Source organism: Vicugna pacos, chromosome 27 (assembly GCF_048564905.1).
Source record: "Vicugna pacos chromosome 27, VicPac4, whole genome shotgun sequence".
Taxonomy (NCBI): domain Eukaryota; kingdom Metazoa; phylum Chordata; class Mammalia; order Artiodactyla; family Camelidae; genus Vicugna; species Vicugna pacos.
In genome coordinates, this window is record NC_133013.1 from 14,742,586 (window position 1) to 14,986,378 (window position 243,793).

The 243,793-nt window shown below is 43.3% G+C and overlaps 1 protein-coding gene across 3 annotated transcripts; it reads right to left on the reverse strand.

The window, feature by feature from the left end:
* Positions 1 to 78,348: 78,348 nt before the first annotated feature.
* On the reverse strand, positions 78,349 to 235,740 carry SV2B (synaptic vesicle glycoprotein 2B). Of its 3 annotated transcripts, XM_072950727.1 has the most exons (14): positions 234,369 to 234,439; positions 229,510 to 229,611; positions 137,508 to 138,360; positions 113,022 to 113,202; positions 112,538 to 112,689; positions 108,693 to 108,826; positions 107,954 to 108,043; positions 102,593 to 102,703; positions 101,455 to 101,543; positions 98,768 to 98,932; positions 90,220 to 90,353; positions 87,873 to 88,073; positions 83,591 to 83,750; positions 78,349 to 81,381 (listed from the first exon to the last, which is right to left on the reverse strand). In XM_072950727.1, the coding sequence occupies exons 3-14, from the start codon at positions 137,956 to 137,958 to the stop codon at positions 81,198 to 81,200; spliced, it is 2,052 nt and encodes a 683-aa protein (XP_072806828.1). In that variant the 5' UTR covers positions 137,959 to 138,360; positions 229,510 to 229,611; positions 234,369 to 234,439; the 3' UTR covers positions 78,349 to 81,197. The 3 variants fall into 3 exon arrangements, with proteins under 3 accessions (XP_072806828.1, XP_072806827.1, XP_015089873.1); XM_072950726.1 differs by lacking the exons at positions 229,510 to 229,611; positions 234,369 to 234,439 and adding an exon at positions 235,104 to 235,740; XM_015234387.3 differs by lacking the exon at positions 229,510 to 229,611 and having other exon boundaries at positions 234,369 to 234,501.
* Between the last annotated feature and the right edge of the window lie 8,053 nt (positions 235,741 to 243,793).

Sequence of the window (243,793 nt, forward strand, 5' to 3'; positions counted from 1 at the left end):
ATGGCTCCCAGTGTCCCAGGAAGGGTTCCAGAATTCTTTTTCACTTTTTCAGCTTATTTGTAAGTCTTTTCGAACCCATGCACCGGGTCACTCGCAGCTCTACCTGTCAGCCCCGGCAGGTAGTAACTAAAATACACCCACCCTTACTGCGACAGTCTTTCAACACTCGGTAAAACTCATCCAATTTCTACAAGATACAGAAGGACCAGACCTTCAAAAGTGATGCAACATGTAGAGAGACACTCAAAACCTTATCAGACGTCTGAGACTGCTGCTGATTTTCATGTGAAACATAAAATCTCGGGGTTGAATTTCTACCTTAAAGTTCATCTAGTCCTCTGGGTCTAAAACATGGTTGTGTTTTAGAATCACTATGTGAAAAATATATAGGTTCCTCGCCTCTACCTCCAGATGCTCTGACTTGGCCAGTCTTGGTGAAGAACCCAGATATTTGTCTTGTCAAGAGCTCAGAATAGCTGACCTTGGTATGTGGTCAACTCTGGGAGCTTCTGGTCATCCTTACAATGTTTGAGTTAACAAATTCTACCTCAAATGCCCCTTCCAATTTGTTGAGCAACATCTGCTAAAACACATCTAAGACCAAGGACTTCACTTCCTCCCTCCATGGTCCACTTCCTATTTAAATCATTGAAACCATCATGAAGTGCTTTTTTCCATAACCGCAGCATGGCAGGGCCCCACCTCTGTCCCTAAGTGGTGAGGAGGTAACCAGGGGAATGCAGGAAGTCCACCCTGCAGTCTGCAGTGCCCAGGAAGACATGTGACGATCAGTGTGGTCTGCTTGACACAGATGACTCCAAGAGGAAGGTCAGGGTTGTGCCTCCCAGAGCACCACCTGGTGGTCCCACATGCTGCCTGGAATCGCTGCACTTGTGAATAATCCCACACCCTCTTCCTTAAAGAAAGAGACACGGGACCCTCACATAAGCGTAAGAAGCAGCTCTTTTATCGGTGATTCAGGCTAAGCAGCCAGGCAATACAGACAGGAGGTGATGACTCGGTCAGAATCATTCATACTTGTCAGAGGAGGAGTTGAAGGGCTCCCCCCCGGGACCTCTGTTGGTTGTTCATGTGAATGTGATCTAGCACCTCATCTCCCTTCTGCTTAGTGACCTTCTTGCTGCTCCCTGTTCTTACCTTCCTCCTACAGTCTTACCTCTACCCCCTCCATGCAGTGTCACCACCAGTCTTGTGCGAAACCCCAGCCCTCATTACTTAAGAAAGGAATTCTAGCCTCCGAAGGCTTTCCTCCAATGCTAAAGGAGGCTTCCCTCTGCCCAGGCTTCACAAGCTCACAGGGAGAGGGGGAGGACTGGCCCCCGAGAATGGGAGAACGGAGGTGGGAACTCCTACACTATTTCATTCTCTCCTCGCCGAGTGTTGTAACCAGTGTTAAATGGAGTTTCCCAAGAGCAAACACACCTTGCCTTCACTACTATTTATTTTCTTCCTAAAACAATACAGTCTAGTCTCATAAGTCTCTTATTAACAAAATCTTGACTAAGCCCCATGTCAAATATAATATTATGGGCATATTGAACCACAGAGCATTTTAGCATCTTTCTTGTGTCTGTTTACATTACAGGAGCTGCCACATTGGCTGAGATCTGAGTGGGCTACAGGAGACACGCAGAAACGTTCCCAAAGATATTTATCCTGATGCCTACATTGTTCTCCTGATAGGAAGCAGTGGTATTCATCCATTCACACCTATGTTAACTTGAAATCTCTCCCCCAGTGTTGTCTGACCTTTGTTTAGCCAGGAGATCAGTGAAGCACCACCCATCACAGAGATACAAATAATTTATCAAAGGCATGCTCCTTTGAGGAAATAGCATAACAATGCCCTCCTTTGGCATAATCATCATCCTTAGAAACAGACCACAAAACTGTACAGACAATTATTTTCAATGTAAGAATTTTTCATATTCTACCTTCCCTAAATAGTGATTGGCTTTATTTTTCAGATCCATATTTTTTTGAGACTTTGTCCACTACACCAAGAACATAAATACTCTTTTATATAACAGTATGCCCTGGGTCATAGAGAACACCAATACAAGAAAGGGGCTCAGGGACTGTTCACTGAAAGGGAGTGATGCAAGTAAGCAGAAATATGGATGGATGGATGGATGGATGGATGGATGGATGCCATGAGGCTAATGGGACTCCAGCAGTGCATGTATCCCATACAATCATTCCGCAGGTTTGAAATTGTGCTTTCCCAGCTAGGATTAGCAGTGAAGAGTGGGCCCTGGTTCTTACTTTAGGAGCTGCGACTGCCTTGTTCTGTTGATTTTAGCTAATGCCAGAGCCAAGCAAAAGCAGATCCCACTCATAAACATGATTATACCAGATGGGAAACTGATTAAACAGGCCAGTTGACAATATCTGTTCATCTTAATTAGAACGTAGCTTGAAGATGACCGCCTGAAATCCAATCTGATCACAACCAGAAGCAATGGAAGTTGCCAAGTGTACTGTTTCCTCCCTAAGAACATGAGTCTGGGATGGCTGTAATTTCTTTTAAAAAAAAAAATTCAGAGGAAAACTGATCTCGTTTGTTAGGGCATCATTTGAGGGAGGTACAAATTACAGGAGATAAATATGGAAAATGTCAAAATCAATCAAAATTTGAGGATAAACAAAGAAACTGGAGTCTACCCTTTATTTCTACAGGCTTAGAATTTTTTTTAAGGGAAATGAGAGCTCACATAACTATTATGTTTTATTTCTCATCCACACCCCCCCCCTCCATCCAGGGTGCCAAAAATCCATGATTTTCTAGAATAAACAGAAGATTTTACAACTTGGCCCTGAACAAAGTCTGCTACTTATTAACTGGGTGTGACCTAGGGCAGAGCAATTAATCACTGTGAAACTCAATTTCCCAATGCGCATAAAAATACAATTAAAAAAGCACAGCCTATCTAACCTACGTGCGCGTTGCACAGATATGCAAACCATCGGTACTAGGTCCTATTCTAAGTCATTGAAACATAGTGAGTTCTTCAACTTGGTTGGAGTGGGTGCTATCATGCAAGGCGACCCTGCAGCACTAAGAAGTTAAATAACCTCACCAAGACCACACGGCCAGAGGCAGAATGTCTGTGACTGAAAAACAGGAAGGCTCACCCCAGAGCTCTCTGCCTCACATAGTTGGTTTCCAAGAAGTGTTGCTGAATGAATAGGTGAGAAGGAAAGTGGAAGGGAGGAAGGGACAGAAGTCCCAATTGAAGGACACCTCTTAAAATCAGTTCAATAATTCCCTGCTTTTCCTGATTCAGGCTTACCAACAAGTCTTCTAATAATAATTTGACTTTTCTCTGTAGATCAAACTGCAAGGGAAAAACTTATGCAATGGGGCCAATTCATATGGTAAATTTCACCTGAAGCAAGAAGGCTCATGATGAATTAACAAATTTCGATCCATGTTTATTCATCAGTTTCTAAACTTGGTTAATGTGAATCAGTCCAAGAGAGCGAGTCCACATTCTTAGGCTGACCAGCCACCTTGAAGAGGCTGAACATCAGACTATGGGCTAGGGTGAATCTACTCAGGAAATGCCAACCTCTGCAGAGACTGCCAGCCGGCCTTCGGCCAGAAAGACACCCTCAGGGCAGAAAGACTTTCTTCCCACTCTCTCTAGGACCGGTGGCATATTTTTGTATTTCCCAATCTCTGCTGCAATAAACACTAGTCCTGTGAGATTCTCTGTGAAGAGATATATAGCCAAATAATGCACATTAGAAAATCAAGTTTTTGTTAAATCTGGTTTTTTAAAAATGTATTTAGATGCAACTTGAAGTTTCCCAATCTTCTTGGCAGTGGAGCCCAGGTTTTCCCACACAGTTCTCATTAATTTTCTAGAATAGGAATTCTACTGGCCTAATTCAATTCAGCAAGTAAACAAAAATTAATTGAGTATGTGTTTCATACAAGGAACTGTCCTAGGGTCTAGGGAAGTCTCAAAGATAAATACGAGAGAAGGGACTTATCATCTGAAGGCCCAATGTTTGTCATTTATTTTGACATTATTGGATGTAATCTTCACCAAAGAAGTCCCTGAATGAGACATTATTAGCCTCATTTTACAACGAGGAAATGGACTCAAAGAACTCAAGTTCTTTACTTACTGTCAGCCAGTTATTAACTGACGTGGTCTCTGTTTGAAGCCAAGTTTCATCTACTGCAGACTTGATCCTCTTAAAGTTCCATAACATGGATATTTTCTTAAGTAATAATTGTGTAGAATAGGCATATAGGTGGCTGTATCATACGTGAGAGAAAGCTCAGCGTCCTCAGAGAGAGACAAAGTATGACGCTGGGCATTCAGAGGAACTTGACATTATTTTCATCTAGGAAGATTCTAGGGCGGTTTTATTTCTGATGTGGCATTTGAACAGAGCCTTGATGGGAAGAAGTCATCCCATATGGTAGAAATAGGAAAACAAATTTGTAAAATCTTGACCTATACATAGAGAATTATCAATAACCTAAGGGCAAATGCTCTCATCTTTATGAAGAAATTAAATCTTTGAGTACTTAATGTATGCAGGGCATGGTGAAGAGACTAAGATGGACAAAAACCTCCCTGACTTGAAGGCAGTTCGCTGTATGTAAGGCAACCTTCCCTGAATACAACCAGTGGAAACACAAGTGCTATGGGATAGCAGAGGAGGTCCAAATTGGTTTCAAGTGAAGAGCTTTCTGCAAGAGGTAGAATTTAGGCTGGAGATATATTTGAACAAGAAGTGCTAGAGAAGACAGGCATGCCAAGCAAAAACATCCAATTGAGCAATAGGACAGAGTAAAAGATACAAGAAAGAGGAAATCTTTAGAATGGCCAGAGTAGTCTGGGATTTGAAAGAGCTGCCTCTGTGGTCAAGGCACAGAGAAGATGAAGCAGCCGGGTTCTGGATTCCCCACCACCTCTAACCAGACAGCTCTGCCTTTATCTGTGCAATATTTTGCAGCTCTACATAATGTATTGTTTTATTAAAAAGGATTGCTTTGCTTAACAAACAAACAAACAACTTGAAGCCTTGGCAAATAGGAGTTGGGTGTAATGGTAGACAAGATTGGAAAAGAAGAATGGGGTCAGTTGTTCAATGGATTAACTCCATGCCATGAATTCTAGGTTCATTTAGTAGGTGGTGGGTAGTGTTTTTTTTAATGACAATGTAAAACTGATGAAAATGCCCTTCTATTAGCCACATCCCATACTCTGCTGCTGGAGAGTATTCTGATGGTTCTGAGTTGCAGAATCACTTCCATTACTGTCTTCTGCTTGTCACTGCCATGATCCTTGCATGGCAGCAACATAAGAAGGAAACCAGGCCAGAGTGTTCCCACCTGTCCTTGCCATGTCAGGTAACAGATACTCTCAAGAGAATCACTTCTCAGCCATTACTGCTCCAGCAGAGAAATAGAGGACCAATGTTACAAATTAGGAAGAATATCTGGCTAACCTGGGACCATCCCAGAAATATCTTATGATTGAAATTTTACCCACCTTAATGTCCTTCCTTTCCCTCTGATTTCTTGGATGGAAGTGGAGAACTGGTGCCTTTTAAGAGAAAATAAAATATACAACTTAAGTTGAAATGTTTCAGAGAAAAGTATTTGCTGGGGGCTAATAGGAACTCTCTCAGTTTGGGTCAAACATTAGAATAGGAGCACCTCATTATTAGGTATTTTACTTTATCTATTCTAGGAACCCCAATACCTAATTCAGGGGTGTTTAATAAATGATCATTATTGCAAGGGCAACAGCAATGGAAAAATCCAGCACCTCTTGGCCCTAAACACATTTTAAGAATTGCTACCAAATAACTTGAGATATTGCAAGTGGGAATATAAACTGCCATTTCAGTTTCAAACATGCTCTCCAGGGCATGAGAAAATGCCGTAATGAGTAGCAACAGAAGACCCCAGCAGGGTTCCAGAATGGTAAGATTTCAACCCAATGCCAATATTCATAAGCTCACCAATACGGAAAATTTCTCCTCTCTTCAGAAAGATCGTATTCAAAGTTCAATAAAGAGCTGGAATCAGAGAATAAATGAACCAATTTTCAGGCCCCAGAAATACATGTTTCCAAGTAAAGTGAATTAGATTCACTTCACCATGAATTTTCAAGTGAAATAAATAAGATTAATGCAATAGTAGGGCTTTGCCATCAAACATATGCATTTCACAGACAAACAGCACGGGGCAGACTTGCCACACCACTTTCCCGCCGTGTGGGTGTCCTGGATGTTCGCCTGTTGTCTCTCCAGCCCATACCCCCCACTTCCCCAGGCTCTGCTTCTCAGGCTCCCTCACCTGCTGATTTCCTGTTCAGTTCTACCAACAGTAGGCACTGGCTAGAGACCAGAAGGCAGGAGGATGAGAGGGGCCTCCTGCCCTGACTCCAGCAGCGTGGCAGCTACTGGAGATCACTAGGTGTTTTCAGCTGGGTTATTCCAGAATCTGGCAACCCGAACTGATTCCAGGCCGTGGCACCTCTTCTGTGGGCTCAGAACTGGCTTCTGCATCATCTTCTGCAGCTCAGCTCCAGTTAAGGAGCTGCTGCAAATTTTCACTTGAGTATCACCTCCTCTCTTTTTTTCTTCCAGTGACCCCTGACTGGTTCAGTAGTGACCCCTGACTGGTTCAGTAGCTTCCCCACCTCTCTGAGTTTTAATTTCCTTGCTTCTGAAATAGAGCCAATAATGTCTCCTAGAGAAGAGCATGCGAAATTAAGACTTTTAGAAGTCCTAGGCTCTAAAAAGGTAATAGTGGCCCCCTCCTGTGTAATTCAAATTTAAAAAAAAATAGTAAACAAATCACTGTAAAGAAATTCACAAAATTCTGACCTCTAGCATAAGGACTTTAATAATACTTTTTATATTAAAAAGTGGTGCCCCGGCATTTCTGGTTCCACCTATCGTGTATCTAACACTAATGATTCCTACCTTATAAGGTCATTTTGATGATCAGCGATAAGGTATATAAAGCACCAAGCAGCGTGTCTGGCCCGTAATAGGTACAGAATACGTGGAAGCTACGATTATGTGCATTGTCGGCCATGTTAACAGAAACCGTATTTTCTTAATACTTCCTGCCCTTTCTAATGTCATTACTATTATGATATCTCAGATTACATCCTCATTATGCCTCCCCACAGCTGAGGGTAATGATCTTGGGAAGCACAAGTCAAGACTGCACAGATAATAAAAACTGAAATTTCTCTTGATTCTCTTGAATGTGTTACAAGCTCAAGCTGTAAGCAGGAAAGTTGACACTCTTCCTAATGAAATGTATCACACAGCCTACTTAATCCTAAAGGGAAATAAACTGACATTTATTGTTGCCTGTTACACATCAGGCGGTTTGCTGGGTGCATTTATCTGGATTATCTCATTTCGTCTTGTTAAACAGACTAGTTGGAAGATGATTTACCTTATTAATTGGATGAACAGGAACGAAGACAATGGATGCCGTCTGTCTTAATTAGCCAGCGAGTACGTGTTACCTGAGGAAGGGACTCATTCATGTAACAAAGATTTATTGCACACTTGCTGAGTGCCAGGAACTGTATTAGTAACTAAGGAAACAGAGATTAAAATAAAAAGACACACTGGAACTGAGCCCCACCCCCAGCTGCTTGAGTAGTGGCTGCCAAGGGCGCACAGGTGGCTGCAGTCAAGGGGAGCAGCTTCATCCAGAAAAGCCAGAGAGGATCTACCTGCTCCCAGGGCAGCTTCAGCCAATGACTGATAGGAAGGTAGAAAATTCCAGCCCCCTGCCTCGTGACAGGACAGCTCTGTGGTGCTGGTCACACTCCAGGGCTCCCCAAAGATCAGCGTGAGGCTACACTGCAGTGCAGCCGCACCATCTTTGCTTGGCTTCCCCCGTCCTGCCTCCATCCCCGTCTTGCAGGTCCTTCCTGAGAGCATGCGTTCAATCGCTCCCTTGAATAGAACCCCCATTCCAGGCTCTGCTTCTGGAAGCCTGATCTCATCCTGTCCTCAGGGAGCTGTTTGCCTAGTAGAGAAACATACCTGTAAATACACAAGCCAAAAGTCATAACACAAAGTCATGAAGGCACACGTCCCAAAGACTGTAGGTGCACAAAGACAAGAAGCATGACAGAACCCATGCCCATCTTCATTCGGATGGTATTTGGGTGGAAGCAAGATAAAATCCAAGGAGAATTCAAGTATAGTAAGGCACATGCTCTAGAGCAGGATCCACAAACTCTTTCTTTTTTTTTTTCAACATTTTTTATTGAGTTATAGTCATTTTACAATGTTGTGTCAAATTCCAGTGTAGAGCACAATTTTTCAGTTATACATGAACATACACAAATTCATTGTCACATTTTTTTTCGCTGTGAGCTACCACAAGATCTTGTATGCAAACTCTTTCTTAAAGAACCAGATAGTAAATATTGGAGGTTTTGGGGGCCAAGAGGAGAAATTGAGTGTATTATACAGGTATTCATATAACCGTGTAAAATGAGATCACAGGCAGCCGACTAGATTTGTTCTGAAGGCGTATCTAAGAACAGAGCTTTCCAAACATTAATGTGCACAGGACCCACCAGAGGCTCCTGTGAGAACACTGATTCTGATCCAGCAGGTACAGGGGTGGTGCCTGAGAATCTGAATTTCTAAGATGCTTCTAGGTGATACTGATGTTGCTGGTCCACAGACCACACTTTGATGAACCACACTCTAGAGAGACAAGGATGATAAGATGAAAAATCCTAAAAGGAAAAAAAAATCGTTCAACTCTATAGCAACTAGGAGCAGAGGAAGCAATGGAGAGGGAGGAGAGATAATTTAATTAGCGGTCGTTTATTGTCAACTCTTTGCAAAGCACTGCTCTAAGCACCATGAGGAAAGAGGTCCAGCTTTCGCCATCATTGGTGTACCCTGTCCGAGAATCAGCTGGCAGACAGAGCAGCAGAGAAAGAAGACCTGTGAACTCAATTGTGGCAGAAGGAGTCAACAGTCTGGCAGAAACATGGTGGGTCAAGGGCTGGAACATACGAAGCCAGAGGAGCTCAACAGTAGATGCTCCCGAGGCAGGCAGACCAACACAGGGCTTTAAACTCCAGCTCAACCCTCTACCAGCTCTGTGGCCGAATACGTGTCCTGTAACTACTCTGAGCCTCAGATTCCTGACCTGAACATGCAGTCACTGTGAGGATTAAATGAGACAGTGTGTATGGAGGTACTTGGCACAGAGTCGTTGAGTGAAGGTTAACTGCCTGGTAAAGACGTTGGCATGGTCACCTGTTTATAAAATGTGCAAAGATGGAACGAGCGGTTTTAAGACAGGATTGCAATTCACACATATTTTTGTTTATGAATACATAAACTGTCTATGGAAAAATCTCCAGTAAGTTGATAACTGAAGGCACCTGCGATGGGGACAAGGGTGAGGGACAAGGATGAGAGGTAACTTCTATATAGCTGAGCTCTGTTCCATGTAAGTGTATTGCATATATAAAAATTAAATCTCACACACACACACACACACACACACACACACACACGATTTGCTGAGTGGATCAGTGATACAGATTTGTGAATGAGGTCCATTGGCAACAGGTATGAGTGAGAGCAGGCTTCAGTGTGTGATTGAATTTCCAGCCAGGAAACCAGAAATCTGTTCTGGGGAGCCTACTTTGTCTTTTACTTTCTAAATATTATTATAGCCAAGAAAATTCACTAGGGTTTTTCTGGAAGGCTACGGAAGAGACAGTTAGTTGGTTCTCTCAGCACCCATGCGAGCCCTATTCTTCCTTACTTTTTTGCTTAAAAAAAAAAAATTTTCTAGCCTCTCTTATAGCTAGAAGGGGCCATGAGGCAGAGCCCTGGCCATTGAGACATGAGCAGAAAGCTTCTGTGCTGCCTCTCCCCTTCCCTTTCATCCGTCTTCTTTCTGTTATGCTTGCTTGATGCCTAGAGACCTTGCAGTCATTTTGTAACCACGGGGATGAAAGCTGCACGCTTAGGACAGTGCAGCCGAAAGACAGAATGGGTATGGGCTTCAACGGTCCCAGCAAACTGCCAGCTGAGCTCTACTTTTGTACCTCTTCTTCCATAAGAAAACTAATTCCATCCTGGCTTATGCTATTGTTTACTAGTTACAGCTCAGATCAATTCTTAATGATATAAAGAAGAGCCAGGTTCAAGGAACTGGTGTTTCAGAGAAGAAAGGGATCCACGAGCAATGCAGAAGATAAGGAAGGAATCTATTTCAGAAGGATGATAGCAGACCGGCTGCATCTGAAATATATATATCCATGGTGTAACTCCCTCTTTTCTTCCTGTGATATATGAACACAGCCCTCTACACAAATATATACATTTTTATCAGTCCTCTCTGTTAAGCTTAATTTTAAGATTAGACTCCCTGCCCTATTTTTTCCTATTTAAAAACAAATTCAAGCAAAGGATATACGTATTGCAAAGATTTTGGAGTAATCATAGAATAACGGAGGAACTGAATGATTCAGTTTGGTGGTGACTGAAGCGAAGAAGTTCCAGGGCCTCCAGCAGCTAGGGATTGAAGACAGGCTTTCTACAGCATTGCTAAAGGTGATGCAACTCTAACTGCCTTCTAGTTCCACGTGTCTCAATTCAGGTTTCCAAACTGTTAGGAAAGGAAATCAAATTGACCCAGCTTGAGTCAGGTATCTCTATTCTTGGACCAAAGAGCCGTGCCCAGGGGACGGAGTATATCATGCAAGCATGGCATTGGGGAAGTCATTAGGAGCTGGGCAACCATCCCAGTTTGTGTCTCCTGCATTCTGTCCCTCGGCTGCCTAGGATGTGTGCGTGTGTGTGTGTGTGTTGTGTGTGTGCACCTACATACACACATACCTACACCCAACACGCAAATCCTTTTTCCCACATATCCATTGATTCTGCCCTACAACTTGAAGTAATTATTCCATAAATAATAACTAACACTCTCACTCTCTTCTCCAATGGGACACCCAAATATGTATCCTGCTGTCAAGCAAGGGACAGTGTCACGAGACCACATTTTATTCATTCCAGGTTCTCCAGGTGATATCCATCTGTTATGATTTGCAGTAATTCTATCTTAATATTCTGCAAATACATAGCCTATGAAGGGAAGGAAAGTTCAAGGTTATTCTACAGTAAAAGTTAATATAGATATAGACATTCTGTAAAGAAAGAAATGCACGTGGAGGTTTTTCTTTTGTTGCTGAAACCGGCCGTGACATTCTACCTGGCATTTCTGACTTCCTTGCAGACTCCTGACTCTTCTTGACTATTGCCTTCAGCCAGGAACTCAGCTAATCAGGATTCTTCACCCAGGTAAGTTGTCCAGCATTTTATTCCTAAATGGTCTAGGCTCTTAGTATTTCAACTTGCATGGTGCTGCAGGAGCTTCTTTTAACCTTTGCTATTGAACATGGCAGCTAAGATGGGTTCTTTTCTCTCTAGAGAGCTGTCATCTGTATAACTCAGCTCTACAAGCCTTTATCTCTGTATCTTCCCTAACATGTCTTGAATGTCTGTAAAAGATAATATTTTGAGGTTAGATATCTCTATCCTTTGTATCAATTGCCCATGGCCAAAGGCCTAGGATAAAATGGACGTTCACCTCAGGAGAGGATGTGAAATGGGCCACCACCCCAGATTTTTCTAGGCAAATATACTTGTTTGTTATCAGTCGCTATTTCCAAGATTGTACGTGAAGAATGTGAACATTTTTATACAATGAAATTTTGTCAGCATTAATTTTATTCTCATATACATTTTTAAAACACAGAGTATTCTGATCATTGGTGTGTCAACTATTTTAATTTAATCTCCTTTCCTCAAAGTCTACATATTCCTGCTCTTTTGATTAGATTGTCTGACAGATAAATCTAATAGGTAATGAAACAGCCTAAGCAAATAGAGTAATTCTTTTGTGATCACCTTTGTCATGTAATCGAAAGCGCAGAAGCTTGGGAATTAGTTGATGTGGATTTTATCTCTGGTGCTTCCTTGCAACCTAACCTCGGGCGATTTGTTAATTGCGTTCAGTCTCATTTTCTTCATCTATAAAATGATCATCATAATATCTAATTCATATGCAGATTGGGAAATGTAATTAAATGGCTTATATAAAGTTTCTGGTATCGTTTCCGGAAAAATAACAGACATCCAGCAAGTGATATCTATAATCATCAGAACTTATTCTTTACACTAACTGGGGTAAAATTTAGCAGGAAATGCAACGTGGTGAATTATTCAAACAGAAATTCACAGACAGGTGTTCCGCTTTCTTTCTGCGCAGCCAAAAATGTTCCCATTGTTATCTCATCCATTGTCTGCAGCACAATCCTTCCCAAATTCCTCCCCAGACTTCTCCCACGGTGAAGTACATTGGATCATAAATGACATCTCTTCTGGCTATTTTTGCAAGATTTTTCTCACGTGAGTATCATTCGCAGAAGATGGGGCTGTTCGCAAGGTAAGGAGGAACGGTGCTGTCTCAGTTTTGTCTCAGCTGGAACTTCTGCTTGATTTGCACCAGCTCCAACTGTGCTCTTGCCCTCCCTCACTCTTGCCATTCCAGGAATGCAAACATTCTGCCATTTCCGCCTCCTCATTCTGCCTTTCTCCGCAAGGTCCCATTGAGCTATATGTTTTCCCTTAAATTTTCTCAACTTTATGTCTTCTAAATAATCTTGACACCTTTCCCTTCTCTCATGCAAACAGATCTTCTCACCAAAACTGCCCACCAAACAGGATGGCAGAGCAGGAAGCCCCTGAGCTCACCTCCTCCCATGCGCACATCAAAATTACAACTACGTTTGGAGCAATGGTCTATGAAGATGACCTGAAGACTAGCAGAAAAGGTTTTCCACAACTGAGGACAGGTAGGAGGGGGGTGGTGCGGTTACGAAATCTGAAGTCTCTTCTGTGCCTACCGATTCAGTGATGTGAGAAGCCCAAAAATACTGTATCCAGGTGGAATTTTCAACTTCCAGTTTGATGGGACCATTATAGTCCCTTCTGATAGACACACCCCTCCCTTTGGGAATTAAGACCTCTGAACCACAGTTGCTGAAACAGGAAGAAAAGAATGTTGTAAGCAGGCAATTAAATGTAAAAATGAGAAGTGCTCCCATTTTCACCCTTAATTCCCAGACCCACGTACTTTAGCTGAGGCAGAAAGACCATTATAGTTTTATTACTGTACAAAGCACATGCCTTACCCTGCGGGCAGCGGGGTTATGTAGTAAGACACATGCCGAGCCTGAGGTCAACTTCTCTCAAGATAAAATGAATTCATTGGTCAGGAACATGATTAAATGAGATACCATGATGGTGAATACGGCATCTGGTAGAAACTCTGGAGGCAGGGAAGGCAAACCAGTTTCCAGAACAGACCCCCTTCGTTTGGAAAGAGCTCAACATAATCAACGTGAAATCATACTGAACCCTCCAGCTGCAGCCCGGGCTCTCGGCAGTGGCTGAGCCTGGTCAGCCTTGACGAGGGAGGTCCGTTCAGTCGAGCCTGTGAATAGCCTTCATTACTGCTGCTGTGGCCGCTTTGTGCATGAGACCTCTGGGCAAGCTCTGAGGCCGTCTGGGGAGAGGCCAAGTGATGTCTACAAAGTAAGTGACCTTCTTCTGGCTATTGAAGGACTTCACTTCTGTGGGTGCCCTATGGGGACCATATTTGTGACATGAATATATTCATTCTTTGTGTCCTTTCCATTAGGTCCAACCACATCCCTCTTTTTCAGACTTCCGACCTTGTCATTAATCTTCCAGTCTGATTCATTCCCACTCTCTGACTAACCAGTCTGTGCCATTATCATGAATCAGTGCAGATGCATACTTATGGCCATCTCTGCTTCCTTACAAAGCAGGTGACCAGAGGTATTGCCAGAGGTTCCACCCACTCAGAGGATTCACTTCATCACTCCTAAATAGAGCTGGAAAGCAGAGGCAGTCTGTTTCAGCTGTTGTCAGCCTGTCAGGCAGACCCATCGATTCACCAGGTTCAAGTTTTCCTTCCTTCCTCCGTCAACTAGTCATAGGAAACACCCCCATTAGGAGTAGCTGAAGCCAGGTTGGCAAAGCTGCAGAAGTAGATGCCCTGGGAATCTGAATTACTTACTCCTACATCATATATGTGTCTTCTTAAACTTTTAGAGCTTGAGCTCATGCTCACCATTTCCACTTGACGATGCCGTGTTGATGCACATGGGGCAAGCTTGTGGCGTGGCAGATCCGACAGCATCCGGTTCACAGCTGACAGGCCAGGACCAAGGTTCTACTCACTCGGAGGATTCACTGGTCATTTGATTTTTAAGGATTAAACACCATGTGTGCGTCTGGGACTGCATCTCAGAGCAAGAGTAGTTACCAACAGAAGGAAGCTGTAAAACCGTAAGGGTCTGCATGTGATTCTCCAGTTGAGTCTTGCCGGAGGTTCCATGCAACATTTAATGATGGGAACCAGTAACAGAGGTGTTAAAAGATAACAAAAAGCAAACAGGGGATGACGAGCAAGAAACTTCTATCCCTAGGTCTGTAGAGAAGAAGTGGTATCACCAGAGGCAGAAGGTGGGGCCACCTGGTGGGAAGTGAAGCCACAGTGGGGTTGCCTTTGGGAGCTGGGACCGTGGAATCATGGCTTCTAGTCGCTCTGAAACCACCAAGGAAACACAGCCACTGCTGGAGATACCACCTACGGCCCAGGCCCTCTCACAACTGGTATCCTTCCCATTGTCGAAAGCTCACCAGGGGCCAGTTGGTGAAGGAGTCTGAAAGATGCCGTTTCCAACAGAGTAGGGGAAGTTCAGAGAATAACTCAGTAATCAAAACGGGAAATGACTGCACACTTCTTCACTGTTGTTTTCCAAACTCCAGGACAGTATCTGGCATATCATGGACCCTCAGTAAAATTTTATTGACTGAATAAGGATCCATTCATTCTCATCCAGCTTTCCAATGGACCCTGACAGCACCGAATACTGGTGAGGATGTGGAACAACAAGAACTCTCATTCTTTGCTGGTGGGAATGCAAAATAATACTTTCTTGGGGTCTTTTTTTAAAATATATTTTTATGGAAGTACAGTCAGTTTACAATATTGTGTCAGTTTCTGGTGTGCAGCACAATACTTCAGTCACATGGGAACATACATACGTTCGTTCTCATGTTCTTCTTCATTATAAGTTACTACAAGATACTTTATATGGTTCCCTGTGCTGTACAGTATAAACTTGTTGTTTATCTATTTTATATATAGTAGTTAGTATCTGCAAATCTCAAACTCCCAATTTATCCCTTCTCACCCTCTTCGCCACCTGGTAACCATAAATTTATTTTCTATGTCTGTGAGTCTGTTTCTGTTTTGTAAATAGGTTTGTTTGTCTTTCAAAATTTTTCAAGTTTCCTATGATGAATAGGTATATTGTTATGGCCAAAAATACAGATACCGTTTCAAAGACAGGTATTTATAGATTGCCTGTATGCATACATACACATGTATGGACACATCATGCTGTCACTGGTACGGATTGGGGGAAGGACAGCAAAAATAGTAATGGCCTTAGAGAGAAATATACCAAAATGGGAGCACTGATTTAACTGCGGCTAGCTTTGTGTCATATGACTAAAGAATATTTTAAAATCTACTTTTCTATACTTTCCAGATGTTTTATAATGAATCTATATTTTCATGTGGAAAAATAAGCTTAGATGTATTAAATAAAAATAAAATTCAGTAACATTACAGGTAGAGAAGCACATCTTAAACTTGAGCGTGAAGAAATGGTGGTGACTGTTGTGGTGAGCGTTTTGAAAGATTAACAGAAGCAGGGATAATGTGACATTTAACTGATCTTTCGAGAGAAGCTGGACAAATAACACTTTTTCTAAAAAGAAAATAGTAACTAGCGATGAAACGTGGTGCTTCTAGTGTGATTCAGAAGTGAGGTGTCAATTTTTCCTGTGGAAAATTTCAACACTACTAAAACCCAAGAAGACACATACTTCAAAAACAGGAGTGAAAAATATCTTGATTCATTTATTTAACACTGCTTCAGAGTTTATCCCCAAAAAAGCCTGTTTTAAAAAGATTCTGTCTTACGTCACCTATCCTTTGCAGTGAACTGCCCAAGTAAGAGCATCAAATGTATGTTGAATACCTAGCGTGCTCGGAGCATGTTACATACATCATCTCTAATCCTTACAATAAAAGTGCAAGGAAAGTACTCTTAGCCCCACTTTATAGACAGAAAAACTGAGTCTCAAAGAAGTCAAGTATCTTCTCTGACGTCACAAAGCTAATTCATGGCGGAGGTGGGCTCCAAACTTTCTGACTCTAAGTCTGCGTTCTTTCGGCCACTCTTCCTCAATCCAGCACTTGGGGGTTTTGCCATAGCAACCCATTAGTTCACAATGTGCTTTTCATGAAGTTTTTGACTCCAACGTGACAACCTGGCAGGATGCCTCAGGTAATTTGCAAAATGTGACTTCAAAAAAAAACAGTTGTCATTTCCAAAAGCAAAAAATCCAACCAAAAAGGATAAAGACTTGACCAGTAGTCTTTACAGAAGGAAGTAGACTAGGCAATAAGGACGCTTCCAGAAACACCTGGGACCAGAGGAATCAATGTGTCATTTATTAGGAACTATACTTGTTGGAAGCAAAAAATGTTTTACGCCCTTGTAAAATAATAGTGTTATTGTTTTAAACCTCAATGCACAGGTAAGAAGGATGAATTATATATATATATATATATATATATATATATATATATATATACACACACACACATACATACATATATATACACATATACACACACACATACATATATACACACACATTTATATTACATTATATTATATTATATATTATAGTTATATATATAAAATACATATATATATATTTAATTCCTTTTGCTTACTTGCTTCAAGGATGGATTTCCTTCCAAATTTTATAACTGCAACTTATATAAGTATAGCTGGGATTTAATTTTTAAGGGTAAAACAACACATTAGAAGGTTTTTATGGATTATTCAAAATCATACCCTGAAGAAGTGAGCTCCTAGAAGGCAGGTTGAACCTCGCTTATCTCTATAGCCCAGTATGTGAAGCACATTAACTACTACAAATTAATTAATTATGCATTCAAGAATCACAGAACTGGAAGTTAGAAAGAAGTAGGTGTCGGACCCAGCACAGCCCCTAAGGAGCTTGTGTGCTTTTTGATAGTGTGTTCTTTGGAATCTCAAAAAGCACCCCATAGTCCTGCTTTGGGCTATAAAGATGACTCCTTGAGTCCTGAATTTTTATTCTGACACTGCCACTTATGCGTTAAATAAGAAATCCTTCACTTCCCTCAGCTTCTGTTTGTGATTTTCAAATCAGCACAATGGGAAGGTGAGAAGAGAAAGGACGGCATGAAGAAGGGGAGAGGCAATGGGAGGGGTGGGACGGGGAGGAGTTAGACTGCCCTCCTGCCCCTCTGCAATGCCATGATTTGGACAAGGACCAGGGTTTGGCCGACCACAACCAATGGGCAAAATCCAGCTTAAGGTCTAAGAATGCTTTTTACATTTTTAAATGGTTGGAAAAATTCAAAAGAATAATCATATTTCATGACATGTAAAAATTAAATCAAATTCTATTTTCAGTGTCCATGAATAAAATTATGCTGGAACTCAGCCACACTCGCTCGTGCACACATTCCTATGGCTGCTTTCACACCACAGCGACAGGGTTGAATAGTTGCAATGGAGAACATATGGGCCACCAAGCCTAAAATATTAACTGTCTGGCTCTTTACACAAAAATGTTTGCTCACCCCTGACACAGTCAACCAAGCGATCACTTCAGAAAATTGAAAAATCCGTCTAGGATAATTGGGGGCTATTTAAGTTAGGGGACAACCCCCCTCCCAAGTACTGAAACTAAGAACAATTACTATTAGAAGAACAGGCTTTGTATCTTGGCAGCATCCTTGTTACCACTTGTCCACACCACCCCTCACCTGTGCCCCTCAAGCGGCCACACTTCGTAGATGTCCATGCAGAAGGAGGAAGCATTTTGATGGCTTGCCCCACATCTTCCCTTCCTCCTACTTCTTCACATTCTATTCTCTGAGTGGTTGTCAGAAGAATGCTGGGTCCTGCTGTTGTTTTTCAGACCCCAGGAGCAGTTTCTGACAGTCTTGGCACCGTGAAGCATTCCAAGCTCCTATCTCAGCGCTGCAGCTGCCCGCTCCCCACTCAGACAGGATGAACTTCCCACAATGCATTTGTTCACTTCTCTCTCTCTCTCGCTCTCGCTCTCTCCAATTGGGTAGAGAGAAACCTCTCAGCCTCTTGCCAAGACTAATAGAAAATTTCTCTCATACACAGAGCTGCCTTTGTCATTTGTAAAAGTGTAGCTGTCCCTTCTTTTAGAGACTGATATTATTATTATTCTGCATGGCCGCCTCTGGTCCAGTGCTCACGTGTGTGTGTGTGTGTGTGTGTGTGTGTGTGTGTGTGTGTGTGTGAAGCACAGAAGGGAGGGAAGAAGGAGAAGGTGACAGGGAGAAAGCACCACGCAGTAACCAAGCAGAAGACATAATGTCAACAAATGTAGATTTAAGACATGGGGTTCCCAACTAAATCACCTTCAAGCTGGAGGAGAGGAGAGGAGAGTGGGTGGTCCTCTCTGACAACTTATTCATGGTCTGAGGCGATTTCATGATCAAAAATATCTTTTAAAAATGGACCTGGAAAAAAAGTATAGGAAGAGAACACAGCAAGATGTTAATAATGGTTGTCTTTGGGTGGGAGGAAACGGGGGCAGGTTATGGGTGATCTGTTCCTTTTATTTCAACTGTTCTCCATCTCCATTTTCTCTTTTTGATACTAAGCTGAAGAAAAAGGACAGTGATATAAAGGACAATTCACTGACAAAGAGGAAGTCACAACAAACCCTGACTTAGCCAGAGATGCGTGGGCTGCTTTCCATGCCCAATTATTTGAGGGTTAATCAGAAACTCTTTTTGAAAATGTGTCTTACACTATTTCTTCTTTTGGCCTAAGGTTTATAAACTGAACACAAATGAATCCTCCCCATTTCCCTAAGACTGATTCAGGATCATTTTCTGAGCATCACTTCTTTTTAAACAGAAAACAGGACTAAATCCTTATTAACTCCAAAAACATAGACCAGTGGGTTTGTTTATTACAAAAACATGTTTCCCTTCCTTCCTCTCTGTCTCTGTCTCTCTCCATCTTTCTGTCTCTCTCTTTCTCCCTCATCAAAACAGAACACACATACAAAATTCTAATTAATTGAAACATGGAATGATTAAAATTTTACTGTAAGAGAAATAGACTCTGGCTAAGAGGAGGTAATTGAATAAATGCACATGCCTCCATTCCTTATTACATCACATTAAAGTCACAGTGAGAGGGTCTTTAAAATAAACCCCCAAGGATAAATAGAAGAGAGAAGACAATACCTATAGCAGTTACTAAGCTGGGAAGCAAAAAGTGTGAGTGGTATCTGACATCGCAGACCCAGAAATGCTGAGCTCTAAGCCAGCAATGGGAAGGTAACCAGGGTCGCCTAAAAGCTCCAGAGTTGGCAGTATAATTTATCTCTAGAGGCAGAGGTAAAAGCATGGGTGAAAACAGTGTTGAATTCTATTTCAGGAGCAATAGAGCCCAGCTCTTCTACCTGCTCTGGATGGCTGCCCCTCCCTCCAGGTGGCACCATCTGGACGTTTCTTTTCTGCAGGGTCTCTGGGCAGGAGCTCTCCAAACACAAAGTGCTGAAAACTCTAGAAATAAGTAATCATTTATATAGTGAATACTGATATCCTCCAGCTTTTCCTCCCAAATGGTTGTAAAGAGGATAGAAGACACTCGGGCAGAAGATAAAAAGATTCTTCTCTGGAGAAAATCTTACCTGCTCAACTGCACATATCTAAAGACACTGGTTTCGGAGGGCAGTTCCCAGAAAACTGACCCAGCCAGATCACCTTCCAAGGAAGCCTACAAACAGAGTTTCTAACAGCTTTTAGATACTCCATTTTTTAACAGAAACAGACAACTAAAAGTCACCAGATATCTGAGGAAAGTTTCTAACATAAAAGACAGAGACCACAGCAAACAGATAAATAAAGACAGCCTAGATGATAAAAGGACTGTGTGAAGAGAGAAAACCTTCAAAAGCCCATCATGAGTATCCTCAGAAAAAAAAGCAGATATTACTTTCATGAAACAAGAATTCAATCCAAAGAATGAGAAAGTTCTTTAAAATTAAAAAATATGAGTGCGGAGGGTATAGCTCAGTGGTAGAGTGTGTGCTTAGTGATGCACGAGGTCCTGGATTCAATCCCCAGTACCTCCATTTAAAAAATTCATATAAATAAAGAAATCTAATTACCCCCTGAAACAAAAAACAAAACAAGCTAAATAAATAAATAATTTTAAAAGAAAATTTAAAATATGAAAGCCAAGTATTTTAAAATTCTCATTAGGACAGGAAGACAAAGTTGAGAAAAGATTTTTATTTCCCTCAGAAATAAAGCTAAAAGAAAAATCTGAAAAAGATGAGGGAAAAAAGCAAGACATTGAGAGGATATTCAACACCCAAATGATCGGAATTCCAGAAAGAAAGAAAAACAGAGGCAGAGACAAAAAGCAGAGAGAAAAATAACAAGACACTCAAAAACAAAGAAAATTTCCCTAAGTCAAAAGACACAATTTCCCAGGATGAAACACATGAAAAAAAAAAGAATCCCAGAGCAAAATATACCACCCAAAAAAACTGGAAGATACAGCAAAAAGAAGATTCCATGAGTTTCCAGAAAGGAAAAAAAAAAACAAACATGTTGTTTACAACAGATTAAGAATCAGAATGGTTACCGGTTTCTTAATAGCAATGCCAGAAGCTGGAAAATAATGGAGCAATATCTTCCAAATTTGAAGGGGAAATTATTTCCAATTTCGAATGCTATACTGAGCCAATCACTTCAGTGTAATAAAGAATAAAGTCATTTTTCATAAAAATTTGCTTCAATATATCCCTTGTCAGGAAGTTATTGGAAGAAGTGTTTCACCAAAATTAGAGAGTAAATAAAGGAGCTAAGAAATGAATAGGATCTAAGAAATAGGGGCCCAACCCAATAAAAAAGGCAAAACAATTCCCATGTTGATGGTTAAGGAAGACCCCACACTGACATCAGTGCAGGAGGCAACCACTCCATACTGGAGTGAAAAAAAGCTCGAGGATGGATGACTTCAAGCAGATAAAATTCATGGAATCCTGGGTGTGCTTTAAACGTACACAGAGAAAATTAAGCAATGGGGAGAGATTGAGAATGATTTAACTACACAATAAAACTAAAACATCCCAGAAAAAAAATTATTAACTCCAGAGAAAGAAAATATTATTCCAGAAAGGAAAATTTATCATGGCACATATGGCTTCACTATGAATAGCATTTATACATAGCACAAAAATGTAAATGTTGGATATTGTTCTAACCAAAATGATAGGACTATTTAGGAGGATTGGGTGAAGGGGAGGATAAGAAATGTTCCTGTATATAGAAAAGAGAAATTAGAGAATGCTTTAATCCCCCAAAATAGAGCAGTAGCAGAATAGCATATTATTTAATGATGTGAAAACAAATATCAAAAGAAGTAGCTACAAGAATTGAAAATGATTGCCTGTGAACGGAGACACTGGAGGCAGGAGAATGCCAGAATTCATATAAGCCTTATGGAATTACCTAACCCTTCTAAACACTATGCATGTTAGAAGTTAAAACTTGAAAGCTATTATTTGTCTCCACATACACACATGTACATGCAGATATTTGACACACCCAACACAAGAAAGAAAACCTACACCTAGAAAATGGACTTTGATTGGATCCAAAAAGGACGAGGAGGCATTAAGGAGAGATGAGAGAGACTGACGTCACAAATAAGAAGGAGAGATCAAAGCATAATTTTCACCCTTCTAACATTGCCTCGGGCTCTCTACTTTGGAAGAGCACATATGGACTCCATGCAGGCTGCCCCCTCACCCCATCATTAGTCATTAGAATAGTGTTTCCCATTTTCATTACACATATTATTTAAATAGGTGTTTATGCTGCATAGTTAAGGATTTGGAAGAAGCACAGTCAGGGCAGTGTGAAGGGAGAGGAAGGGGGAGCATTGATAAGTTGTAAATCCATACCCATCAAGGAACTCACAAAGGCCAAATGATTGACTAAATGATTGACAGATGCAGACCTAATAAACGGGAGCGGCTGACTGCCATAGATTAAAGAACCCCCTTCGTCTTGCCCCTCCCCCCACTACATCAACATTTGGTGAGGGATGGATTCAGAAGGGTGGAATTTCCCTCTTGTAGACCCCTGAGTGTGCAGAGGTCTATTTGAGAATGTCCCAAAAGTTACCTCAACACCTCAACAAATGCCTTCTTATGCCCAGAACTCCATAAACTGGATTTCTGTCCCCAGGGAAACAAACCTGCTCACCAAAATGAAAGTTTTCAACACTAATGAAGGTATTTCAAACAAGGTGTCTTGGCCTTTCCTGGGGCAGAGGGGTGCAAGCCAAGAGTGGATTTGTACCCCTATTTTTTACAGAAAAAAATTTATGTGTCTTCATTTTTCTAGACTTGCCTAATGATTTTTTTAAATTAAGATATAATTGGCATATAACATTATGTAAGCTTAAGGTGTACAACATGTTGATTTGATACACTTCTATATTGCAATCTGATTACTGCCATAGTGGTAGCTAACACTTCTATCACAGCCATATAATTACCATTTCTTTTTTGTGGAGAACATTTAAGATCTAGTCTCTTAGCAACTTTGAAGTATATAGTACAGTATGCAGCTGCCTACAGTCATTATGCTGTGCGTTAGCTCTCCAGTACTTATTGATCTTCTAATTGCAAGTTTGTGCCCTTTGACCAGCATCCCCCCAGTTCTCCCACCCCTCACATGCCAGGGTTGGGGGGCACTGGGAGATGCCTTTTTCAATACCATCCAGGGCTTACATCCCTCTTTCCCACATCCCTATGTTCCACTGCTGCCCATGAATTCTGATCACTTATGCCCTTGTGGCATATTTATTACTGATTATCTACAGTCAAGTGGCTCTTCTTGGGGTTACAGGCAGCAATCTATTGCTTTTCCTTAAATGTCAGCTTGATTAGCTTAATTGTAAGGTCAAAGTTATTGCCTTTATCTCCAAGTGCTTGGGGGGGGGTCTCATGGACTGCTTAAAGAAGTTGGCCCCTCTCTGCCTCTGACTTGTGTGATCCTGAGCAAGTTACTTAACCTCTTATCTGTAAAAAGGGAAATACAGTATCAAGGCCGTCATGAGTCTGAAACAAAGTAATGAACATAAAGTTCCTAGCCCAGGGTCCACAACCAGGGAATGCTGAATGGTACAGTCTAGTTCCTTCCGCTCTGAGACCACTCCATGCGGAGGACCCTAAGACAACCACAGCCCTGGTCAGTGGGACAAACACAAGACTCCAGACCATACCGCTGCTCTGCCTTGAGATTACTCAGTGACACCTGAGTCTGCCCATCCCCATCCCTCATATCAAGTGCTTCAAGTGCAATGTCTGCCTCACCCTTCAGAAGGACAAGGAGCTAATAGACCCTCCCTGAAATACAGACAATAAAAGCATTTCGGCATTTAATGGAGGCAGAGTTCATAATCAACCCAAGCACAGGTTTTCCAACTGGTAATCAAGAGGTCCCATCACTCTGCTCCTCCAGTCTATCAGGCAAATGGCCCCTTTTCTCTCTAACCCTAGTTTAGAGTCACCTGGCCTCCTTCCTGCTGACTCACAAAGCCAGATGAAGCCCTTCAATCCAGTTCCTCTTATAAAGGGGCAGCTGCTCAAATGATGGACAGTACAATCAGTTTCAGGTGACCTGAGGGTCCCACTAGGGCTATCTGGGCAAGAATGCTCTGCTCTCAGCCATTCACAGTTCAAAGACTCAACATACAGAGCAGTGGAGCATAGGATCAGAAATAGGAGGAAAACTGATGTCTTAATTCCTATCTCTCTGGCAGAGGGGAGGTTATAAAATGCTGATTTCTCAGCAGTGAACCAGAAATTAGTTACTGTTACTTAGTTGCGTTCTCCCAGGCAAACACATCAAATCTCCGAGTCTCCTCCGTGAAAAGAAGGAGTGGGAGTTGAGGTTCTTAAGACCCCTTTGCACCACTAGGCTACTGACTCCTAATTCCAAAGCACTTTTCTGCAAACGTCATAAATAGTCCGCTATACATGAGACAGGGAAGGGAAACAGATCAGCTGTCATTACAGTATAGTGGAAACTTGCTGTCTTCTCCAAGTTTGGCATTGGAGCCAAAGATTAAATACCAAACAATAGTTGTCAAGAACCCTCTCATTTAAAGTCAGGTTCTAAACATTCTAAGCAAGACTTGCAAAGGGCAGAGTTAAAAACCAGTTTTGCCAGCATAGTCTGTTATCTGCCTCCCAGCTTTGTAAGAAAAGACTAAAATTTCACCGGGAGCTTAGAGTGATGACTTCATAAAAGGGGTGTGTGCCATTAGTACCTCCTCCTTACACATTTCCCATAGGTGGGAAAATGCATCCCCATCATTTTAAAGCAAGTAAATTGCATGAAGAAGAACCTCAGAACAACCACTCAGACAGATTGACAGGTGTTCCAAAGTTTGAAGAACCCAAGGACTGCTATTCACAATGGAATAAAACCCAAAGACAAAATAAATAAATAAATAAATAAAACCCAAAGACAAGAGGCTGGATTGGAAGAAAGGGGCAGAGAGGAAAGAGAAAGATTTGTATTGGGAGTGGCCCATAACTCAAGCTGTGCCAAACAAAGATGTGTGTTTGCCATGGGCTTAATGTAGACTCCACAACAGAGAACCAACCATAGATCTTGAAAAAGAACTGCCCCTAAAATCTTCCTGCCAGGGGTGGGCGTCCCCCAACTTCAGCAGGAAGAGCTGCACTGTGCCATCAGAGTAGATGGGTCTTGCAGCTTTTACCAATTCTGACAATCTCTGAAGTTTAATTAGAGGGTGTAGTTCATTAACATTTAATGTTACTAAATGCTGGTTTATTGGTAATACAACCGTATCATTAGATTTAGGCTCACCATTTTATATTTGCTTTACTGCTTTGCTTGTTTTCTATTTGTCCTCCCTGCTTTTTGTCCCTGTCCCTTTTCCCCCGGACTTCTTCTGGATTATTTAAATATTTTTTATGATTCCACTTTAAATCATCCATTAAATTTTTAGATATGCCTCCTTCCATTTTTTCTCATTGAATAGCCTATGTATTCAAATACGCAAGGAAGAATAAAGTTTTTTGAACTTGGAAATTAAATTTGAATTTTAGAATTGGACGAGATTTTTGAATTTGGAAATTAAACTGGACAGGATTTCTTTAAACCTAAAATTGTTCAGGAAAATATGGGCTACCCAAGACTTCATCCAATGGATCAGTAAGAATGAGTCCAGAGAACAAATCTGAAGGGTAGAGGGAAGAAGTAAACCATTTCTGATGGCTCCTTACTAGATCCAGTATATTTACAGTGAACTTCTTATAGTGCTATTGTTGTTTTTTCATTGTTATTACAATTATTACAATTACTCTCAGATGAAAAAATAAAAGCAGAGGAAAGCTGACAGTGAGAAAATAAGAATGACTGAGAGCTGCCTTTATGCCTCACTTTACCACTTGAGAAATATAATCAACATGATGGCTTTTCACACAGAGAATCGAAGGCTTTTCCCACCTATTATGTTTCCTGTTAACATTCTGGATGGGAAATAGATTTTTCTCTCCCTAGGAGCCTGTTAAAAATATTTGAGAACAATACCAACTCTAGACCAAAGTCTGACACAAGTGGAAACATGTTTTATTTCCCTGTTTCTCACACTTTTCCCTTTACTAGGAGTTGAGGTATAAGGAGAAAGAAGTGAAAGAACTAAGATTGATTGAATCTCTACTGTGGTTCACACTCTGTATGGACTATAAACACATTATCTCATTTAATCCTCAAAACTCTCCTATCAGCTAGTTGCTGTGGTTCCTGCCATTTTATACCAAGCATAAAGCTCAGAGAACCTAGGCACCATGTCCAAAACCTACTTACAAGTCACCAATTCCTAGGAACTTTAAAAATTGTCATGTAAATAGCACTTCTAAGAATTTCTCCTAATGCGATTCTCACAGTGATGTCCAAAGGCGTTTACAAGAATATTTTCCCCAGCACTGTTAACAGTAATGGAAAACTGAAAGCAACCTAAATGCCATCATTAGAATAAGAGCTAGTTAATGATACTTTCATATTATAGAATACCATGCAGGTGTTGACAGACAGCATTAAGTTAAAAAATCACACTCAACTTCTATTCATGGGCCCAAGAAGTCATGTTCAAGAATATTCATTGCGTTGGCAACATATACACAGATAGGAAGGAACAAGTAGAGGTTATCTACAAGTGGTTCTTTATTGGGGAAGAAAGAGAAGAATAAAGAGGAACTTGTACTTTTTAGTATGGTTTGGTGTTCCATGTTTTCATGTTTAACTTGTGCAATTTTTATAAATATCGTATTTTAAGATCTGCATGATAACTAGGTAAGAAGACAATATGGTTGTTTTACTGGAACCTTCCCTATTCCTGCAGCTGAGTTCTATAGCCAGGACCTTCCCAGACCTTGAAGAACACTAGGACTGGAAGGTAGGACTATTAATGCTGCTGGTGTAGAGCTGGAAAAACTGGATCTGAGCAGCCAGATCCATCAGCAGTCCTGAGTAGTAACCTCAGGAAACCTTGCACTTGCTCATGGATAAGTTGAATTGGAAACAAAATTCATGCCAGGTGTGACTTAGAAATAAAGGTTACATTTATCATCAATAATAAGGTATATGAAACACATTAGCAATTCCACACAAGCAGGAGAGCATCTTCTCAAGAGACCTACATGAGAATGCACATGGCAAGAGTGTAGCACTTATATTATGGTATGTCCACGTGGCAGAATAGCATTCGGCAGGGAAATTAAACAGACTAGAGCTATACATTTCATTACAGACAGATCTTGACAAGATAAAATTGAGCACAGGGAGCTTCAACTGAATCTATAATATTTTGTTTTGACAAAAGGAGGGAGGAGGAGGGGCACTGGATAATAGAAAAAATAAAAGATTCTGAAGTATATGGAGAAAAATATCCTTTTTTTTTACTTTTGAGGATGGATACATAAGTGTTTGTTATACTATTCTCGGTCTTCCCTGTATCCTTGAAGTATTTCATAAGAAGGAAAAAGAGAAAAAACATAGGAAAGAATACTCTGAGAACACACACCAAAATTTTAATGGTGACGATCTCTAAAAGATAACATTCTAAATGACTTTAATTTTTCTTTTTATATTTTTCTATATGTTATAGTTGTACAAGTGAAATATGTTTTATTTATAGCAATAAAATGGGTCATTTAAAAGTTAACACATACAATTTTATGACATGATGAAACTATGTGAAATACAGACATAGCGTAAAGAATTAGAACTAGACTAAGATATTAACAGTTGTTAACCCTTGGAGTTGGGGTTAAGGTAACTTTTTCCTTCTGATTTTTCTCTAGACACCAATTCTTCTGTAGTAGAAAAATAATATATTTGTAAAACTTGGGCTAAATAAAAAACTATAGGTGTTAAATGAAAAAAAAATTCAATCTTTTTTCCAGCCCTATAAAATGTTCATGTTCATAATGATGAACTAAGTTACCCAAAAAATCTGTTTTTAAAGAAAAATTGAATTAGAGTCAGATACTTTCTAAATGAAGTCTGTTACGGAATTGCAATTTATATTGATATTTCAGGAGTGCTCACTCTGCTAACCAAAATATTGAGTTAAATAGCATGAGCTATTCCCTAAATAAATTCTATGAGGTGCGGGGTTATTGGGAAAGGGGGAACATAAGGTCCTAAGTAGCCTCATGACCTGAGTTGTTTTCATTGAGAAGGGAGAATCAGAGTCATTTAATCAATGCAGTGTCTTTTATAAATCTTCAGGAACTCTCCTAGGAAGCCTTTAAGAGATGGATTCCTTATTACTGCTGATATATGTTCCAATTAAATTTTTAGCATTGTTCTCGTGGGACAGCCCAGCCCGAAGGAGGGACGAGGTAATCCCAGCCTTCTGACTCCCCACCATCGACAAGATTCTTGTACATTAGGGAGGCCATGACCAGCCTGTTGACTGCAATCTATAAAGTAAAATAATGGCACTGCTCCAGCAATCCTGCAGCTCTAGAATCAGGGCGAAGCTCTGACAACCTCAGATTTTCTGCATGCCTGTGCAGGTAAGTGTCTTCAAATATAAGGGCATGTTATTTTCTGGAGGAAAAAAAAATCTAGGAGAATTCTACAGTCCTCTCCTCTGCCATTCCTCTCCACTCCACCCCATTAGTAATAGCCAAACGCCAAGAAGCAGCTGCTCTCAGTCATCTGAAGTTGCCCACAGTGTGTGTTGGGTGATGAGTTTTACAAAGCACATACGTAATCAGTTATCTTAGGAGACCTGAACAGCAATGACTCAAGGCAGAAAAACCCAGGATGATCGCCCTAAAGTGTACAAACTGATAAAATGAGGCTTGGAGAATTTAAGCAATTTGCCAAGGTTGCCCTTGTAGTGGATAAGCCAGGGTGGCCTTAGACAAGAAGGAAAAAAAAAAAATGTGAGAGTCATAGTTGGAAGGCTTCAAAGGCAGATAAGCAAATTAAATAATGGATTTTAAAATTTACGTCTCCTTTAGCCCCTTCTCTTTTGCACTTTCCTTGGGTCAATGAAACCCTCCAAATGCATTTCCGTCCACAATTTCATCTTCATTGTTTTAGGGACTTGCGTCTGAGTAGCCACAGGAAAGGCAGTGACCCCTTCCTTTCCCCTAGTTATTTAATGGCCTCTTATGCTCTTCCCTTTTCATTTTGCTTTCTCAACACTCATTTAAGACATACAAGGATTTTGCTGCCCCACAAGATTTTGCGTCTTTCTGCTCAACTAATTACCCCCAACTGAAAAATGACTGCTCCACATACTTGGAGATATATGGTAATCAAGCAACTAAATACTCCTTTTGCTAATGACATGTTTTTTCAATATGTTCAAATGAGAGGCTCATTGGAAATTATTCACTTTCTTCTAAGTTGCAAAGGAAAATGAAAGGCAAATTATGGCTGTGTAAGCACGTGTTTGCTCAGATTCTATTCCCCTGAATTAATCTGCCATCCACAGAGCTATTGACAGCTAGCGCTTTCCTTGAGCCTTTTCACTCACCAGGTGAAAATGATTAAACATTTAATTTCCTTGAGGGGTCCTTCAGGTTGGAGACCGCACCTTTGTAATACAGACGTCGCATTGGTCACCAGAGGGAACAAGAGAACGGTGGCTCCTGTATGTGTTTCAACAGTGGGAAGAGGGAGAGGGAGTGTGAGAGCTGAAAGGAATTCAGACCCTCACTGATTTTTCAGATGAGGAAACTGAGGCCCAGAGAGGTTAACAGGGTTGATCAAAATCAGCTTGGTATTTTGTAGCAGAGCTGAAACCAGGAGTTAAGAGTTGCAACACGGGGCCTCTCTCTCCCTGCCTTCCATCCTGCTGCTTGCCCTGTCGGTGGTAAATAAAAGCAAATTCAGGCAGTGTAGCCTGGGGAGGAGACTAGGACAGGACAACAATGCACACTTGCAATTTTCTACAAATTCCTTAATTACATAGCTTCATTCATTTACGGAATCTGCCCCACTCACACATAGCCCAGCACACACATAGCCTAGGGGAGGAAATCATCGTTACCTCCCAGCACTCCGGGTGGCCAGCCCCAGCCAGAATGAAGAAGAGAGGCAGGGTCAAGGGCAGCAGAGAAGGAGCTGCTCTCCTTTGCTCTCCAGCTCACACCCCTCCCATCATCCCAGGCTGAGCCATTTTCATTACTTTTCTCTTTGATGAAAACCCCAGAAACCTTGGTCAGGAAGCTCTGCTTTATCACATCTGCTCTTAATAATCCATTTTTATCAAACTTTATCTGATGGAACCAAAATATGTTTGATCTTAGTATAAAGTACACTTATCAGTCCTACAGCTGGAACGACACTGCCTGAAAGTGAATGGTGTTAAGAGCAAAGTTTATAGAGCCAGAAAGAAATGAGTTTAAATCCAAAATCCATCACTTTCTAGCTGCAATGCCTTGCCTGAGTCATTCATTTGTTCAAAAACATCTTACTGTGCACACTTGGCTCCAGGAATGCAAACAGAAACAGACTTTACACTTCAGAGGCACAGCTGGACACTAACACACCTATCACTCAAATTAATTCAAAGGATTAGCTGCTAACAAGGGCTACGAAGGAAGGTCCCTGAAACTATGGGGACCCCCAGCAGGAATATTTGCCCTACTTACAAAGGTCAAAAAAGACTTTTCCTAGGAAAGGCGGCTGAAGCTGAGATCAGAAGGATAAGTGGACAACAAGTCAGTGAAGTGGGGAGGAGCCTGCCTCCCAGGCAAGGTGCTGTGGTGGGAGGGACCACATCCAGCCCAGGAGATTGAGTCTGTGCAGTGTGAGCTCAGAGGAGGGGCACACGGTGAGGTCAGAGAAATGGACAGGGACCTGTGGCCACGGTAAGGAGATTTGTCCTCATTCTAGGTGTCATGTGAGACATGATCCAACCAAAGGAGGGAGAACAGACTGAGGGGCAACAGGGACACAGGTATACAGGTAGGAGACCGGGGAAGTAATCCACACAAGAGCTAGTAATTGTATAGATGGAAAGAGTGAACAGAATCTAGGGGATTTTCCAGAGCCAAAATCAATAGGTCTTAATAGAGATCAGATACGGGAAGTGAGAGAAAGCGATCTATCAACTAACTCGTAGGACTTTGCCTTGTGTAACTGGGCAGGTGGCGGTACCTGAAAACAGACTTCTGAACAACAGAATTCACAGGGGCCCAGACTGGTGACCTAAACTTCGGAGCCTCAGTTTCCTCATCTGTAAAATGAGGACAGTAATACCTATATCACAATGTTGTTAGAAGCATTAGAGAAGGTTCTGGAAAGTGACTGGTGGCCCATAGGCTATTCTTTCTTGATCTGATTGTAAATTCAGGAATCCAGGCATTCATTTCTTTTCACTCTCTTCTCTGATTGTTCTATCAAATTGGTGATTTACTGAGCTAGTCACCTAACGTCATCTTTGTTATGCCACACTAGCAAACTAGGCAAGTTAGCAATTGCTCTTATAAACTTCTTATTGTAAGTGAAACTGTTACACTTTAGCTCACATTGGCTCACTTTGCTGTTCAAGGGAAAACATGGATTGCAAGTGCCGTTCATGTGCAACTGTTTTTATTACCCAAGAGTGTAGTACCAGGTCATTATGTAAGGGGAACCGAAAAACACTGCTCCCAAATGCAAGGGAGAAAAAAGTAACACGTACACAGCACGTTAGAGTTTATAAAGCCCCATCACACACACTGTATCAGTGGAACGTCACACTGTACAGGGTAGGGAATGAGCAGGAACTTTAATTGTTATTTTCACAAGTGAGATTAACTTAGGAAAAGTAGCTTGCTCAAGCTCACAAAACAAGGAAGTAACAGAAGTGACTAAAATGCAAATCTAATAGCTCCTCATTCTGTGATATGTTTGTCAAAATCCCCCACCTGCCAGTGTTAAGCCATTCAATGGAGAATGAATCATGCAGACGCTGAACAGAGGAGCAGGGCAAGATCAAGACTCATTTGAACTTTCACACTGATTACCAGTTTCTTACTATTTATTTATTATTGTTGAATGATTGGTGATGCCAGGTCATATGGTAAACACTTCATGTGTATGGTTTCATTGAATCCTTACAGTAGTTTGTAACATTGGTGGTTTTAAAACTCAGAATTATAGAAAGTAAAGATGAGAAGGAAGCTTAGAAAGCATAAGTTCTTGCCCAGCTGCTAAATCCTGATCTCTTTCCAAAGCTATGGTACTAGCCTAGCATGCTTGTGTGGGACATATTTAGTGTATAACAGAGTCAAATACCAGTAAGACCAATATAATGCAATATAATGAGTGATTTCACATTATTCTAGTCATTTGGAAATTCATGCAATGTCTCCTATCATCCTAACACAAAAGCATTTTCTCTAGCTTCACCTATTCAATGAGCAAACAGGTCTGAGCCCTTACCTGGGGCGGGTACCACTCTGGGTTCTCCAGATTTTGTGTACAGAGCTTTGCATCTCGAATTCTGATCCTGGATCTGCTCCTTACCAGATGGAAAGCCTTGGGTGAGTTACTTAGCAGCTCGAATACTCAATTTAATAGTCTGTGAAAAGGTGATCATAGTTCCAACGTCATAAGGTAAATGGGACCAGATGTACAAAGCATTTAGCATGGTGCCTGGGACGTGGTTGGTGCTCCACACATATTAGCTATGATTATTTTATATTTTGATGATCCCCCGGATAGCAGAACAGATGTTAGTTTCATTTTATAGAAAGGAAACTGGTTCCAAGACACGAAGTATTTTGTGTAATCTCACACATCTTATAAATGATAAAACAAAGAAGAAACCAAGTCTTCTAGATATAACAGGACAAAATTTTTGTTGTTAAAATCCCCCACAGCTCTGTAAGGAGGGTGGGTCTTGGCATCTGGAGGATTTTGAAAGTAGAAGCTGGATGGAGCCAAATTGTTCGTCATAAAGGGATGGATAGATCAAGAAACCTGGATGCTTCAAAAGAAAGGACCAAGAACTAGAGGTATGGAGGGGAAGGTAAGAGAAAGGGGAGGGGTCACAAGACAGAAGGGCTGGAAGGAAAGGAGTGTGCTCAAAGGCATTTGAGAAATTTGCTCCAGGGTGTTCAGTGGAAATTTCTCTTCCTTCTGTCTTCAAAATTGCCATGAAAATCTGGACTACTTATGAAGGCTCTGATTTGAGTCTTGAGATGTGAAGAGGGTTCTGATCCCCATCTAAAGCAGTGAGGAGTAACAGCAGATGAACACAAGGGCAGCCCCCACCTGGCGTTCTCACGGAACAGCAGTGGGGCCCGTGCTGTTTGCTGTGTGAGAAAGATGAAAGGTGTGGGATCAGATTGTATTTATTAGGTGAAGGCAGCAAGGGTTTTCAGATTTCTGCACAATCTGAGGAAACATGACAAAGAGCTTCTAAGACACCTTTCTGAGTCTAATCAGCTTATAGTGGGGACCCAGATCACTCATTCAAAAGCCATCCGTCCTGCTACAAAGCCTAGAAGAGGATCTTACGTGTAAGTGCTTTCTGATAGTCTTTGAAGGGATACGCCTGATTTAGAAAGGAGTTAAACTAGAGAATTGTCATTACTGCTCCCAGTTTGTTTTTTCACCATGCTAAATATAGGCATACCAGGAGTTTCCTTATAGCATACCGAAAAATGATGAAATCCCCTTAGTTCTGCCCTTCCCTCTCAGCCAAATATGTGATTGATGAAAAACAGAATCTGTCTTGGCCACATGTCCGCTGACATTCAAATACTGGGATTATTGTGGTTTAAATCATATTTGCTTTTATGTCTCTTGACCTAGACATAATAATAATTGCTTTAATAATTACACCTGCTGGTAGTAGTTAGCAAGAGAGATGGGAGAAAAGAGACAAGGGCAGGGAAGACAGCAGAGACGGCTGGGGAGTAAAAATAGACTGAGAAAGCTAATCTCTCGTTAGGGACTGGACAAAAACATGTGGAAGAAGGCAGTCCCCTGGGTGCTCCGTTCACCCTTTCTTCTCTCCTCCTGCCCCCCTTACCCCTATTCAAAATGAACCAAGTAAGGAGGGAAGGGTATAGCTCAAGTGGTAGAGAGCATGCTTAGCATACCCAAGGTCCTGGGTTCAATCCTCAGTACTTCCTCTAAAAATAAATAAAATTAGTAAACCTAGCTACCTACCCCCCTGGAAAAAAAAATTAAAAATTAAAAGAAAAATGAAACAAATAAAAGATCAGATGGGATGATAGAAAGATAATGAATGGCATTTTGGTGTCAAATGATCTGGTTGTGAGCCCCAGCTTCTGCCACTGATTAGCTGTGAGGTTCTACATGGAATGAGGTACCCCTTTCGGCTTTGTTTTGTCTCGTATGTAAAACAAGTTTGTGAGTATTATCAGCGAGGTAATGCAAGTACTCAGTACATCTCTATGAATACTTATGTACGTTTAATGTTTTATGTTAATGAATGGACAAACATAAATTAGATTGAAGATTTTACCTTAAGACCTAAAACTGTAAAACTCCTAGAAGAAAACCTAGGAGGGAAGCTTCAGGACATTGGGCTTGGCAATGATTTCTTGGAGATGATGCCAAAAGCACAAGCAACAAAAGCAAAAGCAGAAAATGAGACTGCGTGAAACTGAAAAGCTTCTGTGCAGCAAAGGGATCAAAGAACAGAGTGAAAAGCCAACCTCTGGAATGGAAGAAAATATTTTCAACGTGTGTGTCTGGTAAGGAATTACTACCCAAAATATAAGGAACGCCAACTACTCAGTAGCATAAGAATAAATAATCTGATTTAAAAGTGAGGCAAAGGGCCTGAATAGACACTTCTCCCCCAAAAGACTGTGACTATAAATTGCTCGACCAAGGGTGCCAGATTCAGGTCTTCCCTTTTGCCCAGCTCTTCCATCATCAGCCAACAAGCATACATTTATCTTTCTTCTGAGCCAAGCTATGCCACCCATCGGCCTGACTGCAGTACAAGCCCAGCCAGCCGGGGTGGCCAGTGCAGAGGCAGAGGCACAAGAAGAAAGTCAGAGTCAGGAATGCAGGGAGGCCCCCACCTGGCCACAGAATCTTGGTGGTCTGTCGGAAAGATGGTCTGATGCACATGTCTCCTTGTTCATGCTTAAGATTTACTATTTATGAGAAGACCACTATGAAACAGAAGGTTGCTTGGTGAAGTTTGCATTCCCTATGGCTGGTGTGCGTGAGCTGGCCAAGACCACGCAGATAAATATGGCAATGGAATTTCAATAAGCTGCCACAGGTGAGCAGACGATGGTCCATGGGTGAAATGTGCCCCATCACCTGTTTCTGGAAGGTCTGTGAACCAAGGATGGATTTACATTTTTTAACTGTTGGAAAAATTCAAAAGAAGATCATTTCATTTTATGTGAAAATTATATGAAATTATGTGAAAATTATATACAATTCAAGTTTATCATCCTTAAGTAAAGTTTTATTGAAACACAGCCAGTGCAATCATGTACATATTGTCTACTTTCCCACTACAACAGCAGAGTTGAGTATTTGCAACAGAGCCCATATGGCCAGCAAAGCCTACAATATTTACAATCTAGCTCTTCATGGAAAATGTTTGTTGCCCTCTGAGCTATGGCACGTTGCTGCTCAAAGGCTACAAATCCATTTATCCCCACAGTGCATGCCAACACTAAACTCCCTTTCATTTCAGCCTGACCCACTTCATCAGCTGTGAACTTACTGCCTTCACTCTTGCCCTTTTTTAGAACATAATTTTCATAACCTTCTTCATGCCGTCTCCCTTTTCAAAAGCCTTCTATGTACTTTTATAATTAGGAGAAAAAATATCTTCTATTATTCCAATGGTTCTTCATCATTATAGAACAAAGTCCAAAAGAGTTGTAATATGCATGTAAAGCCATTCAAATCTGGCCTCAGTCTCCCCATCACTTCTGGAATAAGCATCCTCCTGCCAGAATTCCCTCTTTGCCACCGCAATGCTTTTCACCTTCATCTACTAACAGCTTCCTCACAGCCCTCAAAGTCCAGCCCAAAGCACCACTCCCCACTTCCTCATCTCCTCAATCAAAAGACTATGTTTCGTTCATCGACTGTTCCCCCAAAGCACATACTTTTTATAAACTTCTGCAGAGACATATCATAATACCTTGAAATGATTTATGTCTGTCTGTATGTCTGTATGTGTGTATGTCTAGCCTGACCCACCGTATTTATTAGCAAGTGAGCCACAAACCACATTTTCTTCATCTTTATGACTCCATCACTTGGCATGAACAAAGAACATAATGGGTGTTTATAGAACTTAATAATAATAATAATAATAATAGTTATGATTCCTTTTATTGCCTTTTTATTGCAGGACTTTAGAACATGATTCTTCCAAATGAAAATAGCCACAGACATAAGACGTGTGACATCAGATAAGCCACTTAACTTTTCTGAGATATCCCTTTTCAAATTTTTCCCTGGATAGAAGACAAGGATGAGACCTCACCGGCTGACTTTATCTACTTCATGAGAGAGGATGATAATCAGTCATAAGAATAACAACCAGCGTGAATAGTATACATTCACGTTTCTTAAAAGTGCTAGTTCAAAAAGTACTCTCATCCATGAGATATTTCATCCTGGCAAAAAAACAATGAAGCCCAAATAACATAATGTCAGTAAAAGCTCTTTATAAATCGTAAAGTACACCTGTGAAATAATATGGTTTTTAGTTTCTATTATAATAAGCACCTGGCATAGTTTAAAAGATCACATGTAGAATAGATAAACAAGATTACACTGTATAGCACGGGGAAATATATGCAAGATCTTATAGTAGCTCACAGAGGAAAAAAAATGTGACAATGAATATATATATGTTCACACATAATTGAAAAATTGGGCTCTACACTGGAATTTGACACAACATTGTAAAATTATTATAAATCAATAAAAAATGTTTTAAAAAAATAAAAGATCACAACCTAGCCTGGCGGGTAGAAGTCTGTCTGGAGGGCTCCTAGTACATCGCAGAGGAGCAGGTAATTTTATTTTGCATGGTAATGATATGCCTTCTGGCTGCCTCTACTTCAACTTCCTCAGGAGGAAATAAAATACTATACAAGTGCATGGAAGTTAGATTGATAAGAAACTCAGGACTGTCCTCACTTTGCAAATCAGAAATCCACTCTTCAGGGCTGGGGGTGATTTGCCTTAGACCTTCCAGCAGGTGAGAGGGGATTGGAATTCAAACTAAGGTCCTCAGACTGCCAGTCTCTCATCTTTCTATCATACCAAGAGCCGATCGCATTAAACCTTTTCATGCCATTCCCCTGCTCAAAAGCCTTCTACATGCTTTTGTAATCAGGAGAAAGAATCTTCTATTATTCCAACAGTTCTCTATCATTTATACAACAGAGTCCAAAATAGTGATCTTCCTCTAAAGCCATTCAAATCTAGCCTCAGTCTCCCTACCACTTCTGCAGTAAGCGCCCTGCCGAGACAAGCCTGGCATTATTATTTCACATGAACAGTTCCTTTGAGGCAAGCGTGCCTGGCATTTTTATATTATTTTAGGTTAAGTATGCCAGAAGTCATGGGAAAAGCGGTCATCTATTCTGACAACTTTATAGAGATTAGAAAACTGAGACTAAGAGATTACAAATGATTTGTCTAAAATCATGTAATTAAAGAGAACATCAGGAATCCAGCCAGGACACTTCCCAACCCCCGACCCCTGATCCCTAAACAGTTACATTTTTTCTTCTGTGGCAACCAGCCTCAAAGGTGACCTCCAATGAACCCTAAGAATCACACTCTTGTGTTATCTCCTCCCATCTGAAGAGGGCTGACTTGTATAACCAATAGGATATTGTGAAAATGACAATGTGCAACTTTCGAGACTAGGTCATAAAAGACCCTGTGGCTTCGGTCTTGTGCTCGTGGATCATTTGCACTGAGGGAAGCCAACCATTACGTTGTGAGGACACTCAAGAGCCCTTTGGAGCGGTCCACATGGCAAGGAACAGAAACATCCTGTCTAGGTGACTGAGCCTTTTTAGAAATGGGTCCTCCAGCCCCATTCAAGCCTTTAAATAATGGCAGCCCCTGCCAATATCTTGACTATAACCTCATGAAAGACCCAGATCCAGAAACACCTGACCAAATTGCTCCTGAATTCCCAACATACAGAAGCTGGGTGAATAATAAATGTTTATTGCTATTTAAATCACTTAGTTTTGACATTAACTTGTTAAGCAGCAATAAATAACCAATATACGTCCCATTGTGAGCAGTAATTTCTCCAAGGTTTGTGCACATTCTCTTTTCTCCTCCTGAATTCCAGGCTTCTCTTCCTAAAATGTTGTCATAAATCCACTTTTCAGTAGTTCCCCAAACTCACTTTCAGGGACATTAATCAAATACGAAAAGTTACTTCAACAATCTCATTTCTCCATGGCCTTCACCCAGCTGCCCCAGAAGTATTCCGTCTTTTCCCCAAGCAATTTCCTCACTGTATGCTGGTGTCTAAAGCCTGCGATAAGATTGACTAGGCAGTGTGAATGTCACATACTCTATATCTGATCTGTCCTCTGAGGAGCACATAATAAGATCTGAGGTGCATCTGGTTGGAAATTGGATCCTGAAATGATAGGATCATGGCACTTAAATATATTCTTGTTTATTTAGTCTAGATCCCATGTTTCTCTCTTCTTTGAATACTTCTACCATCCTCCTGTCCTTTATGATTTATCATCCTTATTACTGAGGCACCAAAACCATAGAAACTGGTTGTTACAATAAACAGGCTCATCCTTTAAAAAGATGTGTTTATAAGTCAGAGCCCCTTCTTTTTCTAAATCAAACCTGTAGTCCCCCGGAGACTTGACCATTTATGCAACTTTCTTGAGAAAATAAAATAAGAAGTGAAAATCTTGAACTCATCCCGCTGCTGCCCTAGGATAACCTAAGATACTAGTCAAGACGAAGGGAACAAGATTCTGCCCTCTCAGGGGATTGATTGTTCCTCGTCCTAGTGGTATGACTCGGAGCAAATGTCATCAAACCCTTTACAGCAGGAGTGAGAGCGGAGAAGAGCCGGCAACATCTTCCAGAAGTATTCAATACTATACTGAGGAATAAATTAGATGGCTGCAAATGCTTCCCAAACTTTCAAGAGTGTACAAATTACCTTGGGGTTTTGGTAAAACGTGGATTCCGAGTCACGACTCTGGAGGGTGGCCTGAGATTCTGCATTTTAGCAAGCTGCCGGGAGATGCTGCTGGTCCGAGGACCACATTGTGAGTGATACGGATGCAAAAGAACCGTAGCTGTTGGTAATTACTGTTGACGCTCTTAATGTGATCTCCATAGTGAGAGCAGCAATGCTGGCAAGTGGCAGAATTGGGATTTAAATCCAAGACTAACTAACTCTCCCTTCCAACCCCCATGTTGCCTTTGAAAAGAAACAGGACATGCTTGGAGCAGGGCTAGGCAACAGTTTCATAGAATCATTATGCCAGTGATCTAGCAGCCCAGTGACTCCCCTTGTGACAGTTCAGCCCTGATATCTTAAAGGCTCCAGAAAATAATTCCAGCAGAGGAGTTATGGATTCATTAGAGCCTCCATCACATTATCACATGCTGGGGACTTTCCAGGTTGCCCAAAAAACATCTGCCAGCAAAGACAGAGTCAATCAAAAGTGAAAATTGAGGCTTAACTCAGCCTGGGGAGGAAACCGATTCACCAGAAGATGGGGGATTAATGCCCTGGGCCGCCTCTCAGAGGGGAGCAGGGACTGACTGTTCTCTGTTCAGTAGACTCAATTAAGCCCTGTCCATCCCAGGCATTACAGGGAGGAAACTCTCTCTCAGGATTGAAGAAGCCTGGAGACAAGGGCACTGGTCTTCAGTCCTATGGCTTTATAGAGGGTGTCACGAGGATGCTGAGACAAGCCTGGCATTATTATTTCACACTTAGCCCTTTCGAGGCAAGCGTGCTTGACATTTTTTATATTATTTTATTTTAAATATGCCAGCAGTCATGGAAAAAGGGAACCAGAAATAATTCCGAGAAAGAGGATGAAGCAGGCAGTCCTCACACCCCAGCACCTTAGCGTCAGACCCTAGGAGTTGGTTGCAGATGCATCGGCAGCTCATTATGGGAGGCTGGGGCCCAGTGATGTACTTGCAATCACAGTGAGTCTAAAACTTGACTAGTAAGATTGATGACTAATAATAGCTTCTCCTCTGTCTCAGGTGCACGATGAACGCATTTTCACTGTCATTCTTCCCTGCAGTCTTACAGAGGCTGGATCTGTGACCCTTATTTTACCAAGACCTGAAATGATGTAGCTCGCCTGCTTCCAAAGGCGGAGGCAATGTTACAAACAAACCTACCTTTCATATCAATTGAGTTGTTTGGTACAGACGAGAGATTCAGTGTGAGTCAGAACACAGAGTCTGGGAAAGCACGGGAAAGAAAAGAAAATGGAAGGGTCTTGTCGTTACTGACCAAGATACAAGCATGAAGGCTCAGCCTTTTCTAGTGAGACAAAGCGTGCGATGAAGTACTTGTGAGCTTTATTTGGAGGCAGCATGCTGGAGGTTCAGACTAGCTCTCAGTGTGGCTGTCATTTCTTTTTTTTTTAACATTTTTTATTGATTTATAATCATTTTACAATGTTGTGTCCAATTCCAGTGTTCAGCACAATTCTTCAGTCATTCATGGACATATACACACTCATTGTCACATTTTTTTCTCTGTGAGTTATCATAACCTTTTGTGTATATTTCCCTGTGCTATACAGTGTAATCTTGTTTATCTATTCTACAATTTTGAAATCCCAGTCTATCCCTTCCCACCCTCCACCCCCCTGGTAACCACAAGTCTGTATTCTCTGTCCATGGGTCTATTTCTGTCCTGTATTTATGCTTTGTTTTTGTTTGTTTGTTTGTTTTTGTTTTTGTTTTTGTTTTTTAGATTCCACATATGAGCAATCTCATATGGTATTTTTCTTTCTCTTTCTGGCTTACTTCACTTAGAATGACATTCTCCAGGAGCATCCATGTTGCTGCAAATGGCATTATGTTGTCAGTTTTTATGGCTGAGTAGTATTCCATTGTATAAATATACCACCTCTTCTTTATCCAGTCACCTGTTGATGGACATTTAGGCTGTTTCCATGTTTTGGCTATTGTAAATAGTGCTGCTATGAACATTGGAGTGCAGGTGTCATCCTGAAGTAGATTTCCTTCTGGATACAAGCCCAGGAGTGGGATTCCTGGGTCATATGGTAAGTCTATTCCTAGTCTTTTGAGGAATCTCCACACTGTTTTCCACAGTGGCTGCACCAAACTGCATTCCCACCAGCAGTGTAGGAGGGTTCCCCTTTCTCCACAGCCTCTCCAGCATTTGTCATTTGTGGATTTTTGAATGACAGCCATTCTGACTGGTGTGAGGTGATACCTCATTGTAGTTTTGATTTGCATTTCTCTGATAATTAGTGATATTGAGCATTTTTTCATGTGCTTTTTGATCATTTGTATGTCTTCCTTGGAGAATTGCTTGTTTAAGTCTTCTGCCCATTTTTGGATTGGGTTGTTTATTTTTTCTTATTGAGTCATATGAGCTGCTTATATATTTTGGAGATCAAGCCTTTGTCGGTTTCACTTGCAAAAATTTTCTCCCATTCCGTAGGTTTTCTTCTTGTTTTACTTCTGGTTTCCTTTGCTCTGCAGAAGCTTATAAGTTTCATTAGGTCCCATTTGTTTATTCTTGCTTTTATTTCTTCTAGGAGAAAATTTTTGAAATGTATGTCAGATAATGTTTTGCCTATGTTTTCCTCTAGGAGGTTTATTGTATCTTGTCTTATGTTTAAGTCTTTAATCCATTTTGAGTTGATTTTTTTATATGGTGTAAGGGTGTGTTCTAGCTTCATTGTTTTACATGCTGCTGTCCAGTTTTCCCAACACCACTTGCTGAAGAGACTGTCTTTATTCCATTGTATATTCTTGCCTCCTTTGTCGAAGATTAGTTGACCAAAAGTTTGTGGGTTCATTTCTGGGCTCTCTATTCTGTTCCATTGGTCTATATGTCTGTTTTGGTACCAATACCATGCTGTCTTGATGACTGTAGCTCTATAGTATTGTCTGAAGTCTGGGAGAGTTATTCCTCCAGCCTCTTTCTTTCTCTTCAGTAATGCTTTAGCAATTCTAGGTCTTTGATGGTTCCATATAAATTTTATTATGATTTGTTCTAGTTCTGTGAAATATGTCCTGGGTAATTGGATAGGGATTGCTGTAGATTGCCTTGGGCAGTGTGACCATTTTAACAATATTGATTCTTCCAATCCAAGAGCATAGAATATCTTTCCATTTTTTAAAGTCTTCTTTAATTTCCTTCATCAATGGTTTATAGTTTTCTGTGTATAATTCTTTCACCTCCTTGGTTAGATTTATTCCCAGATATTTTATTACTTTGGGTGCTATTTTAAAGGGGATTGTTTCTTTACTTTCTTTTTCTGTTGATTTTAATAATGCTTCTCTCCTGCCACCACTTCAGACCACACTCATACAGAAGATGGTGATGATTTGAATGAATTCTCACTAGGGTTGGCGTCACATAGCCTGTCTTTGCATTCAGGTCACTGATGTGCCCTGGGAACTCAGGGAATGCAACTAACCCTCTGGTCCTGTATCCTCATTTGTAAAATAGGGCTAATCCTACGTACCATACAGGACCATTGAGATGAACAAACAAAAAATACTTGTGAAAATTATTTAAGCATGCTGCACAAGAGTTAGCTATTACCCTTGGAGGGAAACTGTTCTCCTTTCTTCTCCAGTTAAATGCCCAGCCTCAAGCAGGTGTATTCCTAGTTCCTAGTTCTCTCTCAAAGGAAATGGCAAAGGATGCAGGAATCACCCAGAGCACACAGCACTGGCTTTTCTGTCTTCGAGATCATTTTTTCCTTTCTCTCCACTTTCTACTGGCAACATGGCCTTTTGAAGACTGACCGTGACCCTGATTGGTTGGTTCACTTCTTCATGACCAACCAGAAGTTCTCTTTTGGAAACTGAAATGTGCCTTCTTCCAATATCCACATTGAGAGTGGGAAGTTGGCATGAAGTTAATCAAAAATCACAGGCAAACCACCCAATTCACTTCTATCTGACTTTAGGTCATAGACCTGCCCTCCAAAATCTCAGAAGCAAACACAGCACACACTCCTGTGCACGTGCATACATGCTATAGGCATCGTCAGTGCAAAGAGAAGCCCCTGTCCTAACTCACACCTCCTGTCAAAGCAGGGTCTGCACCACATGTCGGTGACAGCTGGGAGGACCAAGGCTGGAACAGAAGTCACGGTGGGGCCATTGACCAATAGTCCTGAACCAAAGCCTCGTTGACAGAGCAAAAACAGGGTTAAAAATGGGCAGAAGTCTTCTCAATACAAAATCAGGATTTCCTAAACTCTGGGACGCCCCCGCAGTACTAATGTGGTTTTGCCTCTTGGAGGATTGACCCAGAGATCAGCTTTCCTGAACATTCAGGCAAAGGCGGTGAAGTCCTTCCAACTGGGATATTTCCAGAGTGGATGAGAAGCTCCACTTCCCCGGGTGACTTCTCCAATACCCTCCAACATTCGTCTCATTCCAGGAGAAGAAAACACAGGCAGGAGAAACATGAAACTTGTTTCTATGCCTGGTTTCTCTTCTCTTCTCATTCTTGTCAATTCTTATATTTGTGGGGGAGAAGTGAGTTTGTGCTAATGATTTGAGAAAAAGAAGTCCAATATTTTGAAATACATTAGATACGCAGAGTTTTAAATCTTAAATTCCTATTCCAGGAGCTTCTTTGAAGAGGAGCATGTCTTCCTCTCCTTACATTAATTTTGATTTGAAGTTATGTATTAACCTGTCATCAGTTTCCTTGCCGAGAAACTATGAGGGTGCCTTGAATATATTAACCCTACATGTTCTAAACATTTTGTGTCATGGGTTGGACGGCCTCTAGTTCCACAACTTCCAAGAGCACAGTGTTCAAAAGGAAATGTGCAGCTTGACTAGCCCTAAATTTTGTCAGAACTTTGAAAAGGTTCCAGTTGTCCTTTTTATTTTTACTGTCATGTTGAAATATAAGGATCAACTCTAGGTCTTAGGGTATGTGGAGATAATTAGGAATTCCTGAGGGGGGGGGGAAAGGAAATAAAGGATTCACCAAGGGCATCTATTAAATAAAGAATTAATTCTTTCTTCTGAGTTATTGCACATGGAATCTTTCTCCCCACTCCAAGCCCTTTCTCCAAGCCATCCTCAATCCAAGCAGAAGCCTATGAGACAGAGAAGAATGCCTCTTTTTTTTAACCCTAAAATTAGAATTTTCTACCTGAAATTGTGAATGCTAGTTAACGACAGGCAAGACCCTGGGTTACAGAGGCATATGAAGCCGAGTTTGAAATACAGAGCAGCAGAATGGGTTTGCCAGTTGCTTCGATTATGCATCCAACATAATTTTTAAACACAAGAATATCTATCATTTTTTGCATGTCACCGAGTGAGTAGCATTGTGTCTAATTTGGGACTTTCCCAAAAACAGAGCCTGAGTGAGGAGTTTAGAAGGCGATGCCTGAATACACAGGTGAAGGAATGGAGATGGCAAGGCAGGGAGGAGGAAAGGCCAGAAAAGGTGCATTTTCAAAGTCACCGTGCAAAGCAATGGGGCTGGGCTCTGTAGGGAGCCGTGAGGAATGTACAGAACACACCACAACTGGGAGGGGGGGCACTTACCCACTGCCTCCCTTTCTCCCTTGGACAGGGCTTCCCTAAGGAGTGTTAGCCGCTCCTAGCCCCGTGTCCTGCTGCTGCTGTGCACCGGCGGAGCAGCTTCAGCTGCCTGTGACAAAAAGCGGAAAGAGGCTCAGTGTCTTGGAGGAGGGGTGCAGTCATTGATAATGGAAACAATGCATACTGTCCACTCAGCCACAGCTGAAATCAGAGGCAGACCGCCAGGATGTGACAAACAACACAAAAGGGTCTGCTCCCCGTGGGTACATATCATAACCCGTCTGCTCCTTCCACCTCATGACTTCTGCACAATCTCTATGGAGAGCAATTTAGTGATATCTTCCCAAATTAAAAATGTGCATGCCACTTGATCAAGAATTTCAGACACTAGGGATTTTCCCTAAGAATATTCTTGCTCATGTGTGAAACTTTGTATGTACAGTGATGTTTCCGGAAGCATTACTTGTAAGGGCAAACAATCGGGAGGAAAAAATTCTGTATCGATCAATATGGGACCAATAAAATAAATAACATGTCCATGGAACAATGGAATCAGGGTGATAATTAACTACATTCAACAAGCTGCATGAAACTGTCACTAGCAACTCAGAACAGACACTCAGTGGACAAGGACAGAAGCCAGCGGCACGCCCGTAGTGATGCATGGTGACTGAGTGTCCATCGTGAATGGCAAACCACGTGGCCACTAAAAACAATGAAACCTCCCTGCAGTCACAGCTCTACTCTTCCTTTAGATCCTTGTTCTGTTAAGAAGCTCAAGCTGAAAGTTCAGCCGTCTTGCCCTTAATTCCGCCAGCTAAATTATTCTGCCCTGAGAACAACACAGGCTTCCTGTAGCACAGAAAGTCGATGCTTATTTGAAGGGTGAAAGGAAGCCTATATTTAGTATATTAGGCTGATTATGCAATTATTAGTAGAGTTGTTTTTTTCCTGTCCCCATCTCCATTTTATTCTAGATGTCTAAGCAGTTGATCGAATTACAAAGCCGGAGTCTTGCATGTGAACGACCAGGACTCACGGAGTTAAACTAATTCCACAGCATGAACACTTCATCAAGCAAACTGATAAATCCCACTCAGCAGGGTGTTTTCTTCTTCCTGATAGCTTCCCTCTCAGCTTTAATATGCACACAAAATTGTATCAGCCTCAAGAAAAAGTGTCCAGAATCTGGAATCTTGCTTGGTCTTCCCCCATGGAAACCAAGATCCTGGAGCGCTGTGTCCAGAACCATGTGAAACAAACCTCCCCATCTGGCCTCCTGCCTTCTGTGTCTTTAAAGGCAGAGAAATTTCACCAACCCAACCATACCATCCTTTTTAAAATCTCAAAAGGGGCTCACCCAGGATCTCATGCCCAGAATCATGGCTTATATTCCAAGCGGAAAAAAAAGACAATTCTGGTCCTGGATTGGAGCCTCCTGGGGAATTGGTTAGCCCTGCAGGGTCTCTCCTGCACCTACTCATGAAGTGATCCCTCTTTTGGCTCAATATATGTTCAGCCACAGGCAATCTGTAAACACAGAGGAATGCACCCAAAGCAACGATCATAGACTGTCAAGGAAGCACGAAGCAATCCCTATCCAGAGTCCTGTCTGGATTCTGCTTCCTTCCCCCGTAGGGAGAAGTCCCTGAGGATGAAAGGAAAACCTCCTACAAAGCAGGGTTGATTCCAGGAGCGGTAAGGATTCAGCACCACGTAGGAGTTAAGTCTCCGTCCATTAAAAACATCCTTCTCCTACTGGACATTTTATGAAGGACTGTGAACAATCCCATGAAACAAAGGCACTCGCCCCTCTCCTTTCCAGCCCTGGAGATTAGAGTTTGGATCCACAGTAGCTTAAAGCAAAGCACATGGTGAGAAGGCTAATTCATCACAGAGACAAGGACTGCAGCAAAATTTCAAAGAGTTGGGCACCGTTTAGCTCTGTTCACAAGGGCTGAATACGATGATAAAACGTGTTAATTCCCTAGTCTTCACCAAGAATTGTGGCGCTCAAGGGGCCGTGGGGAGTTCTGGGGCTGAAAGGGGAAGCAGAGGGGCTTGTGGGGAAGTGCGTGGTCAGAACAAACAGGACAGGTGTGTGTGCTGGGATCTTTGAAGCATCGATCTCCAGACAGGCTTGTCCTATTTCCCTGTCTTGTCACTGATCCTTGCTCATAACTGAAACAGGGATGCTAAGCTCACATCATGAACTCCGGAAAGTCCAAAGTGTAGAAACACAGTTTAGTCATTTCCTGCCTAGATCTTGGAAGGGGAAACATGAGACAAGGGGAGTTTTTTAATTTTCTTTTATAAATAAAATACTGTTTAAATTAGTAAAGGCAATTTCTCTCCTATTGGGACCCTTATTTTCCAGCTGACATTAAAAATAGTTCAGATACATAAAAGACCCCTGTGCCCGCATATTACATTCTCTTCCTTTTCCACATCCTCCATGACAATTACTCCAAGTTTGGTGTTTATTTTTCCCACTTATGTAGCTACACTTTAATTGTAATGTATATAGTGCTGAACAGTATCTAGTATTTTGAGTGCTTTTAACTTTCAGAAAGTATACATATTTCATCCTGCATTTGGTTTTTACCCATGTTGATGTGACTGCTCCAGTTTAATCTGGCACCATTTAATAATACATTTTATGAATCTGCCACAATTATTCATCCCTTCTCCTGCTGGTGTATATTTAAGTTGTTTCCAATTTTTCACTATTGCAATCATATCAATGAACATCTTTGTACTTGTCTCTTTATGCACGTGTGAAACGGTTGTGACATGTTTTTAATAAAACAGTACAGCTTGGAGATCTTCTCAGGCTGTTGTTATAACTCATCCTTTTAATATCTGAACAGCATTCTAGCAAATGAAACACAAAAATATAGTTCATCTGCTTTTGTTGCCAGAGATTTAGATTGCCCCTCCATTTACTTTGAGAATTTAACAGCAATCATGTCTCTATGGACACATGTGACAGTTTCTTTATTGTATTACCTGTAATTGCATTTGCTTCGTCACAAAGTGCGTGTGTGCTTTCAACTTTGCCACCTACTGCCAAAATGCTTTCCAAAGTAGCTTTGCTCATTTGCAGCACCACCAGCAGGACACGAGGATGTCCACTGCCCTACCACCGCGCCATCTCAGTACTGTCAGTCTTACCTGTTTCTGCAAGTTGATGGATTTGAAATGACACCTCATAATATTTGTTTTCATTTACAAGATTACTTGTATGATTGAGCATCTTATCATGAATTTACTAACCATTTGGTTTTCATCTCCCGCGAATTATGGGTCCATATCTTTTGTTCTTTTTCTTCTGCTGACCCTTACAAAAGTCTGTTTCCAATAATATCTGTATTCTAATTACTTTAGAGGAGGATAGTCCGTTGAAAGCTTGACTGAGGAAAATCTAATAAGTGAATAACAAATAAAATAAGTCTAAGTCAAATAATTCTAAAATTTAATAAGTAAATAAAATTAACGCATACATGCTTCTCAGAGTTTTGGGAACTCAACAATGATGGCTGTACCATGGGTGAGAGATATCTGCCCAGAGGGCTGTGAGTTTCTGCTAGCAGTGGAAACCCAACACTGCTTCATGCCCCCTTAGCTAAGGAAATAACATTTTTGAGTGTTGACTCTGTACTCGGAGTTGAATGGATATCACCTCATTTAATCCTTGCAACAAAACTGTGAAAGTAGTATTATTTCCCCCTTTCAATGATGAGGAAAATAGAGATATTTATCCTGATCTTGGAAGATCAGCAGAGCCAGAATTCAAATCCAGGTTTGTCTGCCTTCAAACCAACGCACTTTCCATGGGTAAAGAGAATCATTACCCTTATGGATACCGTAACTCAAAGAGAAGGTTGGTATGTGGAATGGTAGCCATTTTTTCACAAATAATTAGTTGAGGTGTTAAATTTCGTGTCCAAACTTTTATGAATCTTAGCATCAGGGATCTTCAGAGGCACACTTTCTCTACCACATCCTTTAAATGTAACTGTGGCCATCACATTATTGCTCAAATATTGTACGTTCTGTGGGAAATTAATCTGCATTCTCTTCTTTCCCTCCCCTTGCACTACATGTCCTCCTGCTAGGAAAGGAGTATTTCGTTTTTCAGGAAGAAATGTTAGCTGCGTCCTCAGGGGGTTGATGACTTGGCGTGCTAAGGGAGAAAGATGAATCAGGCTTTGAGAGAATATAAAACAAGTTTTGTTTCAAAAAATACTAGAATTTATCCTGAAAGTTTTTTAATTAAACACACACCCATTGAATATATTACACATTTTTTAAACCAATGTTTTATTTCCCAACGACAGTTGTTGGATGATTACAAAAGGAAGCCAAACTGAACCTTGACAGTATGCAAATGTAGGAATCTACAGAAATTTCTGAAGTAATTTTCATAGCATTTAAGATGGCTTGAACTCTGAACTATGAGTTTTAGGGCAAAGCATTTCTTTTTAAACCTCCAGTAGGGAGACGGCCAAGGCCCTCTGCAAGTGCACGTCATCTCTTGGAGGTAATTTCGGCCGAAGCTCTGCTGGACAGTTCTCACTGCATCCTCCCACCTCCCACAAGCACTTTTCTTCTATGTGCCTCAGGATTCTTTCAAGGAAGCTTGCTCAGCCTTTGTTCAGAGCCAGAAATTCTAGAGTTAATGCCTCTGGAGGCAACTCTCATCCAGTAGAAGATTAAGTCAATAAATAAATGTCACATCTCTGGCCCTTCAAAAGGAAATTCTAAAGTGGATTCTGCATCCCATTTGCCCACAGTGGTACTCAATTCAATAATGCACCCTTTCTCGACTTTTCTTCCTTCCCTCTCATTCTCCTTACTCTCTCAATCCTGCTTCCTTACACCCAAGTCCTTTTCTCAGGTTCTGTTTTGGAGGGTACTGAAAGCAAGACCCCCAGATTCTCACACATATCTATGTATCATTCAGATATAACCTCCTCCTCCTCCAGGAAGCCTTCCCTGATTCCTTCTAAGTATAAAAATTGTAGCAAAACTTCCCTTTTATCACACCATATTTTAGTTGGCTATTTTTCCATATCTCTCTCTAGGCTGTGAGCTTCTTGAAAATAGGGACTGTATACTATTGTATGTCTAGTCCCTACCACAATATCTGGCACATAGTAGGCACTCAATAAACATCTGATGAATAACTAGAGACAATAATGTGCATATACTGGGTAAGTACCAAGATGAACAACATTCACAGTATTCCCTTTGGTCAAGAGGATTCAGCGCCATATGGGAGATGTACAAATATGAAAACAGATGAATTGAAAAACAGTATGTTTTGAGCTTCAGTGGAGACATGAAACAAGCATTGCCTAAGCTCTACCATGAAAGGCTAGGAAAAGGCTTTCTGTCTTGCCCCAACCAGTGGAAGCCATTTCTTTTTCTTCTTTTAAATTCTGGGCATTTTCTTTCTCCCTTTCTTCCTTTCTTTTTTCTTTCTTCTGTCTGTCTCGGCGTAAGCCACCTCTACTCTCTCCCCCTACCCACCTTCCCTCTGTCATGCTCCAGAGTGCCAGTACCTCCAGGAGAGGAGCTTTTTCACACATCTGGTTCCCTGGTTTGCTGCTGGTGCCTGGATTTTGTGGCTGCTGCCAGAGGACACTTCTACATCACCTGGCTCTGATGCCTAGTGGGGCGTACACTCATGGATCCCACAGGACTCTAACCACTGGAGAAAGAGTTCTTAAACGGCTATCACTCCCAGAGCACAGGAAGACCCAGGAGTTCAGTCTTTCTGGGAAAGAATCTTATTCGCTGATCATCATACCTGCAGCCTGAGGGGCAGGCTTCTAATTGAACACACAGCTAAGAGTTGACTGTAATCCTTTCCAGAGACTTTGGAAGGGAGGAATTAGCTTTATGCTTTCACTCTGTCATGCTCTTGAGCACCAAAATCTCTCAGTGAGCTTTTACATGCATCTAACGCCCCAGTTTTTACTCCGAGTGCCCTAGCCACTGAGGCTGCCACTCAGGGGGTGCTCCTTGATTGCCCGGCTCTGGCAGCCAGAGAGACTCACGTTCCTGGGTCCCACAGGACTGCAACGATCAGGGAGAGAGTTCTTGGCAGGCTACCACCCTCAGGGCACTGCACAGAGAGCAGAATGAAACCCATCCCCAGTCTTTCTGTGAAGGACGCCTATTTGCTTGTCCTGGAGCTTCAGCCTAAAGCGCAGGCTTCAGGTTGTGCACACATCTAGGGGCCAGAGACATGCTCTCAGGGAACATAGGCTGGGGGTACCAGCTTTGTGCTCTCCCAGCCAGGTGCTTATACACTCATTTGGAGCCCCAGTTTTTGCAGCTGCCACTCGGGGACACCTCTAAATCACTTGGCTCTCATGGCCACTGCAGCTTATGGGAATAAGTGTAGCTACTGAATAAAGAAAAATAAATGATAGGGCAATAAATCCACTTTCTAGTTTTCTTTTCCATGAAAAGAAAACAGGAAGATTCTTACACTGCCTCTGTTCTGCAGAACACCAGACAGGAGGGGAAATTCCAGAGGAGAAAAACTATCTTTGCTCTTATTTGAAATGCAGCACAGACAGATGAAGAAATTGAGATCTTCTAAAGGCCTAGAAGCCGCGTAACCGATTAAGCAAGGATCCTAGGATGAAATGAGTAGCTTCACTTTAAATTCTTTAAAGAAACTGGCCCAGACTTAGAAGAAGACAGAAAGACTAGTCGCAGAGTGTTGGGCAGTTATCAGTATCATATCAAAGGTCTGTTAATAGGATCTTGGAATGAGAATTGGGCTGTGGGTTGGTTTAGCTGAAGACCGTTAAGAACCTCTTCCAGTAAAACCCTAATCCCTACAGGATTGAGGACAATGACTGCACTGCATAAAACATGACCGCAGTTTATGGCACACTTTCTTGCAAAGATCTCAGGCAGCTCCTGAGGGACTGACAAAGCTGTGATTCCATGTTAATTGATACAAAAGGTGCTGTTATCCAGATGACCTCACACCTAATTGAATAAAGCAGGCACGCTTACCATATGTGAGCGTGTTCATTGCATGCATTATCGTCATTTAGCATTTATCACCCTTTACCAATAGCCTTTGAGGGTTAAGTGAGCTGGTTCTAAAATCTGATAGATCTGCCCCGTATCAAAAAAAAAAAATAGCTCTGTGAGTTTAATAATCTTGAAAATGGTAACAAAAAACAGTACTTTCCTCAAAAGGTTGCTGTAGGAAGAGGAGACTAATGAACAAAAAAATACAGTATCTGACATACAGTCATCACTTGTAAATAGCATCATTATTTGGGCTTACTAGCTAGACTTTGCTCCTGGGGCAAATTCAGCTAATAATTTTCAATCACCTATTTTGTATATAATGATTTCATATATGCTTTTCATTTCTCACAGAACTTCAGTGAGGTAGGCATTCTTATTCCTACTTAAAAGCTAAGAAAATCAAAGCTCAGGTAAGACAAAATAATTTCCCCTTCATCACTTGACTATAAAGCTGTCTGACTGGAGCTCAGGTCTTCTGACTCCACAGCACGGACATTTGCGCTACATTATACAGTGAGTGATGTTTTACATACATGAATTGTTACAGCCCATAGGAATTCTATCCATTAGTGTTCTGACAAGCCAGCTCCCCCAGAGCCAAGCCCTGTTTTGTCACATTTGCTAAATTTCTGGGCTGTAAATACTCTCACTGTGGCGGATTTCAACAACCACCTTGGAAAATTCTTCTATACCGAACAATCTGCTCTTACTAGCCATTATAAACCAGCTCCAGCCCACCACTGACCTGGTTCTTTTATATAAAACTCATAGAAACAGAGAGAGGAAAAGTGGTTTCCAAGTCCTGGGAGGATGGGAAGGGAGCAAGGGAATAGAGGGAGGCTGATAAAAGGGTACAGACTTTCAGTTAGAAGATGAATAAGGTCTGAGGACCTAATACATAATATGGTGACTAGAGTTGTTGACATTGTATTGTATAATTTAAATTTGCTAAGAGAGTAGGATTTAAATATTCTCATCAAAAAAATTAAATTAAATTACTATAGGATAAATAAATAAATAATCTCATTAAAAAGGGGGTAAACATGTGAAGTGATGGATGTGTTAATTAACTCAGTGGAGGGAATCCTTGTAAAATGTATGCTTAGAGCAAATCATCATGATGTACACTTTAAATATCTTCCAGTTTTAATTGTCAACTATACCTCAATAAGGCTGCAAAAGTGCAGTAATAATTAAATATTATTAAATGTATCCATATCCAATTAGCACTAAAATCAAACTTCAGGCCAGTGGTTCTCCCCCTTGACTCTGCATTATAGTCACCTGCAAGCTTTTTAAAAGCTTTGGCTGCCCAGGCAGCAGCCCAGACTAGTTCTATCAAAACCTCTGACAGGACCCAGTCATCCCGTGTTTCAAAGTGCCCACAGTTGTGGGACATTAAGGCTTGATCCTTTGCCTCTCTCTGCCTATTGCTGGCTATGTTCGTTCACTCTCAGGGTCCCTGATTTTCCCAGACCTCGTGGGCACAAACTTGGAGCCTACCTCGGAGACGTGGAGCACATCAGAGGGGCCAGCCTGCAAATCAGAGCCAGCAAACTGCGGGGCACAAGGCAGGGTGACGGGAGCAGGGACTCAGAAACAAGACCAGCAGCAGAGGGCAAGGGAGGAGTCTAATTCCAGGCACAGGAAGAGGGTCTGAGGAGTGGAAGGGACACAGGAGCTAAGTAACAAATGATCAAATGGGCGTTTCCAAGGCTCGGGATGGGACTCACAATGACTGGCTCAACCTCTGCCCAGCTACTATTCACAGTTCCCTGTGGGCAGCTCATTTAAATTCTCTTTGCCTCAGTGTCCTCTCCTGTAAATGGAAGCAATTGTGTCTTCATCTAAAGGATTTAATGATATGAGTAGTGTGTGTGTGTGTGTGTGTGTGTATTAGTATTCGATAATATTAGGTTTAAAAATTGATCTTATTACTGGTAAGAAAGCCAACTCTGCCTCACCCAGGAAAGACTTTTTAAATTTTACTTTATCCTGTGTTGAGGGTAGGGGAATATATATGTGGGGGGGGGGGTGCTCTGTGCAAACTCTCTCTGTTTTTTGCTCAATTCTTCTGTGAATCTGAAACAGCTCTAAAAAAATTAAGTCTATCAATTAAAAAAGAATTTTACTTTATCCTGTTTTTCATACTCAAGTACACAGATTTGATCACCTTCTTAAATACCTGGTCCACCTTTATCATCTGTCCACCTGTGGGTCTCTTTAAATTGTTTTTTGCTTTATTTCTTTTTTTTAACATTTTTATATTGAGTCATAGTCATTTTACAATGTTGTATCAAATTCCAATGTAGAGCACAATTTTTCAGTTATATATAAACATACATATATTCATTGTCAAATTTTTTTTGCTGTGAGAACATTTTTGCTACTAAAAAAAATGGATCAATGATGAAATCAAAGTTGAAATTAAAAAATACCTTGAGACAAGTGAAAATGAAAACACAACCACACAACATTTATGGGATGCAGCAAAGGAAGTGCTAAGAGGGAAATTTATAGCGATACAGGCCTTCCTCAAAAAAGAATAACAGTCTCAAATAAATAATCTAACCCACCAGTTAAAAGAATTAGAAAAAGAAGAGCAGAAAAAGCCCAAAAGTCAGCAGAAGGAAGGAAATAATAAAGATCAGGGAGGAAATAAATAAAATAGAGATTTAAAAAAATAGAAAAAATCAATCAAACCAAAAGCTGGTTTTTTGAAAAAGTAAATAAAATTGACAAACCTCTGGCCAAACTCACAAAGAAGGAAAAAAAAGAGAGCACAAATAAACTAAATAAGAAAGGAAAATGGATAAATTACAACAAATAACATAGAAATACAGAATATCATATGAGAATATAATGAAAAATTATATGCAACCAAAATAGATAACCTAGAGGAGATGGACAAGTTTCTGGAAACATACAGTCCACCAAGACTGAACCAAGAAGAAAATGACCACTTGAACAAACCGATCACTAGAAATGTGTTTCGCTTTGTTTCTTGCTCCAATCCCATTCTCTTCTCATGAAGCACCTCCCCTCCAGTATTTAGTATACGTACTTCTTACTACACCTGTGTTTGTTCAGTTCTCTTCTTTAGAAACTATGGCTTGTAGGTGCACCCTTTAAATTTACATATATAGTTTCACGTTAGTTTACTTGGTGGCGGGTGTAACAAAACACCACAGAGGTGCCGGCTTAAACAACCAGCATTTGTCATAGTTCTGGAGACGAGAATTCTAGGATCAAGGTGTCAGTGGGGTCAGTTTCTTCTGAGGTCTCTCCTTGGTTAACAGACGGCTGCCTCCCAATGTGTTCTCACGTGGTCCTTCCCTCTGTGTGAGCACCTGTCTGGGATTTAAATTTCCTTTTCTTAAAAGAACTCCAGTCAGATTGGATTGGGGCCCAACCTTAAAAACCTCATTTTAACTTAATTACCTTTTTTAAGATCTTGTCTTTAAATACGGTTACATTCTGAGGTCCTGGGGGTTAGGGCTTCAACATATGAATTTTGTGGGGACACAGTTCAGGCCATAACAATGATCGTTTTATTATTGGAGATTTTTGCAGTCCTGGCACCCAATGAACCACACACTTCCTTGGAACCATGTTCTCATTTACTCTCTTTGTCACTGACTCCAGTCTTGGCATATAACGTACTCTGGCTAATGGGACATTAACCAACAAGATCCAGCAAAGGCTTGAAAACTGCTTGTGCATTGGGGCTTGCCCTCTCTTGCTGCTGGCAACTCCCCTGCTGTCACGTGAGAGCGCCCAAGGCAGCCCACAAGTTGTTGGTGACATGAGACCCTCCCAGATATAAGGAGCCAATGTCAGTGGCTACACGGGCAGGTGAAGCCAACGCAGACAACCTAGTAACAACTGTTCCAGTTGCCAACCAGCTGCAGGGCAATGAGTGAGGCCAGGAAAGACCAGCAGACGTGCCGTGCTCATTCCAGCCACACATGTTGACTTACAACCTCCTGAGCTAATAAGTCGTTGTGATAAGCCAGTAAGTTCGAGATGGTTTATTAGCAGCAACAGACCGCATAGCAGCTAGAGATCTCATTCTATTTCTTACTTTTATTTTCGTTTAACGTTATGTGCTTGGGCTGTTGCTATTTGTAGATCTGTTTCCCCCCTTCTGGCTGCTGCATGGCGTTCTGTCATATGCACATGCCGTATTTCCAATATCCATTCTTCTAGGGATGAACAGTGAGCTGCCTCCAGTTTTTTCTTTCGCACGCACTCTTGTAGATGTCTCACTATCTGCCTGTGTACCAGTTTCTCTGAACACACTACTCAGAAGTGAAATTGCTGGGTTGCAGGGCATATGAATACTTAATTGCACTAAATATTGGATTCGTCTTCAGAATAGTGGTGGCGATTTACATTCCTTCCAGTAATGACGGAGGGTGGGCCAGGGGACTCGTGTGTTTCCTATTGGGGCAGAAATCATTCCCTGATGGTGGCTAGCTTTCAGCCTCCAAGAGAAAGTAAGTTAAAGTCCTGAACTGGAACAGGAAGGAGTGGTCCAGACACTCTGCCATGGGCAGATCTTAACACTTTTTATATAATTTATAAAGTCTATACACTGTAGACTTTAGTTAACAGTAATGTATCAAAATTGGTTTATTCATTTTAATAAATGTTACAATGGATGTATAATTTAGGGATAAATGTAAAAGTTGTAAAACTATACAGAGAAGCTAAAAATACATAGAGCTCATTTAAATGGAAGATTAGAGATTGTGATCTCAAGGGCCATGAAGGTATTTTCTGGGATGCCGGTAATGCTATATTTCCTGACCTGATGAAAGGATGAGTAGGTGTTAAATAGATGTTTGGTTTAGTAATACTCACTAAGCTTCATTATTGTATGTTAACTTACACATATCTCTTTATGTACTTTTATCACCATAAAAATATTTTTTGCAATAACAAAGGAGATTTTCTCTGACTGGTGAGAGTATGGGCATTTTCTCTTTTTCTGACATTTTAAAATATTTTCTAATTTTCTTGCAGTGCACATGAATGCTATTCATTATCTGAGGAGAGTAAACTCCATTTATTAAAGAAGGAAAGAACAGCAGGGTGTCAAAGAGCATCTCGGTCAGGAATAGCCTTTTTTTTCCATTTACAGCTTTATGTTGCGCTAAAAGTTGACGAGAAATATGCCCGTTAAGGTCATCTAGCTGCACGCCAAATGGAAATGTAAGGTAGAGTGTAACGCATGAAACACTGAGAACTACCACAATGTAGTTTTCCGTAAGTCATTCTACACTTTGAAAGATGGTTTTCATAATTCCCAGTTTGGAAATCAGCTCATAAGCAACAAAAATGCAATGACTTTGGAGAAGACACAATGACCCACAGAAAAGATGGCAAAAAGTCGCTCACCATTTCACAGCCTTCATTTAGAAGCAATTAAGCATCTGGCCTGGTGCTTCCGTTTGTGATGTCAAACGCCAGAGGGGAAATTATGTGTGAAACAGACAACAGCCTCAGCTTGACTTTGTGCAGGCATTTCAAGGGAGCACGCACAAGATGTTATTCCTCAGAGAAGTCCAACAGAGAGAAATTTTCTGATTACACGTGACCTTCTGCAAGTCACACAAGCCTCTCTGGACCTCAGTGTCGTCATCGGTAAAATGAAGGCTTGGCAGAAATGACCCCTAAGGACCCTCCTAGTATTAAAAATGTTATGACTAAAATCTAGCCAACATGCAGGTGGATATGTGTTATGATAAAATCAGTGGTGAAGAGAATAGCATTGAATATTCTGTGACATTTTAATCTATAACAATGCTTTTCTATCTATGTTTGTTTTATCCCCAACAACCTCTATTTTTAAGTAGGGATAGAAATATCATTATACCTATCTTGGAAATGAGAAAATTGAAATGAAGTGGGATACTGACATAATGTAATAACACAAAATTCCAGTGTCTTCTGGAATCGTAGGACTCGGCATTATATAGCAGTGGACTCTTGAGCATTCTGGTTCTCAAGTTTTGAGGGGTTTTTTTTCCACCCATAAAATGAACCAGACTAGATGATTTCTATTATTCTCTTATTTTATAACTACAACAAAGTCGTATTCTAGTAAGTAGAGGAGCTTGGGCCAAAGCAAGCTCCTGATTATTAAAATAGCCTTCTCCCCAGTCAATGGTCACCTCATACAGCTCAGAAAACTTTGAGGTGTGTGGAAATGGCCTACAAGTCACTTGTACAGACACTCTTCATGGCCCCTAACAGCCAGTAGAGTGTACACCAGTCTCTTCTCTGTCACTGAATCGAGTCAAGAGAGATCCATGTTCTGATTCCAACTCATGGTCGCTGGCCCTCGGTTTTGTCATCTGTAAACTTCAGGGCTTTAAAACACCACATGGACTGTAGACGTCATGTGGACAGAATTGCTATGCCCCCAGTGGTTTGTAAGGTGATACAACCAGGCAGGCGGGAGTCATCCTTGGTACAACACAGCACCTCAGCCCCAAAGGCCAGGACGAGTCCCACATTTACGTTCACTAAGCCTCACCCCCTCGTCTCAGGCATTGCCGTTTGTGTCCCTGCCTTAATTACCTTTCAATAGATTTGGATGCTGGCAGCTTTTGATTCTGTGGCCCAACCTTCACGACAGTGGGTCTCAAACTTTAAGGGGCATCAGAACCACCTGCAGATCTTGTTCAAACAGAGGGCTAGACTCCAACCCCGGAGTCTCTGACCCAACAGGTCTGGGCGGAGGCCCTAGAATTTGCATTTCTAACAAGTTCCCGGGTGATGCTGTTGGCCCAGGGACCACACTTCAGGATACTCGCTGCTCTGAAAGGGTTACTGCTCCAAGAGCCGGTAGACTTGACAGTCGTCAAGCTTTTCATCCTGAAGGCGATCCGGCCCCCTTTACTTTTCATCCAATGAAGTAGTCTACCCCTCTTCCACTTGACTGTGCTTCAAAAATTTGGAGATAATTTTCCTGCCCACCTCCGCCCTCTTATGGTCATTTTCAAGCAGGCTATCATAAAAAGTTGTCTGATAAAATTTAAACTATTTTCTCCAGTGTTGTGGAATAGTAGTGATTGACAGTGTCAATAATAGCAATTTGGTTAAAATATAAAATAAACCTAAAGTCATGAGACTGGTTCATGTGGTTCTTAAATTTCTCCAGGTTCTAGAACATCAATTTAAAATACAATCAGTATATCACATTCTGCCCTGCATTATTATCTGTTAATTTGAATATATCTTCTCTCCCTAGTTTGATCATGCATGCTGGATTCCAAACTTATTGGAATTATCACTTGACCCTGGGCAAATTTTTTAAACTCCCTGTGCCTCAGTTTTCCCAAATGGTTGTTTTGGGGAGCGGAATAAGTGTGCATGTGGACACACACACACACACGACATAGAACAGTGCCTGTGCAGAGTAAGCCCCATGCGTTTGCTCTTACTGTAAGCTGCTCAAGGAAAAAGGCAATGTAAATAGACACGTTTAAATGAATGGTTGTCTCATAAAGAGACTGATTTCTCTAAGTAACTAAATTCAATTAATAATAGAGGTTAATAGCTCATAGACGTAAAAATCTACAACTGTTCACTTCCTAGGCGAATGGACGGACTTAGCAGAACTAATGAATTCAATGTCCGCTCATAAATACATTGGCAAGTTGCTGATTTTCATGCATGTTCCCAACACCCTCGCTCTTCTTCCGACACCACCTACCACATCTGATCACTCCATCCAGATGGCTACCAGGTGAACCCTCCGAGTCAGGTACCTGCCCAAGGTAAGCCAACCAGAGCGCTGGCATGGAAATCTTGAGACTAGAATGGAGAAAGACAGCCAGTCATTCCTTGAGTGGTTTACTGTAGGAATGGAAGCTCAAGGTGGATTTATATCCTAGTTTCCTACAGCACAGACTAGAGAAATGAAGGGAATATTTCTACATAAAAAGGAGGAAGGAAGAAACTGGTACATAGGAAGAATTGTATGAAAGAAACAGAAGGTCCGTTCTGAGAGCATCTGTGTCTCTGATCCCAGGCTTTCCTGAGAACTGGTAACATTTGTGTTCTCAGGTTTCTGTGAGACATCCCAGTATCTGTAAAATAAATCTCATTTTTGCTTAATGCAGCTAGCGTGATTTTCTTCCACTTGTACCTAAATGATCCTAAACAATAATACGTCCGCCCAAGGTGACTCCTCTGAAGGTCACCTTCATTCTGGTGTAATTGAGGCTACACCCAAAACTCTCCAGAGAACCTGGGTTTGTACCTGATAGTAAAAAACATAGGCATAAAGGTATTCATCTGGGATAATACCTAAGATGCTCAGTTCTCAAAAATGGGGGGAAAAATGATTTAGTAAAATTGTAAGAGATCAAATTCTGAATCGTACATAAGGCCACCATCAGTAGAAGAATTAATGAAAGAGGTTTAGCCCTGACATTACCAGGCTCAGTCTCCAGTTCAGCTCTGAGATACTGGCTTCAGGGGAAAAAAACAAAACAAAACCACCTTAGGCTTCCTTTAATGAGTTCTGCAAATTCAAGTCCTCCCCTATCCCATGAAGGAGCCAGACTGTAATAGCCAAACTTGATCAGAGAGAGAAAAAATAAATAAAAACAAAAACCTCTAAGACAAAAAAAAAAGAATATAAAAGACAAAGCTCCCTTCTGAATCTTTCTGAAAAGTCATAAGCCACATTTCCACTCTCTTGACAAAGCAATCAGGAGACAAGCTTCCCGGGTCAGGCAGTGATGGATGAGAAAGATCTACGGGCCAGGCTGGGAGCTGCTCCCAGGAACAGCAGTGTGTCATCCCTTTACACGCCCAAGGTGCTTGCTGCTCCTTCCCTCATTGTCTAAAATAGTGCAAGAAACTGCCTTAACCGGCACTTCCTCGAACTGACAAACGTAATCCGGGATTAATGGTTTCCTCCTTATCTACAAAGAAAATTTACCAAAAAAAATCAGGAAGGCTTGCCATGCAAGTCATGTGATAATTACTGTTATGGCTAGAGCTAATATGGCTTTAGACTCCAATTTTCGAAGGGAAAACGAGGCTGCCCGTCTGCCCTGACTGATACGCTCTGCCCCGGCGGACGGAAGACCTGAACCTTAGACCAGGTTGCAGAGGGAAACGTTCAAGAAAATGCCAGCATGCAAAGCTTTTGCCTAATCAAGGCCTCCTAGGATGAGACCTTGCTGTCAGTCCGGAGACCTGAAAATGAGTATTTAGATAATATTAGCCTTTCAGCTTCCCCTATGATAAACATCCTTTGTTCTTTTATTCCCCCTTTGTTGGATCACTGCCTTCACAAGTTTGACTTTAATTGATTCTTGTAATTGGCCTCTGTAGGGTGTGAAAGTGCAAAATTTCCCACAGATTAACGAGAGAAACAGTAATCTGTCCGAGGAAAGAGCCAGAATGCAGGGCAGGGGTGGGGGTGTGGTCATGAGAGGGCTGTGGTGGGAGCTTTCCTTGGAGTTAAAGACCCCCAGAAAATATACACTCTTATTTCAGTTAGTTAGGGAAAAAAGAATAACATCACGGTGCAACCCTCTTGATACAACAGTTGAAGTGACTAGACTATCAGTTCGTACGCCCTAAATGCATGTAAGTAGGAGATCACAGCTACTCTTTTCATAAGAGTTTTCTTGCTGAGCGAATCGATCCTGCCTTAAAAACTATGCACCTTCAGGGAAGAGATTGAGGGATAAGTCTGTGAAAACTTAGTTCTTATCCCTGGCTCCTGAAATCAAGGCTGAAGCCCCAGCTCCACCAGCAACCATATGTATATGACCTTGAACGAGTCACTGAGTCTCTCCAAGCTTGAGTCTCCTCATTCAAAAACATAAAACAAAACACAGGAAAGAACCAATGTCTGCCTGCAAGATGAACTGCTACGTACTCACCATTCATTCCTTCACCCAGCGATTGTCACTCCCTGTGGTGACTGCAGTAGAGGGGGGGGTTGTATACAATCCAGGGGCACGAAGAAGAAGCTGCAGTCAATTCCATCCGGAGGCGTTGGGACAGGGTGCTCAGGGAAAGCAAACGGGAACTTAGAAGATGCATCATGTCAACCACGCCTAGGCATCCATGTGAGAAGAGCGGGCCGTCCAAGAGAGCCGCGTGAGTTGAGAGAATCAGGCTGGGGCTCCGTGAATGGAGCCTCCCCTGGGGAGGACTGCAGCAGCAGAGGCTGCAAAGGGAGGCCGGGCCCCCGATCACGCAGTCTTAGAATCAAATGAGAGACTGCGTTGGGAAACGCTTTCTAAATGGCAAGATGAACATGAATGTCTGCTGTCATGATTACTTCCTTTCCTCTTTCCTCCCCGAATCTCCTTAACGTGAAATTCTCCCATCAGGGCTTCACCCAGAGAAGCTTTGAAGCCTTCGGACTTGAGCTTGAAACTGGGCTCTGCATCTTTGTCACATGAACCTCCATTTCCCCATCTTCAAGTTGGGGATGATAGTGCTTATTCTGCAAAAAAAAAGAAAAAAAAAGTTATGGACAGTGGAGATCATTTATATAAAATGCCTGGCACATTCTAAGTGTTCCCTAAACGGTAGCCATTAGCATATTTTTATTAGCAATAATGTATCTGAAGTGCCAGGATCAATGCCTGGCACAGAGGAGATGTTAATAAATCCCCTTCATTGCCCTTGGAGGTTAGAAGGGCAGCTTCTTGATTAGCCTTATTTGAGAAGGGCTCAAAATTCCACTTCCCCCAACAATTCTCCTCATCTGAAAATTGCCACTCCCAGTTGTTCAGTGGGTCATGGGAAAATGTCTCCAAAGTGTGGTTTTCAGGCAAAATAGTTTTATGCTCTGAATATGCATTAGAAGCACACACACACACACACACACACAGAGCCAGGCAGCATTTCCCAAATGTCTGTGACCACAGAACACGTTCCTGTGTAGAGCTGAACTCAGCTGGGGAAAAGGCAGATTAGGGCTTGATCTGCAGGAGGTCCATGTGAATATTTGGGCATCTTTCCCAAGAGATAAAACTTGAATATCTTACAGTAGTAGTGATGGTATCTATAATTCAGTGTCCTCTCTATGCTTAGAATGTTACATGTGTTATCTCATTTTATTAATGTTCATTAAGGTCTTAAGATAATAATCGCCACACTTATTAACACTGTGTGCCAGGAACTTCTCCAAATATTTTAATAATTGTTCAATTCCTGAAACAACCCTATGAGGAAGGTGTCATTAGTATCCCCATTTTACTGATGAGAAAACTAATGCACAGAGAGGGTAAGTGATTTGCCCAAGGTGACAACTTGTAAGGGGCTGAACCAGGAATCAAATTCAGGAAGTCTAGCTCCAGAGTCCATGCTCTTAACCACTGCATTACGTATCCATCAATTCAGGGACCCACTGCTGAGCATGTAAACTGAGGCACAGAAGAGAGGCTTCATTGGGAAATCAAAAGATGCTCATGAGAACCATGATAAATACTCAGATTATTCTCCAAAGTTCCTGGGCAGAGCAAGATGAGATGCAGTCACTTCTGGAGAGTTTGTTACGATGCAGTAAAGAACTCAGGACACACAGCAGGGTGCTAGTCCCACCTCCACAGGGCTCTGGGAAATTCACAGGAACGTGTCTATCAGACACCTCTCAACAAAAGAAGCCCCTTATCCTGCTTGAACCAAACCCCTCGTTTGACATGGCTCCTCTGGAGTCTAGCCAGGGTACTAGTCTCAGGAACGTGGCAAAGAGACCCGCGGCTTGCTGCCCAGATCTTCCCTAATTGGACAAAACCTGCCCAGGGTGGGGGGTTCACCCCATTCTCCCTGCTCTCTTGTTTAGCCGCTTCCTCATTAAATCACTTCTAGGTCCACTCCACTTACTGCATACGGTTTACTGCAGGGCCAAGCACAGACAGCAGGTGGCTTGTGCCTCCAAAGCCCGAATGCCCACTTACTGCTTTTTAATGTCACAAATGAGCCAGTAGGGTTCCTTCATCAGATTTACAAAGCCACAGATTCAGTCCCATGTCTGGTTAAAATACTTGCGACCGCAAAATCAACTTGGTGGGACTGTCGTCACTGTCACTGTCACTGACAGCACCTGGCGGTGGCTTTGTTTATCCTCCCACAGGCACAATCACACTAATGGAACGCGGAGGGCTTTATTACTTTTCCAGCACACTTGCTTGTCTTCTCGGGGAAGAGAGGATTTATGGGCGCTCCAGAACCCACAGGCCCTGAGATCCACCCCACCATCACTCAGCAGGTGCCAACGCTCTGAAACCAACAGGACACCAGCCCCGGTAACTGAAGCTCAGGCTGGAGGCCTCGCCAACTTGCCATGAAGTAGTTTACCTCCTATGGTCCAGTCAAATGATAAACTATCACACAGCCACACACACACACACAAATGACTAGAAAAACAGTGTAGGAGTATAAGACAATGTTTTGATGTAAGAAAATTAAAAACAGCAAAATTCAGAATGGCCCATATACCCTGGACCCAGCTGTGCAAAGTGTTTATGCAAGTTGTACATAATAGGCAATGTGAAAGCTATTCTCATACTCGCATGTTGGAAAAAGAATTTTTTAAATTATTGCATACGCTTTTTTTTATTTGATCAATTTGACCAACCCTGTATAAGATTTTGAACGTAAAGGAATCACGTATTCCATGATAGCTTTTGTAAAGCAAGGGCGTTAATAGCCATTGATTATGTACTACATGCCGAGATATACATACAATATTGCAATTAACCCTCAACACAAAGTTGCAAGTTGGGTAATATTATCTCCTTCTTTCAGATAGCACGAAGTGACTTGCCAGCAAATGACTATAGCAGACAGAATTATAGCTCCAAGTTTTTACTTCTTCTCCAATAATAGGATCATACATCCCTTGGCCATGTAAGCTTGAGGTGCCCCTTTCACTCCGAGTTCAGCCAGCATGACTTGTTTCGACTGATGGGATCTCAGCCCATGGGATGCAAGCAGAGACTTTGAAAGTACCTTTGCAGTCTGACATGTTCTCTTCACCTCTGCCATCACCAGCCTACTCTTCTGGTTCCAAGGAGACACATGAAGCAGAGCCACCCCAGTTGAACCAAGCCCAGATCAGTCCACCCCCTACCCATCCAAGCCCCACACTGTCCCACAGACACACGAGCTAAATTGCTCCTGATTTTTTATATGCTACTGAGATTTTGTGATTGGTTATGACTTAGCATGCTTGTGCCCATGGTTAATGGAAACACTGACTATATCAGAATTTGAACTCAGACCTCCCCAAATCCATAGTCTTTTTTGTGCCATACTGCCGCACAATCTAAAACTTTTACTAAAACCACACTTGATCTGTAGGAAATTGGGCTGAACCGAATGAGATCTGAATAAGGTCGTCTTTGTCATCCTTTCTCTCTTCCCACTATGACCGCCCACACCCAATATCCAAACTGGGCTGGTGCACATCCTGCAAATGACAAGTTCTTTTAAAGCTATTTCAATGAAAGTATTTCCCTGAGCTTCTAAAACTGGGCTAGACGTGACTGGGAAGTAATTTTACATAGGAATGCCTATTAGGTAAACAGAATCATAGTCATTAAAGATCTAGCAGAGAAATGGTTGAATTGAGAAATAGCTAAATAAATTGTGGTACATCCAAACGATGGAATATTATCCCTCTGTTTTTGTATAAAAAAGCTAAACATGTATGTGTGTATTTGCTCATTTTTGCATGAGCATAGAGAAAAGTATGGGAAGGCTGCATTTCAAACTATAACATTGGTTCCCTCGGGGTGGGTGGGGAGCACAGATCTGAGTGAAAGGTCATCAGCATCTAGTTGATACGCCTTTACATTGTTTTGCTTGTTGCAACAATCTCATGTAACTTTTAAGCCATTATTTGAGAATGTTTTCTCCTCCTTCCCCTCCTCTCCTGGTGCTCCCATTATGCATGTGATGGTGTGCTTGCTGGTCTCCCACATTTCCCGGCCAGTCTATTCATTTTTATTCACTCTTTTTTCTCTCCCTTCTTCATTTTGCATAGTCTTTATTGAGCTATCTTCAGATTTAGTAATTCTTCTTTCTACCACTTCACATCAACTCTTGAGCTCCTCTAGGAAAGTTTTTATTTCAGTTATGTACATTTCAACCCTAGAATTGCCACTTGATTCTGTGTTATAATTTCTTTATCTTTACTGATAGTCTCTATTTGAAGTAATGTTGTCATGCCTTCCTTTACTTCTTAGCTCTTGGTTTCCTTTAGTTCTATGATCAGATTTATAGTAGGTATTTTGAAATTGGTTGCTGTTAAAGCTGACATCTGATCACTCTCACAAGCAGTTTCTATTTGTCTTCTTTTTCTCCTGGTGCAAGGGTCGTATACTTCCCTATTTCTTTATATGCCTCATAATTTTTTCTTGGGAACTAGACATTTCAGATTATGTATTATAGCAACTCTGGGTACTGGTATTCCCCCCCTCCAAAGCTTTTTCTCATTATTTGCTTGTTTATTTTTTAGTGATCAGTTAGATTTTAGTGAAGTCCATTTCACACACACGCACACAGAGGGCGCTGAGCTTCTGGTGTTGTTTCTCAGGGAGGTGCAGACACGGGGGTGCCCACAGTCACCCTAGGATGACAATGGCATTGGGAGGGCTCGCGTTCTCTTTCCCTGACCACAGCTGTTAAACTCTACTAATTACTCTATTGCTTCTGACAATGCCCTGGGGCATAAATTGCTCTGTAATCTAATCCAATTAAATCATGACTCTTTTGGAGGAACAGTTTCTGAAGTTCATCTCTGATATTTGTTCTGACATCAGGAGGGCTCCTCCCAGCTGTCACTCCCCAGTTGTCTCCTGCAAAGTAGCCTGCCTACAGCCTAAACTGTGTCTTCATTAAAGCCATGAATCTCCACCCAACTGCCTTTCACCACCACCTTCACTGCTCTTGAGAGGGTCCTTAGGTCTGAACTTCTTCACACTGCATTACAATTGGAGCCAGTTCTTTTGGGAAGAGATTTGGAGCTACCTGTTTTATCACCTGCTTCTCCCTCAAGCAAAGTCTCTGAGCCACATCGCTGGAGCTGGAGGAGAGGAAAATGGCAAGCTTTGCTCTGGGTGATAACCTGGTCTATTTACTGACCACCTGGTTGGAGGTTGAGAGGGAGGTACAACCTGCAGTCCTCACGGCTTGCTCTCCAGGCATGGGACCACCGCCTCACAAGCCCAGGTGAAGGCAATAAGGCCCTTATATTCACGACGTAGCACACCCAAGGGAGAACACTGCCCCACAAGTGGGGACTGGGCAGGAGAAAGGAGCCCCACCTCCAGCACGCTCACTTGGGATGTAACCGCATCAGGCAGTTGGCAGCAAGATGAGGAATGCTGAAGTCCCTCTCCTCCTGGGAAGAAAGCCCTCGGACTGGAAGCAGGGGGAGAGGGCGCCTTGTGTTCCCGGCTGCAGCCACTGGAGTGGAGTCTCTAGCTGAGCAAGAGTCATGAGAAAGGGAATGGTTGTGCTTCAAAGACAACAAACTCTCCTTTTTTTAATAGAATTTCTGTAGATTTTCTTATGGTGTTTTTTCACTTGTAGTTTGCGCATAGGACCATTTCCAAAGGTTTCACATGGTTGGGCTTTTATTCCTAATTTTCACCAGTGTCACTGGTGAGTGGATCAGTGGAGCCCCTTGTGTTGCTGGGCCGAACGTCTCCGCCCGGTCAACAGACCTTAGATGACAGACTGTAATTAATGAAGACGTAAAGTGAAAAGCAAAAGATCTGCACGATTTTTTTCTCCAAACCTGACCGTTTATCGATGTGGAAGCTGAAGGCCCGAAGTCAGGGGTTCATCCTTCCTCTCCTTATCTTCCCCTACAGCTGGGGTGAGCCCAGGCGGACCCAGAGACAAGGCAGGTGCGGTCCTGGAGGCAGATTAGGGGAGGACGATGGGAATCTTCATGTGGTCCAGCTCGTCCTGTCTGGTTCGGCAAGGTGGCTCCCATGAAAGGGGTATTTTATCCACCAGGTACAGAGACCCCAGAGACACCAGCCAGCTCACACATCACTGTACAACCAACTTCCAGGTTTCCTGAGACTTATTACATGCAGTCATTGCTCCTTTAATCTTACTTTACTAAAGATAACTCTGCTTTGTTTGACAAAAATGCATCTGGAGTACAGAATCTTAAAAGAGAATGTGCCCAGATGGTAGCAGTATTTAAGGAAATACAGTTTACCAATTTGGGAATATGTAACCCCCTCTGATTTCATTTGTATGATTTTCCAAGCCCCCCTTTTTGCCTGTACACTGTTCAAGTCGCCAGAGCAGAGCTGTAGTGTAGCCATGGCAACCAGGAAGCCTCCTTATGCTACCCACCCCCCTACACACACGCACACGCTTCACACGCTTACCCACCAACCATAACTCACTCAAACTCCAAACATCATTTATAGTCAGAAAACGAGTTTAAAATAACAAATCCCAAAGTTGTATGAACCACCACATGTTGTGTTTTTGTCACTCTGTCTAATTACTATTCGCACCAAAGGTAAAAAGTATAAATGGGATTCGGGAGCAGATTGCTTTTGGTTGAGGACTTCCTTCTTAATAGAGAGGAGAATGGGGGACCTGTACTTTCCCCCACCCTGCCAGGAAGAGAGCTGAAACTGAGGGTGGCTTCAAAGACGTGCTCCATCCTGATTGTTTTCGCTTTCCTTGCAGTAATAATTATTCTTGGTTAATAATGTTGGTTTTTAAAGCAGGTAATTAGTGCTTTCAACACTGTAATTGAATTTCCCGAAAGCAAAGACCTGCATTCTACAATCTGGGTCCCAATCATTTGACCAAGAACTGAATCTCAACAGCAAGAGGCAAGAATTCCCCTGCATTTGCTTTCGTCAAGCCACACCTGGTGGAATGTCTGGTGCTTATGCGACTGGATCCAGGGGGACATTGATGAACAGATCTCCATTCAGGGGCAGGAGACCAAGTCAGTGAGCAGATCTGTAACGCATGTCTTGAAACTAAGCCCTGGAGAAATGGAGAGTCTTCGGTCTAGAGAAGTGTGTGGGATTTGAAATCCCAAAGTTTGTGTATTAGGTCAAATCATCTCCGAAGAACAGAGGAATTGCCCCTGAAAGAGGAATATTCTTAAACAGGGAGATACGTGCCCCAAGCATTTGCCACCCCTCCAAACCAAAAGATGGGAAAGTGTCCTCACTGTTCCGGGGACCCCTTCTGCTCCTGGTCCCTACAGTGACGTGTTATGTGCAAGAAGCGCCCTAGGGGAGCAATTCCCATCTCCTTCTCACTCTCAGGCTGTTACACCCCCAGCCTGGGTTTCCCCAGAGTAGAGCCTGAGATGAAGGCAAGTGTGAGAGTAGTTTATTTGGGAGGGTGATTCCCTCAGGGAGCAAGATAGGAAGAGTGAAAAGAAAAGGCAAGAAGGAAATTCAATGCAGAGATGCACTTGCATTGTCTAACCGGTCCTTGCTCTTGAGCCACTTAATGATATAGCATCCCCTGAGAAGTCATGGAAAGTGTCCCCAAGTCATCTGGGTAAGACAGAGGAAGGCGTTTATCCTCGGCTTCATCCCTGATAGGTCCAGGGCTTCCCCACGGGGCATGAACTCCCTCCATGTCAGAGCCGAGCATTTGTGGGTACCAGGCAGGTGTACCCTGATCTGATATCAAAAACACCGGAGGCAGCAAGTGAGGTCTGAGTCAAAGCTCGTGTGAATTGATTGCTCAGCAGCCATGATTGAAATAAGAGGCCAGGTGTAGAGGATTCCAGGTGGTGCCTCGAGGTACCCAGTAAATCCATTAGAAGAGTAACAGTCAGGCCAGAGGGCAGGTGGACGATGTCCCAGACTCCTCGGTCACTCCTTCGACATGAAGTGGTGAAGACTTGACTGTTTCTGACCCAGAGATGCAGTTTCCCATTTCCTTCTCTAGCATCTTCTCCAACAAGATGGAGAGAAGGTCTTACTGAGCTTGATTTACATCCGTCTGAACCTGCCAGTGCCCTCAGACATGGCTCCTCCTCCCTCTGACCTGCTGGGATACACAGGGCTGACCCAAGCCTGTGATCTGTGATTCTGCACCTTCTCCTAGAGGATTCAGGATCTCTGAACACACTCCATCTGTTTTCTTAGAATTTCTCATGCTGACCTCTTTCTCACTTCTGTAGGCACCACCTGCTGTATCCTTCTGACCTGGCCCCATTCCATGTCCTGGCCTCCTTCTCACCTTCTGTGTTCTTCTGCCCCCATCATCTAATTCATTCTCTCTCCTCTTCCTCCTTTTTTATTCAGACTAGGTTTCCCCGGGGAAAATCCTATATGCAGTGTAAATTACTTTGGAGAATTCGATGCAAATGCAGCATTGATTTTTAAGCAAGATTATGTAAATTGTGGGTAGTCTATTCGTTTGCTTGCCAAAATTCCTTTAACAAAATTACGAAGTTGAAGTTCTTTCATATGAGGCAGGCCAAAGAAGGTAAATACATAATGATGAAACTGAAAACAGGTGATACTGAAGCGTTCTGTTGGTGTCGCAGGCATTGCATCCTGACTAAAGGAAACCTTAAGGCCAGAATTTTGGAAGAGACACAATTTCTGCTGAACTTCACCCAGCCTTCTTACATCTCTTTTCCACGTAAGAAACCTGAAACTCCCTCAGCCTCTCTTCCGAGGGTGCACGGCCTACATCTGCATGTTTCCACGCTTTCCATAAACTGGGTCTCATCACTCATGTTTCTTAGGATTTTTCTCCAGGCTGTCAGTGTAAGATTTCCAGTCCCATTAGGAGTCTCTCCTGGTTATTTCCAGAAGTTCACAAGCAGTGCCACGTGTTTGCATGTCTATTTTCCTCCTGTTCTTCTCTGTGCCCTGGTTCCCCACTTTGATGTTTGGTGCCCCCCACCAAACATCACTGTCACCATCCTCAGGGCTGCTGCCCACAGTCCCACAGCCTCCTCTCCCGTGGGGCTCCCATGACAGTCCAGGGAGGTGGCCAGTGACCCACCTCTGAGATGGCATTGTCTTCCTGCCCCTCTTTGCCCCAGGCCAGTGAACACGTCTGATCTCTGCTCCTCTCCAGCCAAAAACAATTCTGCCGTGCAAACCAAGGGCCATTTCATGAAGCTCACCAGGACTCACACTCAGATACATTTCCACATCCTTCACCCGTCTGTCTTGTCTGGTCTTCCTTCTCTGCATGCTCATCTTTGGATGGGGAGCATTCCAGAGGAGCACGGTCCCCTCAGTCCAGACTTAGTCTACCCTGACTTTTCCACTATACTTGCTGGTGCCCTCTCTACCCGTTTGGCTTCAGGGAGAATCATTTTTACTGAATAGATGAAACACAAAACACTTTTTTTCCTTTAGAAATAAAGATTCAAGAAAGGCAAAGAGGGGGTGCACCTAACACTTACAGGCACCCGAGGAGAAAAAGGCGGCTCAGTGAGGTCCCCCACTGGCCCCAGCTTACCCATCTGATAAATGATTGGACCAGGATTTGAATCAGTCTGTCTCTCTCTCCCTACCTCTCTTTCTCCCTGATTATCATTTTTCCATAGTTCCTTCTGATGTAACTAAATGAAGTTTTCTGTTGCCGCTTTGTGGGTATCTTAGTTAAGATCTGACTGTAAAACTAGACTCCGTTTTCTCTGTGGGTACTTCCTTTTTCTTTTTTCTTCAAGTCAGCCCCGAGCCAAGGTTTCCCTCCACATAACACTGACAGATCACCTGCTGCATTTTCCTTCAGCAGGAGCCACCGGTGAGGGATACGCAAAGCACATCCTGTCCAGTGTCTCAGAGCGAAGCGTGTCTAACCTTGCACGCACTCCCTTCCCCGCATCCTACCAAGATTCACACGCACAAGGTTCCATTTCTGTGTTTCACTTTGTATGCCTTCCTTGGTGGACACTGATCTCATGGTAGAAAGTCAGAACTTGGAGGGACCTTACAGCCACTTGTCCATATATTCTATTTTAAAGATGAGGAAATTGGAGTTAAGTAACCAGCCTGAGACCTCCCAGGCTTTCCCTAGGGTCACACGAGTCAGGGGTGGAGCCAAGAAACTCTGGGCTCCCAATCTGAGCTTCTCCTCGGGTGTCTGACTGCCTTTGCATGGACCCGTTGCACTGAAAAGATTTGCTCCCATGAGCTCAGCTAGGACAGTGGCTACATGTGCTTACACATGGTTAATGCCAGGAGCCACCTCCCATGTGTGGGGTTCGGTTTTTGAATAGACACATTGCAAATGTACAAAGCAGGGCTCCTGCATTCTTGCAAACTCCTGCAAATTCCCAGTCACCCCCAGAGGGTTTGCCTGTATGAAGCTACCCAGCAACAGTAAACAGTGCAGGACCTCTTAAATAAGCGTGGGTTAAATGCCAGACGTCTGCTAGGATGGTGCTAGACGTCTCCACACCCAACATTTAATAAGCGTTTGCTAAATCTGAATCTAGACAATTGCCCCACAATTAAGAAGTCCTTCTGTTTCAGTCTTGAGTGTATTACACAGGATTAACGAATACCCTGGGTCGTCAAGAAATTGTCTCCTAGAATCATCTCCGCGTTCGGATGCATCCTAGAGAATACAGGGGAAATGTGCGTCGTTTTGCAAAAGCTGTCTCAGTCCACTTGACAGAGACCAGGACCAAAGGCTAACTAACCACCCTTGGAGTCAGATCTGTTTTACTTCAAGGTGCCTACTGCCCTCTAGTGTTATGGGAGTGAAGTAAAAAGGATGCCTGGTAGAATCAATTACACAAAGTTTTTCCACTAATGGTATGTCTCAGTAGCCCCAGCAGGTCCTTGGAAAACACCACTAGAAGACAATGCTGCATTGGGATTAACCAGGTGTGGCTCCCAAGGTGTCTATTCAGCCAATTCACATTGGTACTTCCATGCTTGTTAAAATACTGAAAAGCTTCCATTCCATTTGGCAGAAAGCCACTACCCTCACCCCTCTGAGTACCTACACCACTACCCCAGAACCAGGACTGCCTCCTGGACCCCCCAGGGCTCCCCACCATCCAGTAACTGAAGCTTTCATGCTTGGCAAAGTTGGTGCCTCCGAGATCCCGATCAAGAGCTATGACTGAAGTGTTAGGTCAACATTTGAATCAATCCAGTGATTAAATATTTTGAATGTGACACCTAACTTCTCCTCACCACTCAACTAGCACGTTCATTCATCCATCTATTCATCACTTATTGACACCTACTATGTCCCTGATACCAGGTTAATCACAATTCATGGGGGAAAAAATGAGGGCTCTCTATTAGATCCCAGTCCTGTGGAAGCCTCTGAACTGAAGAAGACATCTAATTTGGTTAATATTGTCCTAGTGACCTGGAAGCCTCTGCAGTCAATGACTGAGTGACACCCAGGCTTCCTGGGGAAAAACTCAGTGGGATGATCATGCTCTAACTCCATGGCAGGTGACGAGGGGCCAGACCTTGGCTCTCGCAACAGCTCTTTGGCTTTTGGTGAGTTCCTTTACCTTTCTACATTTCAGCTTCCCCATCTCCAAAGGGAAGAAAACAACACTTAGACCATTAGATTATTAAAAGGATTAAAGGAGAAAGTCTTTATCACAGCCTGGGTCATACAGTAGGCTTTTCACATGTGCTTGCTCATATTTGGATCACAAAGATGAAAAATTTATTCACTAAGTCAAACGTTTCTACTAATTTAATACGCTAAGGAACAAAAAGGCTTAGGTCATCAGAACAATTCCACTTTCCAGGCACGGTCAGATGGGAAAACACTTAAAGGGGAAGGGAAACTAGAGCATGAAAAATATGAAGAGAAAACAAAAGTGACTTTGGTCATTTCACACTCACAGCATCGGTTTAATCATTCAGTAAGTGCATTCACTATATATGGTGTTATTTACAGACGTATTCCAACAGCGATGGATGGATGTATGGTAAAAGATTATCCAGCCAGCTGTCAAGTTGTTGTAAACCAGGTAATGAGTCCCTGTGTCCATCACCTGCAGACTTTCTTTTCATGCCTGGTGGCACGTGGCTCTGTGTCCTCCTAGTGGCCACGGGACTGAAGGCTGGTCAGTGTAACACAAGACTGTGAAGCAAACCTGCTTTTCATCATCTCCACTTGAAGGTGCTTCCGAGGAAAGATGGCGAGCTTCTGAGAAAACATCCCTGTCGTCCACTGGCTATGTATCAGCACGTTTCATCAACAACCATGGTATTACAAATGCCTTCCATGCCTATAAAGTATTCTTCACAAATCTTAGAGGACTTCACAGGACCACATCAGATATCTGGCAAGACTGTCTTTATTAATTTTGTTCCCAGACACCACCATTCCAGCAGCAAATCACCACACTGGGCATTACTACTCAGCCTGTCAGATGGACGAGCTGGAGGAAGTGTCTCATCCAGTCAAAGGACTGAGATAGCCATGTTTGTAGCAGTGACATAAAAATAAATATTCAAAACTGCTAATCAAACACTCAAGGAAGACCGTGAATAGTCACCCACATCCAGATACCTTTGACCTCCCCCCAAAATAGCACCTCTCTAGCTCCCCTCCCACCAAAGGGAGTAAACCTCTTAATCCTCCAGCATTACTTATTGGAGTTCAGAGGTTTAGTTTGGACTTTCCAAATTTAACCTACTACTCCGGAATTTTTAAAAAATGTAATAAGCATAAGTCAGAATGGAAAGATGGGCCAACAAACTTCAAGAAGTTATTTTCCTAACACCTTAACCTACTTTATGTACTTAACCTATCACGTCAAGAACAGAGCAGTAAGAACAAAAGATATGGATGGTCTCTTGGTCTCTTAGGTTTGGGGAGCTCCAGGATTTAGATGGACCAAAGAGCTGGGACCAAATCTTATGCAGAAAAAAAAAAAACTTAACCTAAAACTGGAAATGCACAGATTGGCTATTTTAACGTTTGACCTACTTGAAATGTAGCACAATTGACAAATCTGTGTTTAACTGCTTGATAAATATTTCACATTTTAAATTTTTAAATGTCTTTTAGATTTTATCACATAAAGTAAAAACAGCCCAAATTAAAACAAATTCATGGCATGTGTATTAAACAATAAAATGGTTTTCCTATCTATACGCTGTGGTGGGTATTTTTTAAATTTGTATATGTCACAAATATCTCCATCTTATCTTCCCAAAATATAATTTTTAAAAGCTGAGCTACCTGTCAAAATCATCAATTAAACTTATGGGATACACCTCTGTCTATTCAGGACTACCTATAAAATGCTCTTTTCCTGCCTCAGTTTTACAACCTAGTTTCTAGTATACATCTCAGCAATGTTTCACCTATATTCCGATTGCAAATCTTCAGCTTCTCATTTGATATTTCAACTGTAGAATGCAGGTTTCTGAAATTGTCCTTATTAACAGCCATTAGTACATGTACTAGCAAATTAGCTGTTAGCAATTCTCTGCAAACATTTGTTAAAGTTGCGTTCTCCTGACCCATCCAGACCAACTCCATACTGGAGAGAAAGCTGTTATCATAGAATACATTTTAAAGAAGTAGAGTCTTATCGCTTCCAAATATTTTTGAGGTCAAAAGAATTTGCTTTGTGATTCTTTGGAAGAAACACTTTTATCAATGAGTCATTTGTCATTTGTTCATCAATTGCTTATCAATTGTTTTTCTGAGCATTCTTAAAGTAATCCTTTGTGATATAGTTCAAAGTCTAATTTTCCTAGAACGCCACTTTTATTGCCCTTTTGGTCATACCCTACTGAAGTCACACATGCTGATTAGAGAAATCTGAATTACTGAGAGTATGTATTTTAGGTGAGAAGTGGACAGGACAGTTGGTTTTCAGTAGCTTGCTCTCCTGAGTGACAGTCACTGGGATTAAAGAGATCTCCCTACCTAGTGAAATTACCAAATGTGGTGACCACATTAGCTTGGGGTAAGGGACAGCTCCTGAGAGACCTCTGCTTTCTAAAGGAACACATACTTATGGCCTCTGAAGTGTTGAAGGCAACAGGACCAGAAATGAATGGACATCCAAGTGTGTGTTTTCAGGTAAGATGACAAAGACTCCTCACTCCCCTGCTCATGGCTTGAACCTTTCAGACGGTGTATTCTGATCCTGCCAAACAGATCCCCTGTTCATCCTGTAATTGGCAACAACTCTAGCAACTTTTATTTCTCCATTTACCTTGGTGGATAGCTCTAGTCTCTGTTTCACTTCATCATTATTCCTTTTGGAAAATTAAGTGCTGTCACAAAAGCCATACATATAAATCTCCCCACCGTGCTTCTGCAAATTAAATAAAATGTGCTTTAAGCTTGCCTATAATGCAAAGGTTCCATGTGATTTATTTCCATGCTATTCCTAGGGCTGTGCTGATACACGACTCAGCTACCCACAAAACCCCAAACTTTGACTGAGGGGGACAATCCCTTAGAGGGATGGACCTAGTACATTATGGGACACATGCAGCCATTCTGTAAACACAAGTTCAATGAGGTCTAAGTGAAGGACTTTCTCGCACTCTGCCATTCTCTTATCTAAAGGAGAAACCTTTTCAAGAGACATCTCTATGCCAAGTTCAAGTTGACTGTCAGCAGCTCAGATTTACACTTTATCATCCTCTGTACATCCCTAGGTAGTGCCACAAATATATTTGTATCTATAAAAATCATGACCACATGGAAATGGGCAAAACAGAGCCCATCGACCCCCCAGGCCCATCCTCTGCTGGGCCGAGAGAGGATTACAGGTCGACAACCAGACCCGGGCTTACAAGGACAAGACCTGAGTGAAACCAAGCCATTCCTCGGGAAGGGAGTGTCTTCACTGACACTCTTCAGTTACTGATGTAGTTGATTGTCTCTGTCATCTTCTTTTGGAAGATGGTGATCGTTTTTCATGGGCTACTAGTTTCTGTGAGTTTCTTTCTGATTGGGCTGGTTGTTAATTCTCAGGGCAATAGCACTTCTCCAACAAATCAAATTGGCAGCTTGTCGGTGCGGCTCAAAATATGATCCAAGGACTGACAGCATCCACGCCACCTGGGAGCTTGTTAAAAATGCAGATTCTCAGATTCCACCCAGCCAGCAGTGTGAGTTTCGACACCCCTGCAGGTGATTTGGACACGTCCTAAGGTTTAGGAAGCACTGTTCACCTCTCCTTTCTCCCTTAGAGCCAAGATCCTCGATTTGAAGGAGGGTGGCAATGTTCCCAGGTAAATGCCACATTTCCCAGCCTCCCCTGCAACAAAGAGAGGTCAATGATATAGATGTGGGAGCAAGAAGAGGCACCCAGGAGAGCAGTTTGAAGGGAAGCTGGCTCAGCTGGGAGGTGCAGCCCCTTTTGCCTCTTGCCCTTCCTTTGGTTTCCCACTGAACAGTGGCTGTGAGGACCGGCACTCCAACAGCCATCTCAGTCCATGAAGCAGCCTTGATGATGAGAATGGCACTAAAAATTGAGGAGCCTAAAGGCAGGAGTCCATTTCCAATAACCAGATCACACCAGCCATGGCTTTCTTCCCTCCAGATTCCCTTCATAGGAGAGAGAAATAAACCTTAACTTATTATAAACATAGTCTAAACCTGCTTGTTTGGATCTTCAGTTATATGGGACCCAACCTAATCCTAACAAAATCCCAGATAGATGTTGGGTCAGTGTTAGCTCAGATGCCCCCTAGGAAAGCCAGATGGAGAGGTGGAAACACCTTTCCCAGGACTACCTGCCCCATTAACCAATGTCCTGCTTGAGTTCCTGGCCCCCAACCGTTCTTCCATCCAAAACTTTCTTGCAAAGTAAAAGCTGATTAAGTTCTGTAGAAAATGAGCAAGCATGCCTTTTCCCTTACCCCTTACCTGGTTTTTAAAGATAAGAAATTGGCACATCCTTTGATGAAAAGGAGAAATTAGATGAGGTGACCCCATTCAGAAATCCATATTTGACTGAAAAGAAGTAAGAATCCTCTTATGAACAAAAGGTGCATCTTACCGATTAGATCATTGCACTTTGGGTTTGTTTTCTCTTGTTGTTTTATTTGTTTGTTTGTTTTGCCGATTTAATATCTATGCTGCCTACTGGCTGCAGGCAGAACAAGGCAGGAGGCATGACTGGTTTTTTCACCACTGCGTCCCCAGAACTGGGCAGGGAGACTGGCACACAGTAGGGGCTCAGTAAGGATTTGTTGAATAAACAGATGAATGAGTGGCTGGATGGATAAATATACATTCAACTTTTCATATTTATACTGGTCCTTCCAGTTATTGTAGGCAAAGCAATCACGTGACAGCTTTCAACGACTGGCATCGGGGGCAGGAGGGTAAGTGTTGGGCCTACCTTCCCATTCCTCAGAGACTGTGGGAGGCCCTGCAGTAGCATTATCAGTGACTGAGAGATTGTCCAGAATGAGGGAGGGAGTGAGAGCATCACTGTAGGACTTGCAACCCACTCTTAGCACCACCTGTCGCCCTAACTGCATCATTTAGCCTCTCAGGGTCCCTAGCATAGGGCCCCCATATGCAAAATAAGAAAGTTGAAGGAAATGATTCTCAGCGCTTCCTCCCCGGTGATCTAGTCAATCAAGGAACGCAGAAGAGATCTTAGCGTCTGAAAATAATCTCTAGTCTCAGTTCTTAAAGGTTTGCTTACCATGATTTTTATTATTTTTTTCATGAATGAACACAAGGTGCCAGGGAACCCTGGGAGTGAATAGGCACACCCCTTTCACTGTTTATCACCAGTAAAACAAAAGACCAAAAATCAGCATCAACAGATGACACAATACAGTTGAGACCATTAAAAATAATTACTCCCAAACTGGGGCATTATAAAATACATCGTGAACTGCAAACAGATTTGCTCAATGAGAGAGAGCTTCATCCCTTTTATGCTCCACGGATGCCAGCAGGAGTTTCTCAGGGTGGCAGGGGAAATGAAAAAGAAGCGCCTGGCCAGGAAGGCTGTACGGTATCCCCAATGACCTGCCACAGAGATGACTTTTAAAGCAGCATTTGTCTCAGCAAGAGTGACAGCATTTAAGAAGTGGCCAGGTCCCAGTGCCAGACAATCCTTCATGGGGAAAAGCTGCAGAGCACAGCCATACCTTTGCAAAGGCCTAAGTGATGGATGAGATGGAAATGTCCTTGGTCAGTTAGGTGGTTGGTGTGAGGAGTCAGAAAGATAATGCAGAAGGCAGAGCTTGGGAATCACACGGAGTTTACCCCTACATTGCTGCAGCCATCCCAACGCTCAAAAATTCATCAGGTTTTAGATTCCCAAGATCCACCTGAACTCAAAACGCAGATTCTCACTGCCTTGTCAATTTCTTAAGCAGTAACTGCTCACTGAATTCATCCCACTGGGGAATAATATTAGATGGGATGTGGTAATCCTGGTTGACACAATTCTCTTTTAGGAACATAGCCGGTGTACTTCATGTCACAAGAAAGTATATTACAGCTATATTACACTGATCCTTTCATTACTGATGTAGCATTTATGTTGGGTAACTCCTGTAAAACACTGCGAAAAACACTAATACACAACAGTATATTTATAAATTTGGGGGAATCAGGATTCAAATGAGTTGACATGTCTTGCTTCCCTGTACAGGAAAAAAAAAAAAGATGAATAAAGAGGCGGGGGGTTCTAGAGAAGCAGAGAAAACATTTTAACCATTAAAACTGATATCAACTCCAGGGTAGAAAGGTGTCATAAAATTTACTCTTTCCTCCTGTCCACTTACTACTCCAAAGAATAACCAAAAGATGTCCCGAAGCTGTCCTGGGACCTAAGCACTTCCCTCAAACAGAAAATACACTCCATGCAGCCACCATTATCCTTCTTTAAATTTTTGAGGTTTCTGGTAGGAAACGTGTGGCACTTTACAGAACTGAGAGCATCACAAATCAATTCAGAGAACTGGTTTCTTGCAGACTGATGTTCATCTGGCCTCAGTAAGTTCACCGCCAGTCACAGCAGCTCATAGCTCACTGCCCCTTCCACGCAGGACAGTTCTGATGGAGGAAATGTTGTGCCTGTTCTCTGAGTCAGGACTTCAGTTTGTTACTGACCTCTGTCAAAGCAGTTTGTTTCAGGTTCCCCACCCGCACCCCCAGTCATGCTTCACACTGGATCTCAGGAAAGCGTTCTCTTGCAGCACTGAAGGAAAACCTATTTGACACCCACTGTACCCCCTAACTCCCATGCCAGTGGCATCTGCTTCAAAAACCCTGAACTGAGACGCAGAGCGTAGGCTTCCCATGGGACTGGATCATTATAACGAATATGGATTGTGTTTTATGGCTTAAAGAAACAGAAGGAATTTACACTTTGCAGAACGGGAGCTACACTTCCCCATCCCGCCTTCCATCCCCCATGTTGTCCACCACGTTTTACGCTCGCCAACAAAGAAGGTGCCAGAGGCCACTGGACACTTCTCTTGTTGCTGCTGGGTGAGCAGCAATGTTAAACGCCAGGACTGAAGGATGCTGAGCTTGTGTCTCACCGGTGATCTGTGTAAGAGAGGAAAGCAACTCCTTCACCCAAGCGAAGAAAAGTGCCCGGGTTAAATGAACCACACCACGTGGGTTTGCTAAGTGTGTCCTCCCGCCAGCAGGTTAAATGGCTGTGAGAAATTGTGCTTGGGCTTCGTTCAGTCAGCCCCAACTTCCTGGGACCTCAAACATCAAGTCCTCTCGAAATATGGCTAAATATGCTGGCAAATATTTGCAGATACCATTTCTGCAAATTAAACTCAAATCCAGTTATGTACAAAGTTAGTTTACAGAGTATCTATCCCATTAAGTTTCTTTGACTAGATCAAAATAGGAGTAAATATTAGTCTTAAATTGGCCACCTAATCATCACAGAAAACTTAGGACATTTGAGGGGAGAAAGGAGATATCTATAGATATTGCTCAAATACTTGGTTTCCTAAATCAGAGTATCTTCAATGCTATTGTGCCAATTTTCAAATGGAAACTATGATGATACTTTAAATGCAAAAATATATGTATCCTTGTACTTCAGTATTCATAGGGTGACGCTGACTTCCCGGCCACATCGATTTGTCAGGTCCTTGGGCTCCGAGGAACTTTATGAAGAAGCTGGAGTGTTTCTCGCCCTCAGATTCATTTTGAAATGCAGAAAAAGTCCTTGCACCTCACTTTTGGAAATGCACACCCCTTGCTTTAGTGTGCACACCCACTGGAAGGGTTTATCTTTTCTCCCTGCCTTGGGCTGGGGACATCGGAAGTCAGGCATGCAGCTCTGTGATGGTTCTAAGGGAGGGAAGTTCAGGACACCCCCAAATCAGTCACCTGAGTTACTAACATATTAACAGCTGAAATGGGTGCTAAACTAAGGGTCACAAAATCAACTTCTCCTCCTCTGCTACCCAGATGTCCTCTGGACGGTGACGGACAGGAAGTGTGGGCACATTTAAGGTTCCTGGACAAGATTCTTCCAACATTTCCTTTCCCCAGAGGTTGTTCACATCAGGACCTGTTCTCGAGTCTCTGGCAGTCGAAGAGCAATCAGGCCACCCCCCACGAGAGAGGTGGCAGCCAGAAGGATGGGGACCACTTTGGTGATCCCAACAAAAGAAGCAAAGATGGTGTTTCCCAGGATGGCGCCAAATTTGCATAATCCATTGAGGATGCCAAAGGCTGTTGCCCTGTAAAAGAAGAAAGCGAATCATTCTAAAATACACGAACTAGACCTCCTTAGATGGGACTGGGTTCTTTCCTTCCCTTGTTAAAGAAGAATAGTGAAAGTGTGGGAGGGAATTTTGTTTCCTAAATATAATAACAACACATTCTCAAATTTGGAAATACAGACTAACATAAAGATGCAAGAATGTGCAACTTCACCACTGAAAGGAATCACCGCTATCAACATATTGGATTATCTCCTTCAAACTTGTTTCTTTTTCTTTTCAAATGTATCTTTTGAAATGTTCACAGGTAGTACATGAGTGCTGTGACATAATGAAAGAACGAAGAAGGATGAGGTGAAAGGATCAGTGGTTCCCCTTGTGGCAGGACTGCTGGTTGTCCCGAACGAGCATTTCTCCAAACGTAAGACCACATTTCCCAGACTCCCTTGCTTCTGAGTCTGGCCCCGTGACTACGTTTAGGCCAATGGGATGTAAGTGCAAGTGGCAGCCCCTGAGAAACTTCCTTAAGAGATGTCAAGAGTGGGCCTTTAGCTCTCTCCCCTTTTATCCTTCTTCCTTCCACCCTGCTTCCTGGAATATCGACGGTCTCATCTTGGACGATTGCTAAGGTCACGAAAGGGGAAGAACAAGGTAGAAGGGTCTGCAGTGCCTACCTTCCTAAGTCTACAGCTATTTGAGGGTTTCCATCACCCACGGCAGAACTTAATCCTAATTATTATTAATCACAGTTCCCAGTGATTACTATAGTTAACCATCTAACCTTTCTTGACTCCGCTTATATACAGACACAATATTCACACCTTTCCTCCCCAAATTAAGTTCAATGTCTCTATTTCATACACAAGTTTATTAAGAATGTGGCTAAACTGCTGTACTTCAAATTCTTTTTACACTTTTTCTGTGACTTGACCGAACTCTACCTTGACACTTTTCCACCAGCTCCAACCCCTATCTTTTTGTTTTCAGAATTGTCTTGGATATTCTCACATGTGTATTTTTCCAAATAAACTTTAGAGGGATTTTTTTCAAGTTCCCAGAGAGGGTAAAAAAAATCTCACTGACTTTTGAATGGACTCTTTTAAGCTAGAAGAAAACTAAGTATCTGACATTTTTGTAAGATTACAGTTCCTTAGACTTCAATAAGATACACCCTGACATCTATGTCTTCTTTCATAAGTCTCAGTAAAGCTTTATGGTTTTCTTTACGTAAATGTTTCACCTTTCTCATCAAATCGATTCCTATACATTTTATGATTTCTTCCATTATTAAATGGATTTCGATTTTATTTTTAATTTTGATCTATTTTGAAATCTCTAAATTACTACATGAGCTTTATTATCGACCACCTTACCAAATTATTTCATTATTTCTAGTAGTCTCTCTAGTTAATTCTCTTGAGTTTATGGGATTTAAAATCACATACCATTGAAATAATGGTAACTCTTCCTCCTCTTATTTTTAATAAAACTTCAAAGTTCTTTGCTTCACAGAAGAGAGGCTCGAAATAGGGTGCTCTGTGCTTTCCCATAGCTCCCTGTATTCCAATACCACTGTCATCAATCTTGGGAATATCAGTAAGTTTTTTTTTTTTTTATAGCTGAATTGTATTTTCCTGCCTTCCATGCCACGTCACATTCCTCTCTGGCCCAAGAGCCATTTACCTGCTGTCCTTAAAATTCCCCCTCCATGAGAAGAAGGAACTTGTAGGTAATGGCCTTGACCCTATGCCTTTAACCCAGGCCTCTCCCCACATGGCTTGCCCCAAATAAAAACCAACCCAGGCATCCTTGCCACATTCTCCACAAATGCCCTAGACCATCATGCCTCATGCCCACCTTCGTTTCTACCCCAACCTTTGTTTGTCCAGTTCTTCACCTTTTCACTTCATTTCCCACTGGCAGGCCTGTTCTCACCTCTGTTTAGATTGCATGATACGTGTGGTTTAGCCCTAATTCTTGTCTACCGGACAAGGTTGGCACTAGTCCTTTGCATCTTGCTATCCACCCCATCCTATTAAGCCTTAACGTTCCCACTTCCAGACCTATGCCAGCCCCCAGGCAGGAGAAACTCAACAACCTAAGAGAGCTTTGGTCTCTGGGACACCAGGAAGCCCGAGATGGCTGTGGTGGAGGATCTGGGAGCAGGCAGACTGCTGACCACAGAAGTCCGAACAAGCCCCAGAGGGAAGCCCAGGGAAGAGCTGACCTCTGGTTGGTGGGATACAGCTCCACCGTGATGACATCCAGAGCATTCCAGGCGGCAATGCTGGTCCCGCAGAACAGGCACTGCCAGCCGATCATGGCAGACTCACTGTTGCCAAAAAACAGGAAGAAACAGCAGACCGCCGAGATGAGCATGGAGCCACCTGCAGAAGGAGATCAGGGCAGAAAGAGACGTGAAGCCCGTGTCAGACAAGACCTGAAGGTACGGGTTCATCTCTACATGAAGAAAGCACAGCCTGCATCCCCACAGGGTCCCCCAGCCACGAGACTAGTCTTCTGCCTGGGTCATGTCACCAGAATTAGCCTGTAGGAAGGATTTCGAAATCCTCACTCTGTGGATTGTCGTCAGTTATTCAGGGCTGGGCACCAGCTGAGAGTCTATGATGCACCAGACATTGTTCCTGATGCCTGCAATGCATCAGTGTCAAAAAGACTCTTAGATTCCACTGAGAACATAGCTGTGAACGGGCTACAGAAGGACACCTGAACAGCGCGAGGCTGCTTATTCTCCATTCACGCCCATCTCCACCCCAGATATCCAAGCTACCCTTCCCAGCTCTGCTCTCTGCCCTGTGGACTGCGTACCTGGGGCTCCCTTGTCAGTGGGGAGGACAAAAGGATTGGAGTATTCCTTCCCAATTCCCAACCTGCTTTATAAGCCCCTTTTGTGGCCAATGCTGCGTCCCTCCAGGATTCCAGTTCCTTCTGGTGCCTCTTCCTTCTTGGTCCCAGCTCTCCCTGGGCTCTGTTACTGCTGCCTTCTCCCCTTGTCCCTGCAGCTCTAGAAATGGTGCCTGCTGCCCACTTTGCTAGTATCTGGGTAACTCATCAGCCTCATTTGTTCCCATAACCCTGCCCACATCTCTAAAGCTGCCCCACCGACATAGTCTCTTCCATAGAACTACCTGGGGTGAATTATTTTTCCCACCAGGACTGTGGGTGATACAGTTAACGGTAAGAGATCCCACTGAAAGAAGACTGTGTCAAATCCTGCCCAGATCCAGTACGTCCTGCCCAGAGGAGCTCGGGATGTCTGGCGTGGACGCAGGGCAGGGACCAGCTGTATGTCTGGAAATGCAGTGGGAATAGTTAGCAGAAAGGGAACAAGGAAGCAGGTCCCAAACAACCAGCTGGGAAATAGGGCAGGAGCCCCCACCAGGCATCGGGACCCTGGGGAAGGGAGGTCTTCCGGTTGCCAAGAAGCCAGAAGGCCAGCTTGGCCTCACAACAAGTGCCTCCCCGGGGAGCCTCCACCTGGAACCTCACGCTTAGACCTGGAGCTGCCAAGACTGGTGCCAAACCCTGCTGGCGAGCTGGGGAACGGTAACTGCCCACCTGGACTCTGCTGATTCTGGGAAGGGGCAGAGCTGTGCGTGGGTAGCCTGGTGACTTCTTTCCAAACAGCTAGGAGAGCACTAGAATGATAGGGGACTGGCTTCTACTGGACCGCGAGTGCCCTGAGAACTGTACCATCAATATGCACGCACCCCTCCAAGTGGCCAGCCATGAGGCTTGGTGCACAGTAACTGTTGACAAACGTTTCCTGAATACAAATATCAAATAAACCAAATGACTCCTCAACTATGTTAGGTCTTCCTGCTAAAAGTCCCTATGACCCACTGTACTTCCATCCTCATAATTAATTCTTATTCCCCTTATGTTGAAGAGGCCTGAGGTCAAATCCCAGCTCTCCCTGTGTGACCTTGAGTGAGTCACTTAACCTCTCTGTGCTGTCTCACTTTCCCCATCGCAGAGTTATTCTAAGGGTTAAATATGATACTATTTACAAAATGCTTGGAACAAAACCTGACCTATAATAAGCACTTCATAAGTGTTATTTAAATGAAATTTCTAGTTTATGTCTGTCTCTCCCAATTGATCATTTGCTCCTTAAGCACAAGGATGCTGTCTGCCTCAATTACTGCTGTATTCCCATTGCCTGTTGTACAGCCTGGAAGAGAATTGCACTGCATAAATTAATGTTTATTGGATGAATAAATGAGGAGTAACCAGCTCATCAGGAAAACTTCTACTCTCCTGTTAACGAGTTGCTACTTCTGCCCAGGAAAGGGCGCGGCAGCAGAGTACGCGGGACAAAGGATGCTCCAGCAGACTCTACAGGGGGATTTGTCTAAGGGTCACGGAAAAGGCAATTTCAAAACAGGTCACCCGCATGCCGTTGTGATACGTATTGAGTATATAGTGTTTATTGTGTCCCAGAATATCCCAGATGATATAAAGAAAGCACTGCTTGAGTTTTAATAATCTAGCTCAGAAACAAAATACCGACATTAATAAAAGAATAAGATATAAAGAATAATAAAATTAGTTTCAGATATCCAGCTTGGGGTGTATGGCTCTATTTAGCATTACAGAAACCAATTTTTGTCTGGGATACATTCATGATGGCAAGAAAGGCTTCAACAGCAAAGAAAAGGATGTCCACCCTCCCCCTGCCCTGCCTGGGCCCTGCACCCAGCTCTCAGCCCTCCCTCCGCTCCTGTGTGGCCGTGTGCGGCTGGCCAAGGGAGGCGGTCCATTTTCGTTCACAGGTGCACCCACTCCACCCTTCATAGACCTTACTTTCCCGAGAAATTCCTCAGCCACCCTAGGAGCTGACCACAGAATTCATTCTCGACCCTGGGACTGAAAAGGGCAGTGACAGACAGGGAGAAGTGTCACACATCTACTCTCACATGCCTTCTCTCACTGGAGCAGAGGTGCTCTTAGAACCGTTGTGCAACAGAAGCTCAGAGAGGCCAAGGAAGGTGTGCAGGCTCACGAAGCAAGCGTTAGCTGAGATGGCCACCTGACGGCCAGCCACTGGTCATTTACACCGTGCCAGCCTGCAGCACCTCCCACTGAAAAGCTTGGTGCTTCTGACTCATCTTCGCCGATGCCGGTCAGTTCCACAGCAACACCAAGTGGCAGGCACTGTGCTGGTCACGGGCATCACAGAAGTTAATAAGCCGCCTTCTTCCCTCCATGGGTTTCAGGTCTAACCAGGGCACTGCCTCTGACAGAGGACAAAGCTCAATCTGCCATGCCAGAGAGGTGACGCCGTCCTCACCGCAAGATTACAATGGGTGAGGGGCGGTAGGAGGGTGGAGAGCATGTGTAGCTCAGCGGCAAAGTGCGTGCTTAGCATGCATGAGGTCCTGGGTTCAATCTCCAGTACCTCCACTAACAAAAAAAAATTAAGATTAAAACCATATATTCTTAAAGATTAAAAAAAAAGCAGAAATCACAGGCATGTCTTGTGTTCACCATTCTAAATATTCGTGCCACTACCAATAACAATAATATTCAATATGAGCCAAACACCAGGAAATTCTTCCCAGAAAGACCAGATCAATTTGCTCTTCTCTGACAAAATGACTATGTAATTTATTTTGTTTCCTTTTGAGTTTTGCCGCGAGGATCTTGGAATTAATCTTACTACATCCCTGGGGCAGAATTCATGGCATGTTTACTAGCACATTGTCTACCTCCCCTCCCCTAGCCTTGACTCACATTCTAATATGTGTACATTTCCCTGGCTCTGGGTGTATATTTTTGTTTTGTTTTGTTTTGTTTTGTTTATCATGCCAGGCATGTGTTTTTCTAACAAACTGCTACAAATCTGGTGGAATGAAGCAAGACAGACATGAAAATGGCTACCATTTTTGAGAACCTGCTATGAGATGCTTTGGGTACATTACTTTCCACCCTCACAAATCCCCACCAGCCCATGATAGGTTTCCTTATCTACAGGACAAGGCCCAGAGAAGCAAAGGAACATGTCCAAAGTCAAACAGCCTTTAGGTGTTAAGAGTCCATCATGAGCCTGTCCAACTCCAAAATCCAAAATGCTCTCCCTATTAAATAATAATAAGTAAGTAATATGATTTATTTTAAATCATCAAATGAAACCAGGGTTCATTTAAGAGCATTTTATGTATTTTTTTCAACAATAAGAATACGAAGCTGGTAGAGTGGATATATTTAATATCCTATTGGACTACTAACATAATAAGGAACTGTCACAGAATTGCTGAGTCAGGAAATGAAGATGTGTTCCTGGCATGGACCAGAGGTCTCAGACCACCTCCCCAGGACCCCAGGGCTTTGCAGACAGACCTCCTTGGCTCTACACCAGCAGATGCCATCTTACCTGTGTGGTTTCCAGATCTCTTTAAGAAAAAGAAAAATTCCACTATTTTAATACACTTTAAGCCAAGGTCCAAGCCCACTCGGACACAGATGTGGCGTCCCTACTCACTCACCGATCATCTTGAGCCTCCCGACTTTATCCATGAGCAGGGCAGAAATGATGTTCCCAGGCAAGACAGACAGACTGCCGAGAAAGCTGACAAGGTAAATCAGGAAGTCGTTGTCTTGCTCAAAGTCCATGTGGCAACCCTCCTTCTGCTCCAGAAAGGTGACGTTGATAAAATGACAGTTGATGAACTTGTGCTGGTAGAGGTCTGCGGAGAGAAGGGGACTTTGGGTTCGTGTGAAGTGTAGGGGACTTTGGGTTCGTGTGGGGAGACTTGGGGCAGAGTCAGGGATGGAGGAATGCCCCTTCCTTTGGCAGGCGTCCCCACCCTCTGGCAATCAGACAGTCTCAAAGTCAAGGTGACGTGTGGCCAGGTATGGAAGAAGTGAGAAACCCTTAAAAATGTCAGGACCTGTTGAAGTTCCTATAAGCAAAGGGAAATGAACATTCGTTGAGGGACATACATCATCTTTCAAGCTAGATGACAGTCTGGTTTGTATCAATGGGATAACATTGAGGTTCACAGCAACTGGGCTATTCCTCTGAGGCTACTCAGCTTATAGGAGGCAGACAACCAGAGAATTGGGTCCAGCTTGAGCCAATCACCCCAAAGCTCACACAGAAACCTGAACACACTTCAAAATAAAAGCCATTTGCTCAGTGGTTTGGGGGGCAGGGCAGGAATAGACATGAACAGACTTCAGAGGATTTTTAGGGCAGTAAAAATGCTCTGTGTGATATTATGTTGATGGATATATGTCATTATCCATGTGCCCAAGCCCACAGAATGTATCACACCAAGAATGAACCCTAATGTGAACGATGGACTTTGGCCGACGATAATATGTCGATGCAGGTTCATTGTCACAGAGGTACCACTCTGGTAGGGGATATTGATAATGGGGGAGGCTCAGGTGTGGGGGCAGGGCATACATGGAGATCACTGTATCTTTCTTCCAATTTTGTTGTAAGCCTAAAACTTCTCTTAAAAAAAAGAGTCTTAAAAAATAATGACCATTTTCTTTGGATCATACATGTTTTCTGACACGTTCTAACATCAGCTATTCTAGCAGAAAAATCACTACACAGGTTCTCAGGAGACCTGGGTTTGGGGGACTGGCTCTGCCACTGACCCTCTTTTACCTCCCTGAGCCTCCACCTGTAACAATTAGAGGAAGACACGGGATATTCTCTGCTGCTGCCCAGCTCTGACATTCTTCATGACCATGCATTTGCAAAAAAACAAAAACAAAAACAAAAAAACCATGTTAAGAATATGCAAACCAAGAGGCATCATTAAAACTTGAAAGAAGAAAATAAAAGCTATGCCAGGTTTTGATGACAAATAGTAAATGTATAGAAGTCATTATTATTCTTTTAGGATAAAAAATAAATTAGGAAGGGGAATCTCATAATGGTTTGAGACTGAGGGATATTGAAGAGGCCAGATATTAAACCTCTGGGGCTGACATCATGAAGGAAAAAAAGATTCTCTTGCATAAACCGTGCCTTGGTGCCAACGCCAGGGAGAAAGAACTGGCCTGGACATACAGCAAGTAGTTCAGTGGAAAGATTGCAGAGTTTAGAGCTAAATAGTTGAGGTGTGAATCCAAGCTCCCCCAGCTTGCTAGCTGTGGCTTTGGGCAGCTTGCTTAAGCCTCTGCGTCCTTAGCTAGAAGACCGGGATAATAATAAATCTCTCACTTGAGACAATGGAGGTGAAGCCCCTGGTAAAGCTCAGTTCACTTCCTTAGAACCCAACTCCACTTGGTATTAATTTATGATGAGAGTATTAAAAATAACAAGGAGTGAGGAAGTGGTACAATCTTGTGATTTTCTTTTAATCGTGGAAATCTGAAATGGGGTGATTTTAAAATAGTCTTGTCTCATTTCATGCGCAAAGCTTGAAAAGATGCAATTTTTTCTTTCCATCTGTTATTGGGAAAACATGCATCTTGAATTTTGTAAATTTCAAATTATGCAAGGTCTGCAAGAATGCACTCTACACATAAGAGGCAGCCCTCCCCAGAACGCTGATTTTTATCTCTGTCATATTCTGTTCCTGCCAAAGACCCTTATTGCAAAGCATCCGTCTCATTGAGATCAGAACACTTGCCCAGTACTTTTGTGCTTTTCCATTTCACATGTGATAAAACTGAGATGCAGATCAGTTCAATGCCTCAGTAAGGCTGCGCAGCTTCTCTGTGCCGCACCTGGGGCTGGTACCCACTTCTCCACATGAAGGCTCACTTGTATCTGTGAATACTTTACAACTTCTGAAGCTTATGACTGAGCAGCGTGGGTCTAGACAACAAGCCCTTGTTACAGTCTCCTCACTCTGTCCACGCTCTTACCTGTGTTATAAAAGACGGTCGATTCAATGGTGCAGTTCTTGAAATAGGTATCAGTAGATGTAACGTCTTCAAAATAGCACTCGTCAAATAACGTGTCCTCAAAGAGTACGTGTTTAAAGTACATCTTTGTGAACCTGTGGAAAAAAATATTAGCCCCTGAGTGATCCATTCAGGAAAAAAAGGAGCCTTGAGACTCAAATGAAAAACACAGAAAGGCAGAAGAAAATGGAGAACTGTAAATCCAAAGTTGCTAGACGTTATTTTCAACCCAGACTAGTTTCCCATTTCTTTGCTGTGGGTTTATAAATGGGAGAGATCTCAGGACCGTGGAAGCAGGTGTCTAGTCCAGGTGTATATACATCAGCCTGGTGGCTCCCAAATGCGGGTCCATGGACCATGTATATCTGCATCATAGAAACCTGAAATAGTGTGAAATGAAAATATTGATAACATCTCATGTTATGAACTTTAAAAACATGAATGTCCCTCGGTTGATCTTAGAAAGTTTAAAGGCAATAGATATGTGAGGGCTTCATAATCTTTGTTTTTAAAATTGAACCAACAAAGATGTGGGGAGATAGGCACTTCCATTCACCTTGTTAGTAGAATGTAATTGGTGCAGCCTCTTTGGAGAGCAGTTGTGCAAAATTTAAAATGTACAATCTCTTCGACCTAGGCACAGCGCCTTACAAATTTACTGTACACGTACCTGCTCATGCTTTCAAAGAGACACATTCACTGATCTTCATTGCAACATCGCTGACAAGAGCAATGGGTTACTAGATAGATGGATAGATAGATAGGTCTGTGATGGACAGTGGAATACTACACAGCTATTATAATAAAATAATTACTTAGGTCTATATGTCTTAATATGTAACAATCTTTAAGATACATTGTTAATGGAAGAAATGAAATGTAATTTAGTGTTCACAGCATGTGATCATTTGTGTAAGAAAGCAGCTATGTGTGCAAGTGCACAGCATATACCTGGAGGGTACACAAGACACTGGTGGGTGTGACTGGCACTGAGGAGGTGCAAGAGGAGGTCAGGCATTTCTTTCCACCAAGTGTATATATTACTTTTCCACTTGAAAATAAAATAGCACATGAGGGGTAAAGCGCCTAGATGATGATGGGGTGCAGCCACATTTGGGAGCTGCTGCAGGACCCCAACTCCTGCATAAACTGAATAGGAAAGGACTATCTTACACTTAAACACATATACTGGCATATGTTCACATCATCCTCTGCTGGTTACATTTCTCAAGTTTGGTCAAACTTTTCAGCTAGAAACCTTTGGCTGTATCTTCCTTTGTGAAGAGTGGCAACCCACTCCTTCATTTATTCGTCTGTCTATTCATTTAGTTAGATATTCAGCCTTCAGCAGATTCTTACTGAGCATGGCATTAGGGGTTTTGTGTACAGAGAGGAAAGACATGGTCCCTGCCCTTAAGTCTAATGGGGAAAAAAACAAGCAAATAGATAACTACAATACAGTGGGAGTCACGGTAACGGGTAACGGGTAACACCAGGTGCTGAGGGTCATTGTTCCTCTCTAGAGCCATCAGATAATTCAATCCATGACCGCAGGTGGTGGCCACTGCCCCTTACCCTTCACGCTCCCTTGTGTTCTGCTGAAAACCCTAACTAGAACCACCTCTCATTAGCTTCTGCAAAAAGACCTCTCAGAAAGAAGGCCTGGGCGGGTACTCCTCAAAGAGAGGTCCCCACACACCCGCAGCATAATAAAATGGGAGCTTATTATGAAAGATGCAGCTTTCCGTATTCCAGCGTAAGACCTCTTGAACCATAATCTCCAGAGGAAGATGCCAGATTATTATACTTGAGAAAATGTGAGCATCATGGGTCCAGTAAGCCAAATTATTTTCAGCCATTTTTCTTAGAGTTAAGTTTGCTACAGACTTTTAAACAGAGGCCTCCAAAGGCTACCACCGAACTCTTCTGATTTCCATGGAAAGACTAATTGGTAAGTCTTTTGTTATAGGAAGATGCTTCTGAGGTCAAAATTAATGTAATTTGTGTGCTGGGTGTATTTACTCAGGAAAGCTATTCCTGGAGACTGTCTCGGGTCTCTGCCTGTCTTAATATATCCTTGTTTTTAATATAGTAATAGGCCAGAGACGTGGCCTTCAGTGATATTTTAATGTTCTGCCAAGGGGGTGGGGTGAGAAAGCAGAGTCATAAATCATAACAGGTCTGACACAAGCAGACCTTAAAATGTATCTCCAAGTGAGTTATAAAAAGCCAAAGTTATAAAAGAAGAGATAAAAGGAGAAAGGGCCAAGGCATATTTTATGAGTCTTTGTATCAATCATCTCCTCCAATCTCTCATTTATATAGTGAACTGGTCCAAGATGCTCCATTCAGGAAAGTCCAAGGGCTGAAAGAAAGGATAACAGAAGTATCTTGGGGAACTTTTCCTTTAAGGAAACAGAAGCCATTGGTGATCCAGGGTCTGCGGTAGAGTTGTTACCACAAACACTTTACTTCCATTACCCTCCAGCCCAGTGTTTAAGCCACCACGTGATCTAAACTCTGCCAAAAGTCACATCTAGGCAGTCACCATGTTTTAGGCTTGAGGTGTCACCCTCAAGAAACTCAATCTAATTAAAGAGATAAACAAGGATCTTGGCTAAAAACCCAAAATATTAAAAAAAAAAAGGCAACTGACAATTAAAATTAGTTGGGATAATTAGCAAGATAGAGATACATTACAAAATCACTTCAAAGGGGGCACTTACGATCCAGTTGGGTAAAGCATGAGATGACATATCCTAAAGGGTAAGTAAAAGCTATCCAAGCAAAGATGTGGAGGAAGCGTGTTCCAGGCAGAGGGAACAGCATATGCAAAGACACTGAGGCATGTTTTATATCTATATCTATCTATATCTATCTATCTATCTATCTATCTATCTATCTATCTATCTATCTATATATATATCTTTTAAATGCCTTTTTTTTAAGTAGAGAATTCTCTTTTATGTAATTTTTATCACCTTTCAGGAAGAAAATAAACAAAGGGTATATTTCCCCAAAAGTTCACACACACATAACCTCCTGCAATGAGCCTTCCAGGTACAGTGAAATAAAAGAGAATTCTTCAGCAAAAGACTAGAACTCTATCTAGTTCCCCACACATGATCTCCTACCAGTTCCCGATCTGAGATAAAGCAAAGCACAAATTTTTAAAAAATCATTTATTTCAGAAAATATATGCTTAGTTTGCTTAAAGAATGGAGGAAACGCAAAGTATTCCCTCAATACTCTATATAACTTCTTAAATTCTCCAAATACAAGCATCGGGCCTCTACTGTACTCTGACATCACCCTCCAAAAAATAAAGAGTGGAGTTCAACTTCCAGGGCTCAGTCACTAAAGAATTTCAGACAATTTTCTTCTCCTCTACAGGCTCGTATTTTAAAACCGTTAAAATAGAAGTATGGAGGAGCTAGCTTTTTCCAGCTCTAGTATGTGGTTCTATAAAGGAGAAGCACTTTCAACATGATGGACCTAGAGATTATCATACTAAGTGAAGTAAGTCAGACAAAGACAAATACCACAGGATGTCGCTTATATGTGGAATCTAAAATACACACACACACACACACATGAACTTATTTACAAAACAGAAATAGACTCACAGACAGGGGAAACAAATTTATGGTTACCAAAGGGAAACAGGGAGAGATAAATTAGGAGTTTGGGATTAGCAGATACAAACTACTATATATAAAATAGATAAACAGCAAGGTCCTACTGTGCAGCCCGGGGAACCATATTCAATATCTTGTAATAGCCTATAAAGGAAAAGAATCTGAAAAAGATACATATTTTTTCATATACATATATATATTCAGCTATATATATGGAGAATCACTTTGCTATGCATCTGAAACTAACACAACATTATAAATCAACTATACTTCAGTTTTTTTCAAAAGTACCTTTACCGTGGGTAGCCTGAGAAAGAAACAAAAGACTTAGGAAATGGCCATCTTATGTCCCCAAACCACTGAAATATTATTTCATGAGGAATGAGAGGTATATAGTGGGAAATACCGTCCACCAAACAGACTCTGAGGCAGTATGTTCTTGTGCCTCAGCCAATTTGCCAGTAAATCCAATTTCCTCTCTTTTTCTTCTCTTACACATAAGGCTTCTTAAGTGCCGAAATCACAGTATCTCCTATTGTTTTGACAAAGATCCTAGCACATCTTAAAAAGAGAGTATATTCAACCAAAGTTGAATGCAAACAAGGTAAGGAAAAGATACACCCATCTCACCTAGATGCAAAAATCCTAAACAGAACATTGGTAAATCAAATTTGACAATGTATTGCCATTTTTAAAAATTCACACTGAAATGAATGAGATATATCTCAGGAACCAAGTATGGCTGAATACCAGAAAAATATTATTTTAATATATCATATGAATAAGTCCAAGGAGAAAATCATCTAATTGTCAAAACAGATGCAGAAAAAGGTTGACAGATTCAATACACCTTCATGATAAAAACTCTCAGCACACTTAAAATAGAAGAGAATTTCTTTAACTTTATAAAGAAGATCAATCAAAAACATACAGTAAATGTCATACTTACAGATAAGACACTCAAAGTAACCCCACTGAAGTCGGAATACCCATTAGCATGGGTTCTATGCATCACCAAATCAGGGGTCATAATCAATGTAATATTGTACATCAGCTATGCCTCAATAAAAAAATTAAAAATAAAAAAGTATATAGCCTTAAAAAAAACTAGTTGCAAAATTTATAGTATAAGAATTATACATTCACATCTGTGATATAGTCTGACATTTATCTAGAATGTAAACCATACTAAAGAATGCTGCACCATGTGGATAGACAGATAAATACACAAGGAAAGTATAAATGCATGAATGTAAAATACCCAACATATGACTGTGGTGGCCATCGCTCCAGGGGGACAACAGAGGAAGAGATGTTTAATCTATATTAAAATCTGAAGTCAACAGAGCGTAGTTTATGATTTTACAAAGCTAGGTGCTCTGAATAGGGTTGTTGGCATCATTCTCTATTCTCTACATATTGGATATATTTCATGATGGAATAAAAAAGAAAAGGAGATGAAATGATGTTACTGGCAGATGCTAGGATTATGTAGCAATAGCAAGGGGAAACTGTTAGAACTAATAAAAGAGCTCAGTTAGAGACCAAAAGAAAAAAAAAAAAAACCAAAAAGCAACAAGATTTCTACTGAATTGCAATAACCTGTGTAAATGCTTGGTGGAGGACCAACAATCTCATTTTCAGTGCCAGCTAACTGTGAAATAGTCAGGAAGAGGCTCTACAAGAACTATGCAGGATCTAGATTAAATTACAAAATTTTACCGAGATAGTTTATTAACTCTGAAGCCTGGTGGACATTCTATATCAATATTATGACATTCAGATGTGGAATCAGAGGCTTAAACAGATCAGAGGTGGCTCAGCTAGTCATTGACCCATCAAGGCTTGGAACCCAGTCCCTTAAGCCTTGGCTATTCCCTCAGACCTGGAACCAGAAGGTACACTTAACACATTTCCCACCGTTGGCAGCTTCATGGAGCTTTGCTGCCCGGAACACGCCCACTGCAGCTGAAGAAAATTCTTACTGATGCCCCACGCAAAGGAGCTTTCAACAGTGTGGGGTAGCATTTCACTGGGATGTGTGAAATCAACCTTCTCTTTTCTAGAAGCACATTTGCTTTGTTTCTCTCTGCTCTCCCTGCCAAGAGTAATGTTCCCCTATGTGTGATAGTCAATAAATAAATAAGTTTATCTAAATGTTTAATCAGCAAAGTGTGGATAAAGTCAAAGGGGGAATACTGGCACGAATGGGGAAAATGCTCCACCCAAGCCAGAGAACGTCAATTTAATGTTCCGAAGGGGCTCAGGGTTTCCAAAGATGAGGTGTTTTCCAGTTTATGACCACCAGATGACAGCATAACTCAAGAAAAGAAATGGAAAGCAGCAAAGAAAAGGTTCAAGTCCTTAGATCAGTTTCAAAGTTTCTTAATCTTATGAAAAACATCCTTTTTATCCAAACAAATCGCTGGGGGTAAAAATTATGGGCTTCAAGTAATAGTGGTTGTATTTTTAGTATCCGTTGGTTAAAAATATATATATACAACAAATTAAAATTAGCTCGTTGAAACTTTTGAAGGCAATTTATACTTTAGTCATCACACGAAAACGTTCACACACATTTGAAACACAGGAACATGGCAGAATATCTCTGTGTGCAGAATTTTTACACCCAGTCCCAGACAATCCTTGGCCTGCCGAGGCATCCCCAGACTCTTGACAATAACTCTATGGTCCCTGGGGTCCTGGGTCCACAGAGGAGACTCCCCCCCCCCACCTTCATCAAGCCTGGCTTCCTCCTCACTCTCACCTGGCAGCTTGCTGAAAGCTTTGGGAGGCTTGGACCTTTTCAAAGGACAGGACGGACCAAAAGTTTCCACTTTGTGCATAGCTAAGCCTTAGAATGCCAAAACCTATCTGTTAAAAATCATAACGGCTCTGGCATTGAGATCAACTTTTTAACGCAGAAAATACCATGTAAAACAGGGCCTGGGAGAACGGAGAGTTTCCCAATGAGACAATATTTGCAGTCGTCAAGGGAACGGGACTGGACTCCGAACACGTGAACTGAATGAGAGACAGTTCTATCTATGTTCACTGTGTGATCTGGGCAAACCACTCAGCCTCTCTAAGCTTCCGTTTCCCCACCTGGAAAACAGAAGGCACCTTCCTAGCCTCCTGGAGTTGCTGTGGGGGTCTAACGAGATGGGCTGGGAGAGGCACTTCAGGCAGAGCCTAGCACACAGACGCTGGTCCTGTATTACCAGTAATGTTGGCTGTCCTCATTGTTACTAGCGTAGTTGTCAGCGTCATTACTGTCACTGTTGTTACTAACACCACACCAGAGCATCACTGAACACTGGGAGTTTCATAGACAAGGTTTCTTTTGCTGAATTCATCTCTGCAAGGAGTAACATCATACCATGGGTGACATCCAGCCATCCATAATGTCCCTTAAGTTTCAACATTTCAGGGGCATTCTAATAAAGAAAAACATTTCTCTCTTGGCTTATACTGAAGAGCCCTGACAGGGAGAAATCCTGGGGGCACTGCTACCACCACCAACCACTAGCCTTGAAGCTTTCAACCCTGGAGTGGTCAGTCTCAGCAGATTCCACTGACTCTGGAGTGTCTCCACCGAGGGTGTGTGCACATGTGGGCCATGAGTGTGCAGATGTCTGTGACTGAGCCTCAGCTTTTTAAAAAAATCATCTGAGAGTCTGAATTCTATGTCCACTGATACTGGGTCCTAACTTTCCTCCACTCGAGTTCTCATATTTGTAGCAATAATATTCCTGTTTTCATTTCACACTTTCTTTCTCACCCTAAATAACAGTGAATATTTGCTAAGGTCTGGCCCGTGAGAGCCATATGGACTAGAATGCAGAAGGCACCCTCCTTGGACTTCACCCGGACGTACACTCTTTTCCCATCATGGCTAACAGCCATGGGAGGGGCCACCTCCCTCAGATACGGAGCTGGGTGCAGGCTGGGGAGGCGGAACCCGCACTGGAGGAGAGAATCCGTGGTGATAATTCTCGCACACAGAGGCGTCAGCTAAGGGGCAGTTTACAGCACTGACACTGAACTGTCTGGGCTGTGGTGTTCCTGGTGCATCACACCCTCACCCGAACCAGTGAACTTGCTACGTATAATTCAAGAAAGGAAACAGCAGAGGTGAAAATGCTCAGCTTAGTGGGTAACGTGGCCTGGGGGAAACTGTCCTGCCCTGAACCGTCTGGGGGCCTTCAGAGGGCGACCGGGAAGAGGCAGTCTGAGAGCCCAACAGGCTGCACTGGCCACCGCAATGCCCCAGGAGTAGAAAGAGGAAGAGCCACACAGGTGGAGGAGGATGCAGGCAGGACTTCCCTAACACTCCACTCATCTTTCCCCCCGAAGAACATCAATATTCTTGATGGCAATGGGCTATGCCGATCGACCCTGGGAAGTAGTATTAGATAAAAGAATAACATGTTATACAGCCTCTGGACTTGCTTCTGGATAATCATCCAGAATCAAAGAAAAAGCTCAACCACCAGGCTGCGAGTTGGCGCAGGACCTCAGCGGTGAGAGCTCTGGGCCCTCTCTCCAAGCAGGCACCACTGAGGGGCTATGGCTCTCTGTGCACCACCATTTAAGGTGCGAGGTCTCAGGAAAGATGGGCTGGTTAACCCTCCCTGTAGGAATCGACCATAGCCAGGATGACCTGTGCTGCGGGGGACAGCACAGGACAGACGGAGCCACCAGGGGCACTGCCGAGTCTCCGGCATCCGGACTAAGTTGCCATGCTCCACCAGCCTTGGAGCTCACTTCTCCACCATGTTGAACTCTTATCTTCCCAATGGCTCTCTCCCCAAGACAGTCCCCGCAGATGGTCACCCTGACCTGAGGAAAGTCCTTGGTCTCCCACTTACTTGTCATTCACGAGTTTCCCGTGCTGGTGAATCTGATTTTCCATTGTGAAGTTGATTGTGGCGCCGTACACGTGCTCATCAGAAAATACCTTCATCTTGGACTTATATTCTTCATCTTGAAAATATCGGATCATATCAGGGAACCACACTATCAGTCCGTAGTAACTGTAACAGAGAAGACAGAATATTCAAGCAGCAACGTGATCAGAGTCTGCATTCCTGACGGCTGTAAATCAAGCTCATTTTAAACATATTGATACGGTCCATTTGAAAATCTAGTAATATAACTCATATTAATGATCTAAGGAAAAAAGATCATATTAATGGATCTAAGGGAAAAAAATCACAACCATCTCCATAGATGCTAAAAAAGGCATTTGATTTTTAAAAAACCAACATTCATTCTTGATTAAAAAAAAATTAAAAAAACAGTTAGATTTGGAATTGATGGCCACTTTTTAGCATATAAGAAAATACACCTCAGTTCTAAGGGCAGACTCTTACTTAATGGGAAAACATATCTCCACTAATATCGGCGACAAGACCGGGACACACACTATCACCACTACCGTTGAACACTGTACTGTAGGTCTTAGCTAACTCAGCTAGACAAAAGAATATAGAAATACAAAGTTGCAAAGTGGGAAGGAAAGCTATCTCTGTTTGCAAATGATATGATTTTATACCTGAAAACTCAAGATCACCAACTCAAAAAAAAATGGCCATTAAACATAAAAAAGGTGCTCAGTCCCACTCATAGTAAGAAACAGGCAAATTAAAACCATAGTGTGTTAGCGTTCTCGCCTACCAGACTGCCAGAACCTTAAGTTTGCCAAAACACTGTGTGAGGCTATAGGTAAACAGGGGCTTTCATAGGTTGCTGGAAAAAGAACAAACTTTTACAATACCCCATGGAGGAGAATTGCTCAATGCCTAAAACAATTACTGATGGATGTATTCCCTTTGACTCCATAATCCCATTTCTAGGAATCTATTGCACTCATAAACCTGCCCAGTGCAAAGCAGCCTACAACCAGTTACTCGTTGCGCCATTGTTTGCAACAGCAGAAGTCTGCAAACTCCCCAGCAGTCTGGCAACAGGCCCTGGCTGAATAAAACGTGGTGCTGTCCTGTGTGGTGCTATGCACACACCCGACGCCACGGTAAAGAGGACAGGGAAACCCCGATTTACTGGTATGAGAAAGCTCCAGAATACGTGGATGCATGCAAAAAGATGCAAAACTGCTTTCTTGCAGTTTCTTTGCATAAGAAAATGATGACGAAATTTGTAAATATATTCATTATATATATATATATATATATTTGCTTAAATTTGCAAAAAGGAACACTGGAATGATAAAGAGGGAGAAAAAAGATAATTCTGCAGAAGAGGCAGAAGGGAATAGGTGGGAGGGAGGAAGGGACGCCAGATGTCTCTGTGGTTTCAACATTTGAAATGCATCGCCCATCCAACAAAATTAAATTAGACACATGCAAATATGAGGAAAACATATCTGAAAACTGTCAGTGAATTGGATCCTCGTGTTTACCACTTTGGGCTTCCGAAATGCCCTCTCCTTGCTTAGCTGGAACAGGTGGAGGGGAGCAGGGTTCCTCTCTACCTTCACCTGCCTGGGTCTCCATGAATAGGCATTAGAAGACATTTGGTAAGATACTGGGAGAAGTAGATCTCCCCATGTTCCTCCCATAATCAAAGAGGTCTCTAGAGCTGATTTAATTTCCTGGGCTGAGGGAGTGTGCCTTTGAACAAAGTAATTTCATAGAGGGAGGTTTAAAATCTCACTGAAAGTTCCTAGTTGATAACAGCAATTTATCAAGCACTTATTATGTGCCAGAAACGATTGCAAGTACTATTTATAGACAGTAAAACAGCCTCATAATGCTGGAAGTGGGCCTCAAAACTTGCCAAGAAAGAAGGGTCATGCTATTTGGATGTGAATCAAAATGATTGGGGTGAGAGCCTACTGTTTAAGAGTGGAGCCAGTTCATCACCAATTGTGTTATATGTAATTTTCTTTACTGTCGGGCACATTATTGCAAAGCTTCACCGTTTTATCCATGTAATGTTCACAATGACACTGACGGCTGCCCACTCAGCACTCATTCCTGGATTCTTCCTTGGGAACAGGGAGTTGATTTTGTTTGGATTCTCCAGAGAGTTAATGGTATCGTCAGCTGACAGGCAAACCCTGATTTGTCTAAAATCACTGGGAAAGCACATCCCTTTCACAGGTGATTAGTTTAGCCCCAGGTGTGTGACGCACATCTGGATAACATAACGGCAGAGGAGAGGGTGCTGGGGCCTTCTGAGAAAGGTTTCCTTGCTGTTAAAAAGTGAAACTCAGAGAAAGGCAGGCTCTTCCTCACAGGGACACTTTTCCGTGTCTACAGGACCTCAAGAACAACTCAGGCATCTTGGGCATCTTGCCATTGGATGACGAGTAGCCTGAGGCTGAAACGCCCCCTGAAGCCTGCCTCCCTGTGGAATTCTTATTACAAAGTGTAAGAAATCTATGTTGCAGAAGCCACTAGAGTGGGTCGCCTGTTACAGCCCAAAGCATCCAATCTGACACAGACTCTGTGAATTAGAACCGACTGTAACCCTCAATGCATAGACGAGGCATCTGAAGCACAGGGAAACTGATGAACTTTAAGATAGAACTTACCTTAAAGCCATGGTGAACCAGACCACGGCCAGAATCAGCGTGTTCATCCTGTAAGGCCCCATCACACAGTACAGGGCATTTTCCCAGACCTATAACCCAGAGCAGAGACGGGCTATCAAAGGCAGAAACTTGTAACTTGGAAGAGCTCATTTTTAAGATTTTCTTTTTTTTTTAATTGAAGTATAGTCGTTTCACAATGTTGTGTTGATGTCTGATGCAGTGATTCAGTTACACATATATATATTCCTTTTCATACTCTTTTTCATTACTGGCTATTATAAGGAATTGAATAATAGTTCCCTGTGCTATACGGTAAGTCCTTGTTTATCTATTTTATATATAGTGCAGATACTAACTACTATATCATTTTTAAGGTTTTCTAATAAGTTGCCTAGGAACCATGGAGACAAGGAGCAATGATTATCTCCCAGAGGCAGCAATTCTGCTCAGATAACAAGGAAAGCTTCTTCTCTTCTCACCGGCTGGTCTCAACCTCCCATAGCATCTGGGAACACAGCAGTGCTCCATGCATGTGACAAAAGCACACCGAGTGGGGATTTCTAGGCACTGAATAACTTTGAGTGCAGAGCTCTGCTCCCCGCCTGTAGGAATGGGTCACATTCCAAACATTTAACCACCAGACACGAAGGAGGTCATCCAGTCTCAGCAGACTCTGGCCGCTGGCTGCCTCGGTGCTCAGCAGCTGATTTGCCTCATAGGAGCCACTTCCCTGGAGAAGCAGCCTTGCCCTTCGTGAAGATGTTCTCAGAAATCACCAACAGCCCTATGGAGTCACTTCATTCACCCGCTCCTTTCTTCCTATGGATTATTTAAAGAGAATTTGCTAGAGAGAAGGATATTGACTCAGACTAGACATTGCACCTCCATTCAACATCCCTGCCTTGAGAAAGAAAAGCAAAGAAAAGAAACTAGGGTTTACAGAGTCTGTGGCTCAAGGGCTCACAGCGAGTGAGAGGCAGGTGTGGGCTGGGACCCGAACAACCCCACCCAAGGTTGCTTGCTGCCCATCACACTGCCTTGGGTTGGTGGGCATGTCCGAGAGCTCTATTCTTCATCCACTGATGTAACAGATTTCCATAGAGCCTCCCTCTCACCCACCACACGTCACCAATCATACCTGCTTAAAAGTGGTCTTGAATCTGACTAGCCAGCGCTGGTACCAAGTTCCTGTTGAACTTTGGATCTCAATGAATTCGTCCATTTGCTTGGGCGTTTTAATGTTGCAAACCTATAAAGCAAAGACAGTCGAGAGAATCTTAATCCCGCTTACTTTGTGTCCGACGTTTCAGTGTTTCGTTTAAGGCAACTACTGAATTCATTGACTTCTTGAGGGCTAGAGGGGCCTTTGGTGACCCTCTAGTTCAGTGATTTTTAACCAAAAATGCACATAGCATCTCTTGGGGGGGGGTGTCTTTCTCAGGTGGATATGTCCCATTGCAGACAAAATGAATCAGGGGCTTTTCACTCCGTTATGGCTCTGGGAAACTAGTGGGTCATAATACACTGAATTCCTGTTTTTATCTGATTTGCCTACAGTAGCGTTGACTCCACCTTAAAATTCACAGGTCTATCCGCATTAATATCACAGAAACCTAGAACCCATGTAGGTAACAGTGCGTGTGTATGTGTGTGTGTGTGTGTGTGTGTGTGTGTGTGTGTGGTAGGAGAGGAGGTTTGCTCTGTAAGACATTTTGAAAATACAGCAGAATAAAAGACATTGTGTCCTCCATTTGAACAGCAAAGGGAATCAACAAAATGAAAAGGCAACCTACTCAGTGGGAGAAAATACTTGCAAATCATGTATCTGATAAGGGATTAATATCCAAGATACATAAAGAACTCATACGACTCAATAGCTAAAAAAAAGCAAACGATCCAACTGATATAAAATGGGCAGAGGCGCTGAACAGATAGTTTTCCAAAGAGGACACACAGATGCCAACGTGTGTGAAAAAATGCTCAGCATCACTAATTATCAGGGAAATGCAAATCAAAACCACAGTAAGATATCACTTCACACCTGCTAGAAAGGCTATTATCAGAAAGACAAAAAGTAACAAGTGTTGACAAGGATATGGGAAAAGGGGACCCTTGTGCACTGCTGGTGAGGATGTAATTGGTGCAGTCACTATGGGAAATAGTATGGAGTCTCCTCAAAAAATTAAAAATAGAGCTACCCTACAATCCAGCAATCCCACTTCTGGGTATTTATCCAAAGGAAATGAAAACACTAAATCAAAAAGATATCTGCCCTTTCAGGTTCACTGCAGCATTATTTATAAAAATAAAAATATAGAAACTCTTGATAGATGAATGGATAAAGAAGATGTGATACACACACACACACACACACACACACACACGCACACACAGTGGAATACTACTCAGGCATAAAAAGGATGAAATATTGCTATTTGCAGCAATGTGGATGGACCTAGAGAATTTTACTCTAAGTGAAATAAGTCAGCCAGAGAAAGATGAATATTGTAATGATCTCACTTAATACATGGAATCAAACAAACAAACAAAACAAAACAGAACACCAAGCTCATAGAGACAGAGAGCAGATTGGTAGTTGTCAGAGGGGTGGGGGTGTCGGGGTGGATGAAATGGGTGAAAGGGGTCAAAACGTACAAACTTTCAGTTATAAAATAGGTCATGGGAATGTAATGTACAGCATGGTGACTATAGTTAATAACATTGTATTCATTATTTGAAAGTTGCTAAGAAAGTAAATCTTAAAAGTCTTCATCACAAGAAAAAAAATTTTTTGTAACTAGATGTGGTGACAAATGGTGACTAGACTTATTGTGGTGATCATTTTTCACTGTATACAAATATTGAATCATTATGTGATACATAACTAATATAACGTTATATGTAAATTTAACCTCAATTTTTAAAAATAGAGAGAGTGAGAAATTGTATCCTCCTTGCTACCCCTGATTTTACTGGTGGAAATCAAAGAACTAGTGGGTGGGGATAAGACTGTGTATCTCAGGACTCCCCCAAGGGCCCTGGAAAGTGTTGATTTGGCCAACGCCACAAGTAGCCCCAACGCTCAATCCTGACTCACCGACAGTGATTCTCAGCTTAATCAATGTTTAAAACAACCACTGAATGCCATAACTAACCATCATGTCAAGGAGACTCCTGACCATACAAACTCTTAGCCAATTTATCAAGGTTCGTGCATGCAGACCAATTCAGAGGCAAACGGAAGAATGTATTCAAAAAATTCAAAAACAGTTTCACCTCCTCCAACAAACCTTCCTTCTAGGGAGAAAAGGCTTTAGTCATAAGAGTGTCTCCATCATTTTCTTCAGCCCAAGGACTGAGACTGTGAGGAGACAAAGGAAGAGACGAAAGATGGGGCTGGATATCCGCAGGGGAATATACAGTCCCCGAATTGGGGGCAATTGGCTCATTAATTCCCAAGCACTGAGCCTAGGATGGATTGACTTTGTTTTTCTAAACCCTGAGAACAGTGGTTCTTAAATTCTTGGGAGGGCAGGATACCCCTTTAAGAATCTGGCAGATGCACAGGCAGGTACCTAAGCATGCCGCAATGCCTTTCCCAGCCCTTCCCAGCCGTGTGGCCTTTGCAAATGCTCTTCTGCTTGGATCAGACAGGGATGCAGGAGAGGGAACACAGCAGGCTCTGCAGGGGGACTCTTGGCTGGAGCTGGTCCTCGTGTGATGAGATACCCCAGGGAGACCAAGAACCCAACTGCAGCCACAAGAGGCCAGGGGGCAGGTTGACTCCAAATTAGGAAGCACCTTAAGAATCACACTCAGATGCAAATGTCTTTTCTTTGCTCCTGGGGAAAATAATAGGCTATTCCCTAGGGATGGGGGAGTGGGTGTGTTGACAACTTCAAGCACAATTACTCTAATTTACAATTAACTAGGATGCTTGTCTCTGCTTCAGTCTAAATTAGAATATGGCCTGTGTTGGGCCCAGCCCTGCAGAACACGGGGTACGCAGGGGAATATTTCAACTCCTTCCCCTTCCAAAGGTTTTACAGGCATACCTGCCGTCGGGCAGTTCAGAAGCTTGTGCGGCAGTGAATGGGGTTGGTGAAACCTCGGCTCTGCAGGGGAGGGAGAAGTGTCCTCCACCCTCTGGGGCTCCCTGGCTGGGTCTCAAAGTTAAACTGGCAAAACAGATTAACAGGAGAAAAGCACCCGCATTTTACTGAATTTTTACATGTCCATGGGAGCCTTCACAAGACAATGAAGCCCCAGAGAAGGGACCAGAGCAGAAAGCTTTTCTACCTTTTAGATAAACAGTAATTTGTCAAGAGTTGACAAGACAAAGGGGTTTGGACTGGGGTGAACCACTGGTGAAGAAGTAACTAAGAGGATAAGGGTTAGTTTAACAAGGTTTGTTTATACAGCCTTCTTGGCCCTAGGCTCCCCACCACTGGTCAGAAGAACGTCTTCTTTCCTCCTGGTGCGAGGAGGGCACTTTTCACTTGGGAGATTTATGCCCTGTTTCAGGGAAGAAGGGCTAGTTGGGGAAGGTCAGAGTGACCTTCTGCTGTTTTCTCAAACTCCTTCAGCTTAAAATAGTCAGTACGCCAAGGTACCATATTTGGGGGTAGCAGTCCTGAACCCCAGCAGCTCAAAGGTGGAAATGAGGAGGGCCACATCCAGGGCTCCCTGTGAACTCTAACAGCCTGGCCTCCCCTAAGCCCTTCCTCCAGGCTGCTGAGTGTGCTTACTGTCAGAGCAGGCACATAACTAGGTATGAGCAGAGAAAGGGGGACGCAGGACAAATGGCAGGGCAAAAAGGCGGGGCACGGGGCCAAATGCAGGAAACCCTACAACAGGCAAACACCAGGGGTCCCTGGGCAGAGAAGGAAAAGCAGGAACCTCTGGGTCATACCTTTTGGGGTGATAAGTGGCCTAGAGGCAGACAAAAAAAGGTGGGAAAAGGCAGGAATCTCCAGTGTCTGAGTGTAACTTTTTGCTCATTCATGCCCTCATTTCAATAAAATTAGCCTTATGTGAAGTTCCCCTCATGCACCGATGACATGACACTTCCGATCTAGACTAAATAAGGACAAAAATCCCTCCTCCCTTTGGGAAGGTGGAGCTGGGATGATAATCAGGAATATGACCCCAAACCCTTTCCTCCCCAGTGAATATTCTGAGCGTTCATTTTTGCACTGTATGTAACCAACTTGCCAAAGAAACTCAGGGCAGCCGCTCAGCTGAGCCTGCCCGCTTTCCCCTTGAGAGTGTACTATCCATCCCTTAATACGTCCCCACTTTACTTTCTTAACCTCCGTGTCTTGTCTCTGAAGTCTTTCTGGGATGGGACAAGAACTCGGACACCCTTTACATCTACCAGCAACGCTGTGAGCATGTTTAACGGCGGGGAGCAGAGCAGGTGCAGGGGACCCCACCCAACCTGGCTGCATATTCACTCCTGACTGCCGGCCACAGCCCAGCTCTCTGAGGTCAGTAACACTTTGGGGTTGTTTCTTTTTTCTTTTTTTTTTTCCCCCGGTCCAGCCAGTCATCCATTTCTACCTAATCAATATGATTAAGTCAGTACGGAACTACTGGGCCCACATCCTTTTTAATTCTTTTCCTGTGAACTGGTGAAAACTACTAAAAGCAGAGGTTAAGTGCCCAAGGACTCGGTAACTAGCAAGCATGTTGGGGGGAAGACAAAAATCTCAACCTTCAGAGCCTTACTCAGGGATTCCTGCTTGAGCTTTCTTCCTGGGGACGCATTCCCTTCCTGAAATGAGGAATTCTGGTCCTGAAGTAAGGGCTGAGTGTTGCCTTTGGAAACTGGAGCTTTTACTGAATTCCAGGCTAGGATCGAATTTCTCAAGAGTAAGCTGTTTACGTCAGAATGGGTTGTTTGTTAAGAGAGAACAACAGACCACTTCTCTAAAAACGGGCTCCTGTCTGGCGAATCCCCCGTGGTTGGTACAGAAGTGGTCCTTCCAGAAGCAACATTAGGAAAACCACTGTGTGTAAGTAAGGTCCTGCATGGGACGACCAGGGTAAGACAGAGGTGGAAGGTGGGGGAGGTCTGTGGTTACTGGGAAAGGCAGAGTCAGACACGCAAATGAGGGGGCGAGTAATCTACCGTCAGACTCCCTTAGGAGAACGTGGGGTTTGTTTGGAATAAATACGTCAATAACCTGCTTTGGGAGATGGGCTCAAAACTTGAAAGACCAGTAACCTTCACACAGTTATCCCCATATGAATACAGCTGGTTTTTACTTTCGTCTTTTTTTGACAATTAGCAGGACCGAGAAGGATTATCCATCAAAATGCAAAGAATAATGATGACTCAGGGATAGGGATGTCATCAGGGGTTTTTGGCTCCTTTTGACAGATTTTCTGGGATGTGCTTACATAAGAAGATTTGTTCTGTAGCAAACCAAGACAGTGAAGGGGAGAGCCCCCCACCCCCACCCCCACCCCGCGGCACAGGTGACCACACACTCACCGTGAACACCTTCTCCGGGGCCCCCTTAGCCCTCATGTTGGTGTCGTGGACGTGCTTGAGAATCATCCAGGCTTCGTCGTGTTTGCCCATCTGGTGAAACCAAGGGAAGAGACATGAAGAATCCTTTGCTGACTAGGGGTGGAAAAGAAGGAATTCAACAAGGAGGATCAGTCTGTAGAAAGCCTGAAGGAGGCACGTGGGTGGACTCTGAGCACTAGGGCTGTGAGAGCCTGCGAGTCCTACGGCCCCTCCGCCAGCCCTGCCCATCTGACCACCGCAGGCAGGGAGGCTCCCCCAACGTCGGAAGCCTCGCAGGACTCCAGGAGCAGCGTTCTGGAGGGGAGCGGTCCTGCAGAGCTAACAGTCATGATGGGTTCAGGAGCAGTGACAGCTTTACAGCGCATCGCATGGCCATAACATGGAAGAACTCCACGCATCTTTGAAAAGCCTCATCGTCGGAACCTCTGAAGAGAGTGGGTGCAGGCAGCAGCCCCAGGAGGGCCCCATCCAGCTCCGCCTAGCCTCGGGGAGCAGTGCTGCTGCCCTGGGCTCAGTGGGCTCCTGTGTCCCTCCGGCTCTGGCAGTCTGTGAACCCCAGGCACACAGCCGTCACAAGCAGCAATGGAACCGGACGTAATGACAGGTCAAGGCAGCCGACCTGGGACAAAGGGGCTGAGACAGCAGGCTAGCTCCTGTCACCGTCCCATCACTCTCACGTGGGGCCAGGGCGCTGACTCACCTCTAGCAGAAACCTCGGGCTCTCTGGCATGAACTTCAAGGCCACCATGGATATGGTGCAGGGCAGAGCGCAGACGATGACAAACACTCTCCAGCTGTGGAAGTGGTAATTGGTGCCCATGCTGAAGCCCCAGCCTGTGAAGGAACAGGATTTCTGATGCACGATCTTAGAGGGACCATAAAGAACTGGCTCTCGAACTACAAGAGCATCACTTGGGGAGTAAGGTAAAAGGCAGACTTTCCAGCTATGCCCCCAAAGCGTCTGATTCCGACAGGCTCTTGGAATCTCCATCTTGTCAACCCTCTAGGTAGGCCTGGCTGGACATTTATGGGGCCTTGGGTCAGGGTTGAAAAAACAGGCATCACTCCATATCTCTATGTATCTATTAAAATTTCAGCTAACAGACTGATAGATGACAGATGTTCTAATGCCCTGCCTTGACAAATAAGGAGCTGGAATGCCAGGCCCAGAACTGTCCAGGACCCACTTTTATAGGACCCCCTTCTGTCCTCACACCAGCTCCTCTTGCAGAATGAGGGGCCTCCTGCCAACAGATGCAGTCACTCCACACACCACCATGGTGACAGTGGGTGTCCTTGTCATGATCCCTCGAGTTTAGGGGGGATTCCTAAGTCCTAAGTACCCAGAGTGTGATCTAGCAGTCAAACTCAGATGGAGAAGAAGGGTTATGTTTAGAAAGTATTCTACCTCTGAAAGATTTTGTTTTCTTAATATGTGCAGATTATCCAAAATCCATCATTCCCTCATGCGTCTATGGTTTTTATGGTGATTTCAGTAATCTGCACTTAACACATTCATTAGGTACATCTTTGGGCCTTAAGTTAAATAGAATTAAACAATGAACTGCTTCCAAATATATGAAACAACGGTTAATCTGGAGACAGGGATTGTTCTACTCAATGATTTTTTTAGCTTGCCCTACTTTTCTCCATCAGGATTTCACAAGCAGCTGCTGGTGCTGACTACAATGGGAATTAATCTTCCATAATATATCCTTTTTTTTTCCTGGGCTGTGCCCCTGAGTTCCCAGAAAAATATTCTGAGTTTTGTAATTTTCTTTCTCAATGACTCAGTCACCCAAATTCCTGGTGCCAAGACCTCCCATCACTTCATTCCTGCAAAGGCAATTAAATGGGTTGCACAAGCTGTGTACAAACATCAGGGCTCCTCTCTGGATTACCCTTGCCTTTGTCCCTGCTGAGTGGAGGGGGCGTGAGGGATTAATGTCTTAGGCCTGTTGAGAAATACCATCAAATGTCTGATTCACTGTGGACAAAACATCTGGTCCTAGTAAAATGAGGCTGAAAATAAATAACCACTCCTCTTACACTGTGATTCCAGTCCACCACATCTCTAGGATTGGTTTTCCCCAAGCTAACGCCTGTTTCAATTAAGCCTAATCATCCGAGAGGGTGGTATTTTTAAATGGATTGTAAAAGTCACAGATTTTATACATATGGAGTAAAATACTCAACCACAAGCCCTGCCATCAGCCAGCAATGGTCAGCCAGCAGCCATACGCCCACCCACCCCCCAACCCCACTGCCGCCATGGGCATCCCACTCAGCCTTGAGATGCAAAGAGAAACATGGAGAAAATTTCTGAGATGATTCTAGTACTAGGGCTGGCTTCCTTCTCAGCTGCCTTAGCAATTCTAGCCCTATTTGCAGACTGCTGGTCCCACAAGGGAAACACGCCCTCACACTCAGCCCATGAGCAAAGCTCTTTGGCTTCTCTCTGATTGGATCACTTTAGGTCACGTGCTCGCCTCAGCCATCGCTAAACCCCAGAGGATGCCAGGTCCTGAAGGCTTCCATATACTTCCTTCCTCGTCCCTGGCACGGGGAGTGGGGTCAGTCGCACCCAAACCGCAAGTCTGCAACCCAGCGGAGAAGGAAGGACGGGAAGGATGTTGTGAGGACAGCAACCCATAATAGTCACTAGAAACTGCATGAGTTTTTCACTTCACTTACCACACACAGACACACATCAGTGTGTCTAGATCAAAAAGCAGTAAAAGAACTCAGGCTGGGAACGTGTCAACCAAGACTGAAGGAACCAAGGCTGGACAAGACAGAGGAACTTGTCCCAAATTACACAGCACCATTATTTTGACTCAGCTTTTATTCAGATTCTGTTTGTCTCCTTGCCCAAAAAGGTTTCTAACTCATTTAATTCAAATGTGGAAATAGTTTCTCAGTGTTAACACATTTGGATCAATTAACAGGGGAAATGATATTATAGCAAGAACTGCGGGGGAAGAAATCAATTCCTTGGACCCACATAACCAACAGCCCGCGGATAATAAAAGTGTGGGTCTGAGGGAAGGGTCGGGTGCAGAGCCTGATACTGGGAGTAATACAATTTTGTATCTAAAATTAAGGAGAACTGCCAACAGTGACAGAATTATCTGGAAAACCCTTCAACAATTTATGTCACTTTTCCTGTTCATATTTCTTCTCTGTCTCTGACACAAAGTCCAGTGGGATATGCCAAAAATTACATGATGTTCCCAAACCCATTTCTTCTACTTCTGGGCACACAGCTAGGTTACATTTTCCAGGGTCCTTTGCCATAGCGTGTGGTCATATTACAGATCTGGGGGCCAATGGGATATGAGCAGAGGGGCTGTGATCCACTTCCTAGCCTGCCCTCCAGAACCACCCATGTACAGCTGCCCCTGCTCCTTCCCCAAACCCACAGGTAGGCTCCGCGTTGAAGAGGGCAGGGTCACATGCTGGAAGGAACCTAAGCCCTGGGACTACTGATGCAGCAGAGCTGCCTGCAGATGAGAAACAACCAGCCAGGCTTTACAAGAGGGGAAACTTCTACTGTATGAAACCACTGAGATTTCAGAGGTTTCTGAGGGTAATACAGGCAGCACCCACTTAACTAATACAATAGGCATTGTCTTCGCCAAAGCTCCTTGTTTAAAAGACAAGACAGAAGCCTCCATTAGCCCAGAATATGCATCAGAGAGGGTCAGATTTAAAGCAAGCCCACCATGGAGGGGAATGGGTGGAGCAGGGTTGGTTTCAGGGGCAGCTGTCTGCTACTCCCTCTGGGCTGCAGGATTCTAGATGATGGCAAAGCTTACGTCCATAATCAGTGGTTTACCAGAAACAATTTTGAAGGATGCTGATGGTACTACCCAGGATACTCAAAAGGCGTAATCAAATTCAAAACTGCTGCCTTCTCCCTACTTGACTCTTAATAAAAACCAACAGTGAAAGTTAATGTTGCCAAGTCTCCATCCGGAAAATCCAGTTTTTGCAATTACCCAGGATAATGAAATTGTCCTGGCTGAAACCAAGACCTTGTCTGTAAGGGCTGCTCCATGTCTACAGCCAAATAAGAGTGACAGCAGGCACCAGAACGGAAAGTATACAAGAAAACCACACAGAGCGAGAGAGCAGCATCGGGCTTCAAGGTCATGCCAAGGCCAAGTCATCAATTTGGCCAAGTCGTTGACTTCTTGGTTTCTGTGACATCTATAAAATGGGGTTACCAGGCCTAACTTGCTGTGAGGACGAGGGCTGTAGGAGATGAAGGTTGACGTCCTTTCAAACAAAAGGGAGGAAAGAAGAAAGGAAAGGAGTGGGGGAGGGAGGAAGGAAGGGAGGACAGACTGTATGATTTCCAGAAAGACATGAGCACGGAAATTAGCAATGTGTTTCCAGGGTTGGAATTTCTTTAGAAAGATCAAGGCCATACACAGGAACTGTGTGTGACTGTAGGAATAAGGCGGAGGACAGGAAATGCTGCTTGGAAGCAGGTACCATAGGAACTAGGGCCCCTGGGCTCTCTTGTGCCAGTGCACTCACCATAGTGTGGAATGATGCTCCAGGCCATGGCAGATGCATAGATGCCTCCAGTCATCCAGAAGATGCCCAGCCAACTGAGATGCTCTCCTCGTTTCTCCCGGGACAAGAATTCAGAAAAATAGGCAAAAACAATGGGCAGAGCACCCCCAATACTGCAGAAAGAAAAATGCCAGAAAGAAAGAATCAAGTCAGACACTAAAAATGGTCATAACAGGAACCAAAGTGCCTTGTCTCACCCTTAGGCTCTGTGATCAAATATGCCAGTAAATTCGAAAGACCAACCAAGACAATGTCGGTTATTTTGCCCTTATCCACTGACTTTACCACCTAGCCCCTTTTTAAGGTTCAACTTTAACACAGCATCTTGGAAGTCAGACAAAAAACTCAGTCCGAGGTTTTCTGGAGGTACCACTCAGAGGCAGAGTACCAGGATGGGCGGACCATTGGTCCAGGGGCCTCCAGCTGAGCCTCTGTGATTACGTACCCTATGCCCGAGATGAGTCTGCAGAAGAGAAAGGATCCGTATCCCTGTACGAAGGAGGAGAGGGAGGCGAAGGAGGCATTGACAGCCAGGGACATGCTGAGGACTCTCTTCCTCCCCAGTTTATCAGCCAGGCCCCCCAGGACGAAGGCTCCCCCCATCATTCCTAGGTAGACTATCAGCCCTGTGAGGAGGGGACAGAGAGAGGAAAAGGTGGAGAGAGAAGACAGGAAATTAGGAACCACGCTATGGTTTAGAAAATCCGATGCCCACTTTTAATGCATCCTAGAAATTCCATGTCACAGACATAAAAGGTGGAATGTGACAGATGTTGGTGCAAATTAGAAGTGCTGAACAAATGTGACTTCTTAGGAATGCTATTCAAAAAAAAAATAGCTCCCCCCACCCAGGCTTACACATATGTACACATACTAAAATAGATCCACCATAGCTGGGTTTGCTGTACCCTTTCTTAAACCCTACTCGTTTAGATGAGTAATCCGCAGATGAGAGAAATGCTGTTGTTTTATTTTTAAGCCAAAAAAAAAAGCATTTATGCTATAAAAGTCCTTACCGGTGGGGTTAGGTTTAAAGAGAAATTTTCCAGGGGAAAGTGTGGCAAAGTGGGCATGGGGAACATTGGGAAGGGAAAAAATGGTGCGAGTGAAAACAATTGCCAACAAGATGGCTTATATATTTAAACACCCAAGAAGGGCTTTTTCCAAGCCACAACCAGTGTTCAGATTTCTTAGGGAAATATGGAAGAGGGTAGCAATGAGCTGTCCTTCCTTCAACACATGTAACTCCTATGTGCCTCAGAATAAAATCAGTTAATTTAAGATAGCATATACATATATGGTTGTAGACACATTTATGGCTGGTATTCCAATGAAAGCCAGCATCCTCATAGAGGGGGAACACTTTCAGAAACACATGGATAATTCTTTCCTAGTGTGAAGGAAAAGCCGGGCTGGGCTAACAAGCTAACTCACAAATCTGAGTGTAACAAGTGTCGGATCACTGATCTGAGTTCTGCTGGGCTAACTCGTAAATCTAAGTTAATAAGTGTCAGTTTGCTGATTCCCTGTTCATGTTTTTTTTTTTTTTGCTAGCCAGCTGGATTTTCAAAGAGACATATCTGGCCTTGAAATGTTGGTTTGCTGCCTCCCTGCCCCCACTTTTGTGATCATGATGCTGCTAAAGCTGTTCCATGCCTTTTGGCCAAATACCCCAAGCTTGTAATTAACCCTATAAAACCTCACGCACACGTCTTGGAGGTGCTCAGAGCTCCGGAGCAGAAGCCCCTCTGAGCCCGCCGGCGTAATACATCTGAGTACTCAACCCTCCGAGTGGTGCTTGTTTCTTGCTGGCCTGTCATTTCCGTAACACTACTAAATACTGAGTACTTAACTAATTAGCAATGACTGTGCTAAGTGAACACATTATTGACTAAACCACGAAGGAAATTCTGGAGAACGTCTTTCACGTGGTGAAAATATTAAATACAAATTAGGTAAGTATCCTTTTGCTCAGCCTTGAGGGTAAATCAAATGATGAACACAAACTGCCTTTCACAGAAAGGAAGCTTCTCCCCTCCTGTGGATGCTTGGTTCACGCAGATGTGAGCTAGGAAGGGTGCGCGTGAAGCCAAGAGCTTCATTCACTGCTTAATCAACTTGAAGGTAGATCCCCGAAGGGAGAAATTTAACTACACTCTGCTGGATCTTCCCCGTGGCAGGTTTCTTTCTCTTGTTATTTTATTCCAGGAGATGAAAAGAAATGATACCTTTGGTGTTGTCAACAGCTTTCCCTCACGTGTGTTGTCATGTTTTACCTCTGCGTTGCTCAAAGTCATGAAATGTGTTTATTTACTTTTTCTTCTTTGTATATGATGTCACTTCATGAAATATCCTTATGAGGCTACAAGCATTTATTAAGCGCCTGTTACTAGGTAAGTGCTATTTTCGTTACAAGGATACAGAGGGGTACAAACACACGAAAATCCCTTTCTTCGTGGAGCTTACATTCTAGTTGGGGAAAGGGGATAATACGTAAGTGAGTAAAATATACAGTAAGTGGGTTGCTGATAAGTGATACAGAGAAAAATAACACAGAGGCAGGGAAAGAGAGTGTCAGGTGGGAGGTGACAGCTCTAGATAAGATGGTTCGGGGAGCCCTCAGGAAAATGGGACAGTAGGACAAAGAGCTGCAGAGAGCCCAGCATGGGGCCATCTAGGGGAAACTGCTGACCCTGTGCTCCTGGACACACGTGGAGGGCACACAGAGAAGTGACAGAGTGAGGCTCAGAATCCACTGTTTACCAGTTTTCCAGCCCGCAGCTCAGAAAACGCAGTGAGCAGTTGCCCACTACGTAAGTGTCACTGACACTTGTGTTTGAGAAAGTGAGTCTAGGCTTACAAACCCAACGCAGGCCTGGGTCATGCTATTTTGTAATGACATGAGAGTCAGTGTTCCCTGCTAGACTGTGAGTTCATCTGTCTGATCCAGCCCTGACCAGCTGGGGGCTTTCAGCATCTGGTTCCCAGCAGACCTCATCCTGCCTGGTTCTTAGCCACTAAGTGTATGTCTAGCAGGACTCTTCTTTCTCCTTTTCTCCCCTTCTCACACTCCCTTTCTCACTCCCTTTCTCACTCCTGCGTGAACCAAGCATCCACAGGAGGGGAGAAGCTTCCTTTCTGTGAAAGGCAGTTTGTGTTCATCATTTGATTTACCCTCAAGGCTGAGCAAAAGGATACTTACCTAATTTGTATTTAATATTTTCACCACGTGAAAGACGTTCTCCAGAATTTCCTTCGTGGTTTAGTCAATAATGTGTTCACTTAGCACAGTCATTGCTAATTAGTTAAGTGATGAGGATATCTTAAAATCGTCTTCTGCTGCCATGACCCAGCTCCAGCAAGGATGAATTTGCTTAGGTGCTGGGTGAGCCCCAGGCTGCAGCTCCTCTGATTCTCACCTGGTGGTGCCATGCACATGACTGGCTTTGTGCCCAGTCCTGAGAGTCTGGTCCCCACGCTAGTTTCCTACCAGCATCTGATGCCCCAACCAATTGGAAAGTCCCAAACTCTGCCCATGCCCAACCAGGACTGGATTCTACTCTCTCAGACCTAGACAGCTCACCTAACACCATGCCACGGGCAGAAGCCCCACATCTGAGAGGCCCTCCCTTCCTCCGCACTCCCAGATGGGCCCCTGGGAGGTCACCACCACCCCTCTCACACTGGAGTTTTCCACAATTCCTTATACTTGGTCATTTAGACTTCCAGATCAGAGCAAGAGAGAACTCTTTTTTCTTTTTTCCAAGTTCGGTCTGTTCCACTTCCAACTGCTGTTAGCCTCCACTTAGAACCACTCCTTGCCGAGAATTTCCAACTCTCCATTCAGCCAACGAATGCCTTGTGCTTCTCTCGTGATACCTGGTCAACAAACATTTGGAATAAAGAACCTGATGCTGAAAAGAAGGAAGGGAGGGAGGGATGTCCTGAGCGAACTGCAGATTCATGAGGAAAGTAAAGGCGACAGTGGCTGTAAGCCACCGAGTTACACAGCAGTAAACAATGGGGCAGTAAGTGCCAAACAAACTTGGGAGCCTGATGTATCCTGTAACAGCAGCAAAAGAGCCAGCACAGAGTGAGCACTTGCCACTAGGCAGCCCCCACACCAAGCACTTCACAGGCATTGCTCACCCCATGTAATGCTCCCAGCAACCTGTAACGGAGACACTGTTACCGCGCCTGCCTTATACAGAAGGAAACCGATCTGCAGAGAGAGAAAGTCGCTCCCCAAGGTCACACAACTGATGGAAATATCAAGGTTTAGAACCAGTAACTCTGACCTCAGAGCCCATGCTTTAACTCCTCGACTTGACTGCTCTTTAGAGATAAGCACTGGTCAGACTTCGTAGCTCTGTGTCAGTTCATCCTTTCTTCATTTGCTCACCCCCAGGACTGCTTGCTATGTGGGGCATGGTTTCTTCCGTTCAAGGAGAGAAACAACAAAACCAGTGATTATCTCCTGGTGAGAAAGAGTGCTCCAGTCCAAGTATTTATCGGGCATTATAAAAACACAGAGAAGGAGCAGAGCTTGGATACGCCTCACCCAACATGGGAAGGCTTCCAAGAGAAAGACATTGAGCTGCTGTTGAAGGACAAAGAGAAGTTAGTCAGGTCTTCATCTGGGTGGTGGGGGAGTATCACAGGCAGGTGCAGATAGCACGGACAAAAATGGGGAGGTGAAAAGAACGCCTGATGTGTCGGGCAACGGCCAGCCAAGTAGTTCAGTGCGAGAAGAGCACCGTGCACGTGGGGGACCTGGTGAGGGACTGGGGCTGGAGATCAGGACAGAGACCAGGTTGTAAATGGCTCAGAGCCTGAAAAAGAGAGAGAGCGCGCGTGCACGTGTATGAGTGCAAGCATATGTGGCATCTGCATGTGTGTGGGCCTATGAATTCGGAGGAGGAGGGGAAGAGGAGAATTAGAGGAATGGTGAGGAGATGAGCTAAGAACCAGTCCATACACTCCATACCCAGTCCCACCCCAGACAAAAACACTAGCATCCTACGCAAGTGCTTTTTTTTCCTGACTTCAATGAAGCTATCTTCAGCACTTCCCAAATTTCACTGTGCACACAAATCACGGAGGTATCGTGTTAAAATCAGATTCTGATTCTCCAGTTCGGTAGGTCTGAGGCAGAGCCTGAGGTTCTGCATTTCTAACAAGACTGGAGCTGCCGGTCCGTGGACCACACTCAGTAGCAAGAGGCTGGAGCGCACACCCCCACACCCTTGGGGACACACTGGGAGGCGCAGTGACACGAGTCCTGACCTTGGAACCTGAAGATCTCATCCACAGTCGTGTGATTTGGGAGAAAAGCCTCTCACCCTCTAAGGGCCTGACCACTGCACTGTACACTGCTTCCTGAGCTAGCTACTCTCCAAGCTGCCTTCCCGTTCATTTGTTTCTAAAAGGTGTAAATCATGGAAGATGAAGTTCTGTCCCAGAAAGAAGATTTTCAGATTAAAAGAACAAACCCAGACACAAATGTTTGATTAAACCATTGGGAGAGCCACATGAGACATGTCTGTGGACCATATGTGACCCTAAGTGGCTTCTGGGCCACCAGTTTGCAATCTTAGCCATGAACATCCTGATGCTTATTAAGCTATTATCGCGCAGCCACCCTTCTGGCCCCTACTTTGTCTACAAATCAGTGTGCTTTGCAGGCTGCTCCCTGCTAGGTCCTGCCAATAGGGGGCACTAAAAGGAGGCTTAAAGGCTGGTGAAGGAAAAAGGACCTGTTCTTTCTGTCCCTGTAAGTTTTACCGGAGCAACACGTCTTCACCCTGGCAGCAGCAATTCCCTTCCACAGCGACAGCTGAATCCAATGAGCAGAACCAGACATCCTGCCTTCCCTCCCCTCCCACAGCAGTACCAGCCAACCAGGGTCCCCTCTCTGGAGATCTGAGCTGTGGCTCCATGGGGCTCCCTTCTCTGAGCTTCTAAGTTATCATAATTCCAATTTCTTCCCTTTATTCCCACAGCCCTAGGGGTGGCAGCTGCTCCCTACCGTCGCCACCTCAGTATACGTTTTACAAACATTTCACTTAGCCAGTTAATAATTTTTCACATTGAATTCTCTCTGTTCCAATAACTGCTATGTTTTCTGTCTCCTACCTACACCCTGACTGATCCAGATGCAGAGGCAGATTGATGAATCTTAGAGATCAGACACTGAGCTCAGTCCCTTAGCTGTGCTAGATGACGAGGCTGAGCCCCAGAGAAGGTCAGTGACTCTCCTGGAAACGCTCTGCTGGCCCAGGACCTGCTGACCCTGCACTCTGGTCTCCTGGCTCCGAGCCCAGTGCTTTTCCTACCAAACTTCGCTGTCCAAAGCAAAGAAGGAACTAGAAAGAACAAAAAGAGCTTCTCAAAATGCTGTGGTAGGGATCACAACACACAGCTTCCAAATATGCCACTTTGATAGAAGGGTTATTTTGAGCTGAAGACAGTTGAGAAAGAGCAGATTCCAAAAAAGAAAAAAAAAAAAAGCTCTTTGCCTTTCCCCTTACCCCACATTTGCCTAAGAGCAGGCTTACACTCTAAATCACAGAGAGACTCTTATCAACCCAGAGACAACACAAAGAAGCATCTGCATAACAAACCTTACTAAAGGAACTCTGTATTAGTTTGCCCCATCTGTTTACCTTCCCACCGTTTGCCACTCTTGGGAATCTAAAACCCTAGTTGTCTTGTCATTTCTCTACAAATGCATTGTTCCTTGTGAAGATGCTTTCTAAGCCCAAATTCTAACCCTCCCTAGAGTGACCCATGAGTATGTGCACCATGCATGTTAATAAAGTCTCTTTGCTTTTCTCTTGTTAATCTGTCTTTTATCAGTTTAGTTTGCAGGCCCCCAGGCACTGAACCTAGGAGGGTAGAAGGAAGAAGTTTTTCTCCCCCTGCACTATCTTGAGAGGCCATGAGAAGGGAGAATAGAAGAAAAATGAGCCTATGTACAGAGAAGAGAATTAGAAATGGCTGTGCTACTGAACTCATTTAAAATCTGTCTTTCACAGAAGAAATTAAGACAATAAATTTGGAAAATTGGAGTGCAATGGAGTTATCAAAAATGACTTCAGCGTAAAGCGGATAAGGGACTAGTTAGAAAGTGGGAAAGTTTGTCCTTCAATTGCATTCAACGTGCTCAGAGGCATTTTAAGGCAATGTCTCCGCTAATAACACTGAACTTTTGGAGGTAATTAAAAGCCATGATTGCTACTTGCAGAGTAGGAGGGATGGAGGTGAAAGGAGGGGGATGTTTTGGGACGAGAAGGGCTTTCCATCGGTGATAACACCACAAAATGGAATACCCTTCCCTGGAAGAGGGAGGAACCCACTCTGACAGGTGCCTATAAAAGGAAGAGCCCAGTCTTGAGGCACAAGTCATGAGACACAAGACTTAAGTCGGTCATGGTTACAGTGCTTGCTCACGGACTAGCAGCAGCATGACCATAGGCACCCTGCTCAGCTTCTCTGATCCTTGCTCCTCCTTTCTAAGAGACCAGTGCTCACCTTGCAGAGCTGTGAGGGGGTTATGTAGGACAGTGGGTTGAACATGTCTAGCAGAATGCCTGGCCCTAAAGTAAATGCACACGTGCTAAATGCCGCTGTTTCTATGAGCGGTGCCGATTAGAATCGGCTGGGACCTGAGACTGGAAAGATGAAAATAAGTTGGTGGTATTTTAAAAATCAAACCAACCATATATCAGACCTTGAGGAAAGAGGATCAAGACTAGCGGAAGAAGCTTATTTATAGCAGCATGCCCTTTAAGTGTACCTCCCTCTCTCCTTACCTGAAAAGGAAGCCAGCTTCCAATATAAAGCTCTCTTTGACTAAAATATTTTCAAGTTTCCTCTAACAAGACTTGTGGGGGAGGTACTTCTTTTTTCGCTAACTCTTCTGTTTCTTAAGTTCTCAGATTAAATGTCATCTCCTTAGAGAGGCAGCCCTGGTGTTCCAACCTAGGACTCAACACACTTTTTCTATAAAGGATCAGAGAATAAATATTTGGCTTGCAAATAATTTACTTTGCCGATGCCTGGTGGTCTGTGACATAGTCTTCTTCCCTTTTTTCTTTATAATCCCTTAAAAATGGAAAAACAAGGTGGGGAGGGTATAGCTCATGTGGTAGAGTGCATGCTTAGCATGAACCAGGTCCTGGGTTCAATCCCCAGAACCTCCTCCAAAAATAAATATGTAAATAAACTTAATTTCCTCCCCACCAAAACAAAAATTTTTTTAATTTAAAAATAAATACAGGCCACAGACCCGTGGGCCATAGTTTGCAGACCCCATCTCGCCCCCAGTGTTATTCTGTCATCCCTGTGTTATCCTGGTCTTTCTGCATCATACTTCTTCCTTCATGTCACATATGTCTACTTGCTATTGCGTATTTACGGGTTCAACGTTTGTCAAACTCCTTTAATGGCAAACTCATGGAGGACGGACCTTTGTCAGTTCTGTCTGAGTGGAGCTCGCCCTGTATCTCTAGCATCCAGAGCAGAGAAAGATACACAGTAAGCTCTCCAGTAATATTTTTCCAAGAAATAAACAAAATAATATTAAAATAATTCATATCCACTGCAGAAAAAACTGAAGAATACATTACAAATGTATGAAAGGTAAAGCCAAAACCAGCCATCCTACCACCACTCAAAGACAGCTATTATTAGTATGTTTATTCTTCGTATTTGTACGCATACAACTACGTGGTTGAGACCATTCCGTAATGGAAATTTCATAACCTGTTTTTTCCACTTGATAAATAACTCAGCGAAGAACATCTCTGTGCATATGTCCTTGTCCGCATTGCTGGTTATTGGCTCAGAATTGATTCCAAGAAATGAAATCATGAGGTCAAAGAGCTTCTTGGGACACGGCGCTGAATTTCTTTCCAGAGAGCTGGTATGGATCATCAACCTCTCGCCACCTCTAGAGATGCTTTTCACAACAGACAGGATACACTCTCTCAGCGCCAGAGGCAGCAGTTGAAGAGATGAACAATCAGACTGGGCTGGCTTGGCTGGCTTATCTGTGATGTGAAAGAGGAGCCCCTGCATGATAATCTTCTTTAATTTAGCAATTAACCAAGGACAAAGAAGGCACTTTTTAACATTTTTGTTTTGCTTGAATACCTAGAAATTAAGTGTATTAATTATCCTGGGAGGATTCTGAGCTCCCTTCTCCTGCAGCCACTCCAATATTTATTTGACTGCATGCATATGCTTTGCAGGAATAAAAACTAGCGTCTCTCAGTGGAAATATTTGTATTCCACTTCTTTATTATTTCACCAAATATACCTTCTTGAAGGGTGATGTTCTCTTGGACTAGGGTCTGGGAGTCAGAGATCCAAAAGGTGGTAAATGTGGTAACTGTTGAACGTATATGGGAACCCCCTAGAGAAGCCTCGCTTTGGTATCAGGTCATGGGTATCCATCTGCACACCTCTATGAAATCAGATGCCTTGGGTAAGTTGGCCAAGTGCTTTGTTTATAGGACATACGGATGCTTGAAAACTTCTGGGATGAGTAAGTACTTTCTTTTGGGTCTCAGTGCTTAGCACAGAAAGGGTTTCACTTCAACAATCTATCTAGTGGAAACCAACCTGCCAATCACCATACTGGACTCTCCTAGTACTTTGTGCAGTCAACTCAAGTGAACGAATCTTTGGAAGCAGGCTAACTTTCCTGGTCTACTGAAAGTTGGAATTCTCCAAAATGTCACATAAGATGTTTGGAAACAAGTGTGGAGAGGAGAAAGGAAGGGACAAAGGAATCAGCACCTCCTAAGACACTACCATGTGCTAGGTACTGTGCTAGGTGATGTATGTTAAAATTCCAATTTGTCATTCCAACCATGTGAGGGAAGTGTTAATCCTTTAACAGATGAGGTTAAGAGCTTTCCTCTCTGATCACAATGATTGAAATATCTAAGTAAATTTTTCTAATATCTGATGGGAAGAAATCCCGCTTTATTGTTGGGTGATTCATCAGTGCCCCAAATTATGGAGTGGTCCACGAGAAAAGATGCACCGATACTATTCAAGGACACCAGGGCTGGAGGCATTTGTCACTCTGTCTGAGGACACAGGTCATTCACTCACTCTTGGTTCTTCAGCTCAAGAGAAGACATGACCCTACAGAAGAGCAGAATCATCCTTCCTGGAACTTCTAGGTTCTGCTTGTAGCCAACAGACCCAGATATAGGGGTCTGCAGGTGGGCTGGGGAATCTGAGGGACAGAGACCCCGCTTCAGCAACATAGTGAAAGGACGGGGCTTTAAACCTATAGGTTTAGGAAGGATAGGAAAGCGTTCTTTGTCTAGCCATACTTATGGGAAATTAGAGACCCTGCAAGGAAGTCTAGAGACTTTATCATCCCAGGTAATGCATAACTAAGCTCAAGCCACAAGGCAGTATTTTGGGCCAAACAGTAAGTCTGGAAGGATACCCAGACCTCAGATCCCTCGCCATGCCTTTGGTGAGTGGGAGACAGGCCCACAGTCATGGCAGAAGCAATTGTAACAGAAAAAAATTCAGGACGCTAGTGAGGTTTCTGCCCAGGGCTTAGCTTAGCCCTGAGGCAACGGGGTATCTGACATGTACCTTAATATTCTCTCAAGCTGATAACAAGAATCATTAAGAAATATTCCTTGAAGATGCTGTGAGAACCCTGAAATTGCCTATTCACATATGACCACACTAGAGACATCTCAGAAAAGCAGAGATTTCCTTTTGGTACTTCTCAATGCAGGTGAGAAGGGGTATCACCTGGGCTAAAGCCAGCAGAGGTGTGACATCTCTGATGGCTCTCCTGGGCACTGTGGGCATCTCAGATATGATCGTCACCCACTGAGACTCAGCAATCCCTCAACCACTCTACTAAAGCCCAAATTGTGGCTGACACTGTGGTCATTTCTAGAAGGTAGAGTAATGTATCTGATGAGATCTAGGACCAGTCCAGGGGAATCATAATAGGGCTGATTAGTTGCAGATTTTGGCTAAAAGCTAGATGCTGAGACAGGAGTAGCAGATAAAAGATCAAGAGAGGAGTCCATCAACAAGTGAATGGACAAAGAAAACGTATATATATGCACTGGAATACTACTCAGCCATAAAAAAGAATGAAATTTTGCCATTTGCAGCAACATGAATGGACTTGGAGGGTAATATGCTTGGTGAAATAAGTCAGACAGAGAAAGACAAATACTGTATGATATCACTTATATGTAGAATCTAAAAAATACAACTAACTAGTGAACGTAGTAAAAAAAAGAAGAAGCAGACTCACAGATACAGAGAACAAATTAATGGTTACCAGTGGGGAAAGGTTAAAGGGGAAGGACAATAGGACAATAAAGTGGTAAGAGATTAAGAGGTACAAACTATTATATATAAAATAAGCTACAAGGATATATTGTACAACACAGGAAATACAACCAATATTTTATAATAACTGTAAATGGAGTATAATTCTTAAAAAATGTGAATCACAATATTGTACACTTGTAACATATAATATTGTACACCAACTGTATTTCAATTAAAAAAAATCAAGCGAGGAAACCAAGTTCTTTACCAAGGAAATTTGTTCAGCCCCATTCTCTACATATAAGCATGTATGGAAAAGGGGCATAGAGATTAAATAAATCTCAGTCTTCTGTTTTCAAAAACACTCACAATATAGCAGAAATAAAGAGGTGAAAACAAGTTAAGTTGTGGAGCATGGCAGGGGTCAGAGAAGAGCCACAGCAAGAACTCTGGCACGTCGGTAACTGGAAAGACGATGGGAGCCAAGCTTGGCTGTCTTAGAACAAGCAGATGGCTGGGGGTAGTGGGGGATGGTTGGATGGGGGTGCACAGGGCTGAGCTTCCCATCAAGGCATCAGAAGGTGATGAGGCTCGTTATTGACAGAGGTCAAACTCACGACCTTCCAGAATTTGGATGTCTTTTTGGTACAGTGACTCTGCACAGGCTGCCTTGTCTTCAAAGAACATTATCTTCTATGTTACCATAGAATTGATTTACAGCCGGACTGAAAAAGATCTATCTTTCTCTCCAGGGACACCTGGATATCTGGCTCTGACTTGTGGCCAAGATAAAGACAATGAGATTGTGATGTGCTGTTTAAAGTCTGAAACTCCCCTGGCCATCCCAAGGGCCAGTTCGTTTACTCATGGTTTTCAGAGGCATAACTGTTTAGTCAACATGGCTCAACCACACAACCAGAAGGACAAGAAAACCCCTCTGGAAACTTCTGCCTTCAGCTCTCTCAAAGTGAAGATTTCCTGCACAGGTCTTGGTGGTTTTACCTGGAGACAGGTTCAAGGACCCTGAGGACTGTGCCTAGATGTGTCTTGATTCCCCAGTGCTTGCCTACACTCTCTCTGCTCCACTGTGTTCTTTGCTTTTAAATAAGAGCCTCCGTGACTATCCTCAGAGGGGTCTTGTGAATCCTTTCAAATATCCAAAGTGATGAAATCTTTTCACCTCTTAGCCCAGGATTTCAAAAGCAGGTGCCTTCAGGGGCCAGGCAGTAAATGCGAATGAGTCAAGTTGAGAAGGCATACTTGATAGCAAGCAGGAGGGACCAGGGATACACACCCATCTAAAGGAAGCAGCCATGCTTTACTTCAGCCAGTTGCTGTGTTATAGAAAATATACCCTATTCCTACAGTTTCAAAAAGAACTAGAAATTTGATTTCTAAATAAAATTCTTTGCTTTTTAAAACACTCTACTAACCAAACAATTATTTTCATCCAATGTTTGTGAACCCTATGTGACAGAGATCTATGCAGGTTTTAATATTACTATGTTAGTAGCCTATACTGAAAAGAATATGAAAAGGAATTTATTTATATATGTATAACACAACATTGTAGACCAACTATACTTCAATAAAATAAACAAAAATATTAGTATGTTAGGAAAGTGAGTATTCATACTTTTGTTGACATAAAATGTATCTCATGGGTCAGATATTTTAATTTTTCTACTCCTATGACAATTAACCTTAATTTTCTCTTTACCTTTTTATCAGGTATTGCCTACCCCCTGGATAGTGATGTTCTGTGCTCTTCCCCATCGGGTCTTCACACTGCTTGGTCTTCCATCCAGCACATTCTTTGTTCAGATGTGGCTCCTTCCCATGCTCCAGGCCAAAGCTTCCTTGACCACCCACCCACTGTGGCCTCTCCCTCCAACAGGTGGAGTCACAAAGACCAGTTTGAAGACCATTAGTTCCCAAGGGAGGGGAGCACTACTGATGGCTTGGGGTGGGATGATGGATAGCAGTGGAAGTGGTAAGAAGTGGCTGGATGGATTTTAGAGGTAAAGCCAAGAGAGGATGGTATATAAAGTAGAGATTGGATCAGGTCTCCGAAGAAGTGAGTGGCAAGAGAGAGGAGATTCTAGGTTGAGTAGTGACATGTTCCCATGTTTAAGGGTCAGGAAGATGAAGAGAAACCAGCAGTGGAGAATAAGAAGGAATGGCCAGTGGAACAGCAGGAAAACTGGAGGCAGGGATAGCCTAGAAGTCCACTAAGGGAAACGTATCAAGGAGAAGGGAGGGGTCAGCTCTTACAGCTGCTGCTGACAGGCCAAGAAAGCTGAGGACTGAGAATGGACCACAGGATTGATCAAGCAGGGGTCACTAGTGATCTAGACAGGAACAGTTTTCTAAAGTGTTGGGGACTAAATCCTGCTCACAGTGGATATAAGTGAGGATGGGAAGTGAGGACTTGGATTCTGTGAGTTTTACTGAAAACAGAATAGAGAAATGGAGAGGGCATGCGTGGGGTCAAGATCAGGGAAACTCCGATCATGTATCATGTTTGTGTGCGGAGGAAAATGGGAAATACAAAAGTGATGCTCTGGGGAGGTAGGTAAGAGGGGATGGGAATCTAGTGTGGGAGAGGACAGATGAGCCTCTCAGCTCCTCCACGGCAACAGGAATAAGGTGAAGGCACAGAGGCAGTTAGGAAGGTAAGAGTGGTGGCAGGAGCTCTGAGATTTCTTTTCTGGTTGCTTCTGTTTTCTCAGTGGATGAGGAACTGAGTTCATTATGCTGAGGGTAACGATGGGGAGGAGGGCCTGGGGATTGAAGAACAGAAGATAAGGCACGAAACAGCCATCAAGGAGAGTGGGAAAGTGAATGGTTCAGGGAAACGAAGGATGATGTCTGGCAGCATAAGGGTCCCCTTGAGGGTCTTGACAATGAATTTAAAGTGAGGCCAGTGAACCACGTTGTGCACATCTCACCAGCCATGTTCAGCTACAGGGTACAGGGACAGACTGATGAAGAGTTGGTGTAAACAGAACTGGGGAACACAACAAAGTGAGGGAGGCACGAGGAAACTGGTGGCATATGCAGGGAATGGTTATGATTCTGGTTCACAGAGCTTAAGTTCAGTGAAGAATGGGGTGAGGACAAGAGGATGGTAAGAGACAGCCCAAAAGGCTGTAGGTGTCCGTGACGTTGAACAATTGTAGAAGCTAGAGGACTAGACAGAGTGAGCTAGAAAGACAGAAGGAGCACTTGACATTGGGATTGTGGAGGGGTTGGAGTTATTGACAGTGATATGAGCTGGAGTAAGACCAGGACAGTAAGAGACTTAGAAGGGGGACATAATTGCCGAGGACTTTAAGGAACAAAGACACTAGGGTACTGGAAAATGCTTACTGAAATCACCGAGAATTGTAATGGAAATAGTGTTGGATGGTGACAGTAAACCTAGAACTAAAATCCTCAAGGAACCAGGGGGTCAGTAGATGACTTCTACAAGGTGGGTGATACACTCTGATGACAGGAGATTCAAGTAAGGGATGTTTTAGAAAGGAGGGAGGGCGAATGGTCTTGGCGTGTTACTGAGGAGCTAAGAGGAGCTATGGAACAGGGATGTGGAGTAGGAGAAAGAAAAGAGCCACCCACTAAGAATGCAGGGCTAAGGAATGTCCTCAGGGAAGCAAGAAAGGTAAATGGCTGTAAGAGAAGACCTTGAGGAGTGAGGATTAGATAAGAAAAACACAAAGGATGCACAGAGCTGTAAGGGGAAGAAAGTCTGGGTGGAAAAGGAACTTCTTGGGAGACACGGACGTCTCATGGTGACAACACACACAGTGATAAAGGTCGTGACAACAGTCCTGAAGGTCTCAAAACCAGTTTGGGGGGGTGGGGAGAAGTACTGAAGGACCTACCCAGAGCACACTGAATTCTGGAGCCCCCTTTGTTCCTGCCAATGGAAGGATGGAGGTTGGGAAGGGGGGTGGAGAACTACTTTACTTATTGTCTGTTTCCCCCTAAAATGAAAGAGGGACTTGCATGTCATTCATCAATGAGTCACTCAACAAATAATTGATTCCTTAAAGAGTTATTCAGTAAAATGAAGAAAGAAAATACAAAGCAAGGTCATATTTATTGGGTCCTTATTGGGCACTGTGATGAGCCCTTGATGTGAGCTCTCTTATTTAAGCCTCACAATAGTTCTGAGGGGTAGTCACTAATAATATCTTAATTTTATAGATAAAAACCAGGGTTCAGGGAGGTGAAGTGACTTATCTAAGGTGAGATAGTGAGTGACAGAGCCAAACTATAAAGTCAGACAGTCCTCCTGCAAAGCACTTACACATATGATAGACACTGTTGGTCACGTTCCCAACAAAACTTTTTCCCTCTTCTTCCTTGTTAAAGGGAACCGTAGTTTTTGTTAGGTTTTTGTTAGCTGTGCTCAGAGAAATTGCCACACACACACACACACACACCCAACCCTAGAGGATGAATCATAGTTAATTTAAAATGGTCATGTGAATCCAATTCAGGGAGAGTAAAAAAAGATATATGTCTGTCAGAGGCTCCTGGACAATATTTTTGTGCCCAGTGAAAAGAGAACATTGAAGAAGAGGTACTTTCTTGCCACCAACTCTCTTCCTATTTGGAAAGCCATCATGGGAGGATGTAGTATTTAGAGCTCTGGTGGTCATCTTGCAACCATGAGGGAAAGGCAAGGAGAATCACAAATGCCAGACCTCGAGCCCTGACATCACAGTAAGCCACTGACCCAAGCCTGGAACCACCTACTGTAAGAAATCTTGGTAAGTAAAGAATAAACATCTTCATGATTCAGAGTCATTGTTACCAGCAGTTGCATGCATCCTAGACACATAGTGCCTCCTGGAAAAGGAATCATACAGAGGAATGATCACCTGATTGATTCATACAGTCACTCCTTTAGAGCAAAAGGTGAGATAACTCGATGTAGAGGAAAGAGCTCTGTGCCAGTAGTCAGGGTCGCAGGTCCCGCTTTCGGAGCACATGACCTTGACCGACTTACTTCCTCCTCGGAGCTCAGTTTCCTCCAACTGGAAACAAAAGGTGTGCCAGGAGTTCTCCTTTACCCCTTCCCCATCTAATATTAGATGATTCTATAATGTGGTAAGTAATGGCTTATGCCTTATAATCTGTTGTCACATTTCCTTCAAAGGATAAGACTTCCCTGCGTAGGACCCAAGGAGAGGTGAAGCAGAGAGGCCAAGGAAAGGATGCGACTTCTCTGGGCTATTTCCTGCACATCCCCAGTGAAGATTGATGCACGCCTCTGAGTCAGCAAAATCTCCATTGTTGAAAGAGAAGATGCTCACTCTGCACATTTGAGCAGCTGGGCCAGTCCCCACAGAGAGAAGAGTGTTCACTTTCAGTCTGTTCAGCGGATCCCATGGGGCATGTCAAAGGCTATTACATTTCCAGGACCATCTATCTGACTCTCCCTTCCCTCCTCCCTGCCCTGCTAATATCTGAAACTTTCAAGCTTACTTCTCTGGAAACTAAATCAATCCTTTGCACAGTGAAAACCAACTCGTCCAGGCTTGCACTGCATTAGAGTTATAAATAGAGAGACATTTTACACCCGCTGGCCTACAAAGACCCATTACAGCTGCACAGTCATGAACTCCACTTTGGGCGTGAGTGTTCCACCATCTGATGTGGTTCCTGGCGGGATGGGAGGGCGGGGGAGGCAGTCCTTTGTGCCTCTGCTGCTCTGGTCCGTACAGGGTGATGGTGCATCCCTTGGGACCCTTTTCACGGGAGGATGGTGAACTGCCCTTCAGTTCCCTGACAGCCTGTTCTGGGCTGAGAGTCTATGCCTCGGGGATCACTGCAGGAATTTCATTGCCTGGGGTAAAATCAGCACCTGGCCTCTCTGGCCCAGCCTGCTGGGACGTGGGCTACATCACCCTCTCACCTACAAAGATAAACTCCAGCCCTCTGATGGAGGCCTGGTGCCTACTTGGCAACTGCCTCTTATTGGAGTGATGCATTTTGCATAAAAGCTGGCTCAAGGTTACATATGTACTGGGCACCTGGAAACATCTTCTACAGGTGGCACAGCCAGGTAAAGGAGAAGCAATAGATTTTGAAGTCAGATACATACAGCTGGTTTCAACTAACTAGTTTTGACGAGTTACTTTAATCTCTTAGGGACTAAGTTTTCTTATTTGTAAAGTGGTGAAAATAATGCTTCCCTTGCAGGTCGTTATAAGGATCAGAAATGTCATGTATAAAATGGATGCAAGGTTAAGAGTTTATCAAATCGTAACTCTTGGTGGTGGTAGTATAATTAGTATAAGTTGCTTTTAGTTTAGAAGAAAGGTAACAGAGGTTGTACCAGCACTGGGAAGTCACTGAGCCTTTAGCATCCGTTCCCTTTGCTTTCTGTGAAGAAATCTGTACATGAGAAAATAAACCTTCCAACCCCATTACTGTGAAGTAACCCACAGCGGACACGAGTGGGAACGAGTGACAGCAAAGGACAAGAAAACTACCTTAGGGACTGCAGGCATCTCTTACAGTCTCCAAGCAGCTCTGCCCTCATCATGCAAACTGGGCATTATCACTCTGACCACTCACAGGGTCAGTAAAAGGTCACTGATCATCCCTAAAACCCTGTGCAAACACAAATGTTTTTGGGTCCGACTCCATTTTTTCACGCTGGTCAAGCTGTGTGCAAATATCCCAACCATCATCCTCCCCTTCCCCTTCTTCTCCTCCTCCTCCTCCTTCTCTCTCCAGTCAATGCTATTCCCTCCATGTAAAACTAAAACCTACACACATACAAGCGCCACATATCTTTGACTCAACCTTGATAAAGCCAAAGTAGAAATCCAGGATCCGTAAATTTGAACAAGCAGTTAATAATTAGAAGTTGCGGACACAAGGGCTTTCAGACTGAGGTGGGCTCTATCCTTTGATGTAGGACTCAGTTGAAAGACACACAAAAAAACACAAACTAGCTGGAGACATGTGGGAAAAGTGCGTCACTCAAAGCTAAATCCATACTCAGCCTGGATCCCACATCATAAAAGTAAGGGTTTTGTCTTAAGAAGATCTCTTTGCAAAATTTTTCTTAACCCCCATGGTTAATTGTGAAATAACTCTTAATCTTATGACTATAATGCTGGCAGTTGATTAGCTGGTTGGTGGGTTCATTGGTTGTACAGGAAATTGTTTTTATTCATTGTATGTTTGCTGCAGAAAATTGAATTTACTCATCAGCTTTGTAATAGCCAACCCTGTGACTATGAATTCACTGTTCTTATTATAATAAAAATACAACCAGCTGTATAAAAATGTAAATCTCTTGAAGTTAAGAGCGGTTGTCTTCTTTGCGTAAGTCAGTCTGTTTTCTTCCTTGCATAAATTAAATAAGAAAAAATGGTGCTTACAGCAGAGATATTTTAAAGCTTTATATAAAAATCTCAATTTGTCAAAACACTCAAACAATTTCAACTATTTCCTCTATATCCAAGAATTGCAGGTTTCTCCCTTGGACTATTCTAATGAACTTCAGCCAGGTCTCCCACCTCTGGTCTCTGTCTCTGAAAATCCATTTTTAATCAATGTGGAGATTTCACTAGTTGCCAAATATGTCTGCTCCAACTAGGCGTTCCAGAACTGGGGAAATAACCACAGGATGGGTTTGGGGACCTACTGGGCCCACTGTGAGATGGACCTGAGCCAAAACTCCATTGATCACCTGACCTCCATTAGCCCCTAATCTGACGGACAGATCGCAGTGGTGTTTTGAGTCTCCTGGAATTAGTGTCAATTCAGATCCAGTGTCCAGTAATCCTCATAAGGTCTGCTTATGTCCTTTTCCCCAATGCATAGTCACTCTGGCAAAAAGCTGCAGGTCTCTTGGGGGAAGACTGGGAGAAGGAGAAACTGTGGACTGGGATCCTTCCCCAAGGGGACTCAGCCTCCCTTTCATTCATAGATCCTGGGTCTATAAACTGGCTCAAAGCTGGGAATGGATTGAGGGGACATGCCCATATTTTTATGAGACAAATTCAACTTTCGTTCACTTGATCTGGAATTTTTCTGCTTATGCAGATCAAATAAGAATTTAGTGAACTTCCTATCCATCTCACTTCTGGGAATACTCGAGTTTCCAAGAGTCAGGCTATTCTGATCAACGCTTTGGCTCTGCTGTCCATTAAACACATCCACCTTGATTTTGGTGGTTAAGTGCTGCCACTTGACCCCTGCCACCCCAGGACCCAAGTATTCCCACTGCACTTAGGTTCCTCAGTTCAGGGACTGAAGCCCCCACTGTGAGGTCTGCCCCACATAGAAGAGTGCTCACAGAGCTCTTCAAGGAAGCCGGGGGTCCCTTTGCAAATTTTTTTCTCACAGTCATGGTGAAAAGTGTGCCCTCCCAAGGCAGGTGAGTAGGCTTTAAATGACAAATCCTCTCTTAACACTCCAATCTCCCTAAGCCTTTGACTCTCTTCCACTACAATAAATCGAGGCAGATCTGGCATTCAAGATCATTGACTCTGGGCCAACTTTTGGCCCATGTTTTAGCCAATCAACCAACCAAACTTCTAGAGCCTTTTCTAACTCCCCAATCCCCAATGTTAAAAGCAGAATCTCTGTTTAGTGGGTCCATATCAATCAATGGGGCTCAATCCTACTTTATGTTCCTTCCACCATTATCCCACACCCTGAATCCATCCCCACACCTACTCCCTGAATTTCTGCCTGTGTAAATTAGAAAAATCAAGAAGTTCTTTTGCAGTGTAGCATACCTCCTTATCGGTCACTCTGAACCTCACTTTTAGGGACCTGCTGGGACCTGAGTCTAGTTACAAGTCCAGAAGGAAAAAGGGGTGGGGTGGGGGTCCTGAGGAGAAAACACAGTGTCTCCCAAGGCAACTGCCTCGTGGGAGGCCATTGCAGCTTCCTCATCAATGCAGGGTTAATCCCCCCAATACAGGGGTGGAGAGGATGCTTCTACTGGCCAAGAAGACTCAACAGAATTTCATAGTTCAGTGTCCTCAGCTTCATCAGGGTCTTCCCACACATCCCCATGCTGGCTTCCAGGATCCCATTTCTTCCCCACCAATGCTCTCACTTTAATAGTAGACACCCTGCGAGGCTGGGAATTCAATTTGCACTGCAATTCAGCCTCAGAGGGTGAGATTCTGGGTTTGGCTGTCAACAATCTCAGGAGATAAAGGTCTCTTTCAGGGCAGACATAGAAGCTTTCGGGTCGTTTATGCGGTGCTTGTGCTGGGAATTTGAGTCCCTGAGCTCATTCGCTTCTTTTCCCACTTTGTCAGTGACCATCAGGAGCAACCAGCCAAGCTCATACTCATTAATTTGACAAAAGTTAGTTTGACAGCAGTGGTCACCTAGAGCTTTGCCTCTTATAAATGTTTGATTGGGAGTACCATATGATGTCATTTTATGTATCTCTAGTGCCACAAGATGCCGTGAACGATCAGTGCTCTCTTTACGACTGGAAATAGAGTCAATAAACAGTGTCTTTAAATCTAACCAGATTAGAGGGCTGACTGCAGAAACCCCAGAACCAATTCAGAAAATTTATCCTTAAGATTCTGTTCCTCTAAAACCACTCCCCGCGCCAAAATCACTGGAGTAGCGTGATCATCCTAAATCATAGGTCCCTCCTTACCACTCCCTTTCTCAAAGGCATTTACTAGCTCCCCATTAAACAGCTTTTCACATTGCCTGTGGACTCAAGTGCACACTGTTAAACATGGCCATGAGTGTAAACTCTGTTAAGGGAACCCCTGGCTATCATTCTGTTCTAAAGAAGCTTATGATCTAAAAAGCATAAATAAGGACACCAGATATAAATCAAACACAAAAAGATGCCATGAAAAGTCCTAGTGGTAGATTTCACCAACATGAGTACTTGCTTCCATGATGGTAAGTAAGTATTTATTGAGCACGTATTTTGTGCCAGGCTTTAGGGTACAGAGTGGCCCCTCCTTTCAGGAACTGACGCTCTGAATTCAGGGCTAAAGAAAAAGTGGCTCATAATCAAATGATCTGCCCTGATGCTCTCACCTCGAATCTGCATATGAAACAAAGGTTAATCTTTCAAGAAAGCAGAGTAATACATCTGTCTCTGAGCTGCTATGGAAATTCAATGTGCAATTTATTCTAATGAATCCACCCCATCTGGCTTTGCTCTGCGTCCTTCCTTAGCTCAGACACCAAGCCCCAGGGGTTCCCTGTTAGGCTCTAAATCACTGTCTGAAGTGTGGGACTTCCTAATCCTTCCCACTGGGGATGGCACGCAAACTAACAGCCAATAAAACAAAATAACTAGACTCTTTCAGGAAATCAAAATTCTGAAGGCAAAAGTGGAACTCTTGCCTAAAAATGAGGTTCTCTTTCTCTGGATCAGTATGTGCTAGAAATTGCCCACTGTTCCAGCTTAAGGGATATCTTGACAATTATGGGAAAACTTTGTTGTCAACTGACCAAGTGCAGGCAGAGGAGGATGCTGTAGGTTTGTTCAAAGTGTCATCAATAGTAGGTGCTATCCTGGTTAGAAGGAAACAAGGCTTTGAGATGCCAACAATTCGAGGTCATTTGAAATGACAAATGACAAGTCAAATTAAATGCACTAAACTCATTTAGTCCTCACAAAAGCCCTGGGAAGTAGATACCATTAGCATCTCCATTTTGCAGAGAAGGAAACCTAGGCACAGAGACACTAAGTAATTTCCAAGTCCCCCTCCTAAGAATTGGCAGGGCAAGGATTCAAACCCAGGCCACCCGGCTCCAGTGTCCCTGCTGCTGCGTTATCTCCCTGCAGCTATAATTCACTGCAGATGCTGAAGGGAGACTGTCATAACACAGAGTAACAAGAGCTAACAGTTGCTCAGCAGGCGTGGAGCACTGATTGCTTTATCAGCTTTATCTTACTTAATCCTCACAACAAATGATCATGACCCTATTCCATAGATGGGAAACCTGATCTTTAAAGAAGCGATGGCTTGCCCAAGGTCACTGGCAGGTATAGCCAACTGCCAAACCCTAGTGGCCAGACACCAGTGTTCACACCATTATTCCCCACACCATGCTATCTCTCTGTTAGAGGCAAATCATGGTGCTCAAGCAACCTATGGGGTGCTTAATGACATGGAGAGAAAGCCCACCCCAGGTCATGACCTCCGTCCTGAAGACCATGCATGAAGGGAGGGCAGTATGGTGCAGCAGGACAAGCATGACCTTGAAATTAAAATCCCAGCCCCAGCAATGACCACGTGACATTAAACGCAGTTCTCTGAGCCTGTTTCCTGATGTGTACGGATGGGATAAAAGTCCTCTAAGCACCACAGTGACTACGCAGCTGACACGAGACATCACGAGGAAAAGCTGGCCTCGCGAGACCCTCCAGTCATCTGCCTCCTTGGATCCACTCAGACGCATTGTCTGACCATCAAGGGGGCCCACAAGTGTATAGGGAGTCCATCTCTGCTCAGGGGTCTGCCTGCCCCCCTTGGGCTGAGTCATAGCATCTTCACGGTAAACACTTAAAGCAAAATTGCACACGCATGGGCTCTCCAGATTGGAACCGGGTTCCCTCCACTCCCAGCGTTTGCCCGGGAAGCCAGCGGGAGCTATAGCCATGCTGCAGCTCTGTTAACGGGGTTGCTGGGCACCAGGGTGGCCGAGAGACCAAGAGGGCATGAAATCACTACTAACAGTACGAATTTGGACCAACAGGGACCGAGGGTTTCAGTTGAGAATAGCAGAACACAAAATAATATCTTGGAAATGTTTAGATGAACTGGGGATGGATTGGTTTGGTCAGGAGGTTGGGGTTTGTTTTATCTTGTTTTTTACCCTTTAAAAAAAATCTATTGAAACTTAAACACAAACTTCTGTTGATAAAAAAATAATGAAAATAATTAAAAAAAATAAAATTTTGTTAGTGTTTAAAAACTCTGGGTGATATCTTGCTTCTCAAATCATTTCTTTTGTTTGTACATATTTGGTCTCTTTTGATTCCCTGATGGCCACATCTCACAGAGTTCTCATCATTTTAAATGTCCCTTTAATTAAGCGGGAATGGATAACATCATTTTTAAACCACCCCCCCAGGGACAATTCTTTATGCAGATGCCGTCTTTGTTTTATATCCCAATCTTATTTACTGTGGCTCTAAATCAGGGGCAAAAAAACTATAGCCCATAGGCCAAATTCAGCCTGCTGACTTTTTTTTTTTTTGGTAAATCAAGTTTTATTGGAACACAGTCATGCCCTTGTGTTTACATATTGTCTATGGCTGCTTTGGTGCTAAAGGCAGAGTTGAATAGTGGTGACAGAGACCATCTGGACCTGCAAAGCCTAAAATATTTACTCTCTGAGCCTTCCCAGAAAATGCTTGCCAGTCCTTGCTCTAGAGCAGGTACTGGACCAGAATGGCACAAAGCGGTTCGCAGCACGTGTGTCCCTACAGCAATCAAACAATTCCCTGCGTTTGTTAATGCCTGTTTGTCCTGCTTTATGTAATTTCTTTGAGAGGCAAGGACTACACCTGCCTTGCTCCATATTTCCTCCCTGGGGCCTGAGCACAAAGACTAAAACACGGTGAACAAGTAACAGATATTTGTTAAATGAATGAACTAAGTTGCTAGACGGATTCTGAGTTCGTGAGGCCCGTAACTATGACTCAGTCTGGAGTGAAAACCCGACTCCCCGTCAGTTCTCGGTAACTGTATATCTGCTAGACAATCGACTGCATGGACTCTAAATGCAGAGAATGGGTATGTTTTGCAGGACATTTAATGATCAAGACAAACCCTTGTCTATATTTTGATGAATCTCTTCTATGCCGCACTATTCATGCCCATCCTCTCTCTAACTTCACAAACCCCTCCCTGTCTGCAGCCCTGAGAGCTGATGTCTGGCTTCGAGGATGCTAGTCTCATCATTGATTTGCAAAGCTGGTCCCCCATCCTGCGGAATCCATCTACGCTTCACCCCTGCAGGGGCCTCTGCGGGTGCGCTCAGCCCGGCGCTCACCGCCAAGGCACAGGCATTCAGCCCACGGATGCTTAGACACAGGAGAAACCAGGCGCGGATGCTATCGGATTCTGGAAGGACACAGAAAGAAGGACAGCGTGAAAGAGACCTCTGGCCTGGCACACACAACACGTATTTGTCATTTGGATATGGAAGATGGTTTAATACGAAGAAGAGAAATCACATGCTCAAGGAGGCAACAAGACTTGGGAAAAAAGAGCATAACCTCTAAAAATTGTGAATCACTATATTGTATGCCTGTAACTTATATAATAATGTACATTAACTATACTTCAATTTAAAAAAAATTGGAAAAAAGAACTTAGGAGTCAGATCTGGTAGAAATCCAAGCTCCGATACCTACTAGCTATGTAAACCTAGGCCTATTAAATTCTCTGAGATAAAAATACCTTAATGACAAAATGGATTTAAATGATAGTGTTGCAAGGACACTGTGATAGATTTAAGATGCCCAACACTGACAGGTGCTATCCAATTTTTACTGCTCTTTCTCCTTCACATTTTAATGCCACAAAGAGAACGATCTTTGAAAATTTCCACTTACCAAGCATTCCCTTCTTGGAACTGGACAGACACATGTCCTTCTCTGCACTGGGCAGGGCAAAACTCACCACGAACACTTCCACCCCATCTGCCATGAGGGCCAAGCCCAAAACAAAAAAGAGAATCCACTGGAAGCGCCCGTGGCCACACTCATCAATGATGGTCTCGTACTGGTGGGCCAGCTGCTCCTCATCTTCCATCCTCTCCGCCATCAGGTCTTCCTGGCCCCGAAGACCATCTGCCCTGGAGGGCGCCATCTTGGTTGGCTTGGTCTTGATGTCATCCGGGTGAGGGATGCCCTGGTACTCGCCCTCATAGATCTCGTCCTCCTCGTCATGGCCTTCTGTAACATCACTCTGTGCATCTTCTTCTGGATTGGACTCATTTCCACGATAATAGCCATCACTGGGGCCATAGCCCTCATAGTGGTCCTGATATTTGTAGTCATCCATTCCTTGGTCCTGGGACTGCCTGGTTGCCTCTTGAGCTATATCCCTTGCACGGTGATAGAGGTTTGGGCTGTTTCAATAACCATCATCCATTATATGTTTATGTTCAGAGGTTTAAATGTAGCCTGTACTTTCTTGGGTGAAAGTGAACCTGTTCTCTCCCCCTTTGTGTCTCAAACAGAGCAAATGTCTTCAAAGGCAATCCAAGGATCCTTCTGCATTCGATGTCTTACTGGAAGTCTTTGGAAGTTTCAGATTCCGGTCTGGTCTCCTTGAGCGATCCAAAGGTGTTGTGCTGGGAGACGTTGATTAGAAATAGGTCCAGCTGTTTTCCTTGATGAGGAGCCCACAGGACTTGGCAGCTGGCTGGCTGGCCTGATTTGTTCTGCTACTGAAGGTTATGCCCTGCGAGTACAGAGAAAGGAAAGAGGAGAATGGTATGAAATGCAGAAATTCTAACAAAATACTCTCAGAATTAAACAAATATATTTACTAATGCCAGTGCTTCCCATATAAAGTGGAGGAAATCTTGACTAGACATCCGATTCCCATCAAATGAAATGAGCCTTAAATCCATGAGCTAGAGGACAAGGGGAGAGACAGCGGTGGTCAGAGAGGAAGCATTGATCAACCCATGAAAGGGGTCAAATCTTACATAGAAATGAAATGTAAAGGGGACAAGAGATTTCCAATACAAGACAATTCTGTGATATGGATTTTCTGTTAGAATTTATCAAGCTTTTGGCAACAGTGCAGGTTTATTACAGCTCAGTGTCTGTTATGAGAGTGCCAGCTTTTCTAACTTTGTTGGAAGCAGCTGTACAATCTTACATCTAGAAATGTACGGCAAAGAAACTCCTGGGACCATTTTCCCCAAAGCCCAGCTTACTTTGGAGACACAGCATTGTGCTCCCAGGGCCATTGTGACCTTGTACTTGCCTTAAATAGGCAAGAACAGTGTCTGAAGACCCAGAGCTCAAAAGCTCGTGTCTGAAATTTGATTCTGCCACATAAGAGCCGTGTGATCATGCACATGTTTTTCTGAGCCTCAGTTTTCTCATCTGTAAAAGGGAGATAATAGTACTTAACTCATAGAAGTTGTGCATGAAGTGCTTAGGGCAGGGCCTGACCTGCTTGGTTAAGCATCGATGTCATTGCTGCTCTTTTTCTTTCTAGTTCCAGTTCTGGAAACCAGGACCCAGTGTTGTCAGAGCCAAGACCCTGCCTTCTATCCCAATTTCAATCCCTGGGTCTGTCTGTCGATTCCTATGCCCAACACACCCCGTCCAAATCACACTTGTAAAATCCTGGTTCTCACAAGGTCCAGAGCCACCCTTTAACGATGGATGCTGGCCACCAGGAACTGTGAAATGTGTCACATGCCTTACCCCTGATGGTGACAACAATCAGAAAAGAAGGAAAGAAAGAAAAATGTATCCTTATCTTACAGATAAGAAACTGCGGCTCAGATGTAGATCAAGGTCAAAGAACCAGGACTCAACCCATGTCCGCTGATCCCCAAAGTCAGTGTTTCTGTGGCCACTGTGCTTCCCAAAGGCTGTTCCAAGGGACTGTCACATTGGAGCCCCTGGGGAGCCTTAGAATACAGATTCTAAAAGGCATGCAGAGGGACCAGTTCAAGCTCAGAAACCTGAGTTTTCACAGGGCTCGCCAAGTGGCTCTGAGGTCCAGCTTCTCACTAAGCAGCCCCTCGGGGTGGAGGTCAGGACCCTCCCACACACCTTAACCCATTTCAACTCTTGCAGCTTCCAGATCTCTTCATTGGGGTTGCCAGAAATGCACTCCCCAGTTCAACCCATCTGCCGTTATCCACTCCATCAACCTTTACGGGCTCCTGTTGCACCTGAAATTCACACTGCCCTTTCACCTGGCTCAGCAGACCCACCTCACAGCGGACTGGACACACTCGCCCTCTCCTTTCCCTCAGATCCCCGGACCCTCTGCACCACATCTGCCTGCCTGGTCCTCCTCGCCCTCAGCCCTGGACAGACTCCAGCTCCGGAACTCATTTGAATCCCACAACCCAACACATTTCTACTGCAGCATACCAGACACCAGCGGTTCTCAAACGCAGGGTGGGCCAGAACCACTCAGGGCAAGAGCGGCTCATGAGAAATGCAAATCCCAGTATCTCTCCCACCAAAGACTCTGAACCTGCAGACTGGGTGGGATGGAGCAGGAAATCTGCACTTTCCATGAGGAATCCAGTAGACCACGCTTTGAGAAACAGTGCGGTAAAAATCATCAAAAAATAGTTACTGAGAACTGATTCTCACTTTATCCTTTCAGATTTTTCACCATCCCCAGTAAATAAATTTGTATTAGACCATGCTGGTCTGAACCATGGCAGATTAATATTCTAAATCTGTTTTTATTATATCCATTTAGGGACCACAGGAGGAATATAAATCACATGTAAACAGCATGAGAGTTTTGCAGAGTGCTATAAAAAAACGGAGAAAGAACGCCAACTGCCTGAGATCTGGTGTGTTATTTCCATCCTGGGGGCTCTGCAAAAATGTCAGGAACCAGCAGTGATAGATTTGCAATTCCAGAAGCACATGTGGGAAATACCATTCAGGGCAAAGGTCCTGGGACTTGCTTTATGGAAAGAAGCAGATCTTTGTCAAAACGAATTCTACTCATCTGATCCAGTTAAATGAACTGCTGTGTATGGCAGAGGCTTTGTGGAGTCAGGAGAAGTGGCTGTCAAGGGTTGTGGGGTTTTTTTTCCCTCTTTCATTGAGAAATGTCAAGTTATTTTTTTCAGCAAAGCATTTTCTAGAGAATGCAACTATTAATCTTTTTCTATGTGATAGTTTGAATGGTTCACCCCGCCCCGCAGAAAGGTGTATTAGTTTTCACCCCCAGTAGCTCTGAATGTGACTTTATTTGGAAACATGTCTTTATACAGGTAATCGAGTTAAGATGAGGTCATTGGGGTGGGCTCTAATCCAATATGACTGGTGACCTTATAAAAAGGGGAAATTTGGACGCAGAGACAGACAGGCAGAGAGGGAGGCGCTGAGGAGACACAGGGAGGGTACGAGACATCTACAAGACAAGACGAGACAACTGCAAGATGAGGAATGCCTGGGGCTACCAGAAGCTAGGAGAGACAGATCCTCCCTCTCAGCCCTCAGAAGGAATCAACCCTCATCAGGACTGATCAAAATCAACACCTTGATTTTGGATTTCTAAACTTCAGAACTGAGAAACAATACATTTCTTTGTTTAAGCCACCCAACTTGTAGTCCTTTGTTCTGGTGGCACCAGGAAAACTCATTCAAAAACATTGGCAAGTCTAGTGTTTATCAACTACACAGCAATAACAAAACAACCAGAAGAGCAGCTACCAACTGAAGGTGAGCAGGTCACGAGCCCAACCTCATTTATCCTCGTAGTCAGTAGTGAAGAAAGAATATTCTCTCTATTTCACAGACGAAGAAACTGAGGACTAAAAGGATTAAAGAATGTGCCCAAATTAACACAAAGAATCAATATCAGGGCTTGGATTTGAAGCCAGCTTCAAAGAGATCGTGAGGGATGATGTACGGTGGGAGGGACTGGGAGCTCAAGGAGACAAGTCAAGATCACACACCAAGATCCCTGCAGAGCTAAGACTGACATTGGGTTTCTGACTCCCACGTTCAAGACTGTTTGCCCATCCTCCACAAACACTCCCCAGGATCTTTGGTGCTTAATGCATTTTATTAGATGTGACATGACTTGACTGCCATTCTCAAGAAGTCAACCCCTCATGAAAGAGTCAAAGAACACAAAGTATCATACAGTTATAAAAATGACAATCTTAATTATCAACAATATTATCTTTCATTTATTGAACACTTGCCTTGTGGCTTTGAGCCAGGTGCAATGCTAAGTTTATCCTGTGCTTGACCTCTTCCAACTGAGACAACTGTATGAGGCAGGGAATGTTTTTACACTCAGTTTACAGTAGAGAAGACTGAGGCTGAAGAGGCTGGACAGATGACCAGGGTCACAGGTTGTAGGTTCTCCCAGGGGCTTCAGGGGAGGGAGGGATCACTATGGGCTTGCCTGCTGCTAAGCATCCCAGAGGTCAGGGGACTTCCAAGGGCAGGAACGGGCTCAGAGAAGCAACAACGGAGAGGAAGGTGCTGTGGGCTGGGGAACAGGGAAGCAAAGGCCAGAGGGAGGAATGGTTTGTTTTGGCAGCAGTGAAGCATCTGCCCACAGCAGATGATCCAAGAAGGGGGAATTACGGAAGATACGCTGGGGACGTAAATAGCAATCAGTCTGAATGCCCTGCTCAGGGACTGGGAACTTTCTTTGAGCAAGGGCAGCCGTGAAGGTTGTTGTTGAAGATTGCAGGGCAGCATGGCATTCAGAGCAGGGATCTGGAGAGATTTTCCTGGTGGGGACATGCATCTTGGTTTTTAAGTGAAAACCTAGGGATGACTCAACCAGGTAGAAGTGTGTGTGTGTGTGTGTGTGTGTGTGTGTGTGTGTGTGTGTGTGTGTTAGTAGTCCAGAGGTGAAGTTAGGGGCCTGTGCAAAGCTGGTGGCCTTGGGACAGGATGGACACAAGGGACTTTCACAGGAGAACAAGAGATGCACTGCCTGTCAGATGAGAGGGAGCAGCAAGGGTGACTGGGACCATAATGACTTGGAGGAGGCAAATCCTGGACTGGAAATCTTTCCAGCATCCGACAATTGCCACGTAATTGAGACAGATGAAAATCTTTCTGGGGGCTGATCTGCCTTTTTGGAGGAGTGGTAGGATACACAGCAGAGTGGTTCAAGAACACAGACTCTGGTGTCCGAGGCCCCAGTTTCAAATCCTGACGCTGCCACTTCCTACTACCTGTGTGCAAGCTACGAGCCTCTCTGTGCCTAAGTTTCTTCTTCTGCAAAATGGTTGTAAAACCAGGACCTACCTTGCAGGGTCCTTGTGAGGATTAGGGAAGATAATCCAGGAAGACGGCTTAGCCCAGGGCCAGGCACAGATGTGATCTCTATAAATTTGTTTTTATTATCATTGTTGTTGTCATTATGATTGCCAACTGACTGAGGATTGATAAGTAAAATGTAACCAGGATCTCAGCTTGAGCCCTGCCCAGCTCCACTTGAGATGTGGGGCCCACCTGGGCTGGGCTGGGGGAACAAGAATAGAGAAAAACAAACTGACATTTACTTATTTGTGGAAACCACTGCCTCTCAAAAAATGTCCCAGCGTGAATCTCTTAAGCGTCCTCCTTTAATGTTTACCTTCTATTAACCTCTGCGTCTATGCTATTTGATTTGAAATCATCGCGCGGTAAACACTCGTTCATAATTAAATATCACAGAGAGCAAAGCTAAAAATAATATAATAATCAAATGATCTCATGCTTTCCAAAATGTGTTCTGCAGAACATTAGGCCTTTTAATATGCTCATTTAAGGGGGAAAAAAAGAATTTTAAGAGCAAGTAAGTTCATACCCTATTCACCATTTTCTCTCAGAGATTCATACCGCACGTGGCTGTATGAAAAGCTGCAAGAGGACCTGAATAAACACCTATTTCACCCCCCAGTGAGCTACCCGTCCACACCCATCGGAGTAGCTACAATCTGCAGGCAGATGAGAACAAGTGTCGACAAGGGTGTGATGAACCAGAACTCAGATATGCTGCTGGTAAGAATGAAAAATGGTTCAGCCGCTTTGGAAAACAGTTTGGCAGTTTCTTCACATGTCCAACATCCACTTACCAAAGAACCCAGCACTTCTATCCTAAAATCTACCTAAGAGAAATAAAACCATATGCCCACGCAAAGACTCACACATGAATGTCAATAACAACACCGTTTATAATAGCCCCAAACTGGGGACAATGCGAATGTCCATCGACTGGTGAACAGATACACGAAAGGTGGTGCATCCATGCAACGGAGTAACACCACAGCAATAAGAAGGAACAGAATACTAATACATATTACAGCGTGGATGAAGCTCCAACGCATGATGCCAAGGAAAAAGAAGGCAAACACAAGAGGCCACTTGGCCTGTGACTCCATTATATGAAATCCCCAGAGCAGGCAAGTCCATAGAGACAGAAGGTAGCTAAGTGATTGCCTGGGGCCAGGGGTGGGAGTGGGGAGTGGCTGTAAATTTGAGGAGAGCTGAGCCAGAGGAGTGTTGGGAATGCGCAAAAACTGGATTACAGTGACGGTTGTTACACAACTCTATAAATTTACTAAAAATCGTCTAATTGTACACTGATGAGTGGATTTGTGCCATGTATACGTTCATAATAAATTATTATATTCAATAATTTTATACTTTATATTATATTATAAAGCTGCTGTTCTTTCCGCTCCTTCCTCCCCCCAAAATCTATTTAACTGGTTGAAATCAGTGTTTCCCGCGCTCATGGGCCTCTTTTTTCCCTTGGAACCCATGTTAACATCTATGAAATATCAGCTCTTCTAAATAGTTAAGTACTGATTTTGTGCTCAGAGCCTAAGCTTTACTCATCCTAGGGTTTTACCATGTCTTGAAAGCCCATTTGGCAAGCATCCCGGAGTCTGTTTGCCTGCAGGACCCATTAGAAGTGAGAGTTAAGGAAAACAGCCTGGTTATAGACCAACAGGCCACAGCTGGAGCGAGAGAGAATTCTGAGAATTCAGTTCAATCTTGGTGGTATCGCAAGAGTCCAGAATGTAGCAACTTGGTTGCAAACAATAATGGAAGATGGTCACCGCAGTAAAGATATCAGCACGCCCTGACCCACCCCTGGAAAGCTGAGCACACTCCCTGGCCCCCTGGCACGAGTCAGTAGCGGCTGTGCCTTCAGCTGCAATTGGCCTTGATGGGAGATTCACCCTAAAGAGTCAGGGCAGAAGAAAATGACTGATAACCGTATGCTTGGAAAGGCTAGTTGGTGTACCAACACATGAGATAGACTGGGTGCCCCGAAACTATTTGGCAAGAATTAAAGAGGAATTTGGAATAGAGGGGTAAAGCCCAAGAAAATGTTATTTGAGAACCTTAGTGTAATTCTATTTTAATGAGCAAGAGATAGGAAGGTCGGCAAACTCAGATGGGTACCAACGAGATAGCTAAGGTGTCCATTGGCTTTGCAGACACCTCTTGAGTTCCCATCCTCATCGTGCAGGTCGGGCCAGTGAGTCCAAAGAGAGGGCAGGGGGCTCAGTACAGAATATTTTCAGTTGTTTTAAGAGAAAGACCACTGGACCACTGGTTCTATGTCTGCCATCGCAACCTTGAGGGACCCTGGATGAGGCCCTCAATTTCATGCATCTAAATGACAGGCTGTGCTGGATGACTGACTTCTCAAGTCCTTTCCAGCTCTCTGACTCAATAGTTTTTCTGTATCTGTGACAGTGCTTTGAACCATCTAAGCAACATATAAAGCATAGCGATCATTAATATTATTTTAATATTTAGGATAGTGTCCATTTTGAGTTAAGGGCATCATTTCCAAACTGAGTAACCCTTTGTTGGCAATCTGATGGCTCTTTACTCTTAAACGTTTAGAATTACTCCAAGAGGTCCCACGGCACTCTGCACCTATTTCTATGACTACAGTATACTGTTAGTGTTTATATGTCTTTCTGCCAGGAGATTTTGAACAATTCTAGGATAGATAAAGCACAGGATTTTACTAATTTTTTCATTTCTAGCATCAAATACAGTCTTTAATCATAGAAAATGTTTGCTCAGTAAAGGAGGTTAATAGTTATTCAGTAACTGGCTGAAAGCAAGTCAAAAATGGCCCAAGGGTCAGACGGCCCCTGCCCTGCTGTAAATAGACCAACTGGTTTACCTTTCTTTACCAAAAGTGTTGGATCAGCTGACATTCTGAAGGTGCCACCTTTTACAAGGAGTCATTCACTTTTTTACTTCCCTGCCCGCCTTCTATTTACATCAAGTTCCCAGATGAGATTGCCCCGTGCCCTGGTTCTAAGGACTACTTGAGTTATTTGTATCAACTTCCCGACGGACCATAAAGTATGTTTTAGCCACCTGCGATGCTTCCTGAAATACACTGCTTGATGTTTCTGGGGTAGATTACATCTACCAGGAGCTGAAAATACCAAGGCTTATCTTGCTGGCATTGAGAGACGGTGTTCTCGAAGGCTTCCAACAATCTCTGTCCTTGTCCCACTTAGAACAGTGTGGGCGCATGAGTGTGACATTCAAAGCGCTTCTCTCTTCTTAGCTGAATCGCCCAGCTATTCTATCGTGTTAAAACAGAAAGCTAGTTTCCAAGGTGTGAGAAAAAAAACTGATGATTAAACAAGAACCAAACCACATGATCTTTTAGTTGGAGGGGGAAAAACCCAAATCATTTAAAGTAATGCCAGCCAGAATTTGATGTTCAGAATGGTTCTCCATTTTAAAACGCAAAAGCAAAATAACAAGTTACGGAGAAGTGTGTTAATCAAAGCATCATTTATTTAGCACATCAAGCCTCGAAAACAATCCATACGTTAAGTGGCAGGGGCTTGATAAGTATAGCTTATACTTGTACAAATTTATACAGCTAAATATTATGGTGATATAAATATTATGGTTTTTGAAGGACTTATTAGGAAGAAAAGAAAATGATCTCACCATAATAGTAGATGAAAATACTAGGTAAATCATATACTTACACCACTATACCCAGAGTTTCCAAAACAGTATAGATTTTAAATATCTATTTGTATTATGCAAATGTCTCTGTGGGTTGAGCTGTAACGATGTTAACATTAACCTAGTCATCCCTGAAATGCTAATTTTCTCCCTTTGCTCCTCTGTGTTCTAAAGCCAGGTCAGTGTTTATCACAGCGTGCTCCTCAAACCACCTGTAGGAGAATCACTTCGTGCCAATTAAATACGGATTCCTGAACCCCATCCTGAACTTTCTGAAACAGAAGGTGGACAGAAAGCTGTTTTATTAGCAAGCTGTCCGGGTAATCTGGTGCTCGAAGTCAAGAACCCCTGGCTTATGCGCTTCTTACCCCAGGAAGAAGTTAACAATTTCTTTGTGGTTCAAGGGCAAGTCCAGAAACGCTTGTCAAGTCTTCAGACAAACAGATCCTTCCCAGAGCTAAGCTAGAAGGGAAAGGGGAGAGGGGCTGGTGCTTTGACTAGTAGGGGAGTTGCCCAAGCCATGAGACGGGGGACTCACTGAGAAGGGGGACAAGAGTGCCCTGAGAGAAGACAGAGCCCCTCCTGCAGGCAGCACTCTGGGTGAAAGGTAGGCTCTGGGTGCCCGTGGAGGCTGTGAACCCGGCAGCCCTGGGATCAATACCAAGGGTCTCACCCAGTGGTACAACCTACAAACCAAATCAAGAATCATTGAGTGATGTGACTGTCTCCATCCAAACCAGAACTGCCCAGCAGACAGTGGAAAGCCTACTCCGACAGGGAGCACTGAGTAGCAGAAAGAACCAGGAGAACCACTCTGGCTGCAGCCGGGGACTGAGAGCCAGGCGCCCCCACCACTTAAGTGGTCCAGTGCAGTGGGAGAGGGAGCCCTCACGAAGACTGACCATCGCCGTCTTACCAACCCTGCTGTAACTGGATTAAGAAAAACCCTTTTTAACGATGTTTCTAGCCTCAGAGTGATACTGTACGGCAAACTCTGGCCCACTGCATACATTTGCAGATCAGCTTTGCCTCTCACAAGCTCTGGGGCTCTGAACATGCTGTTTAACCTTTAGGCTTTGGTTTCTTCGTGTGTGAAATGAAGAGAATATAGGTTCCCAGTCAATGGGTTGTTATGAGAATTAAATGAGTTAATACGTTCAAAACGCTCAGTACAGGGCCTCTCACCAAGAAAGGGCTCAGTAAAAACAGCTATCCTAGAAATGAATAACACACAGATGCGCGTCTCCACACAGACACCGACCTCTGCAGCGATGCGTCACAGAGCCAAGAAGACAAGGGCCTTCCCCTCATCTGACAGGCAGCGAATCTGCAGCCTCTGAGGTAAGATTCTCTAGATTTTCAGCATCCCACTCTGCTGAAACCCTGCCCTGAATCCCCATCCCTGGGCCAGGCTCCTGACCATCCCTTCCCACTACTCCATGCCAGCTCCTTTCTCCGGAGACCCCAGTCCTGACCCACACCCCTGGAGTCACCAGCTGATGGCTTCCTCCTGCTGGGGCTCAGAGTGGGCCCCCGCTAAAATACACCACAATAGTATGTTCATTACTTTGAATTACGGTTACTTAAGAAACAGCCAGTGCCAAGAGGGACACTCTGATCCTCCTTTCTGTCTCCCTGAAAGCAGGAAATAAATCTCTCATGTGAAAGGTACTCTCCCTAACTCCGGAGGTGGAAGACTGCACTTAGCACCAGAGACAAGGAAGTCCGGCCAAGAAGCCTATGTAAACAAAACTTGTCACTTCTCTAATTTACGACCCCAAGCCCAAACTCTGTTTAGATTCCTCGCTAATCGAGCAACCAAAGCCTAAGTCTTTGTCCTGTCAATTCCTCACGCATTGTATAGTTTCCTCGTCTCAAAAGTATACAAGCTGCCTGCTTTGGGCACTTCTTAAGTCTCATTTCTATAAGAAGGCCTCCATCTGCACGAATTAAAATTTACTTCTTTTCCTTCTGTTTATCTGTCTTGTGTCAGTTTTATTATTAATCCAGCCACAAGAACTCAAGAGGGGTTGCGGGGGAAACTTCCCTGTCCCGGACACTCTCAAATGACTGATGCCCAAGGCCAGCATTTCCCAGGGGGGGAAATGCTATCTTTCTTGGTACCTGATATGATTTCAAAAAATGTTCAAACATATACCATTAAATAACATTGAACTGCGTAGAAGAAAAATTCATTTTCAATGTTCTTTCAATGCCTTTTGATTGCCAAAGAAAAAGTCTCCTTTGGGGGGCCAGCACAGCTTGACCCCCTACTCACTAACTTGCTAACTGCCCTTTTTAACAAAGGGAAAACAAGCCTTAATTCGGAGGTTTCTAGCAGGGTGTGGTATCCGGTTAGACATCGGTACCGTAACATTGTTTTGTTTTCACTGTGTTTGCTTTTTAAAGTTAACCTGTATATACAGAAATGATATAGTTTCCTTCCTAAATAAATGCATTCCTTTAATAAGAGTGAGTTGGTTGTTTTCTTAAATATTAAGTGAGAGTATGAGCTTTGCTAGGGATATGGTAAAAATCTTGAGGGTCATGCATGAAGGAGAGGAGACTGGCAAATACTAGTCAGACAGAAGACACTGCCTCCTTCAAGGCAGAATGAAAGCAACATTTTCTTGCCTGAGTACTTCAGACTAATCACCTCATTTCAACTTCAGAACACTGTGAGATAGTTATCCTTATTTTTCTATTCCATAGATGGGAAAACAGACTCAGAGAGGTCAAGTCACTTGTCAAGATCACACAGCTAGTTACCTTGAATGTACATAGGAGTCTATTGACTACAACTGGGAGGACCCGCCTCCCAGACAACACAGAGCCCCCAGGCCAGGCCCTTGGGATCCTGGCTTCCTCTATTCTAGACCAGAACATTCCTCTACAGTTCTGTTTTACCTTACAATCAACAGAGAGTGTGTACCGGAGCAGCAACACAGCCCTGTATGTTCGAATGCTTAGGAACATATATGCCCGAAGTAAATTTGTGGACTGACAAATTTATACAGCAAATTTAGGTAACGTAGAGGCAGAAAAGTGTTCCCTTCTACCCTACATTCTTTGGCTAGCCTATAATTAAATTGACATAAAACAGGTTAACAGAAGAAAAACAAAGTTTATTTTATACATATAGGAATCTCATAAAAATATGTGACTCAAAGAAATGACCAACACAGGAAGCTTTTATACCTTTTAGACAAAGAAACAATAAATTTGTGAAGAATTGACAAGACAAAGGGGTTTGAGGTTGGAGTAATAAATTAATGAAGACGTAACAAGGTTTGTTTATACAGGCTTCTTGGCTCCAAATTCCCTATTTCTTGTGATAAGGATGCCTTCTACATCCCCCTCCTCCCCCGGTTCAGGGAGCGTACCTTTCATGTGGGAGATTTATTTCCTGCTTTCTCGGGAACAAAGGAAGATCAGAGTGTCCTTATACCAGCTGTTTCTTAAGTAGCTTCAATTCAAAATAATCAACAGGCCAAAGTGGCAACTTTTGGGGTGGCAGATTCTGCTCCCATTCAGTAATGTCATATTTTCCAAAGATGGGATCTCCATGGGAACCAGCGGAGTCCAGAGGGAGCTCAGGGGGACTTTGGGAGGATGGCTGGAGATACACATGGACAGGAAGGTGAGGCCAGTTTGGAGAGGTCCTTGAGTGACAACAAAAGGTGTTAAACTCATCGACACCTCGAAGTGTGAAGGGTGAAGCAGCACAGGTGCGTTTAGGCTAGCCCGGAGGAAAGAAAAAGGACAGGGTCAAGCTTCTCGCCCTTTTATTTTTGTTTTGTTTTGCTCTTCTCCTAAGAAGCAATCTTTCCTTTGGGAAGAAAAGTGAGAGCCATTAAAACGGGAACCCTCTGTGCTGCTCCAGCCTACCTGGATGCTCACAGAGCTCAGCACGGGCTTGTCGAGGGGAGCATTTAAAGACAGGTCCAGTGGCTGGTGGACTTTGATCTCCCAGAGCAAGAAGAGATAATAGAACCTGCTGGGCATTTCAGATACACATTTTTTTTTCCATTTCCCAAAATAGAGGTGATTCAAAAATAATCCTACTGGTGGAAAGCGCAGTTTAAAGATAAGAAACAAAGAGTTTAGAGCACCATGCCAATAACAGCATTGAATATGAGCTTAAAGGGCCCCATCAAGAAAGCCAAACACCCGGAACCCCCTTCTTGTGTGATTTACAGGTTTTGCCCGCTGGCCCTGTTAGCTTGTACACTTTGACACTGTGCCAAAGAAATAAGATTTGGAGAGAATCCTTCCACTTCATCCAACTGAACTGCCTCAGAGCATCTCTCACCTGAGCTACCCCAGCACCATCAGCCCCCCTCCACATGGCCTGATGAACATCCCTTGGTGGTTTCTCAAGACCTCTCAGCTACTGTCCTTAAATTTGGCCTTGAAGGACCCTTGTTAAACAACACCCACTCCACCTCCCCAGCTGTATTTTCTCCTTTCCTGACAACCCCTCCCTAGGGGACTAGCCTTAATGAACTGTCATCATTACAGTCATTCCTCTATTCTGTAATCACTTGGTGGGGGGTGGAGGGGGACTACTACATGAGAGATCCCGTAGCAGGGGCTGGGAACACCAAGGGGCGTATAACAAGCTCCTGCTCTTACATCCTTTATAGTCTAGTTAAAAGACATTTAACTAAATCTAAGAACAACAGACTTTCTGTAAAGAGAAGGTCCGCTCTTCCCACATAAGGCAAGTCTCCATCTTCTGGTTTGTTACAATCTTTGGAAGTATAGCCCCAAAAGCAAAAATACAGAACTGGCACTAAATTTAAGTGATCTGGTACTCCAACCGGGGGCGCACTGGTTGAAAATGTGGATCTCGTCCTAAAAGACTAGGAACTTTGTGGATGCAGATCTATGAGGAAAATGTAGAGTGGCAGGTGGACAGACTGACATAGATGATCTCAAGGAGGATCCAAGACCTCCCAGCGTGCCCCAAAAGCTAGTCTGAGGGCCATCGGCAGGGCTGAAGGAGCACGTCTTCACGTCTTGATTTGCCTCTGCTCTCGTCTTAGCCCTCGTCCATTTTTTTTCCTTAAAGTTAGCCTGCTCTTTGCCATGTTCCAGGTTTGCAATTGCCCAGCTGTGGAAATGCCCCCTCCTCTAAAGTCGCCTGCAGTTAGCAGCTTCTGCGGCTCAGGCCTGGGGACCGTGGTCACGATATTTGCCTAAGGGGCCTTGATTTCTGTTCCTGGCCCCTGGAAACCAGCTCCCACCCCAGCATTTCTCACTTTGAAGAAACTATAAGTAGACGCCGCCTAGCTTATCTTGCTCTTATCAGCCCCATGAATTTCTCTGAAATAATAAGTGTTGTTGTTGTTTTTTAAATTTACCCCACTACATGCTAATTCTTGTCTCCGTCTCCTAACTATCCCGGAATTACTCAGTCTCTAGTATGACTGGTCCTGTGGCTCTCCTCTGTCCCCGACTCTGCTGTGTTACGCCTCTGTAATTAGTCCCTTTCCTCTCCCCATCCTCGCCTCTCATTCAGCTTTGGCAAAGTATAAACTTTGTCATTAGAAAGGGCTAAAATGCTGCCAGGAATGCAAACATATTTAGCGCTGGGGCCCAGCGCTTTGTACAGCTCTGGGCTCCACTCCAAATCCTAGAGTAACAACGAAAGAGAAGGAGAAAGAAAGGAAGCCTTTAATGAGTTTGCAGTATGTGTCGGGAGCTTTCTGGCACACAAGCTTATTTAATCCTCTCAAAGACCTATGAGGAGGGTTCAGGTTAATAGGAGCTCAGAGAGGCCAAGAGAATTGCCCAAGGTCACAAAGCTGGAGAGGGGCAGAGCCAGACTCACACCCAGGTCTATATGTGGCGGCCTCTGCCGTGGTCTTTGGGCTTCACCATGTCATCACAGAACATCACGTATGTTATCTCAGCCTGACACCTGCCAAGCCCGGCAACGTGGGTGATGGAATTCCTTGACATGCCTCTTTGCACTGTTCGGCTTCCCTGTTGAAATTACTCCTACTTACTTGGCAAGGAAAGATTTCAAATGATGTCAACATCTTAAAGAACTCTGCTTAAGCCATCAAAGCCAGTACTGCCGCACTCACTCACTCTGAGTGCCTAGACTATAAGCACCTTGAGGGCAGGGTCCACCTTGTATTCGTCTTTGTCTCCCAGGTACTTCCTATAAAGGAACGCCAGTCTTAAAGAAAGATATCCTATGGGCTAGAAACACTAAGAAATTTGTATCAGGACTCGTACAAGAGAATATGGTCAGGACAGTCAAGAGCTCTTTAGTTTCACTCTAATAACAGAACTTTCAATAGTAGCAGGTTGCAGGACTTTGCACTAATAGGCACTTAATAAATACGTTATTACAAAAGGAAAATCAAGAGAGGTTTGGACTTCTGCCCAAGTGAAGCCCAGGGCAGTGGAGACCCAAATAATCCATCACAGCATCCTTCAACTGTCTTTGGATACCAAAATGAACCCTGAGAGAGCTTTGTCCTGGAGTCCTGAGCTGAACAGAAGAAGGGAGGCAGTGGGAGGGAGCCAAACTAGGGGACAGGAAGCTCATTTTCTTGACAGACGCATCTTCCTTGTCCTCTTATTCCTAAACTGCCTTATTATTTAGAGGGTTGTCATACACCCTCTATGGGAAAAGATGAATTTTAAGAAGACCTGGCAGGGATATTTTCATGGGCTCTTCAACAGTTACTGGAACCAGCCTAGAAACAGATGGCACGTCACTGCCACATGCTGCATGAAGGACAATTCCTGCTCGGGCATCGTCCGGGATCCACCTCCAGAGCTGCCTGCTGCTGCCACTGGGAGTCTTGAAACCAAATACATCATGTCTTTCTGTGTTCCGTGAATACACCACCATCATTAGTGAAATGATCTTTGGAAATTTTCGCCCCTGAAATCAACTAATGCAGTGTTGTTTTCTTTTCAGAGGGAAAAAAAAATTTCCTCTTCATCATAAACCACACAGTTGTGACTCCCCCTAGAGATCTAAGGGAAAAAGGGAATTTGCAAGCTGTTGTGCATATAAATAGAAGTGTAGGTACTCAGGTTTTTGCAAAATGGGAGGGGTTCTCTGCTGAGGAATTTGAAACCAGCTGCTCCGTCACCAGTAAGTTTCTATCACATCAGAAAAGCTGTAGTTGCCTCCTCTGGGCTCAGGGCCCCTGGCTTGACTGGTGATATCAAGAGGACCAAACAGACTAGATGGAAAGGTCCCTGATAAATTAGCCCTTTGTTTGCGTGAACTGGATGAATCCCTTCTCCTTCCGCGGTAGGCGCCACACAGACCACACAGGCCATTTTCAGGTACCGGGACTAGAAAGAGTCCTTACTGAGGCAATTCTTTGCCCTTGAAACAGGATGCTTTCCACAGAGGAATTCTTCAGTCCCTTCTTTTTAAAGTTTCAGCAGAAGACTGTTTTAAAGAAGATTGCTTGTGATGTTCACATCTTTTGGAGAGTTAGCATCTTCCCCTTGGTCTCAACCACATGCTCCCCTCTCACCGTCTCAGGCCTCTCGGGAAGACACGCATCCCAGAAGATCACTGTCTTCTTTCCTATTTGAGGTGATGTAGCTAAATAAGGGATCTTAATATCAGGACACCAGCCTTTTGAACTTCTACATTGATCAGAGGGCCCATTTTTCCCTTCTATGGACACCCCTGACTTTAAACTCACTCTCTATAATATAACCAAGTCAAGAGGAATGGTAACAGGTACCTGGTCTAACATTCATATCCTCATGAGCACACTGGTTGACAAATCAGAAGACAGTTCCGTATCCTCTTAAAGAGACATGGGCCCCCTCACTCCCACCCCCACTCGCTCAAAACAATTGTTTGACTATTAGCTTCCAAGCAGGGTTTGCTCAGAATGTCCCCATTGGACAGCCCTCCAGTAGACCCAAGCAAACTGAAAGTTTTCCACCTGATTCTAATCCAGAGAAATATGCCTGAAGGGGTTTCCGACTCTTACTGAACTGAAATTCAAAGTAGCTCCTGTATTCAGGCCTTTGAAGAGCTGTCCCTCTTGCACAGTGGATCTGTGCGCTGTTTATACACAAAAATGTCATCTGTGTGGTTATATGCACAGGGAACCTTCTGGAAGGTGATCTTCCTTAACAAAACATTGACAGTAGTTACCTCTGGGAAAGGGGAATTATGTGGTTGTACCCAGACACTCAGGCTTCTAGAAGAGGAGCAATAAAGGGCTCGTGATCTTCTTTCTGAAGCACAGTGAACTGGAAATCTTCTACCATGTACTTATTCCAGAAAACAAAAACCGGACCCCATATTTCAGCCCTAGACCAACCTGGGTTTGAATCCAAGTTTAGACCTCCCACATGTTATTTCACCCTCTCAACCTCAGTGTTTCCCACCTTCTTGGGCGGTGGTGAGAAACAGAAGAAAGTAAGGTGAAGAAGCACAGCAGATGTGCGTAAACCTCCATAAATATTATCTGTTATCGTAACTCTCAACACATCACACATGTAAGTTACTTTGTCTTCAAAACAAATATTCCTGCTCAAAACTTTAAAAAAAAAAAAGTTGGAAATTTGTAAGAAATGAAGGCATTACCTTCAGGCACTGACCAGTAGAACTTTCTGCACTGCCCATTACAGGAGCCACCAGCCACAACTGGCTATTGAGAACATTAAATGTGGTTAGTGTGAAAGAGGAACTAAATTACACTTGGCTGGTGCTAGACAGCGCAGATCTAGATGGACCCCCCACTTTCACCAAGGGGGTAATGAGCTTCAGGGACCCTAAGGACTTGGCGGAAGTTCTCGGTCTGTTATGGAGCTCTCACACTAGACTCCAGCTCTCCAGATTGAAGTCCTTCCTTGTTCTGCTGCATCTCAGTGCTTCTCAAAGAAAATGAAGAAATCTGGACTATTTTCACTGAACAGCAATGAAACCCAAGCTGAACCATAACATGATCGCCACATTTAGAATACTTTAAAATAGAAAATTTAAGCGTGTTTTTAAATAACAATACAAAGGCATTTCATCACAAAGGCTTAAGCCTTTCACTTTTACAGAGTTATTTGCATTTCAACAGAACACACTTGGCGCTTTTTATAATGCTTCAGTACCAAATGGAATTCTAGTGGTAGGCTTCCATGCAGTGGGGGGATTTCCTTTAAATGGCACCATCCACTTGCCTGCTGACCTACTCAGAAGGCTCATCCTATTTTGTTCTGAATCACCTGGATCACAGAGAACAGGGTAGAATCTGTCGACACCTCAGCCATAATCTACATGATGGGGCACCTGGGCAAGGCTCCCCCCTTGAGGAAGTCCCCAGGCAGAAAGGCTTGTAGACCAAATCCAACTTTAATGTTTATGAGCAAGCCAAGGTTCTCAAAGGATGACATTTGCTCTGTTCTCAGTGGGCACTAGACTAACTAGAGGTGCTTAGACGGAACTGATTGCTGATTTAGACAATGCGGTAAGAAGGTGTGGTTCTAAGCATTTACTGAAGTTTACTGCAGGGGATGCTGGTATGCTCCACTCAGCCTCCGGGCACATCCAGTCTGCAGTCCGCATTCCCTAATATCTCCTTAGAGGCCGGACTCATCCAAGGCCACGCTCCTTTCCCAGAGAAGCCTGAAGCCAATCACTGAGTGAAGTGGGGGTGCAAAGACCAGGCCCGCCCGCCCCAGTGCAGGCCAACTCTATGGGCCCTTCCAGCTCCTGCCCTCCCCATAGAGATGAGACTGCAGCCCACCTTCTCCCTCTGCCCAGTCCTGCTTCTCTCACTCCCTCAGGTACTGCTGCCAGGAGCACTAGTCCTGGGTACCAGTCTCCCCCCGCTTCCCAGGGAACCCACCTGCAACAGGGCCTGTGTGCCAAGCACTGTCCACAGGACTTATGTGCACTTACCCTTAGGAGTAAGTACTATGATTATCCTCATTTTAGAGGTAAAGAAACTGAACTTAGACAGAGATAAGCAATTTTTCCAAAGATACCCAGGTAGCCCTGGGAGAGCCTGTGACGATTAAGAGATGATGCATATAAACATTTGTAGTAGTGACCAGCCCAGAGTCAGTATTCACCTCATCCATGACTATTTTTCATTCATACTATGAATATTTATTGAGCATCTACTATATGCCAAGTGCTATTCTCAGCACTGCAGACACAGCATTGAGCAAAAGGAGTCAAAGTCTCTCTCTGCCCTCACAGAGCTAACATTCTAGTCGGAGGGGAAGGAAATATACAAATAAACAAGTAAATGTTGTATGAGTGCTGTTAAGAGAAATGCCCCAAATGGAGTCACTTATGCTAGACCCCACCAAGAGTTAATGCCTAATCTAAGTACGGCTTCAGCCTTCCCCAGGAATGTGCCCTTTAACCAGCCAACTTGGAATTTCCTGGTCAGCACTAGGAAATCTGCTGATAGACTCCTTCCACACCCCTTAGGAGGGCCACCTTGCCTAAAACAATGCATTCTTTGCTCATTTCTACCAGCCCCCCATTCCCCCTCCCTTTCTACCTTTAAAAACCTTTCCTTTTCTATAGCTCAGTGGAGCTCCTTTCTATCGCCAGATGAGATGCTGCCCAATTCATGAATTGTTTTTAATAAAGCCAATTAGGTCTTCACATTTACTCCATTGAATTTTTGTTATTTAACAGTGCCGTGTATAAAAATTAAGGGGAACAGAAGCAACAGCAGTGAGAATGGGTTATTTTAGGTGGAGAAATGAGGGGAGACTGCATTGATAAGTTGACATTTGAATAAACAACAGAAGGAAGTAAGGGAGTGAGCCATGCAGATACAGCCAGCCCTCCCAGATCCCCAGGGTGATCCACATCCACGGTTGCAGAGCCCACGGATACAAGAGGGCTGGCTATTTTATAGCATAAGGGACTTGAGCATCCTAGGATTTTGGTATCTGGAACCAATCCCCTGTAGATAACAGAGGAACAACTGTAGTTGCAGAAAGCATTTCAAGTAAAGAGGGCAAGGGCAAAGTCAGGAACAGTGGAAGATATTGAGCAGAGGTATGGCATGATCTGACAGACTTTAAAAGGATCACTCTGGCTGCTGCTGTGTTGAGAACAGACAGAGGGTGGGCAGACAAGGAAGGCAGCAGCGAAACCACATAGGAAGGAGCCTCTTGCCATAACCCAGGCCAGCGACAAGAGTCATTTAGCTGAGATGGTTATGACGGACGTGGAAGGGACTGTCCGATTTGGTTCTGTGCTAGAGGTAGAGCCATCTGGACTTGCAGACGGATCAGGTGTGGGGTGTGGCAGTAAGCAAAAGTGTCAGATGACTCCAAGATTTGGGGCCTGAGCAGTTGGAAGGATGGAGTAGCCGTGAACTGAGATGAAAAAACCTGCGGGAGAAGCAGCTTTGGCTGAAGATGGGGCAGGATCAGGAGATGTAGATTGATGCAAGTTAGCTATTATTAGGCAGCAGCGTTTAGGAAAAGACACTATGGCGTGCTGGCGATGGGGGTCAGGGCAATATTTGCCCCCAAATATGCCACTTGGCATATTGATTACTTTGAATTCATGTTACTTAAGAAATAACTGGTGCAGGAAGGACACTCTGACCCTCCTTTGTCCCCCTGAAAGCAGGAAATAAACCTCCCATGTGAAAGGTACCCTCCCTGTGCCAGAAGGAAGAGAGATATCCTCATTACCAGTGATAGGGAATTCAAGGCGGAGGATGCTGTATAAACAAACCTTGTTACTTCTTCACTAATTTACTACCCTAAGCTCAAACCCCTTTGTCTTGTCAATTCTCCACAAATTTATTGTTTCTTTGTCTAAAAGGTATAAAAGCTGCCTGTTTTGGTCACTTCTTTGAGCCTCACATTTTTATGGTTTCCTGTACATACAAAACTAAACTTGTTTTTTTCTCCTGTTCACCTGTCTTATGTCAGTTTAATTATTAGACCAGCCAAAGAACCTGGAAGAAAAGAGAAACGTTTTCCTCCCCAACACTGGTTATGAACACATGTTCCACAGCCAGACTACCTAGAGTTGAGTCTCAGCTCTACAACTATTAGCTGTGTGACTTTGGGCATCTAGTGCACCTCTCTGGGCTTCATTATTCTCACCTGTAATACAGGGAGAATATTTATATTTGCCTCATATGGCTGCTATGAGAGTTCAATGCGTAAAGATACGTGAAAGTGGTTGGAACTAACAAGCGCCATGTTCGTGTTTAAAAGTAAGCGAACGAGGCTGTCAATTAATGTCAAACTTAAGACTTCCTATATAACATGTAGAGGAGAAGAAAGTTGTCCCCTTCAATGCTCTTAGGGTCCCTGACTGGGTCTGAAAATTAAAATGACTAGACATTAAGAGGAGAAAAGTGAGCAATTTTATTTACTATAAGTTTTAACATAACACAAGAGCCTTCATAAGAAAATGAAGACCCAAAGAAACAGTTAGACCTGCAAATATTCACACTGGATTTGATGAACAGGGGGCGGTCCTGGAGAAATCCGACAGGCTAAGGAGCATGAGGTGAGCACAGCAAACCGGAAGGAACTGAGCAAGGCAGGCCCGCTGGGATTCGTCTCGGGGTCCCTTTGCCTTCAGAGATACGGGGGCTCCATTCCTTGGGTGTGGGGAGGGCATCTCTCACACAAGGGTCTGATGATCTGTTTCAGAGGAGAAGGGTGAGGCAGGGACCTGGGGGTCAGAGGGACCTTCCTGCTTCTGCTGCTTTACTCAGACTCCTTCAGCTTAAAATGCTCAGCATGCCAGGGTGCCCCATTTTTGTAGTGCGATCTGAACCCCATCAGGTACAAGCCGGTGCCTGGGGAGAGTGATTCACTGGGTCTGAAGACTTGCTCCCATAAGGAGGTGAAACCTGACCTTGACTTTGAAAGATGAATAGGAGGTAGCCAGACCAAGGGTGGAAGGGGTGGGAGCATACAAGGTTGAGGGTCCAGCATGTCCATTTCCCTGAAAATACAGCTGATATGCAGTAAAAGCTAAATGTAAAATGGTTATCTTAGGCCACCTACATTAGCCCTTCTCTCTGATACTGTGGAATCCATGATACATTTAAAGAGAATGAGAATGGCTTTAAGTTTATTTATACAAAATAAATAAACTCTAGGACAGGCCTTTGGTACAGACCTTCTCAAGCACCTGTCTTTGCTGAGTGACGGGCCGGCACCACTGACCATGCGAAAGCCGGTGTTGATATATGAGAGTTTCCAACAGCCACCCAGTGGCCCCTGCCGACATCCCTGACATTTCCTTCCTTATCCCACAGGCAAGTGTGTCCAAAAAGTAATCGACAGGGCCTGGCATTTGTCTTGCTTCTAATTATATTTGAACAGGTTTCAAGGCCATGTGGCTCAATAAATATCCCTAAACTCTCTGTACTTTACCATCCCTATCAATTCTGCTGGAGAAAGCGCATTTCAAAGGTCAAAAGCTTGATTCCGGCAGAGAAGTTCTGCCTGGATCTCAGTGAAATGGGCCACAAAGACCAGACACAGAAGGAAGGTGTCTGATTCCCACAGCAGAAACTTTATCTCTTGGTAAATTATCAAATATCAGACATAAGCAATAGGAGAGCCTTGAACTTGTGTGGGATCAAGGCACTTCCTGGATTTGTTAATGCACCTTAGATACATAAATATGGAAAATCCTAACAAGTAATGACAGATAGTTAAGAAGAAAGCCAGACTCTGAGCTGTCAGAGCTCATCTCTCCGGACAGACCACCCATCTGCAACCCCTCACAGTCAGTGAGAAGCCAGCTTGGCCATCCAGCTGCTACACCACCCTGACTCCTGACAGCAATACGTTCTGAAGGGTGGCAGGCTATGTCGCCCCCTAATTTAAATTAGGGATTGGGGATTAACAGGCACATACTATTATATATGAGGTAAACAACAAGGACCTACTGTGTGGCGCAGGGAACTATATTCAGTATCTTGTAATAATCTATAATGGAAAAGAATCTGAAAAAGAATATATATGTATATATAATTGAATCACATTGCTGTATATACCTGCAACATTATAAATTAACTATACTGCAATTTTAAATTAGTTAATTAATTAATTTAATTCAATTTAATAAAAAGAATGTCACCCCCTAAATGTGCCACTTTGGCGTATTAATTATTTTGAGCTGAAGACAATCGAAAAGAAGTAGATACAAGAAAAGCTCTCTGCCCCCCCCTTTATACGCCTAAGAGCAGGACACAGATTTGTAAGGGTGACCCCCTCTCCTCTCTACCAGGAAGGACAAACTCTAGACCCATATGAGCCCAGGGTAGCATCAGAGGGAGCCACATAACAAATCTTGCTAACTAGCCCTCATCTTCCATGAGTTTCCCCTGTACATTTGCCTTTACACAATTTGCCACCCCTGGAACTCAAAGTCCTTTCCCTTTGTCTTGACACTTCTCTAAAAATTAATTGTTCTTTTGTTAAGATGCTACAGAAGTCCAAATTCTAGCCTCCCAAGGATGTTCTCATCCTGAGCGCTCCCGTGTACATGTGTTCTGCACATCTTATTAAGCTTGTGTTTGTTTCTTTTGTTCATCTGTTTTCAGTCTAATGGCAGGACCCCAGCCAATGAACCTAAGATGGGTAGAGAAAAAGAAAAGTTTTCCTCCTTTGTAGTTTAAAGCTGCTTCCTCATCAGCAAGTGGACTTGAAATTAATAGTCTTTAGCCCAGAGTAACCTGCCAAGCCCTCATCCCCACTGTGAATGTCCAGAAACTTCGATTGGGCCACTGCTCCATTACCTGGCTTACGTATTGCCACAAATGGGCACTGAAACCCAGGTCCCTCGGTGGTTCCTCACCACTCTTACTGCTCATGCTCCTAACTCAACACTGACAGACTTGGACACAAACAAGGACCACCACTGCCTGCAACTGGGATTTTTGAAGCATTTGCTCTGCTCCAAGAACCGGAGGGCCTAACATCCCCCAAGAGGCACCATGGTTCACAACAGCAGTATTTAGCAAATAGAGCCAGGACCTCCTCACTCCCATCCCAGGTGGGGAGATCTCAGGAAGGAAGAAGAACATGCTTTGCTGGTCAAACCCCTGCATCCCCATCACACCACCAAGATTCTGGTCCCCCAAGCACACCAGTCTAGAGCGGTGTCATCAACCTCTTCCACCTATGCTCCCCCTCCTTCGATGATCTCACAGCCATTCACTTCCCCATCCTCATTCCTCCCCCTAGGGACTGATAGCTGCAGTTAAGAGTCAAATTATTTTCTGAAAATTCTTCTCCCAAGATTTGTTGAGCTTAACTCTCTGGAGTTTACAAGGCAAAAAAAAAAAGTTTTTATATTCAATACAGAAACTATATTTTATGATACCAAGTGTGCTGTTTCAAATCGTAAATGCACATGCAAATCCACAAGAGATTCTGCCAGTCCCAGAAAGCCATCTCCCTCCCTGTCATTAGAATCTCTGTCCTTTATGTCCCCTCCACCAGATCAGGCTACGTGCACACGGCAAGACTAGTCTAGGTCAAACTCAAGTTGGCCACAGAACTTTAAAAATTATAATTAAGATCTCCAGCCACCCTCCTCGGGCAAGATCACTAAGTCAGGTTATCACTTTCCCCCACGGAGTCCACACTTACCCCTTAAATTTCCCTCATTTTCTGTGGCCGAGGCCCAGTCATCCATAGCATATGCCCTTCTCATCACTCAGGTAACATATTCTGCATTTCACTTAAAGAAAACATGTTTTTAAGTTTCTGGTACAAACATAATACTCCACTTTTACAAAGGACTCACTTCCTCTATCAGACCTCCAAACACACGCCCACGCACATGCACGCATCACAGATGAAACCCAAAAGCTGTCATTGGAAAGAAAAAGCAATTAGAAAATTCACTCAATGCCAAAAGTAACATCTTTGTCTGAGTGGGCCTGGGTGGCTTGATTAAAGCACTGCCTTTTAAATTTTTATTATATTATGAATTATCTCTTCAAATACAGAAATACGAAGAGAAAATAATATAATATCATGAACAGCCATGAACGCACTGTCCGACTTTATCTAATCTTAACATTGACCTTAGGGACTTTTTGCTTTCAAAACAAAAAAAGCTCTACAGATAAACTTGAAGCCCCCTGTATAACCCTTTCTCATACTATCCCTGTCTCTTTTCCTCCCAGAGATTCACCAGTTTTTATATCTCCTACATATTAATGGATACGTCCAATATATTTTGCTTATTTTTAAACTTTACATAAGTGCTATCCCATGGTAAATATCCTTACTTTTCAGCCCAACATCGTATTTTAGAGATTTAGCCATAACCTATATGTAATTCTAACTAATGTATTTTAACTACTGTACAGTATTCCTTCATACCTCTCTCTTTAATGACCCAGTTCTCCTCTTTATGGTAATTTTGTTTTTTGCTATTAAAAACAATGATCACAGCATTCCTTCATATCAGACTCCCTGGGAGGAAGTACGATATTTTAATAAGGCCATCCTCACTCCTGTATCTACCAGGGAGAGGGCATACAGCCTTTCTGGCTTGCTTCTAACTAGGACCAGCATCTCAGGGCTGGAGGCTGCCACAGCTGACGGGCTGAGCAGAAGAGGGGCAAATTCGTGCAGCCCTGAGACTGGATATCAACTTCTCTCTGCAGTAGGGCCGTTTGTCACATGGCCTGTTCATCTGCCTGACCCCGTGCTTGGCTAGAATCCCAGTCCCCCCTTCCTCAGTCTCCTCTTTAGACTCACCCCACAGTGACACTTCTAGTCATTAACATCCCAAACGGCCTAGTACTTAGCGTGATTTCATGCCAGCAACCTGGGAAGGCACACCTTATTCAGTGGGCAAAAAACTTCCCTGATACATAAATAGAGTATAACTCATGGCTTTGCTGATTTTCCTTCCTCTCTGTCTGTGGAGTTTATCTGAGACATACATGCCAAATACTTATGTCCTTACAATGTCCTTCCTTTGCCTGCAGACTTAGTCCAAATTCCCCAACACGGCATCAAGGGCCTTGCAACCAACCTCGGCTACTTAGCTCATCGTTAGCCACAGCCTGTCTCCCAGTCTGTGCCTCCCTCTGCCCTACAGGGCCCTCCTCAACCAAGAGGTATCCAATTAGCCTAGAAACCCCAATCCAAGTGCCACTTCCTCTCCAAGGCTTTGGGCAACACCTGCCTGGACAAAGCATATCACTGCCACTTCTATGTTCCCATCACCTTTTCTATGGACTCTGTAATGCAATAGCCCTGACAGCGTCTTATTCTAATTCTTTGTGGACGGTGTTCCTCTCTTCCTCCAGACTGTGCGCACCTCGGCACAGGGGCTCTACTTTATGCATCATTTTCTCCCTGTGCCTTGCCCTGGACATAGAGTGAATAAATGTTTCACAAGAGCATCAAATGTGAGGGTGTTTTTTTTTTCCCATGACTCATTTCTAGCAAAAAGAAGAGAATTTTAGTATCCTGCTTTGTGTGTGAACTATTGATCTATTTTTGGAAAAAAAAAGACACAGCAGCAGATCTTTAATAAATTATTATGAACACAAAGTCTAAAGCACTTAAAGAGTTTCCCTTGTATGGATATTTTCCCTGCCTGCAGGTTTTCTTAAAGAGATAGACACACTTTGTTCCGGTTGTAACAGAATAGAATTGTAGAACCCCAGCCCTCCCTCAGGCCCTCTGATCCAGATGCCAACAGAAAATGTACCTACAGAACAACATCAACATCTCTAACACAGCCACAGCAACAGCAGCCAGCCAGCATCATCAGGGACTTACGTGTCAGCCACTGTGCTGGGCCTTAGCGGTACCTTAGCCTTTAACCTGTCCACCAGCCTATAAGGTGTGATGGCTCGTTTTATGTGTCAACTTGACTGGACGACGGGTGCCCACATTAAACATTTCTGGCTGTGTCCATGAGGGGTTTCCAGATGAGATGATCATCCGAGTTGGTGGCCTCAGTACAGGAGGCAGCCCTCCTCAAAAACCTCCACTGAAGGCTTGGATAGAACAAAAAGTGAAGGAAGGGAGAATCCATTCCTTTCTGGCCTGCCTGCTTGAGCTGGGACACCCATCTTCTCCATCCATCTTCTCCTGCCCTTGGACTAGGATTTGTGTCATTGGTTCCCCCTGGTTCTCAGGCCTTCAGACTCAAACTGCAATTACACCACCTGCTTTCTTGGGTCTCCAGCTTGCAGACAGCAGAGCTTGGGACTTCCCAGCCTCCACAATTATGTGAGACAATTCCTCACCAGAAATCTTCTCTCAATAGACAGATAGAGGGAGAGAGATGATAGACTGAGAGACATAGATGACAGAGAGATATAAATGACAGGTTGATAGATGTAGATAACAGATATAGTTGATAGATATAGATGATAGATATGACACAGATGGATAAATTGATGTAGATGATTGATTGATTGATATAGATGATAGATATACTAGCCACCTCCGTGTGTATATATATAATTATATATATATACATATGTATGTATATACAGTTAGTCAGGTTCTCCAAAGAAACAGAACCAATTATATATACAGACTGTGCCTCCCTCCACCCGACAGAGCCCTACATTTCCAAGCCCTACATACATACACACACACTACCTAAAGGCATTATCTCTATTTTATCAAAACAGGAAGTGAAGCTCATGAGGCCCAGAGACACGGGTGGGCTGGCCCAGGTCACGCCTTTGCACAGCAGAGTTGGGGGGAGTGACGTGTGCACTGCTCTGTCTCTGAGCCAGAGCTCCCTGCTTCCCCACCCTACCATTTCTGCTTCATTGAAACAATCGTCTCTCTCGAGCTCCCCCGGTACAAGACACTAATCAAAACTGCCCTTGGCTGATCCAACTGACTTGGCCTACATTCAGTTCTCTTCCGCGCTGGCCATCCGCTCCAGCATCCCAGTGTCCGGCCAGGATGCTGTGAGAAAGAAAGTTCTCTGATTCATCTACACCCAGATGATTCTCCAGCAAACACAAACACAGGTTTGCAAGTCCCACTTTTACACTATAAAAGCAGGGGAAGACTTCGTGGGTCCTTATGTTATAATTGAGGTTTGATAAACCTAAACAAGCTGGAATACGGAGGAAAACAAATAAAACCTTTTTCTAGCCTGCTGTCTCTGAGACAGTAAGCACAATCAGAGCGTATAAATCTACTCCAGTGATCTCTTCTGTGGCCATTTTACAGGCACTTCACTTGAGAATTAATCCTCACGCTAATGTAAGTGGACAGCTATGAAAGCTGAGTGCTTTCTAGAACCAGGACGTGAGGCAACTTTGAGAAGATGAAAGCCACTGCCTTCATTCTGTGTTGGCAAAATGTCCTTCTGCCTTTCTCACATATCTGGATGTCTTCAAAGGCTTTAAAATTTTTAAAACGCATAGGGGTGGGTCCACTCTTAGATCTGCCCCTTGCTTAGACCTGGCAAGTGAAGCCACCATCTGTTCTGCTCCAAGGAAGAGAAAAGAAGGAAGGACAGACAGTTCAGGTCTCCCTAAGGGGGATTCCTGGCTCTGATGTCATTTTTGTTTTTGTAAATCTCCAATTCGGAAAATGTCAGGGCAAAGCAAAGGGAATCCTGCTTCCTTGGAAATGAGAGGCTAACCACACACATCACAGTCTACAGGTAGCTTTTTCAACAAGTATTTGTTGAGGTACTCCCGCGTGGCGGGGCACCTGGCAGGCACGGCAAATACCCCCTGCACAGGCTCCCCTCCCACAGCACTTGCAGTGGCCCCTTCCCATCTTGCTGCCTTCTTAGGCTCGCCTCTCCTGACTCCCCTGCCTCATTACTTCCAAGAGCAGAACCAGACATGATACTGAGCAAATCAAGTAAAAGTGACCACTATGGATTAATATACAGAAAACAAATCAGTAACCAGATTTGATTCTTTTTTTTCTTCACTTTAGAGAAGAAAAATGGGGCAGGGGGGCGGAAACAGTGTATGGTATGAGAGTGGCCACAAGACTGAAAAATGACAGATGTGAACAGCCCAGACCAGCTCACTGCGTCAGGGACAGCATTTTAAGAGAAATAGTGCTGCAGAAAGAGAAGATAAATTCTAGAAGGACACTGCACTAGATACAGGAAGGAAAGGTGAGTATATGTGTAAACAAATTTTACTTTCTAAATAAATGAAGACTCAAATATAGGTATTCTATAAATGATGACTCAAATATATAAATTATATAAATGATGACTAAAATACATACATATATAAATAAAAAACTAGAACTAAAGATTAATGCTATCATGGTGGTGGACAGGGAGGGCCAGACCAGACTGACATGAGAGCATGACAATGTATATGCTTTGTTTATAAAGGTAAGTGTAGTTTTAATGATCTGGAGGTAACCACCAGAAAACCAAAACTATAACTTGGAAACCTGTAAAACGAAATTCAGTGTATGTTCTAGAAAGTACGAAGGCAAGGAAAAAAAGATGAAAGCTATGCAAAACCAAAACCAGAAAACAAGATAGAGCAATAAATCCTGATATAATAACTACAATTAAAGTAGAAAGTTAAACAATGTGATTAAAATATTCTCAGGTTGTATTCTGAAAAATATCTAGCAAAATGTTGCCTATAAGAGATTTATTTAAAACAAAACTGCATGGAGAGGGCATGTAAAAGAATATTTTGCACCACTTGTCAAAAACGGCAAGATACATTTTATTTGAGCTATTAGAGTAGAAAGAGACTCCAGTGTAGAACTGAGCTCAACTCCAAATGCAGCAGACAGCTGAGGCTTTATAGCCAGAGAGAAGAGTGAGGGAGTCAATAGATGGAAAACTACTAAGAACCTGGCTAGATATCAAGGGTGTGGGTTGGGCGGGGGGGGGGTGGTGGTGGTGGTAATTTTTACTAAATTGCCTTAACAGGATTCTTGCTACAGGCAGGTCAAGGACTTGGATATCAAGGATGGAGAATGAGGAACTTGATCAGACATGAAGGTTGGGGGGATCCTCCCCAAACTCTCTTAGCAGGATTCTTTGCTGAAACTGGACTTGGCAGGCCAAGGACAAGGCAGAAGGTCAAAGTCAAGGTCTAGTCAAGAAGAGGACTAAGAGGAGCCTGACAAAAATTGGGTCAAAGAGGGAGTCTTTGTCACCTGAAAATAAAGTAATAGAAAAATAAGAACCAAAAAAATTCAAAGTAACAATCTTAATATCACACTAAATAAATGTAAGATAAATATTATCATAAGAAACAAGACATATGATACAGACTGATAGAAGAAACACTAGATCAAGAAACCATAATAATCAAGAACAAAATGCTCTATATAATACAGTATCGGAACACATGAAGCATGAACCACAGAGAGAAGTAGATAAACCAACAATTGTGGTTGGAGATTTTAATACCTCCTTCTCAGGAAAAGATAAAGCAGACAAAAGGAAAAATCATGCTGTAGAAGAACTACATATGTATATAGGTTTATTGATACATATGGAACATTTGTAAAAATTTATAATGTACCAGGCCACAACAGAAATTTCATACAGATTAGTTTCTGCCCATAAAACAAAAAAATTAGGAATCAGCATCATATGTCTGAAAACTAAGAAATAGTCTGTCTTTGGGAGAAAGAAGAAATAAAAATGGAAAGTTGAAGATACTTAGAACTGGTGAAAAGCAAAGCACTCCAGATAACTGTTTATGACTGACTGACAAAAAACCTACAGCAAATATCACACTTATTGAGAAATTTTTATATGCATTCACTTTAAGATCAAGAACAAGAAAAAAAAATGCACACTTTTATGACAACTGTACAACATAGTATTGGAGGTGCCAACCAATGCAACTAGGCAAGAAAAAGAAATTTTAAAAAATAGTAAATATTGTCATGAAAAGGCAAAACAATTATTATTGATGAATGATATGATTACTCATGTATATTATTCAAATATATAGTATTTCTCTTCACTAGCAATAACTAACAAGAAAATAAAACATGAAATAACCTACACACTAGCAATACAAACTAAAACAAGTATCAAAGTGTGAATAGACTTATTAATAAACATGTTGGAGTGAATGTCTATGAGAGGAGGTACATGGGGATGATGTTAGGAAAAAATGACAATGACTAAATTAACACAAAACACAGGGCATCTTTCCAAGGACCAATTATGACAGTGTACCATGAACTAAATATGGTTCCAAAAAAAAAAAAAAAAGGAATAGTGGTGGAAAAAAGGCATTTAGGGAAAAAAAAGAAAGAGACAAAAAAAAACAAACTAAGGTAGGAAAGAGAAGGCAGATAAACCAAGGCTTAGTATTAAAAGCTGTTAGATTATGAGAACAATAAGAAAGACAACATGTAATAAGTGGTGAGTCGTAGAAATAAGAGCTTTCAAAGTAACTTTTTTTTCAAAAAGTCTCTAAGTAACTTTCACTATGCAAACAACACATTCACATTCAAAAGAAAATGCATTTGTTCGGCTTCCAAATTCTCTGGACTCAAGAGATTAAAGCACATATGCAGCTGACAGACCTCTTCCTGGGATCTCTCTTGGCCTCTGTAGAAGGCAGGTTTTAGAACCCTAATAAGGTCAGTTGGTCTCTGTGCAATTATGCCTTTTAAAATAAGGTGAGTATAGGAAAACTTACTGATAAAATAAAATGAAATAATTAAATGAAAGCTAATACATAGTCTTAATAAAATATATTAAACTTTTAGTCCCAAATTTCTTAGTAATTCGTATTTGGATATTTTATGAATACAAGATAGCTTCATTATTATTATTTTGATTATTGTGGCATTGAAGCTTTAAACTGAATTCAAATATAGTTAATCAAAGCAAGTTTAACTTTCAGTTATGTGGTTCAGTTCTTCTCAAAAGCTCTCAGCACCAACACACTAGCCTTGAAAGAAATATAGTGTGAAGATTTTTGTGAAGATGAAAAAACAAAAACCCCAAGGGGTGCTTCCTAGTAGATAAATACAGAAAATTATTAAATTAGATATAATTTGCACTCAATAAAAATTATACAAATCCACTTATCTTTGCAGCAAGGAGAAATTTTTATTTGTTGCCACAATAAAAAAAAAATGATTTCAGGATTACCAGTATTTTCCTAAGTATCATACCAGTATTTGTTGACAGATATTATCCTAAAAGCCACAAGAAGCTCTACTCTAAATACTGTTAGTTATTTTTAAATATTGGATTATATATTAGAATGCGGTGCCTTCTAGAAAACAAACCCAAGGTCACTTATTTCATAAGCTGGAGCAGCTTTTCAGCACATTGGACAGTGACCTTTACCTGCGGTTTTCTGACACTGGTGAGCAAGCTGGTTGGAATGCTCTCTACTCTGCTGTCAACAAAAAAATTATTGATTAAATGTGAGACTCTGGAATTCATCTCTTCCTGAGAAACATTCAAGAGCATTATAGAATTCATTTTACTTATGCAATAAATCTATTGAGAAATGAGAAAGAAGAATCCACTTGCAAATATGGAGCAATATTTCCTCAAGCAGTTGCACCAGATAAATTATTCACCTCCAACAATATGCCACAAAATGTAATGCTGCCAGATATTTTTTTTAATGTAGTGTTCACACATCCAGGGATGATGCCTGGGAAATGTTAATGCTGTCAGTTTTTCTTAAAAGCATGCCTTGTGCGTGACTCAGGGTTTCTCCTGCACTCATTATAGGGACAGAATGTGTTCAAATAATCATTTCTTTCTAGTGCAAAAAAAAAAGTGTACTTTTAAAATATAAACAAGCCCTCCAATAAATCCCTTTTGTGTATTTGGCTGATATATTAAGCTTCCAAGTTAACTATCTAAGAAAGACTTGAGTCTTCTCTTATTTTTTAAAGTTTACTGAACATTTAGGATCTTTATATATTTCTACAACTTGTTCAATAACTCCATTGGTAGGTGTGTTTACTTCTTGAAAATGAGAAAACTAAGACTCAGAGAGGTCAAATGACTTGCTAAAGGACGCACAGCAAGTAAATTGTGGAGCTGGGTTTTGAAACTAGCTTTAACCAATTAATTCCATGTATAATTATGCTTTTCCTATTTATCATAATGCTGCTCCACTATAATGTTTTACATGCAACTTTTGCCCAGTGGCTTATCTCACTGATAAACAAACATAAGGAAATAAATTTAAACTCTATCATTAGTTCTATTTACATTAAAAAAAATGTTTATGACAGTGAGCTGCCAAATAGGTCTCCTGAGAACCTGTAGTTACTGGCTTTGGGTATAAAAGAAGTCAGTCTCAGGCTTTTTCATTCCATATCTCACTAATAAATAACGAGACAGGCCAGGGCATATTCGTTAGGAGAAAGTAAGTGGGTAATTCCATGCCAATACCCACACCCTTGTTCAAAGAAGAAAAATACCATAGTGTAATAATCCCTTATAAAGAATCCTCCTGTTTATAATGATAAAGAGAGAAGAGAGAGAACGTCCAGAACAGCCCATCTCAGGAGGGGTCTGGCCCTAAACCACTGGGGTGTCAGGGTACGCTGATGATAAAACACTGGTCAACCTCACAGAGTGGTGCAGTGGTGATGCGCATGGGATTTGGAGTCAGGCCACAGCAACATGACCTTTAGTAAGTGACTTTACCCCTTGAGCTTTAGGTTCCTTCATCTGGAAAAAGGAGGAAATGAGACCTACCCTACAGAGGACTGAGAATTCATTGAGCCCCTGCATGCAGGGTAAGAGTTGAACAAGTGCCAGCCATTATCATCATCCTAATCACCATCATATTACATTTCCAGTTCAGCAATTTGACCTTTGAAAATGTTCAGTACTATTTTCCTCAGGAAACCTTTAAAGGACACTGACCTGTGGGCGTGAAGGGCAGAGACAGCTATGGTCCATTCCGCTTATTCCCATATGCTTTGGTGGGGAAAATAATAATGTCTTCTAATATAGCTATAAGCCTGGGCCAAGAAGACCAGGACACCTGTAATCAGTGTCCTGGAGACAGCTGCATACTTTCTAGGTTAAGCAGAGCTCATTGACTGTTTAAATGGAAGGAAGGAAAATATTATCCATATCATGTCAAAAGAACTGCTTGCAAAAATTCAAAGATGCAAACAGACACACAGACTCACACAGACAAATGTGCTGTGCATCTTTGTAAATTAGAAATCAAGATAAATTTGATTTTGAGGAGGCTAATTTTTCTCTTCAATGTCTTTTAGTTGACATTCAACTGGATGGATAGAACATCTGTTTCAGAAGAAAGTTCCAGTGATGTGATAAAGTAATTTTCAACATCATATCTCTTTAAAAATGAATAAAACCTTTATAAATATTTATCTTAATTGAAGTAGATTCATAACAATTTTGTTATATGAGCATTAATAAGCTAAGTATAGATACATGTTCTCTTTTGTACATTCATGCACAAGAGTCTGAGAAATCTTAAAACACCATGGTAACATTATAGACTTCAGAGTTTTTAAGCAAACATTTGAGGAGATAAAGGGCAGTTCTTTATCTGACTGCTGGGGTTCTGATTAAAGTGGTGAAGGTCAGATACTTAAGTTGGATAGCAATGATAAAATGAAACATATGGCTTTGAATTAACAGATAAGTCATGAGTAGGCACTTTCAAGCTCATAAAGAAAGAAGCAGCTGACCAGCAATGGAAAAAAAAAGCAAGGTATAGAAGAAAGAAATTGGGGAGTGGAAAGTGCTAAGTGATGAATCAGAAGGCAGCAGAGGCTCCAGTAGCAGGACTTTGGGGAAGACTCTAAGAGAGAGAGACGTTTTAGAGATTTTCCCCCAAGAAATAACTGGCACCTATACATCAACCCTCACATCAGACATCTACTTGAGATGTCCAAGTAAAGTATTCATAGGTAGCATTTATTGAAAAGTTACTGTATGTTAAGCATTGTGTTAAGCATTTTGCAAGCATTCCCTTATCCTAGGAAGCGGGAACAACCATCATCCCCATTTTTCAGATGAGAAAACTAAAGCTCTGAGAAATTAGGTGACTCGCCTAATGACACATAGCAAATCAACAGCGGGGCCCAGGTATGAACCAGGAAATGCGACCCAGAGCCCGTGTGCTCCACTGCAAAATTGCACTTCTGTATACACAGTGGAATACATTCCTTGAAAGTTAAAAAAAAAAAAGTCATACAGCTCAACCTAATGAAATGAAGAAGAAAGAATTCCATGTGTGGCTCCTTTTCCTTCAATAGTAAAATCTCATTCTATGATGATTGATTCAAATTCTCAGGAAGCCATAGCTGGGTTAGAACTGACATCATAGGAGAGTCCTAGACCCTTGGAGATAAGAATTTCATAGCATCAGGAACTTTCTTATGCTAAGTAGGGTTTGCTACCTTTCCTTTTTATACACATGAAAGAGCACTACTTCTTACCACTCTAAAGCTTAAAAAAAATATTTTATTTCCTCTCATTGTCTTTAAATAATAACTCATCCAATTAGTTAGTGAAACAATGAGAAAATGGAATAATCAGTTTGATGACCATCATAAGGCTGTCACTTCTCTGAGCAGAGTTGTCATATGTCACTTCCTCCATGTGGGACTCACGGTTGAATCTATACTGGGTTATGTGTAAAGTAACATAAGAAACTTCATAGTATCTGGTCTGTTGGAATGAGAAAGATTTTTGTTCAAGCTGGGTTGCATGTTTTTTTCAGTCTACATCTAGAGATGATAGATAGATAGATAGACAGACAGACAGACTGACTTGTGTATGTATATTTACATAATAGATATTTTTAAGAGCTTATATCTAAAAGGCAGAGAAAGAAAATGGACCCTTGGGATTTTGCACTTTCTTCTTTCATTTTGAAATACTTAAAACATTTCAAATGTAAGACTGTCTAGAACCACATTACCACTGGCCTTCTGATAAAAAAATGCATTCAAATAAAAAACATACTGACACTTCAAAATAAATTCAAGTGCGAAAAATAAGGCTTGTATGAAACAGAAGAGGAATGTCTTTCCCATGATTAATTTAAAGCAAGGATCAGTTCAAGCAGGGAGAGCTTTCTTTTTTAGAAACCTCTCAAGGCCTGGTGTGTGACCATCCATCTAACTGTCACTATGATGGAGCATCTGCAATAAACAGAGTGCCTTGCTTTGTGGCTGGTGCATAGGACGTGCTCAATTAATATTTGCTGAATGCATGTGTACATGCATAACTGAACAAAAGGTGTCTTGAAAAGCTCAAAAGCTAGAAGCTCATATTTCAAGAGTCTGAAATAAGATTATGAACCTGAGTATAAATCCAATGATGGTAACAGTACTGCTGATCCTCTTCAGGCCAAGTTCATGAACTTGATTTCCCTGGAGGCCAGTCAGCTTTGGTTATTCTAAGCCGCCACACTGTGCCACAGGCCTGGGCAACCATATCTCCAACACATGCCACTGACCTCAAGGGCATCTAAGCTGGGTCAGTATTGAGTCACGGCTGGATAAACAACTCCAAGGGTCTGTTCTCACAGCAGAAGTCAGGAGCATCTCTTTGGGTCCTTCATTTCAAGGGCATCATCTAAACTGTTTTGTCCCTACTGCCTTCAAAAATGCCATTTGTAAAGGGAAAGAAACCCACAGTTCTGCCGGATGTTACAACCAAGCTCAAAAGCACATAGAACTGTCCAGTTTGGAAACTGTTGCAGGGAGTTGTCATTCTTCTGTACATCCAGGGGCTCTAGGTGTGCACAACCACTTCATAGTTACTATTCAGCTGCCTCTGTGGAGCACCGATGTGCCAGGCACTGTGACAAGGCTGGGGAGATTCGCTGTAGGTCCTGCCCTCATCAAGTATGTACATATCCTAGGGGCGAGACAAATATACAAATATATCATCCTATAAAAGCAAAGGAGAAGGCATCCTTTGGAGTAATTGACACGAAGTCTTTACCTAGTCTAGGATCAATAAACACTTCCCTGAGAACGTGGCTTTTGAGAGCTGGCTGAAGGCTAAAATTTAGCTAACAAATAGCTATGATCACCATGTAATTCTGATCATACAAATTGGGATTAAATTACCTAGATACACTGGGGAAAGTCAGCCTTTACTTGAATTACCCAGACACTGTCATTTTATTTTCTATTGTAAACTATTAAAACATCAAGTGGGAAAATCAAAGCCACTGACCAAACCATTAGCCAGAAATTTTTTTCCCCTTAATTACACAGACATTTCATGACAAATGGTTTGGCCGCACAACTGTACAAACAGCTCGCGGGTTCTCCACCTCAGCTGGTGCACTTACATCCAGGTTTAATATCCAGCTTAAGACTTACAACTTGTTATAGGTCAAAAACTCTGAGGCAATTTTCTTCTTCCCACAACATGGTAGATTCCATCATAGGTGATTTCCTTGCTTGTAGGGTGTCATCTAGCTGTCCCCACAGACTAAGCTCTACTGTTGAATCGGTTTCATTGTACTTCACAGCCATTCTGCTACATAACTGCACAGGCATTCATTCATCTATATGACAAAGGAAATGAAAGCCCCGGTCCCAAAGCTGTGTGCAAGTCAGTGAGCAAACAGATCAAAGGAGTAAACAAGCCAGATCTACAGTCACTTGGTATTAACAGGAAAACAGGGAGGGAGGAAACTGACTATTTGCCAAGGACAGGATGGAACACAAGTTGAATTTTCCTCCTGGCCTTTGGAAGTGTTGACATTCTCATCTGCTCATCATTTCTACACGTCTTATGTTCACAACTTGCTTAACACCCTAAGTAACTGCCTGGGGCCAAAAAAAAAAAAAACTGCAGTATTATCAGGACTTATTTAATCGCTTGTCTGGTTAAGAAGCGATCTACCTTCATCTTTTTTACGAAGGGTCTCCAACACCTAACATTCACAATGTTGTGAACTCATAATGCATGAGAGACTTGAAGAATATATGTCTCATTTATCTCTGTTGCCGCTGTACTCAGCCCAGACAAGTCACAAAGTCCCATTAAATAGAGCCCCCTAAAACCCTCGAGCAGGAAAGCCACTTGCCAAAGTGCCCATCATTGGTGGGAAAGGGAATTCAGTGAGGGGATTCGCGGTCTTTGGAATCAGACAAATGCGATTTTGAATCCTGGCCTCTGTTTCTCAGCATGTGATCCTGGACAAATGGCTTAAACTTTCTACACCTTGGATTCCTCATGTGTCATGTGGAGAGAATGATCACCAGCATCACAGGGATAAAGTGAGAAGCAAATCAGATCACGTACATAAAATACTGGCACTCACTAGGAAGGAAGGAAACGAGTGTTCTCTTTCCTTCACTTAAAACACCCAAGAGATCGGCTTGTGGCATGTTGATGACATGGAATTTTTATTTTACTCTTACCAGTGGCGGCCAGGTAAGATGAAGGAGTAGCTCATGTTACATTTGATATGACAATCTATTGGGAAGTTACTCATTTCCAGACTTGGCTTCATTCATGCCAGAACAGCACGCTCTATAGTTATGTCTGAAATGGTGACACAGCTACAGGGCTGGCAGAGAGGATGCCACACATCCATGGTCTTAGAGACCCTCCTCCATCATTGTTCTCACCTTCTCTGATGCTCATTGCATCAGAGAACTTCATGGCTATCTACCTCCCTTTGTCATCTCTTTTATGAACTACTGGATGGAAAGGTCTTTTCCACCTCCAGATGAATCTAAACTCACCCTCACTCTGCTCAGCGTCTACAACTCCAGTTGAATCCTACACTGGGGACACCAGTCGGCTCACTGGTGAGAGACTGGCCCATGCAGGGGTGGTCTTCTAATGAGCTACATAGAAATGCCACAAATTTGGAGAACTATCTTAGAAAAAGATTTCTTCCACTACAGTAAGATTCCATTTGCCCCCTGAATTAAAATCCCCTCCCTGGGCTGCTCCCTCAGGTATAAACCACCCGAGCTAGCCAGCAGATGCATCCACGCAGGATTCCATCTAATGAAGAACATCATTTAATGAGGAGATCCAGGAAGGTAGGCTGGGATAGTGCTGGAGGCTGAAACTATTAAAAGAATGTGATCTTTGGCTTTAAATTAAATCATTTCCACCATGAATGAAGTGATAGCACAGCATTCAACATTCGATTTCCAGCCAGGAATGGAAAGAAAATGTACCAAGTACCTACTATGCGCCATCAGTTTACATAACTATCACATGCAGAACCATCACACATTGGTGATTCCAAAGTCTCTTCATCAACCCCAATGAAGCACAAGGAACTTAAATAACTTGCTTAAAGCCACAAAGATAGTCAGCGAAGCTGAGATTCAAAGTCTTCTCTGTCCCAAGTCAAACCTTCTTAGCCGCAGAACCTTCTGTTGTTCCAGCTTTAGTACACAGCATTTGCTTTTTGCACAAATCGGAACTGGAGTTGCTGAAGGCTCTATCTCTCCAGAGATCCACTGATTCTTCAGAAATCTGTTTAGTATTGGCCGTATTAGACAAGTGATCATAAACCCCATGTAATCAGTACACTAAATTGCTACATGACTGGGGATGTGACGGCTGAGTGTATTTTCTCACATAGACACTGGCTGGCTTGATTTGAGGACAACTGCTGTGGTCTTCAACATATGTTAAAACTGAGATCCCAAAGACGAAATGAAAATCCTCAGATGGGTGAGATAAAGGCAAACCCACATAAAGTAGATTTTCCTCATCTTACAATGGGGTTACATCCCAATAAACTCATTGCAAATTGAAAAATACCATAAATCGAAAATGCAGTTAATGCTCCTAACCTATTGGACATCACAGCTTAGCCCAGCCTACCTTAAATGGGCTCAGAACACTTATATCAGCCTGCCATTGGACAGAATCATCTGACCCAAAGCCTATTTTATATCAGTGTGTTGCATATCTCATATTCTGTCTTAAATAGTGTACTGAAAGCAAAGAACAGCACACGGTTGTCCAGAATAGTTGTAAGTGTATTCCTCGCGATCGCATGGCTGACTGGGAGCCATGGCTCACTGCTGCTGCCCAGTATCATGGGGAGAGGATCGTGGCACATTTCACTATCCTGGGAAAAGATGGAAATTCAAAATTCAACGTAGGGCTTCTACTGAATGCATATCACTTTTGCACCATAGCAAAGTCAAAAAAACGTAAGTCAAACCATCCTAAGTCTGGGACCGTCTGTACTGAAAACAGGACCAGAGGAAGAGACTTCCACATCAGAGGCACAGCAGTATCTGAGGATGCCACAAAAAATGATCCTTTTGCCCAACTTTTGCCCAACTGGTTTGCACGATAACTAATTCTATCATCGGAAACACCTATGCATACATGCACTTCCTCTGTGTGGCTCCCTTCCTCCAGTCATTTGGAACAGACCGGGAACCCTTCCCCTAGGCTGGAGCCAGAAAGTCGCTTAGGATGGTCATGAGAGTGTGGACACAGAACGGGTAAGTTTAGATGGGTTAGGGGACAAGGAGGTGGGCTGGGAGGACTTTGAGGACAGGGCAGGCCTGGGTGGACCACTCTCCTGGAGGAAGTGGTATCAGCACACCTCCGTGGGAGACCCCCTGTGAAAACAACCCAGAAAACAGTTCTTGGTTTGGCTTTGGCTGGAAACTGAAAGAATTCAGTGATGTGGTAAGATCAGACCTTGCTTAAGGATCTCTCGTGGCTTCCAATGCAGCTAGAATCCAATACAAGCTTCTTGCCACAGCGGGGACACGCTGGCATGACCATGCCCCCGCCAACCCCCAGCCCCATCTCCCAGGCTCTCTCTGCTCCAGCCACAGTGGCAACTTTCTGGTCCTCCAACCAGCCAAGTTCACGGCCTCCTCGCTTGCTGTTCTCTCTTCCTGCAACACCCCTCCTCTGCTCCCTGTCTGCCCGGCTCCTTCTCCACACTTACTTAGTCCAAGTGGACCCTCTTCATAGAGGCCCACTCCCCACCACACCAGCCAGAAAGGAGCTCCTTTCCTCCAACAATAATTACTCCCTGGAAGACTACCTTCTCTGTTCCTTTCACAGCAGTTCTCACACTGTGGCATCATCTTCATATTGATCTATCTGCTCACTTGTTGGTTGTCTGAACTTCTCCACTAGAGAAAATGCCCCATCAAGGCGGGCTCTTCCTCATCTCAGTATATTCGAAGGGCAATAATGATAACAGCCATATTTACAGAGCCTTTACTATGAGCCACTTGCTGTCATTAGTGCTTTACACTTATTAATCTACCTAATCCTTTGGGTGGAAACTATTATTGTCTTCTTTAGCTTACAGATAAGAAACCAAGGCACAGAGAGGTTAAGTAACTTGCTCAGAGTCACAAAGCTAGTAAGCTGGGCACCCTGACAGACTGCTTCCAGAAACTAGATTCTTAACTGCTCTGCTCTTATGCTTCTATTTGTTGGAGGGAGGATGGGAGACTTCTTGGAAAGAGGCACAAAAGCGAAGCTTTGGGGGGTCTTATTTACATCACCTGTCAGTATCCAGGCCCTTGTACCTACTCACACCTCCCCTCTTTTCCCTGTTCTGAAGGTCTGGGAATGTTCTGGAAGAAGAAAAAGAAAAGACTCGCTGCAGACAAAAACACTCAGTGAGAGGAGGAAATAAATAGGCTTGTTCAGTGTGACCCAGGGAGGTTGAGCAGTGACTCCTACACCTTCATGGCTTTTGTGCACAGCACAGTGCCTGGCACACAGATCTGGAAAGAGGGAAATTCTCTCACTGGGAAGGGCTGGGAAGAGTTTTCTTGGAAGAAAGATTAGTACCTGCAAATGTTTGAGCCCCTGACTACTCTTATTTTATTGATGTGTAATTTACATATGATACCTGACATCAATTTTAATGATGCAGTGTTAATGTGCAGTTTGATGAGTTACAATAATCAGTGATAATCAGTATTTCTATTGCACCAATATTTCTATCACCCCCCCCAATTTTCCTCACCACTGAAGATTTTTAAGTGAAAGAGTGACACCATCAGATTGGCGTTTCAGAAAGATGATACTGCAGTGGGCGTGGGGGGGGGGGCTGATCAAACAGGCAAGGGTATCTTAAACACTCAGTCATCCCAGTTTTTGATCCATTCAAGACAGATTCACTGTTAGGCAACCACTATCAAACACTCCTTGGAAGATTGTTAATTGACAAACTTTGTAAAAACACCAAAAGAAAAGAGAGCACAAAACAGCACAACGGGTCTATGTGGGTTAAGTGTAAAGTTTTTCCTGAGAGCTAGAGATCTCAGCCTGATCAATAAAGCCGCAGCAATCCATATGCATCACAAGGAGAGATGATGGCCATTTAAGCGGAGTCTGTGTGTTTTATGACCATAGGCACAGCCTCTGAGTCCCATTCCAACCAAGTGCTCTGAGAAAATTAGCTGCCAACTTGACACATGACCCAAACCAGCAGACCGGGAGAGTGTGAAGTGTTTGATATCAACTGCAGTCTAATGCACAAGGGTCGGCTGTTGCCAGAGTTACTGCAGAGGCAGAAAGGCAGCCTGGCCCAGACGTTCAAGACCATCTAGACCACCAGCCTGGCACTCCCACCAGCTCAAAAGACCAAACACCCAAACTCTCTGTGCTCAGAAATAATGATAGGAAATTAATCTTGTGACCTACTTACTATGTTCTGTCCATAAAAATGTACTTACTTATCTTAACGTCTCTATTAGGTGAGTATTATGCTTAATCTTCATTTTAAAGGGGATGAAACTGAGGCACAGAGAGGTCTAGTCACTTGTCCCATGTCACACAGCAGAGCCATGATTCAAAACCAGAAAGCCCAGCTCCAGAGACCTAGAGACTGATCCCCCAAGTTTCCATGCCCTTCCGCAGCATAATGGTTGAAGAGCACAAGTTTCAGAGTCCAACTGAGATCCAAATTCTGGTTCCACCACTATCCTGCTGCACAATCTTGAACTTAACCTCTCACACCACCATTCTCTCATTTGCAAAAAAAGGCAGTTGTTGAGGATTTAAATGTGTGAAAGCTCCTGGCACAGAGTGAGTCCACAATGAAGAGCAGCGGTGACAGTATTCCTTTAGGGCCTCACAAGCTTCTTCCAAGATGCACATTATTCAAGCTTCACTGTCAACTAGCCACCTAAAAACACCTGAATACTAATGAATGGCGTTGGTTTTCATTAAAGCCTTGCTATTCCATTAGATCGGAAAAACTTCCCTAGAAGCATTTATTCATTTGCCAGATATCAAATACTTACTCAGTGTCAAGTGCTGTTCTGGTTTCTGAAAATACAATGATGAACCTAAGAGAAAATCCTTGACCTCACAGGCAGGGACAGTTACATTTTTTAAATGTAGTTCTAATCAAGTTTGCATAATGTTCTTTTTAATTTTTAAAAACTCTAACCAACCAACATGTTTACCTCTCATAAGGCTACACAAGCAATCAAATAAAAAAAAAAAGTCAAGCGTCTTTATCTTTTGTCTGGAATTATACCAACGCAGTCTCCTGACATTGCAATCCCATGAGAAATCTACTTAATTAATTAAGGGGTGTTTTGTTTTGTTTTGCCTGGTTTTGGTTTTGGTGGTCAAACTCTGAAAACTGGACCTAGGAGACAAATTAAATTACAGTTCCTTTAAATTAATCTTTGATGATTTAAAAAAAAACTGGGCTAAAACAAATCACTGGGTGTATCTAGGACCCCTTTAATAATGTGAAAGTAAATGATTCTCCTTAGTCTGTTTTAAACATTTCTCTTAGAGTCTTAGTGACACTAATTGTCCCAGTGAAAACAACGGGCCTGGTAAGCAAGAGGAAAATTCCAAGTTGGTATGTGACCTGCAGACAGATGCATCTCTGACTACTTCTTTCTCAGAACTTGGCTCAAATGTGACTTCGGCCGAGAATCTCCCTGACACTCTAACTAAAGCAGCCCCACACCCCCAGTGTCTATCCATTACCCTCTTCTGTTTCTCCATATCACTTATCACCCCCTAAAATGATCTCATTTGTTTATCAGTTACTTGTTTCTTGTCTGTCTCTCACACATTAGAATGCAGGCTCCATGGGGCTGAGATGCCATCTGCCTTTCCCCACTGACTCCCTAGCAGACGGAACAGTGTCTGGTGCACATACTTGTTGAGTGAATAGATGAAGGGCAAAATTGGTGTATTCCTTTGAAAGGGTCTCTCCCCTCAGCTGCAGTGAGGAAAGAGAAGCAAGTATAAATCACTAAATTCTCTGCTAATAGCTTGGAAGGCAACGTTGGGGTGGGGAGTGGTCTTGCATCCATTTATTCACTGAACAGATATTTACTGAGACGCTCCCATACACCAGGTACTGGGCTGGGTCCTGGGTACATACAGGAGAGTGAAAGACACATAGTCCAGGCTCCTAAAGAAGCCGTGACTGAACAAGTCCAGACCTGGAACATCAGCAGAGTATACACTTGGCAGGGTGACTTCAAAGATAAATAAATGTACGTAAAGCACTTAGCATGGGTCCTGGAACACTGTAAGCACTCAGTGACTGATGAGAAAGAAGAGGATATATAGCACAGGGAACTATGTTCAAGATCTTGTAATAACCTTTAATGAAAAAAATATGAAAACGAATATATGTAAGTATAAACATGACTGGGACATTGGGCTGTACATCAGAAATGGACACATTGTAAACGACTGTTCTTCAATTAAAAAAAATTCTGCACACCTTAAAAAAAGAAAGAAAGAAGAGGATAAACATGATGATGATAATTACTACTTTGTATGCGGAAAGATAAAGGATCCTGCTACAGACATCAAATGTGCAGTAAATGTTTACTGGGGTCATTTAAAAAGTATCAATCATCTGCCCGTGGACTAAGGACGAGAATTCAGTATAGGTTCCCGCTCCAGATAAGAAGAATCACCATGGCCAAGACCAGTGATGTATTTCACTTTCTTATCTAAAGCCACAGCCACGTCGTGATTTATATTATTAATAATCTACCTGGGACTTCCAGTTCTGGGGAGATGGCATCAGTACACTTTGCTCTCTCTCCCACTGATTACAGCTAAAATCTCCGGACAAACTAGATAAAGCAACTATATGAGACTTCTAAAAAGTGAATAATGGCAGGCGTGCTGGGATGGAAAATGAAAACTCAAAGAACCAATATAGCAGTGAATTTCCTGGTTTAATTTTTTAACTCCCAATTCTCCAGCTCAGACTGAGATTTAGAGAGCCCAAATCCCCAAGCTGTATGGCAGGCACAAATGGGAAAAAAAAAAATGTCTAAGATAAAAAACTTTCTTTTTCTGACCAGAAGACTGGAGAGGGGGTGCCTGTAAGGCAGAGGATGTGGGGGCATCTTCATCTCCTTCCCACTCTGCTGGTCCTGTCCTGAGCCAGCCCCCATCATGAGGCTACACCTCTGCAGCAGGTGCAGCAGAGTCGGCCACACAGGCACCAAAAACTCTGAGAGAAAATCCTGCTCTTTGGCCAGAGGAATGAGCCTCTTTGGTGTGAAGAGTGTGGGAGAATCTTGTTATTCCAGAATCTTGTTATTTTTCTGTCTCTCTTTTATCTGATTGCCTACCCCAAGGTGCGCCCAATCACATGAAGTGCAGAACTGTGCAGGGAGACTGAAGCCTCAGATTTTTAACCAGAGGAAAGAAAGAAAGGAAGGAAGGAAGGAGGGAAGGAAGGAAGGAAAGAAAGGGAGGGAAGGAAAGGAAAGGAAGGAAGGAAGGAAGAAAGAGACTTGGAAGCCAGAGTGTGGGGGCAATCAGAAAACTGGAAGCAGCTCGCAAAAGCTATGCTCTAAATCTAAGTATGAAATCCTAGGCGCGCTCTCAAGCTGCCCACCTGTAAAATTAACCAAAGCAGTATAGCAAAAGTTCCAAAAACTGAACTACACTACAGATCATCCCCCAGATTCCAGACTGGCACCTGAGTGGACAAATAATGCAAAAAAAGACTTTGAGAACTAAATCGACATTGGAACCGGAGTCTACAGAACACAGGACTTAAAATCTGAACTTTACAGAACTGATTACCTGCTTTAAGAGACCAACCGAAAAAAAAGGCCCAGAGGATTTGAACAGAACCCAGAGTCTCATAACACAATGTTCAGCATGTACAGGATGCAATCTCAATAACGGTCCCCCAAAAGATGTCCATGCCTTAATCCCCAGAACCTCTGAATATGAAGCAAAGGGATGGTGAAAGGAGTTTCACAGATGTGATGAAGTTAAGGATCTCGAGATGGGAGATTACCCTGGATTCTCTAGGCGTGCTCAAGGTCATCACAAGGGTCTTTATATCAGAAGAGCAGAAAGATCGGGATCAGAGAGAAAAGAGATGTGACAATAAAACCAGAGGCTGAAGTGATAAATTTGGAATGTGGAGAAAGAGGCCGCAAGCCAAGGAATATAGGAACTTCATATATTGGAAAAAAGAAATACATTCTCCTTTAAAGCCTCCAGGAGGCACGCAGCCCTGCCAACACTTTAATTTTAGACTTCTGACCTCTGTGACTATAAGACAATAAATGTGTGTTGTCTTAAACCACTAAATTTGTTGTAATTTGTTACATCAGCAGTAGGAAATGGATACAGCATTGCAAATGACTCAACAAAAAAACAGAGAGAATCTCATTAGCTTTCAAAGAAAAGACAACGAACGCCAAACCTGAGCAACCCAGATGCTGAGATTATTAGACAAAGACTGTAAAACAACTACTCTAACCATGTTCCATGATGTAAAAGCAAACACTCTTTAAGTGAGTGAAAAGAGAAATTTTCAGCAAAACGATAGAAACTACAAAAAAGGACCAAATAAAAAGTTCAGAATGGAAAAATATAATAACTGAAATTTTAAATTCCCTAGACAGGTTCAACAGAAGAATAATGACTCAAGAAAGAGTAATAATTCTTCATAACAAAACTGGGGGGGGAGGGAAAGAGAGTCAATGAACTAGAAGACAGATTAATAGAAATTATCTGAACAATAGAGGCACAAAAATTGAAAAAAAAATATTGAACAGGTTTCAGGGAAGTATGAAACAATATCAGAAGGTCTAAAAAACTATTGCATTTTTCTCCCAAAAGGAGAGGAGAAAGAGACCACTTCTTTTTAAGGCTGTGCAATATTATATTGTTTTGATCTTGTTTTGATGTAACAGACATATTCAAATACAACTCTATTTACAGAAATTCACCTGGTTCCTATTTCTCATTATTTTCAAGTAACCCATCAACAAACATACCAGTGCATTTGTCTTGACATATCTGTGCTATTTTTTTCCCGAAAGACCGATTGCAGGAAGAGGGATTATTTGACCAAAAGCATACACATTTTTTATTTTAACAGTTTTTACCCAGTTAATCTCCAAAAATGCTGAATTGATTCACACTCCAAAAATAGACTGCTTATTTCCTGACACCCTCACAGATAACACTTAGTGTTATCAAATGTTAGAAAGTTTGCCAATCAATAAGTTCTGTTTTCATTTCCATGGCTACCTAAGCAAATTTTCTCATTTTATTGTCCATTAGTATTGTCACCTGTGAACATCCTTTGCTAATTTGAGATTAGATTGTTTGCCTCTTTTAACTTGTATGAGGTTTGTATGAAGAAAAATTCACTCATTGTCTTTTACAAATGGTGCAAATACTTTATCCAAGTCTATTATTTGCATTTTTACGTTGTAAAGGCCTTTCACCATGAATTTTGATAACTGCATGCTATCAAATGTATATTTTTCATAAGACTTGCTTAAGAAAGTATTCCCCATCACAGGGTTATAAACAATATTTTCCTATATGTTTCTCCAATATTTTATTATTTTATACTTTTCCTTTTTTACTCTTAACATGGTTAACAGTTTTATTGAGGATAATTTACATACCAAAAAAAAATCACCCACTCCAATTCTACAGTTTGATGAACTATAGTAAATTAAGGCAGTAGTGCAACCATCACCACAATCCAGGTTGAGAACACGTCCTTCACCCTCCAAACCTTTCTCATGCCTGTTTTCAGCCAATCTCTGCACCCTTTCCAGTCCTCAGGAAACAACTCATCTCCATAATTTTTGCCTTTTCTAAAAATTTAATATAAATGGAATCATACAAGATTTAGCATTTTGTATTTAGCATCTTTCATTTAGCATGGTATTTTTGAGGTTAGTCCAGGTTGTTGAGTGTATCAGTAGTCAATCTTTTTTGTTGCTGAGTAGTATTCCACTGCATGAGTGGAATCATTCATTACTTTTTGTGTATGCACTCACCAGTTTGTGTCCATTCAGACTGTTTCCAGTTTGGGGCTACCCTTAGATGACTATTCCATATGAAGATTATTTTGATTATAAGGTTTGAAGTAACAATCCTTCCACCACTATTCATAATGGATAATATTAACCCCAGTGATTTGAATTACTACATTTATTACTCATTAACTTCCCATTTATCCTTGGGATCTATTTCTGGACCCCCTCTTCCAGTCCACTGATTGTTTTGATTTGTTTTGATCATAGTAGTTTCATGTTGCATTGTAATATCTAGTACCTAAGTACCCATGAGTTACTTTTCTTCTTTTTTAACATTTTCTTAGCTGTTTTCACAGATTTAGTATCTGATATGAAATTTGAAATACATTTTTCAATTCCCCATCTCTCCAAAAATATGATTGTGATTCTTACCGGAATTGCATTAAATATTTCTATTGGTTTCAGAAGAGTTTTTGTCTTTATGACATCACTCTTCCATCCAAGACCATAGCATACCCTTACATTTATTTCTTTTTTTTTTTACATTTATTTCTTTGCTGAAATTTATATTCTTCTGTAAAAGTGTTAAGTTTTGCTATATTGCTATTACACTTCTTATTTAATTTATAATTAGATATTTTACAGTTTTGTCACTAATTTTTATTCCATCTTACTTTCTAAATCATTTTTGATGGTGGAAACAGAAAACTGCCCAGCATATTGCCAGCAACGAAAAGTGTTTGCTTTATTTTTTTATTTTTGATCAAGAAAGATTCATGAAGAAAGCTGTTTTCAGATTGTTTCTCTGGTCAAAACTATCCTGGAGCCAGGGAGAGATGAGGGATGTGCTAACACCTTCTCCTGTGTGGGATGGGAAGGGAGAAAAAGGGAAGAAAGATGGGAGCAGGAGCTCTGGGTCTCCCACAGGTGATCTCAGACATGTCTTCTAATTTCGAGCCTCTTTCATGATACTTTATGGAGATGAGCTAACACAGAAACCATTTATTCTCTGAGCATGCAGTGATTTTACATCCAATTCCTCCAAAATCGGGATGGAAATGGGGAAAAGAAGAAAATCCTCCCACTTCCTCTCATTTCCAAGCTCAGCTTCCCCACCCCTAACCCACCCTCATGACTTCAGTGATTCATACACGCAGCACCTTAACTATGCCCTTACCATGGCCTGACTGACCCTACAGCTGGGGCCAAGAGCAGCCACAGAGAGCCCCGGGCACCAAGCCACGGGCTTGAGCCTGCACCTGTTTATCTGAGAGTTTAGTTTCCAAATAAAGCATCTGTCCCGGTGCTTTATATAAACACAGAAATCACAATTAGCAGCCCACATAAAGGGGGTAAGGAGTCTCCACGTGGTTCATAAAGCAGGGGAGTGAGGCTTTCGCATGAGAACAATGGGATGAAAGGACATTACACCTGGAGACTTTCTGGCCAGTGGTAGAGGCAGGTGATACTGAGCTCCTTGGGGGATCTTGGTGGTCACTGTGGCTTGACGATGAGTTTGCATCCATCTGACTTTGCCTCTGATCAGAGACTTCCAAATAGGAATGAGTATATGGCCACTTCTTTAAAATAGTAACAGTACATCTGATATACCCAATATGGCAAACTCAGGAAAGTGGGGCCCAGGAGACTCCAAAGTGGGGCGGTGGGCTATGTTGTCACCTCCCAAGACTGGGGTGGGGGGTGGGGGGTCCCAGCTGCCGTATCAGCCGAGCTGGTAGCTCCCACCTAGCTGCTCTCCAAATCCTAATAATGGTTTGTATTCACTTAGAATAGCTACACATTTTCACAGGTTTTGGAAACATTAAAGAGCACTGACCTGTTAACCATTACCTTCTCCTCCAAAGGGCCCCAAAGTTTTGAGAAAGTCAAAATTAGCTCAGACTGAGAAAGTAAAAGTCTTCCCCTACCAGTCACAGATGAAGATAAAGCCAGCTGCAAAGGAACAGGAAACAACATTTCTCCCAAGGACACTCCAACATTATAACCTTCTCTGAGTCACCAAGCTTTCTTACACCCTGAAAAGCCTTGATCTCCCAAAGCAGAGACTCTCAGAAACGATGCTACTGGAAATTGTATCAGTAAGAATGAAACATTTCACTCTTGCCTGGAAGAAGATCTCAGTCACTTTGACACAAGACCCAGGCTCAATCTCTAGCCCAGGTGGGGAATTTCAAAGAAGGCTGAGGGGGTGGTTCTAAAGACAACATTCACATTTATCATAACTGTCGTTTCCAAGGGAACAGAAGCCTGAGCCAATTTACAGTCTGGGTCTGACACTGACACCCTTGCACAGCTCTGCTTTGCTTCGAACCTGTATTTCCATTTTACCTAAAACTTACCCTTCCCCCAAATCCTATAACAATTCTACCTTTTCCCACGTTTGCTGAGATGCCCCGCGGTTCCTCTGAAGTGAGGCCGCCCCCACTGCAGTGGGCCAATACATCTTTGTCCGGTCGCAGATGGTAGTCTAGGGCTCATTGGGTTAAAAGAGTTTAGATTTAACTTTCATTATTCCAGGCTTTTCTGCTTATTGTTCACCTTTTCAAATAAACACACAAATCATAATTCACCCCCTAGGGATATCAGAGAGAAATTATAAAAACTGCGATTTAACTCTTCTATAGAAACCACCTGGTATTTCGACTCGACTTTTCTGGGTAACCGTTACTGGTGTGGTTGTCTTTTTTGATGGCTGTGGTTTGGTTTGGTTTTGGTCAGGAGTTCTGACCTTGAGCAATGTTGTGAATAAACATACAGGCTTGAATTTCCACAAGCCTGCTTAGCTGTGTTCCGTGTCAGCACGGAAGAAAGTTCCGTGCCCATCGTGAGGTATGCCCACCAGCTGTGACATGAGCCCTTTTGACTGGGAATCATCTAGATGGAAAGAAACCCATGCCACCTCCCTCTCCCAGCTGCAGGTGTAAGGGAGGCTTCTTTAAGCAGAATTACATGGTTGTCTTAGGCCAGGGGAAGAATGTCCAGCCCAGGGAAGTACTGGGGCGGGGTGGCGGGAGCGGGGGGTAGGCATCCAAATTCCTTCCATAGGGAGCCATCTGCTCCCCTGTGTCTGTTTCCCAGCAAGTTCTGCCTACTCTCCGCCCACTCCCAGCTCCTCTGCCCTCCCCGTATCTGAGGCTTAGACTCGATTTTGCAGCATAGTTAGCCACCAAGTGACTATTTCAGACTCTCACAGCCTCAGAACAAGATTCCCAGGACAGAAAACATGATCAGATTGGTTCCCTCTCAGGCATGGGTCCACCCGGGTGCTCGTGAAAGCAGACGTACACTCGCACACCTGGTCCCCCCTTCCGGAGGGGCTGTGGGTCAAGAGCAATTCCAAAGGAGAGGGTGTTGTGGACCCATCTATGTATCAACTCAGGTACTGCAGCTGTCTGAGTACTCTAGAGCTAGATGTGAAGGGCGTGGGTCAGCCCCGTGTGAGCTGACTCCGTTGGCTCAGGAATATAACACCAGATCCTACTAACGGGAGTGGGAGAGGGGGGAGTCGGGGGGCGGGAATGGGAGGGGACAGGGAACAGAGGAGAAGGGAAAGGAGAGAGAAGAGAGGAGTCAGAGGGTCCATGCAACCTATTCCCCCAACAGAAAAACAGCTTTCCACCGCAGGCCTGGATGTGAGTCAGCACAAGAAGTATAGAAGTGTATAATTATGCCATTATTAATTCATACTGTGCCTTTGAAAGGCCACTTTCCTGGGGAGAATAGCCAGGTATCATGGAAAGGGCACCAGATTTATGTAGCTCTGGACTCCACTCTGTGTGACTTTTCCAGCTGTGCGACTTGGGCAAATTGCTCCCCCTCCTTGAGCCTCAGTTTTCTCTCTTTACGGCAGTAGGTAGCACCACCTTTCCCTGAGGCTGAGTTTGAATGTTACGTGAGACAATAATGTGATTTATCCCCTCTTTGAGCTCCAAACCAACCCAAGATGGAGAGACTCCCAGTGGTCCAGGCTATAACATCAACAGTTGGATCACGTGAGAGTCTGTCTGCAGAGTCCTCATTCTTTCTTTGGCAGGTTGTTCCCAGAGAAAGTGTCCTAACAGCACGATTTTCTCCTCTGAGATAATGTCCTAGAGGTTAAAACATCTGGGACTTAGAATCAATCTTTAGCTTTAAAAACTTTAAAGATAAAAAAGCACTAATAAATTGTATTATTTATTATTATTTATTAGTGCTTTCTTTAACATTTTTATTATTTAATTTTTTTAATGTATTAAAGATTAAAAAAAAGTATTTATTGAACATGCAAATGCTTTACCACAGCCGACGTGACAGATTCTGTTAGCTGATGTGGCCGGTGCTGTCTGAGCCCACCCCTATCCCCTCATCACCCTCCCAGTGTGAGTGGGCTTCATCCCATCTGCTGAAAGATGAAGAATGAAAGAAAGAATCTTTTTTCCCTGCCTGACTGTCTTTGAGCTGTACCTCAGTCTTCTCCTGCCTTCAGAATCAGACTCAGACTCAGACTGGAACCACCCATTGGCTCTCCTGGGTCCCCAGTTTACTGATGGCAGATGCCTCAGTATCTACAGCCCATGTGAGCCAATTCCTTATTGTGTGTGTCTGTGTGTCTATGTGCATGTGTGTGTGTGTGAGTGCACGGAGATACAGATGTGGATAGATATAGAGATGCCTGATTGGTTCTTCTCCGGAGAACTCTTACTAATATGCATGTCCCTTCCCTTTGTCTCATTTCCCCACGACTCTACTAGGGTTTACTTCATCGCCCAAACAAACTACCAGCGTTCACATCCTCGTAACAGGACCTGCTTCTGCAGGAACTCAGACTCAGACAGGCCGACCTAACAGCATCCCTGACCCCCTTCTCTCTGGCTGTCTCCTCCCCTCGACGCTGGAGACCCAGCACTTGCTTTCCTGGCGTCCCATGCAGTCAGAGGCAGCCAAGTGGCCCCACCCTGGCCCATGAGACAAACACGTTCGTCTGCTGGGGGGCAGTGGGGCTCTAACATGCGATTTGAATTCTCATTAAAATGGAAAAATATGGGGGAAAAAAATGTTGTCTCTTCCATTCTTCTTCCTGCCTTAAATGCGGAGATGATGCCTGGAGTTTCATTACCATCTTAAGGACCGTTTGAATTAATATCCCCTAAAGTCCTGTAACATTTGCCGTCTTTAATCAAACCAGCCCCTAGAATCTAATCATTTCTTCTAGGCACTATGCGTATAACTTTTAAAGAAGTAACTCTCCCTTGCCTCAGTCAAGCAAGTGGTGAGTTTCGCATGTCGGCACCCAGGAGAAGCTTATGACAGAGCAGAAAATAAAGTGTCCTGGGTCATGTGTTCCAAAGACTGAAGGCCTTCGGGGAAGGGGGGTTCAGGGCATGGACTGAGTGTCTTAAAGAGCAAAAGGGAGAGCTGAACTCACACATGCTAAAAAGAGGACCCCCTCCCCTCCCCGGGGTTGAGAAAGGAGTCAAAGCAGAGACTGGGGAGAGGTCACTGAGAGCAGAGGAGACCCGTGTCCTGCCGCCCGCCATGCTCTGCCCACAGCACTGTCACCGGCTGCTGGCAAGCCCCAAGAAAGGAGTGATGGCATGATAGGTCTGGGCAGGCTGGATCTCTGGCATCTCTGCAAAGTTTTGCATCCACCTCACATCTCAGGGAGCTACAGAAGACTCCCAGACCAGAGGGACCATGCAGGAAGGGACAGTGCAATTCTCAGTGTTGCCTTTGTAGAGAGGCAAGACCAAAACTCTGCCAAAGAGGATGAGGAGGTCTGAGTGATAGATTCAAACTCTTTTAGGGACAGACAAGTTAAGGGTTTAGGGCTGTAAAGTTTGTTCACACTCCAGCACAAGCCACTGCATTGTTGTGAAGGTCACTAATCAAATAAGACCAATTCATCATTCAATAAGCATGAGTTCCTGCCATTACCAGGCACTGGAGACACGAATCGAGCAGGACACAGTCTCTGTCCCCAAAGAGCTCACAGAGCTTACAGGATAAACGCTCAGAGCCAACCTGCAGGCTCATGAATTGAGTTACATGTCTGAGAAGCTTCCCAAATATTGCCTGAGTTAATTCTGGCAAAAAAAAAAGAGATGTTCTGTGCCCCATTTATAGATAAACAAACAAGACTCAGATGGATAAAGCGACTTAGCAAAGACCACACAGTCACCATGGGGTGGTGTTGAGAATCAGACCCAGGTCTGACTGATTTCAGTGGACAAGGTCCTTCCACTTTTCTCATCATTGCCAGTGCCCATGGGGAGCCTAGAGGAGTCTGGGGACCACTCTTTATGCCCTTGACCCTGACAGACTTTATCAGGTAGAATTAGTTATGTCTTGCATTCAGTGTGAATGTTTCCCAAAGCCAATTGGTACATCTGCTAAAGCTCTAGGTGACTTCCATGAACATCCGGTTCTAGTCATCACACCTTAAGGGAAAACAGCAACCTCTTGTATGAACACATTAATTAACACAGCAGAAATAGGCTCGAGTTAATTATAGAGCCTTCCTACTTTGAAAAAAAAAAAAGAAAAGGGATGGACCAGCTGCCAAAGAAGGCTCTGTATCAGGGAATAGTGAGGGAGTGGAGGAAGACCCCACTTCTGTACACTGTGTCTTTGCCTGGGAGATACCTCTGTTGAGAAGCAACGGGTGTAGTGGCCAGTGCCTCAGAGCTGACCACGGACTCAGAAAGTGTCTCTCAGCTTTGTTCATGCAACATAGCTCTTTAAGGAAAGACTCTTTGCTACTAGAAAAGATGTGTGCATCAATCATTAAGAAGGACTTATACCAAGGAGGAAGGAAAAACTGCAGTTCATTTTCTTAGTATTCGATTCTTTTTTCATTATTTATTACCGGCATCCATCTATTTGGGGAAGAATGAGCCAAAGCTTTTTTTTTTAATAAAAATATCCAGGAAAACTTCAAGCCAAGAGCTAGAGAGATATTGGGTAATATATTCTCCAAGACCCAGAAAATATGTATTTACCACTGAATCCCTTGAGAAGTTTTCTTTTTCTGCTTCAAATATGCCAAGGAAAAGTGTACTTAAGCATGCTGCATTCCCCCAAACCATCGCAGTCCTGTGTTTACCCTTTCATTTTTTTTTTTAAACAAATGTGATATCAACTAAGAATCTCATCTTGATCCCTAAGCTAGTTCCTGCAGGTGCCTAAACAGCATGCCGCTTCTTCAAAGTAAAATGTGTGTGGTCTTCTGGCATCAGCAACAAGTACTATTACCAGGGTAAATACCACTTCCCATTACAAAGAGAATGTGCAACCCAGATATTTGAAAGGCAGCTCAGTATTCCATCTTCTTCAAGAATGAAACAGATATAATGTTTGTCCACTTGTCACTGCCCACATGAATAGAACATTGTGCTTTAAATAATATAAGATGGGGGACAACCCATGACCACTACCCTCAACAGAAGACAGAATTTGTATAATCTTGTGATAGAGGGGACTTTAATGGCAACCTGTTCCAACAGTCCCCAAACCTGGGGAGTATATTTGAAATGCCACCGAACCATCCCAGACATACTGAATCATGTCTAATAAGGTGCAGGCATCTGGATTTTTGAACATATCTTCCCCAAGTGATTCTGATAGACAGCTGGATTTGGGAATGTCTCATCCAAACCAGAATCCTCACAACATCCCAACCAGGTGGTTCTACAGTTTTTGCTTACGTGCTTCCTCCCATGAGAGCAAGCCATCCAGTCTATCCCTGGATGCAACTAACTGTTGGAAAAATCAGTTCCCCCCAGAATGCCCAACCACTGGCCCTGCTCTAACATGGATGGAAGTAAGAGAAGCCTCATTGGCACTTATGAAAGGACAGATTTTTGTCGCTTTCACTTGAGAAATCGTATAAAGATTTACACCAAGATCCAAATTGCAGGCTGTAGAAAAACAAGGGTATATCCTAAACTTTATTATTATCAAAAACGGTTTTGGTCTGAATTAGGTTAAAATAAGAGCTGGACTAAATACAGTTTTAGAATGAACCTTAAGCTGTCTACGGTAGAAGCATAAGCAATTAAGAATACAATGCAAAGAATACAGGTATTTCCATCATAACTCGGTTGGACCCTGAATCTTTCCTGTACGGCTCGAGTAGCCTTAGACATATCATTTAACCCCTCGGAACTTCGGTTTTCTTGGAGAATTGGGATTAAAATCAATACAATTGGGTCACCATGGGATTACATGAGATACTGGCATTCAGTAAATGCTGGTTCCTTCCTTCCCCTTCCTTTTGTTTTTCTTCTATGCTCAATTTGTTTTGAGCTCTTGTTTCTATCTCTTGGATCCAATCTTTCTCTCCATTACTAATAGTAGCACCACTACGACCCACATGACTGTGCCTAGACTTGCTCACCACCTCACTGCTTACCGATTTAGGTTTAGGCGGGGATAAGAAATAAATTATCATCTTAAAGGCAAGTTCCATGATTCCTTCCAGGGAGTTACTCTCTTAGTTCAGAAAAATATCTTGCAACACCACTTGGGGCAGCAGACATCCTGAGAGCTTGGGTTAACAAGAGAAAAAGAAGCGAAAGAGGTAACTAAAATTGTTCTGCCTCTGAAACAAACTGGAAGAGCTTAGCACAAAAGAGAGGGGAGAGGGGAGAGAACAGTGTGATTGGGGGTAAACAGCAAGGAACAGGGGTCTTAGAGATGCTTAATGTTTAAATAGTTGCCCTGCTGTGATGTAAATGCATGTTCGTCTCTCCAAACTTCAGTCAAATTTACATACAAAGAGTTTTCATGGCAACCAAGGAAAGGAGCTAAACAAGACAGAGGAAAGGACAAGAAACAGCAGAGGAAAGAAGTCCAAGTTGATCTTGGCGTGAAAGGCCCCGGGAACTGCAAGAAATCTTGAATTTTTCCACGCTATTGATTGGAGTATGAGACAACGACATGCAGCTCCGAAGAGTCGCATGCCTCCCGCGAACACCTCGGCTGCGTTCTGATGTCTACAAAGTCACCTGCATCTCTTCCATCGCGCCTCCCTTCACACCACTCCTCCGCTCAGAAGCTCTGAAGGAAACTTGCACTGACACTGGGGGAACCCTATGCTCTTTATCACCAATTTCTGTCAGTCTTTTAACATATACTCTTTCAGGTACAGAATTCGCCTCTCTGAATGAAACTTTCTATAATCTCCCGGCGCAGAAAAAAATGTTGCCAAAATGTAACCTCTGTCCAGAAAATTTAAAAAACAAACAAACAAATGAAAAACCAATTAGTTGGCAACTCTGTAGCTTGAACCTCTAAGGAGAAAAAAAATTATGTATATGTTTATTTATTGAGTATCTACTATGTGCCAGACTAAAGATTTAAGTATTTTACTTATATTCTCCCATTTAATCCTCACAAGATGCCTCCCAAATAAATACTATTCTTACCATTGTTCAGACAAGCAAAGTGAGGCTCATGGGAATTTCGTAATTCGCCCCAGGTGTTCGGTGGTGAGTGGCAGAGCCAGCCTCACCTTGCCTGTGCTCCTGTCCAGGCCACCCTGATGGGCTGACCCCTCCCTGGATTGGGACAAAATTGGAATAGCAAACTGCAAGAATGCTCCTGAAAACCTCAAGTCCCTCCTCCTCAAAAGAGCCTAGCAAAAGATCTGGAAAAACGTCAAGTCTTTGCTAGAACAGTTCTAACTTGGCATCAGCAGTTCCAAACTCAAGCTGTACATTATAATCCCCCAAGAAGCATTCTGAAATTGGAGTTTCTCAATGCAGACCTGCTGAAGCAAACTCTTTGTGAAGCAAGATGCAAAAAAACTGTATTTTTTAAAGGTTCCATAAGTGAAGTAACCCATTCCAGAAGTGGGGTTTAAGAAACACTGATTCTATGCCACTCTTAAGTACAAGAATTACCACCTTAGTGCTTGTAGGATTTTCAGCTTCCATCACAATAATAGCTCTATTTTTAAGAGATGTTGGAGGAAGTGAGGGGAATCTTAGCATTAACATATGTTCATCTAAGGCTGGATAGGTTTCTGTTTGCTGCCTGTGGCCATAAGAAAGCAGAAATTTTCTCTCTCCATAGGGTTGTCAACTCCCAGCAAGGCTGTAATTAACAGGGGACGGGGAGATGGGGGGAGCATCCTATTATGCTAATACAGAGGTGATAAACAGCCACTGAGGCATGCCAGAAACTTGTTCAGGACAAGCACAAGCATGCCTTTGAGAGAAGAGGGTGTTTTAAGCCACAGAAAAATCTAGTATCTGCCCCAAATCCAATCTGGTTAGTACAGGAAGCCCGGTAGCGAAAGAGAAATTAATATTAGCCATGGTCTCCAATTTTTGCTGGAGGAGATCAAAGAGAACAGAGAGGAACAGCTGCTGCTCAGACCCCTGGTTAAGTGAGACCAGACCCGACTGAGCTAATGCTAAGGACCCGTTCCAGCCAGGAGCGTCTGAGAACTTGCCTTGGAAGAAGATCCTGGGAATTGGCACACAGAAGGGGCATACATCTCATTAAAGTCTCCTTTAAAAGGGTGATATTTTTTGTCCTAATTTTCTGGGAGAATCTATAGACCTTTAGGATAGAAAATGTTTACATAAAATGCTAAAAGGCATTTTTATTATTTTTAAATCCTTCTGAATGGATCAAGGTCTCAATACACACATGTGGCAGCGGGGACTATGCTGGATTGTACAGGTGTAAAATATGTCTATCATCACAGAAAGTTCTATTAGACATTGCTGCTGTTGTTCACATTCAGATTTGATTTTTTTTTCGAGGCGACTTCATAGGCAGTAGTATGGTATTTCTATTAAGAAGCACATTAAATCTTGTCTTTTTTTCTCATCAGATTAATAGACATTGGTGATCACTGCCCAGACCCAGAAAGTCAGGATGACAAAATTCCAATCCTGTCACTCTTTACTTATTACCTGGAGCAACTCTATAAAAAGAAACTTCTCCTCATCTGCTATTTGATTGTCCTGAGCTAGTTTGTATATGAAAGGCAAGGTAACTTATTTACCAGTTCTTAAAATAACAATTTGGCTCCCTAACATTTTCTAAAAGTGATCAAGGAGGTGTTTTATTCTGAGAACCAGTATGAACTTATGGGTTTAAACATACCTGATATCTTTGAATCAACTGGTATTCTGAGCTATGATTAATAAGCTTGTATAAGTTTTTTTTCATATTTTTGGAATTAAATCCTCAAAGTATAATTAATTTCCAAGTCTAAAAGTAAAAGCACATGTAATTTGTCCACCATCTCATGCCTGGCACACAGCTACTCATGAGTTACAAGCTGACTCTTGATCCAAAGTAAATCCAATTATGAGTTAAAAATAAGTAATAGTTTTCTGGTAAATGCTTTAATGCAACACTCACCTTCAGTCTCACATTTAGAATCACACAGTTTTCAAAAGAACTGAGCTGGCTGGATTCTGATGTAAGGGTGGCTTAAATGCTCATTAATAACTGGTGTGATGAGTAATTGGAGTCCAGAGGGGTTTCCCACCATCATATTCAAGTTTTCAAAGAAACCATTTTTAACATTACAGAATCAGAAGAAAAAAAAATCATCAAATGGAACATAGGAGTTATCTAACCAAACCACCTCATTTGAGAGCTGGGAAAACCAAGGCTCAGCAAAGTCCTGATTTTCCCAAGTGGCCCCAACAACTGGTTTATGAGTTGGGACTTCCATTCCCTGAAAGTCAGACAGAGACACTTTTCATTTCCCAACAGATTGTCTTCTGCACAGGATTCAATGTTTCATTTAGGAGCAGCTATTTCTTCCTGAATCTGCCACAACCTTAGTCAGGTGAAGTGACCCATGACTAGGAGAGCAGGAATGAGTACCCACCTCGGAGCCATCTGTCTTCTCCAGTCAAAGCTGCCACTCTCTGTTTCATCACTGCCAGCTCTGGATCTCTGTGAGCCAGCCTCCAGATGCCTCTCAGCAGGGCAGGAGAGCCAGCCAGCCCGGGTTGTCACCACCCCTGCCCTCCCTAGGGAAAGAGGAAGCCATTTCTGTTCCTGGAGAGACAGACATGATGACAACTGAAAAGGCAGCTTGCCGACCAGAGCTTAGACTCCTTCCTCCAGAGTATGGAGAAACTGTTGATCCTACCCAGCCATCAGGTCAGGGCTCAGTGAATCTAGTCAATGGTGGAATGAAAGGTGTAAGGGGATTGCAGGCAGCTGCCCCCAAGATCCTTTATTCCACTGCACAGTTCTCTGCTGGGAACAAAGCACCCAAGGGGGCTGGACCCTCCCACTGGTGCTCTGCCGGCTAGGATCAGCACATGTAGATAAAAGTTTCCTCTCCAAAAATATACCACAGGCCCCTGGAGAATAATGCCCACACCCCACCCCTGCCCAAACTGACTCTTTGTATTCTGGCGCTGTCAGAGGCATGAACCCTGAATCAAACCTCCCAACCACCCACGCTCTTTCTCCTCACTGAGGTTCACATCTAAACCACACCAGCCTGAATGCTGTCCTGCTGGATTATCTCCAGGAACACAGGTCACTCTTCAGTGTATCAGAGACCAATGATTTAATCTAAGATTTCCAGATGCCACAGAGTTTGCAAAGAGAGTGATATTTACAAAGTTTTCAAAACATTATACTTTATATTTTTCTTCATATCTAATCATGCAAAAAAAAAAATCGAGGTTTGTGTGTTGAGGAAGGGGAGTTGAACACTTAAGAAACTGGCCATGGGAGAAAGCATGGGGGTAGAGGCTCAGAGAACTTCCTTCCAGGCGTCTGTTTCATCATGGCCAAAGAGAGCGGTATTCAGAGCAAGCAGACCTGGGTTACAATCCAGCCTTCTTCATGAACACATGTGAATGTTAACAAATTAATCACTACAAACCCATCTTTCATCTCTAAAGCTGGGGACATCCCACCTACTTTACCAAACAGAGGTGAGAATTAAATGAGGTCAAGTACGTGGAGTACCCAAGAGAGCCCCAAGCACACAGTAGGAATGCAGTTAATGCTGGTTTCCTTCTAGCATGACCTTCTCCCTTTACGAGTGAAGAGGCACAGTGGCAGGTGGTTTAGATCTTCAGATCTGACAAACAGTCTTAAATTCTCTGACAATCAACAGTCACATGGCCACAGGGGTAATTTGACTTCTCTGAGCCTGCTTTTTCTTATCCAAGAAAGAAAGGTTTCCTGGCAGGAAATCTAATCCTGTGAGGATTAGAGATCTGGTACCTTGAACTATTTGCTCAACAGAAGGTAGCTCTTACTGGTTTTCATGGTTTCCCCACCCTCCCACCAGGTGGGGTCCAACTGAGAAGGACCGCACCGGACGTGTGGGAGAATCTGAGATGGGCTGGGAAGAGCAAAGATGAACATGCTATATGCCATGCATTCTCTAGGGGGGTGATATGACCCCCAAGGAGGGGGTGAAAATCACTTCTTGGAGGAAGTGAAAATTGGTTCTGCAAGTGGGTGGAGGGATCATGGATAGCACAGTGGTTTGTGGCTTCTCAAAGGGCCACGGTGCGTAAACAATATGGGGTAGCTGTGGTATTAAAACTGCAAGATGAGGAGCAAAAAGTTGGCAGTTAGGGGGAAGTGTGTAAAATATCTCCTTGGGAGGTAATAATAAAAAAGAAGGAGAGGATTGAGAAACTCCATTGTATAGAGACCAGAAACATCTGAGAAGAAAAGGAAATGGTTGACTGAAAAAGCAATACTCAGTACAAACTACTCTACATAAAATAGATAAACAACAAGGTCCTACGCTCTAGCACAGGGAACTATATTCAATATCTTTAACCTATAATGAAAAAGAATATACTCACGTGTGTGTGTGTGTATACACACACACACACACACACACACACGTGAGTATACATACATATACATATGAGACTGAATCACTTCTTTACACCAGAAATTAACACAACATTGTAAGTCGACTATATTTCAATTAAAAATAATAATAATAAAGGCAACGCTCCACCCGTGGATTAGCGGGACCGCTGGGGTTGGAGGAAGCGGTAAACATAGGCAGAGTTCAATGCCACCTGCTGGAAACCTACAAATGATGTTTGGTGCCGACCAGTTTTTGTTGTCATTATTGTTTTTATTGGGTTTGTGTGTTTAAGAAAAAAGAAAAAAAGCCGGTCCATAGTGAGCATTTATGTGCTACGGATTGAGCCTGACATATGGTGTATATCACTCCAACACAATCATGAAAAGTAGGTTTCCGTTGAACCACTGAGAAAACTGAGGCGGTTTAAAGATAAACAAAACACTTAACTGCAAGGTGCCTGCTCTCTCTCGAGTGGCTGTCCTTTCAAACTGCTCTGGACGGTGCCTGATAATGCCTGATGTCCCAGAGTCGCTACTAATGAGCATCCCTTTTCACTCTCTTAAGTGTCTGGGTTTGGATAATAAATTAAATAGCCACCCTCCACTGCAGCTACCTTCTTGCTCTGTCCAGTCCTCTGGGATGTCCACAGGGAGGGTCTGGGATCAGAGCGATCCGGAATGGCCTCTTGCAGCAGCATCCTCATCAGAGGAGGCAAAGGACTTTCTAGAGGAGAGGATGGGGAGGGATGAAAAGAAAGCGGCAGAGAGGTAGGAGAAACCTCAACATGCCTCACTTCTGGAAGCTTCCTTAAAAAAGCCTTGATGCGCATGCGGCCCTTTTGAGGCTCAGAGAAATGCAAAACCGCACGTGTGAGTCGACACGGGGAGGGTTTGGAGTTGCGGCTCCAGATAGCAGCCTGTGAGCACCCACCTCCCGGGGCAGCGGATAAAAGTCCTGCCACCCACCCCCAACCTGAGCATCCTCTGCAGACCCTCGCGGGGCTCAGCAAATTGACATCTGCAGGTTCAAGCAGGAAGTTGAGGCTGCTGGAAACATTCTATTTGTGCCTGTGTCTGAATAATTTAACACCCCCTCCGAAATAGACTATCATTAGAATTCATCAATTCCTGTGCAGACAGCCTGAAAAAGAAAAAGAAAAGAAAAGAAAAGAAAAGAGAAAGAAAAAGAAAAGAAAGAAAAGGGGAGAAAAAGTTCCCATACATATTGCTTCATAGTGGAACTGGAGCGGGGAGGTTCAGTGTTGGTCTTTTTTCTAGAGTCAAAGCCCCTGGCTCCCTGGTCCACCTGTCCCCACAGGGAATGCTGCCCTTTCATGTCTCATTAGTGCTAAACCCAAGTCCACTGCTGCCTGCACCAGCTGTAGAAGAAAACACCTAATTCTCACTTAATTATTGTCCATTTCCACCTCTACCACTTATTCTGTGTGGGACCATATTCAAGTCATTTTTATGACCCTCAGTTTCTGCAAAATGTGAATAATAATGTGGCCTCCCTCATAGGGTTTTGATTGTATTGAATGGGGGTAACACCCCTCTCTCAAGGTCTGGCACACAACACACACCTGACAGTCTTTAGTGCGCTGTTCCTTACTAGGCACTGACCTTGAGGGAAAAGGTACTAGTTCCCATGCGGTACCCTGGACAGGCACAATTTCCAGCCCTGCATAATCCCACTTTCTTCCTTGGCTTAGCCTACCAATGCTCATGGTAAACCATACAAAAAGCAAATCAAAACAACACAAAACAGATATGCATATATACAAATACAGCTGTATACATATCGACATACCTAATACACATATATGTAGGCACACACACACGTGCTTATCAACTCAGCCTCCAACACAGATGCTCGAATCAGCTGAGCCCAGTCGTGCTGGTCAGGGTTTGCACAGCCCCTGGTTAGTGCCTAGTCTGATTTCCTGTAAGGGCTGTTCCAAACCTTTTCCACCCTACTTCCAAAACCTCCCCTCTTACTTCCTGACCTCACCCCCATTCGCTAAGTGATGGAGCCTTCTCTGAAAATGTCTCCATTCTCCTCCCCTCCCCCTCTCTGCTTCCACAGCATCACTTCCCATTTCGAAGGCTGATCTCCCCACTGTGCTCAGCCCCACCCCCTCCCATTGGCCCCTCTCCCTTGGTACCATCAAGATCTCTCTTCTCACACTTACTTTGTACCCTGTAAAACTGTTCACATATCACACATTCTGAAAACACTTTTCTCTACTCTCTCTCCCACTAACTCAGTCTACAGTGTCTCTTTCCTTCCACCACCAGCATCTTGACGAATGTCTGGGTTCACTGGCCTGTGTCCCTCGCACCCTGGTTCCTTCACTCCTGGTCCTAGGCTTCTTGTTCTCACCGCTTCGCTGGCGGCTTGTCCTCCAGACTCCCAGTTTCTGTTCTAATTACCATTCAGGTGCCTCTTCTGGGCCTCTAACCTCCTGGACCTCCTTCTTGGTCAGACATCTCCTACGCTGAGGTCCATGACACCAGCTCCCTGCCTTTTTCTTCTCCTTCTCCCCTGAATGCTGCTTCTCTCACTCCGTGTTCCTTATCCCTCCCCTCCTTTTTAAATGGGAATGCTCCCTAAGGTCCTGTGTGCAGCCCTGTTCTCTCCTGCCTCTACTCTGTCTCCCTGGAAGATTGCAGCCATGTCCCATTTCAGCTCTAGCCAAGCACGTAACTAAACCCCGACCTCGCCCCTGATTTGCGATCAGCTCATGAGCCTGCCCACTCAGACGTCCTCCAGCTCCCAAATGCCCAACATGGAATTCAGGACTCCCCTGACACTCCTCCCCACCTCCCTCCCAGTCCCCCTAACCTAGGAACCTCAGCAGCTGACTGCTCCCTCTTTCCTCAGCCCCACTTCCCACACTGGCCGAGTCCTAGTCCTGCAGTCTCAGCATTATGAGCCATCACCCATCCCTCCTTCCCCCTCCCCACCACCATCCAGGTTCAGGCCCTGGCATCCCCTGCCGGCATGCGCAGAAACTGCCCACATGGCCTCAGATCTGCAGTCCTTCGTTTCCCCGACCCCTGGCTGCCCACCATGGAGAGCCTCTCCCGGAATGGCTGTTAATATGCACTCCCTTTGCTGAGCTTTCCAAGGGCTCTCCCAAAATCCCCACGTGGGTACCATTTCTGCCTCCGTATAGATAATGAAGCAGAGGCTGCGGAAAATTGCACTCAGGGGCACACAGTGAGCAAGTGTCAGGGCTGAGAGTCTAACCAGGTAACAAACCCAAAGCCTGAGTCTCACTGTCTCTAACCACAGACCAGATCAGACCTAAAGAATCCCTTTCAAAGAAGCCCCGGGCTAACTCCATATTGCCTACCCATTCCCCCTCCGCAACACGGTCCCCAAGCCCGCTTCCCCTGAAGCCAGGTGGCCATCACCTGCACCAGGCTCTTCACGCTGGACCCTCCACATGTTATTCCATTCGGCTTCTGTCCACCTCACAGCCACATCTGTGCCCTCAGACCACGTTCCAGCTCTGGGCTTTTGCTAAACGTAATACAGCTTTGCTGGCTTTGCCATCTGACTTGGCACAGCTTTGATGCTCCCTCCTCCCCTAGACAATTGATTTCTCCTCCTTTGGCACATTCAGCACTTTACTTATACCTTTGCCACAGCCTTCATCTCCGTTGGCCTTATATGATGGTCACGTGCGTGTTTGTTTTGCCAATTAAACCCCCTGTCCTCAGGGCAGACACCCTCCGTGTACTCATTTCAGTATGTGTCATATCCCAACCCCAGGGCACGTTAAATATCTGTTGAAATGACTTGATCCCAAGGATCTCGCATATACACCATCGCTGTGATTATTTTATCCCTGTCTGTAAAGCAGCAGGACAAGAGACTTGCATAAGGCAACACCAGGATCTCTTACTCAGTGAGGTGGTGGGTGGGGAGTGGGTTCCAGACCCTAGGTCACTACCTGGTCCAGTCACTTGTTCTGACTCTGTGCAGAAAAGTCACCACTTCCAAGCTGCAAAGTTAATTTTCAAGGAAAGAACAGAACAGCTTTCACATTCTGACACCTCCTTCTGCTCTCCCTTCCCACCTTCTCGAGAACTGGCCTCTGAAGATGACTCATTGGTGGGAGAGAGTGAAAACAGCTCCCAGGAGGGGGCCGACAATCTCTGCTAGACAGAGAGCAGGGCTGGTGACGGCATTTGTCCCCGGAGGGTGAGATGCAGTTTCTGCACAATCTCAGGTTTGACTTGAGCCCTTGGGATGGACTTAAGAAAGATAAGAGCATTCACAAGTGCAGTCACCTCCTTTTAGCCGTGGAATATGCTCGAATACCTGGGGGATGTTTTCTCTGCAGAGCACCAGATGTCATTATTCACTCCCTCCTCTCAAGGCTTCTTACAGTCCAGAAAATGCAGGTCACTTTAATGTGTATAATGAGGAAAAGAAAAGAAAATCTCAAAGAACTTACTCCTGAATCTGCTTGGCTTGTCAGAGTTAACATAGAAATCCTGGGGAATCCCTGGGACTCTTTCTGCACCCCAATATGCAGGGGTTAAAACCTGGACTCCACCTCCAAAGGCATCACGCAGAGCCCGGCAGAACTCTTAGACCAAATGTCTCTCTCCTCCTTCCCCTCAACCCACCTCGCCTCCCCGCTGGCATCTCAGCTCCTGACACACACATGCACCCTTCTGGGCTGTCCCTGAGTCCATTCTGTGTCTGTTACACCTCTGGAGTATCTCTTTTCTTTCTCATCCAAAAGGTTATTTGTTCCACTGAAAGAGATTTTCTTTTCAAAATCAGAACAGAATGGACAGACTACTTTCTAAACACCGACTGAGCCTTTCTGCCAGAGGATGCAAGCGCTGCTGGACAGCACTGTCAGCGTGAGAGCTTGGAGAACAGAACACCTTCCTGGCAGCCTCAGACAGAGGGCACAGCATAATGAGCTTGTTCTGGACTGGCCGCACAAAGGGTGCAGCTGATCTGTCTCCAGCCTGGCCTCTGCCCAATAATTAGAACATCCCAGCAATGCTTAAATTCACTTCCCACTCTCTCCATCCTGCCTCACCCACACTCTTCTCTTCTCTCTAAAGATAAAGCTAAGCACCCAGGGGAAGGAAGGGTGGAGAACATCTCATGAGCATCTGCCATGTGCTTAGCCAAGAGCCGGAAGCTTGATATTCATTCAGTCCTTCCAAGGACCCTCCAAGGTAGGTACAGTTATTGTCCCATTGTATAGCAGGAGGAACTGAGGCAGGCTCAGAGAGGTTGAGCCAGTTGCCAACATCACACAGCCAGTGACTGATGGAGCTTCACAGTTGAGACCAAGTCTTTCAATTCCAAAGCCCATGCTATGTGGCCTACAGGACAGAGGACCAGACTGAACTGCTCCACTGTAAACTCCTTGAGAACAAGAACCATTCTTGAAACATCTCTCTATCTCTCACAACATCCACCTCAGTGTGTGATAAAAAAAAATGATTGCATGCCTGCATGAACAATTTAATGAAATAAGAGATCTTCCTACTTCCTTCTTGAGATAGTCTGTAACCTGATTTGTGGATTACGTTTCACAATAAAGCCAAATGCAGAGAGACACCAGCACCCAAGGGAAGTCGGCTTTTGAAACAGACAGAGCAATCTCTGCCACACCATGTGAGAGCTACACCTGTACTATTTCTATTTTTCCACCACCTACTATGAAATGATATTCCCTTTCCTGGTTCTCCACTTATTTATCTTGATGGGGATAAGTCTTGGTCTCCTTGTCTCTTAAACAGATTGGGAAGAAAGCATGATGTGTTGGCAATGACAGGGCTGCTGACCAGGAGAGGTTCCAATCCTAGAAAAATCACACAGCCTCTGTGAACTTCAGTTTCTTTAACTTTCTTTTTTTTTAATTTTATTTATTTTTAAATTGGGGGGGTAATTAAGTTTATTTATTTATTTGTTTTTAATGGAGGTACAGGGGATTGAACCCAGGACTTTGTGCATGCTAAGCATGTTCTCTACGACTGAACTATCCCCTCCCTGCCAGTTTCCTTAACTTTCACATGGGCTATTAGACCATTCTCCCTGCCTCACTAGGTAGGGAGGACCAACTTCAAAAAGCAGACTGTGCAGCCAGTGGTGGGGTTGGGTATAGCTAACGTGGTCAGCTGACTGTCATCCAAGAGTTTTCCCAGAGGGGTAATCTCTCGGTAAGGATAACCGTGGTAGAAGAATGACCTCGCAAACGTGTCCGCGTCCTAATCCCTGGTGCAGACATTACTTTACATGGCAAAGGCATTTGCAGGTGTGATTCAGTTAAGGCTCTTGAGATGGGGAGGCCACACTGGGTTATCTGAGTGGACCCGTTTTAATCACAAGGGTCCTCATAAGGAGAAGAGGAAGAGAGAAGAACTGGACTCAGAGAGAAATCTTAAAATGCTAAGCAGCTAAATTTGAAGATGGAGAAGGGTCCACCAGCCCAGGACTGCAGTTTGCCTCTAGAAACTGGAGAAGGCAAGGGAAAAAGTTCTCCCCAGGAGCCTCCGGGAGGAACGCAGCCCCGCCGACACCTTGATTTTAGCCCAGGGAGACCCATTTCCAACTCCCACCTCCTGGACCATAAGACAATAAATCTGTATTATTTTCAGCCACTAAATAGGTGGCAACTTGTTACAGCAGCAATAGGAAACAAACATAATATCCCACCCCAAAACTGGTTTCCTCAGCCCTACAACACAAGTCGGTCTCCCATGACCCAAGGACTCCAGATAGCAACCAGAATGCTTGACTTATTTGCCAGGATACATCTACATCTAAGACAGAATCCTCATCCTGGCACCGCCAGCACCTCCTCTCCCATTAGGCAGACCAGCATGGGAGGCCCATCCGTACCTGGAACGATGCTGAGAAGCACAGAATTGGAGCAAACAGAGGCAGATGAGTCACCCTGCTCCTAGTCTCCAGCTCAGAGCCCGCTGCCCACATGCCCCCAGTAGGCACAGCCGTGCCAACGCCCGAGTCTGTTGGCTGGAATGTCCTCTTTCTTGGGCAGTGCTTGGAAGGCACTGCCAACATTGCCTTCTGAGAAGCTCCATTTTTTAGGCATCCTTGGCTGACCAACACCTCTTAAGAATGTTAGATGTGTTCTTTCTTTAGAATTGTGACCCTTAAATAAGTAATACATTTAAAGCACTTAGAACACAGCAAGCACTCAGCAAGTATCAATGACCATTATTATTATCATTATTATTAATGCATTCAACCCAGTTATGTCCAAGTCCCCTGGGACTGGGGGGCCCTTTCCTCACTTAAAGGTGACGTCATTTTCCCACTCTGCTCTTTACACCTGGTGTTAAATTTCCAAGTTCTTGCAGGAAGCCTGTGTCCTGACTGCACAATGCTGATTATATATACAAAGACCAGCTGGGGTCACTGATGGATGATCTATAAGATCCTTTCCAATAAATGAGAAAACGTATGTGAATCTGCGAGTACAGTGCCTGGCATAGAACAGAAACTCAAAGAGTGTTTATATCCTCCCTCATTCACACGGGGTTAAGGGCTGAATTGTATCCCCTCAGAATTCATACATTGAAGTCCTAACCCCCAGCACCTCAGAATGTGACTGTATTTGGAGACGGGGGCCTTTAAAGAGTTGATTAAATTAAAATGAGGTCCTCAGGGTGGACCTGACCCATGCTGACCGGAGTCCTTATAAAAAGAGATCAGACATACAGAGGGACAGCAGAGGTGCTCACACAGGAAAAGCTTGTGAGGCAGCACCGCAGGGCGGCCGTCTGCCAGCCAACGAGGAGGCCTCAGGGGAAACCAACCTGCCACCACTTTGATCGCAGATTTCCAACCCCCAGAACTGTGAGAAAATTCTGCATTGTTTAAGCCGCCCGGGGCTGTGGTGTTGTGTTACAGCAGCCCCAGCAAACTCATACCCTCCGCTTTCAAGAACAAATGACGTCTGTATCTCTGGACAGCACGACGCTGCAGTACGACCTAAACAAGTCCCTGATCCCCGTGCAGGCCTGCAAGTCTCTGTGTTGCGAGGTGAGGATGCACATTTTCCCAGCAGGACTTGGCTGCTGTGCCTGGCCCAAAGGAGAGGGTGTCTCACCTCCTGAGGAAGGAGGTGTCACTAGTTTCTCAGGCCCCCCAAGAGCCCTGCACGGGGAGTCGTACATCATCAGAGAGCATCATCATAGCCTCGCAGAGGGAACACCGCTGGCACCTTGGATACAGAAAACTGTAAAATCGCAAATGACAGATTCGTGACTCCCCTGAGGGAATAAATAGCGAGAACAGATGGGCCCCCGAGGCTAGGAGATTTCATTTAAATCTTAATCACATTTTGATCATTCAATGAAGGTGGTGAGAAAAGAACAGCAACCCAGGACTGGCAAGCCAAAACACAGTTTGCTCACCCTGGTCTCAACTCAGGGTGATTTTCTCGGGAGAAGAGGCAGAGCAAGGTTCATGGACAAATTATTTCCTGAGGGGCTTGAAGTATCATCTCTGAACCGGTAAAGCTAAATGCTTTGTGCACCCCATTTTCCCTATGCACGTCTTTTGGACACCTCTTTGAGCAACAGTCTTGTACGCATCCTAGGAGACTTCCAGGTAAAGGAGTAACCTAAGGACCTGCAGGGAACACAGACTACCTGTGCTGAGGGCTCAGGCGTGTCTCCCCGGCCCCCCGCCACCGGGGATGGCTTACCTAGAGAATCCAGCCTGTTCCCAATTAATCTCCCCTTGCTCCTCTCTGGAGAATCTCCGTGAAGTGGTGTCCAGTACAGAGAAAAGAGCACTGGACAAGGAGTCCAAAGGCCTGGATCACAACCCTATCACACACCAACTAGGAGATGCTGGATGAGTGACTCAGCTTCTGTGCCAAGTGAGAACAGTACCCTCTACCTTGCAGGAATTTCTTGTAAAGTGTACAGGGGCCCGTGAGTGTTTACTGCATGGATCTGGACTTTCTAGGTTATTCTTGGATAAACAGCGCAGGCTCTGTGGTTTTATGGCCCACCCACACTGTCTCCTCCTGAAGCTCTTATTGAAATAGGTGTCTTGGAAAGTGCAGGGCTAAGAACAGATGAAAGGTTGGGGAAGATGAGCCCAGATGCAAAGTATCTAAACTGGGTCATCCAGCTTTGTTAAATCACTCAGAGAGACAAGTGACTGAAGCAGCAGGAAGGATGGAAGGGGAGCCAGAATGGGGGGGGGGGAGAGTGCTGTCGAGCTCTGCAGCCAGTGTGCTGGCAGAAAACACGCGGGGGACTGGTGTCCAAGCGGCTCACAAGGCATAAGGATGGAGCTGAATCAACCCATCAGGAGAGAGCTGAGCAGTTAAAGATGATTCAGACATGGACATCAACCTCCAGCACCCCTGCTTTCCCAACTGAGTCCTCAGGGAGGATGCTGGGGACCCCATTTGTGAACATCATGACTTCAGTCTTGATAGAGGGGAGGGAGAGCATCTTTGAGAAACACCTACTCTGAATCAGGCTCTGCGCTCTCCGTAACCAGCATCTACAACACCCTGGCCTTAAATCAGGGAAATGTTTAGAGAACCTGACATCATGGGAGTTTAACAAATGGGGACTGTTCAGCCCACACAGTCTTCTTAAGTCAGACTCCTGGAGTCAATGGACAAGCATAACTTTTTAAAATATTAATACAAACAGATGCTTTTTTGAGGTGGGTGGAGAAGGAGAGCGAGTGGCAGAGAGGAAGTAATTCCCTGACTGAGTTGAGGACCTACGTGTTACAAGAGAGCGCATGTTCTGATCTCACCCACTTCCATTTAAAAAAAAAAATTTACATCTATTTTATCACCATTTTAAAAATATTTTATTTATTTATTATTTATTATATTATTTAATTATTTTGTGGGGGAGGTAATTAAATTTATTTATTTTTAGAGGAGGTACTGGGGATTGAACCCAGGACCTCATGCATGCTAAGCATGCACTCTACCACTTGAGCGATACCTTCCCCCCAACTTGCTTCCAGTTTTAAACCAACTCTCTTCCCTTCCAGCTAGTGGGTGCCCTGTTGGATCTGCCCAGCTGTTGAGTCCACCCTCAGAAAGGAAATTAAAAATATAAAAAGGTAGAAAATTGTGAGAGGATAGGACAGATGTGAAAGATAAACGAAGTGGTACCCAAGAATTATGGGTGACCTAGAAGGAAAATGAAAACAATGGAAACAGAAGCAATCTTTGAAGCTTCGCTCTGTCACTGGGCCCCAGCCCTTGGCTGTGCATCAGGATCACCAGACAGTTTCTCAAAAAAATTCAATTTCCCAGTCCCAACCCTAGAGTCTGGCTTAAGTATTCTCAAGAGAGTTAGGAAATTGGCTTTTTAAAAGATAAACTCCTCAGCTGATTCTGATATACAGCCAAGATTGAGAACCACAGCACTAGATGAAAACTTACCTAACGTGAAGAAAATCTGGACTCTTCAAATCAAGGGTGTTTACTAAATTCCAAGCAAAGTCAGCCCTACCCTGACACTTTTTAATTTCAAAGAGAAAATTTTAAAATAAGTTATTAAAGGAAGGACAAGAATGAGTATGTTCATAGACTATTTCCATGCCACCTTAAACTGCGAGAGATAATGTGCAGGAATCTTAAGGGAGGGGATATGCTGTAGAGGTTAACAGCTCAGACTCCAGAATCAGAAAGCCTTGAGTCAGTTTCTCTGCAACTTACTATCTGGATCGTCTTGGGTAAGTTGGAGGCTTAGATGACGTGCTGCATTTAAAGGATCCAGAACCCAGCACATATTAAGTTCTCAGTAAGAGTTAGTCTCTATTATTTTATTATTTTAATAGTTTCATTATTTTAAAATACAAAGCTTTATAGGGAGGCTGAAAATAAACACTGAATAAATAAATACACCATGTTTGTTAATGCCAATTCTCACCAAATTAATTTGTAATGTGTTTACAATAGCCAAGACATGGAAACAACCTGAATGTCCATCAACAGATGATTGGATAAAGAAACTATGGTATGTGTATACACACACACATATACATACAATGGAATACTACTCGGCCATAAAAAAGAATAAGATAATGCCATTTGCAGCAACATAGATGGACCTGGAGATCATGATATTAAGTGAAGTAAGCCAGAAAGAGAAAGAAAAATAGCATACGATATCACTTACATGTGGAATCTAAAAATATGGGACAAATGAACCTATTGACAAAACAGAAACAGACTCATAGACATAGAAAACAAACTTATGGTTACCAAAGGGGAAAGGCAGGTGGGGAAGGATAAATTAGGAGTTTGGGATTAGCAGATACACAGTACTATATGTAAAAAAGATAAACAACAAGGTTCTACTAAATAGCACAGGCAGCTATATTCAATACTTTGTAATAACCTACAGTGAAAAAGAATATGAAAAGGAATATATATGTATAACTGAATCACTATGCTGTACACCAGAAATTAACACAACACTGTAAACCGACTACACTTCTATTTAAATAATTAATTAATTAATTAAGGAAAAATTTGTAGTGTAACTACATAAATACAATTGTAATTTGTAATGGAATTAAACTATAATTGCTATCCAAATTCCAACAGGATTTTTTTTAACCTGGTGTGATGAGAAAAACAACTTCTGTTGTTCTGAGTTGTTGCCTAGGCATTTTATGGTGTGATAACCCTGCTCACACCCAGTGACATTTAGTAAGACATTTAGTAAGAATTGAGTTTAGGATGCCTGACATAAGTTCCTGCTTTGCTTTTCCCAGGATACCCCTTAAAATAACCACTTAGAGTTAAGTCCACAAAAAATTAGTGACCTCCATCCTAACCACCTTATAAGTAATAAGTGTTTCCTACTCTGCTGTCTCCTGCCAGATCATAACCTGGGATGTAAGACTGCCCTCCTTGTCCATTGGGCCCCCTCATCTCCTTTGTGCGGGAGTATTGAAACTATTCTTTCAATCAAAACAACCCCTTAGGCTTCCCTTCCCCAAAGTGGGGAGCTCGATGCTGAGGGAGCCACCTGCTGACCCTGTATGGGAGGCCCCACCCCCTCATTCAACAGGTCATAATCTTCATATTCTTGATTCAATACACCAGCTCTGGCTTCTCAACACACTTGGCAACATGATTCAGTAATTCATCTGGAAGGATAAGTGAGTGAAAAGAGCCAAATAATATTTTAAAAGTAAGAATGAAGAGGGATTTGTACCTCTAGACATTAAAACATAACATAAAACTATAAGTACATTAGTTTGGCACAAGAGACAGAGAGATCAAACAAAACAAAATATACAGGTGGCTTTTCAAATCACTGAGGAGAGAAGGAATATTCATTCGGTGGTGCTGAAGGAACTGATTAACAGCAGTGAAAACGGACTGAATAGAGATGGATCCCTAACTCGCACCATAACTCATAATACAGTGAAAATGATTAACAGATCACATATAAAATTAAAATAATAAAAACATTCAAAATTTACAGGTGAATACTTTTCTGATTTTAGGGTAAGGAAGGACCTCTTAAGCATAAAAAGAAATTTTAACTGAAAGCACTGGCAATGTGAATATATGAAAACTATAGACTGCTACATGGAAAGAAGATCAGAAAAATGCAAAATTGAAGGCAAACAGATTGGCGAAATGATTACAGTAATTATGAGGGTCACTGATTTAATAACTTCAGTATGCACAGAGCTTTTACTGACAATATGGAAAACACTAACACTCAATTTAAAATGGACACGGAACAGGGAAAGACAATGCTTAGAAGAGGAAATACAATTAGTCAGTAAGCAAAAGTGCTCAGTCACATTAGCAATCAAATACATGAAAAGGAAAATAAGATATTTTCTCAACTAACAAACTGAAAATGGTTTTTTTAATAATAATGCCGCAAGCAAGGATGCATTAAGAGGGCATTCATACATTGCTGGTTGCAGGGTAAATTAGCACAAACTTTCTGGAAAGCAACTTGGCAGCATGAATAAAGAGCTTTATAACTCGTACGTTTTCCTGTTTTCCAAATCTTATTCAATAGCGAGTTCTACTTTTCTAATCAGAAAAAAAAATTAATAAGCAGAAGGAAACCAATTACCTGAATGGCCAAACTTAAATAGTCCCTAATTTCACCAGTAGATTTGGGTAATTTCAAATTCCCTTGCAAACACAAGTCTTGGAATAAGTCACATTTTGTATATTATATTAGTTTGTAACAACCGGAGCCAGAATTGGGATTTGTCACTTGCTAAATTCAGGCAGCTCACCAAGAGGCCCAGATCTAAACAGGAGAACAAATGAATAGCTCACAATAGCTTTGTACTCACATCTCAAACGAGAGTGCCTTAGGCACATCTTACCTCCTTTCCTCATCCACTCTAGCTATTTAATCTCTCCCTGAGATGAAAAAAAAAGATTTACCATGAAAAAGATAGCTCTTACCATTGGGAAAATCTCGCTCCCCCCAGAAATGCCAACCCTTTGCTCCTTGCAAAGAGATGCTCTGTATCAGCATTTTATTTCTGTATTTTGGACCCCGCCTTATCCTAAACAGTGGAGCATCTCGGCTCCTGCATCCTGCAGAGGATTCCATCTGCCGCTGGCCGGACAGAAGCTGGGGATTAGGAGGAAAAGCTGGGAGCCCCAAGCGGATCAGCCAGCGTGCCCACGCCCCCCAGGCCTGCCTCCTTGCAGAGAGAGCTCATTAGCCAGCGCATAAAATGTATGAGGCTCCCAGCAGAGCTAAGGGAGGTGGGAAGGAGCTATGAAGAGGAGCCAGAAGTGGAGGAAGGATGCAGATTGACTTTCTTCATTCAAACAGGAATGTGAGTGAAGCATAATAACAATAATTATTAGAATAGGGAGATGTCCCTCCCCACCATTGCTCTGGTTCCTACCGCCCCCGCTGATGCCGGTGGTTCCTGGGTATGCTGTTGCCTTGCAGCAATGTTCAGCCTCTCTTCAGTGCTGAGGAGCCTCTCGGAGAGGCGCAGTGGGGTCCCACTTCACACCCACCAGCTGGCCACACATCCCGCCACTTCTTCAAGTAGATTTCCCCCTGTCGTGATTCAGCTACGACTTGGGCAGCCCTGGTGCCTCTGCCCCTCCCTTAAGCGTCATGCTTCCCCTGCACCTTCCAAAGCCCTGAATGAATGGAATAGAAAAAGATTCTTTTCTTCCCTTAGCACTGTACAGCCATGAATCTTTTTCTGCTAATATAGGCTACTCCATTAAGCCAACTGCCTACCAAATGTTTCAGACTAAAAGTAGGCACCAGGCTGGATGTCTTCATCGCCCTGAACTCCAGGGGACACATCAAGCCCCCCAAGTCCAATCCACTCCATCAGAACCACCAAGGAGTGAAGCGTCTGCTGGCTTGCAGGTCAGCAAACACTCAGCCAGGACACAAGATGCCCCATGTCACCTCCTTGCGAGCATCCCCACAAGGGAGCCTCTCAGAATCCCTTCACTTGACTTTGTGGGGAGCGAACAGTCTTTGACCTCAAGCAAGTTCTTCCTATTGGCCAGGATTCCAAAGATCATGCCTTCCTTTCCATCTCTACACTTACATTGACCTGACAGCTTAGAGTTGAGGGCTCCAAGGTCAGTTTTGATACTTCTTGGAAAGTCACAAGGGATCCCAGCTATTTGTGGCTCACCTTAAAAAGCAGAGTACCTAAGACTTCTTATTTTCAGATTTGCACTCTGACTGCATATTCTGGGACAACAGAAAAATGTGTCTCAACATCCTGTTACGTAATTAACTTGCATTAGTAGCTTAAATTATTATTCCTAATTCTTCTCCCCCATATAACATGATTATAATCCACGTTCTAAGCCACGTGTTGCACTGTTTTCCACTGTGAGAGGAGTGTATTTCCCCAGCTCACTAATGTTGAGTTTGGCCATGCAGTTTGCTTTCGCCAATGAAATCAACGTGATGTGCACAGAGGCTTTAAATGTGTTTTTACAGTTTGGCATCCCTCATGTCCCCCTACCATTTGCCATGAGGACATGTCCCTTAGCAGCTGCTAGCAGCACCCAAGTAGCTGGATGACAGACACATGGAGCAGACCTGCATTTGACCTACAGAAAGAAGGAGAGCCACTCCAGCTGACTGGCAAACTCATGAGTGCGATGAATAATGTTACTCGTATGAGCCACTGAGATTTGGGGGGCTGTTTGTTATGCAGCATTATTATCCTCATGCAGTAACAGCTGATTAATACACTGGCTCTCTGCCTAACATTATGCTGAGCACTGTAGTTCCTTACTTACTTTATTTCTTTTAACAACTACATGTGATCAAGCACTATGAATATTATCTTTATTCTACAGAGAAGGAAACTGAGGCACAGAGCATTTAAGCACAATTAGTACATGAAGGAGATAAGCTTCAAGCCCAGTAATCTGACTCTAGAGCTTACACTCTAAACACCATGGAACAGAAACAGAAAGAGACAGAAAGAGAGAAAGGCATAGCTCTGTGCTCTTTGCAATCTGTACTCTGGGCTGACCTTCGGCTCAGAGCCACAGTGGTTCTCAGCACAAGCCTGACCAGATCCCAAGAGCTGAAACAACTTTTCTAGCTCTGTCAGTGCGTGCAAAGAGAATGAGACAGGCTTCCCTTCCAGAAGGTATGACCCTTCCCTGAACTTGGAGGCAGGGAGGTCCCATGGGGAATTCTAACCAAGGAACAATTCTGCCTTTGTGAAGAGTAGTCGTCCAGCGTTCTGCACGGGACTGTGCAGCCCACCGCATTCTCTGCCCTGTTTTTTATTTTCTCTAAGCAAATAGCTCTGGCTTTTTCTTTTAAAAATGATTACACAATTGTCAGCTGCTGGGATCACACAAATAACCCGATACTAGCAAAGCGAGATGCTGTCCGGTGTTCAAACACCACCACACAACAACAAAGCAGCCTGGGGCGGGGGCGCGGTTCTCATTCCCAGGCTGCAAACAGAAGCAGCACAAGTGAAAACCACCCGCTCTTTCCCAGTCTGAGGTGTTTAGTCCCAAGATGGATTTTTTTTTTCTCTTCAACTTTCAAGATGCTCTGTGCACAGGGAGAATGCCAAGTCACGTTCTTTGGCAGAACCATCAGTGTGATTCAACAATGCACTCGTTTCTTTAACCCAAGTTAGTATCCCTGATGGGCAGCAGTGGGGCTTATGGGTCTTAACCAGTTACAGACAAGCTAGAAATTCAGAGGGAAAGGATGGTGTCTTCCTTGCCTACCGTTAATTTGCTGAATAGACAGACGTAAAAGGGATTTCAGGGGTGGAAGGGAATCCATCTTTGAATTTTGCAGATTTTAATACTTAAAATGCAAGAATAGGGCAAGCAAGGACAGGGTTATGAAAATTGGAACCCCTTAGAAAAGAAGGGAAGATGAAGACATAGCCAGACTTTAAAGTCTGTGACACTCACCAGCAAAGCTAATACTTTATCATCTTTATTTCAGCAAGAGAAGTCAGCACAGTGTATGTGGCAGATACCTGGGGTTTCCCTGCCGAGCAACTGCGTCCCCTTCTTTTGGTAACAAATCCTGTGTTTCCCTTTGAGGAACTCCCCTTCCTCACTACCCGTGGGACTCAGAGGGTGGCCTCTGGTATACGGATGTGACCCCAGCTGGGTCAGGCAGATTTCCTTCATCCCAAAATGGGAATCTTGAGCTGGGCACACAAAGCCAGAAAACAAGTGGGGGACTCAGCCCTTTGAGGGTGTTTCCAAACAGCCCAACTATTAGCAAGGGGGCAGGCTGGACTTTCCACAGACAGATCAAAGATTCCCCAGAATGCAACACGGAATTGACATCAGTACTCCAGCCATCCACTCCATTGTTTTGCTTCTTCAGCTATGCTCCTCCTGAATCCTTCATTAAACACTAGAACAGAGCAGAGGAGTCCAAGCTGGAAACAGGGGCTCCGATCATACCTCTGCCACAAGAAATAATAAGTTACCTCCCCTGTTGGGGCCTAAGTCTCTCCCTCCATAGTACTCACAGGCTGGGACTAAATAACCACAAAAGAGCCTTTTGTACTGGGTCAATAAAAATTTGACCCCTCGAAGCTCTGGTTCTTGGCAACACAAAACTCACATTGTCAGGGACAGTGAGGCTTGGAGTTTAAAGCAGTTAATCCCCAGGCTGGATGACTCGGACAAAGAGGATTAACCCTCAGACGAGAGAGTCATCATCCAAATATAGAGCAATCCCAAGCACACACATTCGAAATGGGGAGCACCCCCACCTTCTCTTGCAAATTCTTGTTCTCTAACCCTTTTGGCAAGCTGATCAATTAACCCTCCAGCACCCCAAAATGAAGGTGTTAGACCCCCTCCATGATCCTCCATCACCTTCCCAGTTCTCCAATCCAGAGTTACAGTACTTCTCCTTTGAAATACACAGATCTGTTTCAGGTACTCCAAGTTTGTAACATAACTAACCAATGAGCACCTACTATACCAGGGACTGTTAGACCCCAGAGCTACAGAGGGAGACAAGGTGACACAGTCCTAGCTCTCAGGGAGTTTCCAGTCTGGTGTGAAAATACCCACTGAGTGCCATGTACCCTAGACAACCATCATCTCCTCCATAAATGCCCCTCAATTCCCCCTGAGATTAGATCTTACTGTGACCATTTTACAGATGAGGGAAATGAGGCTCTGAGAAGTTGAACAACTTGCCCAAGGTTATGCAAACTGTAAGTATCGGACCAAGCTGCTTGGTCCTAAAATGATATGAGACATAGAGTGTACAACACCAGGAAGGAACCCTAAAGTAAACTACGGACTTTGGGTGATTATGATGGCTCAATGTAGGTTTATCAATGGAAACAAATGTACTAACCTTGGGGGAGATATTTATAATGGAAGAAGTTATGCATGTGTAGGGGCAGCAAGATGGGAAATTCCTGTACCTTCCTCTCAATTTTGCTGTGAACCCAAAACTGCTCTAAAAAAATTAAAAATTTTTAAATGAAAGCATCATTTGTAAATGGAATCAATCCCAATTACAATTGCATCAAAAAGAATAAATACCTAGGAACAAATTTAACCAAGGAGGTGAAAGACTTCAGTGTTGACAACTATAAGAAGTTAATGGAAAGATATTCTGTGTCCATGGATTAGGAAAATCAATATTGTCAAAAACTGCAGGCAGCTTCAATGCATTCCCTATCAAAATTCCAATGGCATTTTTCAAAGAAATAGAACAAATAACCCTAAAATTTGTATAGAACCACACACACAGAGAAAAAAAACCTGCATAGCCAAATTAATCTTAAGAAAGAAGAACAAAACTGGAGGTGTCACCACCCTGATTTCAAACTATATTATAAAGGTACAGTAACCAAAACAGTATGGTGTTGGCATAAAAACAGACACATAGATCAATGGAACAGAATAGAGAGCCCCAAAACAAACCCACACATATATGGTCAATTAATTTACAAAAAAGAAGCTAAGAATATACATTGGAGAAAGGATAGCCTCTTCAATAAATGATGCTGGAAAAACTGAACAGCCACACGCAAAAGAATGAAACTATCTTACACTATATGCAGTAAGTAACTCAAAATGGATTAAAGACTTAAATGTAAGACCTAAAACCATACAATTCCTAGGGGAAAATATAGCTGGTAAGCACCTCCGCACAGGTCTTAGAGATGATTTTTTTTAATCTGACACCAAAAGCAAAGGAAACAAAATCAAAAACAAACAAGTGGGACTACATAAAACTAGAAAGGTTTTGCACAGTAGAGAAAATGATCAACAAAATGAAAAGGCAACATACTGAATGGGAGAAAATAATTGCAAATCATATATCCAATAACCAAATATATATATATTGTATACAATGCAATATTATTCAGCCATAAAAAAAGAATGAAGTCTTGCCATTTGTGACAAAAAGGATGGACCACAAGGGCATTATGCTAAGTGATGTAAGTCAGACAAAGAAAGAAGAATACCACATGATCTCTCTTATATGTGGAATCTAAAAATAAATAAGTAAATAAAAAAACAAGCTCATAGAGACAGAGAATAGATTAGCAGCTGCCAGAGATGGAAGGAGTTGGAGAAATGGGCAAAGGGGGTCAAAAGGTAAAAAGAAAAAAAATAAATATGATGCATTACTGAGCAAGACCAGAAAATAACTTACTATTGTCTAGTAATTTATGAAAAAAAAAAAACTCTTTCAAAAAAGAAAAAGGACCTCAAATTCGATATGAACTGCATGTAGACAGAAACTAAACAGTGGCCACAAATTCTAAAGGTTATCTGTTCCACAGTACACCTATAGGAAGTACTCCACAATTTAACACGTATTACCTATCATCCTAAACATGATAAAGAGCTTAAAGGTGAAAAAAATCTATTCCCATTAAAAAGAGTTTCCTGAGGCTCCCCTCAGAAAATTTCATCTCCATTTTAATAGCTAGAATCAGATGAGTCATATGGCCATCCCTAGCTGAAAAGAAAACTGGAGAGAAAGCATTTTTAGCTGAGCGTAGTGCCCTTTCTTCCTTGGGGGGAGAAAAAGTGAAGTTCTCGTAGTGATGAAAAAAAGGACAGAAAGTATTGAACAGGGAGCCAACAGTGTTTTTTTTTCCACACATACAAAATTATTTTGTCACAATGAAACAGTAACTGGCTTAAGCAGGAAGGAAATGGGAAGTCCAGAGGTAGAGATACCAGAATGAGTTGACTTGTTAACTCTGTGATACCATCTGGAACCCAGGTTCCTTCCATATCTCTGCTCTGCTGGCCCTTAGCATTGGTGTCAGCCTCGAGCTGATAGCAAGATGGCTGCCGCAATTTCAGGTGTAACATCCACATGTGACAGTGCCCAGAGGAAAAAACAGGGCTGTGTTTCCTGTGTTTTTTTTCACCCTAAGAACAAGAAAAATCTTTCCCAGAAGCCCCTTTTTAAATTTATACTCATGTCTAACTAGCCAGACTTGAGCCACATTTCTGAGCCAATCGCTAGTTGACCTAGACTAATCATGTGGGTGCGATGTGAACTAAGGACTCCACCAGTGTTCGCTACAATACTTCCTGTACTGTTCACCTGTACTGGAAAGAGATGACACTGTGACAGAGCTAGAAGCTCCCCACTTCATATTAAAGTAATGAATCAGTAGGATCCAAAAAAATGAAATAAATGAAGTAGAAATAGAACTTTGAAGTGGTCACTATTGAACAAGAATCAAATCTATACAATGCCATGAAAAAATGCTCAATATTGTCAATTATCAGAGAAATGCAAATCAAAACTACAATGAAGTATCACCTCACACCAGTCAGAATGGCCATCATTAGGAAGTCCACAAACGATCAATGCTGGAGAGGGTATGGAGAAAAGGGAATCATCCTAAACTGTTGGTGGGAATGCAGTTTGGTGCAACTGTTATGGAAAACAAAATGGAGATTCCTCAAAAAACTAAAAATAGATTTACCACATGATCCAGAAATCCCCCTCCTGGGCATATATCCAGAGGGAACTCTAATTTGAAAAGATACATGCAACCCATTGTTCACAGCAGCACTGTTTACAATAGCGAAGACATGGAAGCAACCTAAATATCCATTGACAGATGACTAGATAAAGAAGTTGTGGTATATTTATACAGTGGAATACTACTCAGCCATAAAAAATTATAAAATAATGCCATTTGCAGCAACATGGATGGACCTGGAGGTCGTCATCCTAAGTGAAGTGAGGCAGAAAGAGAAAGAAAAATACCATATGATATCACTTTTACGTGGAATCTAAAAAAAAACAAAAAACAAATGACCTTATTTACAAAACAGAAACAGACTCACAGACATTGAAAACAAATGTATGGTTACCAGAGGGGAAAGGGGGTGATGGGGTGGAAAGGGATAAATTGGGAGTTTGATATTTGCAGATACTATTATATATAAAATACATAAACAAATTTCTTCTGTATAGTGCAAGGAACTATATTTAATATTTTATAGTAACCTATAATGAAAAAGAATATGAAAATGAATACATGTATGTATATGTATGACTAAAACATTATGCTGTACACCAGAAATTGATACAACATTGTAAACTGATTATACTTCAATTTTAAAAATTTATGCAATGCTACATTTGGCCCCAAAACACCTCCTATACACCTTCACAACATCAGCCTTTGCAAATACAGTAGCCAGTAAATGTCTGGCCATGCCTCTCACCAAGCCATTAGAGAATCTGTACTACAGCATTAGGGACCAAAAGACTGAATCCACCTGTTATTTCCAAATCTCAGTGGATGGCCAAATCTACAAACTAGGATACCCACAACCAACTTGCCTTGGTTAACCTCAGAGAGGTCAGCCTCATCTGAAATATATATGCTACACGATGGACAGACACATGCCACTCAAGGTAGAGCTAATGTCCCGGAAGCTTTCCTGACTTGCCCAGCCCTGTTTTCAGCACACAAGATGCTAGATCACACTGCATAATACAACTAGATCCAACGCTTTTAATTATGCATGTACTTTATGTGGCAAGAATTTCCCAGGTCTTCAGGGAAAAAAAAAAAGAATATTATTTTGTTAAACGATATGGGAGTCGACCAGATATTCCCATCATTTTGTAGAAGTCAGAAACAATGTGGAAGGAAAGGGAAAATATTGAACTTTAGTCTTTTCAGAGTGCATTCACTCCTGGAACAATCATCAGAGGAAACACTGGCTATTTAACCCCGTACCCTTCTCTGCATTGCAGAAGCTCCCAGGAAACCGGCAACCCAACACTCAGCCCAGAGGTCCCTTCTCAGTCTTTCTGTTAGCAAGAAACACTCTTCTTGATCCTCTGCAATGTGTTCCCATAAGCTTATGAGAAAATGCTAATTAAAATATCAGGCTCTGTATTGATGAAGGTGGACTAACCACTGTAACAAACTCTAAAATGTCAGTAGTTTAACGTAGGCAGAGTTTACGTCTTGCGCATGAGACAGCCCCAAGCAGGGCCAGTTAGTGGGTGGGAAAGAGCCTGGAGGAGCGCAGGTGGAGGTTCACCTGCCAGACCTGGAAGTGGTGCCCACCACACCCTTTCTCATCACATCAGCAGACCGGTCACATGGCCACACCCCCCTGCAAAAGAGGCTGGGAGATGGAGTCTGAGAGCCCAGGAAGAGTAGGAAGCAGGTTTGAAGAAAAGCTTACTAGTCTCTGCCACTCCAAAACTGCACAGAGCTGTCACTCACCATCTGCAGGGGAGTGGTTCCAGGACTCCCGTGAATACCCAATTCCACGGATGCTCAAGTCCCTGATATAGAATGCTGTAGCATTTGCATAACCTACGCACCCAAACACCTCCTGGGTGTTTGAAATCATCTCTAGAATACTTATAATGCCTAAGACAACGTAAATGCTATGTAAAGAGTTACTGGTGTGTGGCAAACTCAAGTTCTGCTTTTTGGAACTTTCTGGAATTTTTTCCAAGTTTTTCTGATCGACAGTTGGTTGAATCCATGGATACAGAACTCACAGGGACGGAGACCTGACTGCGCTTAATGTGGTTATTTCTAAAAATGCTTACATGGATGGTGGGATTACAGGTGAATTTTCCTTTTCTTCTCTCAGTTTTCAGGATGATCTGTACTGTGGTTCCAATACACCCAAAGTGGTGAGGAGAAGGGGAAAGCGGGGAAGTCCCCTTGGAGCAGTCACAGGTGGGCCCGTGTTATCCAGACAACTGCCTGAGAAGGAGGGGCCACACTGCTTCCCTGGCCCCCTGGAAGCTCTCTCATCTACTCCAAACAGAGAAAATGGAACTTTCTGCTCTGTTTGTTTTGGGCAACTACGGTTTAGGACTTCTTTAGATTTCTCGAATGATTTCCACACTCTCTTGGGTTTCTCTGTGCCTTAAAGCATCCCCAGGACATCAATCACAGTTTCCAAGGCTGTTGTTTCTCTAATTGGATGGATGCCTGTGATCAAGGCCATATCAGACTTCTGATCCACTCAATTCACACTCAGCCAAGCCTTGTGGATGATGCACAGGACAGTGATTACCTCACTACTCGAAGATATCTCACCATTTCAAGGAGCCAAGCCAACAATCAGCCTTTCTGAGTATATTAGTGGTTCTTGATATTTTTCCTCCTTGGCACACCTGACGATAACCTTAAAAACCCCAAGAGGTTCAGGTGGGTGTCCATGCCATTTCCCACCATTCCTCTCCCCTCCTCCCACCCCCAGCCAACACCACCTCACACCCCATGTTTTAGCCACACCAGACTGCCTGTTATTCCCAAATCAACAAAGGACTTTTATGCTTCTCCTCAAACTATTTTCTCTATCAGGAATACCCTTTTCCACCCCAGCACTCACCTGGAAAACTCCTACTCATCCTTCAAGGCCCAATTAAGTAACGCCCCTTCGCCCTGTCCAATAGTTTTTCTGGCCCTGTCTTCTCTCCTCATGCAGCAATAGCCACTGCTTATAGTTTGTACTCCCACAAACATTCACTCAGTGTATATCTCCTTCTCACCTTATAGTGTAATTATTAATTAATGAGCTCCCCACTGGTGGAACCCAGGCACTGTAGGATTTGGCCAACAGAAGCAGCTTGGTCCCCACGCAAGTCACAGTCCTGCTTCCCTGATGAGCTAGAGGTGTGGGGCCAAGAATATGTGACCATGGGGGTCCTCAAGCTAGGAAAAAATGATAGAGAGCTTGCGGCCTGTTCCCTTATTTTATTGTGCAGACAGATTACCTAGGGATCTCATTAAAATGCAGGTTCTGATTCAGCAAGTCTGGGGTGAGGCTTGAAATTCTACATTTCTAACAATTTAACAATGACATTTACCAATTCTAATTTTCTAACAATTGACAATTAACAATTCTAATTTTCTACTAACAAGTTCCCATGTGATGCTGGTGCTACTGGTCCAGGGCCCATAATTTGAGTGGCAAGGCCCTGGGGGTTGTTTGCACGGGCACATGATCCATCTGGGGCAGCAAGAGAGGCAAACCTCAGAGACCCCGGCTTCCAGAGGACGGAAGGTTTCGGAGAGAGAACAACAGATACCCTTCCAATAAGAGAAAAGCTTAAGAGACAAGGCCTAGAAAGTAGCAGTAGATGAATAAATATTTGGAAAAGAGTCTGGTTTGGGTATGGGCCCAAAGCCAATCTTGGAGTCCAGAATAAATGAAGCCAGATTATGCAGAGGGACACACGCAGGTTTTTCTTAACTCATCCTCGGGGAAGACAGGAAACTGGTCCCAAGACTATAGAGCAAACTCAGTTATAAGCCATGGAGCCCTGCGTTAGGGCCCATTACCATCCAGGACACTTGAAGTCTGAGCCTTTTCACAAGTAAAACATCTGCTGCTTCAGTAAGTACTGGCCTGGAGGGTACAGGTAGGGCAGGTGGACACATGAATGTAGGAAAGCAGCTTCAGAGGCTGGGAATCAAGTTGTGTCCAGCTCCTGGTTTAAGTCTATGAGGTAGATTTCGAAACCTCCCTTTAGGAGACTATGGGTTGTAGCAGCAAAAGTGGGGGAGGCTGAGGTCAAGGTCATGGGCTGAGGCCCGGTGCCGCACCTAACCTGCCTTCCTGGACTTGGTGAGGAGGGAACACCACACAGGGACGAAGAACATGTTCTAGAGCATTAAGCAGCCTTGCACTTGAATCCACTCTGCCCTTGAGTAAATGCTAATCTTTGGGCAAGTTACTTAACTTCTCTGAATCTCCGTTTATTCCATAATAAAATGGAGACAATAAATCCACTTTTCACAAGGACTGGGAGAATTAAATGAAATCATATATGTATAATAAACATCACTTATGTCACATGATCAGACTCCAAGTTCCTGGAGGAACCACATCTAATGCATGTATGTATCCTTGGGACTCAGTGCAAAACTAGTATTTGCTGTAAAATTAAACTTCTCTGTTGTCTCTATCTCTGTATCTGTAAAATGGGAATAAAACTGATTTATAAGCTGCCAATTGTGAGGATGCCACTCCTGGAATATTAAGTGCTGAACAAATGCTGGGTCGTCCTCATAAGCTCAGGGTGACTTTCCCCTCTGATTCCTAGATGGGCAAACCCCAGGTGTTTCCCCATCTTCCCAAGGTGAGCACAGAGGGGGCAGACCAGAGCCCTGAGCAGGCTGCAGGGAATCTGGGAGTGACAGGCTCAAACTGGAGCAGCAGCTGCCATAAATGGACCTCAGTCAGTCATTGGACTGAGGATGTGGCATCTAATAATATCTGCCATCGGGAGCTCTCACTAGGAGGCAGGTGTTGTTCTAGGCCCTTTGTGCAAGTTAACTCACACCTCCTTCCCTGTAACTTTACAGAGTAGGTGATGCTATTATCATTCCCATTTCGCAGATTGGGAAATTAAGGCACAGAGTTGTGAAATGTTTTGCCCAAGATCTCACATTAGTAAGAAGCAAGGCCAGGCCAGGAACCTAGGCAGATGCTGGCTCTGGGCACTTTGCTCTCTAGCTTCTCAAAGAAGCTCAAGAATCCAGGAATGATTCAGAAGATCGAGTCAGCCAGAAGGGACCTTACTTGTCTAGAGGAAAGGGGCTGAAAGTCACAGGACATCAACCTGGCAGGGATACAGATGAACTTGAGAAACCTGATAGAACTAACCTGGCCTCTGACAACCCTACCTGGTGCCCCCAGATGTCGCACACTGGGCCACCGTGGAAACAGGAGGCTGCCCATCCCGGGATGTGAGAGCTGGAGCCCAGCACAGCTTCTCTGCCAGAGATCCACCGGCACCACCAAAAGAAGACAACGTCACCCAGCACCAGGATGAGAGGGAGCGCGGCTCAGCATCCCATCCTGTGTCCACACTGCTTCTCAGCCTTTCAAATCTACCCCTTCATGGCTCTATGCGGGCTTACCTTCTACCACTTTCATTTGTAAGCTACTGCTTTTACATTGCATTCATAGAGCTTCCCTTCCCTTCAAGCCTCATTTTTATGCTCTGCTTAAAAAAACATTAAAGTGGCTGCATTTAACCCGTGGACATTTAAGCGACCATGGGTGGGATGCATTCATCACTCATCAGAGGGGCAGGAGTGGAACTGAGACCCTTCAGCCCTCCAGGGCCAAGGTCAGGAGCTCCTGACTTTGCTGTGACCTCTCCAGCCCTAACCCAGGGCCCAGGACTCTGCCCAGAGAGGGCCACCCCACAAGGCCATTTCCTCTCTCCCAGAGCTGCCCACTTGACAGCTGGGCTCCACTCCCGGACACCATCTGCTGCACTCCAGATCAGGAGAAAGGCCATGGTCGGATTCTGCGCACAACAGGAGAGCCAGGACCACAGGCAAACCCCGAGCAGCTTTCACTGGACTTGGGCTTTGAGAGCTGGCAGGGGACACCCCAGAGGATTTTTCAGAGGAAGCTGTTCAGGAGACTAACCAGGCTCTCACCTGCCTGGGGAAATGAGTTGTGCTGCTTCAGAGAGTTTCCAAGCATAATGATGAAGGGGACCCAGGCCTTGGGTTCCTGCTCTTTTTTTTTTTCTAATTTTTTAATTGAGGTATAGTTGCTGTACAATATTACATAAGTTTCAGGCATACAACACAGTGATTCACAATTTTTAAAGGTTAGACTCCGTTTATAGTGATTATAAAATATGAGCCATTTTCCCTCTGCTGTACAACATATCCTTGTATCTTATTTATTTTATACATGGTAGTTTGTACTTCTTAACCCCCCGACCCCTATCTTGTCCCCCTCTCCACATCCCTCTCCCCACTGGTAACCACTAATTTGCTCTCTATATCTCTGAGTCTCTTTCTTTTTTGCTATATTCACTAGTTCGCTTTATTTTTTATATTCCACATGTGAGATCATACAGTATTTGACTTTCTCTGCTTGACTTATTTCACTTAGCATAATGCCCTCCAAGTCCATCCGTGTTGTTACAAATGGCAAATTTTCACTCCTTTTTATGACTGAGTAGTATTCCATATTGATTTTGTGTGTGTGTGTGTGTGTATCTATCACATCTTTATCCATTCATCTGTGGATGGACACTGAGGTTGCTTCCATATCTTGGCAATTGTAAAAAGTGCTGCTGTGAACCTGTTCTCTCTTGATCCCTACCCTCAAGTGAACTTACGTTGCTGCAGGCCTGACATGGGCTCTGATCCTCTCTCCAGCGCTAACTGACTGTAGGACGTTAAACAAGTCCTTTCCTTCTCTAGACTCAGCACCCGCCTTTGCCTAGTAAGGAGTTTAGTCTCCTGTGCCCTTTCAGCTCTGAAACACTAAGTTCCGATAGTTCAAGTCCTGTGTGCTTGTGGGGTACTGATGGATGCACAATTATCCATGAACGTGTGTTCATTGGCAGGTTTCTGTTATGAGGAGCCTTGAAAGCTCACACCTATTGCTGCTTACGTGAGTTTTAGGTGCCAGAGCTCCTGCCAACACACGTATCATCTGGGGTTGATGTAGGAGCACCCTGCTCTCAGCTTAGACAGCCAACTGCCAGACCCAGACGTCTGTGATGCAAGAATGCCCAAGCCTGGAAAAATCCCCTTCTCCTGCATGTATGCAGAGCTGGAACAAAAAGAAATGAGGTTTTTCATCCACTTGTCCAAGGGTACTTTCACTTGGGATTTCTTTTCTTGGGGCCTCAGGTTTCCCATCTGTAAAGTGGAAATAGGAGACCAGATATGGCTTCTATGTTCTAGCTTCTAAAAGAAGTTCAGCTAAACTCTACCTCTGAGAGGTTACACAGTCACTGGTTAGGGGAGAATTGTCAATGGCCTTTTGGGAAAAAAAAAAAAAGTTAGTCCTATCTCTCCCCTGCTGCCCAAGCCAGAGCAAGCTCTGAAGACTGGAGGACACAGGAAGTGAGTGGAGCAGGAGCGTCTACACAAACAGGAAAACTTGAAAGGACCAAGGCTTCTGTGTGGGAGCAGAGGACGGAACCCAGGGTTGGGGGGTCTTCACTGCCAAGGGAGGAGACAATGTTGGGTGGGCTGTGACCAATGGTCAGGACAGCAAGGGAGCGCGGGCCATTGCTGCCGGTGTATCTGAGCGCTCCAAGAGGAAGCTGAGTCTGAGTTCCTTGATCTAGAGGCCAGAATGGCAGCAAAGCACAGAGGTGGGGGAGAGAGAAACCATGAGCTGCTGAGAACGTACATAGGTGCTGAAGACCCAGCTCATCACTGTCACTTACGTTCCCACGTCTCGCCCAGGCCAGCAAGGAGGAGCTAGAGTCTCAGCCAACGGAGCGACCGCAACAGCACTTACTCACTCACACATCCAATAAGTGCATGCTGCGTGCCTACTATGAGCCTGGAGCAGGGAAAACTGCAGCTTTCCCAGTAGAAAACATCATGCGGCAGATTTTATGGGAGCAGAGCCCAGAGGCATGTGACAGAGTTTCTGCATCTACGTAATCCAAGTGACTCAGAGATTTTCATCGTGGAATTCCAACAAACTGTGGGACAGTGCAGAGCTGAGCCAGTGGGGCTGGTCTATTAATAGGCTGGTTTCCCTCTGAGGCACCTCGGAAATCCCTAGTTCATAGGACTGATTAGTGTCCACCTGCCTCATTTTGAACATCATGGGCCCCGTGCAAATAATCTTCTCAAAAGCACTGACAGTGTTAAACGCCAGGTTTTATAAAATTTTGCCATTTGCAGCAACATGGATGGACTTGGACGGCATTATGCTAAGTGAAATAAGTCAAAGACAAATACTGTATGATGTTACTTGGATGTGGAATCTAAAAAATACAACAAACTAGTGAATAAAACAAAAAAGAAGCAAACTCACAGATATAGAGAACAAACTAGTGGTTACCGGTGGGGGGGGGCAATATAGAGTTGGGGGAGAATGAGGTACAAACTACTGGGTACAAGACAGGCTCACGATGTATCGTGCAACACAGGGAACATAGCCAATGCTTTGGAATAACTGTAAATGGGATGTAATCTTTTAAAATTGTATAAAAAGTTAAAAACAAACCATTTTAAATGATAGGTTCTAAATTCTCTCTTCACCCAGAATTTTCAAGCCTTTCATTAGGTATACTCGTCCCTTAATTGATATTTAGAACAACATGTTTTCAAGTCCAGGAGCATGAAGGAAACTGCAGAGCACTTGGGTATTATTACTACCACCTTCAGCTCATCACCATCATCATCCTCATCATCAGTTTACAGCTGAGGAAACTAGGGCTTAGGGAAATGAAATAACTTGCTAAAGGTTATACAGCTAGAAAGTAATGAAGCCTGAGTTCAAGTTTTGTTAGATCTCAAAGCCCACTGTCTCATCCAACGTGGTCAAGCATGGTGCCCACACGTGCAAATGGAGGCCAAATGGATCTCCCTTCCTCATACCTCTCCGGATTCAATTCTTTGTTTTTCCCACTGTTGCCCCTTCTCTCTCTCTCTTGCTCACAGACACACACACGTGAAACCACTTCCCATTGCAGAATCTACTTTTTCTTTTTTTCACTCCCCACCCCCTTAATATCACTGCAAACAAAACTCACACATGGGCAGTCACACCGCGGGGAGGAAATGGACAGTCAGACTGCAGTCACTCCAGCCCTCCCCTTTTCCTATAAGGCCACTGTCTATTTCGCTCCTTTTATAAACAGGAACACATTATGCAAGACGCTGTAGATGTGAGATTTTTTCAGGCAAGCTGGTGACACTCTTCCACTTGGCATAAAATCGATTTAAATAAACGTCTCCCTTCTTCCAGATTCTTCCCTGCTCCTGCTTAATCTTAAATTAAGAGCAGTACAATAATAACCCAAGAACATCACACCCCTGAATTTCAGCACCTCTCTCTAGAGGATCCTGTCTCTTTTTTTTTGAAAGTATGAGCTATTTTTTTGGTTTCCACTTGTTTCTCCTTCTTACTTGTCACTTCACATTGCGTTCTATAAGATGTAAGCAATCCGAGCCTTCACATTTAGAGTCTGTTTTTAGTCCAGGGGATCCACAGTAAGGCTCTCATGGGACCTTGGAAAGAAAAGGAATAACTTCAGGGCATTATGCTTCAAAATCCATCAGTGCAAAGATCTGCAGTCACCTCCAGTGATTCAATGATTCCATTCACTCATTCAGTAAATACTCATGGAGCACACACTATGGGCCAGGCAATATTCTGGGCACTGGTGACACAGCAGTGAGTTAGCTCATTGAAGGGACAAATAAAAAACATGTTAATTCAAGTTTGCATCTCCTTCCAGGACTTCTTCCTTCAACTCTAGACCCACATATATAAGTAATTACTGAACATCTCCCATTGGGTGGCTGATTGAACTCCACAGCTGTTTCTTCTTCATCTCAGTAAAGGGCTACTCTTTCTAGTTGCTCAGGTCAAAACATGTGGAGTCATCTTTGACTCCCTTTTCTTCTCTCATAGCCTAAATCTAACCCACCAGCAAGATACATCCTGAATTTGATGACTTCTCACCATCACCGCTATCCACCCTGGTCCAGACCATCACCACCTCTCACCTGGATCACTGCAGTAGCTTCCTGAATGATCTCTCTGTTGCCACCTTTAACCCCTACAGTCTATTCTAAGCTCTAACGCGCAAGTGATCACTGTAAAACCTAAATCAGAGAATGGCAACAAGTGCTCAGAATTCTCCAATCGTTTCCCACCTCGCAAGGAGTAAAAGCCGAAGTCCACACAAGGTCCTAAACAACCTCGTATGACCTGGCCCCCTGCCGTTCCTCCAGTCCCCTCTTCTATCATCTTCATCCTCTCTTAGTTCCCTCTACCTGAGCCCCTTGCTGTTCCCAGAACACGCCAGTTCTCTGTTCCCTTGGGGCTATGCACTGGTTTTCCCTGCCTAGAAGGGTCTTTCCGCAGATATCCATCTGGCTCACTCTTTCACTTCCTTCATGTCACCCTGACCACTCCCACCCCTTCCTCCACCCCACTCCCCTTGGCCCCCAACCAGGCACCCCCGCATCCTTCTCTCCCCGCTTGATGCTCTCTCATCACCTAATATTACACATTTACTGATTAACATATTCTCTCTCCCAACCAGAATGAATGCTTCAGGAGGCTGGGCCTTGCTGGATCCCCTGCCTACAACATGCCTGGCACATAGAGAACACTCAATAAATATTTGGTGAGTGAATGACTATCTAAAGATATACATGCCTGAAGTTGGTCAGACATGGAGATACAGAAAAATAGAAAAAAGGAAAAGGGCAAGTTGCAGGCACTGTCCATTCAAGCAGAATTCAGGAGAAAAGAGCCTTAGCTAAGGAGACTTTACATATGAAGATCCCTATGGTAGACTGATTGCAGAGATGTCCCAATTTTTACCCTCCTCCCCATATCCATGCTCTTTGCAATGTGACTATGTGGCTCCTTCCATCAAGAAGTGTACTCTATTCCCTTCCCTACTCCTTCACTCCGGGCTGGCCTTGTGACTCACTTTTGGTCATAAGACAAAGATGAAATGACAGTGTGCCAGTTATAAGCTTAGGCCTCAAGAGGTCATGCAAGTTTCTACTCTCTTTCGGGTTCCTGCGACAACCGTGTGAGCATGCCAGGCTCATCTGTTGGAGGATAACATACCACCCGGAGCAGAGCCAAGTCATCTCAGCTCAGGCCATCCTAAAGCAGCCAGCCATCGGCCACTCCAACAGCAGATAAAAATCACATGAGCAAACTCAGCTGCAATCAACCAAGCACAGCTCGGGTCTGCAGAACTGCCCGGCCAGCCCAGCGACATGAGAAAATGAGAAATGGTTGCTGTCTTAAGCCACTAAGCTGTGGGGAAATTTGTTCTGTAGTCCCATGGTCAAGGTCAGCCCTGAAGTGTATGATCAGTCCCTAAGGGAGGCATCTCAGCTGCTCTGCTCTGAGTACATGCTCGTCAGAAAAGCTTCTCCCTGTGATTTAGTTCTCACGAAGGGGGGTCGGCAGGAAGAAGACACACCTCCCTGCCACACAGTGTCCCAGCCATTGCAAATCAATAGACTAGCATGCAGGTGAGCAGGGTCACCGTGATATATCCCAGAGAGACACTGGCTTTCTGAGGCAGCAAGACTGAAAGCCAGACCCTAGATGGGAGAAATTCACAGAAGTGAAGGTCACCTTCTTAGGTGACTTGGGGGACACCTAGTCAGCCACCCAACCAGGACCCAGCCTCATCGCATCCTGTTTCACAAAAACTTTGATAAACATCCAGCATCCGGCCCCAGTTTCTGCCCTCGGAGCACACTGCAGCAGCCCTACTGCACGAAGCACAGCTGTGGGGTGGAGCTCTCAAATCCCCAGACCATGCTTTCTATGGGAACCAAGTCTGAAACGGGCAGAGCAGCAAACTGTGGTTTTCATATTAAGCCTTCAAGATGGAAGCCTTAAATAAATGCATCACATAACACAATGTAAACTCAGTCCACGGTACACCAAAGGGCAATACATTTCCAGTTGATTCTGACACCTTTCCATAACCACAGAAATTGCTGTCATTCTCAAAGGGAAAAGAATAATAACTAGCAAAGACAATACCTGCGGGACTATTCGCTAACGGTGACCCTTTCTTTCATTGTGGGGAAAAGGGAACGAACATAATACTAAGGTTCCAAAGAAGCACTAAAACAGTCCTTGATCTGGATGCAAGATCCCTGAGCACTGTTTTGCACTGTGCTTCTCATCACCTTGTAAAGATTTATGCCTCTGCTGGCCGCATTCGCTTATGCTGAGTGACCACAGGACCCTATGTCTCCCGACCAGCCTCCTTCCAAACACAGAGTGTAGGATTTCAGCCAGTTCCTTCCACAGGAGCTCGGGATATTAATCTTCATGACAAATAGAAATCATCAGAGGCAATACCCCAGTGACCTTGCCGTGTTACCCCTGTGACCTCAGGTCCTCCTGCTGTTGCCCTCACTCACTCAACCGCAGCCTCCCTGGCCTCCTTTCTGCTTTTTTTATGAACATACCTCTCTCTAGCTTCGGGGTTCTTGCAGATGCTGTTACTCTGCCCAGAATGTTCTTCCTCACACATCTGCCTGGCTCGCTCCTCACCTCCCCAGGGGTCTGGTCAAATGTTACTTAGCAGCAAAGCCTTCCCTGGCCAAACTGAATTTGAAAACTAACAATCCTCACCCCGTCCTCTGGCAACAGTCCCCATTCCTCTTACCCTGTTTTATTCCTCTCCATCATAATACATCCCTGGCTGATCCACAATCTAGACACTTATCTGTCCACTACCGTACACGCATGCTTACACACACACACAAGGTAGGCTCCTTGAGGGGGGCTTTATTTAGTTCAATTCTGTATTCCCCGCACCTAGAGCAGGGCCTGACACGTAGTAGGTACTCAGTGAATGAACTGCCATTTCTTAAGCACCTACTTCGTGCCAAGCAATTTATACATGATGATCATCTCACAAGGAACAAATATTTTTAAGCACCTATGGCATGATTATAGTGTAAGAACTGCATTGTCATTTCCATTTTACAGATCAGGAAACCAAAGCTCAAAACGAGGCTAAGTAACTTGCGCAAGACACTCACCAAGGTCTGTCTGAGCATCAAAGCCCACACTCCTTGCAGTGCAAGCGCCAGCCTGCTTTTCAAATACCTTAATGATGGTTTAGATTACAAAATACACGTGATACGCATCTCTGGCGACAAGCATAACACAAGAGCTCTTCAGTCTACCATTTCTCATCACCCACCACAGCGTTGGTCCAGGAAGAAACATACATCAGATTGGATTTTTATTTCCCAGAGCATACTGGTTGGAACAGCTCTAGCTTTCCTTTATTCCACCCATTTAGAGACAATCAAGGTCAGAGCTTTCCTTCTGAACTGAGACAGACACAGACAGGTAAGGGACCCACAGGGGAAGAAGGCAGAAGTTCATCTTCTCTGAGAATAACCTGAATCCCTGTCCTTGTGAAGTAATGCTCCAAAACTTTCTTGGTCCTGGGATTTAGGAAAATAGACTATTAAAAAAAAAAAAAAAAGCCTGACCTGCATTGGGCACGCTCCTCCCTTGGTTTCAGCCTATGTCTGTGTCTACCGGGGTCTGGTCATATCCCGCAAATGCCAGCCCCACTGTGACTTAGAGAGCTCTGCCCAACCAGTGGCTGCGATGCTGACGGGGTGGGAGAGTGATGTGGGTCACTCACAGACCAAGGGATCAAGACAGAGTCCATGTCCCTACTGAAATCCATGTAATGCCTCACCTAGGAGGGCTTCGTTTCCAAACTAATCACCACCATAATTAATTCCTCCCTCCTCTCTGCTCCCACCACTCTTCTCACATCTGCATTACTGAACTTATCACACTTCATTATTACAGGTGTTTCTCCCTCACCAGGCGTGAGCTGGACTTTGTTTTCATCATCTCTGTACCCCCAAGGACTAAGCCGGCCTCTGACATATAGTAGGTGCCCAACCAGTATTTGCTGACTCAAGAAAGATGCAGAGTGACCCTGTACTGTATCTGCTGCATCCCCTGGGGCAAAAAGGATAAGTCACCTCTTCTGGAAAAAGCAGGAAGCAGAAGCAGAGACCAGTGTAGACCAGAAGGACCACTGAACAATGCCCAGTTCTCCCCCTCAGGCACATACCTCTCATCCCTCACCTGCCACTCCCTGTACCTCAAAGCCACCCACATTTGTCTCTGAACAAGCTTTTAAAAAAAATGAGCAGGCATCCCCCAGTGCCCCACCCCACCCCACACCAGTGGGCTGCCCCTGTCGGAGCCCAAGGCACCGGTGTTAAGTTACCTTTAAAAGGAGCTAGTTTGCATCTGTGATTTCTGATGAAAGGCTCCCGTTTCAGCAGCCCGGCTGAACCCTGGACAGCAGAGATACCTAACACCCGTCTGCGGAAGAAAAGGCAGTGCCTCGCTCCTCCCTGGCTAAACGCATTTGCTCACCCATCCCTGCAGAACAAATCATGTTCTTTTCCTTGCGCTAAAATCCATCTATAAACAAATTCTCTCTGTGTCCCTAAGAAACGGCTCCCACGCCCGCGGAGGGCGCCCTCCACATGCAGAAATACACACTCACCCCAACCCAGAGCCACCAGGTGTAAACCTGTTTTTAATCTGTTCTTTAGGAACAAACCAACAACAAAAATTCATCTAACTGGAAAAAATTGAAACTAAAAACGGTGACAAGGAAGCTTACGGAAAGGGAGTTACAAACGTCAGTAGCCTAAGTTGCAAAACTATGTATGGCGCTAACAGTTCAAACAGGATTTAAAAACAGCCTTTGGGGATGCCACCTTCAAACAGGAGCGCAGCTCCGGGCAGCGGACAAGTCCTTGCTTTCCTGCGCCGGCTTTCCAAGACTCTCCCCTGCCTTTCACGCTATTTACTATAAACAACATTCAGAGATAGCAACGTGTTCGTTTCAGCCCCGGAAGGCGAGCCGGAGCCTCGGGGGTCCCCGGGAGCGCGCGGGGTCCGCAGCCCGCCTGGATCTGCACGCACCGGAGCGAGCAACGGCGTCTCCTACCTGGGTGGGAAATCCGCGGGCGGCCGCCTCCGGGTGCGGGCGGAGCATCGTCCGCCCTGGTGGCTCTGCCGGCAGCTCGGGCTAATGCGGTGCTGGGACGATCCCCGCGGAGGCAGGAGTCCTCGGGTGTCACACCTGCATCACGGCGCCCACGCCGCCGCCGCCGCCGCCCGCTCGCCCTGGCGCAGCGCGCAGCACGCCCCCGCCACACCGAGCCCGAGAGCGGGAGGCTCCTGGGTCCTCTGTTCGGCGGAATCAGATCCTAACGCGCTTTCTTCCCGGCCTGGGCACTAAAGGGATTCGCGGCCGGCAGCTCTTCGCTTCTAAATCCCCTTCTGATTCAAAACGGAGTGTTTGGGATAGCTCGGTGGGAAAGGGACCCAGCCGGACCCCAGGCTCCCTGGACTTGCAGAGCAATAGGTATTAAACTTCTTATTCCTCAAGTTTCGAGTTTCACACCCAAATGATTATGGTCGTCGTCTCATTGTGCTGTCCACCTGGCCTGGGGCGAGGAGGCGCTGTGTACTCCCCTTTCACCAACCCCAAACTAGGATGTCAGAGGACACAACTTAAATTCCTAGTAAGAGGAATCCTCTGACCAAAGTATCTCAGGTAATGGATGTCCTTAAATGACTCTGTACTGACCTCATCGGGGAACTGAGAAGAACCTACCTGGAGAGGTGGGGGAAAGGAGGAAGCCTTGGAGGGCTTGATGTGTTAAACCAAGCCCTCCACCTACATCTGTCTCCCTCCTTCCAACCCCCACCCCACCTCCACCCACAAAAGACTTAAGCAAATTCAACTGCCAAGGCAGGCTCACTCTGCAATGAAAGGCTGTTTTCAGGAGCAAGGTTCCTTCTAGAAGGCAGTGAGCAGCAAGGAAACGATACTGAAAATTCAGAGGTCAAACAAACACCACAATGCAGGAGGCGCCTGGCTTCCTGTAGGGTCTGGAACTACATCCCTTTCCTAATAGTGCTGACAAGGAGGCAAGTCCTGAAAGGTTCTTCCTTCTTCCCCAGCCAGCATAACTCACAATCACAAGGTCTTCAAGAGAAGACCTCTCCTCACCACCTCTGCCATCAGTGCACTGCCAGCTCCTCTATCCCTTCCATGCTCCAGGCCGCCATCATCTGTCACCTGGACCACCTCCAGGGCTTCAACTGCTCAGCCTCCTAGACTTACTCCTTAAAATGCAAACGTGATCTTGACTCTTTCCTACCTAAAACCAGGTGCTGGCTCCCCAATGTTCTTAGAGAAGCTCAAATGAATCCCACAGGGGAATGATGTCAAATCTTTGTATTTATCATTGGATTTGATTTGATAATATTTTATTTAATGCTTTATATTAAAAATATTCTATGTTCATGAGATCTTCACATATAATTTTGCTTTCTTGTAATGTTCCTGTCAAGTTTTTATATCAAGATTGCTGAACTCATAAACTGAGCTGAAAGGTTTTTCTCACTTCCATTATCTGGAATAGTTTGTATAGACTGATACTCTTTCTTTTTTAAAAGTTTGAAAAAAATTCATCAGTGAAACCATTACAACATAAATTTTTTTACTGTGTGATATTTAATTACAAAGTTCAGTTATTTTATTAGCCATATGACTGTCCAGATTTTCTATTTCTTCTTATATCAGCTTTGCTAAACTATTACTCTTCAAGGGCTTTATCCACTTCATTTGTTTTCAAATTTATTAGCTGTGGTGATGTCTTATTTCTCATTCCTAATTTTGGTAATTTGCATATTTTTCTATTACTCTTTGAGATTTATCAATTTTACTATCTTTACCAATAAAAAATAAATTTTGTGAATTTTCCTTTGTTGTGTTTCTATTTTATTAAATTCCACTTCTTTTCCATTTCCTTACTCCTTCTTTTTTCTTTATTTTTATTATTTATGTATTTATTTTACAACATATTTTTTAATTGAAGTATCGTTGATATACACTATTATATGTTACAGGTATACAGTATAGTGATTCACAGTTTTTAAAGGTTGTACTCCATTTATAGTTATTATAAAATATTGCCTATATGCCCCATGTTGTACAATACATCCCTGTAGCTTATTTTATACCTGATAGATTGTACCTCTTAATCCTTCACCTCCATCTTGCCCCTCCCCCTTCCCTCTCCCAACTGGTAACCAGTAGTTCCTTCTCTACATCTGTCAGTCTGTTTCTTTTCTGTTATATTCACTAGTTTGTTGTATTTTTTTAGATTCCACATGTAAGTGGTATCTTACAGTATCTGTCTGTCTCTGTCTGACAAACTTTCACTTAGCATAATGCCCTCCAAGTCCACCCATGTTATACCCCAGAAACTAGTACATTTTAAATCAACTGTACCTCAATTAAAAGCAAACAAACAACCCACTTAAAATATGAGCAGAAGAACTGAACAGACATTTTCCCATAACAGGAAATATAGATGGCCAACAGAAACATGAAAAGCTGCTCAACATTAACAATATCAGGGAAATGCAAATTAAAATCACAATGAGACACCATCTCACAACTATCAGAACGGCCATCATCAAAAAGAACACAAATAGCATGTGTTGGCAAGAATGAGGAGAAAAGGGAACCCTTATACACTGTTGGTGGGAATGTAAATTGGTGCAGCCACTATGGAAAACAATATGGAGGTTTCTCAAAAATCCAAAAACAGAACCACCATATGGCCCAGCAATTCCACTCCTGGGCACATACCCGAGAAAAACAAAAATACTAATTCAAAAAGATACATACACCCCACTATTAACAGCAGCACTATTTACAATTGCCAAGACATGGAAGCATCTCCAGTGCACATCAATAGATGAATGGATAAAGAAGATGTAGCACATATATGCAGTGGAATACAACTCATGCATAAAAGAAGGATATTTTGCCATTTGTGGCCCTTCATTCCCATTTTTGTTTTTGCACTTCAAAAACCAGAATTTTATAACTGGCATAAGCATTTCCATTGCATCAAAAACAACAAACTAACTAGAAATAAACCTAACCAAGGAGGTTACCTCTACTGTGAAAACTGTAAAACACTGATGAAGGAAATTGAATACGAAACAAAGAAATGGAAAGATATCTTGTGCTCTTGGATTGGAAGAATTAACTTTATCAAAATGGCCATACTACCCAAAGCAATCTACAGATCCAGTGCAACCCCTGTCAATATACCCACGACATTTTTCACAGAACTAGAACAAACAATTCCAAAATTTGTATGGAACCATACAAGACCCCAAATTGCCAGAGTAATCTTCTTTATGTCCTTTTTTTCCCTCTACTTTTTGTTCCCTTTTCTTGTGGTTGGTTTGGTGGTGCTGAATTCTTTTAGCTTTTATTTGTGAAGCTTTTGATTTCTCCATCAAATCTGAATGAGAGCCTTGCTAGATACAGTATTCCTGATTGTAAGTTTTTCCCTTCCATCACTTTAAATACATCATGCCACTCCCTTCTGGCCTGTAGAATTTCTGCTGAAAAAAATCAACTGATAACTTTATGGGAGTTCCCTTGTATGTTATTTATTGCTTTTCTCTTGCTGATTTTAATATTTTCTCCTTATCCTTTATTTTTGTCAGTTTGATTACTCTGTGCCTTGGTGTGTTCCTCTTTGGGTTGATCCTGTGTGGAACTCTTTGCACTTCCTGGACTTGGGTGACTATTTCCTTTCCCAAGTTAGGGAAGTTTTTGATTATTCTCTCTTCAAAAATTTTCTCAGGTCCTTTCTCTCTCTCTTCTCTTTCTGGGACCCCTATAATTCAAATACTAGTGCACTTCCTGTCCCAGAATTCTCTTAAACTAACCTCATTTCTTTTCCTTCTTTTTTCTCTTTTCTGTTCTACAGTAGTGATTTCCACTAATCTGTCTTCTAGCTCATTGATCTGTTCTTCTGCTTCATTTAGTCTATTCTTGGTTCCTTCTAGTATGTTACTCATTTCAGTAATTTTATTCAACTGTTTGGGTATTCTTTATATTTTCCAATTCTTTGCAAAAAACTTTGCTCTGTGTAACTATACTCCGCTTGAGTTCTCTAAACATCTTCACCGTCATTACTCTAAATTCTTTCTCAGATAAATTGCCTGTCTCCTCATCATTTATTTCTTCTTTTGGGATTTTACCTTGTGCCTTGACTTGGAAGATATCCCTCTGCCACCTCATATTGTCTATCTATTTGTATTTTTAGATAGTTGAGTTACATTTCTAGACCTTGGAGAAGTGGCCCTCTGTGGGAGACGTCCTATGAGTCCCAGAAGTACACTCTTCTCCTGTCACCCAAGGGCCAGGGTCCAGCCAGTCCCAATGTAGAGTATGGCCTGTGTTTGTGGATTCCTTCCACAGGAATTGGGATTATTGTTCTCTAATTTCTGGTATCTGCCCCCTGGTGAATGAGGCTGGACTAGAAGCTTATGCAGGTTTCCTGGCAGGAGTCAGTGCCTGCCCAATGCTGGGTGAAACTTGGTCCTGGACCTCTGGTGGGTAGGGCCATGTTTGTGGCTCAGGAAGTCTGCCGATGGGTGGGGCTGTGTTCCCACCTAGTATGTTGTTTGGCCTGAGGCTTCCCAGCCCTTAAGCCTACAGGCTGTTGGGTGGGGCTAGGTCTTGGTTCTAATGATCCAATCAAGATGTCAACCTCCAAGAAAGCTCATGTCGATGAACACTCCTGGAATTTCTGCCACTAACTTTTACGTCCCCTGGGTGAGCCACAGCCATCCCCTACCTTCCCAGGAGACCTTCCAAAACCAGCAGGCAGGTCTTCATTCTCTTGGGAAGCGTACACAGAATCTGCTGTGTGCCAGGTCCAAGGACAGAGTCAGAGATCTCATAGGAACCTGGGCCAGACCTGCTTTAGCTTGAGCATTTTCTTTTGACCTTTCTTTAGGTTCACTGAACTTGTTTTCTGCTGTGATCAATTTGCTGTTAAATCCATCTGAAAAGTTTTTAAGTCTAGATATTACATTTCTCAAATGGCTACTTCATCACTTGACATAGGTTTTGAAGTTTTCTTTTTATCCATTTGCTCCCTCGTTTTCTCTGTTTTCTTGAACATATTTATAATAAAGTCTACTAACTTGAACATATGGATAATTTGGTCTATTTTATTGTTTTTTCTGTCAATTACTAGTAAAAATTTTCTTGCCTCTTTGCATGTGTCCTGATTTTTTTTTTGTATGCCAGATGTTGTGTGTAAAGGAACCATGAAAAACTGAAGTTATTGTCATCTTCTTCCAGAGATGGTTCACCTTGCCCTCTGTTATACAGATAAGATGAGGGGTTGATCACCTCAATCCATTCAGGAATAAGCATCCAAGGAACTTGATGTTAGTTTTACTTAGACGAATTTCACCTCTGTTTTCATATGTCTCAAAGACGAGAACCGTCTTGTGTTTATTGTAGGACAGTGCCCCTAGGGAGGATTTTTCTCATCAGTACTGTGACACTGAAAAATATTTTATTCTGCCTTTCCAGTCCAGCACCTAGCTTCTTGTATCACAACTCAGCATTCAGCAAATATCCCATCAGGAAAACTGCCTGTACACTTGGAGTTTCTCTAGATTTTAAACCAGCATACCAGGCCATATTGTAGTCTAAAGATCTGCTGGTGTCTCTTCTCCTAGTATAGTCCCTTTGCCTGATCCTCAGCCCTTGCTTGGACTCAGCAATCTCCATAAGGAAGAAAAGGGTAAGATCGGCTCACCTAGGAAGAGCTCTTCCTTCTTTGGAATGTTAGTTCATTTAGTCCTTTTTGCTTCCACTATTCTCAGACAGATTTAAAAATATGATTTCTATAATGTATTCATTTTTTCCTACATGATGCACAAGATTAATGGCATGCCACCACCTATTAAATATTACCGGAAAGTAGAAATTGATTTGCTAACTTTTTAATCCTCACACTTTTATGAGGTAGATACATTTCTCAAACAAGTTGTGTAACTTGCCAAAGATCGCTTAATAGTAAGTAATCAAGGCAGGAGATCTCATTCCAAAGCTATCTCATCCCAAAACCAAGGCTGATAATAACCATGAGAATATATTGCCTCCAATGGATGGGAATATCCTTTCTCAATAGGTAAAGAAATGCTAATTCTGACTTCTAACTGAAGATCTGAAGGGAAGATCATTTTTAAAACTCCCTTTTGAGATTCATTTTTGAGTCAGCTATGTAAGTAAGTTACTTTAAATTCAAGGCACATCTCTCACCAAAATTTTTCTGTAGAAACTAAATTACCTCTTCTTATTTCTCAAGACCCAAGAGATAAACCTCACTCAGTCAAAAACATTGTTGGTCCTATTTTCTTCAGGAAACAGGAGGGACAACTCAAATTTTCTGTGTCCTCCTCCCACAGAATACTACAGTTAATTACAATTCACTTCAGGAATACAAATGCATCTAAGGGAACACCTTCATTTTTTGTTTTCATTTTTGGAGTAAGTGCAGTGACCTCCTAAACTGCTTGCTTAGAACAGCAAAGGTTAAGATAACCAGAGCAGAAATGGGAAAATCCACGATCAATTTCTGTTTTGAAAAGGGCCGAAGAATAACTAGATGAGAGCCTAGAGGCCAAAAGGCAGCTGGGGTGGTTTGTGGCTGCAAAGGGTAAGTCACAACAGAAGCTACAACATTTAGAAAAACACTGGTGTTTACTCTTTGTGGGTCTTTGTCTAAGAAAAATGTGATAATGATAAAATACCTTCTATATACCGTTTTATGAGGAGAAAAACTGAAGATGCAAAGAATCAGAATCTCTCCCACTCACTCTACCAGCAGGGAGGAACTTCGGAGTTGTCCACCGCAAAATTGAATGTATGAACTTACCGAGAATGACTTGGTTGTTCGGTTTTAGGAAGGAAAGTGCTACCTGATGCTGCAGAAAGACCAAACAATCCTATACAGAAAGCAATTGTCTGCTTGAAAGCAGAATTTTACAACTAACGCTAAAAGAGAAAAAAAAAAAGGAATCCATAAAATCCCATCACAGGCTTTTAAATATTTCCATTACCTTCTGCTACTTCCCAATCAACCAAAGAAGGCAATGATTTCCATGCATCGGCCATGTCTGGCAGACTTGCTGGTTCATTTCCTGGATTTTATCACTCTGTAAATTTTGATGATTCAATTATACTACCATCAAATGATGTTAAAATGTCACTCTTCCTGTATTAAAAAAAAAAAAAAGGAAGCCTTTAAAACTACCTGCCGGTATAACAATCAATAGCTGCTTTTACCATTTGAAAGGCACTCTGTGTATATTTTTGCTAGTCTTCACAAAAACACTGCAAGTTATGCATTTTGTTTTTATTTTGTAGATTTAAAAAAAGCTTAGAGTGGTCAGGTAATTTGTCTAAAGCCAAACAACCAGTAAGCAATAGGGTTAAGAGTCAAATCACGGTAAAATTCCAAAGCCTAGGTCCTTCCTACAAAATGATTCTCCTATTGGAATAGTCTTGTCTTCTCTTCAGTTTGGTTACAATCCGGCCATCCTGTCTTATCCTTCCTCACTACCATCCCCACACCTTGGCTGTTGGGTTTTAGGAAGGAAAGTACTACAGATACTCCCCTCTCACTGCCTTCATTTCAACCCAAATTGGTCTATTCCCTCAAATATTTTTATACTTATTTTCTCTTCTGTATCTTCATACACATAATTGCTCCTACTAATATTATTTCTAATCTCTGATCCTATAAAAAGCTAGTCTACCTTTCAAGTGCCTGCTGAGATTCCACTCCTTCCAACAAACCTGCCCAAACCACTTTATTTCCTCCCTCTGCTCTCCATAGCAATCTCTCCCTTCCAGATATTTAAATAGTGCACATTCTCTGTACTATTTGCTCATTCATTCATTCAACAGATCTTTATTCACTTCAAGCACTGGAAACACAAAGATGACTGACAGTGAAATCCAATACCATGTGTTTTAAATTATATTAATACATATGTACATATACACATATATATGTTCAACAATATTAATAATGGCTGACATTATGAGTATTTACTATGTTCTGGGCACTATTCTAGGCCACTTATATGTTCTAGCTTATTTAATCTTCACAGCAACTCTTTGAAGTAAGTACCTTTTCACCTATGAGAATACTGACACAGAGAGGCTAAACAAGTTTCCTAAGGTCACACAGCTGGGAAGTTGGGCAAACTGGTTTCAGAGGTTGTTCTTTCAAAACTACTACCCAATGTAGGTTCAGAAGCAGCAGAGAGAAGGCAAGGCTGCCTCACAGAGGTTTTACAAAAGAGGTAATGTTTTATGGTGTCTTGAAGAAAGATAAGAAGTTCATCAAGGGAATCAAGAGAAGAAAAATGTAGTGGATATTGTTGTTGATTCTCTAACATCCAATCCAGTCTCCTTCAGCAACTGTGACGTTTGGAAACACTTGGAAAAGATGTAAACCCCATAAGTGGCCCATGACTGACCTAAGTAAACCAGGTCAGTAATTCCAGTAAGTAATTCCAGTACCCTGGCCCATGATCCGTCCAGAAACCCAAGCTTAACAGCATTTCTTTGTAACAGAAATTGGTTCAAAGAGGTCCACAAGATCACACTAAAGAAAAAAGTACTCTTTCTCTTCTCCAGGACATAAGTGAGGAATCATCGAATTGCCCTGGTTGCTACTGGCAGCCATTTTACAACCAAGAAGAGGATCAGCATTAACACAA

Bases quoted from the DNA above. Each gene is read 5' to 3' on its own strand.
- SV2B (XM_072950726.1), bottom strand. From the start codon at position 137,958: ATGGATGACTACAAATATCAGGACCACTATGAGGGCTATGGCCCCAGT. The intron at 101,544-102,592 runs GTATGATTGGTG...TCTGGGTTATAG, and splicing joins TCAAGACCACTTTTAAGCAG to GTCTGGGAAAATGCCCTGTA. The intron at 83,751-87,872 runs GTGAGTGAGTAG...CTCCTTCTGCAG, and splicing joins CGGGAGGCTCAAGATGATCG to GTGGCTCCATGCTCATCTCG.